General features: G+C 35.4%; 1 long non-coding RNA gene across 1 annotated transcript; it reads left to right on the forward strand.

Moving 5' to 3' along the window:
- Positions 1-75,983: 75,983 nt before the first annotated feature.
- Positions 75,984-240,257, forward strand: LOC129145301 (uncharacterized). Its single transcript, XR_008550647.1, has 3 exons — positions 75,984-76,080; positions 189,258-189,333; positions 240,046-240,257. It is a non-coding gene; the product is annotated as an uncharacterized LOC129145301 (long non-coding RNA).
- The last annotated feature ends 48,101 nt before the right edge of the window (positions 240,258-288,358 follow it).

Consider the following 288,358-nt stretch of genomic DNA (forward strand, 5'->3'; position numbering starts at 1 on the left):
GTCCATGAATTTTATCATACATTTTACAGCTTAAATTATTTATACAGGCAGGGCTCCTTATTCTGCACAGTCTATAAGCCTTCAAAACTCTGTTGAATCCATCCCTAATTTTTTTAATTACTATTCACTTGGTCACATCATTTGACTATAGTAGAATTACTATTTTCATATTTGAGATATAGGAACTTAAGCAAAATATTTAGTAAGCAATCTAAAATTATGGTAACTTCTCTGGCAATGAAATAAATTTGGTTACTACCCTAGAGTTTCTTCTATTTCAGATAGTGACACAGCATCTACATAATCTTTTATCTCAACCACAGCTAACAGAAAAAAGTATAGTACATTTTAGTGAAATGATATAAACTTATAGTGATAAATGTGTAAGATGTATAGTCTGGCAATTCCTATACACACCAGGAGTATATATAATCCTGAGCGTGAATGTAGTTGGAAAATAGAAGTTACGGTGTGGGAAGAAGTGGGGGTCAAGTCTGAGATCAGTGGAACATTTGAAGTGGACTGTGCTACTCTTTCTCTAATTATGTATGATACAAGATGAAGATGAATAAAGAGGTCTTTATTCCTGAAGCCTCCCACTCCAAGCATTGAGAAAATTTCCTGGAAATATTAATTTTTGATAGATTTCTTTATATGAAACTTCCATCTTTTAAGGTAATTCACTAGATCACCTTATACTCACAAGAACTAAGGTTAAAAAAAGACAGAAGCTTATAATGAAAATCAGACGACATTCAATCATTTCTGCATAATGTTAAAAGCCATACGTGGATGCTCACATTAGCCTATGACAACAGAATGATGGTTCCCAGAAGGTAAAAGGGGGTGACAGTGAAACAGGTAGAGGGGGTCAATTGTTAGGCAGTAGATGATAACCGGACATTTGGTGGAGGGTGTTGCCTGATATATACAGTCATTGGTGTTAGAAACTGTACACTTAAAACCTTAAAGCATTTTTTTTATTTCAATAATTTATTTTATATAATTCTTACATCTTTTTTCATCTTTGCACAATGAGTGCATTTTCATTTTGGTTGTATTCCCCATACAATTGCATTCCCCCCCCCTTATTTTGACTCTAGTCCTTCCTTTCCCTGCCCCTCCTCCGCCCCCCCTCAACTAATATTACCTCAAAAAAAAAAAATGACCAGGAGATTTGGAGTCAGATAATCTGGGTTTGAGTCTTGGCTTCTGTTACTGGTGAGCTGTGTGACCTTGGATAAGTTATTTAACTTCTCTCAGCTATAAATGTGAAATCATGAGGTAAAAAAAGATAGAAAAAGATAAAGCCTCAGCATAAGGAGGGTCCACTACAAGACATTTATTACTACGATCTCATTATATTATCCTTTTCTAATGAAGGTCATTATAATTAATAATTATTATTTTAAGAATCACTTAATTTAGACAGAACAGAACAATGGGTGTTTGGAAGAGAATTTGGTAAATATTTCATCACTGTTACTTATTCCATAGTATAACAATGGCCTGAAAAGCTCACATGCTTAAGAGGCTGAATTAAAGGAGTGAATTTGAGAATGCAAATAAGAAAGCGAAGTAGATTATATGCTATCGCAGGTTGAAAGACATTCAACCATTTCTGGATAATGTTAAAAACTATACATGGATGCTCACAGTCGAATTTTAGTGATAAAAAGGTAGTCAAAACAGATGTTAGATTAAATTGGCTGGTAAATTTATAGAAACTGATTAATTCATCCAAATCACTTGAGTAAGCAGGAAGCCACAAGTACTTACGTGAAAAAAAAATCTTCTTACAATGTTCTCCTTCCCACTCCCCACATCAATTCTCTATGTTTTGTTACATGGCAACTCCAAGGGGAAAACAGAGTCTAGAGTTGTGACGTAGCCACGTGCTAAAGAACTCAGGACAAGACCCAAAAGCAGACATGCATGTCATTTTATAATCTTTAGCCATTTATAGAAGTTGCTTTATATTCAGAGTAACTCACAGGAAAAGAAATTTTAAAAATGAAATATACGCTTATCATAAAATTTAGGATTAAAAAATTGCAGAGCTTGTGAAAGAAACCTGGAAACATAAAAATTGCTAACAAATGTTTAATATTTCCCATGTGAGACTGGAGTACTGAAAACTTATTTTTTAAAAAAAAATATTTAGTTATTTTTGTGTAGAATAACTGGCCAGAGATGCGGGGGTGAGAGGATTCACCAGAGACAGAGTGGGGAGCAGAACAGGCAGGTTTACTGAAATACACTGCTGAGGGGAGCAACAGGCAAGTCAGGAGAGATCTGTTATGCCATATGTGGGTTAGCTCCCTGGCCCTGGATCAAACTCAGGCCTTAGAGGTGATAGAGCTGAGACTTTCGCCCTAGGCCACCAGGGAGGCCCCTGAGAACTCTTTATTTGAAATATTGTTGGTTTTTTGTTTGTTTTTCTTGAAACTTGAATGGAGTACGTAGAACTTTTGTTTGAGATATTATAGCTGTATGCTTTGCTTGTTTTGTAGGCTTAAGAACACTTTTTACTTTTTTTTTATTATTATTATAACCCACAGCAGTGTTAAGTTAAATTTCTGTGAGCAAAAATGAAACATTTGCTTTTCTCTCTCCAGTATTCTCAGCATATGAAAACTTAGTAAGTGCAATTATTTCTCATAGCAATAATATATGTACAGGCAATAAACTCTCTACAGTATATCACTGGGCACATGTCTACACTATTTAGTTTTGATTGGAATCCATATTTAAGATCAGACCATTTTCAGGACTACGGGTTGATCTCAAAGCCAACAATGGAAAGACAGCTTGATACCTTGCTCACAGAATTCAAAATCTACAGGAAAAGTGTAGGGAAAGTCACCCCTTGGCAGACCTGAAACCCAAGGAAGTTTTAGAGACCTCAAGAACAAAGGAATTTATTTGAAGATACAGGTATTGTAAGTGAAGTCTGGTGAAAAATTGGCATGGCCTGAGTGACCTGAGAGGCTGTTAAAAGCTCAAGCTGAGATTTCTTATGAAAAGTTCCAGCAGGGCCTCCCTTGTGATTCAAAGTGTTAAGACACAGCACTATGAAGCTATCTGCCGCCACTGCAGCACGAGTTCGATCCCTGGACAGGGAGCTACCCACACAGCGCAGCAGACCTCTCCTGTCTCACTCTACTGCTTCCCTCAGCAGTGTATTTCAGTACATCTGCCTGTTCTGCTCCCCACTCTGTCTCTGGTAAATCCTCTCGCCCTCCACATTTCTGGCCTGCACCCCAGCTCTTGTATACACAAATAAATAAATCTTTAAAAAAATAAAAAGTTCCAGCAAAGCAACAAAATTTCAAAAATCCATATGGTTGTATTTGTTTGTTCTGTGCTTATGCAAAACTTGGCCACGTTTATTGGGGCTAACTTAATTAGCAAATGTATTGATTTTACTGGTTTTTTTTTTTGTATAATTGGAGTGAATGAAGAGAGACAAACACATTTCAGTATTATGCCTTTAACTGGACTTCATATTCCAAGTCATCTTAATCATTTTGAGGTTAGTTGCTTTTTACCTGTGAACTGTATTGGATCCTGAATTTTTCTAATATTTGATTGTGAATTTCTAAACACGCATTTCTAGATTTTTCACTCGAGTTAATTAAAAATCAAGCAAACTGCAAATAGAGAACTTAATATCAACTTCAGAGAGATCACCTTTGTGATTATGCTTAAATGTACAGTATTTGATTTCTCCCCTCAGGTGTAGTCCCTGTACTGGCTTCTATTAGGAATCTAGATTGGATTGTGGTTTACTTTCATGTTTAACCACTTTTTTTTTTTTTTTAAGATTTATTTATTTATTTATTTATACAAGCACTAGGTATAGTCAGAAGCATGGGAGGGTGAAAGAATTCACCAGAGCAGGGAACAGAACAGGCAGCGTGACGAAGTACACTGCTGAGGGGAGCAACGGGCACAGCAGGAGAGGTCTGCGTGCAATGTGGACCCTCACCTGGCAGCCTTGGATGGAACTGGCGCTGCAGAGGCTGTGGGCAGCTTTGCAACCCAGCGGTCAACCGCTGCGCCACCAGGGAGGCCCTACTTTCTTTTGTTTTCATAGAAATGTCCCTTATTACTTCCACAAAACAGACTTATGTTGGGACCCACCTGCTGGATGGCCTCCAGAAAGTGGCCACTGCACCTTTATAGGACTGCTCTGTTTTCAGGACTAAGAGACAATTTCTATAAAATAGTTGAATAAATCAACTTCTCAATTGTGGAATTTCTTGAGAAGTTCTAAGGGTGGGAATACAGGGAAACAAAAATCTACCACCTCAAAATATATTATTTTGGCAAAAGCTTGCTTTTTGAGAGGTTTTCTGAAGTCTGGGTAGATGCAATTTTGATATTTAAATGTAAATTTCTATCTGTAGTGAGTCTCTCCCAGAAAACCTAATCTTATCTCTTTTCAGTGGTGAAGATGAAGGCAGACCTTAATCTGCCTATTTTTATTTATACTTTGCTTCCCTGATAACTTCCCTACTAGTCTTCCCTTTCTCTAAGGCCCCCAGAATTATAGGTCTTAGCTTAGGGAAAAGCTATCTGAGCGTGTTACTCATGCTGGGGCTTTCCCATGTACACAGAATGTACATATGTTATTATTAAATTTCTTTTTTACTTATTAAAAAAATGGTGCACCCATTTTTGAAACAAATAGGAGTGTCTTAGAAAGTGAAATATTCATTTACCAAATTAAGGAGCAATATTACTTACAGGTATCTACACTTGATCTTAGCCAAAAGGTGAAGAAGCAATATAGGTATCTAACAGAAATAAAAAGAAAAACATTTGCCTTGAAAAAGATCAGTACACAAATGCACAATGCAATGCTATTTTTGACAGCCAATATTCAGAGGAGCACAAATGTCTGTCAACAACAGAAAACTGTTCAGCAATAAAAGGGAGCAAACTATTGATAAATACACCAACACAGATTAGTTTCAAAAGCATTATTATAACAAAAGGAGTCAAAATCAAAAAGTACATAATATATGATTCAGTTTATTGAGATTCTAGATCAGTCAAACTAATCTACAGTGATAGAAAGTAGAAGAGTGTTTGCTGGAAGTGCAGAGGGAGTGTGGTTAATTCCAAAATGTCACAAGGTAAATTTTGAGGGTAAAATGTGTTCCATATTCCAACTACAGTAATGGTAACAGAGTTGTATACACATGAAAGACATTTTTCATCTCTATTCTTAAATTAATCTTCATTAAAGTTGATTTAAAAATTAGAAAGGAATTATAGACTTGTGACTGCATTTATATTATGTAATGTGTTTACACATTATATAATAATGTAATTTTAAAACTTATCTATATTCCAGTGTATCAATTTCTTCACATTCATACATGCTCTATTTAATGAGATTTCTCTTTTTTTTTGTACTTTCATATTATGTAGGACCGATTTACTCTGTCGCTTAAGTTAAAACTCTTTATCCTGAACAAATGCCTCTACCCTGTAGGGAAAACAATGTACTTATCAACTCTACAGACGAATCACTCTGAATTAAACATTTCTTTTGGATAATATAATTTAAACCATCTTGAATATTATACAGATTATTGGTGAAAGTAATTAAAAACTAGAAAAAAGGTAATTATAATTTCTGATGGATGAATTGATAGGGATAAAGTAAGAACTGACCTGAACCCTCATCTAAGACTAGAACCAAATTAGACAAAATCCTAAAACTTTAGTTGTGTTTTTAATTGATTTTCACACATCAATGCACTTCCAAATACCCCATTTTCACAGAGGACTATAAGCTGAAGATTCCTCAAGGACATATATTATGGTGTGTGACAAGGCAGGACTCTTTTAGCAGTATCTCCCAAAATGCATATGACATGGTTTATTTTCTAAGATCTGTATATTCATAAAGGAATGTATTTCCAAGTGAAATTTGTGAAGTTGCTTTTCACTGAGATTGAATAAAACAACAAATTCTCCTAGGATATTAATTAAAAAATAGTAAAGATCAATTTCCAAATGGGATTTATTCAACTTGTATAGGAAGCCTGATTTACCTGGTATCATGTTAATGAAAACTCATGTATATTGGAACTGTGTACACACTCTGAAATGTCCCCTGGTAACTGAAGTACAAATCAAAAGTATGAGTCAAATGTATACAGGTACCTGTTAACACAGTACTGTGACTAAATATTTCCCTGTTAAAATATATTTCACTGATGGAACATAGATGCTATTAGGCTATGTGGATTTTAACATTAATCTGTGTGTGTACAAAAGTAACACAGGAAATATTTTTAAACCTCATAAATTATTATGAGTCTTACAATGAAAATTAGCATCTATTCCTGTACTTTTCCAAACTCTCACACAATCAAGGCAATTATTTTCTACACTTTTAGCTGCATCTTTTGGTATTTACTGCCATAATTCTAAATAATGTAACACATATATTTATAATTATAAATTACACATCTCTATATAATAATATAATTTTAAATAATATAATTTATATCTTTATTTCTTAATTTATCAAATAATGACCTCATGCTTACTGGAGTTTTCCACCCTCTTTTTTTATTTGGGTTTGACTGTTTAGACTTCACTACAGTCATTATAGGAATTTCCTTCCATTCTTGTGGGATTCTTTCTTTTCTGGACCTGGTGTCTCACTTTTCTTTAATTTGTTTTCTCATGCCATAGCTCTTGCTCTAGTAATTTCCTGAGAGCTTGTGGGAAATATTTTTTTAAGACATTATATATCTAAAATGTCTAATTGTTCCTTAATCACATTTAGTAGTTTGGTAGGGTCCATAATTATGTAGTTCCACTGTGTTTTATATTATTATATGTGTTTTATATTATTATATTTCCTTTAGAGTTGGTATGGCTTTCCTCACTCTCTTAACTTCTAGTGTTGTAATTAAGAAATATATTACCACTGTATTTTTCACTCTTTATAAGACCAATTTCCCTACTCTTCAACCTTGAAGGTTTTCCTTTTTAATTTCAATTACACAGATTTTTTACATTATGTCTTGACAATTAATTACATGCATGTGTTTCACTAATTGTTTTCAATATTTGATTATCTCTTTCAATAAGAAGTGAAATTCTAGAATTCTGAGAATTTTTCTTGTGTATTTTATAGTTTTATATTTTCTTTATTCATTATTTCTTAATCATATTGTTTTTCTCTTTGATATTGAACTGTACAGTCGTACAGTTTCTTTATATATTTTGGATATTAACCCCTTATCAGATATACCATTTGCAAATATTTTCAACCATTTGGTAGGTTGCTCTTTTACTTTGTTCATGATTCCCTTTGCAGTGCAGAAACTTTTTAGTTTGATATAGTTCAAACTATTTATTTTAAAAACATTATTGTATTTATTTTAAAAACATTCTTGCTTATTTTTTCACAACACAGAATTTCTCACCTCAGTTGCAGTCACCATAGTTTTCCCACCACCAAAGTGCCCACAGTCCTCCACCACTTGTTAATTTTTTTGCCATTGTTGCATTTGCTTTTGGTGTCAAATTCAGAAAATCATTGCCAACATAGATGTCAGGAATTTATTGTTTATGTGTTATTCTAGATTTGTTATTTCCTATATTAAATTCTTTAATCCATAATATATAATTCATTAGCATACTTATCTACAATATTCTTATGGTCAGTGGCTTTTTTTTTTCATCCCTTAATGGTTTTTCAAAGAAGTTTTTAATTCTGACTAAATTCAATTTATCAATATATTCTTGGTGTTCTATACAAGAAAATTTGTTCATCTCAAGATCACATGTTTTCTCTTATTTTACTCCACAAGTCTTATATGCTTAGTTTTTAACATATAGGTCTATGATTCAATTTGTATTAACTGGTGTATAATGGTGTGAAATATGTATGAAACTAATTTTTTGCTTGAGAAAATCTAATTGCATTGTATTTTTGGAAAAGATCCATTCTCCACTGAACTGGCTTTGAACCATTGTTTAAAAAAACTCATTTCTACAGGCACGGGTATGTCCATAGATGTTCTATTCTGTTTTGTTCATCTACTTGTCTATTATTGTGTCTATACTACATTGTAGATTTGTAAGTTTGAGATCAAGTAGTGTAAGCCCTCCAATTTTTCTTCTTTTTGGAAGTTGTTTTGACTATTTTAGGTGGTTTTCACTTTCATATAACTTTTAGAATAAGAATTTTCTCTCTGCACTTGAATTTGATGTGAATTGCATTGAACTCAAAGATCAATTTGGGGAGAATTGATATCTTAACATTATTGAGTCTTTTGATCAATGTCACATAGATATACATTTCTCTATTACTTAGGTCTTTTTTTCCTCAGTAATACTTTAGTTTTCAATGAATGTACATATTTGTACAAATTCTGTTAGGTATATTCCCAAGCATTCATATTTTAAAAACTATTACAAATGATATTTTAAAATGTTTAATTTCTATTTTTTATTACTCTTACATAAAACAATTGTTTTTTTATACACTGATCTTATATCCTGCAACCTTGCTAAACTTACTACTAGATCTGTTAGCTATTTTTACAGTGTTGGATTTTCTGCATAGACAATGATGTTTTCTGCCAATAAATGCAGTTTTATTTCAATGCAATCAAGATGCATTTATTTACTATTCTTGACTGCACTGGCTAGAATGTGCAGTGTTGAATAGAAATGATGAGAGTAGACATCTTTATCGTGTTCTTCATCTCAGGGGGAAATCACTGAGGCCTTCACATTAAGTCTAATGTTGACCTCAGGTTGTTTTTTTTTTTTTTTTTTATCAGTTTGAGAAAGTTTCCTGTATTCTTAGTTTAATACAAGTTTTACTAGGGACAGATGTAGATTATTTTAATGAATTTTCAACACACATTTAAAGAATTATATTGTTCATTTCTCATTGTAAAGACTGACTGATTTTCATATGTAAATCCAAACTTGCTTTCCAAGGATCATCCCCAGATGATCATGATGTATTCTTTTTATTTATTGTTGAATTTTATTTGTTAGAAATAATTTTAAATTTTTTAAAATATGTTCACGAGGAATATTGGCCTTTACTTATCTTTTTAAAAATGTCTTTACTGGTTTTGGAAACAGGATAATGCAGGTTAGTGGTCTAGTGAGTTGGTATTTACTTCCTTTTAATTTTATGGAAGAGACTTCATAGGATTGATAAGATTTCTTCTGCAAAAGTTGAGTAATTTACCAGCCAACCCCCTCCCAGTCTAACATTTCTTTGTTGAAATGTTTCAAACAAAATAAATAATTTATTTATTAAATATAAATCTACTGAGATTATCTACTTCTAATTTTTCATTACCAGCAACAAAGTGATTTTATATCTTGTCCTATTATAGGCACTAAGTATGTGTAACATTCCCTTACTATCCTTCTACCAGTAGAATCTCAATTATATCACTTCTACCATGCCTGATCTGATATTACAGCTTCTCCTCCCTCTTTCTCTCTCTCCTGTCTAATTCATCTGACAAAAAATTATCAGTTTTATTGATCTTCTCAAATAACTAGCTTCTGACTTCATTTATTTTCTCTATTGTTTTACTCTTCTAATTTATTGATTACTACTCTGACATTTATGTTGATGGAAAAATTTTGGAATTAAATAGTGGTGATGGTCACATAACATTATGAATATACTAAAAACCATTAAATTGCACACTTTAAAATGGTTAAAATGCTGAATTTTATTTTATGTGAGATTTATCTCAACCAAATTTTATCAGACATTTTTTCATGGCTGATAATCTTTAATGGGATGCTAGAAATTATAATTTTCAATTGTTGGGTGTTAGTAATACTGCCTATCTTATGACTTTTCTTGGGTTTTATTCTGAATTGCTGTTATTTGCTTGGAAACAGTGTATATGTTTCAATGTATTCATATAAATATGTATATGATTTGTAAGATAACAGTTTTATTCTTTCAATACTTAAAAGATTTTGCGGGCCTCCCTGGTGGTGCAGCAGTTGAGCAGCCTCTGCAGTGCTGGTTTGATCCCCCGCCGCCGTCGAGGGTCCCACATGGCACCACAGACCTCTCCTGCTGCGCCCGCTGCTCCCCTCAGCAGTGTATTTCGTCATTCTGCCTGTTCTGTCCCCCACTCTGGCTCTGGTGAGTTCTTTCACCCTTCCATGCTTCTGACTGTAGCCAGTGCTTGTATAAATAAATAAATAAATCTTTAAAAAAAAAAAAAAAAAAAAAGATTTTGCTCCATTTTCTGTCTTCTTATTTCCATTGGGTCCAAAAAAGAAAGTGTCCTTGTGTTTATTCCTCCCTCTGTAATATTTATTTTTCTCTGGTTGTTCCTTAAATTTTCTTGATGCAGTATTCTTTCTTTCCTGTGCTTTAAACTCATTTAAGTATTGGGATTATACTTTTCAAATTTAGAAAATTTTTAGTCCTTTATCCTTCCAATATTATTTTCCATCTCTCCCTTTAGAGACTCCAACTATACATATATTAGATTCCTTGAAGTTGTTCTAAAACCCATTGATATTGGGCCTCCCTGGTGGTGTAGCGGTTGAGCACTGTGTTGCAAAGCTGTCCGCAGCCTCTGTGGCACCGGTTATATTCCCGGCTGCTCCCCGGCCACCAGAGGAGTGTCCCGCATAGTGCGCAGACCCACTGCTCCCCTCAGCAGTGTGCTACGGTCCTTCTGCCTGCTCTACTCCAGGCTCTGGCTCTGGTGAATTCTCTCACCCTCCCACGCTTCTGACTGTACCCAGTGCTTGTATAAATAAACAAACAAACAAACAAATAAATAAATCTTAAAAAAACCCATTGATATTATTTTTCATATTCTAAAACTTCTTTTCAACTCTGTGTTTCATTTGGTTAGTTTCTTACTGCTTTGTTTTCAAGTTCATGAATCATTTCTCCTGCAGTATCTATTCTGCAGTTAACTTCTCCCAGTGTTATTCTCATCTAAGATATTATACTTTTCATCACTTCATCAATATTTCTTATATATTCCATTTTCTACATAACACTTTGAACATATGGAATATAATCATAATAACTCTTAATGTAATTGTCGGCTATTTTGAACATATGTGTCCATTCTGGATAGTTTTGATTCACTGATCATTCTCCTTATTATTGGTGATGTTTTCTGCATTTTTGCATGACTGATAATCTTTAATGGGATGCTAGAAGTTATAATTTTCCATTGTTGAGTTTTAGTAATACTGTCTATCTTATGACATTTCTTGGGTTTTACTTTGGGTTGCTGTTATTTCTTGGAAACAGTCGTATCTTTTTTGACTCTTGCCTTTCTGATTCCAGTAGTCAAATCAATAATGGTACCAGTCTAAGGTTAATCATTGCCTACTACCCAAGCAAAGTCCTTCTCAGTATTCTATCCAATTTGCTGTGGATCATTAGTTTTTCCTGCCTGACTGGAATGAGTGGACATCATTCTTAGCCCCAGATGGACACTCAGTACTGTTTCTTTGATTTCTCTTAAGATGGTTCTTTTCCCACACTTCATTAATAATTTCTTTTTCTCGTACATTATAATTTACTTTTATTTGTTTGGAGCGTCATTTAATTGACAGCTCATGGCATATATTTTCTGCCTGGCTTCTTTTACTCAATATTATGTTTGTGAGATCCAACCACGTTGTTGCATATGGCAGCAACTCATCCATTCATTACTTTGAGTATTCCACTGTATGAATTCACTTTTTTTTAATATGAATTGGATTTTCTGAGTTCCGATCAATGTGTAAGTTAAGCTTTAATTGATAATTTCAAAAGGTCTTCCAAAGTTTATATATTAGTTCATATCCCCACTACCATGTATGAGGACAATTGTTCCACATCTTCACCAACTTCTAGTGTCTTCTTCCTAATTTTAGTTATTGTGGTTAAGTGTGTGGTGATATCTCATTGTAGTTTAATTTTTATTTCCCTGATGACTAATATACTTGATAAATTTTCATATATTAATTGGCCATTTGGAGAGTCTTTTGTGCAGTGCTAGTTTAAAATCTTTTGCATATTATTATATTGTGCAATCTTTGTATTAATAACTTGAAAAGGATTATTTATATATCTTGGATATGAACCTCTTATTAGCTATATGTAAGAAAATATCTTCTACTTTATGATTTGCTTTCTTAGTCTCTTTTGAAAACAGTATTAATTTTAATTTAATATAATTTGTTGAGTTTTTCTTTTATGAATAATGTTCTATTTAGGAATATTTCACTACTCTAGACTATGATCATATAATATGCTATATAATCCAACTGAAATGAACAATGCTTGTTACATATGTAATTTTAACTGGCTCAGTATCATCAGAAAAAGATCTCACTATATTACAGTGTCAATTTTCATTCTGTGTTCCTTAGATGGATTAGATTTTTCTTGACATATTTAAAATATTGATTATATTTTGTTATATTGCTTAAAAATGTTTCCTAATTATCACCTGCTGTATTTAGAAATACAATATATATTTTAATCTAAATAATATTTAGAATCTTACTAATTATAGAAATTGTCTGTCCTGGAGAGGTTTTAATGGATTAATTATTTTCTTAATTACGGGCCATGTTTTCTTGCTTCTTTGTATGGCTAGTAATATTTAAAATGAATGACAGGCATTTTGAATTTTACATTGTTGGATAACACTTATTTTGTATTTTAATTCTCTTTGAATCTATACCCAAAACACTCTAAGTTGTTCTGAGTCATTTTCATATTTTCTACTAAATCTCACTTCTTAATTGTTTTCAACAGTCACCTCCCTTCATCACCACTTGTTTAGGATTCTGCAGTTTCTCTGTTATCTTCCTCAGATCTGTCTGCCTAACCACCATATATATCTGCTAGAACACGTGTGTGTGTTATATACAATGTGTTATGCACAGCATTACTAGAAATAACCAATCATAGTCACAACTAGCAAATATGTACTTGGCACATGTTATATGCCAGGTGCTAGACATGCAATATTTTTAATATTCACAAGATCTATTTGAATGGGATAATTGGACAATTATATTTTCATTTTATAGGTGGGAAGACTGAGTCTCAAAAAACCTCTCATTCATGTAAGGTCTCATGTGTCATATAAGGAAAGGGTTAATCTAATTCACAACTGTTTAGCTCCAAATCTTAAAAAAGGTGCATAGCTCACTTCTATACAATGTGTTTCATGTTGTGAATGTTGCTATTTTTTAAGTCTTTTCAACTGGACTGTAAGCTTTTTGAGGTCTGTTAGTTCTTTTATATTGCCCAAGTACAAATGGCCTTGGCAGACAATAAATATTGATCAACTGGTTGAATTCTTGTGACAGAATTCCTCAAAATAAGAATAGGCAGGTAGCAGAGATGTGTTCAACATGGACAGGCTGTAAGGCTCTTTTGCTCCAAAATTATACTCAATGGACAATGGTCCCTTGATGAGAGAAAATAACTCTAGAAAAATGAGCTGGTAACAATGAGATCATTTTCTCCTTGAAAAATGTCCTCAGTTCAATAATACCTGGACATTACATTTTACTGATATCCTCTGAAAAGTCAGGAAATAGTAGGCCATCTCTAAGGTTGTTTCAAAACTAATTCAGTGATCTTTCAGTCTTCACTTTAGTCAAGGCTGTAGTCACAAATGGAAGCATCCATCAAATTATTGGACAATGCGGGCTGAAAGAACCTTCCCCTAACCCTATACATAGAACTTTGATTAAAGGAAAAAGATTTGTGACCTAGCTCATTCTGTCTATTCAGTATATTTCCCAAACAGTCACTACATAATTGTTCAAACATTTCCTTCACTTTGGTTAAGAAGAAGTGGTATCTTTATTTATTATATGTAAGCTTTTTCATCTCTGGTTGTGACTAGATTAAAGAGAACAGATAAAATACAAGTAAAATGGAAATACATTTGGAGATAGAATAGCTTTCTGAAAGAAACATAGGCGTTTGCCTCATCTTTTTGCAGTGAAAAAAGTATTTATAGAAAACTTTTATAAAGCTGTGATTGTGGGGTCTCTTGTTTGTAAGTTACAAGAATATAGTCACCTGAAATATACAGTGACTTTTAATATAGCCAGATTATTTAGCCAAGCCTGTTTACTGGTAAATAAATCTTGTTCATCTACTGTCTTTCAAAATATTCATCCTATAAATAAAATGGGATTAGATTAGATATTTGAAGCTTTAGCTACCGTGAGTAGTTGCATTTAATTGTGTGCAATATATTCAAGTAAGCAAATTCCAAATGGAACTGAATGATCTCTTAATGTTAACTGTGGTTTTTATTTACTCATTTCCCTGTATGTTCCTTAAATATTTTATCATTTTATTTCCCTGTTGCCTTTCATGAATATTTTCAAACAATAGTCATCTTGTTCCACAATCTTTTAAATTAGATCATCATGTTACTGTACCTATCAATATTGTAAGTAAACACTATTATCCCTGTTAATATAAATTGATCAGCATTTAATTTATGGTATAAAATTCTATTACTGCCCATTAAACTCCCTGAAAAGGAAGATCTCAATCTAGGCAGCATCTCTTATATGTAGCTAGAAAATGCCTCCAAATTCTCTTGACACTTTAGTGTTGTGTTTAAAACCTGGGTGTTACTAAAGAAAAACACTATGGATAGGATTTGACATATCAATTGATAGTACCTTAGAAAACACTCATAGAATGGGATATAATGAAATTCTCAAATAAAGGACAGATATATAAAGAACTCAAGAGTAATTATTTTTAAACTACTATAAAATAGCTTATAAACCAAATTTCCTACTTTATGATACTGGCAAGCTGAAATCTGAGGATTGATTTTTTAAAACTATGTGGTCATTTTTCTAGCATAATATTATGTATACATCAAAATTTTTAAAATACCCTGTTACTTAGACTGACTCTGATCCCCACATAATATTGATCAATCATTTATTATTAAGTTCATTTTATTTTCTCTGACAGAAATGTCATTGGACAGACTTTGCTACATGGCTTTTTTCATATAGTCAACGAAATGAAGAGACTTTCTGGATAATCCCAGGTGTGATAGGAGACTGATTTTTGTATCAGAGTGGCTTATTGGATCTGTTTCCATGTTTGTTTTCTGGATTCAGTGGCTAATTTGGTTTCTAATCATGCTTTTGACCCCATTTCCAGACTGTTTGTGGTAACGCGTAAAAGAAAGGCCCTGCAGTAGGTAATTAAGTCTGCAAAAGCAGGGCTGCTTACTTTTCATTGCAGCAGATAATCAGAGTGCTGTTGCTCAAGTGTAAAATGCAGAAATTAATGATCCTATATAATACAGATTAGGGCTTTCATTTTAAAAACTATCAGTGCAGAAGAACAAAGGTAGGAAGAACAGCATGATATTTGGAATTCCAATATATAGTAAAGCTTGCAAATTTTGAACGAGGATTCTAAACATGAGTCTAATCAAAATTCGCCTTGTGTTCTAAGGTGATTGATTAGCTCAGAACTCAAATATATTACTGCCCCATTGCATTTTGAAAAGGCACAATTAGACACGTTTGTCCATGTCTTTTCACTTGTAAACATGTTGAAATTAATGTTCATTCAGATCAAATGGAGTAAGTGAGAAGCATTTAACATGTGGATGTTGCACATAGTAGGTACTCAAAAAATATTAAGGTGTTTGAATAAAGGAAAAATATTTTTCCTACAGTAGAAACAAAATAATATGTAAGATGCATGAAAATAAAATGTACATGTGTTTTTAAAAATACATAATTTCATAAATATCTCCATATCCCAGTATTTTACCAGATGTATGCTCTGTTAGAGTGCAATATATTAGAAAACTACCTTTGCTATAAAAATGAGTTTACATTATAAACGTCATAAAAAGAAACAACTTCCAACAAAATTCCAATGTTTGCTGATATTAAATTAACTCCAAAAATACATATTTTTCACAACATGATCCAATGATTCAATCTTCAGTGAGGATAAACATATGGAACTACTTCAACAACATGATCAATTTTATCAGTGATCAAATCAATAGATTGTTAGTATTTTTTCCTAAATTGTTAGATCATTTTGATTATGTATTTTCTGACATTTGTTCATTATTAGTCATTTTCAATGATTTTGCCTATGAAGTTATTTCTCACTTGTCATTGGTAATAAACTGGTTAATCTGGTAAACACTTCATTAAGGTAATGAAAATGGCATTACCCTCTCCATAGTGTACATGGAGAAACTGAGATGCAGAATAAAAATGACAACACAGTTTCCACTTTTAACAACAGTCCATATCAATGAAAGTTTATCTTTGTCCACTAATTTCCCATCCGATCATGTTCAATGATTCTTGGATCAGAAAATATAGTCACAGTAACCCTGAATACTACTTTAAAAGGTAAAATTCAGACTAGGATTGTAAACTGAAAGATCCAGAATGAGACAGCGTCACTCCCCTTTAGCAGTTGGTAAAGCATTTGGTGTGTTGATTTGGCACAGTTCTAAGCTTCTATTAGAAAAATCATGAACACATGAATAGCAGCATTTCTTACATATTGGTAACCATTCTAATCTATTTATAAAATATGCTATGTAACATTGTTTTCCAAACAGAGAGAAGTGGTGCACTGGCATGTGTTCTGCATCAAAGCACTTGTACTTGAAATGAGTAGAACATGGTGGGTCTTAAGTCAGCCCTGAAGTTGTTAAAATGAAAGCTACAGCCATGCACCTATTTTCTGCAGTTCAATTTCACACGGGCCAGGACTCAACTGACAGGTTGAATATTTATTCATTATGACCAATAAATACAGTAACTTTCTATAAAACCCTGCCTTCCAAGTTACGTTCAGTAACTTCAATACCATCACCATCAACAACAGGAAAAACACAGGACTCATCAGAAAAATAGTGTGAGGCCACACGGCCTAACAGTTCTTTGCCTATGGTTTATGCAGATAGATGTTGCCTTTAAGAACTTTGCTAAAAGTAAAATTACTGTTTGGCTATTTTTTTAAAGATTTATTTATTTATATAAGAACTGGGGTACAGTCAGAGGCACAGGAGGGTGAGACAATTCACCAGAGACAGAGCAGGGAGCGGAACAGGCAGGCGGACTGAAGACACTGCTGAGGGGAGCAGCGGGCAAGGCAGGAGAGGTCTGTCACACCAGGTGGGTTTCTCCCTGGCTGGCTGGGGTTCGAACCCATGCTGCAGAGGCAGTGGAAAGCTTCACAGTGCTGCACTTTAAAAATTTATGTATTTATACAGGAACTTGGGTACAGTCAGAGGCATGGGAGGGTGAGAGAATTCACCAGAGACAGAGCAGGGAGAGGAACAGGCAGACGGACTGAAGACACTGCTGAGGGGAGCAGTGGGTGAGGCAGGGGAGGTCTGCCACACCATGTGGGTTTCTCCCTGGCTGGCTGGGATTTGAACCCGCGCTGCAAAGGCTGCGGACAGCTTGACAACATGGCACTCAACCCGCTGCACCACAGGGGAGGCCCTGTTTGGTTATTTTTAATGAAATTATGCTGTGAAAACTGGGATACCATAACCAGTGGACAAGCCAGTTTCTCTCTTATGGCTCTTTGCTACACTGCCTAAAAGTGGTTCAGCTGACCCATGAACCACAGAAAAAGCCAAGCAAGAGAACTCAAAGGATGAGGCCCTAAAGATGAAGTAACCAGGACCTAAGGCTCCTGACATTTAGAGCAGTTTCTTAGATTCTGTTTTATAGCTTTGACATTTGTGAAAGATGTGTTGTCAAAGAAAAGCCCTTAGTCAATTATTCATTCATAAGTTTAAGCATGGGAACCAAATGTTTTCCAAGGGTTAGCAAACAATGTGGGACTGTCACCCAATGGCAACAGAATGGGTTGGGATTTGGGCACTTTTATTTGGCAATAAGAGTGGCTATAGCAGAGAACAAAGGATGTAATCCCAAAATAAAGAACTGAGAAAGAAAACATTCTTATTTCTTTCTTTTTCACAAATCTGGTTATTCATACCCTTTGCTTTTAGATTCAGATGCATTTATCTAGTTACAAAAGAATAAGAAGTAAAAGTAAAAAGATAACCTACTACACATTGGAAGGCTTGTTTTGTTTTTAATGTGCCCACTGCCCAGGATTTGTGGTTTTTATATATGTAAATATACCTGCAGGTAGACTTTGTAATATCCACCTCATCAAGAACACAGCAAGTTAGAGAAGGTTAGGTTAGACTAAGGGATGTCATTCATCTAATAATGTGGAAGCTGAGATTCTAAGATTCAACTGGAAAAAATGAACAAGTAAAAATATAAATGACCTCCTTAAAAAGAAGCAGCATAGTGGAGGCAATGTCAGGTTTTCTTAGTTTTAACAACTACATACTCTCATATTTAAAGGTACAACAAATTATAGTAAGCTATTCTCTTTTACTCTTATAATTTATCCTGGTATACCTCTGATTCTTAGCAATGGATCTCCTCTTTCTTAAATATTTTCCTTTCTCACAGCTAATTGTGATTTTATGCCAAGCTTGAATAGTCGACATTTTGTATTCCTTTTTAAGACTCCATCTAAGATGAGACTTCTTGGATTAATCATCCTTATTCCAAGCAATTCAACCTAATGTAAGAGTTATTCTAGATCAGACCAAGAACCTACCTTCTGTAAGTACAGAATCCATATCTGTAAGTAATACTAAATTGATTTGTTTTATTAAGTAACCAAACACATTATAAAGCTACCAAAATTGAAAGATTTTGACCCTGAGGAAAGAACAGGCATTTCAATAGCTCAGAATAATTAGATCACACAGATGTTATTATTTTTAAGAACTTAATATTTAATTAAATTAACATATCATCATGATAGAATAGTATTCAATAAAGTATTTCAAAACTATTTAGAAGATGGGGGTGGTATTTACAATCCTAACTTCTACATATTTGATGCAATAAGCTCTATACACATTATATAATTAAATATGAAAATATCAATCATATCACAGAAATGAATGAAGGAAGCAATGGGATATTCTGAAACTGCTGAGAAGTTTATTCTGAACTAAAAATATACCAAAGAGGGCCTCCCTGGTGGCACAAGGGGTTAAGACACAAACTATGAAGCTAACTGTAGCCACTGCAGCACGACTTTGATCCCTGGCCAGGGAGCTACCCACATGGTGCAGCAGACCTCTCCTGACTTGCCCGTTGTTCCCCTCAGCAGTGTATTTCAGTCAATCTGCCTGTTCCCCACTCTGTCTCTGATGAATCCTCTCACCGCCCCACCCCCCACCCTACACACACACCTCTGGCCTGTAACCCTGTACTTGTATGCAGAAATAAATTAAATCTTTTAAAAAATAAAAATAAAAAAATACAAAGAAATAATAAAGGAAAAATATAAATATGACAATGGTTGGTACATATTGGTGCTTATTTTGTGTCTGTTTTAATCCTAAGAAATTTCTTACGTTACCTCATTAATATCCACATCCCCTATGCCAAAATTAATAGTATTGTTTCCATTTTACAAATGAGATAACAAATGCTTAGAAGGTTAGTAATTGGTCCATGCTTACTTAATTTCAGAGCCCATACTCATCCCTGTTGCTTCCAAGCCCTGTACACTTAACTAGTATCTCATCAGTAATAGCTTAGACATGAAAAGCTTCTGATGTAACAGTGGTAAAGAAACAGGCTAAAGGGAAATATACAAAGCAGAAAAGATGGGAAAATTTAGTCTCTTTATTTTGTAAGATGCTTATTTAATAGGTTTTAAGCAAATATTTATTTATTTATTTATTTATTTATTTATTTATTTATGCATACAAGAACTGGGGTACAGGCCAGAGGTGCAGGGGCTGAGAGGATTCACCAGAGACAGAGTGGGGAGCAGAACAAGCAGACTGACTAAAAAACACTGCTGAGGAAAGCAGCGAGCAAGACAGGAGAGGTCTGCTGTGCCATGCAGGTAGCTCCCTGGCCCGCTGGGGATCAAACTCATGCTACAGTTGCTGCAGATTGCTTCATAGTGCTCTGCTTAACCCCTTGCGCCACCAGGGAGGCCCTTAAGCAAAATATTTTTAATCTATTAAATTACTAGAAGTAAATATAATCAGTTTTATTTGTGGGCATTATGAAACTAATATTTCACATATCACCTATTTGATTATATATGAAGTTCATGAGTGTTCACAACAGATTTTGACAGATATTCTTTTGAAAAATAGCACTTAAACAATATCTGCCATCTTATAGCAAACAAATATATATGGGGACCAGTAATATCAAAAATAGGACAAAGAAACCAAAAATATTTGCAGTCAACTACTGGATAAGATCAGAAAAGATTTTCACTAACTGAATTATATATCCATAGGGATATATATTTGACTCATTTGAAATATTCTACCTTTCCTATACCTCCAAATCACATACAGTATCTCAAACCAATGTCGTTACTGTAACAAACACTCAAACATTTAGTAAAACCAACAAAGAAGCAAACAAACAAAAATTGTAAACACACAGTTAGAATATGATCTGGCAATCCCACTGCTAGCTATATGCCCAAGATATTTAAAAGCACACATCTACACAAAAACCTTGTATATAAATATTCATGGCAACATCACTCATAATAGCCAAAATGTGAGCACAATTTCAAAACAGTCAACTGATGAATAGATGAACAAAATGTCTTATGATGTATGAAAATACTGGAATATTACTTGGCCATAAAAAAGAGTGAAACACTGATACAGATATATACTACATCAGAGGACATTGAGAACACTATACTAAGTGAAAGATGACAGATATAAAACACCACATATTTTCATTTACATGAAATGTCCAGAATAAGTAATTCTACTTAGGGAGAAAGTAGATTAGAGGTAGTTGGGGGCTGATTGGGGGGGAGGGGTGTGGAGTGCCTCTTAAAGGGTTTCTCTTGGGGATTTGAAAAATGTTCTACAGTTAGATGGTGATGACTAATACACAATTTTGTGAATGTACTAAAACCCACTAAATTATACACATTAAAAGAGTGAACTTTATGACAAAAAATAAAAATGAAATATCCACCTCAAAAGAAATAAACCTACTAGGTTAAAGGAAGAAAATGAAATCGAAGGACTAATGCAATCCCACCCCAGATACCCATTTTCATCTTTTAAAAACAAAACTTGCTTGACAATCATTCTACTGCTTTAAAGAGATCAGTGTATTCTTCCTTTTCTGTTTGATTTTTTTTTTTCACATTTATTGGGAAACTGTGATTCCTACAAAATAATAGGGGGAAGAACAGTTATCACAGCAGGGTTGTATATCAAGAGGGTTCATCTCAAATCTGTAAGTCACAAGAAGCTGAATTGCAACAGGAGGAGCCTAGATACTAGGCATCCCTGGGATAGTAGTTTCTTATAAATTCCATTACATCAGAGTAAAGTATACAGGCAATGGGAGTAAGAGAAAATTATACCTCAATGCTAAGGAAGCCACAGGATAAATGCTTGTTCATGCTGAAAATTGGTCTAGAAACAGAGTCTATCAAGTTGCCCTCCAGCTAGTATTATGACAAGGAGATTTAATGAGCACCCAAATGAACAGAGACTGAGACTAGGATAAACACTATAATGGGATGGATTTCTTCTGACTCAAGAATACAATAAGCATCAAACAACAAGCAAAGAAACAAAAAACAATCTTAGAAAATAACTTCAAAACAAGGGAAAAGGTATATCATCTTAAAAGCCTCTGTGAACTAATGGGACAAGGGTAAGGGACAGCAATAAAAGTGATGGAGGGACAATGTCAAACTGTTACAGTTCCCTGTTCTTTTCTCTGAAAATTCAGACTGCTGTAGCTGGGGTTGCACTTGAAATCCACAAAGTAAAAGAAATAGAAAAACCTGCCTAGTGAGAGGTAAGCTGCCTGTGGGTTTTGGTATTCTAAATAGTCATTTAGTAGTCTAAATTAGTCATTTGGTATTCTTGGCATAGTTAAGAAGCAGTTTGCACACTAAAACACAAAACCTGCAGGAGAGTGTGCCCCAGATAAAATACACAGATTTCAAACTTAGCTCTGCCATTCTGGGAAAAGTCCAATTTATCTACCTCTGTGCAGAGGAATCCCATGACAGCTACTGTGCATTTTCAGGGTTAACAGAGCCTGTTCAAGAGGCACCAGAAATGCAGATTTTTATGTGAAATCTCCTTTTTTAAATATTTGTTATTAAGGTTTTTTTTTAAATCTATACATCTTCAAAACATTTGTAGACTCAATCTAGCACGACAATCTAATTTTGTGATGTGTGAAGCACAGCAAAGAGACAAAGAAAATGTAGAAATTTAACAAAATTTATCAAACTAGAATGCCAATATGTTACAAATAAAAGAGTCCAGAAAGAAATCATAGCTTCGATTATGTAGACCACTATGTGTTTACTATATAACCCTTATACACAGGCTCCAAGAATAAAAAAGGAACTCCTCTAGAATGAAAACAATTCCCAGAACATTAGTTATATAACAGAAATGAAAAGCAGTTGGTCCAAATAAAAATAGGGCACCAAAAGCTTCCAAATATTTTTTTCAATAAGAAAATATTTTTCATTGAAACAGTTGTATGAAAAAAGTGCTGGAAGATCTCCATGAGATTATAAAGACACATTTCTTCAGTCAATTAAAAAACAAGGAAATTGGAAATTCCAGGAGAAAAAAGTTGTTCAATAAAGTCAAGATATAAAAACGAGGTGTAGAAAAATGTGCAATTGGTGGGCAGTAATAATGTGATTTCACTTGAATTTGATACTTGGAACACGTTATTTTTCAAGCAACAGAGATATAAAAAAAAATGCAATTACAGTCCTATGTACAGGTCCAGCAGGTGCTTTATTCTAAAAAGGATAATATTTACAGGACAACTTTGGTTCATGAAATAAAAGATAGCAAACTTTAAATATTGTCTAATACTGTTAAAGAAGTAATTTAGAAGTGCAAAAATAACTATGTAAGTAATAATTATGGCACTGGTGCCCATGAATTGAAAGAACATATAGACTCCAAAGTTAAAAAATTAAGGGCCCGAGCTAGAACAATATTATTTGGAATATTGGTGGTGGCTACAGAGAAAATAAAAGCATCAAAAGGAATGGAGGTGATGGTTTTTAAGAGGAATACTGAAGGCACAGGAATTGATGGTTTCTTGCCATTTATACCTTGTGGGTGTTAACTGTTTATGTAGAACATATATTTCATTTTTATGCTTGAAATACTTTTAAGAAAAATGAATCAACTACTCAACAACATTTTAATGGAATAGATAGCTCAGAAATCTGAGGAAAGATAAAAGGGCCAAGGCACTTTTTAGAGTGATTTTCCCTACCATATATCAGTATTCTCAAAAAATATGAAATGTCAGAAAATACAACAAAAATTTCTTAAATCAACAGAATTAAAGAAGCATATATAAAACTATAAGCCTTATATTATAGAAGATATTTACAGAACATACAATTTTAAATTATAGAAATAGTGTTAGTTTTTCCCAATTATTTTTATTGTGTGAATGTTGGTTTAAAACATCTATAATCAGTAATTCAAATTTCTGAGCATTTTCCTTGGAAATTTGTAAATTTGTATGTAAAATGTTAGAAGATATGTAATCATCTACTCCAAGCCAGCATGAACAGACCAACTAATGTCTCTTCCTCTTTAGTTGTCTACCTTCCTTTCATGTCAATACAGCATGTCAGCTCTGTAGATTACATCCTCTTCTTCTGTAGGCCAATCTAATCATAATTTTACTAACCAGTTTCCCTCTAGTTGTGCCTGTCTTTGACATTCTTCCACTTTTATACCAGGGAAGTGCTCCTCAAACACAAAGGCAATTGTGCCAGCTTTGAAACTTTCAGTGATTTCATCAGCCCTCATCATCATGCCCATGCTCACATGAAGCCCTTTTCTATCAGAAGCTTCTATGAGGATGGCTTTTTCAGTGCCATGCACATGCCATGCATTGCATTTCCTTGTTTGTACCTTCCTTTGCCTGAAAGTTCAATTTCTCTGCTCCTTTCTGAGCACATCAACCTCAAAAACTAGTAACCCTCCTTCAAAATCAATTTTTAAATAAGTAACTTTGTAACTCCCCCAAAATGGTTGATCTTTTCTCTTTTTGGTTTTCCAAACTACTTTCTACGTAAATCTAGTCCATCTTACCTGTAAAATTCTATTGTACTTCTTTGTTTAAATGCTTATTTTCCTCCCCTCAAAAAACTATAAAATGTTTGAGATCGAAAACAAGTTTCATTCATTTTTGTATTTATGTAACGTGGTACCTGGCAAATATTTGTAATTCAGTTTTTAAAATGAATAAATAAGCTATAAATAAAATAGTATACAACCATTAAAATAGAACTTTACATATGAGATACATTATAATGTATAAAACTATTAATAGAAGACAAAGCCATATCTTTATTATACATCGAACTTGGTAGAACATATGTACTTAGAGTAAAATCTGAAAGAAAATTGCTCATGTGTTTCCTTCATTTGTCTGCCCCTCACATCTCCTCTTCCCTCCCATCCCTTCTCTTCTTTCCAAATGTTCTGTCATATATTTGAATTTGCTTCATAACTACAGATGTTGAAATATTATCATTTATTTTAGGAGCTAAATGATTAAATATAGTTCTCAATGATGCACCTCTGTTTTTAAATGCAATTTCTTTCACAATCACTTGACTATATAATCTTAAGAAATTCTTTCTTAATAAATTGAAAAATTCATCAAGAAATTTGGCAAAATATATCAATTCAATTACACCACCTTCCAAAATCATTTTATTAGCATCCCATCTCCTCTTCATTGTTTCAAACATACCAAGGAACCTCCCCAAACAAATCAAGTTTTTTCTTTCTTTTTTTTCAACTTTCTTTCCCAATATTTCCCATTAGGTGCTCAACCAACATTTTCTTTAAAGCAGTTCTTTTTGGTCTCCCTGCTGGTGCAGTGGTTAAGTCTCAGCACTATCGAGCTATCACCAGTCATTGTGGCCTGAGTTCAATCCCCAGCCAGGGAGCTACCCACATGGCATAGCAGACCTCTCCTGTCTCACCCGTTGCTCCCATCAGCAGTGTATTTCAGTAGATCTGCCTGCAATGTTCCCTACTGTCTCTCTGGCAAATCCGCTCACCCCCCACACCACTGGCTTATACCCCAGTTCTTGTATGCATAAATAAATAAAAATAAATCTTTAAAAATGGCAGTTCTTTGGGCCTCCCCCATGGCACAGCGGGTTGAGTGCCATGATGTGAAGCTGTCCACAGCCTCTGCAGCACGGTTCGATTCCTGGACGGCCAGGAAGAAACCCACATGGAGCAGCAGACCTCTCCTGCCTCGCCCGTTGCTCTCTTCAGCAGTGTCATAGGTCTGTCTGCCTGTTCTGCTCCCCACCTTGTCTCTGGTGAATTCTCTTACCCTCCCATGCCTCTGACTGTATACCAGTTCTTGTATAAATAAATAAATTTTATTAAATATTTAAAAACATTATTAAAAAAATTAAAACAGCAGTTCCTTATTCTATAATAATGTATTCTGACAGCTTCTCTGTAGTTTAAGGCAGGCAATAAATAAAGAACACATTTGAAAATCATTCTAAAAAAAAAAATCTGCTTCAACCTCTTGTTGATTGAGTAACCGTGTAATCGTGTTATCATGCAAAACTATAAAAACCATGAGGAATTGCTTTTCCTTCTGCGAAGATGGAGTGTTGACTGGAAAACTTGATGTTTCTAAGTAGTGTTCCCCAACCCCAGGGCAAAGCAACTCAAAGACCAGAACACACAAATCAGCTCTACATCTTTGGTGTCTGGCACATAGCAATTGCATAATTAACATGTGTTCAATGGTACAGGCAATCAATACAAGGACTTATAGCTTTGTGATATAAGGAAGGAGAAGTCACTATCATCAGAGAGTAGTGATTTGAAAAATAAAATAAATTGTTCTGTGTTTTGATACATTTTGTGGAAAGGGAAGAGAAGGTCAGAAGAAGCGATTTTTTAGCTCAATTTATTCCAGGCACTATGATTTTTATTTGTAACCCTTATGTACCTATTTGATAGCGATTCAAAACTCAAGCATTGTTTCCAAAGTACATGAACTTGAATCCTGGTACTGCTACTATGTAATGGTGTGACTTTGAATAAGTTAATATGGTTCTATTACTTAATTTCCTTAACTCTAGTCTGGGGGTAGCATTAATATACCTACTTGATAGAGAATTCAATCAGTATATACACTGTGAAAATTGAGTTTATACATACACATATATTGAGTTTATATATGTGTATGTATGCATATGTGTGTGTAAAAGCTTTAATGGAGATCAAATCATACTAAAGACATTCTAAATTTAGGTTATATATATTTACTATATATACAGCACATATATATAATTTTATGTTAATGATTATATCAACACTTTGAGGTTGAGTGAGTGTTACTACTACCATTTAACATTAGAGAAATTAAATACATAAATGTGCATTACACAGTAAAACTCAAATTTGAACTCAAGTCACAGAAATTTTGCTCATGTATCAGATAAGATGCATTTCTAGAACACACTATTAGAAAGAGTAGTAAAAAAAGTGGTATATTGGGCCTCCCAGTGGCGCAGCAGTTGAGCGCTGGGTTGCCAAGCTGCCCGCAGCCTGTGCAGCACCGGTTTGATCCCTGGCTGCTCCCCGGCCACCGGAGGAGGGTCCCACATGGCGCGCAGAACTCTCCTGCCGCCCGCTGCTCCCCTCAGCAGTGTACTTTGGTCCTTCTGCTTGCTCTGCTCCCCGCTCTGGCTCTGGTGAATTCTCTCACCCTCCCGCGCTTCTGACTGTACCCAGTGCTTGTATAAATAAATAAATAAATCTTAAAAAAAAAAAGTGGTATATTTAAGCCTTGGCAATCTAAACTTCCAAGAGACTAAGATTTTCCAAATAATTGCACTGTTTGTAAAGGTGAATTTTAATCCCTCTAAACACATTATTTTGGTTTCAAATATTTATGTGAGGTAACAATATGTACTTCATAAGGGTTTTTTGGTGTTTTTTTTTTTTTTTTGGTAAATCAGGCTCATTATTATCTCTATGACTTATTAGAACTATAAAAGTCCATATTATCATACCCTAAAGAGCAAGTGAGTTTTTTAGAGTCCTTTTCTCCATCACTAACTGGTGCTACACAGAGTCCATTCAAGCTCTGTATCTGTAGTTCTGTATTCTCATGCCTTCCTCCTCTGCCGTGCACTGAAAGCTTTCAGAGGTCTTGGTTAGCAGTGTGCCTACCAATAGCAGCCTGTTTCTCCTGATAGTTTTTACTCTCTTCATTCTGTGTAGTTTGAAATAAGAATATATAATCAAACTAATTTTAATCATGTATAAGACCAAATAAGCAGAATCTGAGTGATCCCTGGGACATAGTATGAATACAATCTATAAGCTTTGTGTGTGAGCCCTGTACCATCAATTTTGACTTCTCGGACTGCTTGCTCACTAACTTGTGCTTCTTTGTGTTTTAGATATGCTATGTGTTAACGTATTTAATTCATTCATTCAACTGTACTGTAGTGATGGCTTAGAATATTTAAGTCCCAAGATGGAGATTTAGATAAGCAATTATTTTGAGACAGGAGAACTATTGCAAACTAAAGCACTTGAGCTTGAGCTGGCTGTGCTGTGGTATTCTGCAGTTAGGTGCTAACAAGACATTGAATAAGAAGTTCATTATTTAGCTATATTCTCAGGAATTTTACTTGTGCTTTGCAAAAACTCACTTGAAAGACACAACGAATATTTCAGACAATCACTTATTGAAAAATTATCTCTTAGAGTTGTGTATTCCAATGTACAAAACACAAAATAAAATGCTAATTTTCTAGTAATTCCACCTAATCCTTAATTGGAAGAGGAACGGTGACCTAATTCCGCCAAGCCCTTTTTCTAAATATTTAATTTCAACTTATTTAGTGATTGATTAGATTGTAGAATCTATAAAATTGCAGAATATTTAAAGCAATGTTTATCCTTTTTCTTGCATATAATATGCTTCTCAGATGTTTATATTCTAGTCAGGCAGAAGAAAAAAGAACATGACATTAAATATTATTAAATGTAATGTTCAATGTGCATTTGTTTGGTGGTCTACCTGGATTTGCTTTCAACCTTGACAACTTCATTTTGATGGAATAATTTTCTCTTGAACTGTGCTTTTATTGTGTCATGATTTTGTTCCAAAACATTTATGAACCTTAAACTTTTTATTTTCATATAAAAATTCCTCTCTGAAACCATTGTTAAACTTTTTCATGAATAAACTTTACCTCTATAAAACTTTTACATCTATAAAACCAATATGTATTTTTACACAAGGGAACACAGCACCTTTCATTTAGTTTCTAACTTTGCCAACAGTTGATCACTATTTTGGAAGATCACATCACTAACAGCAATGCCACTTGTGGATTCTGGAATCTCCAAAACAATTCAGTAGTATTATTTGTGCCTGTCAATCAAACATCCAACTCTTTTTCTTTCCCACTATTACTGAGATATAATTGATATATAGGAATGTGTAAGTTTAGGTATACAGTATAATGCTTGAATTTCATGTGTTTTGAAATAATTACCCTAATAAGTTTAGTTAAACCTTATCATCTCTTACATATATAACACAGAAAAAAGAGTTGTTTCCCTTGTAATGAGAACTCTTAGGATCTACTCTATTATAAACTTTCAAATGTACTATATGATGGAATTAACTATAGTCATTCTGTCATACATTATGTCACTTATTTATTTTATCACTGGTAGTTTGTACCTTTTGACCACCTTCAACTATTACCCCACCTCTAACTCATACCTCAGTTAATGACAGCTTTGGCTCTTTTTCAATAATTTGGGGGGGGTTGTTGTTTGTTGGATTCCATACATAAGTAAGATCATATAGTATGCTTTTTCTGTCTGATTTCTTTCACTCAGCAGAATGTCCTCAAAATCCATCCATGTTGTGGCAAAATGGAAGAAATTCCTTCTTTTTGATGACTGAATAATTCACTGTCTCACATGAGCAGCATGCACACACACACACACACACCCCAAAATTTCATTATCCATGGGGCCTCCCTGGTGGCACAAGGGGTTAAGCACCACACTATGAAGCAATTAGCAGCCTCTGCAGCACGAGCTGGATCCCCAGCCAGCCAGGGAGCAACACACATGGCGCAGCAGACCTCTCCTGATTCACCTGCTGCTCCCCTCAGCAGTGTACTTCGGTCAATGTGCCTGTTCTGTTCCCCACTCTGTCTCTGGTAAATTCTCTCACCCCACGCCCGCCGCTGTGCCTCTGGCCTGTACCCCAGCTCTTGTGTGCATAAATAAATAAAATCTTAAAAAAAATTTCACTATCCAGTCATCTGTCAAAGGATATATAGGTTGCTTGCATATCTTGGCTGTTTTAAACAATGCTGCTAAAAACATGAATTTCAGATAGCTCTTTGACATATACTTTTATTTCCTTTGGATATATTCTCATAACTTATTAATCATTTTGTGCAAAGTCTTTCCTATTATATTGCAATTCTGTGTATGTTACTTGTTCTACTTAAATACTTAACTTTGCAAAGTAATTATTCCACTACATAATACCTTCTTTCCTTTACTAACCCAAATATGCTATTTTCCTCCTCCAGGAAGACTTCTTGGTTTAAATGCATCTGATTTTTGTATATTATTTTATGTGGCTATGTATAAATTATTCATATTATTTGTGCTATTGAATATGTTCTCTTCTGCCTTTTTTAATGAGTATATTTGGCATCTCTCAAAAGGTAAGCAAATTGATAACCAGCGGGCACCATATCGCTTTCATTCATATCTATCTCCTCTGGCCAAGAAACATTCTCTAAATTGTACATTGTTTTAAGATTTATTTATGCGTACAACAACTGGGGTACAGGCCAGAGGTGCGGGGGGTGAGAGGACTCACCAGAGACAGAGCAGGGAACAGAACAGGCAGATTGACTGAAATACACCGCTAAGAGGAACAAGAGGCGAGTCAAGAGAGGTTTGCTGTGCCTTGTGGCTTACCTCCCTGGCCAGGAATCGAACTCATGCTGCAGTGACTGCGGACAGCTTCATAAGTTGTGTACTAACCCCTTGCACCATCAGGGAAGCCCCTAAATTGTACATTCTTAGTGTTTGATATTGCTCAACTAACAATAGAGGAGTTTGGAAAAAGGTAAAAGTAAAAATATATATTTCACATATTATAAGCTTTTCCATTTGACTCAGGTTAAAATTCAGGAATGTTAGAATTGTAATGGGAGTCAGAGGTCATCAAGTCTGATCTTCTTATTTTAAGAGTAAGAACTCTTAGGTACAGAGAAGATAAAAAACAAATCCAGGGCCTCCCCTGGTGGCGCAGCAGTTGAGTGCTGGGCTGCGAAGCTGCCCGCAGCCTCTGCAGCGCCAGTTCAATCCCAGTCACTGGCGAGGGTCCCACATGGTGCGCAGACCTCTCCTGGCGTGCCCGCTGCTCCCCTCAGCAGTGTATTTCATCAGTCTGCCTGTTCTGTTCCCTGCTCTGCCTCTGGTGAGTTCTCTCACCCTCCCGCGCTTCTGACTGTACCCAGTGCTTGTATAAATAAATAAATAAATCTTTAAAAAAAAAAAAAAATCCAAGGTCAACTTGTTAGTTAATAACACTTGTGAACTAAGATCTGGTCATTCAGTACATGACTCGATAACAGGTTGCCAACCTCATATTAAAACAATACATTCCTCTAAGTCCTTTGGATGTGCTATTTTAGCAATGTATATATTATACTTGGGATGTGGGTAGACTGATTTGTCCCTATTTCACAGGTGTGCTGGAACAAAGAACTGTTAAGTGGCTAACCAAGGTAGCTGAACAAATCTACAAGAGTCAAAATAGAACACACCTCCACTGTGTTCTATATCTCAATCTACTAAACTATTCTGCCTTTGTGGGAACAAATTCTATCTTCCCCAGAGGCTAAATAACTCCCTAATGGTAAATTAGTCACTTAGGAGGCACATTAACTCTTTTAGGACACTGGGGTTTCATTACTTTGAAATCATCTATTTCTAGGCCATTGGCTGCAATGATAGCACGCTCCTCTAAATGGTACCCTAGCGGCTCAAAAGACCTAATGTACCTTCTTAGTGCTAAGCTTGCTGCAAAGCTCTTGAAACCCTTTCACCTCACAGAACATTTAAACATTTATTAATGTTTTGTAACCAAGACCAGTACCATATCAAATTGTCTTTGAATTTATTTTGACATCACCGGGCTCATTTATGCTCCCTCCATCCATTTGAGTCTCCCTCCATCCCTTTTCCATTTACCTGCTATCTAAGTCATTCAGGGGTCCATTGTCTTCAGACTGTGTAGGTGTTCATTTTGCTGTGGCATCATGATATGAGATCCCTGTTTACCATTTTTCTTGTTGGCCCCAATTTACAAATTTGCATGACCAAATTTACAAAATTCAGTCCCCTTCTAATAGAGTCTACAATAGCCAATGTTTATTAAGGAACAACATAACTTTAGGTTTTAATAATGTGTCATTCTAAAATGGTTCAATAATCAACAATTAAACTATTCAGTAAAATCAAACCATTTAAAATGTCGTGAAGAGCTATTAGTGAATTTATGTAGTTCCTCTAAGACAAGCTATAAAACTATGTATTTTAATTTAGTAGACAATATAATTTACTGATAAGAAATTCAAAGATGATGAAAAGTTATATGGTAAAATGTCTCCCTTTATGATTTACTTCTAGAAGTTCAATTTTCCCTTTTCTGGAGCAATTTCTTTTATGCATACAAATTTCCAAGAGTAATCTATGAATAACTTTCACATAAATGCATATATATGTGTTTCCTATAATACAGAAATGTTAGTATATCAGGCACATTGCTAGACACCTTGATTTTCATTTAAATATATAAATTGGTGAGTGCTATTAAAATGCATGCAGAATAGCAGCATAATTTTTAACAGATAAGTAGTTTTCCATTGCATGGATATACCATAGTTTATCTAACCAGTCCCCTAGTGAGGAACATTTAGGGCTTTCCCCTCTGATATTCTGTTATTACAAACAATGCCACTATTTATGCAGTTACAGCTTTATGTGAATAAATCAGCTTATATACATTTGTACGCCTATATCTGTATAATTGTATAATAAATTTCTAGAAGTGGAGTTCCTAAAGCAAAGGATATATGCATTTTAATATTAATAGATATGATTAAGTGGCCACCCCCAAAGTCTATAATAATGTGTATCACCTCGAAAATATACTTGTAATCACATTTCAGTGTTGGCCAATGTAACAGGCGAACAAAATTTCACATTGAAGGAGTTGATCCAGCTGACTCCTGGAGCCACGATTCACAATTATAACTGCTTGACACTAAGCCAGTGCCTAGTTATGGAGACATTTTTGGAAAAACATTTTTTCTCTATATCCACACAAATGACAACATACGTGTACACACCTAATTCATCTGGCCTGAGAAGTCAGGAGTGAAAAGAAGGGGGGTATACAGTACTGGCAAGCCCAGGTATAAAGAATGGCTTTCTTCCTAAAACAAATAGGAAGAAAGAAGAAATAAAACTTGCTACTAAATGAGACCTCTGAGACACTGATCTAAGTCTCTAAGAGAACATCCATGAGGAGAGGATACATCACTCACCCCAAGGTTCCTGAGAATTCCTTACTCTTATCCTCACAATTACACATTGAGAGGTTTTGTTCTAAACAAATATTTCTAACTGACTTTTTACCCGGCTCAATCAGCAGGAATCAGTAAGGATCAAGTCTCTCTGAGACCCTTTTCTTCCTTCCTTTCTTCCTTCCTCACTTCCTTCCTTCATTTTCAAAAATATTTCTGAATTATATTTGAATCAATGAGACTAGTGAAAAGTGAAATGAGCCCCAAGACTCTCCTTTCATTAGAAAAAATTAAATAGGATAAGCCAATTTTTCCCAATGAGAAAAAAAAATACCCAACCCACAGTAATAGTTTTATAGCCTCATAAACCACAGTACCACCCAAGATGTTAACAAGCTGGCATGTTTTGAGCATCAAAGATAGAGAGGAAACTGTGTTTACATGTTTGGCACAAAAACTAATGAGGAAAGTCAATTGGCCTTTTGTCTTGAGGGTCTGAAGCACTGAGCTCTAATGTTTGGTTTCTTCGTTGGCACTTGTTCAAGTAATCACTCGTGGCCTGACAAAGCCGCACTTGTGTTTTATTAGTGGCCATGCTGAACTCTCCCGCTTGGGCTGTGTTGTCTCTCAATAGAGTGCTGCGGCAGAGGGCACACTTATTTGAAAACACTAAATCAGAGCATGATGATCTTTGCTCAACCAGAGCAACCCAGAGAACAACAAAAAAATGTTCAGAGTCCTGTTCCTTTTGTTTGGAGAGGGAGGGAGGCGAGAACAGGCGGAAGGTAGAACTAGTGCCCATGACTGAGTAATTTGGGAATGGCAGTTACAAAACCAAGTTTATAATAGAAATCTTTTGCTCCTCGAATGATGGAAGTCACATAAATGTTGGAACCTGCCATAATGCATCCCACAGTCCAATCCAGGAGGTCCTGACTCAAGTCTGCAGCGCAGGAGAGATCAAGGCAACCCTGGAAGGTTTTTCTTTGTGGAATTGGAAGGTGTCATGAAGGAATAATCATGTCACTCTGTGAAGAAGTTGACTTTGTCTTTACAAATATAGTCTGGTAGGAAGGAACAGTACCCAAAGTAGGTCAAAGCACAGTGCTTCAGCTTTCTCATTATCGAGCCTTTTCACCTTCCTTCCTGCCTTGCCTTATCCCATCCTCTGTGTATTATTATTATTAATCCCCATTTAGAGATGAGAATGCTTTGCATTATCCTGGAATTTTTATCTGTACAACTGAACAAGTATCCAAACATTTGGCTGCTATTTTCAAAGTTCTGAACCAGAAATGAGGACTTTAAAATCTGGTTGCAAACAACATTTTTTAAGTGACAGTTTTGGCAGTCTTACCTACAGATCCAGTAAAAATAAAACCTAGAACAGTTTGTTCTTAAACTATTTCTAGTACAAGTACTGTGAAGAAAGTACTGAACTACACATAATTAAATTTATTTTTTTAAGTGACTGAAATTTTACATGTTCAAAATGAGACTCTAGGATAGGTTAAGATATGTCCTTGTCTTTGCCAAATCCTTGAAGTTCTCTCTGGCTGGCTGCCTCCCATCAGATCTATTTATGAAGGGTGTAAGTGTACACTCAGTGCATCCACTGCCACTGAATAAGTCTGAGTGATGCCTGTGCTGAGAAAATAAGAAAATGCTAAGTGAAAGCTATTACTTGGAAATCACATAATGAAAAGTTAGAAGTTTGGAATATACAGAACTTTTTTGACAAAAGGGTCATCTACTTATCTTTGAGTATGCAGTATTTTCTTCGCTAATTACTCCTTAAATGTTTGCTTTTAAAATAAAGAGGATGCTGATGTCAGTGATGCTTAGTTTTACAATTCTGTAGCACTTTTTATATAAGCTCCTCAAGCTTTCATTGTTCCTGCAGAAAGGAAAGCATTAATTTTACATGTAGGTAAAGTAATTCCAAATTCCTATTCTTGTTAATAATATTTGCTCTGATCTAATGACCATAGTATGGCAGAAACACAAATGACCTGTTGGTGGTGGTAGAAAAAAGTAAACATGTGGAAGCTTTCTAGAAAAAAAAAAATTCCATAAGGATTAAAAAAAAATGTGGGCTCCCGGTCTGTGAAATCCACCTGAGGAGGTGATCATCTCAAGTCCATAGCCCTAACGGGTTGAGGAAGGCACTGTGTTTAAACAGGATTTGTTTTTATTAATAGACCCTTCTATTCTTCCCTGAGAGCCAGGGAGATCTAGTGGGAAGCGATAAGCCTCATCCGGCCCCAAGTCTCTCCTGTGTCTCCCTGCCACCCCACCTCTCCCTCCCATTTCCCTGTGCCCTCCCCTTCTGCAAGTTCACCGATATTGTTTCTCCCCTCGGGCTCTGCTGCAAGAATGTCAGACAAGGCAGTTCTCGTTCAGAGCTCAGATTGCTATGAATGTAGCCAGGGGATGAAAGTGGGGGTGGAGAAGGGGAACTGTGAAGTCTTCAGCTATTTCTCCACGGAGGAGCTGTCCACCGCCTGCGCTTGGGATGGATGTGTTCTTAGGCAGAGGTGCCTTTTCTGTCCATCCACTTCACATGCCTACTTAGAGAAGCCAGCTGCTCAGCACAGAGGAGAGGACTGAAAGGGTGTCCTGACCCACACCCCACCATCTCCCACCTTCTGGGTATGATTCACTCAGAATCTATCAATGTGAGAGCTAAAAGCTAAACACAAATGTGGTCTTTTCAGGAAATATTTTTTTTCCCCATTGCAAAATGCATACTCTGCCTATAAACCATTTGCAATTTTAATGCAAAAAGGCCTTTTTTAAATAATATGGATTAAATAAATGTATTTTCCACCTAAACTGGTATCAAACTATATTCTAATATGTATTATACCTGCTATATTTTACAGCGTATATTCATATATATAGCATGTGTATATATATATATATATACACACATATACACTTTAAATCATATTTTTGTGTAAACACATTAGGTTTCAGCAATAGCTTATTCAATAAACAAAACTTACATATCTGATGCTTTTAAGTCATGAGGGAATTCACTCACCAAATGAGGAAGAAGGACCAAGGCCAACCAAATTAGAATAACAAAAATATATTAACCAATGTGAATTTCACAGTATGAATCACAGCTCATAAAATAAAGATAATGACTCTGCATTTCAGCTCCCCTCTCTTGGGATGATCACTATGTTATCAACCTAGAGAATCCCAGGGCTGATAAAAATTAGGGGTGATGTATCAGAAGAGTTTGATGAGGCAATTCATGTAAACAAAGTTAGATGATAATGTAGTCACCTACTCAAAAAAATTGGGGCGATAAAGCAAAGGTTAGGCAGGAAGGAAGGCAAAGGGATCTTAGAGATGAAAGAAAGGGGATCTTGGGTAATTGTCACAAAATTGCTCAAACAGTAAAATGAAAGTTCTTTAGACCCAAGCACCCACTTTGAGTAGCACTACAAAAACTGATCCTGAATGGTAATGAAAGCGAAAATACTTTATTTCTCCTGAATGTATTTTCAATGACATAAAGATTTATCTTGTTTAAATAACTTTTATTGCATAGTTACAGAGAATGAAACAGAAACCACTGAAGTATACAATCAACAAATTGCGTGCATCAAAGAATTTCAGAGACTTAATATTAACAGCTTCACAATCTTTTTTCTTTAAGAACCACTGCTCTCTTATCTGTCTATTACTTTAAAGACACCAAGGTAAATAAATAACTCAAAATATTAAGTTCTCTTTAAACAGACTGCAGATGTTCATAGCAACATTATTTTGTAAATAAGGAGATTTTTACATTAATTTGTGAAACATGATTTTATAAGCATGTAATGATAGCTAATTGATTTCAGTCAATACATAACATACTAACCAGTGATATCTATTGTTTAGTTTGTAAAACATGCTACAAGTAGATATGCCATGATTTTTGCTATGATGGACTAGAATATCACAGTTAAATAAATTCACTACCAGGTGCTATAGATGCTGGCATTCTGAGACAGCCCACAGGTTATTTCATCACTGGAAAACATTTAAATTAAAAAAAAATAACAGAGACCAAGCTTCCATATAACCTTAGTTGTTTCAAAACAGTTACAAAGATATTATGTTACCAGTCTGTAAAAAGTCATATATTATAATATGTTCCTAATAACAAAGTTTGACATATTTATGTACTGGCAGTAGTCTCAGAAGAAATTCAGAAACTATTACCAAGGATCTTCATTAAAATTTAAAGTCTATAAATAACAAATAATGACATATTTTACATTTTTAAAATAGAAAAATGATAAAAATATTTCTTATCATTTCCTTTTGATGAATTCTGCCTAAAGTCATCAATATTATTTTATTATGATATTCAAATAGTAGCCATAAATTTCAACTGTTTCCATGCTGTTATTTTGCATCTAGCTAAATTCTGAGCCATGACATTTCCCAAATTAAACTTTTTTGCATTCTTAGTTTTATATTTATATTATTTTGAAGTAACGTTGCCTTATACCATTATATGTGTTTCAGATGTGCATCATTGAAAATCAACATGTGTATGTTCTACATTTCATTCACCGCTTAACATGCATTTCTATCCTTCAACCACGTTGTCCTCTTTGTCCTGATTTACCTCTCCCTTTTCTCCCTTCCTTTCTAGTAACCACTAATGGCCTGATAGTCAAAAATAAACTTTATTTTTTTAAGATATTGTACTATTTTATAATTAGTTACACCCTTACAACTTACAAATTATTATTTTTTTAATTACGGGATATGCTGTAGTGCTTTGTCATCATTTATGTTACTTTTCTTTATTGGACAGAGATCTGTGAGTGTTAGACTGCGCATAAAATAGAAGATCTACTTGGCAAATGGTTTAGGACTTTTACTCCTTTGATATTACAAATAAAAATAAACATAATCGTCTCTTCTATCAAAATAAAAAAGAAAACACACATATTTCCAAAAGTGAGAAGTCATTCCACAGTCCTGTTCATAGCTCTTAGAAAATGATAATAATAATAAAATGGCTTTAAAGTTGTTGAGTCTTTCCCTTAATTCAAGAACTGATGTTTTAATATAGATCTTTGTGATCTGATGCTGTTCTCTCTGCACAGTACAGTTTTTTGACCTTCGGAATTATTCATAAACCTCAAACACAGTCCTATGTTTTTAAGCATGTCTTTGAAGTCTTTGACTAGATTCAATGTTTACAAGGATTCTCTCTGCATGAATTGGGTCATGTTGTTACCATGCAATGTGCTCAAAAAAAAGAAAAATGTAATTATGTATCAACACATATATGATTCATTCTTATTCTTGAGGATGAAAGAATAATTTGACTCAGCATTTTAGGAACTGCTTGGATCTGTTAAATAGAGTCAGAATTTAATTTTTCTAGATTATTGAATATACTGCTTCTATGGAAAACTTAAGACCATTACTTAAAATCCAAGATATCATTTTGGTCATTTCAACAATATATAGAGTACATTAGCCTGTCTCTAGTTTTCAACAATTCCAAAGGTTCCACAAAGTAGTGACATCATGTAAATGGACCAACACTCCAAGCCAGGCTTCTGCAGAGAAAATCTGAGTCCTGCAAGTTCGATTAAGCTAGCTAATTTTCAGTCCAACAAGCTAATTTCCAGACAGACTCTTCTGATGTTTTCCCTCTGTTTGTAATTTGCATCATTAAATAGCTCGGTGTTTCAAAGCAGCTATGGTACTAATGTCACAGGGCTTTGTGTTAAATAGCAACCACCTCAGGTTGGTGGTTTTCTTTTTTTTTTTTTTTTTTAAAGACTGGAACAGAGAGCAGCTGATCCTACTGTAGCAACCTACTGTAGCAAGATTTTCTTTCTTTCTTTTTTTTTTTTTTCCTAGTGGGAAGAGGCTGAAGTGTCTTGTGGATCACAGAAATTTTGCTTTGGTTCGGAGAACAGCTTTCTTCAGTGTCTTTGTGCTCCAGAAAGCAGTCCAAGATCACAGGTGGCCTTGATTATCAAGGTTTTTTAATAGTGGGCCCCTACACTTTCCTAGAACAGCAGGGCATCGCCCTGCCATGTACATTGCATTTGAAATGACACAAAATTCAAAATCTTAAAGTGATATCCCAAACTTCAATTTAAAAAAATCTACCATTGAACTCCAAAGCGTAAAACTGGTTAACAAACATTACTAGTGTTACAAAAGGATGATACAAACAGATATGTAGAGTTATGGGCTCTCGTGGCTAATTTTCCCTGGAAGGTTTTCAAAGTACTGCTTCTAAAATAATATGCCAAATACAGAGAAAGCAGAAAAGCACCTCTTCACTCTTACCTATACCTCTCCAGAGTAAAAGCCTTCCTCTTTGTCTCCCTGGCCTTTGGCTCATTGGTCCCCTGGAGCAGTGTCTACCCTCACGCTGACGTTGGTGCTCATATTAAAAAAAAAAAATCTTCAATCATATAACTCCAAGCCATTCATATTAATGTGCCTGAGTCAAATTACCCTTCTATTCTGCAGGGGGGAAAAAGACCATAAAATGCTCTCTGAATCCATAAGGACAATCCCATTGGCACAGATGGGAATTTTACTTGGAAGTGACAGCACTGCTTTCTTGAAACATGACCTAATGATTTGCAGAGTTTCTTTGGAAACACCAGATTTTGCCATTGACCCATCTTCACCACATTGCACATTCTGAACCATTCTATACCAGTGTTCCTGGGAAGTTAAAGATGTCTCAGAAGAAAAACTGTCATCTCTAACAAAGAAATGCTATAGATGCCTGCCGTGGAGGAAGGCCTAATTCAATTTGCAGTGTTTCTGGCTTTCTATTTTGACTCGAGTTGTTTTCAGCACATTCTCTCCACAATACCAAAAGTTAGAAAGTATATTTTAAGAAATACCATCTTTTTTTTTTTATATTTACTGAGAACAACATGCTCAGGAACTTATTTCCATGAAAATGAAGACAAAGAATTTAGAAACACACAATGTAGATAAATTCAACATGTTTTAGGATACCACTAAAACATAGGCACGATTTTGCCAGACAATAAAATAATTAAATCTCAGTGCTATGAACTATATACATGAAATTACCTATGTCCTTTCACTGACATTAGTTATTACTGTAACAGTCATCTTGGGGATTTTAGAACACTCCACCTTGGGAAGTATGTGTATATGTTTAAATTACAAATATATGTATATTTAAATTACAATCTATATTTAAATTACATTTCACCAATACCAATCTGTTACAAGAAGTAATACTATTTTCTCCTCTACAGTCCCTTAGCAATTGGTTTCTAAATTAAAACATAATGCTTAGCAATTTTTATTGTACTATATCTCCCTGAGTAGAGTATGATCAGCTTGTAGGCAGGGATTGATTCAAACATAGCACTAACAGAATACTTGGCACATTTGTTGAACCAATGGTACATGTAATTAAGCTGTATTTCAGTTTTCTTCAGAGACATGTCATGGTATTCATACCATTCTAATGTTTAATTATTTTGAAAAGTTTTGGTGGGGGGGGAGGGCAGAAAACTATTTAAGCCTCCGCCAACAAAGACAAGATGCCAAAGGACCCAATAATGAAGTGAGTTTGAAGAAGCAATACAAACCAAATGTTCATCTGTGGGCAGTGCGTGCAAACACCTGGGTGCCAGCATCCTTATGCTATTTTAATGGGTAGAGCCTCACATGATTTCATCATACTCTAGAGATGTTAGGCAAATGGGAACAGACTTAGTTATCTATCTTTACTTGCCTACTTAGATCCTATAGAAGAATTTGAAAGGACTTCAATAAAATAGTGATGCAAGAAAGGTTCTTTTGCCTGCGTTCTGATGTGTGCAAACATGACATATTTAATTAGTATTATATTCCATCTTTTAAAAGACACCCAAGATTTGAGATATGATAATTACCTTTTAACAACTTCCAGCTGCTAAACTTCTCAGGTAACCATCACTGCGCCTGGTTCTCAGCACAGATAGCAATGCAGGTCATAGAATAACAAAACCAGAACTGGAAACATTGCTTTTATGCTTGTCCATGGAACCAGAAAGAGTGAACCTATGCTGAAAAAGCAAAACACACTAAACAGGTGTATTACACAGATCAGAAAATTACTTGTGGTAGGTAAGATATGTTACTGAAGACATTTTGTTTATCCATTGTGCTTAGATTGAAAAGAATCATCAGGTTTTTAATTTGCTCCAGAAAACTAGTCAGTCTTCAAAAAGCAATGTGTTTTGGTCTTCATTCTATCAGGCTGCACAGAATTTTCAAAGCAGCGCAATGTTGTAAAAAATGCCCTTTTAATCAGATTACCCTTGGCGAACGTCCACAAACTCAGGCTGAAGTGCAGTGCTTGTGGTTTCTCAACAGCTTACACTAAGCCTGCACCATGGAAATAATCTACTTTTAAAACCCAGGAAACAAATCGACTGCACTAAGGACATAAGTCGCTGTCATTAGGGAGTGATTAGGCTAAACATTTTTATACACTCTACTAGCCCACTTTTAAATTATATATCTCTGGCCGATAGAAAGATACTTCAGGTGAGTTCAGCAAAACCATGCAGGAAAGTTCATAAATCTAAATGAACAGAACAGTAAAAGGAAGCTCTTGTTTCAACTTTAACCTGCTAATCCCTAAATCAGGATTTTCTGAAACTAAAATGGAGACTGATCATGTAAAACAACAAATTATTTTTCCTTTAGCATAGCATATTTTCAAGGCTCAAGACATCTCATGTCCCTCCGATTTGTTTTAAGCTAACGTGTTTCCTGAGTTGCATACTTTATTTAGGAAATGCTGTGGGGATTGAGAATAAGAAAATATCATTTTCATAATTTATCATTATACCATTCATCTTCCTTTAACGTTGGGAGTCAATTTGGGAATTAAATGACTCATTGTCATTTTATATCCTGGAATAGAATAGGAAGTTGCAGCATGGTCCTAAATATGTCTACTTTTTCTTGGCCCATAGGGTGGCCTTCCCACACCACACACGTAATTACCCCAAAAAAAGCAACCTGGGAAAGAAAATTTGCAATCCCTCATTATATTTGGTGTTAGTCTACCTGCTAAAATGTTTACTCAATGAAATGCCTAACATTGAGCTTCTTGATTTTAAAGTCATTTGTGAGATGCTTTCTTTGTTTCGTTTTCAACTTGTTTTGAAAATCTATAAATGAACAATATCAACATGCTAAAAACACTGATTTCTTTAATAAAAGAAGCTGAATATATGTTCACAGCTAGTGGATATGGGGGCTTTATTTTTGCCCAATGAGATTGAAGAGGGGTTGTGTTTAAGAATGGACTATTCCACAAGTCCAAGACTCTTGCTGCAGCAATGTTTGAGACCTACTTTGGACATTCTGCTGATAGTTTCATTTCTAATTTATGAAACATTTCATTAATCCTCAATCTGTCAGCTCTTTCTTGATAACAATAGGCACTGACAGATAAAAGATTAGGATTTATTAAATACTCCACATTTTAGAACTTTTGAAATGCTCTATTCCTTTTATCCCCCATCTCACCAATTTTGAACAAACTGCACTCTTCCTAATTTCCTCAAGAAACAAGTAGAAAACACAGCACAACAATTTTTAAATACCAAAAATACAACGCTGAAGCTAAATATGACATGACATACAGGGAAAAAAAATTCAGAATACAGCTATACTTGAGCAAAATTGTTCGCATTCACATTAAAATCATCTCCTATCCCAAGTATTTCAAGCAAACATTTTTGTGTGTGTTCTTCTTCCTCATCCTCTCTGCACTCCCCCCACCCTCTTTCCAATCTCATGAATAATTCATGAGCTGATAAATATGCAATTTCAAAAAGTGCCTACAAGGCAGCACTGCATTAAAAAAAAAAAAAAAAAAACGGAGCTTGTGCTTTTTACACACAAGTCCTGTGCTGCACTTTACGGATGACAAATTTCCTAGCATTCAACCCCTGTATTGTAAATATGAGAGGAGTGTGACCGAATTTCTGGTCAGATACCTTGCTAGACATGTTATGAACTATTTGAAAAAGATTGTAATACATAATATACAAACATCTGAAGAAATCATGTCAGTAATCATTTAGAACTTGGCAGTATTTTACCAATGCAATTAAAAAGAAAGAAAACACAGTGTAAAGTTTAAATGTTCATTCTATCAAGTAAGAGAAGGATGTGCTGGTCTCGCACGTGGGATAATTCTCTAGATAACACCATAAAGGTCTCCCGTTCCTCAGGTTTCTTCTAAGCAGAAGTCATTTATTTGGCATCATAAGAACATTCTTCAGAGGCCAATTTAACAAGATCAACAGAAAATCAGTTCTGCCTGAGCTTTCGAACAGGTAAAACCACCTATCTGAGAGCCAATAATAGAGCAGAGCGGAGAACCTCCATTTTGTGGGCTAATTGCTTGATTACCAGCCTGAAACAAAATGGAGGTGAGACCTTTCTAAAATAGCTCACGGCTGATGTATCAGAGGGAAATATATTAAGGGGGTTAAAAAATTTCCTTAAAGAACTTGTAGTATCTAATCAGATAAATACTAAAGGTAACATAATAAATACAGATTATGTTGTATTTAAATAGTAAGACTAGAGAGAATAGTTAGAAATGAAGTACTCATTGCAAAAGAGCTCTTCTAGTTTAGCAACAGTTAAGTTTTAAAAAAAGAAACCAGATTTCAGTCTGAAATGTAACCTTTCAAATGAACACTTAAATTGGAAAACACCATGGGTAAGAAATAGACCACAGCATTTAATTTGGACTGGCTAGTTGGAAGCCTATATTTACTGTACTATAATTTCAAATTTAATTAAGTCACACTGCTGACGCCAGTAGCATCAACACAGTAAAGATGATTAATTGCATGCGTAAATGAAATATAAACAGCCCTAAAGTAACATTAATGCAGAACCTTGCACACAGAAATGGTATGATAGATTTAAGTGTAAGTGCCTACCTGCGTCTTTGAGACACATGCCAGAATTGGGATGAGGACCCTGCATTTCAATGTAATCACTGTACCAAAAATATAACCTTTTACGAGTCATTATTTTTCTAAGACATGTGTCCAGCCTCCCCTTTTTCTTTCCTCCGGTACCTCAACCCTCAGTATGATTTGTTATAGAAAGACTTTTCACACAATTTGCATTGTCATCTTATGGATTGGCTACCGGTGCACAAACATGAGCTGACACACGGCAATGGTGGGACTGAGCTGCGGCAATAAGGCAGCTGGACTGTTATATATTCTACTTTGCTTCCATTGTACTTCCATTCACAGCAGCAGTAGGACAAAGGGCCTGACAGAGCTAACCACGGATTGTCACCTTGATTTGTCCAGTCCAGCAGATATGCAGAAATGAATTATATTCTCCTGCTTATGAACACAACACAGAAGCAAATAAGCTTGCAAACAGCATATTTCAAACTATATTATCTAAGAAACATCAAGCTTCTTCATAGATACTCCATGCTGCCTCGCTCAGTAGGTGAGGAAAGCAGAAAGAACCATTCGATTAGTGAAGGCACAAAAAGACTCTTCTCCAATAATAAATTCTTGACATTAGAGAGGAAACTCTTTCTGATTGAGAGATACGTAATTTGTACTGTGCTTAGCTTTTAGTTGTGATGAATGCTATCACAATGCTTCAGAATGCAAACTAATTTTGAAAAGAATGTGCCACGTGAAACCTAGTAAATAAAGCTGTTATTCTTTTCAGAAAAACTATGTTGAATTTCATAAAAATGATAAAATGAATGACTTCACTTAAGGTCTGTTACAATGTACTTCCCAATAAACCCAAAGCCTGTTTTATTAAAATTTTACCAAATGTTAAAACTCTAAGCCTGAAAGCACCCAAAATAGTTTACTGCTAATGAGGAAATTCACTGGAAGATTTTTTATACCAGTTGTTTAATTTACTACTCTATTGACAAGGTGTTTGTGTGCCTTTGAGATCTAGGCAGTTTCAATAGCCACACATGGGTATAAATGAAGCAGACAGGGCTTGGCGATTTCTTATGAAAAGATGCCATCAAAACCAGAGGAAAAGGGAAAACTGTTTTCTACTAGCTTGCTGATGGAAGGTAAAAGAACATTTCTCCATGCAGCAAAGGAAAAAAAAAAATCGCTGCCTTCTAAAAAAAAAAAAAAAAAAAACTGATGAAGATAAAGATCATTTCACATACATACAAACATGCACTTGCAATTCTTTCCATTTTTGTAGACAATGTAGTGTGCTTGCTGATCCTTCACAAGAAACATATTTGTAAAATCAGAGACTCATGTTTAAGAACCCTTTGGGCAACACAATGTAACCTAAAGTTTATTACTATGTCTTAATGCTCCCCACCTTGACAGCATGTGCAGAATGTTTGTAGAAAAGGCTTGAGAAGCATTTCATTTGTTCTTTCATTTATTTTTTTAATTTACAAGATAAGGCTAATCTAAAGATGCAGCATTTAAAAATCAAAATGTTGCATTTTGTGTCTGAGCATAAAATATTTAAAATACACTAAAATATGCTTCATTCAAAAAGCCCTGTCGATTCTGAATATGAATTTGCATTATTCTATTGTCTTCTACATATATATATATATATATATATATATATATATATATATATATACTGTGTGTGTGTGTATGAATCCTGTTCACAAGGGTTGGTACCTAGTGTTTTAAATGGTGACTAACACAAACCAACATGATACATATAGTAGACACTATGGATGAAAGGAACATAAAACACTATCCCATACAGAAATGCAAATGTTATCCGATCAAAGGGCTGCACATTCTTAGTGAAAGATTTCGTCAAAATACAACCTTCACTTTAGGAAGATGCATAAGAAAACCCTGCATAATTCATTTCAAATTTATTTAGGAAAAATGTAAATGTACTAAAAAGTACTGTTTATTATTGTCCAAGAGAAAAATGTCCAAACATCTTGCTTCGGAATTCTATGCAGCCAACCACAAGCGCTCTGTGACCATTCACCTGACTGTAGCAAAATCGGGGCTTGATGGTTACGGTGGGTGACAGAAAGGGGCCATTGCAAGTGCTATTATGCAGTTTGCAGGGAAGATTTCAGCACATTTCAGCTTTATCTAGTTATGCTAGGTAGTTGTGTATTTTTTTTCTTTTATTTTACTAGTTGTGCATGGCTTCCAATACTGAGATTCAACTTGTATTCTCTGACTGCCATTTACAGCAGCCTGTAGTTTAAGATTTAGTATTATTTGACAGATTTTCAAGTTGCTTTGGCATTTCAATCTGCTTTATAGTTGTAAATAAAATTCACACATTAGTGCCTTCCTGCACATGGCCCTCTGCGAAAGATGTCTTTTCACTTTATCCCTTTATTTTATCATAAGTTATAATAACATAATACTGGGCTCTAAGGTTTTCTCTGAATTCATAGTAGAAATATATGTTTAGTTTCAGAATTTTGTGATAAAAGGCAATCTAAAACTAAGTGGCTTTCTCTAATCTTGTCTTTTTTTTAAGATAACATACATTTTTCCTTAAAGTTGAGTGTGTCATATTATACATGATTCTGGAATTTGGAGTTATTTGCAAATATTTTATAATAAGTACAATTAGATTAGATTCTGCATAAAAGTGGAAGAACATTATTCCATAGAAAAAAATACCAAGATTGAAATGTAAAGGTTTAAGAGAACATTTACAAAGAGCTATTTTTTTAATTAGTAATTATGCTTAAGAAAAAAAAATGTTTTAAACCATTTGATGAAAGACAGAATGAAATACCTGAAAACAAGATTTTGTCCCAAGAAACAATCTTAATTGTTCATACCTTCTCCCAGTTATGTTCCCACCCTACAACAGAATGTTCTTTTGAAACATAGATTAAGGAGTGAGGGGCTGGGGGGGCATCAAATCACTGTTCAGCATTGCTCTAAACTTTCATTACATTTAAGAGCAAGGCAAGCACACAGCTCTGCTCCCTGATATATTGTTGAGTGGGTCGTCTAAGGTTCTATTTTCCACATAGGGTCAAGACTGCTGACATGGGATTAATCAGCTACTCCTCCTAAACCATGAATCAGAACAATTGCTGTCAGTTTCATATGGTACAACTGCCTGGAAATAGAAGAGTTGGGAAAGTGAGAGAACATATCAAAAATGTAGAAAGAAAATGTTAGTGGATAGCTGTAACTTCAATTTGACTACTTGTGATCTGGTATAGTAACCAAATTAAAATGATGAAATAGATCTTCAGTCTACCGATTTGGGAACATCTTTCCCCACCTTTTATCCCTCTTGGAGATGTTGCTCTTCTATCAATTGTGACATTTCATAAAAACTTTGTATTGTTACTTTCTTTTGGTAGGCACCACTTATGTTCGAGTCCACATTTAAACATGTCTGTTGACCCAGGGTTAAATTCAACGAAGACTGTGCAAAATGCATGCAGTTATTCTGCATACATATTGCAAAGCCAACATTGTATTTAACCTCTCCGAGAATGTTTGCATTACAGAATTGGAAAATACTAGGTGCAAATGTCTGCATAAAGGGAAACTGAAATCCTTCACTCTTTGAGAGGAATGTGACAAGCTTCTTTTTATACTAGGATACACTTACATTAAAATGGCCTTGCTCTCAAATGAGATTGCTTCTATTACTAAAAATGGACACTTATTGATCACACTTTGAAAAACAAGAATCTTTTGCTTTATAAGTCACTTGCAGACAAAACCAGGAATTATTTTTTAGAGGGGTATGAAGTATGATGTGCATAAGTGTGTGTGTGTGTATATATATATATATATATATATATATGTTAGCATTAGAAATGGATAGTTTCAGAGAAGCAAGTATTAAGGATGTATAATATAAGATTGATCAGGCTAAATGGGCAAAGGTGATTACCTTTGTACCATCAAATTTGATGGTACAAATTTTATTGTGCCATCAAATAAAATTATGTTTTATTAGAGAATAGGAAAATGTAGGGAATTTTCAAAATAAAATCCTATTTCCAATGAATACTTTTAGTATTCAATGTCAATATTTTGCTCAATTTTAAAACAGAGTGCTTTAGAAAATAGTTCTGCCATGATTAAAAAAGAAAATACATGTTTTTATGTTGATGGATTTTTGAAAGTGAAAGAATTTGTTATTTAAAATGTTAAGGACAACAATTACACATTAATATAATGATGTAAAAAATAATGTATCAATATAAATGTAATTCTTTCCTGATATCTGCTTTTCTTTAACTGATTAAAGGTAATAAATTTGTTTAGGTACTTCATGATGTGACAACAGACCTGTTTATAGCACATGATAAATCATCAAAATATTCAGATCAGTCTGTAAATAGTGCAAAAATTATAAATCTATAAACCAAATCCATTCAGCATACACCCAAATTGTATTTCATCTTAACTACATAGACATATGGGCAATAAGAGGCTTATTATTATTAAAACACACTGAAGTACCAGTATGAGAAGGAATTATTAAATGAGGAGTTAAATGATAAGGAATTACTCCAAAAGAAAGGCATATAATATAAAAATATATATTTTCATTTTACATGCAATAGCAAACATTCATTTTCTACCACAAATTTTTTTAATCATTTTAAAAGCTGTGTTTAGTGTATACATACTAAAGTTCTTGAGAAGTCTGAATCACTGAGGAAAGAAATGGAAGTATCCCTAACAATTTCTCACAAGGATTTATTGTTTTCCACAAAAAATTGCCTTATAACTTGAAGAAACTACTTGGAAAGAAATGTTTAGCTATCATCAGCTTAAATATAGAATCATTTTTAAAATGTTTTTGTAAATATAAATATTTATTTGATTAAAAATATGGGATTTGAAATTAAAAATATTGTATTGCTTCTATGAAAAATAATTGCTCTTAATAGCAAAATAATGCAAAATTATGTAAACATAAAGTGACCATACAAAAGTACTTACAAGAAGCACAGCTTTTGGAGATAGCTAACATTTTTATCTAAATGGGATAAAAGATTAATGCATTTTATAATTGATGCAATATTTGATTATAATAGTAATTGGTTATAGTGTAATTCAAAATGACTTTAACAGTATTCTGACGATGATTTATAAGATGTTTGATAAAATTACTGCCAAGTTTTCAAATTGTACAGGCAGTCTAAATAATTTGTAAAAGATTATTTAGAATCATTTTAATCTTTTCTCTTGTTTTTATTAATAACATTTTATATGTGTGACATAACAATATTTCTCAAGAATTCTATCCTTTCTTAGATTCCATATGTATTTGTTTAACATTTCCAGAACTTATTCTAATTTGGAGCATATAGTGTTATTCTATTTCAAAAGCAAATCCATAGGATGAATGTTACTGCCCTAGTGCTTGAGTGAAATCATTATATGAAGTGATTTATATAGCAAAAGATAGTCTAATCTTTTTTTCTGAGAGTAAGAATATTCTGCTTATCCAAAATCAAATGACATGGTGCTATATATATATTTAAATCATTTGATAAAAGCGGTCAGAGATTAAAACACACGCCATGAATCTCAGAATAAAACCAGGATAAGCAAGTACAAATAAAGAATAACAGAATGAAGGCTTGGTATTACACCTGAATACAATTTCTGCAAGACAAAGTCAAACTGCTATAGAAATACAGAGAGACACACAAAGAGTCGGGGGAGGGAGGAGGCACAGAATAGGGAAGAGGGGTCTGATAACCTTCAGTAAGCCAACCAATTCACTGATGTGACTCCTACCATCTCCCCAGAATGATTTGCACTGAGAAAGGCTGGACACCCAGATCAAAGGCACACTCAGCCTCTGTACTCTTGCTAACTTGTCCTCTATTATAGACGACCTTTAGGCAAAGAAAAAGAAATATTTCTTTACAATTAAATGATTAGTATTACATTTAAAAGGGTAGCATTTTAAAATTGCTGAATACACATGTCCAACTATAGCTCAGTTTTTTACTTGACATTTTTTCCACCTACATTTCATCTTTTTTCTGCACACAATTTGGGAAAAATCTTACATCATTATTTATACCTTTAAATAATATAATCAATATTTAATGCTTTAAAAATTCCAATTTAGGTTATGTAAAAACATCAAGACGTATGTATGAGATTGATGTATAAAATGAATATTTTTCTGTAAAAAATAGATATAAAACCTTGATTTCTTCTAATGAAAATAATATCAATTCAGTTACTAATCATACTAAAACTTGAAATAGTCCTCTTAATTGAATACAGACCTCTAAAACTACTTTCTCTATATGTAGTGCTCAAAATTAGAAGACTATAGAATGTAATTTGAAGACGAGAGAATTCATGAGGCCAATTAAGAATTTTTAAAATATATGTCATGAAAGTACTTTGATGTTATTATAATTAACTTTATTTAGAAAATTTTATTCATAACACAATAAATTCTTTGATTGTTACTTAAAAAATCCATATGAAAGAAACATAATTAGTACCTGTTAATAATATTATCAATTAACAAGAATATTTAAATATCAGTATACTCCTTCTAGGGAGTATTTGTTTAATAAAATCTCCATTATAATTAGTAGTTTACCCCGAGTTTCAAAAGCACACATTTTTTTTAATCTCTACTAAAATCATTGTTTCTATCTGTTAAGAAAAATTTTTAAGGTTTTACTTTTTTTTTTTTAAATAGTATTCATGCCTTCCTTGACATACCAGAAAAGACACTTTAAAAGTTAACAGATTCTTTTCGATCAAAGACAGACATCTTTGTAATTATTATTTATAAACCATTGTGTAAAATCTGAAAAATAAGAAAATAAGTCATCTATGCCCTATCATAGGCAACTACTAGAAATATTTTAGAAAATTTCCTTCCAGTCTTTTTTCCAGGATTTTGTTATTTTTAAAAAAGTGGTACAAATTTCACATAATTTGCTATTCTGCACTTCTGTTCCAACAGATGTTATTAGAATTTTCCCACATCATTGCAAGTTGTTTGTAAACAAAACTGTAAAGATAATATCATAGTTAATCATATGGAAATGTTAGCCAAGTCACTTTAAAGGACATAAGGATTGAAGCTTGTTATTTGAAATATATTATGGCGCATACTTTTGTGAATAATTACCTCTTTTTTTTTTTTACTCTAACTTTTATAGTTTAGAATTTTCTGGTTATTTACAACAAAAGGTTAAAAATAAAAAAATACTGAGTTTCAGTGAAAATGTTTATCAAATAAATAGCTCAGCTTAACAACACATCTTGCCAAAAAGCTTGCAAAGCATTCCTCACTTGGGGGCATGTGAGAAAGGGCTGTAATAAGAATAGCTGAGATTTACTGGAGTCAAAGCTTATGGAAAGAAGAATCTGCAGGTTTAAAAAGCTAATGCTATAGTCTTACGTTTATTTGGAGCAAACCACAAATGTGCAGTGTGACCATTTGCAAATGTCACTTTAAAAGGACACATAGTTATGAATTCCATATTTGTTTCAGATAACCTTGTTGTTTTGCATATAGAGATGATATTTGTGCATGTGATACCTGTACATTCACCTTAAAATGTTGTAGCAAGAATCAAAGTCACAGGAACTGCTAAATGCAATAATGAAGAAAATGTGCAATGAGTGTGTAAATAGGGTACCCATCACAGAGCACTTAAGAATCTTTCAGGTAACAAAGATCACCTTTCCTTGCCACCTCTCACTATAAAAAAATTTCCCCAAAGCAACCAATGTTCCCATTTATATCAGAGGTTTGGAGTTATTTAGGAACATCTTGTCAAAATATCAATAACATCCCCAATCTCTAATAAAGAGCATTCCTGACATAAAAAGCAAACTTTTGTTTTCTTTCAATGATCATTTTAATGGAATGAAATGATTTGATGTCAAAAATAGGGTCTTATATCTTGAAATAAATATGATGATTAATTTAACAAATTGAATTTTTATTTAATTGAACAGCTTTTGGTTAATTTACATCTTACTTAGTTTGGGGGATACACTGGGTGTGGTGTGTGTGTGTGAGAGACAGAGAGAGAGAGAGGGAGAAAGGGAGAGTGTGTGTGTGAGTGTGTGTGTGTGAGAGTGTGTGTGTGTGTGTGTGTGTGTGTGTGTGTGTGTGTAGAGAGGGAATGATGGGTAGAAGTGTCATGCCTAAGGAGAAGTAGAAATGATCACATATGCAGAAAGTATTTAACATAACACACGCAGGCATCACTGAAGCCTTGATTATAAGTGTCAAATGTTTCTCACATGTTTCAACTATAAAATGATCCTGGCTCCATTACTTTGGAGACCCAAAATATATATTATTTGCATGTTAAAGATTTAAATATGGTATTAATTGTGCTCTTTCCCATTAAAGTTTTTATTAAGAGTAAAGTATGCAGATATATTTAGAAATATGGTTTTGTATATTTATCCATGGTTTTGTATATTTATCCATGTTTTTAAAGGGGAACAGTGTTGATTTAAATGATGCTGTGAAAATGAACAAATCCTGAGGTATGCTCTCTCAATTGTTTTGTTTATTTTAGCATGAAGAAATGAATTTAACATAACCACAATTTAATATCTGTTTGTTAAGAAGGTTATGTAATATATTCATTTATTAAAAATTAGGATATACTTGATAACATGTGAATTCCAGGCTTGCAAAGCAGAAAAAGAATTATGAGCCCAAACACAAAAGAAGGGTCTAATCTTGAGTACCTGTTTTATTACAACTCTCATTTTGTAAAGTAACAAAAGTGTTCATTCTTGAGTTAATGAAAAAAGTAATAATTTCTTTTTTTTCCCCAGCAAATCATCAAATTGAAGAATGAGCACTACTAAATTTGAAGGAAAGTGAAAACTAAAGATGTTCTTTTCTGTTTTCCTTAGGGGTGTAGAGGGTGAGTGTTCTTTTCCAATTTATTTTGTACCAGGAAGTGAAATTTTATTTTGTGGATAATTTAATTACTGCTATACCCCATGGAGTTAGAACATTTTGAGGAATGCTTCCATTTCCCTCCCTTATCTCATATATGCTATGTGATAGAAATACTTGAAATGTTAGTGTTTTTTACATGAGGCTAACTGCTTAAAAAATATAATCTTTATCTTTTTAAGGAAACTCACATTGAATTCAATATTCATACCTTATGCTAATAAAATATACTAATACTTTAAAAAAAAACACTCACTAAATACCCTTTTCCACTTAGCTACTTGCTTCTAAGAAGACACAAGCAATTCGATTGGCAGATCCCATTCATGTAATTGTCCCCTGATTTGGGATACCAGGATCATAAGAAACATAAAAGGCTTGAGTATAAAGTAATGAGCTCAGTCTAACCAACCTGAACTTACACTTTTTAATAAGTCTCGTTCAGAGGCATTACTTCAAGCATGTACATTTATTCCATGTGTGGCCTTTCTTCTCTTTAAGAATACCTTCTTGAGGGGAATCCTGTTTACAGATTTGCAATGAAGTCAAATTATCCTCTACTGAGTGGGTTTATAATATCATTCAGTGCCAACATTGTTGAACAGGTAAGTGATCCAAATTGTTTAGGGGGAAAAAGAAAGATTATAAGAGATTAGGTGATATAATAATATAACCAGCCTTTTTATGTGACTTCACAAATGTATTCAGAAGATGATTCTAAAAGATGAGTTTCAAAACAAGCTTTGAACAAAGACAGTAGTATTGGTGAACTTTACGTATGGGTTCGAAGATGAACAATGCACTTTCACTATATACATACTAATTTTCTTTTAAATATGTGTGTATATACATGCAAATTATTACTTTATGGAATTACTTTTCATGATTTTCACAGCATTGATGTCTTGAAAGGAAAAAAAAAATATGAGTAGGAAAGTTAGAAAGTGAAGCAATAGCATATTCTGTAGCTAGCTTCCTAACTATTTGAGTATTTTTGCCCAGATATTGCCATTTGTAAATACAGAGTGTTTGCACTTGATTTGATTTGTTGGGGCTTTTTTACTACAGAGTCCTTAGCTAGTCATTTCTTCCATCTGTCACACATAAAAGAAAATCTTCCTAAGATAAGGAATCAGCATCATCATTTTAGACAACCCCCTCCTCATAACATTACCCAGTTTGGATTACTCAGTTTTTACATTAGACTTGGCTTTGAATTGATTCTCATTTTTACCTCAGTCCAAAGTAATCCTTGAAGATAAAGAGATCTTAAGGTTGTCTATAGTTTGAAGAACATGTCACATGTTGTAAAAAGAAATTCCAAAATATCCCCTTTTTGATCAATACCTGCTTGATTGACTTACAATGAATGTTTGAAGGGGACAGCACCCTGAGCAGTCAATTTCTCATGTGTGTGTCTACATTTTCACAAAATTTTAATTCCATACTTTTATATGTGACAGAACATATAATTATGAAATTTTAAATATGATATTTATCAATCATATGATTACTTTTTTTCCTATGAATACTTAGGGGGTTAAAATCAACTCTGAGTATAATCTACCTAAAATGCATACTAAAACTAAATTATAAAATAAAATTATTCTAAGATACATGTTACTTACCCACATCCCTCCATTCCAAGGACATGCTCTACTAAGATATCACTTGTTACTGGAAGACATTGTTATTATTCAAGGTTTATTGTTTATTTTTCATATCCCCAACAAAAGAATATGAAATAACTAATATATTTCAATGTCTTGTGGGAGAGGAGTAAACAAATTCCAACTTTAGAAATACTAAATTATCAATATGTAATTATGAAATTTTTATCTACTGACTTAATTGAACTAGTGAAATATCCATGGATTATACAGGACACTGTCTGAACCAGGGTACCAATCAAATCTATTAATACATATTCCTGTGCCAATTTCTTATGTGTAGGTTTGGGTATTTTGAAAGGTAAATATGTAGAATATTTTATCCCACTTCTAAATTCCCTCTTGCTATTTCTTTCTTAAATAGAGGAACTTACAAATTTCATTTGAGGATAATCTTTATTAATTGGCTGTGAAAATTCTTCATAATTTCTTAAGATGTTGTTTTATCTTCTAATCCTAAAGGCTTGAAACTCAACTTTAAGCACTACTTTTAGGATATCTAGGGCTCAGAATTTTCTGAGCATGTCAGCTAAACCCCTGCCACACCCATCACCCTTCAAATTTCCTGTACCTCTCCTATAAGACCAAGCAATATCAGGCAAAATTTAAAAAATATGGTTGATTGATAGCTTATTTTCAGAAAAAGGAGGAATTTTGCAATAATTTACTCTAAAATCATCTGTGTACAGGTCTCCCTGGTGGCTCAACGGGTTAAAACATAACCTATGAAGCTTTCTGCAGCCACTGCAGTACGAGTTCAATCCCTGGCCAGGGATCTACCCACCTGGCACAGCAGACCTCTCCTGACTTGCCCTCTGCTCCCCTCAGCAATGTATTTCAGTCAATCTGCCTATTCTGTTCCCCACTCTGTCTCTGGTGAATCCTCTCACCCCTCACACCTCTGGCCTGTACCCCAGTTCTTGTATGCATGGGTAAATAAATCATAAAATAAAATTGAATCAAATCAAATCAAAATCTGTGTATGAGAAAATTTAGACCCAGAAGCGGGAGATGTCTTGCTCAAGGTACCAAGCTTGTAGGTATTGTTGCTAGTGAAGAATATTTGAGGCCAGTATCTCTAAAGGCATACCTCCCTACTCTATGGACAGTTTGAAAGGAAAATATAAGCGCTTTTTCTTGATCTCTTTGTATTTAGCTAATCCAGTGCTGTTTATTATCCAATGAGATTTGGAACTCATTTAAGCTGCTTAATTTGACTTTTTTTTTTTCTAATCAGGCAAACATACATTTTTCTCAAAGGAATAAAAAAGACTAAATTAGGTGAAGCTTTGAAACCACCAAACTGGAGCTGATTTGAAAATTTCCGAAGTACTCAGTTGTTCTCTCAATATCACTAGTGATGGTAGCCAGGAGCAGACTAGTGTTTCCAGCCCCTATCACCCCATCAGCACCTTAATACTGCCCATGAGGGACAATGAGGAGTCACAGGGCTGGTGAGTGCCATGGGCAGGGGAGGGGTGCAGAAACCACAGGGCTTTTTAGGATGTTGTGTTCTCCTTATTTGGAATTCTGTTTATGCTGCTAACATTAGCATAGATTTTCCTTAATGAATGCTTTCCAGCTGAAAGATGGTGAGAGATATACTATGTGAATCTTTTTAATATTAGTTCATTAAATTAAAACAGTTCTGACTTGCAATGAACCCTTTTCCTTTTGATGTTATACTCAGGTTTGCAGATAATGTCCATGATAATACATGTGTGCCCTACAAAAATGATCTTCTTAATCGAAGTCATTTATTGTTAGCACTCTTGTGTAATAATTTGAGAGTTTTTCTGTTGAGTGTTATAAAAGTTAGCATAAAAATGTGCCTATTCTATAATATGGATCCATGAATCCATTTTGTTCCTTCAAATTCAGAGATCCTACTGTCACACACAAACACACAAACACACACACACACACAAAATCTACACATATTCTATAACACACACACAAAAATAATCTTACCTATTTTTCAAAATGCAAGTGTTAAGTTAGGCTATTCTTCCCATTTTGGAGGGAGACTTTCAAAATCCTCCTATGCAAAACATTCTTGATGGTTGTATTTACTAAATCACTCCTAAATTAGATACTTCAGAAACAACATGCTACACAAATAGCAAATATCCAATTCATGCATTGCCTGAAGGCTTTGGACTGCATTTCCCTACATATCCATCATGAGAACAATAGAATAAAATGATTCTGCAAGGTTAGAGAAATCAACCCCGCTCAGCCACTTTTCACAAGGAATATTTGGATAACCAACACTTGATGCAAATATTTGTTAGTAGTCATTATGACAAGCTGGGACATTCCATGATCTTATTAGTACCTAGTCATTCACAGTTTGCTTTTTCTGTATCAAAACATGTGCACAGATAATAGGAATAAATTGTTTATTTCCCATGTTACTAGGCAATTATAAATATTTCAGCAAAAGGGTTATACTGTGCCAAGGTTACACTCTAATAGAATAATTCAAGATGCAAATGCCATTGTCTGGTAAGCTAATGCTGATGTTCCCAAGAAGTCCTCATTTGATTGACTTTGAGAAAAAAGACTTAAAACAGAAAAAAGCTAAAAAGCTTTTGAAAAGCTGCTGGTCTATCACTTATCATTTCTGTAAGCTCTCTTTTATTTCGTCTTTCCTGGACAGTATTCACAGGAAATCATGCTCTACACTGCACATGGCTATTAACAGCTGAAAGTCACTTATTTCAAATCTAAAATATTTTAAACACAAAGTTAAAAGATACAAAGCTCCTTGTTTTTCTTACATACTGTAATATATATTTTATTGTATAATTTTATATATTTTTTCAGAAAACTCTGTTATCTTAGCATTGTAGGCAACTTTCTCATTACTGTTTTTCATTATTGATATAACAATTTATAATAGTAAATACACAGATTTATTAATAGCTTATATAGTCTCTGAAAAATAAAAGTATAGTTACAGAATAAGGGAAACAGAATGAACTTGAAGACTTACTGTGGCCAATCATCTCACTCTACAGGGGTCAAAGAAAATGTGCCAGAAACTAAGGCAATTTGGCCTGAATTGAAGTAAATCTTTGGCAGTAGAGCCAAGACTATCACCAAGATTACAAAATACACTAGTTGGTGGATTGCTCTTCTTTTAAAAAATAAATTTGTATTGAAGTAGTAGTGGTGTATAACATTACATAAGTTTCAGGTCCACAATATTTTAATTCTACATCTATAAACATCTACTCTTTAGACAATATTAACTTTTGCCTTTTTCTTTCCAGAATTTTTTTTTTTTTGCAGGGGGTAGAGGGGAGATGGGAAGAGGTCATCTAGGAAGCTCCCACCCCTTTTACATTCTGCTGTGTCACCCATAACCCTACATCCTTGTGCAAACCCTTAATTCTCTGTGTTCCATGATCATTGCTTTCATCTTCTAACATTTTCATGACATTTCCTTTGGTGCTCTAGCCATTTTAGGGAAGATAAAAGTGATTGTCAAAATGTTGTGCTTCTTTTTAAGGTGTTCTGGGATTCTGAAGAAAGATTCAAAATATTTCAAAACAGGAACATTCCTTTAACTTCTAAGAGATGGAGGAGATAGAGAGGACAGGACATCCTTCTCAGCGGGAGCAGAGTGCTTACCAGAAGACTTGGACTATTTTGTGATTAAACTTCGGACCACTAACTCTTTATCTGTTAGAAAGAGTCTTGTGCCCATTTGGTAGTAAGTAATTATAATAGATGTAAAAAAAGAAAATGAATCCTCCTCTTGTCTGCAGTTGAAGGAAACAAAACAAACTAGCAAGCCAAGCCAGGTGTCGTAAATTTTAAGTGTAAGAGGAAGGACAGAAACAAGAGTACGTTTCTAGCACTTTTGCCTTCATTGTGATGTCATTTCATAACTAATGCTCATATTTATTAATTTAATGGAGATTCTGTATGTGTGCTATTTTAGTGAATATCTCAGATATATATTTATAAAAGTTCAGCTCTATTCCCAGATAGTCATATTTTTTTTTCTTTCTAAAAGATTATTTTGAAACACAGAGGCAAATGTTTTGTTCCTGTGCTGTCAGTAAAATGAAGAAGAATCCAGTGAGCTGATGAAGGTTGTTCAACTCAACATTGGCAGATTTCAGACAAGAGTGCACCCTGATAGAACATGTTCTTTAACGGGATAGTATCCAAAATAGAAAATATTAATTAAATTATTCCAAATGTTGAAATCACATTTAGTACATTTCTAGATGGTTCATTTATTTATAGGCATAATAAATTTTCTGGGGTTATCAGAATACATATATTTGTATCATATATGTTATATATAAAACAACAGTAATTGACATCATAAGATGCAAAAGCTAAAACTTTATAGAACTTTATCCTCACCTCACCTCCAAAAAAAATAGATTTAAGACTGAAAGCACATATGGTTTTAAAAAAAAAAATAGGCTACTAAGAAACACTCAAAAATTGAAAATGAGACCCACTGTATTTAACATTTCCCTTTAGGGGACAAAATATTTTTGAAGGGTTTTTTTCTTCATTTCCAAAGGCATATACAAGGTTGGGACACTGAGTCTTTAGTGCGCAATAAAACGAAATGGCACTTTTCCAAGAGCTGTGAGACTGCAGCTAATTAGCACATTAATTTATATAAATAAAATTCTCTTTGCTGTTCCCCAGTGTTCTGCCTGAGAAATGCAACAAGATGAATGAACATGACAAATCAAAGTGAAATTTACAGGCTTGGGGAAAAAAAAGGATTCAGAAGTAATCTTTTAACCTTATTCCAACTTTCCTGACCTTCCTTCATTTGTGCCATTTTTCCAGAGTCCCTAAATGTGCACCTCTCATTCTAAAATACTTAAATTTTAAGGACAAGTTCACAAAAAGGAATGTACCCATTTCTTTACTCCTGGCCAAGTTCCCATCTCAAGAGAATTTCATTTATTCCTAAACTTTTTCAGTTTGTGTTACATATATTTTCTTAACAAGATGTAATTTTTTTTTTTATTTTTGTATGAAATAAAATTTTCAATTTTTTTAGGTTTAATTAATTTTTGTATTTTAACCCAATTAAAATATATGTTGTGTTGTTGCAAGGTCAATATTTGAAAAGATGTTTCTGGGTAAATAGAAAACTGAAGTCTTAATTTCCAGGAAATGTTTTATTTAATTTATGTTTTATTGTAACTTTACTGCTCTGAAAATAAATTATTGCAGTGAGTATTTTTATATATGTGTATATGTATACATTTGTACTTGCATATTTACATATGTAAATTGTATGTATGCACATATGTATGTGTGTGTATATATATGTGTGTATGTGTATAGAGAGAAAGAGAGATAGATATCTGGCTATAACCCCTTTGGCAGAATAAGCTTGCAAAATCAAAAATAGTAACTTGGTGATAACACATTACTAAGTGATAAATTTCAATCTTACAAAAAATAAAATAGAAAATAAAAGGATGCATTTCATATAGTAAAAAAAGTATGATTTTTGTGTGAAACACTTATCAGCTATGTACATGTTTGTGTATATCCTGTTGTAATTTTTTTAAAGATTTATTTATACAAGAATCGGGGTACAGGCCAGATGTACGGGAGGGTGAGAGGAATCACCAAAGACAGAGTGGGGAACAGAACAGGCAGACTGACTGAAATACACTGCTGAGGGGAGCAGCGGGCGAGACAGGAGAGGTCTGCTCACCATGTGGGTATTTCCACTGGCACTGCAGAGGCTGTGGACAGCTTTACAGCACTGCACGCAACCACCTGCACCACCAGGGAGGCCCTCCTGATGTAATTTTTTAATGTGAAATCATATTCGTAAAAGTTCAGAAGATCTAATAAAGGAGTATTAAAGAATATATAAAAATAGAGCCTAGAGTATGAAATGCATCCCTCAATTCACATGTTCAATAAATATTTGTCACAAATAAAGCAGTGGAGAAGACCAAGTCAGTGGCTTCATGGAATTTATGTTATAATGGGCAGTCTGAAAGTAAACAACCAGAATGTGTATGTGAAATAATATGAAATAATATGTAGGGATAAGTGTCATAAAGAAAAGAGGATTGGAGAATTGCAACAGGGTGGTCCCCAGGAAAGGGGGAGGTTCCCTGCCCCACCCAAGGGAGGGTGGAGCTGAGCAGCAAGAGAAGAAGCTGCAAGAAGAGACTGAGGAAGGAAGCAGGATGGAGCAAGGAGACTTGGAGGAGGCGCATGGAGCCTAGAGACACGTGAAGAAACTGCGCTTGTCTTTTGGTCGTGGACGGGGTGACACAGATGTGGGTGAGACCCGTGGGGAGGTGACAATGGCAGCTTTTATCTTGATGTTGATTTTGCTCTTTTCCTTCCGGGCTTGTCTGGTTGTTTGTGACCCATTTCTGTGGGTCCCCACTGGAAGATGCTTTAGACTTGTGGCAGGCTTTGGGGCCTTGTTCTGGGCCAATCCCATATGGATGGACTTTTACCCACGAGGGGATGGGTAACTTTGGGTGCTTCATTTAGAAACTAGACTTTTTGCCTTACCTGTGTTGTTTCCTAGTTTAATTAAAGTTCCTTCCCATTAAAGTCTCATATGTTTTGTGTTGATGCGGCGGATGGCAGAACCCATTTAGAATAGGCAGGTTTGCGGGGCTTGGGCTGCCTCTCTCCCTGTCCTATAACAGAATGACTCCAGAATTGAAATGGAGGTTATTAGTAGAGCTGTTAAAGGAAGCTCACTGAAGAGGTCCCTTATGCTCCAAAATTTAAATGATGTGAAGAAAAGTATTTCAGCCAAGAGCACAGCAAGTGAAGTCTCTGAAATAGGAACATGCTTAGTGCGTATTGAGGAACTGCAAGAAAGCAAGTGTATATAGGCTGGGAGTGATTGGAATGACACATGAGAAGCTGTCAATCATGTGAGAACTACTCAGCTGTGTTAAGAACACTGTTATTTGATCCTAGGTATGATGGTAAAGCTGCGTGGAGAACTATAGCATGGTTTCCATTTCTTTCTCTTTTAGTGCAATTTTATAATGTATTCAAAAAATTTTATTAATGTATTTATCTTTATTGAGGTCATTAGTTTACAATGCTGTATATAATTCAGGGAGGTAATTCACACCTCCTCAGATGCATGTCACCACACCACACCCACCAGCAAAGCACCCAGACCCCTTTACCCAAGAAATGCTGGAACATAACAGAACCCTCAGATGTTATGTGAAGACTAGACTATTACGAAAAAATAAAAGAAGGAAGTTAGTATGAAGCCAAAAGAGGTAGGGGAAAACAAGATGGCAGTAACTTGGTGTAGGGTGGCTATGATAAAATGATTAGAAATGGTTACAGTTAGGATTCACTTTGCCCAACATGACTTGAAGATGAAATAAGTCATGTGTATGAAGGAAAGAGAAATATCAAAGTTTTTTTTTTTTTAATTTTTGGTACTAATAATTGTGTGACTGATGATGGACTCTTACTGAAATGTGGAAGACTAAGGAGAGGGCTGGGATGAGTGATTGCATAATTAAGTGCTTCATTTTTTCTTCTCCTATTAATATATTATTACTATTATTAGAACAAAACATACAGACACTGATTAAGGAAGTGATGACCAGTTTCTGTGCTAAGTGCTGAGAATGTAAAGTCAAATAAAACCATTGTTTAAAACCATGTGAGAAAACAAACACAACTACAAATTACAGTAGCAATTAATTCATTTGTGATGTGATTAGATGTGAAAGCTATGTGGATGGCAGAGAATAAAGAATATAGATATTACTTTCAGGATTATCAGGTACATCTAATAAAGATAAGACTGAAACTGTGTTTCAAACCATGAAATGAAATAAAACAAGAGTAACAGTTGGTAGGAGAGCTGGAGGATACTGCATTCAGAACAGCATGGGAGGAGTTACCATTGTATTGAAAATCTCCTAGGCCATCAAAGTTAAGTAGTATCACCAATAATACCTCCTAATGTGAGGCCCTGAGGACACAAAAATACATAACCTTTATCAATTGATGAAAAACAAGTAGACAAACCCTAACTGAAGAACATTTTACGCAATATGATTATATCCAAAAAAAGTGTCTATCATAAAAACAATGATAGATTTAGGGACTGTTCCAGGTTAAAAGACACTAAAGAACTGACCACTAAATGTATAGCATTAATTCTCAATTGGAGGAGAACCTGTTGTAAGGATAGTTACTAGAACAATCAGTACAATTGGAATATGGACTATGATTGAGATAATACAGATCAATGTTAAAATAAATGTTCCGAATTTGTAGTTATACTGTGTTATGTAACAGACTGCCCTTGTTCTTAAGAGATAAGCACTGAAGTATCTAGGGATACAGGGTCATGTTCTCAGAGAAAAGAAAAAAAAAAAGAGTGTGTATTTATAAGACATAAAAAGAAAGGTAAAATTGACAATATATTATCTATGTGTCATTCTAAGTGGGACATAAAAGGTTCATTTAGTATTCTTGAAACTTCTGCTCTAGACTTTACCCTCTTGTCAAAAACAATGGTGAATTTTTAAAACAATTAAAATGCATAGAGAGGGCCTCCCCAGTGGCAAAGCGGTTGAGCGCTGGGTTGCGAAGCTGCCCTCCGCCTCTGCAGCGCAGGTTCTATCCCCCAGCTGCTCCAGGGCCACCAGAGGAGGGTCCCACATAGCGCGCAGACCTCTCCTGTCGCTCGCTGCTCCCCTCAGCAGTGTACTTCGTCAGTCTGCCTGCTCTGCTCTCCCCTGTGGCTCTGGTGAATTCTCTCACCCTCCTGCACTTCTGACTGTACCCAGTGCTTGTATAAATAAATAAATAAATAAATAAATAAATAAATAAATAAATAAATAAATAAATAAATAAATAAATAAATAAATCTTTAAAAAAACGCATAGAGAAATAAAGCATATTTGTTTAAGAAACCAGAAATTCATTGTAATTAGATACAGAGTTCCTGTTGGATGTTGGCAAGTGACAGCTAAAATACTCGGCTGGGACAAGAACATACTGAGTCTGCCCAAACAACTAGAAGTTTGAGCTTTACTGAAATCTAAAAAAGAGGTTGCAAGATTTGAATCGGGGTAATAGTATAAATAAATAAATTAGATGGTGTAGTGGCAGGATAGCACAGAGCAGTTTTATCTATGATGCGAGCAGATCAGACGGGTAAAGGAGAGTCCTAGAGCCCTAGGTGGCTTTCTCAGGCTTTTATTGAGCTTTACATGTAGTGTGGCAAGCAGGAAACGGCAGGCAGGGGTGCTGGAGGGCTAGGAGGCCAGCAGGCTTCTAAGACCCCAGCAAGTCTTCACCCTGGGCTTCTCTGGCTTCTTTCTCCCCTTCTCTCTCCTGCCTCTTCAGCTTCTGCCTGTCAGTGACTATCTCCATACTCCTTCCATGGCCCACAGAAATAAAGGAGACAGCTTGCAACAATGTAACAACTGCAGGTGCCCAATCAAGCAGGGCAATTCTAATGGTGGGAGGAAAGAAAAGCCTGAAAACCATTTACCCTACAGATTGGGACTATGCCAACCGCAGAACATAGAATGAGGATGTTTTTGCTATACTCAAAATTAGAAACCAAAGCACTTAATGGTAGGGACTGGGGAAAAAAAAAAGATTTAATTTTCACTTTGTGAAGGAAAGTAGACAATGTGAATCTTCTGTAAGAGAAGCAGATAATACCAATCTGTGGGCATTGAGAGTATAAACAGATTACACCTTAGATCCATTTTATTCCTGGTCAGGACATATTTAAGTCAGTCCTATCACACATAACCTGATCCCTTGCCTAGCATTAGACTTCTATGATTCAGATACTTCCTGAATTCCAGGTATTTTATATTTTGTACTCCACTGACTAAGTCCTGATACCTGCCAAAGTAAACTAACTTATCTGCACATTTTTCTTGACCTGTACACTTTCTGTTGGTCAGTTAGGAGTAGCTTGTGGTAGAGACAGAGCAATAGCAAAGGAAAGAGCAGTGGTGTAGAACTCACACCTTTGGCAACATTAGCCATTAACCGGGTGTTTGACCTTACAAATTTCGGCCTTTCCAGAATATAAGTGTTTTCACCTCAGAGCTATTTGTCACTGTGAGAAATTAGAAGCATTGAGAATATCCAATAATATATGACTGGCTAAAGTTCTGGAAAATTATAAAACATTATATCTAATATAAAACATTAGTACTCATGCTTTTAAAAATGTTTAATAAAATAGAAATGTGCACAATATACTTACATGAATAGAAAGTAATTTAAAATTGTATATTTATTTTTATTATGAATAGATTACAAAATGTTTAAAATATATCTGAGTATATTAGTCTTCTATCTAAGAAGAGTAGCTATTGGTAATTTTTATTTTCTTCTTTGTGATTTTTCTATATTTTTAAATATTTTCTATAACAACAGGTTAATTTCATAATCACTGAAAAAGCAATTTAAATAATCTATGGTTTTCTCATTCTCAAGAACAATTTCAAATACAGTGGAGATCTGATTAGGGTATATTCAGCCACAAGTGCCAGAAAACTCAATTAAAAGTGCCTTAAATAGATTCCCACTTCCATTTAGGATAAAAACAGTCACATGATAATGTTGCTTCCCTCCTTACAATAAGAATAGCCCAGATAACCTATATGATCATAATTTTTTTTTTAATTAGACAGACCTGAGGATGCAGAGAGACGTAAATAACCAAAATCCAGAAAGTGACAAATTCTTCCTAAAAGAAAAGAGACCCACAAGCACTTTCATTTTTGCTGGAACAGTAAAAGGAGAAGGACAGGGAAAAGGAAAAATCACTGAGAGTTTTAGGTATTTTCGGGGCTAATATGAACAGGCATGACAGAATTCAGTGGGCACTCGTCACATGCAGAATATCTACCTATTCACCAACTCTTTACCATATGTCTACCTTGGGTCTTCACTTCAAGTCGAGTTGAGGGTCTGATGAAGGTTGGGTGCAGGGTAGACAATCCCATCCTCATCCTGCCAGAATATAATTCAGTGACTGCCTAAGGCTGAGAGAAGGAAAATGAGCCGAGAGTGAACATCTCCTGGTGACCAGGCTCACTAAAGCTGGGGGCAGGGACAGAGCACACACGAAACTTATATAATGTTATAATGTAATGTTACTTCAATCAAAATAAATTTTCAATTTAAAACAAAATTTTTCTCAGGTACTTCAGACCTTCTTGGAATCTAGCTCTTCAGCCGTCCTGGAAGTAAAAATTTGTAGAAGGAAGTAAAAAAGTTTCCAGAAGAACAGAAAACTGGCGGATCATTGGAAAGCAGAGACTATCAGGGCAATACAACCAAACAGACTGTTGTTAACAGTAGCTTGAACCTGGTGGTGGGTTCTAAAACATACAAGGTATTTACAGTCTCCTGAGTAATCAGGCTTCCAGTTCTGCTGAAGGAAATGTCCTGATTTTGATCTCAAATATTTCTAAGCCAGTATTGCATTAAACTAAAACAACAGTGTCAGCTCAATTGCTTAGAATCCCTACTCTAATGGCCTGAGAAGAAAATTAATCTCTCTTCTGAGTTTTACTAATTTTACTTCAGTCTCTACTGTTCTCTTTTAGATACAATTCCTTGCATACAACAACAACAAATTAGGAGACATAAAAAATAAGGAATGTGACCCATCATTAATAGAAGCAGTCCCCAAAATGGAAAAGATATTATCAAGCAAGATTCTTATATAATTATGATAAATGTGCTAAATTTATGGGAAAAGTTGGCAGTATAAATTGAGAGGTAATTTCATTAGAACCATGACAATCATTTTTAAAAAGCCAAATATAAAATAATAGAAGTAAAAGCCATGGTTAAAGAAAAGAAGGATTCACTTTGGTAGGTTTACCAGTGGATTGGACACAGAATAGAAGGAACCAGTTAATTTTAAAAGACAAATTAGCAGAAATATTCCAAATTGGAATACAAAGAGAGAAAAACAGAACAGAGCATCTGAGATCTATGGGCAATAGCGAGCAGTGTAACATATGAATAATTGGAGTCACAGAAGTGAAAAGAGACAATGGATTAAAAAAGATCATTAAAATTTTAATAGTTATTGTCTGTTCCAGTACATCCACCACAACCGACAACAAATACACCCACCTTGGAACTCCAAGTACAATAAAAAGAAATAATAAGAAATATTTATTATTAATGCAAAAGGAAAACCAATGTAACACCTGTGCATATTGCAATGAAACTTCTGAAATCTAATGATCAAAAAATATAAGTAACAAATATAGAAAAGAACATTTATTGTCGCATATAGAAAGAAGGGGATGGAGTAATTCCAGAATTGACTAGCTCAGCATCTTCCATAAAAACAAGAACCCAGATTCCATCTTTCCTCTGTGCCATATTTATCAAATAGGCCATTCACCTTATAATCAAGTATGTTTCAGGGGCATGAGGAAACATCACTGAACTTATGCAGATACTGGAAGAGAGAGAGAGGGCCTCTTCTTAATGCCTTTCTTAAGAGTAATAACACTTTCCTAGAAAGTTTCCAATGACTGGTTCTTCCTGCTAGATTTATGGCAAATGCTCATTCCTAAGCTATTCACCAGCAAAGAAAGAAACAATTAATTGGCTCATGTTAATGGATAAGCAACTTTGAAATTTCTCAGGGAGCATGTGGTCCTTTATACCTTTGCCAAAACAGCATTTCTTTTAGCAAAGCTATAAAGGCAAAGTATGGTTATTGGACAGAAAATCATGCTGGTATTTGTGAAAGTGAAAATTGACATTTTATATTACAAAAAAAAAAAAGAAAAGATGAGCACAATTTTAATTCTAACAAATGTATTATTAATGATTTCACTACATTTTTGAGATGTTCACATCACTATTTGATTACTCTTGCCTTCTTACATTTCATTCTACAATCTCCACTGGGAAGAGATACTAAAAAAAGGCATCATTTCTGCTCTCAGTGTGCTTTGTAGGAGGGAAAAGATGGACCTAAACAAATTATTGCCATGGGAAGAACAATATCAGAGCATGAATCTGAATCATTAACTAAATGACCATGAAGAAGTTCCCTAGTATCTCTATGCCTCAGTACTGGGGTCAGTGAAAGGAGTTAATCTGTAACATGTATCTTCCTTATATAATTGTGATGAATTTCAAATAAATAATACATGAAATGCTTAGCAAGAATACTAAATAAACATTAGATATCCTTGTTATTATTTATTATTGTTTGTGCAGAGTTTAGTACGTGTGCATGAGAAACAATGATTGAGAAAGCCAACGTGGAAATGGTAAAATTTGTCTATATTGGGGTACTAGGGCTGCTCACCTATTATGGGAAGGTTTTGAATAGTAGGGAAAGATATTTCTGGAAAAATGACCCTGATGGAGAAAGATACAGAGGCATGAAAAATAAAGGGTAAGGATTGTGAAAAAGCAAATAAACCCAAGTATAGTCTTTATGTGGGCATCTAGGAGACAAAGGTAGGAAAGAAAGCTTGGGTGAGGCATGAAGTCTCATGTGTGACATGATTTAGTTGTCAGACTCCATTTAGGTAATAAGACTCTGTAAAACTGATTTTTAGGGGCCTCCCTGGTAGCACAAGGGGTTAAGATGCAACCTGTGAAATTGTCCGCAGCCACTGAAGCACCAGTTTGAACCCTGGTCAGAGAGCTACCCACATGGTGCAGCAGACCTCTCCTGACTCACCTGTTGCTGCTCCCCTCAGCAGTATGTTTCGGTAGATCTGCCTGCTCTGCTCCCCTCTTTGTCTCTGGTGAATCCTCTCACCTCCCACACATCTGGCCTGTACCCCAGTTTTTGTATGCATAAATAAATAAATCTTTAAAAAAATGATTTTTAAGTGTAGTAGTAAAAGATGCCATTTCCAAAGACAATTATGCTAAAAATAAGTTCACATGGACTCCTAGAAGGCAAACTACCATGAGATATAGTCTATGCCAGAGAGACACAATGACATAGTAGACTTGCAATAATCCACTTGAGAAAACATGAAGGTCTAAACCAAGGCTATCAGGAAAGGCTGGTAAAGGGGACGCAGGGATGAAACTTGTAATGGAAAAGCTCACTTTTTAAGAGAAAGGTCAGTTTGAACACCATAGAGTTTGAAGTTTATGATTAGGAAATTGAAAGACAATTGAATGACTTTTACTGACAGACAGTAACATAAAATTATAAATAGGGTGTTGTAAATAGGGTGTTGTAAAGTAGACATTCTGCAAAATGTTTGAATTATTAGAACAAACTTTCAAATATATATTATTTGTAGCCTGTAGCTCTGGAAAGCTACTTTTAAGACCAGCCTGAATGTTTAGGCAAGATAAATATGTCGTTCTAGAGAAAAAGAACAATTTTGTTTACCTTATTAACTCAGAAGTACAAATGTTACGTTAAAACTCAACCCATTCCTAGTTGAATTGCTATAAATTATAAATCAGAAGTTTGTGAAGTAATGAGATTTAAAAATATCTAGTCAATCTCTATTACATAAATTTAGGTTTCTGGGCCTCCCCGGTGGCACAGAGGTTGAGCGCTGGGTTGCGAAGCTGACCGCAGCCTCTGCAGTGCAGGTTCTGTCCCCGGCTGCTCCCTGGCCACCGGAGGAGGTGTCCGGAGGAGGGTCCCACATGTCGTGCAGACCTCTCCTGTCGCCCGCTGCTCCCCTCAGCAGTGTACTTCATCACTCTGCCTGCTCTGCTCCCCTCTCTGGCTCTGGTGAATTCTCTCACCCTCCCGCACTTCTGACTGTACCCAGTGCTTGTATAAATAAATAGATAAATAAAAATCTTAAAAAAAAAATTAGGTTCCTCTTTTTTCTCTTTGGAGATAAAATTGCTATAACTTTATATTTAGGATATGGGTCTAATGCAGAACACAAATAAGTATATTCAGGTCTCACCACATAAATTATAAAATTATAAACAAACATTGCCTCTTGGAAAAAGTCTCTCCATTAATCCTAGTGTTGTTTTTTTTTTTAAGATTTTATTTTTATTTATTATATACAAGAACTGGGGTACAGGCCACATGTGCGGGAGGGTGGGAGCAGCGGGCGCAACAGGAGAGGTCTGTCGTGCCATGTGGGCCCTCGCCAACCAGCCAGAACCAAACTGGTGCTGCAGAGGCTGCGGACAACTTCACAGCACCTCGCTGAACTGCCTACGCCACCAGGGGAGGCCCAATCCTGGTGTTTTGACAATACCCTTAATTCTTCTTTCAACTCCTTTCCAATCGTTTAACAGCAGTTTGTCAGGGTTATTCATCAATCCTTACTCTATATAGAGCAAAACATTCACAGGCATTATTCCCATTTCACAGATTATTTATTTAGGGAAAATTCTCAAACATATAATGCTATTCTAAAGTATTTTTTTATACAAAACTTATTACGTGTATCCTTGGCTGTCAGTTATAAAAATGGAAACTTTTCTTCTGTTTATGAATTTCTGCAACTCAGTTTAAAATACTTGAGGCTGGGGCCTCCCCTGGTAGCGGAGCAGTTGAGCGCTGGGCTGTGAAGCTGCCCACAGCCTCTGCAGCGCCGGTTCATTCCCCGGCCACAGGCGAGGGTTACACATGGCGCGCAGACCTCTCTTGCCACCCGCTACTCCCCTCAGCAGTGTACTTCGTCAGTCTGCCTGCTCTGCTCCCCGCTCTGGCTCTGGTGATTTCTCTCACCCTCCGGTGCTTCTGACTGTAACCAGTGCTTGTATAAATAAATAAATAAATCTTAAACAAAACAAAACAAAACAAAACATGCCACCATTTGCATGTAATGTTTAAAAAAAATTGTTAAAAACACTTGAGGCTGCATCCTTCATAATTGTTAGAGATTTAGTTGCATATATCAAGTATTGAAATATCCCCTATTAAATTTTTATAATAATATATTGTAACATTGTTATTTACTTTAAATATTATTAAAGGATAACATTCTCAGGGCCATCTTCAAGAATCTATGGAGTGTAAGGGATAATGCAGATCAGTCAAAGTGCATTTAAGCCACTGGCAGCCACAAATGGCACTTCTTTGGACAGTTCATTTGAATATTTTCCGTATCCACTTGCACATCCCTGAACTGGAGTTCATGGTCTTGGATTAACTTTGTTCAAAGGATGCTATGTGAACGAATTCTAAGTTTGTCTGAAGAAAATCAATGAAAGAAAAACATTTCCTGTTTTATAACCATGATGCAGAGAACTTTGTCTATATTCCCTACTGGGTTTTAACAATGAAGAATAATTTTTGAATCTCTATTTTTTCATAATACTTTACAATTAATACCTTGATTTAACTGGTTTCTGATCCTTGCAAAATGCTACAGGTAGCAAAAGGACTTTTTTCAGTTGCTACAATTTCCTCTTTACTTTCTGTTCACATACAACAAGCTAAAATTATCCATCAGATATGAAGTAATTAAATACGTCTGCTAGATACTTGGTTCTAAAGCACAAATAAGCACCAAGTCATTTCTCTTTGCAAATAACAATCTTTTAGAATGCTTCCTCAACTATCTGTACTTCCTCAATTATCTGTACTAATATAAACACCACATAACAACCAAATCAAAAAAGAAAAAAAGAGAAGATATATGTGTGTATGTGTGCACATATGTGTATATCTGTATATGTACATATATGAATAAAAATTACAGATGTTGAATTAATGCTGAAACACTGGTTGTAGCTCTTAGATATTTAAAGATTCTGCTCTACAGTCTAATCTGAGATTTCATTGGTTTGTAGTCCCCTGATACACTGAAATAACTGCCAAAACTTCATATGAGCCCAGTGCCTATATGCTGGAACTTCTATTAAAAGCTTGAAACTCTTGATATTACCCAGGCTACAAACACATGCCTACCTTCATTTGAAGGACACTACAAGCTTATTAATTTACAGTCTGCTTTTCTTTCATCTCTGAACACTGCATCTTCATTCAGAACAAACCCCAGGAGTCTGGCATGTAGTTTACACCAGAGGGCAAATTCCCATTTGGCCAGTGTAGAGCTGTCCTTGGAATCCACATCTCTGGCCACAGTTGCGTTTATGCTTGGTATCTAATTTCAGTTATCTTGTTTTGTTCTCGTTCAGACTGTGATCTTTTAGTTGCATTTTACCAAGTTCCCCATTATAGACTGGTGAATGGGGGCATGAAGAGAGGGCACACTGTGGTGAGGTTCAGCCTAATTCCTAGCCCTATGGCACTTAATGACTACACTTTGCTTGCCAACTCTTTCTTGGCATCTAATTTAATTTGGGGACCGGCCTAAGTATTTAATTGAACTTGGAGACCTTCTTTCAAATATTTATACTCACTTTCCTTTTTTCCTCCTGCTACATCACCAATAATTCTGTACCATATTTTAGATCACATCCACTTTCTTTTTTTTTCCAAAATGCTTGCCATTTCTGCTTTTCTATGAAGTACATTGTCTCTCACCCCAAATGAGAATACTTCATTTTTTAAAAAATATATAGTTTGCCTCTCTTTCTTTTTAAACTTTTTTTCCTGCCTCATTACAGAAGAATTTTACATTTTCTCTGCCAATAAAGTTTTTATTTCCTCATTTTATCCAACTTGTATGAAACCTCATTGGTGATTTTTCCTGTATAAAAATAAGCAGCACAAGAAGAAAGAATACCGGCTTCCTTATACCTGTCTCTGCCATGTAAACTTCAATATGCTCACTATAAGCATGCTTCAACCTGCTCAGTTCTTTTACTCTCTGAACTACATTAAACATACTCTTGAATCTCATCAACATCTACAATTTCATCAATATTTTTCTTCTTTTCTCAATTGATCCATGTTCTCCTGGTTTTATTGCTTTAGGCAGCTAGCTTGAGCTTCTTAGGTCATAATTTGACCCACCCATTTATTAGTGCCTTAGAGCCCTTATCATTCTCACCTTCCCTAACAATCACCATTTAAATTCAAGTGCTGAAACACCCATTCATGATAAAAGCCCTTGAAATTCTTGGGATACAAGGAACATACCTTAACATCATAAAGGCCATCTATGACAAGCCAACAGCCAGTATCATTCTCAATGGTGAAAAGCTGAAAGCAATTCCATTAAGATCTGGAACAAGACAAGGATGTCCACTCTCACCACTGCTTTTCAATATAATACTGGAAGTCCTAGCCAGGGCAATAAGACAAGAGAAAGACATCCAAGGAATCCAAATAGGAAAAGAAGAAGTCAAACTATCACTATTTGCAGACGATATGATATTATACATAGAGAACCCCAAAAACTCCACAGAAAAGCTAATTCAACTCATCAATCAGTTCAGTAAAGTGGCAGGATACAAAATCAACACGCAAAAGTCAGTAGCCTTCCTATACACAAACAATAAATCTGAAGAAGAAGAAATCAAAAAAACCATCCCTTTCGTTATTGAAACAAAAAAAATCAAATATTTGGGAATAAATCTAACAAAAGAGGTAAAAGACCTATACAAAGAAAACTATAAAACACTGTTAAAAGAAATAGAAGAAGACACAAAGAAATGGAGAGACATCCCCTGCTCATGGATTGGAAGAATAAACATTATTAAAATGGCCATCCTTCCAAAAGCAATATACAGATTCAATGCTATTCCAATCAAAATTTCAATGTCATTCTTCAAAGAAATAGAACAATTATTGATGAAATTCATATGGAATCACAAAAAACCCCGAATAGCCAAAGCTCTCCTGAAAAAAAAAGAAGGGAATGGAGGCATCACACTCCCAGACTTCAACCTATACTACAAAGCCATAATCATCAAAACTGCATGGTATTGGAACAAGAACAGACATACAGACCAATGGAATCGAATAGAAAATCCAGAAATAAACCCACAGATTTATGGTCAACTAATCTTTGACAAAGGAGCAAAGACTATGCATTGGAGCAAAGAAAGTTTGTTCAATAAATGGTGCTGGGAAAACTGGGTCGCTACATGCAAAAGAATGAAGCTTGACCACTACCTCACACCATACACAAAAATCAACTCAAAATGGATTAAAGAACTAGACATAAGACCTGAAACCATAAAATATATAGAAGGAAATATAGGCGAAACACTACGTGATTTGCACATCAAAGACATCTTTACAGACACATCACCCAAAGCAGTGATAGTGAAGGCGAAGATAAATAGATGGGACTACATCAAATTAAAGAGCTTCTGCACAGCAAAAGAGACAATAACAAAAACAAAGAGAAACCCCACCAACTGGGAGAACATTTTTGCACCCAACACTAATGATAAAGGACTGATCACAAAAATCTGCAAAGAGCTGATGAGACTCAACAACAACAAAGAAAATAATCCAGTCAAAAAATGGGCAGAAGAGCTAAAAAGAAACTTCTCAGAAGAGGAAATGCAAATGGCCAACAGGCATATGAAAAAATGTTCAACATCACTTGTAATCAGGGAAATGCAAATCAAAACTACCATGAGATACCATCTTACACCAGTGAGAATGGCACATATTAAAAAAACTAGCAACAACAAATGCTGGCGAGGGTGTGGAGAAAAAGGAACTCTTCTGCACTGTTGGTGGGAGTGCAAACTGGTCCAACCACTGTGGAAAGCTGTGTGGAGATTTCTGGACCTACTAAACATAGAGCTTCCATATGATCCAGCAATTCCACTCCTAGGAATTTACCCAAAGGACACAGAAACATCAATTCCAAAGAACACCTGCACTCCTATGTTTATAGCAGCACTGTTTACAATAGCTAAGCTTTGGAAACAACCCAAATGCCCAAAAATAGATGACTGGATCAAGAAGATGTGGTACATATATACCATGGAATATTACTCAGCATTCAAAAAAGATAAACACATGCAATTTGCAGCAACATGGATGACGCTGGAAGGGATCATGCTCAGCGAAATAAGCCAAAAGGAAAAAGAAAAATACCGGATGGTCTCACTCATAGAAGGAATCTAGAAAACTTAAATAAGGGACCAGGAAAATGAATAACTATAAGAAAGTGAAAATCAAAATCAGCAAAAAACTATGAACCAGAGACACTTTTAGGGGGGCAGGGGCTGGAGGGGAGGGATTGGGGTCAGAATGGGGGGGCTGCAATTGTATGGGGAATATAACAATAAAATTTATTATCTAATAAAAAAAATAAATAAATTCAAGTGCTGAAATAATCCAACCATATCCCTTCTTCACTCTAAGATAAATATACACGGAAGAATATGGGAAACTACAAGTCATGTTTCTTCCTGTGATTTCCAACACCTTTGAAACTGCAATGCTTCATCCTTCATTTTTTACCTCTTTCCTTGTTTCCATTTCTGTTTTTTCGGACACTGTTCAAACTTTGTAAACAACGAAGCAATACCTCTAAATCATTCTGCTATCAATGATAAAAAAAATTATTTTATTCACAACACCCATGGTAGTTTAAAAAGTGTGATGACAGGGCAAATGTTAGCATGGAAAAAATTAAATGAATATAATATACAATTTCGAAATAAATTCAATAATATATAAGAAAATATTCAAATTATTGTGGAAATTAGAGTATTCAATACTGATATTGGGATAACTAACTAGCTATTTGGGAAAAATATAACTGGATCTCTACCTCATTTCTTACACTTACCAGCAATAAAAATTAGAATATAAATAATAATAATTCAGCTTCCATCAAAATTTTTTTCATGGAAAGCAATGTTTAGAATATTTATAAACTGACTCCATGGAAAATCTTTCTAACTATGTCATAAAAATTGGAAACAATAAAAGAAAATTGGACACATTTCGTTGCATCAAAATTTTGTTTTGCTAAAATGACAAAAAAAAAGCAAAAAAAAAACCAAAATGATATACTACTGTTATTTCAGTATTATTTATAGTAAGGAATAATTTAAGATAGTCTCTACAGTCATTCATATGGGACTAATTAATTAAATTATAGTACGTCTATTACAAAATACTAAAAATAAAACTGAAGTAGCATGTAATGACTTGAAAAGACAGCTATAGCATTTTATTAGTAGTGAAACAAAAGGAGGTGCAGTGTGTGTATGTGTGTGTCTGTGTGTTTGTGGAGAATGTATATGATATATGTGAATTTCTTTAATATTAAGGTTGAAAGAAACTGATTGTTAATATAATATCTCATGCTATTTTTAATGCATTCTTTGTAACATACTAATCTGGACAATTAAAAATACTAGTTTCTACATTTTACGGTGTAAACAACTGGCCTTGAAATAAGTAGGTAGAGCAGTAATGAAACCAGAACCCAGAAACCTTACTCTTAATGTAATGTTTGATCCACCACATGAAAGCTGATCTTCAAAAGAAGCTAATCACTTCAGTCCCACTAGTTAGTTTCTCTGTCTGCTAAGGAAAATAAGGAAAATAATTGGGCTTAATCTATTATAAAGAATATTTCCTCTTTTTTCTTATTAAGAAAAAATGATAATGAAGTAAAATAGTAGGTTCCCAAAAAGTATCCCCACTGATTTTTCTGCAGCTTTGCAGGAGCAGCTAGCACCACCAATATGCTTCCTAGGGATGACACCTGTTGGTTTAATACAAGTGCAGAGGATGGATTGATCGTGGCCTAAGATATGAACCAGGTAAGATCTCTTTTGGCTGTTTGAGAACAGCTATTGAAAAATAACTTTTCTTCCCTAGCTTATGATTCAATTCTGTGAATCTCATCTTGGCCTCCTGCCCCCAGAAGAGCAATTTAATTCTTACAAGTGATCTTAGTAGAGTATGGAAAGAGGTGGCATTGGAAGAGGGAGTTGTTGCTCACTTCAAAATGGACAGAAAAAGCAGAATCATTGATTTTATTTATTTAGATGACTCTTCTCATTTAGAAAAAGATAACTTTACTGAGGAATCTTAGTTCACTGCCAAAGATTTCATTTTAAAAGGTGGGGAATTCATTCAAAATTTGGGACTACTGAAGGCAAAAATTATGACTGTCACAGTTATAAATTCAAAATAAACATGAATTGATGAAAGGGAGAAAAACAGATATTTATTTAAAACCTACTGTGTTTTATACACCTACATCCTTGATATACATTACCTGCATTATAATTTTTTTACAACAGAGTTTATCTGACAGAAAATCTATGCAGGTTAGAAGTCAGGTGTATATATCCAAGGGGAAAAAATTATGAAACACAAGACTACCCAACTCTAAATTATTACTTATTTCTCAAGTGATTACATAAAAATACCTTTCAAAAATAAGGTATCGTGTCATCTCCATAATATTTTATTGTTTTTATGACACTGATGTAACTCTTTCTGATAAAAATCTTTCTGATAAAAATCTTACCCTTCTACTGAAGTTATACAATTACAAACTAATGTTGATAAATGGCACTTTTATAATTTAAGCAAACAATGAAACTAAGAAAATGGTATATGCTGCACTTCTATTGTTCATGAATCAGCTAAGCACATAAGGTCTCTGTGTTAATTTCAGGACAATGTGATGACTTCAGTGCAGCACAGCTAACCAAGCTGCTGTGCAAAAATTTTCATTTTGAAAAACATTAAGTGATAAGATTAGATATATGTTAAATTAAGATGCTTACTTTTTCGACTATGACATTTGGATTAAAAGTACATGATAGGTGAGGTATAAAAATATATGCAGCCAATTCCACTCCTAGGTATCCACCCAAATAATTAAAAAAAAACTAATTAGAAGGTATATTTGCACCCTAATGTTCATTGCAGCACTATTCACAATAGCCAAGTTATGGGAACCATTTAGATCCCCTAATACAGATAAATAGATTACATGATGGAATACTACTCAGCTATGAAAAAAATCAACTCTTGGCATTTCATAACATATGGAACTGGAGGGGATTATGTTAAGTGAAATAAGTCAGAAGAAGAAAGACAAATACCTGATACTGTCATTTATATGTGGAATATAAAGAAATAAAACAAAGTGTTAGGCAAACCCTAGAAATCTGACTGGAATTGAAATTACAAGAAGAGGAAAGCAGGGGGAGAGATTGAGGAGGGGACACAATGGATTATGGTGGAGGACAGTTGGGGCCTTGGTGGTAGATGTAGTATAGTAACATATATCCAAAGAGAGGTGATTCTAGTCCTATGAATTATGTACATTGTTGTAATCCAATGTCCACTGAATACTAAATAATTAATAAAAATAAAATATATATGCAGCTCTTTGGACCCATAAGCCTTCCAGTTTATATATGTAAACTTTTGGACTCATAAGACTTCCAGTTTATATATATATATATATATATATATATATATATATATATATATATATACATATATACACACACACACATATCTTCAGGAGTGGGGATCACCAGGACAGATGTTTAAATCAACTATATTAATAAATTGATAAATAGCTATTAAAAAATATGCAAGGACTGCAGAAGCTTAATTTTTCTTCAGATTTAACAACTGGCTTTAATATGTATGTTAGAAAACAATTATACAGGTTATAGATACTTGTATTATTAAACTTAAATCATTCAGATTAAATAGTTAATGAATACTGTCACATTAAATATTCAAAATATGTTTTGAATATTTGGACTTGGATAATCTTTAAAGAAATAGCAATGAACGATATTCATAATAAAGAAAAGTCCTAAAATTGCAATAAATAAGTGTCTGCTGCTGGTGTTGAGCTGTTTCCAGATCCCTGAATTCCTTATTTTTATCTTTTTAGTGTGGGATCATCTTTTGTCAATACTAACTGTATATAATGAAATATGAATACATTTCTTGCTTCACTGTTAACTTGGGTCTTTCAAGAAATTGAGGGACAACATATGCTTGTCTAAGCATGTTATGCAAATTATTGACACAAAAGAATTTTTAGCATGTAGGTAGTGTAAAACATGTCATAGTGACAATTGTTTACATTCAGTATTCATTTATCCCGACAATTACCATGGTTATAGGCCTTTTTACATGTAGTCATTTTATATGCATGCTGAATAGTGAGTCATTCACATGTACCTGCAAGATATTGGAATTATATCCTGAACACTTTATCTCTGAGTTGGGGCCTGGTCTCTGTAATTCTCCCTGTTTATAAAATCGCATACATGAGATATTCCAGCAAGGTGAATTTGTCTGTTCAGGATGTTTGAAGCTGAAGCATGTTAACATGGAAGGGATTTTCCTTTGCTCATTTTAGACTCAGTCACATGACCTGAGACTAGAATTTATACCAGGCATTTTCACAACCTTTCTGGTAGCCATATTATTACTTTATTCAAAAGACAACTGAGACTTGCCTATTTTCTACCAGCCTTTGCAACACTATACTGCTTAAAATACACAATGCCCATTTTTTAAATATACTAAACAAGTTTTATGCTATAAAGGACAATAATAAAAATGCCATCTATGCAATCTGCTATTCTGTGTTGTTAGATATGTCTTTAAAAAAAAAATACTTCCATGGCAATCAATCATGTGACATAGTAAGGTACCCTTTTTAAAAGAAAAGAATACTATATTTTATCTAGGAGGGAGGCAATATAAAAAGCTACTAAAATACCAGTATGATTTTTTTTAGCCATTTGCAAATGCAGTGTCCCACATTTACTGGAATAAGGTCTTAGATTCCAGTTTGGCAATTTGAACAATTATGTGGGGTTGGGACAGATGGGCAGCTGTTTCTTTTTTTTTTAATTCTAGACTTTGTTCCTTTACTTTAAATAATATGAAAATTGCTTATTTAAACATAGGCTTTTTAAAAAAAGAAAATAAATGATAGATATTAAGCTATAATGAAAGATAGTTCTTATTACTTGGATTACAAATCTCTAGCTCATTTGAACTGAAACAATAGATTTTACTGGCTGTACTGTGCAGATACTGATCATTATTTATACCGTAATTGATATGACCGACTGTCTTTTCAGTTTTGTACAAATAGACAAAAATACTGATTAAGTCAAATTTGAATAATCAACTAGGCATGATTATTCCTCTGTTAGTACTTATGGAATTTCCACATTTTGGTCCCAATGTAAACTCCATTCTTAGCTGTATACTGCAATACAAGTTAATCCACACTAAAACTATTTTTAAATTCCTTTGTTCATGTAAAAAAATACAATGAAATGCCCCTATTTTTACATTGGCATTTCTTGCTTCTATTATAATTATTTCCCCATATTATGAGAGAATAAAGATTTAACTAATGCCCTAACTAAATTGGCCAAAGATTATAAATAATGACTTTTCACTATGCACAAATCTGCAATTAGAAAGGGAGGCACATAATCTGCAATGAATGAACTAGATTTAATATATAAGTACTGACTATAGAACACAGATGCCACTATACTGGTGCTTAAGTGGGAAAAAAACAAAAAAAAATTTACACTGTTATCCTTTCCTGGGTAGAAACTACATATTCTGGGAGGGTAAATTACTTAACTCTGAAAAGCACTCTAAATAAAATTAGGATTTTAATTAGTTGAAAACCAAAATATCTCTAATAGAAAGATTTTAAATAGCAAAATGACCATTATCTCATGTTACCTGAGATTATTTCAGATAATAGAGCTGACCATAAACCCTATCTGTATCCTACCCAAAAATCTGAATTTTTTGACCTTCCATTAAGTGAAAGTCATTTCATTGGCCATTTCATGTTATGCAGCAATGCTGACATGCAATAATTTTATGTAGGATATACAGTTTTATTGAATGTTTTTAGTAGATTGAATGTTAATGCTGTAGTGGTTGATTAAAGTGGTTGGTTATTTTAATATCTTAACTTTAAACAGGCTGCAATTCTTTGTAACTTTAAATTGTTAGAACACATTTTTAATATCTTTAAAACTGATAAACATTTCTGCCCTTCCCCAATTTCAAATTTAATTAAACCCACGGAGACGAGAAAGGCCAATTTTATTTACATAACACAACAATAGCAATAAAAATGAATGAACTGCACTAAACTAACATCAGTCTTAACCACAAAATATTGCTCTTGACCTCTTCAATGAGCAACCTTTTTCTACTCGGCCAGGAATAACATTCAATTTTATATGAAAATAACTTACTGCAGTAGTACTCACAAATGGAGAAATACATTTTTGAAGTAAATCAAGATATTTACCATCACAATCATTGCTATTAATTTGTTTTCCTAAACCCTCAATATCAGCAGTGTTTAGATTTTATGTTTTTGAGATATTATAAAATAGATACTCATATTAAGCTCTAAGAGTAAACAATGAGGAAACTGATGTACAGATTATGAAAATCGGGGGCATCAAGAAGTGAAAGGGGCAAGATCAGAGAAAGAAGAGTGATAGAACCATGGATTTCAAGCAGTTCTTTCTTTTCCAGGTCTTTTCAGACCTGACCATTGCCTTTGGCAGAGCCAAATAAGGCATTTGCTTGGAGCAGCTAGCCTGGAGGGAATGCCCCAACACTTTATTAAGTAAGCCCTAATTGTGGTTGCCTGAGACTAACATCTACCCATAGTCAGGACACCCAGAGTTTGTGGCTTAGGTGTGTACTAGCAACAAAAATCACTCTACATGCTTGCAGAGTCAAACAAATTTTGGATATTTGAGGTTAGTGTTACAGAATTTCTAAGAAAGACATACAAAAGTTGAAAGCCAATTGTAGGGTAAATGATTTTCAAGTTTTTCTACCATACCCCCATTAGGATTGCATACCTGATTGTGGGGGGGGACCTGCATTTTGTTACATTGTTATATTCAGTTGTATTGTTTACTTCTGTGGGCCATGGCTGCAGTATTTATATTGGCCAAGAGAAACAGAGGCAAAAGAAAAGAGAGAAAGCACCAGAGAGCCCAGTAAAGAGTGAAGATTCCCCTGGGGCTGGGAGGCCTGCCAGCCTCTGGAACCCGCACCCCTGCCTGCCTTTTATCTGGTTGCTGCACTACATGTAAAAGCTCAGTAAGAGCCTGAGAAAGCCACCAAGGGCTCCAGGATTCCTCCTTTACCCTGACTGCTCAGATCAGAGCAAACCAGCTCTGTGCCTTCTTGGCACTACAACAATCCATAAGATCAATTTAATATTACTTATTTAAAATGATGGTCTCCCCAATGTGAAATTTTAAATCATTTCTTAAGAGTATTGGTTACTGTATTCATTTTAACCCAGCAATATTCTTCCTGTGATTCCTTTTAAATTACATGCATATGTGACATCTGCTCACAGGGTAAAATTTAACCTCCTCTGATTTGAGTGGGATCCATTCTTTCAAAGACTACACTCCTGTGCTAGTGTTCACCCTTTCTATGTAACTTTTATTTTCTTATTTAATACTCATTTCTCCTTGAAATGGTATGAATCTCTAAAATCTTGAAAGTTCTTCCTCTCTGAAACTGCTGCTCCATTTTAATCATCTTATTATTAAACATTATTTTGATTTTGCAACAAAGTTCCTCAAATAAGCAATGTACTTCTAGACCCACTGTTCTCACTAATCATCCTTTACTTCTTTAAACTCCTGCCATCTGACTTATGGAGTCTTCAATGCTCTGAAACTCTTCAACTAAATTATTTTTCTAATTAAATTGATTTTTTCTATTATGACACTACTCAATTCTCCACAACACATCATAGGGTGTATCTCCTCCTTTTCAGTTTCAGTCATATTGACTGTCATTTTCCCCCCCTCTGGACATCTCTCTTCACCCCAGTTTAGTCATTCTATTTGTTGGCATGAGTTTATCTCTTGTGATTGCTGAATAATATTCCATTGTGTATATTTTGTAATTTTTTTCACCACAAAGTAATACCAATTCACATTTCTCAACATTGAGGGATGATCATCACAGTTTGAGAAACTCCACAGCCCACTCCCTATAAACAGCAATAATTGGTGAAACTTGTATTTTTTTAAAGTTGTAAATATCTGGAAATTGTCCTAAACTTTATGACAAATGAAGAAACATATTCAAGAAAACTAATAACATTAGATATATAGATTTAGTAACACTAAAAATCTGTGGCACTTGAGCCATGACTTTTCATGCCTTATTGCCTCTGTCTCCAACTCAGCTTGTCAGAAGATTCACTCTAAGCAGGAATGGTCAAAAAGACAGGGGTCCCACTTCCCACTCCTGCTCAAGGGCTTTGGTGTCTCCTTAAAATGGGGAGGCCACCAGTATTTCTCATCCCCTCCAGCTCCATACTGCACACTAAATTCCAGATTACTGTATTTGAGAAGTTTAGAATTCCTTTTCTCCACCAAGCCCACACTTGAAGGGCAGAGATTGATCCCAAATAGAATGACCGATAATAATGGGATCCTTCTAGCTTGCTTATAAGGTGGAGATTCAACATCAGGAGAGGCAAACTGAGAAACACGAGGCTAATTCCTCTTCTATTTTACAATAGAAATAATCAGGGCTGTTGCTCATAACGTGCATTCTTTTTTCACCTCTAGTTCTAGAGCAATAATTCAGAGGGTTTTCCCAAGAAAAGTGAGACATATCACACAGTGCTCCAAGCAGCTCCTTCAAAGGAATCAAAGCTCAAGGCTAAATTTGCTCTAATGATGGAGATTTTGTTTACAAGCAATCAGAAGAGTCTAGTAACTCCATGGAAGCAACAAGCTAAGCCATAAATCAGCTAATTTATAAAAGAGAACCAGGGAAAGAGAAAACTAGGAAGAGTTCTGGTCCTAGGACCAGAATAAACCTCTAAGATTAACTTAAAAACTATACCTGTAAAGGGGGTTAACCTTAATTGGCCTATGGGTACACTTATGCTACAGGGCATTGTCAAAGATAATAACATATTTAACTGGCAACTAGTGGAGCCTAGAATTGGGTGTGGCCAGGGAAATAAAAGTCTAAGAGAGCCCAATAAAATTACTGTCATCACAGACTGATTATGCAAATACCAACAGTACACCCACTGAAGAGTGACATCAATAACTTTGGGAAAACAGACTTTACTAAAATAGATCAGCAACATCAACAAACAAATAAACAGTAGGCAACAACATGAAAAACTCTGAACAAATGGAAATGGTAGTTTTAGATTTGCTATAATATATTACTGAAAGTTATGAGACAAAGAAAGGAAAATGTGACTTATACTGGAAACTAAAGCAAGCAACAGAAACTGCCTTTGAGAGGATCTAATTGTTAGACTTAACATTTAAACACTGCAAAACATAAGTATGCTCAAAGAACTAAAGAAAATCATGCTTAAGGAAGTAAATGGAGGAATGATGATAATGTTTCATTAAACAGAGAACATCAAGAAACAAAAGGAACCAAATGGAAATTAGGGAATTGACCAATAGGTTAACTGTAACAAAAAATTCCGTTAACAGGACTGAACAACTTATTTGAATAGGCAAAAGAATAAATTAACTTGAAGATAAATTAATGTTGTACAATTCAAAGAATAGAGAACAAAAAGAATGAAGAAAAATAAATACTAAGTGAGAATGCCAGAAAAAGAATACAAAGAGAAAGGAACATAAAAATATTCTTAAAAGTTTTTTTTCTAAAAATTTCCCAAATCTGATGAGAAATACTAGGCTATACATTTAAGAAGCTCAATTAATTCTAAGATAAAAATCAAAGAAGCCACACTCAGACACATCATATGGAAAAAGAAGAGATAAAGATAAATTTTAAAGTAGCAGAGAAAAGTATCTCCTCACATACAAAGGAGGGCCTCCCTGGTTGTGCAAGGGGTTGAGTATCAAACTGTGAGGCAATCCGCACCCTCTGCAGCATGAGTTCGATCCCTGGCCGTCCAGGGAGCAACCCACATGTTGCAGCAGACCTCTCTTGCTGCCCGCTGTTCCCCTCAGCAGTGTACTTCATCAGTCTGCCTGTTCTGCTCCCCGCTCTGGCTCTGGTGAATACTCTCACCCTCCCATGCTTCTGACTGTACCCAGTGCTTGTATAAATAAATAAATAAATCTTTAAAAAAATAAAAAAGTAAAAGTGAGTTTGTTACTTAAGGTAGTAAAAAATTGCGGGCTACAATGTATTAATTATATGGTAAGTTTTGCAAAATTAGTACACTTTCAAAGTGCATCACAACTCAAACAGAAAAGTTGATCATAGGATAAACGCCTAATTAAATAAGCAAGAGACAAAATCATACAAAGGCTTATAAAAATCATGATACCCTATTATAAGAATTTTTTTACCCAAATGCTATATTTTGTTGATATATCATGTATTAGCACTAATGTATTTATTAGTGAAAAATTCATCAAAAGGAAAGGTTAAAAATTTCACTGAGGCTTTTATTAAAAGGATAAAATTATGAGGAGAAAATTCTTTCTACATTCTCTTTCTTGGAGTTTCACACAAACATTGACCCAGTTGCTCACCCTGGAAACTTAGAAGTTATCTTACTTATCTCCTATTGGATCACTCCTCTATTCACCTTGCCATGAAATTATGACAATTCAGCTTACAATCTATCTCCTTGGTTGGACTGACTTTAATTCCTGTAGATCTCTCCCTTCTAATTCATCTACCCTCTCTCCTCTGCACTGGTCTTCATTTTATTCTACATACTCCTCTTTGTGCTATTCTGAAAATAGTTATTGGAAAAACCACATTTGTGGCTGGGGATTTCAGTACCCCATGTTCACCAATGTATAGATCACCCAAACATAAATAAACAAGGACACATAGTTTTAAACAAAAATTTAGACCATGGGTGCTTAGTAGATAATTATAGAGCACTCTACCTCCAAAAGATGAACACTCATTCTTCTCAGATAATCATGGGACATTCTCCAGGACTTAATATATATTGAATCACAAAACAAGTATCAACAAAATTCACGATGACTGAAATCACACCAAGCATTTTTTCTGACCATAAATTTATCAAACTAGAAATCAACCAAGACATACACATACACACAAACACACACACACACACGTACATACACACACACACAAGGAAAAACTCCTAATATATTAAAACTGAGTAACACAGTTTTAGGTTAGTGAGGAAATCAAAGAAGAAATCAATAAATATCTCTTCCCAAAATGATAATGAGGACACAAACTTGCAGAACTTAGGGGACATAGCAAAAGTAGTACTTAGAGTTAAGTAGGTAGCAGTACAGACTCACATCAAGAAACAAGAAAGAGCTCCAATAAATCATCACATCTCTCACCTGAAGGTACTAGAAAAAGAAAAACAAACAGAACAAAAAGCCAGTAGAAAGAATAAAATAATAAAACCAGAGAACTAGAGCAGAAGTAAATGAAATAGAAATGTAAAAGATCAATGAAACCAAAAAGAGGAATGAAAACCAAGTAAACAATATAAACAACACAAACATGCACTAGGCTCACAAATAAAAGAACGGAGAAAGCTCAAATAAACGTGATCAGAAATGAAAGAGAAGTTATAGCAGGCATCCCGGAATTTCAGAGAATTATAAGATTTTACTATGAACATTTGTATTCCATCAATGTAGAGTAACCTAGAAGAGATGGAAAAATTCTTAGAAATATGCAAACACTAAGACTGAATAGGAAATAAATAGAAAACCTACACAAACCAATTACAACCCAGAAATTTGATGCCAACAGTAATCAAAAACCTCCAAAAAATACAAAAATCCAGGACCAGATGGTTTCACAATGAGTTCTATAAAACCATCAAAAATAAGCTGAAACTTACCCTGCTCAAACTCTCAAAAATTTGAGAAAGTGCAGTATTTCCAAACACATTTTAGAAGGCCAACCTTATTCTAACACCAACACCAGACAAAAGCAATACACATAAAAATAAAACTACAGACAAATTTCCTAAATGAACATAAATTAAAAATTTCTCAACAAAATCTTAGGAAATTGAACTCAACAATGCATTAAAGGATCATATGTCATGACAGGTGAGATTTATTCCAGGGACACAAAAGTGATTCAATGTCAGAAAAATCAATCGATGAAATTCACCACATCAATAAAAGGAAATATAAAAATCATATGAAGCTATCAATAGATGGCAAGAAAGTATTTGATAAGATTCAAAATGCTTTTCTGATGAAAACATTCAAACAACTGAGGATAGAATAGATACATTTCAAAATAATAAAAGCCATATATGACAAGCCCCGAGTCAACACCATTCTTGATGATGGAATTCTAAAAGCTTCCCACTATTATCTAGTAGAATACAAGGATGTCCATTTTCACCAACACCATGCAACATAGTATTGAAAAACTTAGGTAGAGCAATTAGGCATAAGGAAATAAAAAGATAAAAATTGAGGAATAACAATTAACACTGTAATTATTTGCAGACATCATGATATTATACATAAAAACTAAATGAATAAAAAAATGAAACAATAATCAGTTCAGCAAAGTGGCAGGATATAAAACCAACACAAGAAATATGTTACCTTCTATATGTAAACAATGAGCTAGAACAGGAAGAAATTTATAAAACAATCTTATCAAAACAATTACATGAAAGAGAATTAAATACCTAGTAGCAAATGTAACAAAGGAAGTGAAGGACATATATAAAGAAAGTATAAGACATTATTAAAAGAAATAGAAGATAGACACAAAGAAATGGAAATTTATTCTCTGCTTATGGAATCATCATAAATAAATCATCATATTTTTCACCTGAAGGTACTAGAAAAAGAAAAAACAAACAGAAGAAGAATTAGCATTGTCAGCATGACCATTCTATACAAAGCAATGTACAGATTCAATGCAATCCCTATCAAAGTTTCAGTGACATTCTTCAAAAAAAACAGAACAAATATTACTCAAATTTATATGGAACATCAAAGACTCCAAGTAACCAAAGTGTTACTAGCAAAAAAAAAGAAAGAATTGATAGTATCATACTCCCAGACTTGAAGCTATGCTACAAAGCTATAACAATCCCAAATGTGGTAATGGAACAAGAACAGACACACAGACCAACTGAATAGAAATGAGAGTCCAGAATTAAACCCCTACCTATATGGACAGTTTATATACAACAAAGAGGTCACTAATATACACCAGAGCAGAAAAAAACCTCTTCAATATATGGCACTGAGAAAAATGGAGAGCAACATGTAAAAGTATGAAGGTAGATCAATATCTTGCACCATAAAAAATCAACTAAAAATGGATTTTAAAAAAGTTGATGTAAGACCAGAAGCCGTAAAACACATATAATAAAACACAGGCAAAACATTCTACAATAAAAGTATTGGAGATGTCTTTCAAGATCTGCCTAAGAATGAGGAAAGAAAAAATATAATCACCTGTGAATACATTGAACCAAAAAGTTTTTGCACAGAAAAATAAACTGTCATTATGGCCTTCCTGGTAGTGCAAAGGATTAAGTCTCAGCACTATGAAGCTATCCACAGCCACAGCAGCATGAGTCCAATCCCTGGCCAGGGAGAGTACCCACATGGTGCAGTAGACCTCTCCTGTCTCTCCCACTGCTCCCCTCAGAAGTGTATTTCAGTCAATCCACCTGTTCTGCTCCCTACTCTGTCTCTGGTGAATCCTCTTATCCCCATACCTCTAATCTGTACCCCAGTTCTTTTTTTTTTAAAGATTTATCCATTTATTTATACAAGCAATGGGTACAGTCAGAGCGCAGGAGGGTGAGAGAATTCACCAGAGCCACAGCAGGGAGTAGAATAGACAGACTGATGAAATACACTGCTGAGGGGAGCAGTGGGCGGCAGGAGAGGTCTGCGCGCCATGAGGGACCCTAGCTCAGCGGCCAGGAATCGAACCGGAGCTGCAGAGGCTGCGGGCAGATTCGCAACCCAGCGCTCAACCACTGCGCCACAGGGGAGGCCCTGTATCCCAGTTCTTGTATACACAAAAAATAAACCTTAAAAAAAATAAAATAAACTATCATTAAAATAAAGATACCCTTGGAATGGGAGAAAGAAAATACTTTCACACTATATATCCAACAAGGGACTAACATCCATGAGCTACAAAGAACTGGCACAACTCAAAACAAACAAACAAACAAACAAACAAAAACAAATAACCATTAAACATTGGGCCAAAGAGGTAAATAGACACTTCTTCAAAGAATACATACAGATGGCCAACAGGCACATGAAAAAAGGTCCATCACCATTCATTATTAGGGAAATGCAAATCAAAATCACAATGAGATATTATCTCACACATGTGAGAATGGCCTATATGAAAAAGACCTGAAATTCTATGTGTTGGCAAGGATGTGGAAAAAAGGAACCCTCTTATAATGTTGGTGGGAATATAGACTGGCCTAATTCTTATGGAGCTTTCTCAAAAGATTTACAATCTGCCACACGGACCAACAATTCCACTCCTTGGTATCTAACCAAGGAATACAAAAACACTAATTTGAAGGGAAACATGCATATTGCAGCACTATTTCCTATAAACAAGCTATGGAAATAGCCTAGGTGTCCAGGGAGATGTGCTGTATATAAACAAAGGAATACTACTCAGCTATCATAAAAGATAAAGTCTTGCCATTTGTGAGAACATGGATGGAGCTGGAAGGAACTATGTTATGTAGAATAAGCAAGAAGGAGAAAAACAAATATTCCCAGCAACAACAAATGTTGGAGAGGATGTGGTGAAAAAGGAACTCTCCTGCATTGCTGGTGGGAGTGAAAACTGGTCCAACCACTATGGACAGCTGTCTAGAGGTTCCTCAGTCTACTGAAAATGGAGCTACCATATGACCTAGCAATTCCATTCCTAGGGATCTACCCAAAGGACACAAAAACACTGATTCAAAAGACCACCTGTACCCCTATGTTTATTGCAGCACTATTTACAGTAGGCAAAACCTGGAAGCCCAATTGCCCAAAAATAGATGACTGGATCAAGAAGATGTGTGTGGTACATTTACACAATGGAATATTATTCAGCAATCAAAAATGGTAAACTCATGCCATTCACAGCAACATGGATGGAGCTAGAAGGAATTATGCTCAGTGAAATAAGCCAGAAGGAAAAAAAAATATCAAATAGTTTCACTTATAGCAGGAATATAGGGGGACAAATAAGACATCAGTGTAAAAAAAACAACAGTACAAAACACAACAAAACAAAAACAGACAATTATAAATCAGAGACATACAGCAGGGGACTGAGGTGATGGTCACGGGTGCATTGGTGAAGGAAATTCTATGGGGACTACATCTCAGAGGGTGGGGGAAAGCAAATATTGTTTAAAAATGAACAATGATGTAAAAAATTAAAAAAATAATCATTAAAAAAGAAAAACAAATATTACATTATGTCACCTATATGTGGAATATAGAAAAACAATACAAAGTGTCAGATAAAGCCAAAATGATAACAAAACATAGAAATATGATGGTAAAACTGAGGCTATCAGAGAGGAGCATGGAAGGTAGAGAGGGGAAGCAAAATGGAGAGAGAGCATAATGGTCAAGGAGGTGGACTCTGGGTGCTTGGTGATGGGTGTGGTGTGGTAACCACACCTGAAGGGGGAGATCCTATACATCTAAATTACAAAGTTGTAAACCAATGTTACTGGATCAAGAAGATGTGTTACATATACACAATGGAATATTACTCAGCAATCAAAAAAGATAAACACATGCAGTTTGCAGCAACATGGATGGAGCTAGAAGGGATCATGCTCAGCGAAATAAGTCAGAAATAAAAAGAAAAATACTGTATGGTCTCACTCATAGCAGGAATTTAGAAAACCTAAATAAGAGACCAGGAAAAAAACTAATCGATACAAAGTAAAAGTCAAAATCAACAAGCAACTATAAACCAGAGACACACTATGGAAGGAGGGGAGGAGAGAGGGGCGGGAAAAGGAAGGACTAGAGTCAAAATAAGGGGGGAGGTGCAATTGTATGGGGAATATAACCAAAACGAAAATGCATACATTGTGCAAAGATGAAAAAAGATGTAAGAATTATATAAAATAAAATATTTAAATAAAAAAAAATCACTTGCCTTTCTTCAGGTAATTTCTCTCTTTTCTATGGGATCTACCTGAATATGTTATCTCCTTTATAAATGACTGTATCACATGTGTTGCAACCCTAATTATTAATCTCCAAAATATAATCTTTGTACAACAAAAAATATTTAAAAATACTTTTTTCTCTAAATTTTTGAAAATCACCAACTTTTCAGTAGTAAATTATCTGCACTTAGTATTTCTGCCAAAATGTTTTATAACCCCATTTTAGATTTCCTTAAGTAAGAGTTGTGCGAATTTAATCTTAGAAAGTCTGTGGTAAAAATGAAATATAAACAAAGTTTAGATAATATCATGGTGTTTTCCAACATTGTGTAAGTACACCAAATGAAAAGGTCATCCTATGTTATTTTTTTTTTTTTTTTATAGAGGCATGCTTTATTTATTTGTTGCTGGTTTGTTTGTTTGTTTTGTTTATACATGCACTAGGCACAGTCAGAAGCGCGGGAGGGTGAGAGAATTCACCAGAGCCAGAGCAGAGAGCAGAGCAGGCAGAAGGACCGAAGCACACTGCTGAGGGGAGCAGCGGGCGGCAGGAGAGGTCTGCACGCCATGTGGGACCCTCCTCCGGTGGCCGGGGAGCAGGGGATCGAACCGGCGCCGCAGAGGTCGCGCGCAGTTTCGCAACCCAGCGCTCAACCGCTGCGCCACCGGGAGGCCCATCCTATGTTATTTTAAAGAATTCAAATTGTTGAAAGAGTAAGACAACCTACTTCCTTTAGGAAATGGATGAAAATGTAATAATGAAGCTGAGTCAATAAAACAATAAAAATGTTACTGCCTCACAATGTTCAAGTAGTCAGAACACTTGAAATCCATAGGATTTTCCCCCACTTTATGTACTCCATACATTTAATATGAAAGCATTAAAGAGTTTCATAAAATTCTGAACTTTAGGATGGAATTAATATTATCACCACTATCTTTATTTCAGAGGAAAAAAAGCTGTGGTGAGGAAGTAAAGGTTAAAACAACATATGAAAAAAACTATGGCAGATAAGAAGCAATTCTCCTAAATTACAAACCTATGAATAAATATACAATAGGATAACTACACTTGAAGGGGTCAACATCAACTCTATTTTATTCCATGAAGGGTTGTTTATGACAATCAATATTGCCACTCATTTTTGATGATCCTTTGTGTGCTCTGCACCACACATTAAATGCATCAACATGTTTGATTTTTAATTTAGCCTTGTTAAAGTAATTTAGTTCAACCTCACTGAGGAAGTGCTGTTATTTCCAATGACAGTGAATGCTATTTGTCCTCTTAGGGCAAATGGGACTGTCAACTTCACTGTGAGGTTTTGAGTTGATATAGTCAGGGAAGTAGTGAAGAGGAAGAGTATTGGATTCTAGCTTTTAATAAGTAACATTTTGTGTTGGGGAGATAGGGAGAGTCACTGCTATTTTTTAATATATAATTTATTTTGGATTCTGTGAAAATTTCCATTTCTGTCATCATTTAGGCTCAAAATTTCAGTCATTTTTTATTCTTCTACCCTCCACGTCCCCCATCCCAATTCATATCAATCCATATTCCCTGTCTAATACAAATGTCCTCATTCTAATTCACACTTGCCTTTTTACAACTGTGGTTTCAATAGCATCATAGTCGATTCCCATCATAACTGACCTTTCACTTTTCATTCCTATGTGAGAAAAGTCACCAAATAGACTACTGCTATGTTAATCTTTAAAATATCCTTCTAGGGCCTCCCCGGTGGCGCAGGGGTTGAGCGCTGGGCTGCAAAGCTGTCTGCAGCCTCTGCAGTGCCGTTTTGATTCCAGGCCACCGGCGAAGGTCCCACATGGTGTGCAGACCTCTCCTGCCACGCCCGCTATTCCCCTCAGCAGTGTACTTCATCAGTCTGCCTGTTCTGTTCCCCGTTCAGGCTCTGGTGAATTCTCTCCCCCTCCCGCGCTTCTGACTGTACCCAGTGCTTGTATAAATAAATAAATAAATCTTAAAAAAAATAAAATAAAATATCCTTCTAGCTATGTCTCTTCCCAAATTAGTATCTTCTATATCCTACAAACTACTGCCTAAAAATCTTTGTCTAGCACTTATGCTTTTTCATAATCTGCTCAAGTACTTTAGTCTTCCTTAGAATTATCAACACTTCTTTACCGAAGCAAGTACCTCCCGTGTTTTCCTCTTATCCCTTTACCCAGAATGCTCTATTAATTCATTCTAAATCTCTGTTCCCAGTCATCATCTGTTCCCAGTTCTGTACTCTGATTTCCACTGGCCATTTCACTCTCTAATTTGTTTTTCTATCACTAATTTACTATACTGTATGTATAGTGTCTGAAACTATTTAATGGCACACACTACTTCTTCCTAACCTATGTTCATTGAGGCATGTGGCACTTACCGATTTTATCTATCATTAGTTTCTATTAGCTATTGATAACATGGGATGTATAGAAGAAAATAATTCCCAATGCTACAAGAGTCAATTCATATTTCTAGCAATAAATAGGATAGGGGTATGTGTGTATGTGCTGTCCTATAAATGTAATTTAAAACCTCAATTTCAGAAAGCCCTAAATGTTAAACTTCACAAAAATTGAACATTGTGTAGTTGTTTACTGCTTGTCTACCACTCCTCACCCCACTAGAAATATAAACTCCACAAGAACAAAGATCCTTGCTATCTTGTTTACCACTGTATCCTTAGTCTCTATAATATAATCCAGAATCTAGTAAATATCCAATAAATATATGCTGAATTAATAATGAATATGCAGTACTTAGCAAATGTGTGGTATTATTAATCAAATATTAATTAAATCAACAAAATAATAATATAAGACAAATACTAGAAACAGCTTGGCCTCTTTTTCCCATAGCTACCACTCTTTTTTCCAGGCTAAGTCCCCTCTGGAGATTGTTGTCTCTGAACCTGGACACCATGATTTCCTATATCCCACAAGATGTGTGATAGGACACCTGAGTTGCCAGCCAGGTTGGGGATGCTGCTGCCATTTCCTATCCTTTGATCTTGATACCATCTGTAGGGTAAGGAAAAAGTATCTGCCCTCCTGCCATTAGGATAGATGAGGGAACCTTGTGGTCCTGACTGCATGCCTGATGGCGGGCACCTGAAGTGGGAACACCTGGGCTGAGAGACTGAGTTTATAAGGGCGGCGTCACAGGGACGCCAGCAGAAGCCAAGAACAGAAGCTGAGAGAAGAAGAAGAGAAGCAAAGAGAATGCCAGAGAGCCCAGATAGAGTAAGGATTTGCTGGCCAGCCTCCCGGCCCCCCAGCACCCCTGCCTGCCATATGCCTGGTAAATCTAAATAAAAGACCCGCAAAAGCCACTGACTCTGACTCCTCCTTTACCCGGTCTGCTGGATCAGAAAAACCTGCTCAGTGCCCATCCTGCCCTTACACCATTCCACCCTAGGTTGGTGCTCAGATTCCACAGAGGTCAAAGTGAGACAGAGAAGTGAGAGAATCATCCAGCTGGCAGCAGTACATCAGCAGTTATAAAGTAGGGAAGAAAAGTGAATGCTGGCATGGCCCAGGACACCAGGTTTCAGAGGTCATCTGACCCAAGACCATCCAAAAAAGAGGAGTGATGTCAGGTAGGCACCAAGTCTAGGTTACAAACTCCATTGCACCATTAATCTCACTTAAAAGATATAGCTAAACAGAAAAAATATTCAAGTATTTTAAAACTGGAGGGCAGAACACTGAACCCCTCTGCTGGGACCTTTCTGAATGTGTGTAACCACATTGTTTGCCAGGCCCATGGAACTGGCCTGAGAGCAAATGTCCAAATGAAATGCCAGGAACTAAGTCCTATGATTCCTGACAAGTCAGTGAGGAGAGGAAGAAAGGGGTTCATTCTAGTGATGTGAGTGGAGGGGGTGGATCACATCATTAAAACACATCTGACTAGCACTGTGTAATCTCTGTGTAGATGTACAGTTTGATATGATGTGGTTTACAAGTGATTTGTATTGCAGATGAACTTGCCATAGTTTATATAACCTGATAATTGTAAATCGGAAAAGTTCAGAAGATAGAGAGGTATTTGGGTCAGGTATTTAAAATAAAATATTGAAAAAAAATGAAAGAGAAGCCAGATAGTCTTCAGTGTGAAGATTAATGCTTATTGAATCATGATTTTCTGAGTTTCGGAAAAATACCATCTTTTATTCAGATCCTTGTAACTACCATAATTAGTGATGTAAAGCTATTTACAAAATGGGAAATCGCCAAAAAGGGGAGAAGTCCTTAACATTTGTTGAGAGCAGTCTGAGAGCCAAGAACTTTTTATAAACATTATATTTGGTTTTTATACAAACACTCATTTAAGGCAGACATTACCTCATTTTTCAGATGAAGAATTAAACAATTATTCTAGATGAATTGTAATGGACAAAGTTATATAGCTACTAAGTAGAATAGCAGGAAAAGAGACAGCAGGAAAGGAGAAAAGGAGCAGGAAAGGAGACAGGACAGAAGAAAATGTATTTTGTACTTCACAGATTTTCATCAATGAGACATAACACTTGCATAATCAGAAAAAATATAAAGGGGAGAATGAAAAACAATCTAGTTAGGTGTATGATAAAACAAAGCAGGTAATAGTCAAACTCATTCATTAGGATGTTCTTAGATTATTTATTACTTTTTTTCTTCACGAATCACTAAAGAGAATAAGAAAATAAATCTCTTTTAGTTCTATATATTTTCATCTCATAGAGTTATACGTGCAGAATAGCATTGTCTACAGCAGGATGTAAAGACAGAGCTGATTACTATATTTTTCTTTGCAAATGTGTTCCATACATATATTCAAAAGCATTCTAAAATACTAATAATGCAGAATTCTAAAAGGGCCTTTTTGTATAATTTACCTATATTTATTTTTTCTCAAGTAATATGTCCCATTTTTGTAATATTTGATTAGAACTTGACTTTTGAATGATTCTATCTAGTGTTACTTAGAGATTATTAGAATATGTATGTTTGTGTATTTGTCTCTGTGTATAATGCAGGAACGTTCACTTAAAAAATTTTTGTCAAATTGAGACTAATGATGGTGTTTTGAACAGTCCATTTTGAAAAGACATTCCTTAGATACAATTCTGAAGAGATAGCTTATTGCCTAAAGTAAAGCAAAATTGATTAAAGAGATACATATATATTTGTCTGAGATAAACTATCAAGTCATACAGATCTATTGAAAAGTTTTATTCATTTCAAAATACTTAAAAATACATGGTTTGCTTAAAATTCTGAAGACAATGAGTGTACATTTGTACAGATAAAATCTCAGTATATTTCCAAAATTCTGAAAAAAAAAATCTTAAAACTATTTCAAGGTTACTGGAGCAAACTCTCAAAAGATTTTAGCTCAGGGCCTCCCTGGTGGTGCAGCGGTTGAGCGCTGGGTTGCGAAGCTGCCCTCAGCCTCTGCAGCTCAGCGCCGGTTCGATCCCCGGCTGCTCCCCGGCCACCGGAGGAGGGTCCCACATGGTGCGCAGACTCTCCTGCTGCCCGCTGCTCCCCTCAGCAGTGTACTTTGGTCCTTCTGCCTGCTCTGCTCCCTGCTCTGTCTCTGGTGAATTCTCTCACACTCCCACACTTCTGACTGTACCCAGTGTTTGTATAAATAAATAAATAAATCTTTAAGAAAAAAAAAAAAAAAGATTTTAGCTCATATCAAATATATTGATTGACTTATTAAAAATTCCTAATTCTAAGATGAAGTCAAATCTCTATGATTTATTCAATTTCATTTTATTTAAAACATTTTAATCTCAATACATAAGAAAGTCAATATCCTCATAATGGAAAAACAAACCGTCATCTAATTAATTCTGAGGGTGCTCCCCACCCTTGTTAAATATTTCCCAAATAATTTCACATATGATGCTATTTGAGTTCAATATCCATTCTAAAAACATTGCTTTGATTCATTTCTTAAACATAATCATAAAATAGACATAAAATTGAGTTGTATTCACTTAACAGATTAATTACAGCCCTTATAATTTAATATCTAAGTAATATTGAATGATAGTTCCAAACTAACTATATGTTGTCTTTCAAAGCATATCATCAGGGTTCCTGGATAAATAGCCATGATAGAAAGGGAATCCCTGTGGCAGAAATTAAGAAATAAAATACAGGAAGGATTAACCTCCAGCCTCCCGTGCTTTTATCTTTAGCATGCCTCAAAACCAAAGAGAGAATGCCTAGCCATTAAAAAAGATTAAAGGTGTTAATTAGACTAAGAGATAGAAACCTATCACCCTATGTCAGGCCGACCAGACTAAATCCTTTAATGGATTAAAACACTCACACAGTGTTTTGTCTCTACTGAAATTCCATTATGGATGATCTCAAATGTACACTTCTGAACAATTTCTATTGAAACTATTGAAACATTAAAAATTTGGGACAATATTTTTATTGGCACAAGTAATTATCACTATTCCTGCTAAACTGATTTGGACAATCAATACTACATATAAGAAGCTCAGAAGAGTAATCAAACTTGACAACAATAAAATTTAGAATTGGCTGATTATAGATTCCAAGTTCTTACCCTTACTCTTACCCTACAGATTCAGTCTATACTACTTACCAAAAATGAATATGCTAGTTAAAAATATAAAGATAGCAAATGCCATTATAATGATATATGCTAGTTTTGCTAAATTAAGAACAAAATAAAATATGATTTACATACTAATTCAATTAATAATTTTGAAAATAGTTTTCAAACATTTTAGATCATTTCCCTTATTTGAGCTCAAATGATCAAAGAATTTTTACCAAATTAACTTAAATATGCCCTGCTCTCATAGCATAGATGGTGCACTCTATGAGGTGACCAATGAATTACAATTACTATAAGTTAGAAAATAATTACTATGAATCTGACAAATTTCTTAGCTTAGCAATTTACATTTTTATAGGTCAACACTGGGTCCAGAATTCAGTCTTTTGCTAACAATCTTTTTACCAGAATTGTTGCTTTGTAAATTTGGTAATTAATATCTCTGCACACTATATTAATGGTAGGCACTGAAGAAATACATTGGCACCCAGATTCTGCTGACCATGTTCACAATTTCCTTAGTTTACCAGGACTCTTGATTACTGAAAGCCACTGTACAGGAAGGTCTCATCACACTCAAACTCACTTTCTTACCTGCGCTTTTGAATATTTCAAAAGTGAATGCTCAGTTAGGCACTCAAGCTAGTGATCTGACAACTTGAATTAATAATTAACAGGGAGTAAGCATACTTATTTTATAAACTTACTTTCATCCTTTATGGAGAAACTCAGCTTATCCAAACCCAAGAAAAATAAAATTGGGTTTCTCTTTTCCCTTATATCTGTCTCTTACTCTTGTACCCAATCTTGACATCACACATGAAAATAAAAGTCAAATAATACAGTGATTGCAAATGTCCTGACTTTCCCAAAAATGCAAAGACAATAAAATATATAAAGCCTAACAATTCTCCAGCTGAAGTTTGGTAGCTTTAGTTTGGTGATAACACACAACTGGTAGCATTTTGCTTTACATATCCAAAAAAAGCAAACAAACAAACAAACAAACAAACAAAAAAAAAAACACAGAACAAAAATTTAAGTGAACATTTGCCTAATATTGTCTGCTATCCAATTAATAGCCAACTACTTGAGAGAGGAGTTCCCATTCTCTGTTTTCACTCCCTAAATTACAATTTCTCAATCCAAGATATTCTGGTTTCAACCTTCACACTCATTAAGATTGTTCTCCAAAATTTATGTTTATTAGGCACATTAATGATGGTTATTTATAAAGCCAATGATTTCTTTTAACCCTTACTTTAACTGGCACATGCTATCTCTGTAGGATGTAACACTACTGTTAATTCTTACTTGTTGAAACACTCATTTTCCCTGGGCATTTTAGCAACCCCATAAGGTTCTTTCTTACTTTCAGGCTGCTTCTTCTAAACCTTCTTAAAATTAATTTTCTCCACCATATCTTACAAGATTGGTGTGTGTAGAATTCTGTTATTGAATATGATCATATTTCATCCATCTCTTCCTTTCCCTTTCTCCCTCTAAAATTTTCTTTCCTCCCTTTCCATTGCTCTTCTACCTCATTTCTTCCTCATTTCCTTCAACCTTCCCTCCCTTGTTCTTTTTCTACCTTTCCTATTTGATCTCATCCTTTTTCCCTTTTTCATGACATCAATTATCTGTGTGTGATTGTGTTAACACTCATATTTGTAGCCTTAATCTTTCACACAAAATCAAATCTACACATCTAACTACTACCTGAATATCACCATATTCAGCTGTAACAGCGTACTCAAACTGAACTGAACTTTTATTTCTTCCAAAACATCTTCTTTTATGTGAATTGTTCTACCATTTACTGAGGTGCAAAAAACAAAAATGATAGGGGAATCATCTATTCTTCACCCTCCCTTCAAAGTCATTCAACTAATAACTGCTGAAATATTTAACACTCTAATCAAGAACATTAGCTAATTATACTCAGGTGACCAGTATCTCTCACCTAATTTTTTTCCAATGGCATCCAACTTTTTTTTTTTTTCTCTCCAGCAGTCAGAGTATATTTATAGGCTTCAAAATGGTGGATGTTATTCTTCTGCTTAATATTCAGCTCTAGTTTCACATTGCTCTTTAGATCAAAAGCCTTAACTCTATATACTCTAGACCTACAATATCTTCCCTTAAGGTCCCAGAGTAACTTTTCCATTTCCTTTTCCCAAATACATATTCCTTACTAACACTATGTGCCATTCATCTTTATGACAAATTTAGACATCAACAGGATCAATAAATTTTCCATATCCTCCGAAGCCTGGGTGAAGAAATAGATTTGGTCTTTTCTCACTCTGTGATAACATTTATAATACTAAATCCCACTTGCCTCTCCAGTAGACCACAACTATTTAAGATAAAGATTGCTTACTGTACTTGAAATACCTATCACATAGAAAGTACTCAATCAATATTTAATAACTAACTAGTTGGCTGTTCACTGGTAACTGAGGTAGCACAATGATTTGCTTCATATGTAGATTGCAGGTAAGACTGTTCATTCAGAAAAATGTCCTTTCCTGCAGAGTTCTTTTCATTGACTATTTGAATTTAAATGTTGGAGCAACCTGCCAAATGACAGAAACTTGGCATGAAGTAAGCCAGCTTAATTGAGACATATTATTTTGTATGAGCACCAACATTTAGAAAATTGAAATCTCCTTCAGAAATCTTTTAATTAGGTAGTCTTTTTTTTGTTTACATATGATATTGCACATCCTGTCACTAATAGAAATTAGCTTGGATTCCATTTGGAATAAACACTGGTAATTATTCGCACATCTCAAATAATGGCAGCAAAGGATGGCAATGAAGAAGTTTCACTTTAAAATTGAAGTTGGTATAACTCCAAAAATCCTGAACATTCATTACAGTCCAATAAACTATGTTATTTCTAGAGATTGCGACCAGGATTTAGGGCAGTGTCAGCTATTTTTTACTTGTAGGCACCAACAAAATCTCTTACAGTCATGGTAAGCTGTCACATAACCTATACCTACTATCTTATTGTCTTCAAGGACTTTTTAAGCATTCAAGGATCAAGTTCAAGTATTTTGTAAAACCCATGAAATTGTTACTAAAATTGTGTATGTATGTAAGCATTTACCCCGAGTTCAAATCTTTGTTGAGCTTCTTAAATACATTCACAACTCCAAAGAAATTAACAACCAATAGTAATCATTTTATAGGAAAAAGAAAAAAAATATAACCCTCTAAAACATCCCTATATAAGAAAGAATGATCTTTGGGAAAGAGGAAATTCAGATATTTGTTGAATCAGTTAAAATCAGATATAATAACTTTTAATTTATATTTCAGCACAGCAAATGATAATACAGAAATAATAGAAATAAGGGAGAATACTGTTGGAATTTTCATGTTTTGTGCAAGTGAAGACTTGCTAGGGAGCAAAATAAGATTGTAAATATATGCTTATGTACATACACAATTTAGAAGGCTGTTCCTTCTAATTCACAGAGTAGTTTTATGATACCTTCGCACAGTGCCCTAATCAATACTTTTCCATTTCTACTTATAAGTGAATCTGTCATATTTTCCTCATCAGTCTCTCCATTCTTCTCTATACTTACAGATCTATGGTTTTATTTGTTCTATGGCCTAAGGCTCACTGATTGATTTAAAGTATACTTAAGGCATAGAATCAAAGAAGTAAGGAAGTGATTAAGAATTAAAAATACATATTATCCTGTAATACCAGAATACCTTATTGGAAAACACAGATTAGCATTTGCTACAAGTAATTGTGCCTTAATATAAAAAAAAATTCTAAGCTAAAAGGGAATGACAGAAATCAACTTAAATATCCAGAATGCCAGAGCACACCCAAAACAAAAATATAAACTATGTTTTTAAAATAACTTGTTATTAGAGTATTCCTTTTTTTGTTTCAAAAATGTCTAGAAATGACTTTGCAATAAAATCATGATTTTGTATAAAATAAAATTTATATAAAATAAAGTAAAATTTTATTTTAAATGACCCATGATTTGTATGGGGATATTCCAGTTAGTGAGGGTTTAGTACATTATTTTGGTTGACTATACCCAAAGAAAGAGTTTTAAGAAAAAGTTGAAAGTGGGTATATACACCCTTCAATTGGAGACAATTTCATTTTTGTTAATCCTATTCTGGATGACTATCACAGAAACTCATTGCCAATGCATGAAAGATTCATAGAAAGCTTCCTTCAGATTACCTCATGCTTTTCACTAACTTTTATATGGATGACTTTGATCACATTTCTGGACTCCAATGAGATTTTGAACTGCCCTCCTGAGTGCTACAGTGTAACCCTGACTCTGAGTCTAAAGAAAACAAAAAAACAAAAACAAAGAAAACTGAGAGCATGTTAGGCTTGGAGAAGAACAAGCAATGGGGGAATAACAACAAAACAAACAGGAAAAAAAAGGGCACTATGGCTGGCAACTGATCTTGAAGTTAATAAACCTAAGTCAGAGTTCAGAAATGCCTCAGTATAAAATAGAACGATTTTGTGTTATAGTCTTCTGTTTAATTTGGCAAAAAGATTCTTATCAGTTGTTGCTTTAGAATATTCCTCTATAACACTGATTAGCTGCTTCTGCTGCAAACATTGTGTTGCTTTTGTGAATAACCATGAGAAAAAGTATATATTTCTTTGCACATTGAAACAAGACTAATCCAGTGCATAACAGAAGCCAAAGTCTAGGGGATGGTGAAATAAGGCTATTAAGTGATATAGTTGCTATTAAAATTCATACAACTTGATGAAAACCTAAAAAAAAAAAAAAGTGCCATGAGCTCTTCTAAAGGAACGGTTTAATGAAACATAAAATTGTATTTATAATGTTCTGATAAACCAATTTAGCTAGTGCAATCCAGAAGTAAATGAATTATTTTGAGTGTAGGAATTGTTTAGTCCAAAAAGGAAGTATAAGGCCCTGAAATTAAATATTTTGCTTTCAGCAGTGGGGAAGTTACACATACAGGCTTGAGGGGAGGAGTAAGAACTGATTATGCATCAGATTTCATAGGCACTCTAGGTGCATCATTTCTAAATATGCAGGGCAATGACTAAGGCACACATGCTTATGCATGCATACACATAAACACACACACACACACACACATGCTGGGTCGTCCCAACGATATAGCCTGTTGACCTCCATACAGCGCCAGGTCCTTCAAATATTGATTCAGCTTGGTCTTTCTTTACTAAAATGAAATATATACTCTGTGTTACACTGAGGTCTGAGCTGTCAGATGCACTTCTGTAAATTGAAATAATAAATTAAATACATTTTCTTTTAGTTACAACTGGACAGAAAGGTGGTTTCTTTCTACTGAAAGAAGATAGCTTTACACTTCTTTCTGTGTAGAAAGCTTTCTGTGCAGCTTCATGCTCCTTTCTTAAATTGGAAAGGCAGTAGGGTATTTTAGAATTCTTCAATTCTTAGGCCCATTTATCTAGAGTTTGCCGTCTCTCAGATATAAATTATGGCCTATTGTTACAGTCCATGATGTTTGAAACAGCCCATGAAAAGAATAAAGAAAAAATGATGAAACAGAAACAAACTTTTCATGAACCAGTTTGCACAAACATCTAAATAGATTTTAATATCAAGAGGAGAAATATCTAGAAGCATTTTGGAAGACTTGAAGCGAGTGAAATGCTTTTACATTTTTTTAGCCCTAGTTTCCTCTTCTAGTTCTAGGGGATTACTAATTTGTTTAGTTATTATTAAGGAATTAAAAATGTTTTCATACTTTCAATAACTGAAATATTTTGGCTAAAATTACCACTACAATTGTCTTTTGCCTTTATATTGAATTCATGAAATTAAATACCCTCAGAGGTATTTAATTACCCTCAGAATGAATATAATCAAGGCTAATGACTTCCCAAAGTAATCCTTAAATCAGGATCAATTGTGATATTTTCACTGGCTCATGACAAATTGAGAGAAAAAAGAATGATGTCCTGAGTTTTCCGTAAAGTAAAATTTATTCATATTACTGGAATATCCACTATTATGAGATTATATCTATTCTATTTTACTGTGAAAATATTCTTACAAAATGGCAATGATAGATGGAATTATAAACTTACTTTTATTTAGTACTCTAAAACATTAAAACACAAAAATTTCTTTCTTATATACAACTAAATGTGCTTCTGTCTAACTTTTGTTGTTCATTTAATTCTTCCCTCTGGGATAACACACACAAAAATATAAGCATTTTTTCATAAGAAACTGACAAAATCAAAATGAAGGGAGTACCCCTAAAAGCCTTCTCCAGGTTGTACTGTTCTAGTTTCCTCCAACTGTACTCCAACTACATTGTTTGGTAATGACCTTTCAAATGCATTACTGAGAAAAGGACCCATTACTCCACATGCAATTGTACCAGTACAGTTGTACTATTACATTTCATTGTTATGTATTCACAAATACATGCCATGATGATCCTAATAGTTTAAATGATGGTTATGCCTACCCTTTTAAGCTGCTACTAAGAGTTGTATAACCTTTCCTTTGAGAACACCTTCTTAGTGTTCTTACCAGAGAACACCCTGGTAATATGTATAATACTCAGTTGAATTTGATAAGTTAGTGAATCAGCAAACACTGTGCATAGTCACCAGTGATAAGAAAGCCCTTGTCTTTTAGTAGGAAGATTTCTAAACAATTTCGATGAGCATTGTCAGGTACTTCATAAGTAAAGAGAATATAGGAGAAAGTGGAGACTAAGATATATGAGAGATGACTTTCATCTCTTTTGTTCTCAAATAGCACAAGGAGTTTCTCTTGTTAATAAACCATCTTCGAAGAAATGGGAGACATGGTGTGAAGAAATGAGCAAAGTCTATAATTGACCACCCAACTGGATTTTGTTAAATGATGTGTAACTAATGACCACTTTAAATCATGATAAAAAATATTCTTAGTTCATTAATCTCACTCACAATGACAATATCATGCCATCCTATCTGCATATCTTTCTCACTCTGGCCACAAAATTATGTTTTTAAAAGTGGAATTAATAAAATAATCACAAACTACATATATCTTTCACATGTACTTATTTGGCATTTATGAGCCTACTTAGCTATGGCTATACTTACTAATTTGTATACTTGTCCACACTTGCCCTTGTGATTTTTATTACAATCCCTTCAAAAAATAGGTCTACGTATATGGAATTTGACAATAAAAATTCATGGGGAGCTGCATACTCAGATGGTTTGGGCTGTTTGTCTGCAAAGCTGTCTTTGACCTTTAAGAAATTCACTGACATTATCCTTATTTTGTTCATTTACCGCAGCTCAATACATTTCTTTCTTGGATCAACCATCTTGGACTGCTTCTGGCTTTTTGCCTCCTGTCATAACATGAATTTTCTTAACTTTTTCTCCCAAAATTTAAGAAAAGAATACGAAAACAAAGATTCTCTTAGATGCTGTATATTTAAGTCCTGGCAGTGACTGCCACTTGAATAAACATTAAACTTTTCTTCTGAGGTCTTCTAATTTTCTCTAAATCTAATATGAGCTCAGACTCTCACTATCAGATTGTAGAGCCTAGGCACCATTATTCCTTAGTCATCATTACCCTGAACTCTGGAGTTTAAGTGATTTTCAAAGGTTGCCAACACTAAGGAAAAAAAAATAAACATTCTAAAATAACATTATTAATTATATCCACACTCATGTGAGGAGTAGCCTTTTTTCTTCTGTATGTTTTATTTTTTTGGATTTATTTATTTATTTATACAAGAACCTGGGTACAGGCCAGATGCGTGGGAGGGTGAGAGGATTCACCAGAGACAGAGCGGGGAACAGAACAGGCAGACTGATGAAATACACTGCTGAGGGTGTGACAGGAGAGGTCTGCTTTGCCATATGGGACCCTTGCCGGCTGGCCAGGATCGAATGGACACTGTAGAGGCTGAGGACAACTTCACAGTTCAACCGCCTGCACCACCAGGGGAGGCTCTCTTCTGTATATTTTAGAAGGACCCTGGAATTCCCCTGTCCTCATGCAGTAATTCATAGATGTACTCATGTACTTACATATATGAACATAGATGTTCATATCTATTGTATAATATCTGAAAATATGCCAGAGTAGTATCAATTCTTTAGTTAATAGTTTTCATCCCTATCAAATAATAGTAACAATAAAAATAAATGGTTGGGAAATTGAACCATTAAGGCCATTTAAAATATCTTCATTTTCTTAAAGAGTAATATTAATTTGTTCTTAATCTGTTTTAGACAGCAGCAAATTTAAAAGCAGCTGGCCACAAAATTATAGAGATAATTTTGGTATTTCTTGATAGTAAGTTATATTATAATAGAATACCAACTTCACCTGTAACCCCCACACTTCTCCCCATATAGAAAATGTCATGTCAGTTACATTCATTTGCCAGTAGATAGTGTCTACTAGTATTTTTTTCCACCTAAATATTTCTTAACAAGAGTTTTTGCTTTCTTCCAGGACATGTTGAAAAAAGCATTTTAGGTGATGTATATTCTATGATTCCATTTACAATAAAACAATAAAAGCAGTTGGTGTTGTGATAGTGTTAATATATTCATGCAATACATTGTTAGACATATGGGGATCCAGGTTTTTCCTGAACTTGTGGAGTGTAAAAGGAACCTTCTAGACATGCATTTTATGTACATAAAATATAGTGTTCACATAGGACAACGTAGGACAACATCAGTACTTATCAGTTATATGCTGTCAGCAAAGATGAGTTTTCAGCATGTGGTATTTTAGACTTCATTATATTGTCCCATAGAACATTCCCAAAAAAGCAGCAGGTGAAAAATCAGGAGTATTCAAATGAAATGATATTCAAGAGGGTGACGTGTGTTTTTTACCCCCAAACTTGTCTTTATTGACAGAGTTGACTTCACTTTGCCATAGAACTATGACAAGGTGATTATTTTTAAAAACTAAATAGGGTGCATAATACATTATAGCCTGCAGCTAAAAGTTAAGTGTGAATATTCATTCACCTTTTGCTCTTCCATGACAAAAAAAAATGTGACCAAAGTAGGAAAGAAAGTGTTAAACTTTGCATGGGACTAATGAATGATGTTTCAATGCAATCATTTTTAACAAAGGGGAATATATTTTCTCTTGACACTGAGATTTTGTTGAAGGTAAAGCGACTTGTTTCTATTCACAGTAACCTGAGTATCAACTTACCAGGAAAAAATAATGAATTTTAATATAGTAAAATATACTGTTTCCACAGACAGAAAACACATATTCACATAGAAAATGGACACAATTAAATGCATTCTATCAGTAGACATATGACCTTATGTCCAGAAGTATGTCCAACAATTGTAGACTAACTTAAACTCATTTTAAGGCTTGGCTCTGTAAAATCCTCCATGAAGTGGAATGGATAGAGTATTCCTTTGTATAGGTTCTGTAAGTTCCAGAACTACAATCAGTGGGATGACTTGGCCAAGCCCAGGCACTAATTTCAGAGGCAGGCTCACCCTCTCCTGCCTTACATTCCAGTGGGTTACTCAGGGAAGACTTTCACAGAACCTGCATGGAGTTTGACATGACTTCTCTAAGAAGAACTAATTCAGAAGATTCATCTGGTCAAACTTTTAGTGAATTAGGCCCACAAAGAACTAATGAACTTATTTGTCTGGAATTTATGCTTAACTTAGTATCTTACATTTATATTACTTTTTGTCATGTCTACTTCCTTACTAACCTCTCCAAACCAGTTTGCAGCAGAGCACACAAGTTTTTGATATTATCAATCCTCTCCTGCATCCTAATGATTTGTCCTCTTCACTTTCTCCACCTTGGCTAAATTTAGCAAAATTCCCTTCCTCTTAAATATTATCAAAGAAAAACGAAGTCAGGTTCATGATTCTTTACTTCAATCCTGAAAATAAAACCCCCTTTTGAGGCACCCTTTGTAAAACTCTTCCTCTGAGCATGAAGATGCAGCTTTTCTCCTGGACACTTCAAATATCAGTCCTACTTGTTTCATCCACAGTCATGGGACAGTGATTCTGCTTTCATGCTTAACATTTTACTTCAGCCTGTCATTGGTTATAGAAATGTGCTCTATAAGCTTATTTTTTCTTTCATAATAAATAAAAATTACAACAAAGTTCTTACCTTTATATGAATAGGATGAAATGGACTGTCAAGGAATTATCTCCTTGTTTTTTTAGTTAATGCAACTTTTTTACAATTTAACCTTTTAAATACAGTGTCAGAAAAAAATATATACAGTGGTTTCATATCAAAATTTACATATTTGAATATCTAGTAACCCTCTCTACATAGTCCTTTTTAAAATTTTACTCTTTAAGGATTTTCTTATCTTTCTATACTATCACCAAAAAGAAACTAGGTGACTACATGCAACTTAATACACACCCAAACAAAGGAAAAACTCAACATTTGGAATGCTAGCTAAGCTTAACAAATGTTAAATGTTTTGGCTTTATGCTCATTAAATGCAAGTATATCTAAATAATATCAGAATTAAAGTTCTTTTATCCCCCTTTTCCAATGATCTTTAATGATGGTAAGAGAAAAAATTTAAATGATCTTAAGTGACTGAAGGGGTCACAATGATTTTTAATAACTTTTATGGCAAATATTAACAAGCACTTAACATCCGAAACATAATAATGTCAGAATAGGACTTAGAGTTAAGGTAAGATCAGTTTACACAATAGTCCAAAGTTCGTCCAATGGACAGCAGGCAAGGCCTCACATAAAGGAAATTAATGACAAATTTGACCTTGTAAAAAATCAATAATTTGTGCTTGGAAAAATAAAAGTATAAACTAAGCAAAAAAAATGACAACTTGGGCCTCCCCTGGTGGCGTAGCTGTTGAGCACTGGGCTGCGAAGCTGCCCGCAGCCTCTGTAGCGCCGGTTCGATCCCCAGCCACCAGCAAGGGTCCCACATGGCACACAGACCTCTCCTGCCACGCCCGCTGCTCCCCTCAGCAGTGTATTTCATCGGTCCGTCTGTTCTGTTCCCCAATGTGACTCTGGTGAATTCTCTCACCCTCCCACACTTCTGACTGTACCCAGTGTTTGTATAAATAAATCTTAAAAAAAAAATGACAACTTGGAACAAATCTGAAAATCAATTTCCCTAATATATAAGTTGATCTTTGCAAAGTGATATGAAAACCCACCACACAATAGACATAAATGGGCAAGTGTTCAAAAGAAGAAAAGATGTGCAATTTTACTTATAAGAGAAATGTAAATCCAAACTATACTGAGATATCATTTTAACCTGTCAATTTTTCCAACAAAAAATTGATATTAGTAGAGAAACAGGAAACAGATCCTCTTTTACTGGGATCGTGTAAATTCAAACTCAGATGAATGTAATTGGGCAATATCTATCAAAATTAAAAGTTCACTGCCCTTAGACTTAGGTATTCTGCTACTAGGGATTTATCCTACAGCGAAACTTGATTACATAATGTTCATTAAATCCAAGTACAGCTAAATAATATTCTTTTCAAATGATCTTTAAGGCTGTGTAAGATGAGAAAATTCTTAAATGCTTTTAAGTGATTGAAGGGGTCATACAAGCATATTCATGCAGAAATTTTCTACTAGGAAAGTACAAGCAACTTATGTACTCCTCAGCTGAGATCTGATTAAATTATACCTAGAAAATGGAATCTAACTCATCTGTAAATAAAAATAAGGTAATTTTTCATATATTGGTATAGAAAGAACTTAGAAATACAATATTAACAGGATGAAAGTAAGGTACAAAACCATTTTTATAATGTGCCAGCTCGGGGCCTCTCTGGTGGTGCAAGGGTTAAGACACAACCCATGAAACAGCCCACAGCCACTGCAGCACCATGAGTTTGATTCCCAGTCAGTCAGGGAGCAACCCACATGGCATAGCAGGCCTTTCCTGACTCACCTGCTGCTCCCCTCAGCAGTGTACTTCGGTCAATCTGCCTGTTCTGTTCATCACTCTGTCTCTGGTGAATCCTCTCACCCACCATACCTCTGGCCTGTACCCCAGCTCTTGTATACATAAATAAATAAAATCTTAAAAAAAAATGCCAGCTCATATTAAAAAGAAAGGAGGTAATATACTCATTTTCCTGTCAATATTTTTATATTCCAAAGGTACCTCTGGAAGGATATAAAATACAAGAATAAAAGCTACCCAAGGGGATAGGAATAGGATGACTCAAGGAGGAACAAGAACTGGACTTTTCACTTTTTAATGTGAACCACGTGACAGTAATGTTGAACGTTATAATAAGGCACAAATAGTCGGCACAAAGCTAGCAGTCATAGAATTTCCCAAGTGAAAAGACCAGAAGATGTGTCTTTATTATGTAAATGAGTTGAATTTTGGAATGAAAACTTAAGAATGGGAGTTGGTTGCCAGTAGACTCAAACTAGTGATTAGAGAATTGGAAATTTGTTTTATACCTGGACCTCAGAAGGGAAGAGTGGATGGAGATTGAGTTTAATAGCTACTGGTCAATGACTTAACAGATCATGTCCATGTTTTGTCACTCCATATAAATCCAAAATGGTTTGGAGAGCTTGTAGGTGACTGAACATGTGGATCTTCTGGAATAGTAGGGTATGTGGAAAGAATGAAAACTCCTCACTATTTCCCCATCTGTCTGTGCCTGAGTTATACCCTTCTTGGTGTTTCTTGGCTTTTAGGCATTTCACCCTGATATCTACCTTCATCTTTTCATGGCACTCTCCATTTGCATGTGTTGGTATCTAAGCTTCCACTTTTTGTAGGTATGCCAATTACATTCTGGAATCCTAATGGCCTCATTTTAACACAATTACCTCTGTAAATCACCCTATGTTTAAAGAGCCTTCAAAATAAATAAGGATTTCAACATTTTGGGGGATGGTATAGTAGAGAGAGTAAGACTTTTAAATTTGGGAATTTGACAATTCAACCTATAACATTATTTTATTCATTCCTCTAAGTTGAAATACTATCCATTTGCCAACACATCCTAGATGTATCTATCCAGACCAGATCTATTCTAAATGTTCAATTCAACTGCCAAAATAAGAGCTCCACCTATATGTGTCATTTGATCTCAAACATTTCAAAACCACTCCTTGATCACCAACCACAGACAAATCTATTCCTCCTCCAGTCTTCCCCATCTCAGTTAATAATAGCTATGCTCTTACAACAGAATCCTAGGGAAGTCATGCCTGATGCTCTGTGTAGTGGCAAGCCCGCAGGGCAGCAATGCAGGGAGGCCTGGCAGGCCAGGAGGCTGGCACGTCTCCCAGCTGCCTGAGAATCTTCAAGGCTCTTCCTTTCTTTCTCTGGGCTCTCTCTGGCATTCTCCCGTCTCATTTTCTCACCTCTTCCATAGTCTTGCTGTTCGTCTGTTCTGAGTGATGCAGCCCTTATAGCCCTTGCCTCTAGGTACAGGTGTGCACATTTACGCATGCCCACACCCATGCTCCAGGTGACCACCATCAGACATTCATGCCCCAAGCCCACGCTCCCAAGCACCTTCTGAATTAACAAGATCAAGGCTGCAGGTGAAAGCCAAAGAGGCTGGTGGCGTAAAAAGCCTGATTAATTAATTTACCCTAGACTGACATCTAGGCACTCACTCGGTTCTCTGACTACCTGGGCTCCAGCATCCACATTTACTTAATCATTGGGGTCCCACTGCTGTCATTATTGCTATCAAAACATGTTTTTATGAAATATCGAAATTTTTATGCTAAAAATATTGAGGTAGGGCTAGACTTTATTCACGTTTTTAGGAATCAAGGTAACTTTTAAATGTTTGATTTTCTCCTTTTCCAAGCCGGTGGCTTTAAATAACGGCTTTTTAAAGGGGTCCCCACTTTCTATTATATTTTCCCTTTGTTTATAACAAGTTTTTATCATAAGTAAGAAGTTTTATTTTCCGTTCTGTTTAAGAGCACAATAATTTTTGTTGCTATAGCAGGGCAATATTACTAAAGGTAAAAATACTCTTTTTTAATATTATTTAAAGGTTTATTTATTTATGCTAGAAGAAATGGGTTGTAGGCCAGTGATGTGGGGGTGTGAGAGGATTCACCAGAGACAGAGTGGGGAGCAGAACAGGCAGATCTACTGAAATGCACTGCTAAGGGGTACAGTGGGTGAGACGAGAGTTCTGTTGTGCCATAAATGAGTTAGCTCCCTGGCCAGGGATCAAACTTAGGCCACAGCAGTGATAGCTCTAATACTTTATCCCTATGCCACTAGAGAGGTCCCTCTTTTTAATTTGTTAAAGCATAAAGCAATTTTAAAAACTACTAGTATAATGTTCAACCTAGATGATATAAAATTAGACACCCATTACATTCTAAGAAAGCATTTAGTTAATAACCATTATCTTCATATGAATTTCTTATAAATGAGGCTATGAGTATGCATATGAGGATAATTGGTTTTCTAAGTCCACCAAGATATATAAAACTCAGGAAGGACCTGTGAATTAAATGTAAGTAGACCATGACATTCCTTAGGAGACAAAGTTTTCACAATAGTTTTTAGCTGTCACCTTAAATAGAACACAGACGTGTCATCAGTTGGTCCATGGTTCACCCAGATACGCTTCACATCACCAGGTCCCCACAAAGAGATGACACATGAAGAGGCAGACAAGTACACTAGGTAAAATTAACATGTGAAGATTATGCAACTGACTCAGTATTGGTGAAGTATATAGCACATTAATTATTTGGAATAAAGGTTGTGCATTTCATTAATACACCCACATTTCCTTAGATATCCTTGTGTAAAAATGTCATACAATTTCAAAATGGTCACAGGGGTGCAATTTGAAATAGAAAAGAAAGCAAATCTACCTACTTTAAATGGAGAACAAACTAATTAGAATGGTATCATTAGCACAGATAACCAAATGTGTCAATTTAACTCCAAATTACACAGGAAATGGGGAGTCACGTTGACCATTTTGTAGGACAAAATACAAATGAATATTCTGTAAGTCAGATGGAAAAAAAACAAAACACAGTATGATTTCACTCATGTGTGGTACAGAAAAATAAAAGAAAAATAATCTTTTAGACCATAAGAATAAAATACTAATTACCAGAAGCTAAGGGGGAAAGGGTGGTGGATAAATCAGATAAAAGGGGTCAACTATATGGTGAGAAACAGATTTGGACTTTTAGTGATAAATTTAATGAAGTGTATACAGACCTTGATTTATAATAATGGACACCGAAAGCTTATTTAATGTCAAAATGCAATGCTACTTCGATGAAAACTGTAAAAATAAAGAATATTCTGAAAAATTCATTAATCTGACAAATTACAAAATGCTTTAAAAAAGACAAAATGCAGGCCTCCCCTGGTGGTGCAACGGTTGAGCGCTGGGTTGCAAGGCTGCCCGCAGCCTCCGCAGCACCAGTTCAATCACCGGCCACTGGCGAGGGTCCCACAAAAAAAAAAAAAAAAAAGACAAAATGCAAGTCAGTTTTTATCACTCACTTTGCCTAAGGAAAAAAAAATCATTACATCTCTCTGTAGCTCTCAGTACAATGAAGACAAGAATTGTTTTACATACTTTTCAAAATAATCTTTCAATTATTGATGTCTTTATAAGAAATTATAGCATAATTGTTATTATCATTTAAAAAGTCGGTTTATTTTAACAGATTTAAGATATTAATCAATTCTTTTTCTTATTTTTTTATACTTTAAATATTATATTTGGAAATCCAGACACCAACTACCCTCAAAGTGTTAGTTATAGGACTGAAACACTAATTTTACTTGTATTATGAGTCATTTCCCAGAGACTTTATATTTCTAGCTAATTTTTCAAGTCTGTATCCTTTTACATCCTCAATTAGATTGCAGTGTATTGAGGGAAAAGACTGGCCACATATCCTTTCATATTCTGCATTAGGCTAGCAAAATGCTTTGCCCAAGTTGGATTATTAACAAATTTGTATATATCATCAGAAAAAAGGCATATGATAAGAAAACAATCTAATAGCAAATAACAAAATAAAAACCAAAAGGAATAGTTCTCAAACTTAAAAATCAAATAGATACCTTCTAAAAATCCTGTTGCTCAGGATATGCCCTAGAACAATTTAACCAGAAAGTGGGGGTGACACTCAGGCATCCATAGCTCTAAAAGCTTCCCCATTAATTCCTTTGTATCTCTAAGTTTGAAAACCACTCTCTTAGAGCAGTTGTTCCCAGGCACAAATGACCAACAGTAACATTTAGGCAATTTAAAAATATTTCTATAGATTCTAGTGTACCACTTCCAGAGATAACAATTTAATAAGACTTAAATACAATAAGGGAATTTGCACTAAGAGACAATAACAAAACTCTCATAGTTGAGTCTTATATGCAGTAACATTTCAAAATCATCCTTTAGGTGCAGCCCAATGCCTCTAAAGGCATTGTCTTCAGTATCAGTGTCATTACCTGGGATATTGTTACAGAGGAAAATTTGCTATTCCTACTCTAGACCTAACAGAATCAGAAATTCTGTAGTGGAGTACAGGAATACATTTCATCATACCATCCAGGTCATTAGGATGGTTTGAGAAACACTAAGTTATACTACTACAGTAAACGGATATGTGTTGTGTTGAAATATAAAAAAAAAGTCTGATATTCCATTTTTAATGACAAATGATATGGTAATAATTTTTTTATACTTTAAGTTTATCTTAAACTTTTGGTAACTATCCCCGCTTATATTGCTAGTGTTAAAATAAAGCAAAGCAAATAAATAAATTTTAAAAGATAGTATACTAATAACAAACTCTAAATAGCTGGTCCTACTTGATTCAAAAGCTTGCTTTATTTATGGAAACACTGGTTTTGATTTTAAATTGAGTTTCAGTTTATCATATTAAACATGTTAAAAGTTCTTAATTTAATTTAATGCCTTTCCTTTCCCTCCTCTTTCCCCTCTCCCTTTTTCCCTTTCTTTCTTCTCCTTTTTTCTTCTTAATTTTCTACCTCCCTCCCTTTCCTCCTGGTCTCCATCCTTCCTTTCTGTCTTTCTTTTCAATTGAGAACTCCTAAACTGGATGCTGAATTCAATAATATTCTTTTAATTATTATTCTGGGAGAGTATATACACACACATTTATAACACAAATCTATATAAATTTCTAAATATACACCACATATATTCTTCTACATTTGTCAAACAGATAATAAATTTATTAAAGACAAACATTTTCAGATTGAACAAACATCCAGCTTACAAAATGATGAACATAAGACACTGATATAAAAAATTTGAAAGTAAAAGGATGAAAGCAACACATTTGGCAATTACACTAACCAAAAAAAAAAAATGTATATTTCATTCAAACACCAAATAAACTAGACTTAAATGCAAAGACAATTTTTTTTGAAGGAATGGTCCATCTGAAAAAAAAAGTTATGAATGTGTAGGACTGTAAGCATAAAGTCTGAAAGAACTATTCAATATAGCATTATATAATTATTAAAATGCCTTTTATAAAGCATAATCAGATTTTAAAATTGCTTACAACATTATTTGAAAAGAAAAACAATTTTATAGACTCTCTCTCTATATATATATATAGATATATATACTGGTGTTACATCCATATAATAATAAAATTTACACATGGAAAATATTAGAAAGTGGAATTCAATAATTGAGGAATTTTCCTTCCTTCTAAATTTGCTGCATTTTTAAAATTTTATTTTTTCTTATACAATGGAAATAGTACATTTATACAATCAATATTATTAAATATGTAGTAGGTCTGGGGGAAAATATGACTGTCTTCTCAGATTTTTATCCTACTCCAACATTCTCCAATCATTTCCTTATCTGGTAAATTATTTTTCCTCAAAACTCAAAATAAATTTTACAAGAATTGTAATACCTTCTCTTTTAACTAGAATGATTAAATACAAGCTTCTAATGATTTTAACACTTTCTACCCTGCATTTCAATAGAGTTCACAGATATAATACACTGATCATATTTACACAAATAATTTATACAACTGAATACCACACAAGAATATTTTCCTTGTACTAAATTTTAGTTAACCACTAAAGAAGTAATCTTCACCTGGATAATTTTCTGCCAAATAATAGTTTTTCCTTGTTGTTTAGAAAAAAATTTTAATAGACTCATATAATAAATTCTCCCTTGTGTCTTTTATTTCTCTCAATATAGTGGTTTTGAGATTGATCCATATCATTATCAGTAATTTATAGTTTTTATTGCTGATAGTGATTCATTTTATGGAAATACCACAGATTATTTATCATTTATGTGTTCGGGACATTTGGTTTGTTTCACAATTTTTGCTGTTAGAAAAAAATTGCTATGAACATTCCTTCCAAGTATTTTGTGGACATATGTTGCCATTTCTTTTGTATAAATGCTTAGGAGTAGACTTGCTGCCAAACTAATTTCCAAAGTGGTTGAACTATTTCACACTCCCACAAGAAACAAATGAATTCTAGTTACTTCACACCTTTGCTAATATTTGGTGGTGTCAATGTTTTTACATATGCAAGAAGGGTATATAGAGGCTATCTCACTGTTACGTAACTTAACATTTCTCTACTCACTAAATTGTATCGAGTGCTTATTTCCTGTGTTCTTTGGTCATTAGCATTGACACATCTTTTTTTGCTGGGTCGGCACAAGTTTTTCCCTATTTTCCATACAATTACTGAGTTTTAAGTTCTCTATCTTATATATATCCTGTTCTCTATCTCACTTATATCCTGGATATAAGTAAGTCCTTCATCAGAGATAGGTTGTGGGAATATTTTCCTTGGTCTTCAGCTTCCTTTTCACTTTTCTTTTTTTTTAAGCTTTATTTATTTATTTATACAAGTACTGGAGGGTGAAGCACCGGAGGGTGAGAGGATTCACCAGAGCCAGAGCAAGGAACAGAACAGGCAGACTGACGAAATACACTGCTGAGGGGAGCAGGGGGCACGGCAGGAGAGGTTTGCGTGCCATGTGGGACCCTCGCCGGTGGCCGGGGATCGAACCAGTGCAGCAGAGGCTGTGGGCAGCTTCGTAGCCGAGGGCTCAACCGCTATGCCACTGGTGAGGCTCCCCTTTTCACTTTTCTGATGTGTTTTAATTTTAATTAATTAAAACATTATCATGTTTATGTTAATGCTTCTTGTAGCCTCTGGAATGTTTGCTAGCCAAAAGTTGTGAAGATATTCTCTTGTATTCTTTAACGGTAAGTAGTTCTAGGTTTTATGTTTAGCCCTACAACTTACTTAAAATCACTTTTGGTGCATTGTGTAACATAGAGGTTGGAGTCTATTCTTTTCCTTGCTGATAATCCAGTTTTTGCAGCTTCTGCCATTTGTCAGGAAGACTTTCCTTTCTCATTCTGAATTATTCTGTACTACTATTAAAAATCTGATTCTTTGTTTCATCCATTTCTGAACCCAACTTTCTCTTCTAGCCAATCTATAGTTTTTGTCAGCACAGCTGAATGGAGGCTCTTGAGAGGAATCTGTTTCCTTGCCTTTTTCCAGATTGTGAAGGCTATCTGTGTCCTATGGTTCGTGGCCTCCTTCCAGCAATAACATCACTCTGACTTGTGCTTCTGTCATCACATCCTTTGACACTCCTGGATCCCTTCTCTACAGATTCTTATTACATTTGGCCCATCTAGATAAACCAGGATAATCAAAACCTTTAACTTAATCATAACTTCAAATTCAAGTAAGATAATATATTCACTGGCTCTGGAGATTAGAACATGTATATTGGGTGGCATCATTCTACCTACCAGTATGCCCTATGACCACAAAGATGCATGTCGATTCCAAATGCAAATTATATTCACCTCCTCCCAACATACCCAAAATAATCAAACCATTTCATTTCTTGAACACCCAAAATGTCATTTTTAGCTCATCAACTCAAAAGTCGGAAATCTTGTCACAATCAGGAAAAGATGATACTAAACATAATCTATCCTGGTACAAAACTCTTCCCCATTTCTGAACAGATAAAACTAGAAAGCAAGTTATCCGTTCCTAAAATGCAATAAAGGGGCATATTTCTCCAAAAAGGGAGAAAGTAGTTCATTCATTTTGTTACTTTATGTACCACATAAGAGTGAAGTCCTATGGTATTTGCTTTCTCTGACATATTTCACTATCATGATATCCTCTAAGTCCATACAAAAATAAACTTTTAGATTATAAAACAAATTTAATGTTTACCAGAAAGGAAGGGGAAAATGGGGAAGGTAGATGGGATAAAGGAGGTCAAAAGTATGGTGAATGATGGAATTCAATTTTTAGTGATGAACATAATATATTATATACAGATGTTGATTTAGAATGATGCACATCTGAAACCTGTATAATGCAACATAAATTTAACTTTAAAAATTAAGGAAGAAAGTAGAGGAAAAATAAAATCATCGCTCAAAAAGTATTTTGAAAACCAGTCAGAAACTCTCAGTTTTAGTTTCAAAGCTCATATATAAGCTGTCTTAAAATATGGTGATGTAGGGGGCCTCCCCTGGTGGCACAAGCGGTTGAGCACTGTGCTGTGAAACTATCCCCAGTCTCTGCAGCTCCAGTTCGACCCCCACCAGCAAGCGTCCCACATGACGCAGCAGACCTCTCCTGTAGCACCCGCTGCTCCCCCTCAGCAGTGTATTTCATCAGTCTCCCTGTTCTGTTCCCCGCTCTGTCTCTGGTGAATCCTCTCACCCTCCTGCGCATCTGGCCTGTACCCTGGTTCTTGTATAAATAAATAAATCTTAAAAAAAAAAAGGTGATTATGGTCCTGCACCTTTGTTCTTTTTCAAGATTGTTTTGCTTCTACCTACTCTTTAATTTTCCATAAAATTTTATATTAAACTTGTTAATTTATCTACTTGGATTTATACTGGGGTTTTGTTGAATACACAGGTGGAGGGAAAAAAGTGAAATATCAATAATAATTGAGTTTTCCAATTGATGAACACAGTAAACATCTCCATTTATCAATTCAATTTTTTTCTAAAAAAATTCATTTTTATTTATTTATGTATACAAGAACTGAGGTATAGTTCTGAGGTGTGGGGTGTAGGGGTAGTGAGAAGACTCACCAGAGGCAGAGTGGGGAGCAGACAGATCTATTGAAATACACTGATGAGGTGAGCAGAGGGGCAAAACAGGAGAGGTCTGCTGTGTCATGTGGATTAGCTTCCTGGCTGGGGATCAAACACATGCCATGCGCAGTGGCTGGCAATAGCTTGTTAGGGCTGAAACTTTAACATCTGTACCACCAGCTAGGCCCAGAACTTAATTTCTTTAAAATGTCCTATAGTTTCAGTTGTACGAGCTTTATATATCTTTTAATATTTTTTCTTTTAATTTTTATGTATTTTAATCTTATTATAGGGAATGTTTTCATTTAATTTTCACTTGTTTAGATTAGTTTATAAGAATATTATTTTTCTTCTATATATTCACATGGGTTCTTTGGATTAATCATTATTTTTTATTATTTTTTCTTTATTGACTAATTAATTGTATCTTATTTTAATATTATTTTTGTGGGTAACCTAAGGATTTTTAGGTGATGTGATACCTGGATTATTTATTAGTATCTACATAAATTAAATTTTTCTGACTTTCTTCATAACTGTATGACCTTCATTTGTACTTCCATTTATGGCTTTCCATCTTAATATATTTTTATTTATTTTAATTATGCACGTAATTTAACCACACAGTCATAATTATCTAACTAGTCAATACAAATTTAAATTTGTACAAATATTTGCTATTTACATTGCTCCTTATTCTTTATTGCAGCGTATATAGGTATCTCAGACCCTTTTCCTTCTTCCTAATAAAATGCTTTTAATCTTTCCCTGTTAGTTGTGATCTGCTAGTGAGGAGTTTTCTGTTTTCCCTTTTCTGGAAGTATTTTTTTAAAGCTTAAACTTTTCAAAAATATTTTCTCTGGTTGTGGAAGTAGAGGCTGAGTATTATTTTTATTTATCACTTTAATGCTCTTGAATTGGTGGTGTCTTCTGACTTCTACTGTCCAGCTGACAGTTGTATTATTGACTTTAGAACATAACATGTCTTTTTATCTTGCTACTTTTAATGTTTTCATTTTGTCTTATTTAGCTCTGTTTGACTTTGTGTTATTCCCATACAGGTATTATGCAATCCTGAATTCATGGCTTGATGTCTTCATTAATTTTGGAATTTTATCTAATATTTTATATTTTCAAATATTACTTCTTCCTTATTTTCTTTTTCTTTCCCTGTCCTGTATCTGCTTTTAAATTCATCAATTGCATTCTTATTCTTAACTATACAATTCCACAGTTTTAAAATATGCATTTGGGTATTTATTCAGATTAATGTTTCCTGATAAAATCTGTCACCTTCTCAATCATTTCTTCATTACATTAACTACAATTTTATTAAATGTTCTTGTTCTAACCAATGATTAGGTTAACCATGAACCTCTTTCTATTATCTGTTTCTTTTCCCTATTCCTCAACTTCTGGCGATATAATGCCATTTCCAAATTCTTCTCAAGTCTTACATCATTCAGCTACATTTCCAACTGCTGGCATGTGCATCTCTTTGCCCAAATGCCTTCTGTGGCAACCAGAGCTCTTCTCTACAGATGCAATCTATAAATTTCTGGGTGTGGGGAGGTGGGAAATTTTACAATTGATCTATTTTTAGTAGAAGCATTGGTCCACTACAAGGTCCATCATGATCAGAAGCAGAAGATCCCTTTGTACATTTAAAAACTGATAAAACATATCATATAATGAAAATTATTTTTAAAAATGAGTTGTAGTTTTTATTGTGCTGAGAGTTCACTATTCAAATTTACACACAATCACAAACAAACACACACACACACAGCAGAGACCGATTGCTACCCGATTTTACAGTGCTTAGAATATTTAGGTACCTCAGAAGATGCTGTAAAAAACAATTCCCACATTTATTAATTAAGTAAATTATTGTTGTATACCAACTGTATGTATCCATCATAATTTTAGGTGCAGAATATATAGCAGCAGAGTACATTCATACAATATATCAATAGACACATGGACCCATATTTGGCTCTTAACACTGTCATTAGCTAGTTTTATGATGATGGACAAGGTTATGCAGCTCTCTGTGTATCAGTTACTGTTTGCAGAAAATAAGAGTTGGACATGACTACTTCTAAACTTCCTTTCCCATTTGAAATCTCCCTAGATTACAACATTCATAAAGTGAAGGAACAAGTCTGTCAATTAAATATCCTGGATGTCTAAAATAATGACTGACCCCTTCAGCAAATATCAAAGAATCAATATGACATATGTATTTATGTTTCTTGTTAGTGAGTTAATGCCAATGTGTTTTATATATATATATATAACATATATATTTAATATGAACTGTTTGTGTATCCATATACATATATAGCATAATACATCTTAAATATGAAATATTTAAATATATGGCTTCCTCTAAGCATAGAATTTCATCTCATCATTTCTGTGTGCTATATGTTTCTTCTCTTGTTCAGGCTTCAGTCAGCTTTTCTTCTCAAACTTTTAAACCATTTTTTTGTTCTTTAGCTTCAAATATGTATTTTTCATTTAACCACCAATTCCAAGATTCTTTGCAGACTTCTAGCCAGTCATTTTGATGAAAACGAATTATAGAAACATTCTTTAACAAAGCAAGCATAAGGATCTCTTTTATACAGCAAAATTTAGCTTAACTAGTTTACTATCAATTCTTCCACATATATTATACAATAGTACTTCTTAAATATGGCTGATTGTTAGCTTCAGAAGGACTATCCACCACTATATTCCAGCCAGCTGCTTTGAAAGAAATAAGTATTAATGGACCTACCACACCTTCAGCCTCTTGTCTCCAGTCACTGTGTTTAGCTGCAGGATTCCCATTAACATTAATGGGAGCTCCATGCACACATCACCTGGAGAACAGACCCCTCGATGTTTGATCATTATCTTCCTAGACAGGTAGGAATGGCATCAATCAGGTATCCAGCTTAGTTTCACAGTATGTACTATTAAAGGCATCAGGGCAATAAAAACACAGCTTTCTAACGCTTTCTTTATAAAACAGTAAAAACGTGCAGAACAACCAAAGGAGAAGATTTTAAAAGTATAGAAGGAATACATGGATTTCCTGCATGTCTTTTTATAATTACAAATAACCTAAAACTGAAGCATACACACTACTTCCTTTCTAAGACAGCCATAACCATAATGGGATAATAAAGAAAGTTTCATTATAGAAAATGGGTTTGATTTACTACAAAGTAGCCAAATAGTGAGAGACAGTGGAGTTTACATAGAAACTGCTTGACCTCTGTTTTTTATTCTTTTAACATTTTCCCACCATACCATTAATAAATCAAATATTTTCAGGTGGTTAGAAAGAAAACAACATGAATGATTAGTAGCAGTATCTGAACTCCATCGCATTGGGTGGAACATTATTAAAATAAAGACATGTTTTCAGCTCAGATTTACTATACATGTAGTAGACACCGAGCAGCAGCCTAAGGAAAAGGAAAGAATGAAAAGGGAATCCTGGGTCAGCCTCAGGGTAAGGGAGAAGATGGTTTTGCTTTGAGACTGATTTCACCAGTTTTGCAACCTTGGATAACCTTTAAAAAATAATTTTTTGATTAGTAAAATAAGCCTTAAAACATCTGTATTGTAGACTGATTAGGAGGCTTATATGAGAAATGCTATATAGCACATGACAATTAATTAAATGCTTAAATAAAATGTAACTAGTATTCTATATTTGTTTTATATACAAATGGTAGTATATTATAGAACAAACAATAAGTCATATAAACACATTATAATCTCAAGTCTATTACAAACTAACCCTATGGACCTGGGGGTGTTTTCTTTTAATTACACTTTTTCTGAATATGCATATGTTTATATCTGCATGTATTAAATGTGTGCATTCACATACATACATATACAACATCACCCACATATATACATACACATATCTATGTACTTAAATATATATAGATATATTTAGCTGTATACTGTTATTTCTAGCTTAGAAGTTTAACTTAATATTTAAGTTCAACAAATGGCTCAGTTGCTAAATTTGTAGCCACAATCTCAATATATTTTCTGTATACCATTTATTTTAGGAATCTGAACAGAGGCAAAATACTTAAGGTCCCATTCCTATCTATTGATGCCTGCCTTTTGTTTTCCTTCCATGTATGTGGTCCCCATGAATAGTCTGGAAAATTTCCACCTATTGGGGCCTTTCCTCCTTATTTTAATGGCTCATTTTTCAGATAAATAGTCAAGTTCAGGTCAAAATACACTCATAACTTGGAATACTTTGTATTTGGAGTTACCTGACTTAGTTGAATCTTACCTACACTATTAGTGAGATAATAAGATCATAATCAGACTTGAGCTGTCTGGAGATTAGAGAAATTTTCAAGACATCATGGACAGAACTGGGTGAAAAGGCAGATGAACACACTCATTTTTTTTTTTTTTTGGTACAGCAATTTGTACCTGACATTTTTGTAGTTAATCTTTAGGAAAGCCTCATGTGGTTAGAATTACTACCCCATTTTAACAGATTAAGAAACCCAAACTAAGTAGAATTAAGTTACTTGCCCAGATGCATTGGTGAAGGAAATTCTATGGGACTACACCTGGGCGGGGGGAAGGAGTAAATATTGTTTAAAAATGAACAACGATGTAAAAAATAAATTAAAAAAATTATTTGTCCAATATCACATTGCTATCAAGTCATGTTTCCATAGTGTAGCGGTTATCATGTTCACCTAATATTGTTATGAAGTGAGAAAATCATTTTTAAATGATATTGACCTTTTAGTTTTTTTTTTTTTAAATTACTATTGAATGAAACTTATTGAATAACAGTTTCTCTTTAAATAGACAAGGTAAGAAAAGGTGAAATCATACTTCAATGGCAGTGTTTGACCCTGAAATCTCTATGACCAGTACATAGACTTAGAGTGTTTAGAATTTAACACCTTATGTTACCAATGATATTTTCTAGATCCAGCACTCAACAGTATCAGATATAGATAGGACAGTGGGAAACTATTATCTGATAGTGAAGACAGTTCTCTTGCTTCAAGTCCCAACTCAATCACTTAACATTTGCATAAGTATACAATTGTATGTACTGTACATGATTTTCAACTGTGAATGTCAAATTTTTCCAATTACAAACTGAGAGTAAAAATAAAATATACTTGATAATTCTTTAAAAATTAGGTGAAAATATATTTGGAAGAAATTTTCAAATGTAAAACTTTTTCAAATATGGTTACAATTATTTTTATTCCTAAGTAAGATTTCTTTTTTTTCTTTTTTTTTCTTTTTTTTATAATAAATTTTATTTTTATATTCCCCATACAATTGCAACCCCCCCATTCTGACCCCAATCCCTCCCCTCCCACCCCCCACCCCCAAAAAGTGTCTCTGGTTCATAGTTTTTTGTTGATTTTGATTTTCACTTTCTTATAGTTATTCATTTTCCTGGTCCCTTATTTAAGTTTTCTAGATTCCTGCTATGAGTGAGACCATCCGGTATTTTTCTTTTTTTTTTTTGGCTTATTTCACTGAGCATGATCCCTTCCAGTGCCATCCATGTTGCTGAAAATTGCATGTGTTTCTCTTTTTTGAATGCTGAGTAATATTCCATGGTATATATGTACCACATCTTCTTGATCCAGTCATCTATTTTTGGGCATTTGGGCTGTTTCCACAGCTTAGCTATTGTAAACAGTGCTGCTATAAACATAGGTGTGCAGGTGCTCTTTGGAATTGATGTTTCTGTGTCCTTTGGGTAAATACCTAGGAGTGGAATTGCTGGATCATATGGAAGCTCTATGTTTAGTAGGTCAAGAAATCTCCACACAGCTCTCCATAGTGGTTGGAGCAGTTTGCACTCCCACCAACAGTGCAGGAGAGTTCCTTTTTCTCCACAACCTCGCCAACATTTGTTGTTGCTAGTTTTTTTTAATATGTGCCATTCTCACTGGTGTAAGATGGTATCTCATGGTAGTTTTGATTTGCATTTCTTCATTTTGATTTGCATCACTTGCATGACAAGTGATGTTGAACATTTTTTCATATGCCTGTTGGCCATTTGCATTTCCTCTTCAGAGAAGTTTCTTTTTAGCTCTGCTGCCCATTTTTTGACTGGGTTATTTTCTTTGTTGTTGTTGAGTCTCATCAGCTCTTTGCAGATTTTTGTGATCAGTCCTTTATCATTAGTGTTGGGTGCAAAAATGTTCTCCCAGTCAGTGGGGTTTCTCTTTGTTTTTGTTATTGTCTCTTTTGCTGTGCAGAAGCTCTTTAATTTGATGTAGTCCCAGCTGTTTCTCTTTGCCTTCACTATCACTGCTTTGGGTGATGTATCTGTAAAGATGTCTTTGATGTGCAAATCACGTAGTGTTTCGCCTATATTTCCTTCTATATATTTTATGGTTTCAGGTCTTATGTCTAGTTATTTAATCCATTTTGAGTTGATTTTTGTGTATGGTGTGAGGTAGTGGTCAAGCTTCATTCTTTTGCATGTAGCAACCCAGTTTTCCCAGCACCATTTATTGAACAAACTTTCTTTGCTCCAATGCATAGTCTTTGCTCCTTTGTCAAAGATTAGTTGACCATAAATCTGTGGGTTTATTTCTGGATTTTCTATTCAATTCCATTGGTCTGTATGTCTGTTCTTGTTCCAATACCATGCAGTTTTGATGATTATGGCTTTGTAGTATAGGTTGAAGTCTGGGAGTGTGATGCCTCCATTCCCTTTCTTTCTTTTTCAGGAGAGCTTTGGCAATTCGGGGTTTTTTGTGATTCCATATGAATTTCATCAATAATTGTTCTATTTCTTTGAAGAATGACATTGAAATTTTGATTGGAATAGCATTGAATCTGTAGATTGCTTTTGGTAGGATGGCCATTTTAATAATGTTTATTCTTCCAATCCATGAGCAGGGGATGTCTTTCCATTTCTTTGTGTCTTCTTATATTTCTTTTAACAGAGTTTTATAGTTTTATTTGTATAGGTCCTTTACCTCTTTTGTTAGATTTATTCCCAAATATTTGATTTTTTTTGTTTCAATAATAAAAGGGATGTTTTTTTTTATTTCTTCTTCTTCAGATTTATTGTTTGTGTATAGGAATGCTACTGACTTTTGTGTGTTGATTTTGTATCCTGCCACTTTACTGAACTGATTGATGAGTTGAATTAGTTTTTCTGTGGAGTTTTTGGGCTTCTCTATGTATATTAACATATCATCTGCAAATAGTCATAGTTTGACTTCTTCTTTTCCTATTTGGATTCCTTGGATGTCTTTCTCTTGTCTTATTGCTCTGGCTAGGACTTCCAGTATTATATTGAAAAGCAGTGGTGAGAGTGGGCATACTTGTCTTGTTCCAGATCTTACTGGAATTGCTTTCAGCTTTTCACCATTGAGAATGATACTGGCTGTTGGCTTGTCATAGATGGCCTTTATGATGTTGAGGTATGTTCCTTGTATCCCAAGAATTTCAAGGGCTTTTTATCATGAATGGGTGTTGCACTTTGTCAAAAGCTATCTCAGCATCTATTGATATTATCATATGGTTTTTATATTTCTTTTTGTTGATGTGTTGGATAATGTTGGTTGATTTTCGGATGTTAAACCATCCTTGTGTCCCTGGAATGAATCCTACTTGGTCGTGGTGAATTATCTTATGGATACATTGTTGGATTCTGATAGCTAAAATTTTGTTGAGGATTTTTGCATCAGTGTTCATTAGGGAGATTGGCCTGTAGTTTTCCTTTTTTGTGTTGTCCTTATTCGGTTTTGGTATTAGTGTAATGTTGGCTTCATAGAACGTGTTTGGTATTGTCTCTTCCTTCTCAATTTTTTGGAAGAGTTTGTGAAGGATAGGCACAAATTCATCTCTGAATGTTTGGTACAATTCGTTTGTAAATCCATCAGGTCCTGGGCTTTTGTTTTTGGGGAGGTTTTGATTACCATTTCAATTTCACTGCTTGTAATTGGTCTGTTTAGGTGTTCTATTTCTTCTTTATCTAGCTTTCGGTGATTGTAGAGTTGTAGAAATTTGTCCATCTCCTCTAGATTGTTGAACTTGTTTCCATATAACTGTTCATAGTAGTTACTGATTATTCTTTTGATTTCTGCTGTGTCCGTTGTGATTTCTCCTCTTTCATTTATGATCCTGTTTATTTGTGCTTTCTCCCTTTTTTCCTTTGTGAGCCTGGCTAGGGGTTTGTCTATTTTATTGATTTTTTCGAAGAACCAACTCTTGGTTTCATTAATCTTTTGGATTTTTTTTCAGTTTCAATTTCATTTATTTCTGCTTTGGTTTTTATTATTTCTTTTCTTCTACTGGTTTTGGGGTTTTTTTGTTGTTCCTTTTCTAGATCTTTGAGCTTCGAGATTAGGTTGTTCTTTGAGTTCTTTCTTGTTTCTTGATGTGAGCTTCTATTGCTATATATTTTCTTCTTATTACTGCTTTTGCTGCGTCCCATACATTTAGGATATTGGTGTCCTCCTTGTCATTCAATTCAAAGAATTTTTTAATTTCCTCTTTGCTCTCCTCATTAGTCCAGTGGTCTTCCAGTAGTGTGGTTTTTAGTCTCCATGAGGTAGGAAAGTTCCTTGCCTTCTTTTTATGGTTTATTTCTAGCTTGATGCCTTCATGGTCAGAAAAGATGGTTGGTATGATTTCAATCTTGGTGTATCTGTTGATGTTTGTCTTGTGCCCCAGTATGTGATCGATCCTGGAGAATGATCCGTGTGCGCTTGAGAAAAATGTGTACTCCGTTTTTTGGGGGTTTAGTGTTCTATAGATGTCTGTTAAGCCCAAATGTTCTAGGTCCTTATTTAGAGCTTTAGTTTCTTTACTTATTTTTTGTCTTGTTGATCTATCCATTGTTGATAGTGGTGTGTTGAAGTCTCCCACTACATATGTGTTTTCTCTGATGTCTGTTTTCAGAGATGACAACAGTTATCTGATATATTTTGGTGCTCCTTCGTTTGGTGAGTATATGTTAATTAGTGTTATTTCTTCTTGAAGTATTGTCCCTTTGATCATAATGTAGTGACCGTTGGGTTCCCTTTTTATTTTTTTGAGTTTGAAATCTGTTTTATCTGATATAAATATAGCTGTTCCTGCTTTCTTTTTTGGTCCATTTGCTTGTAGGATTGTTTTCCATCCTTTAACTTTGAGTCTATTTTTATCTTTTGTAGCTAAATGTGTTTCCTGGAGACAGCAAAAGGTTGGGTTTTGTTTCTTAATCCAGGCTGCAACTCTGTGTCTTTTTATTGAAGAGTTTAGTCCATTTACATTTAGGGTTAATATTGATATGTTAGCATCTGTATTTGCCATTGTGTTTGTCTTTCCTTTGATTTTATTTATTCTTTTAATATCTTTTTTTTTCCTTGCCTTCTTTCATTGTTATTCGTCCCTCTGAGGTTCTGGCTTTAGGATTCCTTGTAGTATTTTTTGGAGTGGGGGTTTATTGGTAATGAAGTTCCATAGTTTCTGTTTGTCTGGGAAGGTCCTTATTCTTTCTTCATAGAGGAAGGAAAGCTTTGCGGGATAGAGTATTCTTGGTTGACATCTGTTTTCTTGGAGTCTGTTGACTATGTCCTTCCACTCTCTCCTTGCCCATAGTGTTTCTTCAGAGAAGTCTAATGTCAGCCTGATTGGTTTTCCTTTGAATGTTATTTGTTTCTTCCCTCTTGTCAGCTTCATTATTTTTTCCTTGTCCTGGATTCTTGGGAGCTTCACTATTATGTGTCTTGCTGTATTTTTCCTTTCGTCATGGAAGTTTGGTGTTCTTCTTGCTTCTTGTATATCAATTTTCAGCTCCTTCTTCACATTTGAGAAGTTCTCTTCAATTATCTCCTGGAATATTTTCTCTGTTCCTACATCTCTCTCCTCTCCTTCTGGTATTCCTATAACTCTTATATTTCCTTTCCCCATGGTGTCCAATAGTTCCTGAAGTCTTTCTTTGTTCTTTTTCCTTCGTACTACTCTTTCCTTTTCTGTTTTGGTTCTTTTTATTTCTGTGTCTTCAAGAGAACTTATTCGTTCTTCCATTTCATCTATTCTGCTTTCATTGCTTTTCCCAGAGTTCTTTAGTTCCTCCATTAATTCTTTGATCTCCTGCATTTCTTTTACTTCCCTCTTTAGGGACTCATTTTCGTTCTTCTGATAGTTGATTATTTTTCCCTTATCATTGTTTTCCTTTATGAGTTCTGTCATTTTTTTAATCATGGCAATTTTAAATTCTCTTTCTGGAAGGCTCAGAAGTTCTTCCAAGTTACTGTCGTTGCAATCTGGGGGCTGGTTTTCTTTTTGTGGTGTGCTTCTTCCCTGAGGAGTTGCTATGTTGCGCATGGTTCTTCTACTCCCTACTGTCTGTTTTCTAATTTGCCGTATGCGTTGGGACACTGTGTTGCTGGGTCTGGCCGGCATCTTGGGTGAGCTTCTCTGCTCCCCTCTGGCTCCTCCGGGAGCCATCTGTCAGTTCAAGCAGTCTTTACTGAAGAAAGGTCCCTGTTCTAAAATGCTGATGTGGGGACACACTCCCCTGTGCTCCTGGTCTGCCCCAGCGGTGGGTTCCCTCTCCCCCTTTGGGCTTGGACTGCAGGCCAGATGTGTTCTGGTGTGGGCGAACTTCCCCGGCTCACCTCTGGCTCCTGAGGGAGCCTTCTGCAGGCAGTCTTTACTGAAGAAATGTCCCTGTTCTAAAATGGCGATGTGGGACACACTCCCTGCGTGTCCAGTCTCAGGCACACTCTTCTGTGAGCCTGGTCTGCCCCGGCTTTGGGTACTCGCTCCCCCTATGGGCTCAGACTACTGGTCTGCAGGGGCCTGGCGTGGGCTAACTTCCCAGCTGGCCACTGGCTCCTCCAGGAGCCTCTGCTGGTTTCAAGTTGCTAGGTGGCGCCAGAGATCTCTCCTAGAGCCCTTGGGGGGCTGTTTTTTTTTTTTTTTTTTTTTTTTACCCCGTGGGACAGGAAACAGAGTGGGAATAGTAGGGTAAACCTCAACGGCTTTGGGGTGCTGTGTCTGCCTTCTGCCCCACAGTCGTGGAGAACCCATGCCCCGAATTTTGTGCTCCAGATCTCAGTTCCAAAGCCCTCAGGTCCAGGACGCGGGCTGTAGCCCAGTTCAGTGTCCACAGAATGGCGTCTTTTGCACCCCACTCCCGTGCCTGGTTGCCTGGTTCCTGGATACTCAGTGAGGGACTTTCACCTCAGTGAGGGTCTTCGCGCGTGTCTCCCTGCAAGCCTAGGTCGCAGGCGCGGGGACCTGGGCGGCCGGGATCCCAATCCGCGTTTGCTTTTCAACCGAGCTGCTTTTCTGCGCTATCCTGATCCCGATCCGCGTTTGCTTTTCCAGCGCGCCACTTTTCCGTGCAAGCTTACCGGGCAGCCCGGGGCTGTGTGCTGGTCCTGGCCTCCTCCTGGGGGGCGGGGTCTCTGTTTAATGGCGCCCAAAGCTCACCTCTGCAGCGAATTCTCCGCAGCTCCCGTTCACGGGGTGTGGTGGCTGCAATAGTTCCTTTCCACTCACAGTCCCGCTTGCTGCGTAGTTTGTTCTTGTTGGTCGTTTTAGTGTGTCGTTTTCCTCCTCTCTGCCGTCGGAGAGTGCCGACTCTGTGGGCCGGGGAGGGGAGCAGGGTTCTGCGCTTTCCTCCCTTCTGGTCCTCTTTTTTGGCCACTTTCTTCTTCGGGCAGTTTGCTGGAGTCACCCGTTTATCTTCCGTGTCCCGGTTCTCACTGGGACCTGCCGCTTTTCCTCCCTATTAACTTTTTTTAATGGGAGATCTTACTCGCAGCGTCTCCTCTCCGCCATGTTGCTCCGCCCTCTCCCCTAAGTAAGATTTAATAAGTGTTTTGTGTGGCATTAAAAGTCATATTGGTGCAGAACAGTAATGTCAGAAAAGATGGAAGAATAAGGCTTTTCAGTCTTCATCCCCCGATGGAAACATTTACTTTGACTATTTCCCTGGGACTAAAGTAACTTTGTGGGAGGCCAGAGGTCTAGCAGGAAGGGCTCATTGCTGTGCTGGGGTGAAAACTCCAAGATAAGACACATTAATGAGGCTAAGAAAAATAATTTCATTTTGCCCACCTCACCCTTTCCCAGAGGCAGAACAACTAGTACCAAGATAGACTGCCTTAATCTGCAATTTCTTGCAAGTAGGAAAGTGAAAGTATGGGGATAGCCATTTTCTATGCAAGATGGCTTCCCAAGAAGATTGTTTGCCTTTTTCCATTCAGAATATTGAGGGGATCAGAACAGCCAGTAAGTCCAAGGGCAGCTGGTAACAAAGGAAAGGGTGAGCGTACACAGCAACCTGACACAGAAGTCAACAAAGGGCTACACTTTCTACTAAATACCTCTTGGACTCCAGTAAGAGGCTCTCCAAGAGCCTTGTAGGACAGATCACCTCAGACTGGTCCAGCTAGATCACACATGCTCCCATCATGCCTTGAGCCCCTAATAACTGCAGACAGTACCCTATATGCCTCAAATCTAGTGCACTCGAGTCTGTAGATAATGCACAAGCATAGGCATTTCATGACAATTACCTGGAGATAAGAAACAGGAGGCTCTCAGTACTCAGCTGCCACCTTAAGGGATAGGAAAAAAAGTATAGAATTCTAATAAATTTCCCTACAAGAGGATGTAAGAGGAGTGGTAATCCATAGAAAATCTAGAGATCTACAGAATCTCTAAATTGGCAAGTTTAGTTAAGGTCTTTTTTCCCCAAAGCCAATAAGTAAAAACTGGAGGAAATGAAAACTTCAAATAAAGACAGCATGAACATGAAAAATCAAGCAAACAACATCACCAAAGGAACACAATTTTCCAGTAACCAAACCCAGAGAAATAGAGATCTATAGCTAAAAAAGAGTGCAAAATATTTGTTTTACAGAAAACAACATCTTGTGTTCTTAGCATAAAAAAGTAACTCTCAGAACTGATACATGATATTTGTTATTTAGAACAGTCATTACATACTAATAATTCTATGATAGATATTTATAAATTAGAAAAATTTCCCAAAAATGAAAATAGATACACAGAAAGTTTAATTTAATTGAACCACTGATATATTTGTTGGTTAAGTTTATTAGAATAAGTCTTAATGCGTATTAGGAAATTAAACTATGAGGGAAGAGAATAAGATTCTTCAAATGCTGTCATTTATGTTATTGTATGAATTCATATACAGTCAGCCTTATTTCTAGTGGTAGCAAACAGATTGCTGAGTCTAAATGTGTAAGTCTTTAACTCAGGACCAACTTGCAAGGCAATTTAAGCCTGAACACTGGGAAAACTTATATTCTAAGATTGTCTTTTCGTTTTCCGTGCTGGCTTCCTAGCTCCTACAATATTTGTTGAAGTATTAAAAAAAACTTATTAAGATTACACAGTGAATCTTTTATCCTGTATCTAAAATCCTTGAATTGCATCTTCTCTACACAAAACATTGTCTCTAACTGTAGTACATAGGCTCTGAGAAATCGCTTTCCATCCTGGATAGTTTAGATAGACTTTTAGATAGATCATTAGCAAGTACCCTACAAACTTCCAAGAATGTTATATGAAATTAAAATTGTACCCATAAATGAGCTGATGATAAAATGATAAAAAAGAGAGGTAATATGAAGAGGTTTATTAATAAATTTAGATGATTAATTCAAAACCTTAAACTCAGGCTTCATAGGCATTCAAAAATGTTTTTAAACTATTTTAGTAGATGTTGTCAGTTCACAGTTTTTTTTTTCCCTGAAGATTTTTGGTAAATCAGAAAAACTGAAAAGAAATTTATCCATCATACATTAAAATATATAATTCATAATGCCATAATGGAAGGATTATAGACCATAATAGTCAAAAGCTTGACTCCAAAGTAATCTTAACATTCTATACTTCAGTTTCTTTATCTTTAAAACAAGGGATAATAGCAGTATCTATGTCAGTATTGATAGGATTAAATAAAATTATACTTAGAAATATCCATATATGACATACAGTGTATATTCAGTAATTATTAATGATCACATTGTAAAACAAAAAAAAACCACAATTTTTAGAGCACATACCAAGTTTCAAGCAAGAGAAAAAGAAAGACTTATTAGAAACAATGAACACATAATCAATAAGTAAAAACAAAAGAAAGATGGGGGTAGGGACTTGATTAATGAGAATGGTCAAGGCAAGTCCCTCTGAAATGGTGACATTTTAGCCAAGACTTAAGTAGGGAAGGGGTGAAACTGTAGGGGAAGATTTCGGAGAGAAATATTCTTGGAAGATAACAAAAAGTGGGAAACTCTGATACATTATCACTTTTTAATTATATGGGAAATTTTTTAACAAACTTTTGTGAATGCATACATTTTTAACTTGGAAAAATAAAACATTTCTTTAGATAAAAAATAAAACTGAAAATCTTTACTTTTACAGGATTTTTAACAAATCATACATCGTCCCTTTTGTCTGCAATTTTTGTGGCTTGCGTCCAACTATACATCTTCCTGTACACGTCTGTGGAAGTGTGGAGGAAGATGTGAATCTGCAACAGCAAAGGAGACTTTTCCTCCAGATTATAACAAATATTACTAATAAAGGATACATTCTACCTTTTCTATTGGATTATGAAAAAAATAACATTGAATCTAAATCTGAAAGCATGAAATAGCTGATACTGTATAGGGATATCTAAGTGATTTAAACAATATGTATTCTTCCTTAGTCTTTTGGCAAAGTTGTACAAACAACACAGTTAACTTGGAAGGAATGGAACAGAGTTTTATTTTCAAATAATGACATAAAAGTAAGATCATTCCAAATTCCAAATAGGAATATTAAAATCAGTTTCAGACCATTTCACAAACCAAGATAACAGAGAGTCAAAGTTACTCTGATGGCTCATATTCATGATACTCTTTATTCCCCTAATTCTAATATCTTAGTTCCTCATTTTACCATTATTATGTCTGAGTTTCCTTTCACAAATGCAACAGGACTAAAATCTCAAGGCCTGGCTAAGAAGCGACTTTAGTACTTACTAAGTATGTTTTAGGAGTTGTCAGGCCCAAAACACTATTTCTCAGCAAGAAACTGTAATATGTTTTGTATATCACATTGCATAATTCTAGCTTTGAAAAATAATTGTTTCACTTGGTTTTCTCAACAAACTTTGAAGTAGATGCATTATGATCCTCACTTTATAGCAGATGGAACTGAGCCTCAAAGAGGTCATATTGTTAGGGGGAACAGGATGTCCTATAGCTAATTCCATACAGGCTTTGTGGACTCCACCCCCACCCCAAAGCCAAAGACACTGGAAACTCCAAATCCCATCACCACCAAAGGGAAGGTAGCTGGGACCTGAGGGTGGGGTAAGCAGCCAGGTGGATATAAAAGGCAGACACGTGGGCTTTGGGGGTCCCCCATTTTGGCTCTCCGCCAGCTCGCAGCGTCGGGCCAGCTATGAGAGTGACTTTGGGTTTCCAGGTCGTCGGATTGAGTAGGACGCATTAAAGACTTTATTTCTCCCTGAGTTGTACATTTTCCTTATTTCCTTTTCCCTTGTAAATAAACCTTTTATTAACCTTGTGTGTGTGCCTGTAGTGGAGTATTCATAAGTCCCTTTTAAGCGCGCGGGTGAGGACCCACAGTCAGGAACCCGTTCAATATCGGGGCTGCTCTATAACAATATAACTTACCCGGAGTTCGTACATCTTGACAAATGCAAGATTGTCACAAATTTGCAAAATAAGATCTTGTGCTTTTGTCACTATATGACTGCACCAATAATAACACTTTTTATGCTGGGGTTGTGCTTTGCCATTTTCTTTTCTTTTTTTTTTTAAGATTTATTTATTTTACACATTTTACACATGAGCTCTGGTACAGGCCAGAGGTGCAGGAGGGTGAAAGGATTCACCAGAGACAGAGCAGGGAGCAGAACAGGAAGACAACCGAAGACACTGCTGAGGGGAGCAGAGGGCGAGGCAGGAGAGGTCTGCTGAGCCATGTGGGTTTCTCCCTGGCCGGCCTGAAATCGAGGTGGTGCTGCAGAGGCTGCAGAGAGCTTCACAGCACTGCGTTCAACCCTCTGTGCCACCAGGGAAGCCCGCTTTGCCATTTTCAAAATGCTTTTTCAAACATGATTTACTCTTTTTTTTTTTAAAGATTTATTTATTTATTCATACAAGCACTGGGTAGAGTCAGAAGTGCGGGAGGGTGAGATAATTCACCAGAGCCAGAGCGGGATGCAGAACAGGCAGAAGGACCAAAGTACACTGCTGAGGGGAGCAGTGGGCACAGCAGGAGAGTTCTCCCCGGCCTGAGGGGAGCAGTGGGGGTCTCGCAGGACTGAGGGGAGCAGTGGGGGTCTCCCGGCCTAAGGGGAGCAGTGGGCAGGGCAGGAGAGGTCTGCACACCATGTGGGGCCCTCACCAGTGGCCGGGGATCGAACCTGCGCTGCAGAGGCTGTGGGCAGCTTCACAATCCAGCGCTCAACCACTGCGCCACCAGGGGAGGTCTATGATTTACTCTTTTTTTTTTTTTTTTTTTTTTACTATATTATTTTTTTTTTTTATATTAAATTTTATTTTTATATTCCCCCATACAATTGCAAATGCCCCATTCTGACCCAATCCTTCCCCTCCCGCCCCCCCCCAAAAAGTGTCTCTGGTTCATAGTTTTTTGTTGATTTTGATTTTCACTTTCTTATATTCATTTTCCTGGTCCCTTATTTAAGTTTTCTAGATTCCTGCTATGAGTGAGACCATCCGGTATTTTTCTTTTTCTTTTTGGCTTATTTCGCTGAGCATGATCCCTTCCAGCGCCATCCATGTTGCTGCAAATTGCATGTGTTTATCTTTTTTGAATGCTGAGTAATATTCCATGGTATATATGTACCACATCTTCTTGATCCAGTCATCTATTTTTGGGCATTTGGGTTGTTTCCAAAGCTTAGCTATTGTAAACAGTGCTGCTATAAACATAGGAGTGCAGGTGCTCTTTGGAATTGATGTTTCTGTGTCCTTTGGTAAATACCTAGGAGTGGAATTGCTGGATCATATGGAAGCTCTATGTTTAGTAGGTCCAGAAATCTCCACACAGCTCTCCATAGTGGTTGGACCACTTTGCACTCCCACCAACAGTGCACAAGAGTTCCTTTTTCTCCACATCCTCGCCAACATTTGTTGTTGCTAGTTTTTTAATACGTGCCATTCTCACTGGTGTGAGATGGTATCTCATGGTAGTTTTGATTTGCATTTCCCTGATTACAAGTGATGTTGAACATTTTTTCATATGTCTGTTGGCCATTTGCATTTCCTCTTCAGAGAAGTTTCTTTTTAGCTCTTCTGCCCATTTTTTGACTGGATTATTTTCTTTGTTGTTGCTGAGTCTCATCAGCTCTTTGCAGATTTTTGTGATCAGTCCTTTATCGTTAGTGTTGGGTGCAAAAATGTTCTCCCAGTTGGTGGGGTTTCTCTTTGTTTTTGTTATTGTCTCTTTTGCTGTGCAGAAGCTCTTTAATTTGATGTAGTCCCAGCTGTTTATCTTTGTCTTCACTATCACTGCTTTGGGTGATGTGTCTGTAAAGATGTCTTTGATGTGCAAATCCCGTAGTGTTTCGCCTATATTTCCTTCTATGTATTTTATGGTTTCAGGTCTTATGTCTAGTTCTTTAATCCATTTTGAGTTGATTTTTGTGTATGGTGTGAGGTAGTGGTCAAGCTTCATTCTTTTGCATGTAGCGACCCAGTTTTCCCAGCACCATTTATTGAACAAACTTTCTTTGCTCCAATGCATAGTCTTTGCTCCTTTGTCAAAGATTAGTTGACCATAAATCTGTGGGTTTATTTCTGGATTTTCTATTCGATTCCATTGGTCTGTATGTCTGTTCTTGTTCCAATACCATGCAGTTTTGATGATTATGGCTTTGTAGTATAGTTTGAAGTCTGGGAGTGTGATGCCTCCATTTCCTTCTTTTTTTTCAGTAGAGCTTTGGCTATTCGGGGTTTTTGGTGATTCCATATGAATTTCATCAATAATTGTTCTATTTCTTTGAAGAATGCCATTGAAATTTTGATTGGAATAGCATTGAATCTGTATATTGCTTTTGGTAGGATGGCCATTTTAATAATGTTTATTCTTCCAATCCATGAGCAGGGGATGTCTTTCCATTTCTTTGTGTCTTCTTCTATTTCTTTTAACAGTGTTTTATAGTTTTCTTTGTATAGGTCCTTTACCTCTTTTGTTAGATTTATTCCCAAATATTTGATTTTTTTTGTTTCCCAAAAAACAAAAGCCCAGGACCTGATGGATTTACAAATGAATTCTACCAAACATTCAGAGACGAATTAGTGCCTATCCTTCACAAACTCTTCCAAAAAATTGAGAAGGAAGGGACAATACCAAACACGTTCTATGAAGCCAATATTACACTAATACCAAAACCGAATAAGGACAACACAAAAAAGGAAAACTATAGGCCAATCTCCCTAATGAACACTGATGCAAAAATCCTCAATAAAATTTTAGCTATCAGAATCCAACAATGTATCCATAAGATAATTCACCACGACCAAGTTGGATTCATTCCAGGGGCACAAGGATGGTTTAACATCCGAAAATCAATCAACGTTATCCAACACATCAACAAAAAGAAATATAAAAACCATATGATAATATCAATAGATGCTGAGAAAGCTTTCGACAAAGTGCAACACCCATTCATGATAAAAGCCCTTGAAATTCTTGGGATACAAGGAACATACCTCAACATCATAAAGGCCATCTATGACAAGCCAACAGCCAGTATCATTCTCAATGGTGAAAAGCTGAAAGCAATTCCATTAAGATCTGGAACAAGACAAGGATGTCCACTCTCACCACTGCTTTTCAATATAATACTGGAAGTCCTAGCCAGAGCAATAAGACAAGAGAAAGACATCCAAGGAATCCAAATAGGAAAAGAAGAAGTCAAACTATCACTATTTGCAGATGATATGATAATATACATAGAGAACTCCAAAATCTCCACAGAAAAACTAATTCAACTCATCAATCAATTCAGTAAAGTGGCAGGATACAAAATCAACACGCAAAAGTCAGTAGCCTTCCTATACACAAATAATAAATCTGAAGAAGAAGAAATCAAAAAAACCACCCCTTTTATTATGATTTACTCTTTATAACCCTATAAAGTAAACCTGACAGCTGATCTTATAGCTGAGAATGTTTCAGTAACTGGGTGGCTGTCTTAGTGCTTCTTACATTTTAGGTAGAGAAGGTTGACTCTTGATGGGAAAGATACCAAGCCCACTAGAAATAGAATAAACAATGAGCTACAGAGAACAAAGCTAACTTTAGCAGAACTTTGGACTCTAAAAGCCTTTTTGTCAGCCTTACATAGTTCGCCATGTTGGGAGTAAGGAAACCATTTCTGGTGACAGTTTTTGGACTTTTTAGGGGCAGTTATACTTATAGGGGATTTTCTTTTTTAATAATAACAAGTGACACCACACTAGAAAATCATGTGATAAACAGCTAATTTAGAATTAAAGTAGAAGTAGTTGTATCTGTATGGAAGTCTTTTACTTTTCTTCCTTTTCATTTCACCCCATTCTTTTTCTTTCCTCTTATCTCCTCCTTCTCCTTTTTTGCCCTTCCTTTGCCCTTCTTTACATTTTCATAACAGTGTGATCAATCAGTGAGAAACCCTCCCAAACATATCTACATTCACTAAAAACTACACAGTAAACTGCAAAATTCTATCTACATCCAAGAAATGTCACAGGAGATTTCAACTATCATGGGAATTTATCACAGAAGTGACTAATGGGCAAAGGGTGAATATAGTTAATAAAATTGGTCAATTTGAGATTTGGGGGGGAAGCTATTATCCCCATAAGCAATGTACCTCCCTTAGTAACTTCTGCTATCTCATACATTCTAGCGAGAAAATTAATATTATTTTTACTAAAAGCTTAAAGTGAAATCTCATTTAAGAACAAAAACCGACAATTTAATGAATTAGTTGATTCAAAGATTGTTTTAATTTTCAGTTTTCTAATTTTAATGAAGTTACTAAAGGAACATACAAATAATTGAAAGAAATAATGAACTATCGATTTGTTTTGTTGTGAACTCATTCCATTCCTTGACATATACTTTGAAACCACAGTGTATTATATGAGCAAATTATAGTACATGAAGGAGAATGTGAAGCAGAAATGACAGCTATGATTTTCTCATTAAAACCAACCTAAAATGATGTTTGCATTCAGAATTAACCAAGCTTTTTTATTATGTCTTAATTTTATGATATTGACTGCCACTGGAAATCTATGGTAGATATAAGCTAGAAATCCCTTACTGTTACTCAGAATTTTAGCAATATTTCTTTGATGATTTTAAACAAACATACATAATTAAAAATGCAAAAGATGCATCAGAAAATACAAAATTGTTGCTGAATTTATAGAATCCTCCCCCGGTATCTTCCTTCTTCCTTCACATATTTGATGAGAACAAATGGAGAAAGATATTCTTTAATTCTCTATTCATTGACAATATTTGAAACAAGCTGCTTTACTTTACTACCTTAAGTAGTTGATTGTTTAATTATGTATTATACCTCTAGATGTGGGATGTACCTAGAAAACCCCCCTAATGATATCTGCTCACTTCTGCAGTAATTTAAGTTAGCAAAAAAACCCTTCTTTCATTCAAAGATATTAGTATGTGGCTAATAGACTAAGTATGCCCAAAGAAACAATACATGCACATAAAAGGCAGGATCTGAAAGGATATTGATTATCTTTCTTCTCCTCCCCCCCCCATTTATTTCTTTATGTGTAAGGAACAGTACTCTTTGAACTGAAACAGTTTCCATTGTCCTATTTCTTCATTACAAACATTAAAGTTTCTTAAATATAAGTAGTGCAGAACTATAGCTGCAATAAAAATGTCTTCCTTCATGTAATTTTCAAGGGGGTTTTAGAGTATCTTTTTCCACTGATCACAGGATTTTCCATATAGGCTGTCATTTTAAGGTGAAAAATTTGCAAGGACAGTCACACCATCTGTCATGAACTGGGTTCCCTGACACCCAGAGCTGCTCTGAAATGGCCAGCGGCCTCCTGCATAACAAAGACCTTGCCCCTTGGCATTGTTTGTTCCTTGACCTGCACTGAGAGTCCTTCAAAGGGAGCTTTACCACAACCATTTCAGAGCTGCTTTTCAGGGGCAGGGTTTTCAAAAGAAAAAAAAAATTATTTATGCATATAGGAAATTTGAAATGCTCTGGCCTTACAGCTAAGCCAATAGAATAAACCTTAGAAGCAGTTTGTTCTAAGCTTTGTTTGTTTGATCTCGGAATGAAAACTACTTAGCATTATTTTTTTTTTTCCTTTCTGCTGTTGAAAGTTTCTTTAAGATATAATTTAGGTGTTAAGCAATCCATATATAAAACTAGAGTGTGAAGGTTAAATGTAACTGGACCATTCAAATACAGAATCTGTTTCATTATAAGTGAAAAATACACCTTATGACCAACAAACACCCAGTGCTTCTCACAGTGGAAGTCACAGACAAGCTATTCTTACTGCCATGTCAAGCACCACTTACGACTTATAAATACAATATAGTACAATCACACTGTAGGTCACTTGTGCCCAAAGAAGGATTACAGCTATAGCTCACAATATTTATAAAAGAATCACACACAAAACAGGGAAAATGTCAACTATTGTGAAACATTTTTTTCTAAGAAGCATATACTCTCATATGCCTGACATATGAAGACATAAAACTGAGGTTTCTCTTTCTTTCTTTCTTTCTTTTTTTTTCATTTGCCACAGTGGTAAAATGTGTGTACCTCAATTTAGAGAAATCTAAGCTATGTTTCTCTTTTAAGAGAATGAGGCTTGAAAATTAGGCAGATCATTGTTAAAAGAAACATCAGCCATTTCTAGGAATGAATGAGTAAACACAAAAGGATATCCCCTCTGTCAACATAATTAATGGCAAGATTTTATGAGCTTCATTTAGTCCCCAAGACATAGTCATATACAATACATGGTGTGTGTGTTTATGTGCACCATAGTATAAATATGTAAAAATCACATCATTAAATCTTTTATATGTCTGTATTCATAATACACAAAGCTGTTTTTAAATTATTTAAGGATCCATTCTCTTTTCCATATACATTAATACTAATAAGAGTTGCCATCAACATCAAAGGGAAACTAGACCCCTAATTAGAGTTCCAATCTGCCCTGACCTGAGAGTCACATTGCAGAGTGAACAAATATAGAATAAGTTAAGCATTAGAGAAACTAATAATCAGTCCTTATTCTCGAATTCTGATTATTGCAAGAATCTAATGATTTCTTAACAATATACTCACTTTCCATCACAATTTACAAATGTAATTTCCATATGAACAATTCCTAAAGAAAAGGGTAATAGTTCAAAAAAAAGTAAAGCTCTCTTGCTTTTACATATTTAGGATATGAGACAGAACAGTTTCACAACTTTGAAATAGACTTAATTTTTAAAATCTATAAATTGTCTAATTTTCTTTTTTTGCTTTAGAAATTTTTATCATCATTTTGACCACATGCATTTGGTCATCCAAATAGTAAGGTCTGTATTGGAATTCTGATAAAACATGACTCTGAAATTGAAAACTTCAGCCATTTTTTATACAAAGTTTGATGAGCAGTTTGTACATACCAGAAATTGTACTAGATGCTGAAAATACTAAAACAAACAAATGAAAAGGCTTTTGTCCTCTTCTTGTTACAACTAAACAGAAATTAAGTTTATGAATTAAGTATATGAAAAGAGCTATTTCTGAATATCAATGCAAATGTTTAGGAATTTCAAATAAAAAAGAAAATTGACTCTGTGACTTTAATTCAACTGCTACTTTAATTTTCTTGTCTAGCATGAAACTCTCTAAATTATTATTCTGACAAATTCCATAAATAAACAAAAAAGAATTCTATTGTATACTGTCACATGAATATGTCACCAGCTTCACCTGACTGTATTAACTTACAGTCAATCTTGTTTACTTATACATCTTTTTTCATGTTATTTTTAAGAAAAATCCCAGACATCATATTATTCCATCAATATATATTTCAGTACATAGCTTTGAAGACAACTACAATATTGTTTTCACACCTAAAATTAGCAATAATTCATTAACATCATCATCTATCTCATCAGCATACAAATTAAAATGATTTTTAAATGTCATATTTAAAATTTATTTAAATAATTACCAAAAAAAAAGAAAGATTCACACACTAAGTTTGGTAGGTAGCTCTTTACTTAATTCTCTTTTAAGTTACAAGGTCTCTATCCTCTTATCCTCTTCCTTTTCCCCCCTTTTAATTTATTATTTGAAGAAACTTGGAGTTTTAGTCTAGATTTTTTTTCCACTATCTTGATTTTGCTAACTACATCTTTGTGGTCATTTTTGGAAATTTCTGGGGTACCAGTCACTATTCTGAAATTTAAATATGTAGAAAATAATTTATTTTACTTATTCTGGCATGAAACAAAGGATCATAATTTTTTTTCTTTTATTGAAGAACTGGCAGAATATAGATATAAAAACTTGACGTTTTGAAACCTCCATCCAAATAATGTGTCTAAGTTGTGATCATCCATAGTTGTTAAAATCATTACATGAGAAGTTAATGTAGAATTTTAGCAAGGATAGATGAGAGTTACACCACCAGGACCCACAGTTCTTATTAACATCACCAAACCAGGAAAAGAAATGCCTGCCTTTTGCTGTGATGTAAAAATATTGTGGGAACCTCATTCAAATAAATTATCTATGAAAATAGATTTTTGAGACAGTTAGCAATTCAGATCTTGAGATCACTGCACTTTTAAAAAAAATTCTTATTTGCTGAAGGTACACATTCAAGTACTTATGAACACAATTATAGATAGATAATGATTTCATCAAGATACTCTTGTAACAGAAATAATGTGAGGGGTCTGCAATATATGATAAAAAAATTATAAAATGTTGATAAATATTGAAATTAGTTGTTGTGTAAATTAGTTTTGTGTGTATGTTTGAGAGTTTTCATATCAAAGTATATTTTACACATATCAAGGTGTGAAGCTGTACTCTCAAAACTCATACAGTATTGTAAACCAATGATAAAGCAATACAATTTTATTAAAAAAGTATATCTTTAAATGTTAATTCATTTTCCAATGAGAGATCTATTTGAAAGCTAATATACCCTGACATTAAGAAAGAAGTTGACCAGACTTGATGTGTGTTTCTTCCTTGAGCAACTTCTTCAGGTTTAAGAGAAATAGGTGTACACGTCCAACTGAAAAGTCCTGCAAGTGTGTCCTAATCCTGTTCCTCAAGGATGCACCAACATCACTACCAATACCTGAGAATTTGTTAGAAGTGCAGAATCTCAGGTTCACCCTTTGAACCAATGAAGTAGAATCTAAATTTTATATAAGATCCCCAGGAATTCCTATGCACATTTAAGTTTGAGAAGCACAGCTCTAGATTCCATTCTCTTCATGGATCTTTATCTATTAAGTATTTATTATCTTCCTTATGTTCAATCTTCCTTGCAATTGTTCCTTCTTAATTGCAGATGAACAAGTTTCATTATTTCACATCTTAAAAATATAAAACTGGGCCTCCTTGGTGGAGCAGGGGGTTAAAGATACACCACTACCAAGCTATCCAGCCACTGCAGCAGAAATTCAATTCCCAGCCTGACAGGGAGCTAACCCACATGGCACAACAGACCTTTCCTGTCATGTCTGCTACTCCCCTCAGCAGTGTATTTCAGTCAGTCTGTCTGTTCTGCTCCCCACTCTGTCTCTGGTGAATCCTCTCACTGCCACCCCACCTCTCACCTCTGGTCTACAGCCCAGTTCTTGTATTCATAAATTAATAAATCTTTAAAAAAATAAAAAATAATAAAACCAACAAACTGGTTTTCAGTTCATTGCTAACCTAAAACCCTGTTCCATGAAAAACATATGTACCCTTAAACCAAAACCTCCTCTTTTATTTAAGTTTACTCTAGTATATTTCTGTTCCTAGCAACCAAAAGAATGCTAACACATCAAAGACTAATTTTCAGTTCAGATGGAATTCTATTTTCAGTAAAACTTTCAATGAAATCTTCTCCATGTCCAAACAACTTCTCCAGCTCTCCACAAGTTAAGAACTTCCAAAGTTCTGTGTCCATCACAACCCTTTTCCCTGGAGCAGTACTCTAATTTCACAGTCACTTCCCATCCAATACATTAAAATGGAACTTATCATCTGTCTCACTAAATATTTTCCATTTCAGGTACACTCTATTTTAGTTTGTTACAGCACTGACTTCTATGTCAGTTTGAAAATTAAAAGCAATTTTTGACCCATTCATATTATTAATGTTGTTTGAACTCTTCATGTCTCACTCAGATTCAATACACTACTTTTGTAACAGTTAATTTTTTGTCTCCTTGGAGAGTGTTTTGTATTTTTTTTAAAAAAGATTTATTTATTTATACAAGAACTGTGATACAGGCCAGATGTGCAGGAGGGAGGGTGAGAGAATTCACCAAGACAGAGTGGGGAACAGGACAGGCAGACAGACTGAAGACACTGCTGAGGGGAGCAGCAGGCAAGGCAGGGGAGGTCTGCATGATGTGGGTATCTCCCTGGCGGGCCTGGAATCGAACCCATGCTGCAGAGGCTGCAGACAGCTTCACAGTACGGCACTCAACCCATTGTGCCACCAGGGGAGGCCCTCTTTGGAGTGTGTTTTGGATGAGATTAACATTTAAGTTGGTGAACTTTGAACAAAGTAAATTGCCCTCCATCCAATTACTTGAAGGCCTAAATAGAACAAAAGATCAATAGATTAGCTTGTGGAAAGTGCCATCTGCAATATGACCTGGCAGAAATGTTTAGACTTAGGAGAGCTGACAATGCAGATAAAATTCATATGAGCCAGTTCCTTATTTAATACACATGACTAGTATATATTACTAATATACTGATGTAGATTTTACTTCCAAGAAATGTGGTAGTAATATGGAAATGTGGAAGTGACTTTGAAATTGGGTAATGAGTAGAAGCTGGAAAAATTTGGAGGAAATATATTGGGAATAGTCTAGATTGCCTTAAAGGAGCAGTATGGTAGTATATGGATATTAAAGTTGATAAGTTGATTCTGGTGAAATCTAAGACAAAAATGATGAATATGTTGAAAGGCAATCCTTATTTATAAAATGGCAAAGAATTTGACTGAAATGTGTTCTAGAATTTTGTGGAAAATAAAAGTTAAAATTGATGAATTCGTATATTTAGTTGAGATTTTTCATCAAAGTGTTAAAGATATAATCTGGTTTCTCCTTTACCCATTTATAGTAAAATACAAAAGGTGAGGTAAGTTGAAGGAATTGTTATGCAAAGATGAATCAGAATTTGAAGACTTGGAATATTCTCTTTTGCAATATCCATATTGTAGCAAATAAAAAAGTGAATGCTGAAGAGAACACCCAGGTCATGGATGGATAATCACTCCACAGAGAGATTACCTATGGAGTCAATCAAGCATCTCAGTAGATGCCAGGTGAAGTAATAATATTATATCAGCAAAGACATTACCAAGTTGGACCGGAGGGGACAGGAATGGAACAAAATAAAGGAAGGTGTTCAGACTTCTGAGATTCTGTAGGACAGAATATTAGCATTGTTCAGGTGCAAACACACCTTATCTTTTTTTTTTTTTTTTGGTTTCCATTTACTTATTTATTCATCTGTTCATTCAACCAGCAAAGATATTTTGAGAATATAGGCTAAGAGACAGTGTACTACAATACTATGACAGTCACTTTATTTGGTGATATTTCTCAACATTTCACAAATGGATTTCATGAAAACTTTTTAGAGGCCTCACTTATTTTGAAACAGAATAGTGTCTGCTGTTATTTTAAGGTTTTACAAAAACAAACATTTGAATATTTTTTCCATTTAAAATGGATCAGGGCTGGTCACATGAGGCCACAGTGAATGGACTATGGGTGAGCCTAAGGTCACAAACCTGTGCTGGTGGCCAGGACCGCTATGTTGAACAATCAGCTGGTTATCTAGTCAAAAAATGGGCATAAGAGCTAAAAAGAAACTTCTCTGAAGAGGAAATGCAAATGGCCAACAGGCATATGAAAAAATGTTCAATGTCACTTGTAATCAGGGAAATACAAATCAAAACTACAATGAGATACCATCTTACACCAGTGAGAATGGCACATATTAAAAAAACTACCAACCACAAATGTTGGCAAGGTTGTGGAGAAAAAGGAACTCTCCTGCACTGTTGGTGGGAGTGCAAACTGGTCCAACCACTATGGAGAGCTGTGTGGAGATTTCTTTTTTTTTTTAAGATTTATTTATTTATTCATTCATTCATTCATTCACTTATTTATTTATACAAGCACTGGGTACAGTCAGAAGCGCGGGAGGGTGAGAGAATTCACCAGAACCAGAGCAGGCAGAAGGACCGAAGTACACTGCTGAGGGGAGCAGTGGTGGCAGGAGAGGTCTACAAGCCATGCGGGACCCTCCTCCAGTGGCCGGGGAGCAGCAGAGGATCGAACTCCAGCGCTGCAGAGGCTGCGGGCAGCTTCGCAACCCAGCGCTCAACCGCTGCGCCACGGGGGAGGCCCTGTGTGGAGATTTCTTCACCTACTAAACATAGAGCTTCCATATGATCCAGCAATTCCACTCCTAGGTATTTACCCAAAGGACACAGAAACATCAATTCCAAAGAGCACCTGCACCCCTATGTTTATAGTAGCACTATTTACAATAGCTAAGCTTTGGAAACAGCCCAAATGCCAAAAAATAGATGACTGGATCAAGAAGATGTGGTACATATACACCATGGAATATTACTCAGCATTCAGAAAGATAAACACAGGCAATTTGCAGCAACATGGATGGCGCTGGAAGGGATCATGCTCAGTGAAATAAGCCAGAAAGAAAAAGAAAAATACCGGATGTTCTCACTCATAGCAGGAATCTAGAAAACCTAAATAAGGGACCAGGAAAAAGAATAACTATAAGAAAGAAAATATCAAAATCAACAAACAACTATGAACCAGAGACACTCTATGGGGGATGTGGGGGTGGGCAAAGGAGGGATTGGGGTCAAAATAAGGGGATTGTAATTGTATGGGAAATATAAAAATAAAATTTAAATAAATAAATAAACACACCTTATCTTTTAAGAAAAGGAAAGCCTGGCTCTGAGTATATCATTGCCAAGGGGGCATGGCTGTCTCCGCAGTTCAAGTGGTAAGACTCTCTCTTCCTAGATTTTGAAGGGATAGGCTGTCTCTCTCTTTCCAGTTTTCAGTGGACCAGTCTTCAGCTGCCTCATAAGCAAGGTTGTCACACAAACCCACAGAAGCAAGAGTACTTTTTAGGACAGCGGGAGCAATTCTGCTACTCCCATGAGTCAAGATGATAGAGCATCAAGGCAATGAGTAAAAAAGCCTTAAATGCCAACAAAATTTGCTTTGCTCAATTCTGGACTTGCTTAAAACATATGACCCCTTCTTGCCAATTTCTCCACCTTGAAGTAGACATTTCTGCCCCTTGCTTGTCCTATCACTATATTTTGGAAATGCACAAATTAATTGTTTTACATATTTACAGTTAGCAAATTTGTGTCAGGGAGAATTATACCTCACATTTCACTGATAGCTGATTTAGATACAATTTAGTTAAGAGTTAGAGTTGATTTGAAATGAGTTAAGACAACAGAATATTTAGGAGGGGGTGAATGTAGTCTGCATGTGAGAAGCACATGCATTTTAAATTTGGAGGGCAAAATGTTATGGAATGAATTGTATCTGCCCAAATATCTATGCTGACCCCATCCCAAATTGTACCTCTCTTTGCAATATGACATTACTATTCTTCCTGATAATGAAATTGGGATATTTTTCTCCACCCACTTAAATGTGTATAAGACTTGTGACTTATTTTGATAAAGGGTCAAGAGAGCTTAAAGTTTATATCCTATTTCTCTTTGATCATTAATGTAAAAATCTCTACATAAAGAAGCCACAATGGAGGAAAACTGAAATGCTTCATCTCATACCCAATAACCTAAATATGTGAGAAAGGTCATCTTGATTTTATAGTCCAACTAATCACTATAAATATGAGAATAATAAATCACTATCATCTTCACTTAAAAAAATCATATGTTAAAGTCCTCAACCTCAATGTGACTGTGTTTAGAGACAGGATCTTTGAGGAGGTAATTAAGGTTACAAGAGATCATTAGAGTGGGGCCCTAATCCAGTAGGATTGGTGTCCTTATAAGAAAAAGAAAAGATATCATGGATAGGTGCACACACAGAGAGAAAGGAGTATGTGAGCAAGAAGGTGGCTGCCTGTAAATGAAGGGGGGAGGCCTCAGGAGTAACCAAACCTGCTGACACCTTAATTTTGCACATCCAGCCTCTAGAACTATGAGAAAATAAATATAATTTAAGGTATTTTCATTAATCTAGTTATATGATCTTTGATAAATCACATAACTATCACACGACTCCTTATGTGTACAATAAAAATACAATGAATTTGTCAGGAGGTTGAATGAGACAATGTTGGTAAAAGTATTTAATATAGAACATGATTAATTAGTATTACCAATTATACTATTATATTAATATTAAAAGTACATACCATATGATATTTCTACTCATAATAAGCATCCCTTGAGAGGTAAATCTGCAGAGTTCTACATGCCTTATGACACCCAGGTCATAGCTTACATATTTTTACTGATCATTACCATTACCTAATATTCATTTCACTTCAAAGGAGGACAGATAACTATGTAAAATAGAATAGGCAAAATAGATAAAGCTCATAATAAATATTTTTGTGATTGTGTATAATATACTCTGGAGAAGAGGAGTCTTTAACCATAGCTTCCTAGTCAAGCTTGACTCACTTTGTTCTCTTAGCTACTCTACATATTTTGGTGCCACTTATCAAACTGTAGAACATCGACTTTACAACTATGCACATACCAAGGAAACTATTACTACAAAAGCAGGCACTGCAGTACAAATGTCTACAAATGAAACACATTTGTGGATGATTATTTACAAATACATTTGCCAACATATTTCTAAGTACATGTCCAGTATATGTACTGCATATGTACTCTAAAGATATATTTCTTCTATATATACACTTTTAAATCAAGATGGAAGGAAGGATGAGAGGGAGGGAAATAAAATACCTTAACTGAATTCCCAGCTTTGAGACTTAAGAAAAACCTGCAATCCTACAAGCTGAACATGATGAAGATAAAACATCAATTGAATTTTATTTTTAATATTATTTATATAGCATAATGGAAATGAATGCCATGTATTTTTTCAAAGATTTATTTTTAGAGAAGAGTTTACTCACTAGATATATCAGCTTTAATTTTCCATCCATATTTCTCACCAAGGTATAAGTCCTAATATTTGGGACTCGCAAATGGTGTGACTTTGAGGAAAAACAAAAACAAATACTTAAGAGTCAAGATACTCTTAAGACCCCAGAAGGGAAAGAAACTTCCCTCCAAGTGGAGGGAATTTGTGTGAATATTTCCTTTAGCGGTAAGGTAATGGAGCTAAACACTGATAAGTATATTTCAATATCTCCATTTACTTAAGATCAAATAGAAAACATACTAATAATTACTGCAACCTATTCTAATACTTTTCATAAAAAAATTCAGTGGAAATAAATTTTTCCAATTCAGAAAAATAAATTGGTCCAGGGCAACAGGGAAAGCATTACTTTTCTCTGAAAAAGGGCTGCTCCAGCGTAAGTAAATAATTCACTACATAACAAATAGATAAGTAAGAGATATTTATGCTCATTACTAAATATTTTCTGTAAGGCAAGATTTGCTTAACATAGTAGAGTTCTATTAAATGGTGGTGCATTTAGATTTTGTTTTGATAGATTGTTTATAACGTGTGGAGAGTAGAAGAACGGAAACACTTTAAAACATGCTATATCTCACTGCCAAATGAACTAATAATACATTTCATTTCGGTGGATAGCTTCCACCACTCTTCTAATACCACGTGTGGAGGTAGGTTGCTACCTAATGCTTGCTTTTCAAATTAGGTAAGAGAGGTTCAGGAACTTATAAGTGACCTGACAACCAAAAAATATCCTTACTCCTTAAAAGGATAAGGATATTCTTTATCCTTTATCCTTCTTTACAGCTCTAACATATCCTTGGGAGTTTTGCTTTGATCTAAAATTATTTTCTTGGTAACAGAAAATTTGCAAACAGAGAAGAAAGAGTAACTTGACATCCTAGAGAAGACAAATACTTACCTTCTGATACAACATAAATTGTAAAATAAAGAGTATCCATTGTTAATGTTATAATAGTCTATGTGGACTAAGTGTTCTTACTATGTTACTTTTCACAATTTTAAGATTAAGATAGTTTGAATTTTTTCCTCTAGTTTCTGTGACATTCATGAATAATAAAAAAAAACCTGCTTATATATTCTTTGGTTTTGATAGTAATTTATATTAACATTATTCCCTAGAGATATGTATTTCCTAAATTAGCTTCCAAATTTAAAATGAATAACAAACAAAATGGTTATTATGTATCTTTAGTTTAATATAATTATTATTTATTTTACTAATATTATCAGTTATGGGTCAAATTATTAAGTACTAGAGGGGATTATTTAATCTCATCTGTACATTTTATTGGGTGTTGGGGTCCATTTTATTCCTATTGTATACTGGATATTTATGTGTTTTTATGGAACTAACAGCATATTTTTATGATTTTGCACTATTGTAGATGTTTATAGTTGTTTTGCAGTTGCTTTTATGACATATTATATATAAAATCTATGATTTGTTTGGTGCTGAGTACTTGATTAGGGATAAAACTTTGCTTATTACATTTTTATGAGGAAACACTATCCAGTTTATTAAACACAGTTCCTAGTGCTGTCTCTTCGCACGTGTGACTGAGTAGAAATGATCAGTGTCTTATCAAGTGAGGTATAAATTATGCCCAAAATCTCATTGTACTGTGGTTTTCCTGGTAACAAAAGCATTTCATATAAAGAATTTCATATATCTTGTATAAAGACCTGGTAACTCTGAACTAACAGATTTTTTCATTAGTCAAAATTTAACAAGTTAATTTGGATTACTTTCCTCTTAAGTATTTTCCATAGTTTCATAACAGATGAATTTTCTTCAAATTCAATACCTTGCCACTACTTCCTGCCTTGTATACGCACATACAAAAATTCACACCTTCATCTTTCTGGAACTGGCCTAAACACAAGGGAGCCTTGTGTAATAAAAATCAATGCTGGCAGGAAGACAAAGAATCTTCACCCCAATCAGGTAGAGCACATTTATTATTAAAAGAAAAACAAAATTTAACAGTTTCCTTAGTTTTCCATTTTTTCACCTGAGTTTCAGGAGGTTGAGAGTGCTCATCTTCCTGTACCCTTGTCTTCAAGTCTTTAACCAACTTTTCTTTTCAGCAATAATCCAGAATGACTCCAGGAGAGGATAAAAGGGCCAAGGGACTATTCATTAAAAGAGCAGTCCCAAGGATGACTCTCAGGAAGGAACACATGATAGACCCTTGGGCTCTAACAGCAAAGCTGTGTTTGTGCATTGAGCTTGGAGACAGTTAAGTACAATTGGAAAACCAGTCCAGATCATGTCTACCCTAGAAATTCTCTCTAAATTGGACTACATTATTGAAGCTGATATTTAAACAAAAACTGATTGCAAAACGTTTTCTTTGGGTGTTTGTCTGATTGTAGAAGTGAGGCTACTAGAAAAGACAAGGATGGTAGAGAGCAAAATATGGAGGGTCCCACTGGACTATGTTGGTAGACTATGGGTGCTTTGGTATAGGCTATGATGTAGTATCATACATCTGAAGAGGTGTAATCTTATATCTCTGTGTCATGTGCAGTGTTGTAAACCAATGTTATCTCAATAAAATGAATAAATAAATAAACAACAGAGCTACCATATGATTCAGCAGTGTTGCAAATGAGGAGAGGTCCTAGGTGCCTACCCAAGATACAAACACACTAATTTAAAAGGATATGTGCACTCCTGTGTTCACTGCAGCACTATAGACAATAACAAAGATGTGGAAATAGCCTACATGCCAAGGACAGGTGACTGGATCAAGATGTGTTATATATACACAGTTATATAGATATACAAAAACATGAAATCATACAATTTGCAACAAAATATGGACAGAACTAGAAAGGATTATGCTTAGGGAAGGAGAAAGACAAATACCAGTTGATTTCACTCACATGTGCAATACAAAGGAACAAAACAAAATAACAGACCAAAACTAATTAAAACAAACCCTTGAAATCTGAGTGTAAAACTGAGGCTACCAGAAGGGAAAAATTGGGTTTTGTGAAAAAAGGGGCAAAGGGAGACCCATGGACTATTGTGGAGGATTATCGGGGCTTTCGTGGTGGGTGGATTTGATTACTTATATTTGTAGAGGTTTGATCGTTTACCCCTAAAACTGCTACAGTGTTGTTAATCAAATTTACTTTAATAAGGAAAATAAATAAGTAACTATATAATAACAATTTATTCCATAAGTAAAAAACCCTCCTCAGACTCAGTCTTTCCCTTAATGACATAGTCAGGTCAGTCGTGATGCTCATTTGTAATTTTATAATAAATTATAGCCAAATGTTTTATTTAACATCATAAAAATAAAACATCTGATAAAGTTTTGCAATGCCTTTGTAAACAACTGTTTGATCTGGAAATATACTACTGAAGCTGCTATACTGATCTGATCATTCTTTGTACATAATGTCAAAGTAATTGTCTTGATACTTTGGGAAATTGCTGTTGTGGGTTTCATAAAGTCATTCTTTACAGCATGTAGATTTCCTTCAAATCACTAATGTCTAGTCAACACATGTTTAGTCTACACAACATGAATTTATTAAGTATATTTTAAAATGTAGGAAGAAATTCTGGTCTTTGAGAATGAAAATGTAAGTTGAGTGCACCATTAAGGCAATTTGATTATATAACTTAATATTATAAAACAGCATTTGTGCAGAACTTAACTATGGGCATTGAGTTAACAGCATACCTAGTATTCTTTTCCAGATTTATTAAATATATCTAAGAATGATATTTCTTATACCTTCATATTCTCTTACTCATTGGATAGCATAGGTATATTTCTAACAGTAATTATTTCATGTGATTAAAATAATAGGATGATAAAGTGTTGATGCTTAAATATTAATAAGATAGTAAAGATTTGATATGTAAAATTATATTAAGAACATACTTTAGACATGTATAAAATATTCAGCATTTCCAGAAGTACAAATATCTCATCTAAAACAAAATAAGTTGACGTTTAAAAATTTCAGTGGATGAGCATTTGCAGTCCAGTCTAGAGAATATTGAACAAATTTCTTTATTTTACATTTCTTGCTCAATGGCTCATAGTTTGAAGTGTTACACAAAACAAATGGCATGCAAATAAAAGAATTATTATATTATTAAATAATTTAGCATTTCTTACTTAATATTTGGAAAATCAAGATTTTGTTATGTAGATATTTGTATTTATGTTTTAATATACTTCCACATCATTAGGAAGTTAATGATTTAATTAATAATCCATATTTTTATCATGTGCATACATTGTATTTTCCATATATTAATTTCCACAAATTTTTATATTTTCTACTCTAGAACTTATTGTTTTCCACCCAAATTTCTTAGTTTTCATACCTACATTTACTATAGTCTACATACAAAATAACTAAACAGGAGCACTTACTTAAGATACTTTTCACGGTATAATATTTATATATACTTCACTTTCTGATTTGCAAACTATTGAGCTGTTTTTCCCAAGAAAATTCCTATATACAGACTTTGAGAAGGAAGAAACTTCTAGATGGTAGTAAAACCAGGCCACAGCCTCCTGACAAGCTTTCATAGTTACCTCTGGATTTACAAGTCTACCTGTACTACAGCTTCAAGTTAAGGAACATGTAGATTGGAATATCAGAGACAAGTTGCTGCCTAAATCATTAGTTTACAGTAAGCTATGCCAGGTGGTTGCAGATAAATTAAAGGCAAAAGAGACGGAAGCACTGTCCACTGGTAATGAGTTAGAGTGAAAGTACCCTCTAAAATTCAGATGTTAGTCTGTATGATATTGGACATGAATGAGATAAAGAGTAACATTCCTGAGCAGTTGAAGCCAAGAAGAATGCTTAATTGTATTACATAAGAGGTTTAGTAGCATTAAAGCTCTCATAGATGCATATTTGCACATATGTGTGAATGCATGTTATATATTTTTCCCAATGGAAAAACATTTTCAGCTTCGATTCCTCTTTCAACCGAAATAAATGGATTAAAAACACTCCTTTCATCACCACCACAGCGGCTGACCACAGCACATAGGGGTGAACACAAATACAGAGATTAAAGCTTCAGGGCCACACAAATATAAACAGAAGCCATTCCCCAATAATAAGTACACAGGAGCAAGCATTTTGAAGAGGAGGTTCACAATGCCTCACCAACAATCCTGTTGATAACGTCCTGCAATTTAGATGTTCTTTGAAGACATCCATGATTAGAAAAGAACATGCTCAGTGATGAAAGGAAGGAACCAGACCCAAACAGGAACAGTCACACAGAACAATTTTAACAGACTGTGAACAACCAAAGATAAGAGAGAACCAGACAGGGACATTTCTTTGAGCTGTACTTGGCTAAATAATATTTTGCAGCAACTTCTAGTGAGGAAATACTGGAAATGACCTCAGAATCATTACCCATCATTGTTATGGCTTGGTGTACATTATTTTTAAATCAACTATTCCTCATTATTCCACACTATTGACTCCTAATCCAAACCTAATTATTTTGTAAATAATTGTCAGAGAAAATTAGTTGTTAAATAAACAACTGCAGTCAAATGTTGCTACCCTTGTGGGTAGACCAAACAAGTAGCATTCCTGACAGTCAAACCAGCTGCAATTCCATGCTTCCCTTGTACCGTGGCTTTGTGAATAGTCTTCAGAGTAATTACCTCAGGAAGATGAGTACTGCTTTGTGGAACTCCATCATTGCCCACTAAGAAGACATCTGGAATTGCATTCATAATCCCTGATGTATGTTTCTGACTTTTGTCAGTAGAGAATATTTTATTCTGAAGAGAAACTGAATATGAGAAGGCCATAGCTAAGCAACATTCCTTTTTTTTTTTTTAACCTTAAAAATTTATTCTTGGCAGCTCTCATCCCAAGACTGCCCACCTGTGTCTATGCAGGCATTTCTCTTCACAAAACTTTACTTTTTTATTTTTTTTAATATTTTATTTTATATAACTTTTATATCATTTTTCATTTATGTACAATGTATGCATTTTCATTTTGGTTATATTCCCCATATAATTGCACCCCCCCTTATTTTGACCCTAATCCTTCCTCTCTCTGCCCCCCCCTGTAGTGTGTCTCTGGTTTATAGTTGCTTGTTGATTTTGTATTAATTAGTATTAATTAGTCTTTTTCCTGGTCAGTTATTTAGGTTTTCTAAATTCCTGCTATGAGACCATCCATTATTTTTCTTTTTCTTTCTGACTTATTTCGCTGAGCATGATCCTTTCTAGTTCCATCCATGTTGCTGCAAACTGCATGTGTTTATCTTTTTGATTACTGAGTAATATTCCATTGTGTATATATACCACATCTTCTTGATCCAGTCATCTATCTTGGGGCATTTGGGTTGTTTCCATAGTTTAGCTATTGTAAATAGTGCTGCTATAAACATAGGGGTGCAGGTGCCCTTTTGAATTAATGTTTCTGTGTCCTTTGGGTAAATACCTAGGAGTGGAATTGCTGGATCATATGGAAGCTCTATCTTTAGTAGGTCAAGAAATCTAAGTGACATTCTTAACCAACTCTAATAAACAATGTTGTTAGTCTAGGAAAGGTATAGATTTTTAATGGGTAAACTATCACTGCTAATGGTCGGTCATATTATCTTGCAAACGCACTTTTGACCATGAATGATTATAAACAGTGTGGTCTAGAAAGTGTAAAATTATTAAAATCACAATATTCATTTTCATTTGGTAAGTGACTTTTTAAAACATTAGGGGTCAAAATATACCCAGCCTAAAACAAGCCTTACATTAATGAGAATTCAATTTAAAAATTCAGAATGAGCATTTTAGAATAAACATCCTGATGGATGCCTTGAGCCCTCTGCCCAATTATCTCTCTAATGGTATATATTTTTTTAAGATTTATTTTATTTATTTATACAAGCACTGGGTACAGTCAGAAGCACGGGAGGGAGAGAGAATTCACCAGAGCCAGAGCGGGTAACAGAACAGGCAAACTGACAAAATACACTGCTGAGGGGAGCAGTGGGTAGCAGAAGAGGTCTGCGCGCCATGTGGGACCCTCATCTAGAGGTCGGGGATCGATCCGGCGCTGCAGAGGCTGCGGGCAGCTTCGCAACCCAGTGGTCAACCGCTGCGCCACAAGGGAGGCCCTCCAATGGTATATTAAGAATAAATATATATGGATCTTCCTCAAGAACTTAGGCTTTAGGGCCTCCCCCGCTACTCCCCTGGCATAGCGGTTGAGCACTGGGCTGTGAAGCTGCCCGCACCTCTGCAGCACCGGTTCGATCCCCGGTCGCTGGGCAAGGGGCCCACATGACGTGCAGACCTCTCCTGCAGTACCCGCTGCTCCCCTCAGCAGTGTATTTCATCAGTCTGTCTGTTCTGCTCCCCGCTCTGGCTCTGGTGAATTCTCTCACCCTCCCGCGCTTCTGACTGTACCCAGTGCTTGTATAAATAAATAAATAAATCTTTAAAAACAGGAAAAAAAAGAACTTAGGCTTTATATATTTTCTGGCGCTGCTTAAGAAGTGAGCATGGACTCTAGAACCAGAATGCCTGAGTTGAAATCACACCTCTGCCTTCTCCAAGCTGTGTGATTTGGGGCAAGTTACATACTTTCAAGACCTCAGTTATCTCTTCTTAAAATGGAGATGATAATAGTATCCAACTTATTGTGTTGTTATAAGGAGTAAATGAATTAATATATATCTAAGCACTCATAGCATGGGTATGCAGGCACTTAGTAAGCTCCCAGCAACAACAGCAAAAATATAATAATAATTATTGTTGCTCTTGTTATTGTATAATATCAGCTTTTTTATTATTATTATTTATACAAGAGCAGGGGTACAGGCCAGATGCACGCGAGGGTAAGAGGATTCACCGGAGATAGAGCGGGGAACAGAACAGGCAGACTGACAAAATACACTGCTGAGGGGAACAGCAGGCGAGAAAAGTGAGGCCTGCTCTGAGGCTGGCGGGGACCGAACAGGCACTGCAGAGGCTGCGGACTGAACCGGCACTGCAGAGGCTGTGGACAGTTTCACAGTGTTGCGTTCAACCACCTGTGCCACCAAGGAGGACTTCTAAAATATCAGCTTTGTTTCTTTATAACAGTAATTGTTTGTTTTCCTTTTGTTAAAATTCAAAATATCCATTGAAAGCAACAATTTTGTCAGTTTCAAGCTCCACATATCACAAGAATTATATAAATTAAAAACATTCCATTCTTTGAAGATGAAGGTCTGCCAAGAATATATTCTAGGATGGGCAAGTAGTTACCAGTACTCATCTTAGAAATAGTTTGGTCTGTGATCATTATATTATCATAACTGTCACATTAATTAATAAAATTGTTTAAAAAACATTACTATGTGGGTAATTCACATACTAGAAATTCTGAAGGTATTTTTAGTGTTAATATACACGTTTCCATAAAAAAGTGTGGTAGAATGAATCCCCAAAGAGGTCCATGTCTAATCCCCACAACCTGTGAATGTTACTTCACAGGTGAAAGAAAGAAAAAAAAAATCTTTGAAGAGGTGATTAAGGATCTTGATATGGCAAGCCTATCATGGATTATCTGAGTGGGTTCAATTTAATCACAAGGGTCCTTATGAGAAAGAGCAGTTATGTCAAAGTCAGAGGAGATGTAATGTTGAAGGCAGACTTCAGAGTGATGTAGACTTATGACAAGTTGAAAAATGTAGGCAGCTTCTATAATTTTGAAAGGGCAAGGAAATGGATTATTCTCTAGTGCCTCTTAAAGAAAGAAACCCTTGTCAACCCATTTCAGCCTACCAATAATGAAGCTAATACTATAAATTTGAATTTTGTGTATGCCCATTTGTATTGCCAGCTTCTATGGACATAGGCTACTCTCCAAATTCCAACAATCAAGAAGAACCATTCATATTTAAAGTATATTATTTTTCCTGTATAAACTCACCTAGCACAGAACTTTGTGCAAAAGTCAGTGAATAAATATGCCTTGAATGACTGAAAGTATCTCCTATATGTGAAATATTTTATTACCAAAAAGGGTCTCTAATCAATCATTTCTATCCTACTAGGTATTTAATAATTAGATGAATTATTATGTCGAAATATTTATAAAAGTTCCCACAAATTAGAAGACTAAAGAAATAAAATTGTTTGGTACAAAATTGTAAGATAGAAAGATAAAAAAATGACCTAGTTGCATTCTTTCTTTTTTGGATGTTATAACTGGGGACTAAATATGTGAAAGTGATTTTTTTTCTGAGTGGTTTGCATATCTGACAGGATCATGAATTCCAAACCCTGGCCTTTATGTGTGTGCATCTTTTGTGGAACAAAAATTCATAGATATTGTGCTTTGCTAAGTAATTTTGAAAGAATTAGGAGATAGTAGGAAAACTTTGAAGACGTCATCTCTCAGACATATACTATCTATTTTGGACCCACTAAGTGAAATTAAGAGTAGAAATCAGTATTTCATGTAAATGTGTCTTTGTCTCTCAAGAAATAATAAAATTGGAATAAGTGGACCATACCGCCAGTGTATTTGATGATAATAGAATCAGTGATACAGCCCAGTATCTTCTCAAACTAAAATTGGGCAGGAGCCTTTCACAATAAGAATTATTTAAGCCACTGTAAACAACTAGAATCAGAGTAAGGATAGAAATCACATTGTGCTCTCCTTTCACAAAGCAGCTGAAGAATATTATGTTGCTATTTCAATAAGAATAACACCACACAGATAACAGATTCTATTCAAGATTTAATAAAGCATTAGTCCCTTAATCAAAACATGACTATGAGGCTAGGACTGTTCTGGAAAGCAGAATACTGTGAACAAAGGAGAAATGGAACTGTGTCTGAATATCAACTCTATAAACAAATAACATCTCGTTACACATGCAGCAATTAAAGGCAGGAACTTAAAAGCCATTCTGTTTACCTCTGTCAATGTTCTGACCAGGGAAAAGTTTGATTCATGAAAGCTAAGCAGGTCTGTAGTAAATATCAATCAATTAAATGTCCTCAGATGTGACTCTATATACATTTTTGTGTTCATGCTGAAGAGTGGTCTTCATAAAAATTTTCCCAAAATAAAGCTCATAAATGCATATGTAAAAGATAGTCACTAAAATATGTAATTATAAGAGTAAAGAAAATAAACCTCGATTTTAAACTGCATACATGTACATATTAGTTCACATTTTGTTGAAAACAAAAATCTTCACCCAAGTCAGCATATATAATCACTAAAGATATCATTTCTGAAATCAGACTGCCTGGGTGTAACTCCTGACTGTTTCACTTGTGGGATTATGGAGAGATATTAAAACAGTTTTCTCATAGATAAAGCGAAGATAATAATAGTACTTACTTCACAGAGTTATACTGTGGTGATCCTTAAAACTTTATACACTGTCATTATTCATAACATAGAATTCATTAATTAGTTTTAGAAATAAAAGCTATCAGAAAAAGACTAACTTCCATTGATGAATATATCACAATAGTCTCCAAACCTGAATTTGGTTATTTTGACTCATTCTAATCCCTGAATATGATTTTTAAAAATCATTTACCACCTGGGTCCTCAAATCAGCCTGTGTATTTATACAAGTTCAATCAGGTTTTAATAATGCCATTATAGAATATGATTCCATCTCACCAGCTAATTTTCAGGTTCAGGCTGACAGCTGATATTAACATTTTGTGCTCACATGTACAATGACTTGATTAGAAATGTAATAAAATACAAATACATAGTATTGATATAAAGCTAGTATGTTTTAAAAGATATGCAATATCCAGTATGTGTTTTTTAAACTTTTTTTTGCTTTGATTTTTTAAAATTTATTTTTTGGGGCTGTTCTTCATAGATGTTGGTTGCTCCCCTTAGCAGTATACTTCAGTAGATCCAGCTGTTCTGCTCCCCACTCTGTCTCTGGTGAAGCCTCTCACCCACCAGCACCTCTGGCATGCACCCCAGTTCTTCCATGTAAAAATAAGTAAATCTTTAAAAAAAATAGAAAAATGCCATTGGAAATTTGACAAGGGTGACATTGACTGTATATTTCTTTGGGTATGATGGCCATTTTCACAATGATACATGTTCCAATTCATAAGTATGGAATACATTTGAATTTCTTTGTGTCCCCTGTTTCCTTTAAAAATGTCTTACAGTTTTCATTGTACTGGTTTTTCACTTTATTAAGTTTACTCCTAGGGACTTAATTCTTTTTGATGTGATTGTAAAAGTGATAATTTTCTTAATGCCTATTCCTTCTTGTTCTTTGTTTGCATATGGCATCACAACATTTTTTTTTGTATATTGATTTAAAGCCTGCCACTTCATTTTACTGATCTGTTGTCTCTATATAAGTGTGTGTATACATGAATATACATATATATACACACACATACAAACAAGTGTTGGTGAAGGTATAGAAAAAAGAAACCCTTGTACACTATTGGCAATACTACTCAAAGTGATCTATACAATCCCTATAAATATTCCTATGACCTTTTCATAGATATAGATAAGTTGATCCAAAATTAACATAGAATAGCAAGGAACCCCCAAAGAATCAAAGCAACCTTGAAAAAAATAGAATTGGATGATTCAAACTTATCAGCTGCAAAACATACTCCAGTAATCAATAAAGTGAGGTTACTAAAATGAAGACAGACATATAGATCAATGGCATAGAATCAAGAGTCCAGAAATAAATCTATATACCTGTTGTGAGTTGATTATCAGATAGAATGCCAAGATCATTCCATGGGGAAATAATTGTTTTTCCACCAAATGGTTCTAGTACAAATGGATAACTACATGCCAGAGATTACTATATACAAAACTAATCCTAAGTGGATAAAACATCAAGAAAATTCTTAGAAAAAAACAAAAAAAACATTGTAATAAATCTTCATGATGCTTGATTTCAGCAATAAATTCTTAGATATGAAACCAAAAGCATGAGCAAAAAAAAAAAAATTGATAAGTTGTATTTCATCAAAATTGTAACAATTTGTATATCAAAGAAAGTGAAGAGGCAACCCATATGTGAGAAACATATTTTCAAATCATACATATAAGTGTCTAGTATTCAGAATATACAAATACATCTTCCAACTCAACACCAAAAGGCAAAAAATGCAGTATAAAAGTGGGTAAAAGAATTGAATAGACATATACATAATGAAGATATAAAAAGATATAAAAATGTGTTAATATATATTAAATAATGTTCACCATCATTAGTAATTAGGAACGCACACATCAAAACCACGATGACATACCACTATACACCAACTAAAATATATATAATTTTTAAAAATGACAACTTTAATATATTATTTGGGAGAGTAAAATAGAGCAGTTACTTTGGAAAACAGTTTGGTGGCTTTCAGAAAGTTAAACACAAAATTACCATATGACCCAGCAATTTCGCTCCAAGATATATGCTCAAGAGAAATAAAGATATTCACACAAAAACTTGCACACACTGATCTCGCAACATTATTCATAATAGTCAAATAATGTAACAATCGAAATGTCAATCAACTGATGGATGAATAAACAAATATGCATGTCCACAAGATGAAATATTATGGAGTCATAAAAATAAAGTACTGATATATGCTCTATTGTCATTGAACCTTAGAAACACTATGTTAAGTGACAGAAGCAAACACAAAAAGTCTTATTTGTATGATCCTATTTTATGAAATGTTCAGAATTAGCAAATCCATATAGACAGAAAGCAGATTAGTGGTTGCCATAGTTAAGGGAAGAAGGAATGGACGTAAAACCCTTTGGTAAGTACACTAAGGGTTTCCTTCTGGAGTGATAAAAATGCCCTGGAATTTGATAGTGGTGTTTGCTGTACGGTATTGTGAAGGTACCAACAATCACCAAATTGTACTCTTTAAAGTGATCATAAATCCGGATTCCCTTGGTGCAAGCCATAGGGCATGACCAGCTTTTCCCTGAGGTGCAGGAAATACCAGCTTTGCTAGGGCTGAGGAGCGCTGCCTGAGCCAGCCCCTGTAAGGGTTCCCCCTAACACCTCCTCACACCCCCACCAAGTGCATGTAGGCTGCACATCTGCCAAAAGTTGCTCTGAAAGTGACAGCAGCAGCAGCTGGTATTTTCTCACCTGCTGCCTGAGTACCTGCCACCTATGGACATTCACCCCCTCCCCCAGCACCAGATGAGTCTGAGCCTCTGAAGCCTGGGCAGCATAAACTTAGGTGGCAGTGGTGGGAGTTAGCAGAAATTATATTTCTACTGATTGTTAGGAAGGAAACTACAGTTAGGAAGGAATAAGGAATTGTTACGTAGCTCTAAATAATGTCTACACCTGTGCTAGAGATTTAACAGGATGAAATTAGAGTTCAGGTGAAAGCTCTTATTTTAGAATAAAGCTTATTTACTTTCCTAGATGCATGTGTTTATATATGCCATCAATTTGTTACTAACTTCTCTATTCATATCTGTTCTATAGTCATCTATTCTGTAACCTTTCTAGTTAAAAATACTCAATAACATATATGCATTTCTCCTTTCTTGGATGAATTTTGTCATCACAGTCTGTCATCACAGACTTTATTCGTAGACTTTGTCTCACGCTCTGCTATTCACCTTTTTCCTCCATATTTTGTCTTTTTGTATATTCAGCTTTTCTTCATTTCCCCCCTTTTCTTTTCTCCCATTGATACTATAATTTCACTAAATTATTTGATATTTTAAACGTTTAAATTTGATTAAGGTATACAGTTTTTCAGGTAATAGTAGTCATTTACTTTTGCAAAATGCTTTACAGTTAACAAGAGGTTGTCATACCTCTTATGATACATTGTACTATTTCAGTTTCAAAACAAACTTGTGAAATAGATAGAAAAGATGCTTGACTTCAGTAACTTCAGAGAAAATATATTAACTGCAGCTTGGGAGCCAAGATGGTGTTTACAGTATCAAAGAAAGGGGTAAAACCAGATTTTCAATCATACAGAGAAATACAACTGCCAGTTGCACGCTTTGTAAACTCTATCAAAAACAATTAAGTAAAGAATGATATATTATTAATTAATAATTTTATTTTAAAAAACAATCTCAGTGAACAGTATTCAAACATAAGTGTTGGAAATTCTACACTGAGAACTCAAGGTAAAACCTTCGCTTGAAGACTAGAAAATCAAAATGTCAAAGAGAACATACACAGCAAACAATAAAAGGAATGCTAACACACAAAATATATCATCCAAGGTAACTGAAGCTTTGTCCCAAGATGAAGGAACTGCAAATCAATAAAAATTCCATGAGATTCAACAAAGCAGTGCATTTTCACAAAGGGATGACTTTATAAAAACCTTGCAAAATGATGCAAAGGATCTAAAAGTCAGAAACTAGATAAAAGCACTAGAAAAAAGAAAGAAACTCAAATACTCTGAATTAATAGCTCAATTTATGCCCTTCAAAACAATCCCTAACAATTGGTAAGTGTCACTAACATGGGCTTAACATCATTCAACAGATACTCTGGACTAAGGCATATGTGTCATTAAGAAGGAAGAGAGATTGGGTGGAAAGGAATAGATGGGGGGGATAAGGGATAAAGTGAAAGAAATAAAAATATAGCTGGAAGAGGGGAGGGAGGAAATGAGGGAGGAAGAAAAAAAGTGAGTAAGGGAAGAGGGAGAAAGAAAGAACGAACGAATTGGAAAGGAGATAGCCTATGGCCAAAAGGGAATAGTTTAATGATTAGGAAATCAAATGGCACCACACCAACTTTCCAAGGAAATTGATGAGTTATAAGTTTAACGCAAGGGTAAAGATTTATGTGAGGAAGACAATGGAAGCAGTGAAGTGTTTTCATAATGTCACCAAACCTAGAAATCAAGCTTGGCCAGAGAATGTCTAACTGACTCCATTTTTAGTCTCCTGGCATCCTGTTGAGTCCACATTAAGAGCACATCACAATAAATGCCCTTAGCAGCTGAGATGGCCCTTAGCCTTATGGGAGTCAATCACAGGTACTTCTTGGAACCCCCATAATCAAAGTAATTCCAGGTTGTCTTTACAGTGGCCATTATGATAGACCACTGGCATGTTGAGATGTCACAGATTTGCTCACAACAGGAACAGTTGTCTAAGAGCTACTACACTTATATGCAATTCAAGTAAACCTTGGTGACATAAGAAAAGGATACAATAACATTTCACCAAGACTCTAAAGCAACTTCTACAAGCAATCTACCATTTATAGAAGAATCAAGTACTTGACAAATCAAAGCATTCTCCTTTTAGGGAAAGCTAAAGAAATGATATGTTGTGATCAGAACTCCACAAGTCAAAGAAATTGTGAACTGAAGGGATTAGTCAAAATATAATCCAGAAATTTCTGCTTCAATTTTCCAGCTTTATTTGATGATAAAAATGACTCAGGGAAATAAGCATACTGTTTATCAGTAAAAATATTCACTATGTAGTTTTCTAAGAAAATTTGCAAACTTTAAAAGGAAAAATTCTTCTCTTTAGAAGCAGACTTTTGATCAAAATTATAACATTAAATAAAATTTTAACTTTTTAAGAAACAGGATTAAAATAAATTCAGATTCATTAATATGAGCCTATTAAGAACCTGAGTTTACGCAGGTAATACTTGAATTGTATCTTTGTCCTCAGATTTTCAAGCAGTATCTGAGTCTCATTTCTATTTTGCTGAGAATCATTCATATTTTCTCAAAAAATATTTCTCACATAAATTTCATAACTTTATTATGTTGGTCCTTACAAAATTTCCTGTTTACCTTTCACAGCCAGTAATGCACTTAATGATTCTAGATACTGAGAGCTTAGTTTGGTTCTTGCTGTTGTTCAGGAACAACTGTGGTACAGGCTCCAATTTTGTTCTTGATTTCAAATATGAAGTTACAGTTTTCGGTTCTGGTGCACAGAGTTTTAAATTATTCACCCAGTTTCCATGCCAAAGATTGTGTTGTTAAAATTGATCTCTATTAAATCTGAGCATTTATAGTTATGAATTTCTTCAAATAATTTTAGATCATACTTAGGAACACTGGTTAAGGAAAACAAGAGCTGTCAGACCATTTATTTCCCAATGATGATAGTTACCATAAAAGGAATGTGTTATTCAGGAAAAATTAGAACTCAGGACACTATACGGTAAAATCTTTAAAAAGCAATCAAATAGGTTGGGTCTCCCAGGTGGCGCAGCGGTTGAGCACTGGGCTGCGAGGCTGCCTGCAGCCTCTGAGCGCCGGTTCGATCCCTGGCGCTGGGCGAGGGGCCCACATGGCGCGCAGACTTCTCCTGCCGCCCGCTGCTTCCCTCAGCAGTGTACTTCGTCACTCTGCCTGTTCTACTCTCTGCTCTGGCTCTGGTGAATTCTCTCTCACTTTCCCGTGCTTCTGACTGTACCCAATGCTTGTATAAATAAAAAAAAAAAAAGATAGATAGATAAATAAATAAAGCAATCAACTAGGAAAGAAGAAAAGCTGAATGACTTCACTCATATTTGGAATATAAAAAAAAAAAAAAAAAAAAGCAAGGAAACAGATAAAGTGAAACCAAACCAGATCCTTGAAATCTGACAGCAGAACTAAGGCTACTAGAAGGGGAGTGTGAAGTTGGGGCAGGAACAGGGAGAGGAGGTCAACGGAGTACCGGGGAGGATTACTAGTATTTTGGTGGTGTGCATGGTGTGATGACATCCAACAGGTGTGAAGCTGTACCCCTAAATCATATAGTGTTGTAAACCAATCTTACCTCAATAAAAATAACTTGACTTAAAAACCTCACAACCAAAAGGAACTACACCATTATAATGAGAGTTATTCATATAGTATTCTCAAATTTGCACTATGTAAGACAACAATTTGTAGAATTGTTGGTAGAATTGTCAGAATTAGTTGGTAAAGACTTACTTTGTAGAAACAGATCATAGTTAGCTCCAAAAACAATGTGAGACAGACAAAATGAGTCTTCAGTGGCCTTGTCTTTCTGTTCCTCACTTTCCATTCCCTTTATGTCTGAGCTTTCAATATAGAGTTCACCACACAAGGCATGTCCAGGGTGCTAAGGTCACAGGAAAATATTTCCAGAAGAAAATATAAAGGGGTGATTTTATAAAAATAAAACTTTATCCTATTAATATACTCTTAATAAACTCATGACAATAGCAATGCGTGCAAATACAAGGTTGATCAACAAAACAAATTACTAAATAAAATATTTGTGCTTACTTTTAAAGGTGGATACATCTCTCTTGTGGTACCACATCCATAAGTTTCCTTGGAGATTTTCTTGGCTACAAAACAGAAAAACAAATTCCTTAGTTTTTAAACAAGGCAATAAAATGTGCTGTTTTAAAACTGGCTGTGCCACTTTGTAATCCTAGGAAACATATTTAACCTTTCTGAACCTCACTGTACAGTGGGAAAATAAAATAACACAAATATTAGAATAAGGCATGCAATACAGATGACATATGGAAAGTTTTGATAAATATCAGCTGTTATTATGATGAAAATGACTATTTGTAGTTTTACCACTTCTTAAGAAAACAGTCTTTCTACTCAAGATTATTTTAAAGTTATATTATTTGCACCTTTATTTTTCCAAAGAAATTTTACTCATAAATTTCATACTATATGTCAGAAGACAGTCTTTGGGGACATAATAAGAGTTTTCTTAAATCATAAGTTTTATTCTATACTGTGACTAGTACAGTTTTAGGGTGATGTTTGTCAAAAAGATCTCATAAGAATCACCTGCAAAACTCTTTAATACAGGAGTATATGTTTCACTTCAAATTAGTGCTTTTGTGTTTTGGGGGAAGACACTGCGGAATGGGTTGTATAGCAGATCCATTTTCTGTGTTTTGAGAAACGAAGCTGTTTTCCATAGAGGCTGGGTGAAATCAGCCAGAAGGAGAAAGATAAATACTAGATTGTGTCACTAATATGTGAAATATAGGAAAAACAAAGAGTCAGACAAAGACAAACTTTTAAACCAACCCTTGGAAGCTGACCAGAGATCTGCAGCTTTCAGAAGAGGTGGGGGGGCGGGAGGGAGGGCACAAAGCATCCTGGTAGAAGACTATGAGTCGTTTGGTGGTGGGAGGGCTGTGCTGACTACACCTGAGAGGGGGCTTCCTATACTGTCAAAACACTAGCAAGAATGTAAAGCAATGGTACTTCAATAATAATTTTTAAAAATTCTTTAAATAAATTCTTGTGCTGCCCACAGATCCACCCAACATGAATCTTATGGGACTCTTAAACAGCTGAAACATGTCTTATATGCAGTAAGATTTGAGGATCCATGCTTTAAAAAGCCACTTCAAAGGATGGATAGGAGATTGCTTATAATCAGGATTCTCCCCAAATAAAATGAATTATTTTGCAATGTGAGAGGGGGTAGAAACATGTATGGCCATTTAGCACAGAAGCCTAAGAACATCTTTAAATATGGGAAGTGTGACTGAGTCAGGTGAACTAGATTTAAGTTCTTTTCCCATTTAGGCCATCTTTTTTGTTCCTGACAAAATTTACAAAAACACCAAGAACTTCCATAAATATTTTACATAATTCATTTAACCTGTCAGCGGTTTCATTTGAAAAAATAAATAAATTAATTCACAGATGTTGTATTTGGCCAAGGTGGGATACAAATCTAGCTTCTCATTCCAAATAAAGTGTACTTTTACCACTCCTCACCAGCCCTCAGGGCATAAAATCAGTTCCTCTCCTTGATGTTTCTGTTTCTCATTAATAATCCCATTCCTTGAGTTTCAAGTTACCTGTTGCTATTTACCACTTCTTGGAGTTATGTTTATATCATTGCTACCCCTTCCTCAGCTCCATTTTCAATTACTCATAATATCCGATAATTTCACATCCAAAATTGTTCTCTCATATTTCCTTCAATTTTGCCTTCACAATTCCAAGACTTCAAGACCAACTTCTAAGTAATTCATGAGCATCTTCCCCAGTCAATTTGAAATTGGGGCCTGTAAAAGGGCAGGAAGACCACAGTGCAGGTTTTCTATGATCCAGCAGACCGGGTAAAGGAGGAATCAAAGTCCTCAGTGGTTTTTGCAGGTCTTTTATTGGGATTACCAGGTACACAGCAGGCAGGGATGCTGGGCGGGGGGGGGGGCGGGCGGGAGGCTGGCAGGCCTCCCAGCCCCCAGCAAGTCTTTACTCTTTCTGGGCTCTCCGGCCTTCTCTCTGTTTCTCTGCTCTTGGCTTCTCTTTCCACTTCTGTTCGTATTTGGCTTCTTTTTCGGCTTCTACTGGCGTCCCCGTGATGCCGCCCTTAAAAGCCCAGTCTCAGCCCAGGTGAATCCCATCTACCTATGCCCACACCCTACTCCAGGTGCCCGCCATCAGGCATGCATTCAGGACCGCAAGGATCCATCATCTATCCTGATGGTGGAAGGGCAGAAAAGCCTGACATTTTCTTTACCCTATAGGGCCCCACAGCATGGACTGTGGGGCAAGACTGGCATTTTCCTACTGTGCTGTGGCTACTGGAAAAATGTAGCCCATGCCAGAAGTGCTTCCAATGGGCAGTCCCTCCCTTGGGTGCCAGATTATCGTACAAAATCCAAGAGGGAGTTTCCTGCTGGCTATCCAGAGCATTGCCTCTGGGCAGCACCCAGGTTGCCCTGGCACAGAAGACTGCAGACAGCCGCATAGCAGCCAGGTACTCGGCTGGCTTGAGGGCACATGGTGCTAGTCTTTTTATATTTGGTGCCTGGATCATACAATGAACACCAACAAGGTGCAAGCAAAATGAACCAATCGAGTGCATCAGCTCATTAGTTAATTATTCAGCACCAGATAAGCAGATTCTTCCTACAATGGTCCGACAGGTCATTTAGAATTGAAAATGGTACAATCAAACAAGTATCAACTAGGACGGGGGAAACCCTGAAAGAGAATATAAAGGAGGACAGAAGCTAGCTTGGAACACCCAGATTCCCATTTTTTTTCTTGGCCTCCAAAGAAAAAAGAAAGCATCCAACAGCTGACCTCAGAAAAGAGAAGCCAAATAGCTTTGCAGCACCAAGATGGCTGCACCTGCCTCCAGTTCTGCCACCGCCTTCACCTGAAAAGAGCCCCAGGGGCCCTGGGCCTGGTGTCTCAAAGAGCTGTTTGTTGGTGCTGTGGGCCAACAACTCACAAATAGCTGTTATGTTGCTGTTTCTAACACTGTCTCTAATGACTGGGTGATCGGCACTACTGGTCAGCACTGCCCAGTGCTGCTGATGGGTGACCAGCACTTTTGCCCGAGTCACTCTTGAGAGTTGTTAACAAGGTGTATCTGATCATCCACCATCACCTCCCAGTGCTGCTGCCTTGGGTGCTGTCTGGTCCATCATCTGGTGTTGTCCATCCCGACCATCAGACTGTTGCTGTGGCTGCTCCAGTGTCATCTCAGCGGCCCTGCTTATGAGTTTCTCCAGCTGTGTTGAGTTGGATCCCAGCCTTCTGCTTGGCAGCTGCCATGAGCTCCAGGCCCTCATTGGTGGGAGAGCACCACCTTGGATAAGCAGCCTTTTGTTTGGGACTTCTGGACACTGTGGACACTATCTGGGGAGAGATGGCCGGTGGCCTTAGAAACTCTGTTTTCCCCATTCGTTAAATAAGCCCCACTGTTATTATTCACTGAGCCTGAGGGGTTTGCAATTGGGCATGTGGGTGAGATCCCACAGTGACCGGTTCTCTATTGGGTGCTGTCCTTTGACCTGCTCTAGTTCCTACTCTAGCCCTGTTTCAAATCCACGTTATTCATAGCCACCATATTAATCTTCATAATGAAAAATCTGAGTATGTTACTTCTTTAATTAAACATATTAAATATTCTCTCATTTTTCACAGAGAAAGCTAGTCTAACTTTTTTTTCAGCTGAGCTTCAAGGATTTGCAGCAAGGGCTACCATCTGTTTTCAGGGGTCTGTTTTATCATGCTCCTTTCCACTACCAGGATTTTCAAGCCACAGTACTCCTCCCATGAACACAGCACTCATTATTTTGGTCTGGTTTTATTCCTCGGGTTTGTGCCCACCTATTTGATTACACCTCCCACTCAAACAGGAGTTGGTAAATCTGGTGTCCCAGATTCTTAGAAGCAGAAGCTGGGCACAGTGGAAGACAGGGCAATATAATACAAAAGCAAAGTTTTGAGAAGATCACCAACATTTAGAATGAATACAACAATCTAAATGGGTTAAAGAGAAATAAGAAATCCTTTCAGAGGCAAATGGGACAGTAACCCAGGCTAGAAGAGATCAAATGTCCTAAGTGAAGGGTAGAGGGCAAAACCTGGAGAAATCTCCCAACCCAGATCCTACCACTTATTATAGTCTCCTTTTATTTCAAACTGGGTAGAAATGAAGATGTTAACACTGCTATTGTCTTGTTTAGTATGACATTTTCTCCTTTAATTATTCCAATTTCTTGTGCTTGATGCATACCCATTAGTTGTAATATTTAGCATGTTTCCACCAGTAAGCCTTCCCAATTGCTCCCTTAAAAAAACTATCATTTCTTCCTTTAACTTTCCATAGCAAGCTGTTCTTACTTTTGTATTGCATTTGATTCTTCTATTTCATTGTAAGTACTTTGAGGACAGTAACAGTGTTATTTGCATCTCTGGGCTCCAGTAGGGCCTTGTTAATTACCTAAAAACCATTTCCTGGTGGTGCATGTCTATGTTGTCTGTCTTTCTTCCTCATCAGCCTTTGCATTCACAAATAGAGAACATTAGATCAATAGATATCAAATAATTTGTCCTAGGGAATACAGTAATCACAGTGAAACTTGACTTCCCTAATTATTCTGTGCTAAAGGACTCCTTTTTCTCAGTCTCTTACAAAGAAATCATATTTCACAATACAAGGAGTAACATTCAAGTAACATTTTCAAGGGCTTAAGACAGTCAATAAGCCTTTTCTTGATACATGAAAAAATTCTCGGCATGGCAGACCTCTCCTGCCTCACCTGGTGCGCCCCTCAGCAGTGTCTTTGGTCCGTCTGCCTGCTCTGCAACCTGCTCTGTCTCTGGTGAATTAGCTCACCCTCCCGCGCCTCTGACCTGTACCCCAGTTCTTGTATAAATAAATAAATCTTTAAAAAAAAAGAAAAAGAAAAAGAAATTCTAATAACCTTAAGAATTATGAATGAATTTTTCATAGGAAACCAACATCTACAATAACATGAACTTAAAAAAATTAAACATGCATAAAACATTTTCAGTCCTACATATTGTCAGCTAGTCAGCATCCAAAAACAAATGCTTGAAAACCTGCTTTGCCTTTTGCTTCCTAAGTCTTGCCTTATGGCTTCTAAATCCCCATGACAAATCTAGTGGTCTCTCTCTCCCCAGGAGCCAAAGCAGACCTAATTCTCTTCTCTCAGTTATTTTCTCTTATTTTAGTCATCTATCAACTACATATACACTTCTTTCTCCTATTCACCTGCAGGGTACTATTTCTTGAAGCAGACCTACCATCCAGTAAAGCCATTTGTACTGGCAGGTTGTGCTTACCCAAGGAATGAACCATCAGTTGGTTTCTGAGGTTCTGAATCAGCAATGCCTCTGCTCTGGCAGTGTTATTAGTTGTAAATGAAGTGCAAGTGCCAGAGGCAGACTGAGTGAACCAAAGAAGGACAGAAGGAAGGTTCTAACCTTGCTGTGATGAGTAAAAGCATCACTGCTAAGAAAAGCTACAGGTAACGATGAAAAATAACAATTCTAATATTTTGGAAATGGATTTAATTTGCTCTAAGGCAAACTTCCTAAGGTATACATTGCTAAATACGTTTTTTTTAGAAATGAAGGAGTTCATCATGAAATACTTCTAGCCAGCTATAAAGCACTGTATATGCTAGAAAATTCATGAGGCACACTTTAATTATTAAAAGCTCTCAGTAATTAATGTTAATACAAGAGTCTTAACATACAATCAACTGTAGAACCCCTTTCTGATAACATCTCTAATGTATATGCAACAAGGAACATACTTTGGGAAATTCTAACCTAGTTTATTCATATTTCTTACATTATTGGATCATAAAAAGATGCTGGAACTGATAAATGAATACCACCATTTGCATTATTCAGCCAGTACTTTGAAGGGCCTGAGTATTCTCTACAAATACTATAGTGAGATACATATGCAATAAATTAGAAAAAGTTGAGCACCTTTACTTATAAAAATTGTATTTATAAAATAAAATTATAATTTATCTGATAGTATAAAAAGGGTCTTCTTCTTTCTCTTTCTTCTTCCCAAATGATTTCAATATAATTTTTCTCACCATTGCATTTTCTGAAACCATTTTTTGTTTACTTTGTGTTTATTTTCATATGGAACTTAAAGTATACATTCTGGCTGCAAGCCATGAAATATTTTGCACAAAGCTGAATGTTTCATTACACCAAAGAAGTAGTGAATATTGGCAGAATCAATATAAAATTTTTAATATAAAAAATGCCAACATTTTGAAACTAAAGTACCTTCCTTTTAATGCCCCCTTTTCTGTTTTTCACATATAAATCTCACCTAAACCATAAAGTGATTTTGGGGGGTAAACTTCCTTCTACATAAAGCAACATAAGACCAAACTACATTTCTGGAACTGGTGACATTATTATTCATAAAATTATACACACACAAGTAGTGTGTGGATATACAAAGTGTTTCTATGTTGTTTTTTTCTTCCTCGTTATAAAAGTGAAGATACTAGTCACCCAAAGAGGATTGTAACAGGAAAACTAATTATAAAAACTATATAAGATCTGAGAATTCTTTTTGAAAATTACTGTTTAAATCAAATGAAATATCTCATTTAATATATAAATCTACTGTGGATAAGCATCATACCATACTAGACTGTTTCCTTGGCAAGCCATTAATACCTTTAAATTCATTCAATGCTGCCAATTGATCATATTATTGTTCCACATATGAAGACATACTGAATTAAAGTTGAGTCTTCTGTTTTTACTGACATCAAAAAATTAATTATAGGTGTATTTCATAAAGCTAAGTCCAATAACACTAGCAAACAATACTTTATTCATTTAATCATCAGTTCGTTCCTATGAGACTGAAACATTTTGATTCTCATTTGACATGTGAAGAAACAAAGATAAAATATTCACGGTCGTACAACATATAAAATATAAGCCAGAAGTAGATCTAACCAGCTATCTGACTATCTAGTTTCCCTTTTTTAATTCACCAATTCAGCTTAAGAGTACATAAGGCCAAATAGGTCACTTGATAAAGAATTGTTGAAGCACTACGCTTCTAGAGTCAACAGGTATGGTTGGTCCTGCTGTACAGTGAAAGAGTTATGTGACCCTGATCAACTTCTGCTGAGACTTTTGTTCATGTTTAAGTATGTAGGATATGAAGAATTCTCTTTCTTATAGGACATTTAATTGATAATTAAATGTCTACAGATACAATTCTTGGAATTGATCCCGGGGAAGTTAAATATCTATATTAGACGACTAAAATTTGTAATCTAACATTATTAGTGAAATCTCAGTTGTCCTTTAAAAATATTCTGAAAAGTTGAATACCTAAAATTATGAAAACAAAGCATTTGGAGAATCAAGTTCTAGTAAATAGGCAACCTATTTTCAACAATCTAAATTTCAAGCTAGGGACCTCCCCGGTGGCGCAGCAGATGAGTGCTGGGTTGCGAAGCTGCCCCCAGCCTCTGCAGCACTGGTTTGATCGCTGGCCACCAGGCGAGGGTCCCATATGGTGCGCAGACCTCTCCTGCTGCCCGCTGCTCCCTTCAGCAGTGTACTTCGTCAGTCTGCCTGTTCTGCTCCGCACTCTGGCTCTGGTGAATTCTCTCACCCTCCTGCGCTTCTGACTGTATCCAGTGCTTGTATAAATAAAATAAAATAAATCTAAAAATATATATATATTTAAAAATAAATAAATAAATGTCAAGCTAAATGTAAAAGTCAATATATATCACTAATATATAACACAGCAACAAAATAAACACATGGAGCCCTTGACCTAAAAAATCCTAATTTTCCATAGACATATCTTGTTTAAAAAAATCAGGTTTGTGCCCTAACTCATATAACTATGGGAAGATTTCATTGGCTGTAACTCTACTCACTATTTTCAGACCCCATATTAAATCAGAAAGACTTCTGATTGTGACAAAATGAGACCATCTTGAACACCCTCCCCCATTTTTGTCTAACCAAGTCAAACAGGATGGATATCAAAAGCAAACAAATTTTTTAGTTTGTCTATATATCAAATTAAGTGATATTTCATTTACCTCTGTTATTGTTATGGTAGGAAATAATTTAAAAGATATTTGAATTAACTTGCAGTAACAATATAAAAAATTGAATTTGTTGATAGTTTTTAATATGCAGAAACTTTCATATATTAGTGGAATATCTGTCTATAACACTATTATTTACATGGAAAAATGGAAAAAGTTTAAGTCTTTAACCAAAATATTCAATTCTGGAACTGATTATCAAAAAGAAAGGAAAAAACCTGTTGTGAAATTCACCTGAATTTAAATTAAAAAAATTTTAAGCTTTTTTTTTAAAGATTTATTTATTTATTTGTTTATTTGTTTATTTATACAAGCACTGGGCACAGTCAGAAGTGCGGAAGGGTGAGAGAATTCACCAGAGCCAGAGAGGGGGGCAGAGCAGGCAGAAGGACAGAAGTACACTGCTGAGGGGAGCAGCGGGCAGCAGGAGAGGTCTGCGCGCCATGCGGGACCCTTCTCCGGTGGCCGGGGAGCAGCTGGGGATCCAACCGTCGCTGCAGAGGCTGCGGGCAGCTTCGCAACCCAGCGCTCAACTGCTGCGCCACCGGGGAGGCCCCTAAATAAAAATTTTTAACATTTTTAAAATGCGTATAGTATACAGACATCCAATTCATTTCCTTTATATAACACAAAACATGAGGTCATTAAATCAATAAAAATTCGTTTTTTATTTTATATAAGTTTACATCATTTTTCATTTTTGTACAATGTATGTGTTTTCATCTTTGTTATAGTCCCCATAAAATTCCCACCCCCCTTGTTTTGATCCTACTCCCTCCTCCCTGCCTTGTAGTATGTCTCTGGTTTATAGTTGCTTGTTGATTTTAATTTTTACTTTATTATAATTAGTCTTTTTCCTGGTCCCTTATTTAGATTTTCTAAATTCTTGCTATGAGTGATACCATCCAGTATTTTTCTTTTTCTTTCTGGCTTATTTCTCTGAGCATGATCCTTTCTAGCTCCATCCATGTTGCTGCAAATGGCATGAGTTTATCTTTTTTGATTGCTGAGTAATATTCCATTGTGTATATATACCTCATCTTCTTGATCCAGTCATCTATTTTGGGGCATTTGGGTTGTTTCCATAGCTTAGCTATTGTAAATAGTGCTGCTATAAACATAGGGGTGCAGTGCCCTTTTGAATTAATGTTTCTGTGTCCTTTGGGCAATATCTAGGAGAATTGCTGGATCATACGGAAGCTCCATCTTTAGCAGTTGAGGAATCTCCACACTGCTTTCCATAGTGGTTGGATCAGTTTGCACTCCCACCAGCAGTGCAGGAGAGTTCCTTTTTCTCCACATCCTCACCCACATTAGTTGTTGCTATTTTTTTTAATATGTGCCATTCTCACTGGTATAAGATGGTATCTCGTAGTTTTGATTTGCATTTCCCTAATTACAAGTGATGTTGAACATTTTTTCATATGCCTGTTGGCCATTTGCATTTCCTCGTTGGAGAAGTTTCTTTTTAGTTCTTCTGCCCATTTTTTGACCGGATTATTAACTTTGTCTTTGTTGAGTCTCATCAGCTCTTTGCAGATTTTGTGATCAGTCCTTTATCATTTGTGTTGTATGCAACATTTTTCTCCCAATCCTTGGGGTGTCTCTTTGTTTTGGTTACTGTTTCTAAGATAGTTACTGCTCATTTTATTAAACAAAAAGAAAGACTACAGGAAGAGTGAATATCCTCAAGCACTTTATTAAAAATAGCAAATTAGCACCTACCAAATACTTAAAGTCATCTATAAACCAGTTGAAAAGAGGTTTGAAGTGCTTTATTATGTAACTAGAGTCATGATACAGTTTTATAAAAGGAAGATCAATTTAAGTTCCCTGTTTATTCTTTAAACACTAAAAAAGCTTAAGACAGGGCAGTAGAGCCTCCCCGGTGGCGCAGTGGTTGAGCGCTGGGCTGCGCCACAGCCTCTGCAGAGCCGGTTCGATCCCCGGCTGCTGGAGAGGGTCCCACATGGCATGCAGACCTCTCCTGCTGCCCGCTGCTCCCCTCAGCACTGTACTTCGTCAGTCTGCCTGCTCTGCTCCCCGCTCTGGTTCTGGTGAATTCTCCCACCCTACCGTGCTTCTGACTGTACCCACTATAAATAAATGAATCTTAAAAAAAAAATAATAATACTTCCTGAGACTCTTGTGTGGATTTTCAGGGCTCTCTTTGGAAAAAAAAAAAAAAAAAAGACAGGGCAGTAATAATTTGTCACATGGTCTAGACTTCAGGTACTTGATAATATCTACCATGCCACACTACCCTGTAAGTTCCTCAGTACAAAAGTTACGAGTAGAGTTTAATTTTATAGCTTCTTAGAAAATACTTGGTTGTAGAACATACAATACAGGCAAATACACACATCTTTCTGACCGCCCAGCATAATCAACAAGCTCTACACCTTGTGCAATGAAGGTAACTGAATAAAAATAGAAGTCAATTTCACTGACACTCTTGAAGACAATATTAGGCACTCATTTTTCTGAAAATTCCTTCATTCTAATAACCAAACCAAGAGCAGAATTCAACTATCACCTAAATGGACAGCAAATGTGTGTGTGTTTGGGTAAATAACAGAGCAGACCCTGTAAACTCATGTGATTTTACTCTTTTAGGTCTTGTATGTGGAACCTCAGCTCTAGAAGTTCTAACATGGGTGAAGGTGTGGAAATAGAGACACGACTATAAAGGGAGAAAAGTAAAGCGTCATACAGCACACCATCTTTTGCAAACCTTCTGTGTTCCACAAAGAAGCAATATACCATGTTTTAATTTCATTGAAAAGAACTTGAGTGTGAAGGGATTAAAACCAATTCCACTTGTTGTGCAACAAAGATTATCATAATTGACATTATGAGACACAAAGTAATTGAAACAATTGTGCCTTCCTTTTAACTTTTACCTTCCTTTCACCATCCCCAGACCCTGACGGCACTCTTGGATACCCAGAAGAAAATGTCAATTCCTCCAGCATATCCTAATATTATTTTCTGCATACCTAATACATAGTTCAGGTTAAACAGTAGGGAACAGGAATACCTTAAAAGAGGACTAATTCCGCCCTCCCCATCATCCATATACAAACATGTGTCTCTCCAGACACTGCAGGGATAACATAGTCTGTTTGTAGATTTCTCTTGTTGTGAATGAAAAAAACTAGACATTATTGAATAAGAAAAATGAATGAATTCCTAGAGTTGCAGATTAAAGCAGGTGTAAAAAGGCCTCTGCTCCCTTGTGGTAAGTGCCACCAATTGACGGGAAGCTTATCATTCTGCAGCATTCTAAATGATTTGGTCTGTGCCAGAAAATAACAGCTGCTACAACCCAACTGTATCCTTCAGTGTCTGATGATCACTCATATACAACTAATTTCCATCCACTTTGCAACCTGCGTGGTTCCAGAAGTTGAACATTAGAAGGAGTGGGCTAGCAGACATTTGGTAAATGTAAACTAGATGCTTCCATATATCAAATGGTGCTTTGCCAAATATCCGCATATGAATGAACTGTATATGTATTTGCATATACATGTCTAGCTATTTATATGCACACATATCCATATAACAGACCTTCTTCTAGAAAGTTTGAGGCAGCTAAATGAGCAATAGATTCCTCTTTTTCATTTCATTACATTTACTAATTCACCTTCAAACAACACTCAGATATATCCCTATGGTAAAGTTCTTATTGAATTCACAAAAACAGAATATATGGCTATTCTTTTATCTGCTCTCTCTCTCAACAAGTGGTCCTGCCATCAAATCTCTTAATTAACAGAAAATATTTCTGTTTCATTTTTAATATCATAAGTCCCTAAACTAAGTCCAAATCCATTCTAGCAACTGGCTCCTAGGTTTCTCTGTCAAACAATCCTAACTTGAATTCTTCCTTCCTAAGAGCTTAAACATACTTTTCTTATCTCAGATTCTCTCTCTTTCCTTCCATGTGCACTGCATTGAAAAATTATCCCTGCTGTGCATCATGCTAACCTACTGATTCCTATCACCCCTACTGCTAAAATTCAGTGCAGGCTGTGAGACACTCTGGTAGAGCTGGTGAGCTACAGTGTAGGAGGCTGATTGTTAAGGTTCAATATTCTGAAAGCTGAATGATGATACATTGGCACCTTGAAGTCTACCAAGGTGGGAGTAGATCCTTGATGGAAATCAGCAAGCACTACAAATTAGAACTTTCGTTTTTCTTTACAGACAACTGGCTCACCAGAGTACGGCTAATCTAAATCTTTCTTTCAAACTATGACAGTATCATGTTACACTGCAATGTTCTTAAATCAGATTACTTGGTCTAAAGACTCTCTGTGACAATAACTAAATTACTTCTTTCTCAAATATTAGTTTGTTCATAATGGTTCCTATCCTATAAGGGTTTTGTGAAGATTAAATGAGATGATTTACATATATATATATGTGTGTGTGTGTGTGTGTGTGTGTGTGTGAAAGTATACAGTACTCAGTAAGTGCTAATTATTATTGTTGATGTCATTGCTATAATTTCTTCATTTTTTAAAAAAGATTTATTTATTTATACATACAAGAACTGGGATACAGGCCAGAGGTGTGGAGGGTGAGAGGATTCACCAAAGACAGAGTGGGGAATGGAACAGGCAGACTGACTGAAATATATTGCCGAGGGGAGCAGTGGGCAAGTCAGAGAGGTCTGCTGTGCCATGTGGGTCACCTCCCTGGTCAGGGATCAAACTCCAGTGGCTGCAGGTAGCTTCAAAGTGCTGCAACTTAACCCCTTGCCCACCAGGGAGGCCCTAATTTCTTCATATTTTAATTCTTTAATAAAATAAGCTTTGGCATCCACTGCTAATAAGAAAATCCCTACTTTGGACATTTAATGAATGTAAAAATTACACTGTTTATACAATCTTATTATACACAAATCTGACAGTTTCAGACTCAGCTCATGAACTGCTATACAATGATTAATTTTATAAGCAAAAGACCACTGATACAGTTCTCATCTCTCTGTTCCTTAACAGTACAGGGGCTTGAGTTGCCAGTGAATGTACATCATTTCTTCATACACTTCTCCCAGATTTAGGAAAAACTCTCAGAGAACTTTATTCTAAAAAAAAAAAATGTTCAGATCTACAGAGAAGAAAGTTTTCACCTTACACCCTTCATTCCATTAAATATTAAGACTTTATTGGCAATAGGTTTATAATTTTAGGGAAATAAATAAGTATAGAAACTAAAATTAATTGAGCACTCAATGTTCCTAGCACAATTTTAAGTATTTCACAATATTTTAAGGTAAATGCAGTTATTATTCTTATTTTGCAAATAAGCTGAGGAACAGAGAAGTTACACAACTTTCTAAAGTCCATAGAATTAATTAGCAGTGGAGCCAGGATTTAAGTCCAAAATGTCTGCTCTTCTAGCAAAAATCACATTATCAGTCTTATACCTACATAAAATAACAGCAATTCATCACTCAAATATTGTCCATTTCACTCAAATATTGTCCATTCCATTCTGGAATCTTGTACTAATTTATTTCTATTTTTTGAGAAAAATGATTGCAGAAAAACTTTTTAAAAAATATGCTGGGATAAAAAGATTGTAGTCTACCGAATATACAAAATACACCAGCGTATCTTTCCCACTATTCTTAGTGAATTCTACCAGTTTTTCAAAGAAAAACTAATATCTTTCCTTTTCATACTCTTCCAAAATATTGAAAAGGAGAGGAAACTACTAAACACATTCTATAAAGCTACATTACCCTTTTTTTTTAAGATTTTTTTTTATTTATTTATACAAGTGCTGGGGTACAGGCCCGATGCGCGGGAGGGTAAGAGAATTCACCAGAGACTGAGCCGGGAACAGAACAGGCAGACTGACAAAACACACTGCTGAAGGGGAGCGGCAGTTGAGACAGGAGAGGTCTGCGGCTCCCTGTGGCATTATCAGGAGGGCCGGGATGGAATACCCGCTGCAGAGGCTGTGGACAGCTTCACAGTGCCTCGCTCAACCGCCTGTGACACCAGGGAGGCCCACACCTTTAAAACCAGACAATGGGCCTCCTTGGTCTCGCAAGGGGTTAAGATGCAACCTATGAAGCAATCCACAGCTACTGTAGCATGACCTCGACTCCGGGCCAGTGAGGTGACCCACATGGTGCAGCAGACCTCTTCTGACTCACCCACTGCTCCCCTCAGCAGTGTATCTCAGTTCGTCTGCCTGTTCTGTTCCCCACTCTGTCTCTGGTGAATCCTCTCACCCTCCACATCTCTGGCCTGTACCCCAGCTCTTGTATGAATAAATAATCTTAAAAAAAAAAAAACAGATAGGGATGACATCAATAAGGAAAACTAAAGATTGGTATCTCGATGAACATTAATGCAAAAATCCTCAACAAAATACTAATAAACAAAATTAAAAGTACACAAAAAAGGATCGTACACCAAGCAGGATTGATTAGAAAGATGCCAGGGATGGATTGAGATATACAAATCAATAATCATTATATACTATATCAACAAAAAAGGGCGAGTCATTTGGTCATTCAATACACACAGAAAGGTATCTGACAAGATTCAACATCCTTTTTATGATTAAAAAAATTCACAGTATCAGGGTAGAAGGAATATACCTCAACATAATAAATGCTGAAAAACCCAAAGCTAACATCATCCTCAATGGTGAAAAACTAGAAAAATTTTCATCTAAGATCAGGTATAAGAAAAGCATGTCTATAAGACCTGAAACCATAAAATATATAGAAGGAAATATAGGCGAAACACTACGTGATTTGCACATCAAAGACATCTTTACAGACACATCACCCAAAGCAGTGATAGTGAAGGCAAAGATAAATAGATGGGACTACATCAAATTAAAGAGCTTCTGCACAGCAAAAGAGACAATAACAAAAACAAAGAGAAACCCCACCAACTGGGAGAACATTTTTGCACACAACACTAATGATAAAGGACTGATCACAAAAATCTGCAAAGAGCTGATGAGACTCAACAACAACAAAGAAAACAATCCAGTCAAAAAATGGGCAGAAGAGCTAAAAAGAAACTTCTCAGAAGAGGAAATGCAAATGGCCAACAGGCATATGAAAAAATGTTCAACATCACTTGTCATCAGGGAAATGCAAATCAAAACTACCATGAGATACCATCTTACACCAGTGAGAATGGCACATATTAAAAAAACTAGCAACAAAAAATGTTGGCGAGGGTGTGGAGAAAAAGGAACTCTTCTGCACTGTTGGTGGGAGTGCAAACTGGTCCAACCACTATGGAAAGCTGTGTGGAGATTTCTGGACCGACTAAACATAGAGCTTCCATATGATCCAGCAATTCCACTCCTAGGAATTTACCCAAAGGACACAGAAACATCAATTCCAAAGAACACCTGCACCCCTATGTTTATAGCAGCACTGTTTACAATAGCTAAGCTTTGGAAACAACCCAAATGCCCAAAAATAGATGACTGGATCAAGAAGATGTGGTACATATATACCATGGAATATTACTCAGCATTCAAAAAAGATAAACACATGCAATTTGCAGCAACATGGATGGCGCTGGAAGGGATCATGCTCAGTGAAATAAGCCAAAAAGAAAAAGAAAAATACCGGATGGTCTCACTCATAGCAGGAATCTAGAAAACTTAAATAAGGGACCAGGAAAATGAATAACTATAAGAAAGTGAAAATCAAAATCAACAAAAAACTATGAACCAGAGACACTTTTAGGGGGGTGGGGGCGGGAGGGGAGGGATTGGGGTCAGAATGGGGGGGCTGCAATTGTATGGGGAATATAACAATAAAATTTATTATCTAATTAAAAAAAAAAACCCTCTATAAAAAAAAAAAAGAAAAGCATGTCTATTCCTCACCAGCATTATTCAAGAATTAGAATTCTTGCAAGAACAATTACATAGAAAATGGACATAAAAATAATCTAAATTAGAAAGGAAGAAGTAAAAGTCTCATTATTTTCAGATGACATAGAGAATCCCAAAAACTTCAGTAAAAAGCCACTGGAAATAATATGTGAATACAGTAAAGTGGCAGGCTACAACATTAACTTACAAAAATTGGGTATGTTCTACCAAAATTCTAAAGAGCAAGCTGTAGGAGATCAGGTCATGCTGACAACTGATTAACTCATCCACATTTATCCCTTTAGTGATTACATGGAAGGGGGAATATGAAGGGGCAAATTATATGCCAGTCATGCTTGGTGTTAAGGAAGCATCTCTGGATCAGACAATTCCAGTTCCTTGTCTCACTGTGTTTATATGTTGAGTATTCAAGTAACTAGACAAGTAAACAACTAAACATTATTGAGATAATGCTTTAAAGCCTCATTATTCCCAAGATGGTTGAACTCAACAAGTGCGTCTTGTGTACCAGTCACAAAATTAATGAAAAATGTCAATTTTGTAAAGGAGGCTACATGATATAATGGGATTAAAAGCACAGAAAACCATCAAAGCAAGGAAAAATTGGACAAAGGTATTTATCAAAAAGCATAGAAACACTAAAGTAAAGAAGGAATTTAGAAGTTATTTCAGTTGCTGTGTAGAAAAAGATATCATTGACACAAGCCTGCATCTGACCAGAAATGGGCACTCTATTTCTGGATTACCAGAGAAAAAATAAAGCAACCTAACATTTTAAGTATCCATTTAGACAGTATGGTCTCCCAAATCTACCCACCAATCCCACTCTGTGGATCAAGCCAGTGTCTGTGTTGAGTCAAATTTGTCTGAACCAGGGCCTCCCCGGTGGCGCTGCGGTTGAGCACTGGGTTGCGAAGCTGCCCGCGGCCTCTGCAGCACCGGTTTGATCCCCGGCTGCTCCCCGGCCACTGAAGGAGGGTCCCGCATGGCGCGCAGACCTCTCCTGCCGCCCACTGCTCCCCTCAGCAGTGTACTTTGGTCCTTCTGCCTGTTCTGCTCCTGGCTCTGGCTCTGGTGAATTCTCTCACCCTCCCGCGCTTCTGACTGTACCCAGTGCTTGTATAAATAAATAAATAAATCTTTAAAAAAAAAAAAAATTTGTCTGAACCAAGCAAAGGCAGGATAAAAACAAATCCATCTGGGAGCATGTGATCATTCTTTCAAGATTACTACTATTTAAGTGGACATTATAAAATTGTCTATCTCTTTTATTCATTAAAGTATTTGGAGAGGACATTTAAATTTGGCATCCAGTGTATTTAGCTGTCTTTTGACTGCGTATTAAAATTAAATAAACCCACAGGGTTTGGTTTTGTTTTTTATTCTTGAGGTTTTTAGCATATTACCCAACACAGAAATGTTAAAGAGATAAATGGACAAATGAATGAATGAATGGCCCATTTCTGAGAAGTTCTGAAAGTCTCTTCCGAGGTCCATTCCATGAGTCAAATTAAAATAAACAAGTCCTTCACTCTCTCCTCTACCCTCAGCTTCCCTTATTCTTTCTTACTCTGTCCTTCCCTGACCAAAGGCTGCATGTCTTCAACTTGATCAAAAAATACAAAGTATTCCCCAAATTAAATGAATTTCTAGATTAGTGGCCTGATTGAAATGATTTGATTCATCTTCAGCATGCTCAGATTTTTCTCTATCATTTTCCACTAGCAAGGGAGGGGATCTATTGTAGGGTTCTATCAACTAGAGATGTATATATTTGGTTTTTATTTATGTCTCTTACTGCAATGTCCTCACCATGAGAATGGGAATCATTTCTGTCCTCATAGTTCTACCATCTGAAATATCTATCACAATTTAAGCCATCAGTAAATCTTCATAAATATTTGCTGAAGAAATGTATCAATTTTTATCTTACCTACTCATAATTACAATAAAGTACCCTTGAATTCTTCTGACTCAAGAAAAAAGGAAGGGAAAGTGCCCAATTGACAGTAAAGAATAGCATCAGCTAATGTACAACTATTTAAAACACCCATTCTGTATGCCATCCTAGGATTCTACAATGTAAGACTAAGGATAGAAGTGTCTATAATAGAGCTTTCTGCAATGATGGCAATGTTCTATATTTGTACTATACAATAGGGTAAAATCTAAGGATATATGGATATTGACTACTTGGCATGTGACTAGTTTAATTAAGAAATTAAATTTATTTTATTCCTGTTCATTTAAATTAGGGTTATAATAACCTAATTATTCTATCGGACAGCATAGTTCTAGCTTAAAAATTGACACTGTCCCACATATTGACATTTAACATTATCTTCGATGACAAAGAACAATCTACAGTCATCCTGTTATAGAGCAACCCCGATATTAAACGGGTTCCTGGCTGTGGGTCCTCACCCGCGCGCTTTAAAGGGACTTATGAATACTCTACTACAGACACACACAAAAGGGTTAATAAAAGGTTTATTTACAAGAGGAAAGGAAATAAGGAAAATGTACAACTCAGGGAGAAAATAGGGAAATAAAGTCTTTAATGCGTCCTACCCGATCCGACGACCTGGAAACCCAAAGTCACTCCCAGAGCTGGCCGGAGGCTCCGCGCTGGCCCAGAGCCCAAAATGGAGAGAGAGCCCCCCAAAGCCCACGTGTCTGCCTTTTGTATCCACCTGGCTGCTTAACCCCACCCTCAGGTCCCAGCCACCTTCCCTTTGGTGGTGATGGGATTTGGAGTTCCCAGTGTCTTTGGCTTTGACCTGGGGTGGGGGTGGAGTCCACAAAGCCTGTATGGAATTTGCTTTGGGACCGCCTTTTCCCCCTAACAATCCCAACAAAATTTGGACTTACTTGGGAATAGAACTAAGGGAAAATCATGCTTCTATTTTAACAAAATTCTTTTATTCATTCTGACTAGAGGATAGAATATTATCCTTTGAAAACTAATTTTTCTTGACTTCAAACTTTTAATCAAACTTTTAGCTAATATAAATAATAACCTTCTTTAAAATTTCTTAAGAGGTCAGTAGAGAATTCTCTCTGATTGTCATGTCATTGATAGGGTCTAGAACATTCTTTCTCAAAAAATGCCACCTTGGCATATTGGATATTTTATTGTACAGGAATTTGAGGAATTACAGATGCAAGAACTCTCTCAATTTCCCCTGTCCCCAGAAGCAGACCTTCATGAAATATGCCTTCCTCTACCTGGAATAAAAGAGCTTCTTAATCTTCAAAGGCAGAGAGTCATAAAGAGGAATCTGATATAACAAGTTTTACGAATTCTCCGCAGTTTATTACCCATAGCTCCTATCTTTTTGTTCTATGTTTTGTTTTGTTTTGTTTTGTTTTTTCCTATTATTTTCACTCTTTGTCAAACCTAGAACAAAACCCTTCAGGCTTAACCATTTTGTTGGGTCTTCATTTTCTTATGAAGGCCTAGTGTCATGTAAAACACTTTAAATAAACTTCTTTTTCTCTGTGTTGGCTTAATTTTCAGGCCCAGCCAGGGTCTTGAGAGATAAGGAAAACTTCATTCTCCCCTACCTTACAGCATGCATGGGAAAGGGAGAGTGTTGTTACTCAGGTCAATGGTAAAGCAGAGATAACCGAAGCTGTAGAAGACTAGTACCCTGCTGATTTCATTGTGTAAATTAGCAGGGAATGTTATTTAAAGAAAATAACGGTGATAAATGAAGTGTGGTCTGCCTGAATGGGGAACATGACCTCAGCCTTAGAAGGTACTGTTCTACATTCCTCAGGCCTGTGGTGATGGTTTGCCTCCTTCTGAGGACACTCACATTAGTGCCCAATGAACACCTAGGGTTGTTTTGATTATAACTGAGAGAAAAACTACTCCAGAAATATTATCAATAGTCTTGTGATTTATTACTCCTGGACTGCCTGGCACCTCCAGGCCTCTGAATGAAGAAACTCTTCCCACATTGCTTACTTTCCTATATAATCTTTCTTCACTTGGCACTTGGAGAGGCAGCTTTTTCTGAGTACTGATTGCTGTCCTCCTGAGGTGGTGCCACTCACTAATAAAACATTTCCCAAAGATAAACCTTGAAAGCTGACCACAGATCTGAGGCATCCAAGAGGGGAGGAGGAGGGGTGGAAACAGGAGGGAAAAGAGCACATTTGACTATGATTAAAGCTACCAGAAAGGGGATGTGATGGGGTGGGAGCAAAGGATCACTGGGTTTTTGGTGGTGGATGTGATGAAATAACACACAGTTGTAGCGGCATAAACCTATCTCCCTAAGGCATACATTGATGTGAATCAACATTACCTCAATAAATATAACTTTTTAAAAAATGCACACACAGGGCCCTTCCTGGTGGCACAAGGGGTTAGGCGTCAGCACTATGAAGCTATCCGTACCAACTGCAGCAGAAGTTCGATCCCCCACCAGTTTGCTAACCTCTCCTCTCTGGCCTGCTGCTCCCCTCAGCAGTAGATCTGCCTGTTCTGCTCCCCACTCTATCTCTGGTGAATCCTCTCATGCACTGCAACTCTGGCCTGTACCCCAGCTCTTGTATGCATAAATAAATAAATATTTTTTAAAAATGCACACACACACAAAACAAAACAAAAAATCCTTTGTGAAAATAATCTCATGATGGTTCAGGGCTTGACTTTCTGACCAAGATCAACACAACCTGATCTGGTAAGGAACAGGAGATAAGAAGGGGTGCAGAACAAAGTTGTGGGCAGCAAGACAGGCATACTCCAGGCATGTACATGCAGTGGCACCAGCTCTGCCATAAGTAAATTATCTAAACTTCCTATGAACTTGGACAAGTTTAGTAAGTCCTAAGATTTCCATCCTTATCTTCTCAATATCATTTTGTGTTACTGGAGAGATGTCAACATTAACAGCAGGGCTAGAAAATTACGATCCCATGGAGGTAAAAAGAGTCATAGGGCTTCCAGTGAGTCTGACCAGAAAGGGAAGGCAGACTCCACAACCCTTGTGCAGCCTGCAAGAGGTGTGGGTGTTTGTGTGTGAAGTAATCACTTTAATTTCAAACAGCATTGCTCCCTATTTCCTGCTTTTTAGCAGGGGGTTGCTTTCCTGTTCAGAGGTAACAATACTCCACATACAAAGAGGTATTTCTGAGTCTCTCCTAAAAGTGGCAGAGCCTGAGGCCTCCCACAGGGCTGGGCTACCCTTGCCTACCATTATTCATGGGCAGGCTGCTCCGAACCACTTCCACCATCTGCCTCCAGCTGTGTTGCCATAACAGAAAGTCAAATGTGCTGCAACATGCTCCCACCCTGAATTTATTGTAAAAGCCACCATTTCTATTTCATTTGGCTAGTAAACAATCTCACATTATTAGGATGGTTAATTATAAATAACCGTCTAGCCTCTATTAATTGAAATCTACATTTATTTAGAAGCTTTTCATGAGACTAGAATTAAGAAACAAAAAGCATTAGGAATGAATAGAAATGGACCACACTATTGAAACAGAAAGACCTCAAAAGCTAAGCATTAAAGTGCCTCTAAAAAAGTAGCACTGCTCTCCACTCTAGCAGAAATTTTCCTTTCTGTACTCAAAATGCACTGTCAATGTCAAGTAGTCTATCATTCTGGATCTGAAAGAATGGTTATCAGTGTTAATCTGACATTAAAGTTTACTTGCAGAATGTGTATAACTGATGGTACATTTTAAAGTAAATGACGAAATTCGTAGAAATCCATTCCAAGATATTTGCAGATTACTTACTACGTGCAAGTAACTGAGCTAAATGCTCTATTACAGTGACCTTGGAAATTTTGTCTGCAAGAAACAGAAATATTTTATGTTATGACACAATGTACAGACATATGAACCAATATAACTTCATGAAAGAATATTTAACCATGATATGTGTGATGCATTCTAATTTTATCCTATTCTAGTTAATAACCTATTCTAGTGATAATAACCTTATTATAATCTATTTTATGAAAATTATACACCCACTAAACTAATTTTAAAGTCCACTCATGCATTGACATCTACAATCTGAAAACATTGCTAGCATGATAAATAATACTCTAATTCCTGCCCTTAAGGAGCTTACAGTCAAATAGCAAAGGTTAAAAAAAAAAAGAATTAACAGTAAGAAGAAAACAAGCAGCAACTTGAGAATTTAATTAAAGGAGAGATTATAATAAAATGCAGACTATTGTGGGCATCATAAATGTTAAAAAAGGAGGTAGATCACACTCAGTCAGGGGACGTTTTAATGGAGAAGTTGATATTTATGATAGAACTTGAAAGCACATAGGATTTTGAGAGGTAGATATACAGGAGACTAAAAATGATATTCCAGATGGAGTTCACAGCATGGGCTGAGACACACAGATGAATAGGTAAAGGAGGGGTGTCTTTAACAGTGAGTCATTCACTTTGGCTGGAGAATAGTGTAGAATCTGAAGAAACAGAAAAGAATATTGGAAAGATAAAAGGAAACTTGGATGTCAGAGTGAATATTATTTTCAAATTTCTTAGACAATGCAGAAGAATTAAAAATTATCCATCCATCCACCAAGAATTGATTAAGCAGCACTTGACAAAACCCTGTATAAGGTATAAGTGAAAATGAGTAAGAAACAATCCCCGTCCCTTTACTGTTTATATTCTTGCAAGAGGCATAAAACTATTAAACCATTAACAAGAAGTCATTTAAGAAAATTAATCTGGCAGCCTCTTTGAAAAGAACTTTGAGCCATAAGAGACTGAAGGCGGGAGAACCAATTAAGAAATGGAAAAGATTCATTGTGTAATAAGTTCAAAGGTGAAATGTAACTTTCTGTGTGCTTGCATGTTTTAGCTCTGTTGGTTAAATTTCTTTACTGAGAAATGTGTTAGAGTTTGGCAGTGAACCATGTTCAAGGCCAGTTTAGCATTCCTCAGTCATAATGTACTTACAGAACCATCTGCCCCTTCCTCCCCCACCATTTATTTATGCACTATGAAATATATACGTGTATCTCTTTTGTCTGACAGTTTTCACTTTAATATCATTAACTATCATTTTTGCCAGTGGAGATTTCACTCTCAACTGGAGATAACCACTCTCCCTCTTGTCTGTTATTTTCCTTGTTTCACTTTTTCTGTCATGGTGGATTTTGCTAATACAAAAGGCACAGTATGAAATTGGCATTAAACAGGTTTTTTTTTGTTTTTGTTTTTAGTTCACTTCACCATTACATGAGGCTCCATTCAGCCAATGGATGCCTGGTACTTCTAGATGATGTGACTCGGGAAAAGGTAACCTTATTTTTCAGCTGCAGGATTTATATTTGAGATGATTATTATCTTTTTTTTTTCTTTTTTTAAATCAAGTGTATGATTTTTCTGTTTATTTTAAAAACAAACACTTTATTCCGTTTTACTTAAGGAAGTGGTATTCGATTATAAAAGGGGCCACTTGGTATCAGAACAACCTGACATATTTGCCTAATAATCCTTTTAAGTAATCTGGCCTGTTGTTAATGGCTTTTTTTTAAGCCAGTCATACACTTAGAATCAAAATTAGCATCTAAATGAGGATGTTTTAAAACGCATGCCTAGGGGTTGCTGGTTTCACCTTTTTTATATTTTGCCATGTTAAATTATGTAAAATAGAAATGGTATTTTAGTATTTAATGAGCTAATGCAGAACCCATTGAGACAGCCTTCCATTTCCCCCTTTTTCCTTTATACAGCCAACATACCGCTTTTTAAGGTATGAGAAATGGCCATGAATTTTAAAGTATATATAAGGATGTAGACAACTCTTTCCTTCTCAACCACTATCTTATATCAAAAACAAGGTATTATTAGGAAAAATGTTGGCCATTAGAATCTGGCTCTATAAGCACACATTTTTTTCTCATGCGTTGTGCATAATGAAATTAATTAATTTAGCATTTGATTGGAATATTTCATTAGTTAAATCAAGAAATGATGACAACAGCAGCAGCAGGAAAGGAAAATATCTGTTCAAAAACATCCAAAGAACTTTTTAAAAAGTATAGTCAGAGTAGTTACAAATAAATATTGAAGTGTAGTTAAGTCAGGGATTGTAATTACAAACTGTTAGATGTTAGCTGGATATCATGAACATTTCCAGAAAATTAGACTTATTATCTGGTACTTTGGTCCCATAGGAGAAAGAAGAGCTTCATTGTTTAAATCATTTAGAAAATGATGACAGGAAATGATAAGGGCTGTGGTATAGAAAAGGGAAGAAGGAAAATGATAAATTCATTCTCTCTATCATGCCAAAGATCCTGTTTTGTACTATAGAAAATCAAGAGAGAAAAATTATTGCTGCTTAAATAATAAAGCAATCTTAAGTAGAAACATTTTAGGAAAAAATATATTCATCTAAAGAAGAGACTTTCAAATGATAAAGACTTAAACCATCTAATAGCATTTTGGAATTTCAAAGCACTGGGATCTAAGATGATTGTCTTTTTCTACTTCAAAATTATTTCCTAGGCTATTTTGTCCCCCACCATCCATTCACTCAGCTCCCTACACATGTCCTCCAGTCATATATTTAAACAACTTTTTGGTCACTTTCCAAGATCAAGTGCACTTTTTATGCAATGATGTTGACTTTTGCTGAGTAGAAAAAAAAAATCACAAAAAAAATTACATTTTGTCTTTGTTTTTAGTAATTTATATTTAAAATATGTTTCCTGTTATCTTTTTTCAGGATATGGGTCCTCAGACTCATCTTTTTTTCAAATGAACAAAAATATGCTTCTGTATCTAAATGTAAATTAAGATTTTTCATTCTGCATATATCACTAACCACTACTCAGAGATGACTATTAGCAATATTTTGGTATTTATTCAATGTTCACACAAACATTGTTATGCATATGTGAGTGTGTGTACTATTTTTTATGAAGCATTAATTAGTTCTCTGCTAATAGATATTTATGTGGGTTGCAATATCATGCTATTTTATATGACATTTCAATTATCTTCTTTAAATTTAAGTGTGTGCTGGTTTGAATATAAAACAGATGCTGTGTTACATCTCTAAGTTTGATATGTTTTTCTAAATTAGCCTCCAAATATTTTTAGCTAGTAGCCTGAGTCTATGTGAAATTGTATGTTTCACATTTATAGCTTCACCAAGAGAATCAAAATGATCAGACTGATCAAAAATATTTTTCAGTTTTTGAAAATCCAGTATTTGCAAGTCATTATTGTCTTCATTCATGGTTGCTGCTGTGTTCAGCATTATGCCCTTTTGTGTTTATTGGCATTTACATTTTGTTTTCTTTGGATAGCCTTATTCAGAACTTTTGCCCATTTTGTTGTTAGTTTCTGTCAGTGTGTGAGCATTTCTTGTATGATACGTACTTCAGTCATTGCATAATAAACTTTTTTTTAGAATGCCATGCTTTTGACTTTGTTTATTTTATAGAGTCACCTTATGAACACTCTTTGTACTTACGATTTTTATTTTTCATGTCATACTGATAAAGGTTTCCCTTGATGTAGTATTTTAATTTTCAGCAGAATCCCATGTTCCTTGCTCCCATATTACTATTTTCTCGATAGGGCAGTATGTGATTGGTCCCACATGTTCCCATCAATAGATTGTGAGTGCTGGCAGGACGGGAACTGTGCCATAGTTAGCAGGAAAGCATTTAAGTAGTATGTAAACAGTACATAAAGCATGCAAAAGCAGCTTTCAAATGAGTTTAAATAAATATATATATATATATATATATATAAATGAATGAGTGAATGAACAAATAAGATTTGAAGTATGGAGTACCATGATCACCATGAAATGAATTGATAAGCTCATTATAAAATTGATCATTTATCATAAAAGTTTAAATTACTGAAGTTCACCATTCTTAAATAATTTTCTACACTGCAGGTTTTTTTTTAATTTTTCATTTCAAATCTTTTCTAGCTCTAATTTTAATGTCTTTCTTGTTTATTTTATTGTAATTATTTTTCTCATATTATAAGCAGTATAAACTTATACTCTGCTTCTCTTTATTTTAACATGCATAACATTATTTTCAGAAAAATGCTTTGCTAGCAAGTTTAACTAACTTTTAAAGAAATGGTGAATTCTGTGCTAACTAAATTTAGTCATACACAAAGTGGTTAAAAATGGGGGCACCATTACCTTAGAAACAACAGGAACCAAGTACATGAAACCATTAGGACTCTTCTCTAACTGCTCTACTTTCTCTACTGTCAGTTCATTCTCAGATGGCTCTCCACAATACTGAAACAGAAACCTACAGCTTTTAGGTTTAATATCTTCAATGCTTAGCTTCCAGAGCAATAAAGAGTTTGATTAATTGGCAACATGGCTTTTGAAACAAGTACTGTTGCTGTGGTGAGAACATGCAGTGATTAGCCAATGGTGGACTCTGTGGGTACTGAGGAATAGAGGCTGTCATCAAAAAGGAAAAGGAAAATAATAATAATATTAGCACATGTCCTAGTTAAGACCTATGGATCTGAAGTCAGACAGACCTGACTCTTGCAAAGGTTTGTGACTTAAACTTTCTAAGTTTCAGTTTTCCCATCTGTAAATAAAAGTGATCATAGTATACAACATAAGGGATTCTATAAAAATAAGGGTTTGGCAGATTACTGTTCAATAAATCTTAGCTATTGTCATCAAGTTCCTCCTCATTATCATTACTACTAAATAATCTGAAAGAAGTTTTAGAAGTGGTTGGATTTTTTTTTTAAATAAAAATAGGAGAGTAGTGGACAATTTTGACAAAATAAATAAATTATGAGACACAAACGCTAAAATACTTAGGTGCTGCAGTCTAATAATACTTATAAATCATTAGCCCTTTAACACTGTGCTAATAGCTTTATGTACACCGTCTCATTTACTCTCACAACAAACATGAGAAGTTCCCATTTTACAAACAAACTGAAGTTAATAAAGATGAAGTCTGTATTAGAGCACTTATGACATTAATTTAAATCAAGTTAAAGTTTCATAAGATAGCTGTGCTTAGTGAGCTGCCATGTACAGCTTTTGGATATAAGAGTCAGGAAAACTATGAACTACATCTGAGTCTGCCTCTAGTAGTTGTATGGATATAAACAAATTGAACAACTTCTCTGAGACTTCATTTCCACATTCACCTTATAGAAATAATAGCAGGTTCAACTGGGGGCGGGGGAAGGAGAGTGCAATACTTTGACTCCTCAACATACAGCAGTATCCACAAGGAGCAGAAAGCAATGTCTTTACCCTGGGGTCTCTAAGTTAGGGATTCATGCCTGACACGAAATCAACACAAATAGGCTGGTCCAACACTACAGACTAAGAGATACACACAAGTAACAGGATGCACTTCAGTCAAAAGAAAAAATGAGAAGCCAATAAGAGAAATGCATGAACAGGTAGAAATTATGAGTTAGTGGGAACCATGAAGTTGCAGAAGTCAATCCAGAGGCAGAGTGACACTGGGACAAGCATAAATATATGTCTAGTCTGATCACAATTATCAAGACTTTTTTTTAAAAAAAGCTTTCATTGTACTGTCAAAAGTACATTGAATTTAATATGTAAATTTTGAAATCTAAATTCTCCATGACTTCTGCCTACAAGATTGTTAAAATGACTTTTTTTCTCTTTATTTCCCTGTTGATCCTTGCAACCCCAATTAGCTGGGTAACCTGATCATATTTCTGTAAATTGAAACCAGAAAGTCTGACAAGTAGCCCGATGTGCCTCAAATCAGGATAAAATTAATATGAAAATGTTTTTAAAAATATTAAAAGCTACACAAAATAGACCTTTTTCAGTAGAAAACTTCAGTAATGATAATCAGAATGCATAAAAACAATTTTATTAAACAATTTAAAATTTACCCAAAAAGGCAAATATGAAATGTTGTACAAACACATTTTTAAGGTCCTGCCTGATTCCCTTCTGAGCACATGGACAATTGTCAAGATATATTCTTCCTCTCCAAACAAAATTTAGCCAGAACAGTTTTCCATCAAAATGTCTCAATTTCTCCATAGTGCTCCTTGAAAAACGGTTGAAATTCTTTCATTTGGAATACTTAAAAGTGGTCTGGACAAATCATTAAAAGATGCTGGAGGGAACTTGCCTGAGCTATCCTGGGGATGGAAGAGTTGAATGTAAGTCCTTTCATCTTTAGACATTTCTCTAATACATTTCCTTTCTGAGATAGAATTTATCTCTGTCCAACAACATGCTGGAGAAAATGGCAATACCAAACTATATCATAATGCAATAATCTATGTAATTAAATTATTTCATGGATCAATAGGAATGTGCAAATTGTGAAAAACTGTGAAATGTAATAATGTGTCTGACATTATAATTTCAGATGGCTTATTTATTTTTCAAGGGCTTTATACATTGATGCTCATTTGATTTCTCTGAACAAAGAAATGTTGCCTGGTCTGCACTGGTTCCTCATTCCTTAAACAAATATATGTAAAAGCACATTCTGTGTAAGACATTGTGTTAAGTACTGTAAGGAATAAGGAGAAAAATAGGGTTTTTCCCTTTGATACAGACAGAAACTGCAAGGTAGGTTGAGAGAGGACTCTGTGAAAAAGAGGAAGTTCAGAAACTATCTCTGCCCATTGTCAGCTAGGTATTTGGCTCTTTGAGAGTAAAATCAGGTTAAAAATACCTTTCTAAGGTGATAGTTATGAGAATTGGGAGATAACATACATAGTGTCTTGCAAAATATTGGTTTCCAGTCAATCAGTGTGACTTTCCTTCCTCCTTTAAGAAGCAAAAAAAATCCAATCAGGGTAATATGCCCTGAATATATAAACCAATTACAGAGAGAATATTGTGGGTGCTTTGTTATGTATTTTTTAATACAGAGGTTGTCAACTCGGAGAATGAGATAACAGAAATATCTCGGAGCTCTTTTTAACTCCTCCAACACTCCAACTACCCCTCAAATCCCACCCTTCTCCCTATCACACACATTCATAATAAATGTATCAAAACCAGGTGGAGAGTTCATCAAGCAAGCAGTGAAATGCTGAGTTTTATCGCTTACTGATTTTGGCTAAATCATCCAATCTCTCTAAATCTTAGTTTAAGACTAATACATAAACACAAAAGTTTTCCATTTTCAATAATATCTGAGTGTCCCATATATTAAGCATCCAGCAACTATTTACCAATTAACTAAATAAAATGTGGAATTAACAAAGTAGTAGGTATACTACAATATTATTGTGATAATTAAAATAATTTCTGTAAAACAGTTTTTCAGTGCTGCAGGCACATGATATTAATATCAATTATTTTGGGGGTAGGGGAAGTATCCACAAAAATATCTCAGAGAAAACAACATTGAACAGAGTAGAATTCTGAGAAAGAGAACAAGAGAAAAACTAACTTAGCAAATGTTTAATGGCATGGTTGCTGCCTGTTTGAGAAGAGCAGATAAGTTGGTTTGACTGGTGTTGAGACTGCATAGGAGCAGAGAGAAGCAGATGATGCTGACAAATACACAGAGGTCAGGGTGAGAAAGTCACCAAAGATACTGTTGAGACAATTTTATTATGTGCATCATGCAAGGAGGAGCAAACAAAGATTGCAGCCCAAAAGAAGATGACCAGAACTTTACTTTTTAAGGATTAACTCAGCACTTATGGGCAGAATGAAAGGAATCCATGAGAGGTTTAAATAATAGCCCAGGATGCTGGTAGCAAGACTCTGTAAATGATGGCAGAGGCATTAATGGAAAGCACAGGACAAGAGATATTGCAAGAGAAAAATTAATAAATCTTAATATGAGATGGTGAGGAGAGACTGTTGTAGAGTTAATTTAAAATTTGGTAACTATGAGAACAGGGAATGGGTCAAACTATATAATTTTGATAAACATTTCAACAGAGTGAAGAGAAAATTCTGCAAAAGGGTTAAAGGAAGAGCATCAAGAATATTCTGCTTTTAGGGCTAAGAAAATAAGCTTGTTTACGTTAATAAAATAAAATTATTCTAGTGCTGTAATCAGTTAAGACAGGGTCTTGAATTTTATTTAAATATCTATTTATGGAATTACATTTCTATCATAGGAGATTTAAAAATACCAATTACAATGCAACTTTTTATTAATTGTCTAAAAATCACCTGTCAGAAGCTTTTATTTGCAGAAGAATGAGTCCCCTGATGGTTCTAGACAAGTTTTCCAGTTTATGAAACTCCAGGAATCCTACATTTATTTTCTTTATACTAGTGCTTTTTTTGCCACCCACTCAGGTTATTGTAAGAGAAATGATTCATAACAATTAAAACTCAGTTTGCAATACAAATGCAGACATTGGAAATAGAAAAGTATCTTCATAATCTATCATAAAACAGGTCTTCATTTAATCGTTAGAATTTTGACTTCAATATTAAATTTGGCATTCAATTAATGAAAATTGTTTACACAGAATCCCATGGAAATGATATATTTTATTACCACCATTTAAATAAGATATGACAATCAGCACTTTATAGTATATTTAAAAACACAACTATGCCTGGTGGTGATTCAATCCAGCTTTTCCCAATATTTTATTTGAGTGATAAATGGAAAAAGAGAATCCAAGGAATTTTCAGACTGAAAATTGAGATAAAAGAGATTAGTATGTGATTTCAATTAATTAAACAAATGTCTGTTATGCCTAGAGGACAATAGGGAGCAATACTTCTGCCTCCACAGAACCTTCAGAGTAGCAAAACAACTGACATATCAAGGCAACTACAATGAAAGAGACAAGTCCTTGTGACATGTATTACAGGGCCAGAGCTAGAACAGCTACTTATCTTGGAGGTATTCTGGAATTTTTTCCAGTAGCAAAGTGAGATTTAAACTGAAGCCAAAAGAAAGAACAGGAGTTTCCTGGGAAAAGAGGTGAAAGAAAGAATAGCAGAGCACTTCACCTCTATCTGACCTTCAATTTCATCATTTATGAATAAAGACTGTAGACATGATGGTCAGTAAAGTCTTTTCGAGGCATAAACTAGTCCTCTATTTTAATAGACTTGTCTCTGTATTCAAATTGCCCTTCCCCCAAATACTTCTTGGGCTGGATTGCCTAGTTAATTTCCATTTTGTCCTTATGGACTCAACTAGGGCATCTTGTTATTTTTTGAAGATCTTTCTGAAATCATTATAGCAGGAAGAGCTGTTCTCTCCTCAATGTCAGCTCTGTGTCTTTTTGTTTATGTCTGTCTCCCTAACTAGAGGACTCATGGTGAGCTTACACTGAGCAACAACTGAGTCTTATTTGCCATGATTCCTGTGGCAGCTATCAACATCTGACATATAGTAGGTGTTCAGTAAATCTTCAACAACAACAAAAAAGTTTGTATATATATATATATATATACACATTTATAAAATTTTCTGTTCTCCTTTACATAAGAAAGTACTCTGTAAAAGGCAATAATAATCCTATTCGTTGGACAAATGAGAATTCTGTCAAGGGAATTTTCCAGTACCATAGCAAAATTTAGAGTTGTGTAAGAATCCATTAGAACTTTGGTAATCCAAATCTTTGTCAGACTCCATGGTGTCTACTTTTTGAGGATTACTGTGCTTAAAAGTATAATTATCTGTTTGGGTTAAATTACTTTTTCTTATCTACATACTTCACCTTCATTTTTTATCATAAAACTACCTTATTATTCACAGTTGCCTTTAAATCAATCATGCTGATATAAGAACAATCAATCAATAATTAAAAGGACAGGCAAGACTGATTTATAGACCATCTAACTAAAAACAAATATTTCATTGTGGTGTAGATTCACACATTTTGATAGTAAAACTAATATGCCAATGTCTTTTGTGACTGATGAAGGATTAAAACTTTGGTTATCTAATACACTTTTTGACGATTAAATATGCTATCTCTTACAATATGAAGGTCAAGAGTTTTATGAACTGAATTGGCAGGTAGTTTTTATTAAGCATTGATTTAATACACTGTTTTTTTTCCCCTTATTCCAGCCCCATGATATGCCTAGGAAGATTTATGAAATTCCTTTATCAACAATAGGCAGGTTTCAACACTTGCAGGAGTCTTGCAAATACCTTCTCAAACTAGTTTTCCTATAGAGACTGATGGAAAAAAATAGCTGTAAAGAGAATCAGCCTTCTAGTTTCAGTTCATTTAGAGGCCCTTGAGTGTTCAATGATGTGAAAAGTGACATATATCTGTAAATTAAGGAACTTTCATTACACCAAGTGCACTTCATTTTATAATATGTAACTCAGGAGATGATTCCTTATATTGAAAATTCAATCCAAATATTGTATTGATTTATGCCCTGCTTTCAGGCATATCCAAAAACATGATAATATGGGGACTAAATTTTGTGAGGTCTTTTCCTGGTAGAGAGGTCCACAGGGATGGTTTGCTAAAATGATTTAAGATTCATGCAAAACACATGTAAGAGTGTCTTCTACTTAAGCTCCACAATGAATCCAAGGCAAAGTGTCTTGAAGGGACACTGATTTCTGAGACTGTTCCCTCCACTGAACCACCTACTGCCCTTTTACCATCATGGTAAGTATCTCATCAGGAACCATTTCCCCCTCTCACCAGCTTTGAAGCAAAGAAGGAATTATTTTATATTAAATTGCAGACTAAGCAGAGAATTAACAATGTTAATGATTTCTGAAATGAGTGTTTAGCATTCATTCCTCAAGCCCCGTCACAGAAACAACCAGGCAAATATTCCCAGAAAGCAAATGTTCAGATGGAAAAGGCAAAGTTGTGAAATAACTGAAAATGGAGAAAGAACCAGGATCTCAGTTCCCTCTAGATCAACATATTCACTGCGGAGGTGGGCAATTTACTGAGCTTTGAGCAAACCTGCTCAATGTACACTTCATTAATTCATTCTTTAACTCTCGTCAACCATTCACCAACATTTCTGTAAATGCAGGTGAAATTAATACCAGACAGGGGCCTCCCCTGGTGGCACAGGCGGTTGAGCGCCTCACTGTGAAGCTGTCCGCAGCCTCTGCAGCGCCAGTTCGATCATGGCCGGGCGGCGAAGGTCCCACATTGGTGCAGCAGGCCTCTCCTGTCTCTCCTTCTGCTCCCCTCAGCAGTGTATTTTGTCAGTCTGCCTTTTCTGTACCCTGCTCTGTTTCTGGTGAATCCTCTCACCCTCCTGCACATCTGGCCTGTACCCCAGTTCTTGCATAAATAAATAAAATCTTAAAAAAAAAGAAATTAATATCAGGCAAAATGTTTATTATAAATAATAGTCACGCCTGTGTCTCCCAGCACTTCCTGCTTCAAGAAGTTCCAAAAGACCATCTTAGTCCTGTCACATTTATATAAGGCAGTCAGGTACCCTCCAGAGATTGTTTTTCTTTTTTACTAAGTAAAACGGTTTCTATGTGTTCTCATTCCAAACAGACAGAAAGCTTAATTGAAATATACCATGAGTCATATTTTATTTACATACAGTTATCACTGAAAAAAAAAAGAGATAGAAAAAGCAATCCTCTTGAAATGTAACACAGATCAAGCATCTCTTCAGCTCAGAAACTTCCAACAGCACCCAGTTTCTCTCAAATATTAATTTGTTGTTTTATAACAAATTAAATTGTTGTTTTATAACAAATTAATTTATAACAAATTAAATCTCCCAAACTCCTAGTTCACTGGGCTCCTTTCTCTTCCTCTGACACCAGGTACACTCCTTCCTCCATGACTGTGCACCTGTTCCCTTCCCTTCACCTAAAATGCTTTCACCTCAAATTACCATATGACTAAGTTAGCTTCATCATTTTGTTCATCTTTATTCAGAAGTTACCTATGGAGAGTCCTATTCAGACTATATTTTGTAATATTTAACCTCTTACCATGAAACTTCATATCCTTTTTTCTGAATGTATTTTCTCCTTCTTACTATTTAGCAAACTATACATTTATTTACTTATCTTTTTCTTTCATAAGAAAGCAAGGATTTTTGTCCATTTTGTTCACTTCTGGAAATGAGATAGGACTGTGGAACAATGTCAGTTCAAGTGAGGGTATCTCTAGCATCTAGTATGGTTAGCTCAGTACATTAGGGATGCTTAGAAATACTTTTGAAAAATGTTCCTGAGTTTGGTGTTTCTAATCTAGGTCAACCCTTCTTTAAGGGAGAGAGTGACACATTTCTTCCAAAAAGCCTGAAATACATTTGTTCAATTGAAGTAGCATTGCAGTATAACTTTATATGTTTCAGGTGTAAATCATTGAGAACCAACAGGTATATATACTACATTAAATTTACTCAAAAAAGTGCGGGGGGGGGCCTCCCTGGTAGCGCAGGTGGTTGAGTGCAGCGCTGTGAAGCTGCCCGCAGCCTCTGCAGTGCCGGTTCAATCCCCGCCAGTAGCAGAGCAACCCACATGGTGAGGCAGACCTCTCCTGTCTCGTCCGCTGCTCCCCTCAGCAGTGTATTTCGGTCATTCTGCCTGTTGTATTCCCAATCTGTCTCTGTTGAATCCTCTCACCCTCCTGCACATCTGGCCTGTACCCCAGTTCTTGTAAAAATAAAAAATAAATCTTTAAAAAATAAAAAAGACCCTTTGTTAAAAATAAAAAAAAGCTCAGGGGAAGGGAACAGGGGGATGAGTAAATCAGGAAAAAAAAGAGAGACAATGGTACATACAAGAGACTAGAGAATCTTTTTGAGAAGAAACTGGTACTAATCTTCTCAACAAAAATTGCAAAACTGGGCACATCAGGCCCTCAGTGAACAATTTAACCTGTGGTTTGGCAACTTTCACATAAACACTGGTTCTGCTTTCATTTCTTCAATTTCCATAAGTTTCTCCCATCAAGATTTTTTGGGGGGTCAGTCAATAGAAAGGTGATTCCTGCTCCACAGGCCCTTTGCCCAGTTCCCCACTCCTCAGATTTCAGTTCCAATTCTCCAGGAGACCTTCCTCTGGCCCTTTTATCTGTCCTTTTACCCTAGTAAAGCTTTTCATTTATAATAATCCATGTATCTTTTTTTTCTTAAGGAGAACCCTTTTCCTTGCCTTTTACAGCTTCTAGAGGTGCAGTGGCCCCTTCCTCTATCCTCAAAGCCAGCAACTGTGGGTTGAGTCCTGATAAAGCAAAACTAGGTCCTGCTTGTATTGATACATCTCCCAACTCTGTTTCTTCTCCTCCACCACTCACTTTTTAGGATCCTTATGGAGCCCACTTTGAATAAAAATCCATATTTCTATGCAATTACCAATTAAACGCCCTTCTTCATAGACTGTGAGCATCATAAGGGCAGAGTTGGGATTTGTTTTTATTCATTCTCTGTCGAGCACAAAACACAAGGCACAGCCCTCTGAGAGCAGCTCAACAAATATTTAATGAAAGAACTTTGCCTAAACCAAAGGAACTTATTTACTCTGCATAAAAGAGTGAGCAGTTTGGGCATCACCTATTGAACAATGAGGATATGAGAAATAAAGAGCAGTAAAGGGAAAAACAGATGAGAAGTGGGTAAGGTGGTTAAGATGGGGATTAGGTGATGACACCTTTTTAAAAAACTTGAATCAATCTTATCAAACTTGTGAGCACTTGATCTGAAAAAAATTGGTTACAGAATCAAAATAGATAAGAGAATCCAATAAAATATAAGATTCCTCTTCATCTCTCTCAAAATCTTAGAGTAGGTTTGGAATCCACCAATGGTAAAAATGGGAAGAGGTTGTGAAACAAGGTAATTTCAGTTAAACTTAAATGCAGGAAGGTTTCTAGATGAAACTGGATTATATATCTTTCAAGTCTCTGTAGTTCATTCTCCATCATATTCATATAGATCAATGACCACAGGTCTCTCAAACATCAGTGTCTGTCTTTTCTAGTTCTCCCTCTGCCTAATAGAGCAGGACTATAATCCCAACTCCAAATGGCATTCAGAGCTTTTCACATTCCACCTTGCATTTCACTCTCTAGACTTATTTTAAACCATCCCTCCTCCACATAACCTGCTCTCTGATTAAACTTCCCAAAATTCAGCAGATTAATATATGACCTTAAGCCATGGCATGTCTTTCTTCAAATGTTAATTTAAGAATGTCCTATCACAATTACTTTCAAGGCATATTCTATTAATTTTTAGGCTTAAGCTCAAAGATAATGGGTGAACATCTTAGAATGTTCCCTAAGCAAAGTTAGTGGCCTTAATCTTTGAGATTATTTAGTCTATTGTTATCTCTTTATTATTAGAATCACCATGTAATTTTGCAACATTTCTATTAACATGATTGCTTCACTAGCCTATGAGCTGCTTGAGAGGACAAATGGGAAGGTGTCCTTATCAGTATATCCCAAAAGTTTAACATGGTACATGACATATAATTCTTGCTTCCTAAGTAGTTGTTTAATTGATAAATTAATTAATGCAAACCTTGTTTACATATGTGCAACAAAATTAGTGTTCAGAGGGATATATCTGAGACAAAGTATCATGCCAAGATTGTAATACAGAGCTACACAACATTCAATGACTTATTAACCACATCGTTCAAGTGTAATAAAAATGGGGGAATTGCTATGATGATTGCCCTAAATAACACTGTCTTCCTTTCATAAGTCAGGGTACATTTATTAAATCCCCTTAATGTACAGGACTTAAGACTGCAACATGTCCCCTGTCTTTGCCATGGCTGTGTTTCTTCAGTGCACTGTGGAGTGACAGACGCTATGCAGTATTTCTTAGGATGTCTTGAATAATCTTATTCAGTCCACAGGCTCATCCACGCTTCATAACTGTAACAATGCTTAAATCGTCTCTCAAAGTTTGTATGAAGACCTTACATAGTGGCAGATTAAAGTTTAGAATCACAGATTGGCATGCTGGTCTCTCAGGTCTCTGTACACATCTTATATATGATGACACCTCAATGACTTGACAAATATCCAGTGTCATGCTGGTTACTTAACTACTTTGCTACTTGCAAAGAATTCACAGGTTTGGTTATAGTAGAAGTAAGATATACTGAGGTACTGTTTAATTGTGGAAACTTAAATTTCCTATCAGTCAAGGATTTCTGGAATTTAAGTAAATTTTGAGTGATAAATATCCCATACGTGACCTTTTTACATAGCTGATGATCACAAGGAATCCCAACAAGAAGAAGGGAAAAATTAATATGCAAACTCCAAAGTGAATATTCACAAAAAATACAAATTGTATTTTTTGTGCCATGTTCTTTGATAGCATTATATATTGTTTCATTTAATCATCACAAATCTATTAAATTTTAACTGCTTCCATTTTTATCAGTGAAGAAGCTGACTAACAGCTTTCCTTGGCCTTCAGAAGTGAGGTGCCTATCACCTGCATTTTTATTAGCACGCTCTGTCCATGCTCTTAAAACTCTCATCCCAGGGCACTTCACCAACATATTCCTCCTCACCTTAACCAGGTGAGTGCTTATTATGTGTTGGATATATAATTATATTTAATGTAATCTTCACAATAACCCTCTCAGGTAGACATTTTTATTCTGATATAAATTTATAAGAAATCATATTTGCAAGTTCACATAGCTTGGAGAGGTATAGGTTGTCATTAAACTGAAAATCTCTGCTTCTCAGGATTGTACTTTGAACCACTGGATACACGGCCTCATGATGATTTCCTTCTCCTCCTGCTTCACTGAACTTTCAATTGATTTAAGGCAGGAGGCATATATCATTCAAGTTTAAAACTTCATAATAGGTGCTTAATATGTGTCTGCTGGATTATCTGTCAGACACCTGCTTCCAAATTTACCTTCTTCACTAGATTTACTGTCCAACCTTGAGAAACTCTCTTAACTATTATGAGCTTTCAGGAGGAGATGACACAAGTAGAGAGTTTAAATATGATCTGGAGTTCAATAGAAAAAGGAAATAAGCATTTCTAGGAGAAAGTGTGACATGCTATATTCAGCCAGTAAGTAGCTATGGCTGCAGTACAGGGAGGGTATGAGTGGAGGGAAATGAAATCAAAACTATGGACAGACACAGATCAATCACCATCTAGTGTGCTAGGCCAAAATGTCTTTATTTGTTTTCTAAATGGTCTCGGAAACAAATGAAGAATTTAAGCAGAAAGTAACATGAACCTGTTTGCATGTTAAAAAGATCCCTCCTATGATAACATAAAGAATGGATCAGAGAACGACATTGGAATGACCTAGGCAAGAAATTAATTTATACAGTCAGAGCTAAGGCAGGGGGCAGGGTAGATGGAAAACAAAGGGACAGATATCAAGAAGGTGGATCTAAAAAATATTCTATGCTTGATTAGATGTGGAAGAGAGGGAAGAGGCGATGATTCCTAGATTTCTGGCTTACTGACAGGGGGCTGTAGGGAGATATTCACAAAAAAAAAAAGCCTATAGGGAGAACAGTTTACGGGAGCAAAAATGATGAATTTTAAGTTTTAAGTGCTCAGCAGGTAGATAGATAAATAAATCTTAGCAGAATCAGGAACTCTGGGCTGGAGATATATATATATATATATATAACACCTTACTGGGGGATTTGGAAAGGTCAACAGAGAGAGCAGAAAGAATGAAAAGGAAAGAAGGCCAGGGGAAATAGGTCTTCAGGGAAACTTGTAATTCACAGTAAAATGTAGGAAAAGAAGCTCAAAGAACAGGCTAGGATGTGGCCTGGAAATAACTCAGGAAGAAAAACTCAAAAGGAGGCATGAGTGTTCGATGTGGCCAAAGGACCAAATTAAAACCAGAAGAACTCTGTGACCATTGTTGTATGTCACTGTGATTTTTAAGAAGATTTGATGTTACTTCACTGCATGACTACTTTTCTCCTGAATTGGACCAGGAAGCGCCTGAAGCAAATCCTACTCAGTGCTTTGCTCCTTACCTCCATCTCCAAGGGCTAAACATTTTATACAAATGAAATCTTGTCAAAATGAACAAATAGCAAAAGCAATTGCTATTCTCGATGGAAGATAGAATCACAAAATAAAATCACAAAAAGAAAATGTTTCTTAGTGATATATGAAGGTGTAGGAGTAGGGGCTTTCTTTCGTATACGTAGAACATTATGAATATGTATTGTATAAGTACATGTGAACTTTGATGTCCTGTAGCATTTCCTGACAATTGTTTTATTTGATTTCCACATAACTGTATCTCTCCAAAAATAGAATGACAGCCTTGACATATCAAACATGACTGTCGACTTGGTTTTCTTCTCTTCCTTTCTTCCTTTTCAAATATTTATATGCAGTTGAAAGTCTGAAGGTCCATTAAGAACATAATAAGTTTCAAGAGTTAACCTAATAAAACACAAAATAAAGCATGTAGGTGAAAATACTAATTCTACTATATTTGCATTGAGATTTGTTTGTTATTCTTCAAAATTCCTGCTAGTGCAGATGTCATCCCAGATGACTTATCACTTAAAAGTCACAGCTGATTAGGAAAAGAAATTTTCACATCTGTTTACAATGTATTTGTACATTATTAACACATTATAAATAATTGGAGGAAATAATAAATTAATAAAATAAACTGTACTATCTTTAAACTTTAATTCAAAAGCTTTCAGCAGGTATAGAATAATAATAGCATAATTATGTGTCTCCTCTCAGGAACTGTTAAGTAACTTGATGAAGGCCACACAAAGAGTAAATGTGGGGTTAAAAGTAAAACCAACAACTATGCCCATAATCACTACTGTCAATCTTTTTTTTTTTTTTCAGTGTCAAGACTATAAGTTTATTTTTTTTATTAATAAATTTTATTTTTATATTCCCCATACAATTGCAATCCCCCCATTCTGACCCCAATCCCTCCCCTCCCGCCCCCCACCCCCCAAAAATGTCAATCTTGCACAAACTATATGTACGCACATCCTTAAGGTTAAAAAAAAAAAAAAAAAACAGGTAAAAGGAAAGAATCCAAATGTAAAAGATGATTGAAAAGTATAAGAACAATCTCATCATCTAATTCATAATACAGACATAAGTTTGCAGTATCTGAAAATAGTAAGGCAACTGTAGGGTAAGTGCAGATGTGGGAAATGTGTTTTAAAAATATTCATGAAGTACCTGGGTTCACCTTCTTTCTCAAAAGAGATGAAGAAAGAATTAGAAGCACATGATGGGTGGGAAGCTGGCAACTCTGAATACTTAGAGAACTTACAAAGAATTAAATGATTACATATGGTATTTTCAGTAGTTGTTCACACTGAGTTCTAGTGATAATGGTTTGCATGCATGCATGTATGTGTGTGTGTGTAAGTTTGTGTATTCAAGCATACCATAAGATATATTTTAAAGGCAGACAGAAATTATTATTCTAAATTTCTTTTTTTTTTAAGATTTATTTTTATACAAGAACTGGAGTACAGGCTAGATGAGAAGGTGAGGAGTACAGACTAGACGAGAAGATTCACCAGAGACAGAGCAGGGAACAGAACAGGCAGACTGACAAAATACACTGCTGATGGGGAGCAGCGGGCAAGACAGGAGAGGTCTGCTTCACCAGGTGGGATTCTTGCCGCAGACCAAGATGGAATCCACGCTGCAGAGGCTTCAGACAGCTTCACAGTGCAGCACTCAACTGCCTGGGCCACCAGGGAGGTCCTATTATTCTATATTTCTGTTCTAGTTAGAAACACAAATATTTTTTTCAGTAACAGGATGGAGGGAAATATTAGTAAGATGGCACGGACTTGAGGTCATTCCATGATTCTCTAACTAAACCCCAATAAAAGCTGAAATTAAACAAGAACACCAGCACCAGGAATAAAATGAAATTGGATGACACCAGTTTCAGTTGATTAGGCAATTACCAGTTGTCTGGCGAAAATGTAAATGTGATGCAAAAAAACTAGATTGTTAAGACTCATGTTCAGATTTGGTTCTATACCAAGTAAAAAATTATCTACCGTAAACTTTTATCTGAGTTAACAGAATATCTTGCAGAAACTGTACTTTCTTATTAGTATGCCCGGATTTAACATTAACAAGCTCTGACACTTTTGGCAAATTGCTTCACCTTTCTGGGCTTCAGTATCCTTGTCTCTAAAATAGGGTTAATAAGACTATACACTGTTGTTGGAGAGTGGAGCTAAGTTACATTAAAATTACTCAATAAATGTTACACCATTTTGCTATCACTGTTACTCCTATTATTATTAACATCCTATTATTATTAGCATATTAAATTTATCATCATAAATTTGCCAAGAAATAGATAAGAATAAATTTTTTAAATCATTCTCTCAAATTACAAAATTTAAATCAGTACTATTCATGCTTCCCAAAATAGATATAATCAATTACTTTTCATTCCCTTCCATATAGAAAAAGACCACCAAATCTCTTTGAATCTATCTTCAAATGACTTGATTGTTACTACACCATTTTATCTGTACTCTAGATATTACAAGATGAATATTCCCAGTTTTTTAAAGACAAATAACAAAAAAACCCCTCATTCTTAAGCTTCCAGCTATCCATCCATGTCTCTGCTTCTCTTTACAATAAATATCCTCAAAACTTCATCTATGATCCCCAACTCTACTACCAACCTTCAAATTTCTCTTTAACAATAGACTCTCATGCATTTGTCTACTATTCCACCCCAAAATATGCTTATTCTTATGCTTAACTCTGATGCTTAAACAAATGGCCAATTTCAGCCCTAATCATACTCAACCTCTAAGTAACTTTATCACTCTTCACCCCTCCCTGTTTCACCAAATACTGTGTGCATGAGGCATTAGACACCATTCTCTGACCACATCTTCTAATCTCCCGTGTTCATTCCTAATAATCTCTCCAACTTTGGAGGTTTGATCTTCAACTCTGTGTCCATGGATCTTGTGACTTTACACCCATAACTATCTGGGTGACACTTTCTAGTCTCATGTTTTAAAATACTATTTATATGCTAATGACATCTAAATTTCCATTTCCAGCCCAGACATCACCTCCCTCTCACTTCCAGACTTCTAATTCCAAAGACTCACTTAACACCTTCATTTAGAAGTCTAATAAGCATCTAAAACTTAACATATTTAAAGCAGAATTCCCTATATTTCCACAGACCTACACCTCTACAAGTCTCCAGCAAGTAAATTCCATTCTTCAAATAGAAATTTAAATTTTCCTCTGTTCAAACACCTTGCAGCCCCCCTTAATTTCTGTCTTTTTCTGACACCTAAGTCAAATTCATCAGTATAGTGTGTTTAATTTATATCCTAACTTATCTATCAGACTATCCAGAATCTGGTCACCTGGTCTAAGCTACCACCCCAATCACTGGGTTTACTGCTTGACCTCCTCATTATTTGTCTGATCCTAGAGTCTAGTTTATATAATGTGTACCCAGGAAAGTTTCAAGACCTCTCATTTCTCTGCTAAAATATCTCCAGTGACTGCCTCTCCCAGAGTGAATCGAAGTTAAAGCCCTTAAAATTTAAGATAGAACATAATCTGCCTCTCTACCATCTTCTACATTGCTCATTTTTCTCTGCCACAGCAGCCTACTTGTTGTTCCTCAGAATTGTCAAGTATTTTCCCATCTCATGGTTTTTGCCTTTTGTTTTGTTTACTTGGTTGTGTCTTTCCAGATAACTCCATGATTTTAGTTCTCTGCTCATTACCAATGAGGCCTTCCCTATATTTTTATATAAAACAACAACCTCTTACCCAATCCAACCCACCATACCTTGCACTCCTCACCCTGCTTTATTATTTCCCTGACATTTATCATTGTTCAAAAAAGTGTACACTTACTTAGTTTTATTACTTTGTTATTCTCTTCCAACTAGAATGTAAGCTCCCAGAAAGTAAGCATGTATTTAGTTACTACTAAATTCCAAGTATACCTGGCCTTGGTTAAATATTTGCAAAATGAAGAACTTTAAACATGCAGGAGATCAATATTACCATTATTCTATTTCAAGCCCCAGTCTCTCCCTTTGGTCCAGTGTCCTAACTTCCAACAGACTTTCCCACATCCCGGGTTGAATTTTTTATGCTGATATCAGAGTTACCTTCCTAAGGGTAAAGCTGGATGCATAATTTCCCTTATTTGCCCTTATATAGACTTCCAATGACTAGCAGATACAATACAAATTCCTTTTATTTGTCAGGCAAAGGTCACGATGATATTCTGTCTCAGCTCACATTTTCCATATTCTAGCTACACCAAAGTTTTCTGTGAATTCCTGCACTAAATCATAAATCCCCACAAACCATATACTGTGTCTTGTTCAAGTCTGAATTTTACTGGCATCACAAGACTCATAGTTTTTTTTCGATAAGATAGGTGTTTAATAAAAGGAAAATGTACAAGTGAATGAAGCCATCTGTCTAACATACGATGATTACTACCCTGCCTGAGATGATGATTCCTCATTTCACTTCTCTACTTGGAAATTCTACCAGAGTCTTAAAAACTTTTATGTATGGATATCATGACTAGACTCAGCTGAGCAAATGCAGACTCTCCTTCCTTTATGTCCTCAGTTCATATCTTAGATAGCCCTTTGAACATTAGCTTTCTGAAAGCAGGGTCTTTGTGTATCACCTTTCACTCATCAAGGCCTAAACCAGTCCCTACACATAGGAGTTAAAGTGCAGTCCAATGTATAATTTTTGCCACCTATTATAATTTTTTTCTGCTAAATAATCTAATTCTTCTTAGACTGTGTATATATAGAAGGTACACACTGTGATTTAGTTGATCTAAACACAATACCTGGCACTAGTATGCAGTTAATAAATGTTGTCTGAGTAAATGAGTTTTTGTAATAAAGTTTCATTTCAGGGCCTCCCTGGTGGTGGGGCAAGCAGTTGAATGCTGCACTGTGAAGCTTTTCTCAGCATGGGCTCAATCCATGGGCTTGATCCTCTGCAGCATGGGCTCGATCCCAGTGGGCCAGCGAGAATCCCACATGACACCGCAGACCTCTCCTATCTCACCCCCTGCTCTCCTGAGCAGTGTATTACATCAGTCTGCCTGTTCTGCTCCCCACTCTGTGTCTGGTGAATCCTCTCACCCTACCATGCCATCTGGCCTGTACTCCAGTTCTTGTATAAATAAAACAAATCTTTAAAAAAATTGTTTATAAAGTTTCATTTCATTCGTATGTTAAGATGCCACATTCTACACACTTGCTGTCAGATGTACTTCTTTCCTCTTTTAAAGTCTCTTCACTTAGATACTTGAAGATGAGTCATAGATTTTTCAGGGACCATCAGCTCTTCTTCAGATGACGCCTCAAATAAGTTGGGATCACCTGTTGTTTAGACAACGGCAATTTCAAATGTGCCACATGCATATCAGATTCACAAACTAATCTGCCAGGCTGTAAGAAGAAAAAATATATATATGAAGCTTACAATGAGAGAGATGATGGAATTGTCTTCTATACTACAATGCCCAAATTTTATTTCTATAAATTCCAGCATGAAAACAAATGATAATAGAACTATTCACATCTTTGCTGGAACCCATGATCAGTCTACTCTGTCTCCACTTATCTTCTTAATTGTGAAGAATAGAAGGTCACAGCCTTATGGAGTATCACAGCCATATGAGTAAAATAAAATCCTAGGATTCTAGCTAGGAATATAAAATGTAAGGGACTTGAGGATCATAAACCAGAACTAGATAGGGCCTCCCTGGTGGCACAAGGGGTTAAGCACAGCACTGTGAAGCTATCCGCAGCTTCTGTAGCACAAGTTTGATCCCCAGCCAGGGAGCACCCACATGGTGCAGCAGACCTCTCCTGTCACGCCTGCTACTCCCCTCAGCAGTGTATTTCAGTCAGTCTGCCTGTTCTGTTTCCCACTCTGTCTCTGGTGATTCCTCTCACTCCCACCCCCTCTAGCCTGTACCCCAGTTCTTATATGCAAAAATAAATATTTTAAAAAAACAGAACTGTGTAGAGTGGGAGGATGGAACTTTGGGAGCATTTGAAAAGATAGCATTTAATGGCTCCTCACTTTTTTCCCCATAAACAATAGCTTTCTTTGAAATTAGGACCAGTAATCATGATAGAAAGTCTTTGATTTAAAACAAAATAGTGGGGCCTCCCCTGTGGCGCAGGCATTTGAGTGCCGCACTGTGAAGCTGTCCGTAGCCTCTGCAGTGTAGGTTTGATCCCAGCCGGCCAGCAAGGGTCCCACATGTCACGGCAGACCTCTCGTGTTCAGCCTGCTGCTCCCCTCAGCAGTGTATTTTGTCAGTCTGTCTGTTCTGTTCCCCACTCTGCCTCTGGTGAGTCCTATAACCCTCCCACGCATCTGGCCTGTACCCTAGCTCTTATATAAAATAAATAAATCTTAAAAAAAGAAAACAAAATAGTAAAAAAGAAAAAATCTCTATAATTAAAGGATTCAGGATATAGCAAGAGAGTCCTTCTATAATATTTGCATTTTCTGTAACAAATCCCTATTCAAAAAAATAATAACAATAATAATAAAATAATAAAAAATAATAACAATATAAAACCCAACAAAGGAAAAACAATTATAAAACAAAGACATCCTGCAGGGTAGGGAGGGAGGGAAGAGTAGAGGGGACTGAGGTGATGGTGCACAGATGCATTGGTGAAGGAAATTCTATGGGGACTACACCTAAGGGGTTAGGGGGAAGCAAATATTGTTTAAAAATGAACAATGATGTAAAAAGTTTAAAAAAAAATTAAAAATCCCTATTCATAGAGCTGCTCAGTATTTATTTTAATTTTAAAGGACTTAACAAAGACATTTTGGGCAACAGAAATCCAAGACAGAACCATAGCAAAATAATAAATATAAACCCTAAAAATACATTTAAGACACAATTGTCCTTCCTCCTTCCATCTGGCAGTACTGGCACTAGGATGGAGGCTGACAGGCCAAATACTTTCTCACTCTGTGTTGCAGCTAGGGCCTGGGCCTGCGATACATTCCAGCCAAAATGACCTGCAGGGAAGTCTTCAGGATGAGGGGAATGGACGATAGAATGTAGATTTCTGAGAGAGGTATAATCCATATTTGACAAGTCTGTGAGGATGTGAGTCTTGGAGATGCTACAGCTGCTTGGACCACCTTGAGTGGCAACATCACTGTCACACAGAGGAGGGAACACAAATTTGGCAAGAGCCTGAGCTCTCACTGAGCCATCCGACAGCCCATTTCTTATGATGTAGAGATAAACTTCCTTACTGTTTATGTCCCTTAAAGATCAAGTATTCTGTTACACTAAGTAGCCAAAAGCAGGCTACTTAATAATTAATCAAGTTATATACTTAGACCCAATTGCCAAATTGTTAAATTCTAATAAGCAAGAACATTTCATTTGCTGTTAGCAGTTTTATTTTTGTCTCAAAATAAACAGTGAGTCTTCCCATTTTAGATGAAATGTTATATGGGTGTAAAGTGGCCACAGGCATAAAATTAAGTGATAAATCATGCAACAAAAAATATACCATGACTCCTTCAGGACATATTTATTGGAATAAATTAGGGCTTCCCAAAGTATTTTGTGGAAGATAAATTGCCAAAGATGCTCCAAAAGAAAGTTGGCTACATGGTCATGCAAATCAGGGAAATATGACTTCTTAGAGTTGGCATAAGGTTTCACATGCATGTTTACACTAAAAACTAAGACCAGCAGTTTAAAAACAAAACAAGAGCAAATCAATTCTATTCATCTTATAATTTCCCCAAACTTTGAAGATATTAACATCCCAAACTTAGATGGAACTTAGATGATTAGCGAAGTCCTTTCCAGTTCCAAACAGAGTTACTTGCTAGTTGGACCAGCTGGTGGTGGTGTTACTAAGACATTATGCACATGAATACACTGGTCTCCCAAAAAGCATTTGATGCAGATCTTGGACAAGTAGATCAGTCATAATGTTTACCCCCAACAAACCAGCACAAATGCATACTCATTACACTCAGGACAATAGCCTCCCAAATATTCCATTATATCTGTATACAGGGTATGAGGAAATCATAGCTGCATCAGGTTCCGCTGAATCATGAGTAGGCTATTTTGTAAAGGAACTTGTAATAGTTGTAATCACCTAGATTCTATCCACAACACAGTTGCTTGTAAACTATGCCAAAGATTCTCTTACAAGAAATACTTTGGGAAGCCCTAATCTATTCCAATAGCTACATCTTGAAGGATTCATGATATATTTATTTGTTACATGGTTTACAACTTAATTGGTATGGCCACTTTACACCCATATAACATATACAACTGTATATTGTAGTTCTAGATATGACACTTAGTTGTGCTGTTCAACTACTAAATTTGGAGCAGTTTCTGCAGCTCTCTGGGCCTCAGTTTCTCTATTCCTAGAGAAAACAAACAAACAAACAAACAAAAACTCTGAAGTTCAACATTTACTATCTGAAACACAACTTTTTTAGCTTGTGGCTAGTTAGATCAACTGATTACGTTGTGCTACCAATAATGATAGTTTGAGAAATAAGTTCTTTTCATTAGATGATCCCCCCCAAAAAAGAACATCTCAAGGATAAATTATGTGTCCTTTTTTAATTGAAAGATAAATTCTATCAACTCTCTTAGTAATGACACCTTAAATCGTCACTTAGAAGATACTGAAACAGAATGTAAACACTTTCAAATATGTTTTTCCTTAAAAGTAAATGGGTTAATGGACATAATGTCAGTTCCAGAAACTAGTTCTATAGATGGACTGTGGTGATTGTTGCACAGCAATGAGGATGTGCTTAAAGTTATGAAAATGGTAGATTTACAGTATGCATATTTCACCAAAGTTTTAAAAAGTGACTAAAACATTGCAATGAAAATTATATTTTACTGCCTCAGTCTCTTAACATATGGGAAAATGAAAAGATTTTTTTTAAATTCAAAATTTTAGAATAGGGCCTCCCCTGGTGGCGCAGTGGTTGAGCACTGAGCTGCGAAGCTGCCCGCAGCCTCTGCAGCGCAGCTTTGATTCCTGGCCACAGGCGAGGGTCCCACATGGCGCGACAGACTCTCCTGCGGCTCCCACTACTCCCGCTGCTCCCCTCAGAAGTGTATTTTGTCAGTCTGCCTGTTCTGTTCCCCGTTCTGGCTCTGGTGAATTTTCTCACCCTCCCGCGCTTCTGACTGTACCCAGTGCTTGTATGAATAAATAAATAAATCTAAATCTTTAAAAAAATATTTAGAATAACTCCTTTAATTAAAAAAGTCTATCCACCTAATCATTCATTTGATAAATATTCACTAAGTACATTAGTGAATAGAGGGAGGTGCTATGTGAACATTGAAATGAAATGTATTTCTTTTGTTTCTAAACTGGGATATTTTACATGAAACTTGAAATATTAGATGAGAAATATATTCTTTACATTGAAAATACTATGTTTTGAAAGTAGACTAGAATAGTAATTAAGTGTACAGACTAGAGACAAAAAGAATTGGGGACTAATATTAATCACAACAGTTATATAACTACTGTCATCAGTAATATAACTATCCTAGACATTGTATTTTCTCATGGTAAAATGAACTTCATGAAATCTTTCCATAAATGTTGTTGGAAGGATTATATGAAACACCCAAGGAAAAGAACAATAAAAAAACATGTGCCTGATGCTTGGTAAACACTTTACCTGCGATTAGTATTATCACTACTATACTGCTTATTTATTTATTTATTTATTTATTTAATTGTCTTTGAGAACCATTGGGATTGCCTTAAGGCACCACAGTTCTAACAGCCACCTCATCATCCTCCTTCCTTGGCTTATCCTTGTATAGCAAAATTTGTAAAAATGCCCCAGCTTCAAAATCAAGAAAACCATCCCTTTTATGATTGAAAAAAAAAAATCAACCTAACAAAAAATAAACCTAACAAAAGAGGTAAAAGACCTATACAAATAAAATTATAAAACTCTGTTAAAACAAGGGCCTCCCCAGTGGTGCAGCGGTTGAGCGCTGGGTTGCAAAGCGGCCTGCAGCCACTGCAGCGCGGGTTCGATCCCGGGCCAATGGGCAAGGGTCCCACATGGTGTACAGACCTCTCCTGCCGCCTGCTGCTCCCCTCAGCAGTGTACTTCGTCGGTCTGCCTGTTCTGTTCCCGGCTCTGGCTGTGGAGAATTCTCTCACCCTCCCAAGCTTCTGACAGTACCCAGTGCTTGTATAAATAAATAAATAAATCTTAAAAAAAAAAAAACTTTGTTAAAATAAATAGAAGAAGACATAAATAGAACGAAATCCCCTGCTCATGGATTAAAAGAATTAACATTATTAAAATGTCCATCCTACCAAAAGCAATATACAGACTCAATGCTATTCCAATAAAAATCTTCATGACATTCTTTAAAGAAATAGAACAAATACTGATGAAATTCATATGGAACCACAAAAAACCATGAATAGGCAAAGCCCTACTGATGAAAACAAAGGAAAAAAGGAGGTATCACACTTCCAAACTTCAAGCTATACTACAAAGCCATAATAATTAAAACAGTTTGGTATTGGAACAAAAACGGACACAGAGAACAATGGAACCGAATAGAGAGCCCAGAAATAATAGAGAGCCCACGCTTATAGGGACAACTGATCTTTGACAGAGGAGCAAAGAGCATGCAATGGAACATGGACAGTTTGTTCAATAAATAGTGCTGGGAAAAATGGACCACCACATGCAAAACAATGAAATTAGATCACTGCCTCTCACCATGCACAAAAATCAACTCAAAATGGGTAAGAGAACTGGACATAAGACCTGAAACCATAAAATATATAGAATAAAATATAGGTAAAACACTACAAAATATACATGGCAATAACATCTTTAAAGACTCATCATCCAAAGCAAAGATAGTCAAGGAAAAGATAAACACCTGGGACAACATCAAACTGAAAAGCTTCTGTACAGAAAAAGAGACATTAACCAAAATACAAAGACACCCCACTGATTGGGAAAAAAAATCTTCGTATTCCATTCAACTGATAAAGGGCTGATCACAAAGATATACGAAGAACTCACAGGACTCAACAAAAACAAACAATCCAGTCAAGAAATGGGCAGAAGAACTTAAAAGACATTTCTCCAAAGAGGAAATGCAAATGGCCAACAGGCATATGAAAAAATGTTCAACAGCCTTATAATCAGGGAAATATAAATCAAAACCATATTGAGATGCCACCTTACACCAGTAAGAATGGCACATATCAAAAGAACAGACAACAACAAATGGCGAGGATGTGGTGAAAAAGGAGCTCTCCTATATTGCTGGTGGGAGTACAAACTGGTCCAACCATTATGGAAAGCTGTCTGGAGGTTCCTCAGTCTACTAAAAATGGAGCTACCATATGACCCCGTAATTCCACTCTTAGGGATCTACCCAAAAGACACAATAACATTGATTCAAAAGAACACCTGTACCCCTATGTTTATCGCAGCACTATTTACAATAAGTAAAACCTGGAAACAACCCAAATGCCCCAAAATAGATGACTGGATCAAGAATATGTCGCATATATACACAATGGAATATTATTCATCAATCAAAAAAGTTAAAATCAGGCCATTCCCAGCAACGGGATGGAGCTAGAAGGAATTATGCTCAGTGAAATAAGCCAGAAGGAAAAAGAAAAATATCGGATGGTTTCACTTATAGCAGGAATATAGGGGAACAAAATAAGACATCAGTGTAAAAAAATAATGACAGTACAAAACACAACAAAGCAAAAACAGACAATTATAAATCAGAGACACATTGCAGGGGAGGTGGTGGGAGAGGGATCAGAGGGAGGGAGGGAGGAGCACAGGGGACTGAGGTGATGGTGCACAGGTGCATTGGTGAAGGAAACTCTATGGGGACTACACCTGAGGGGATGGGGGCAAGCAAATATTGTTTAAAAATGAACAATGATGCAAAAAAAAATAATAATAATTTAAAAAAATTCAAGAAAAAAAATGCCCCAGCTTCACTGACAAATGTATAAGACAAGAGAACCAAGATTATTTGAATTTAGTAGAATAAAAATTGTTAACTAGACTGAGCTCCTCACTTACAGGTATAATAAAACAGGTAACAGCCAGGGCCCTCTCCTGAACTTCTGCCCCCACCCACAACTGGAAATATGTTTTCTGGTTAATTTGTCAGTATTGTCCTCAAACAAAGAGCCCCTTTTTATTGGCAGGTGCAGACAAAGCTTGGAAAGGCTACACAAAAAGGACTCAATAAAAAAAGAGATATGGCCTTGCTGAGAAGGTAGTTCTTTCTGATTTTCTGTAATAGACTTCACTTTGCCATGAAATTAAATTTATAGCATATCTGCTAGACACTGGGACTCCAGCAAAGCTTTGCTATTCCCTGACTTGACATTAAAGCAGGCATTTTCATGGGGAGACCATTTCAAGCCAAATAACTGGTTATGTGAACCATTTACAGAAAGCCTTTATTTAAAAAGAAAATGGATAGGCACTGCCATTTCCAGAAACTGTTAGTATACAGGCATACATTCAAATTTTGTTTTCCTTAGAGATTACCCCTAAAAAGACAGATGTAACTTTAGACAATGGGAAGCTTTTGGGTGTACTATAACACCTCCATGTTTATTATTCTGACTCATAATCCACCATTTATCAGTGGCACACTGTAAATTTAACAGCAAAGTCCAATTTCAATAACAGGTGATCCCATCATAATAAAAGGCAGCCTGTGATTTTTGGCTCTGTTGTGGGTATTGCATCAGGTAGTGTGGAGTAGGGAACATAACCCATGAAGGAATCTGCATCAAGAAAGCACTTGTGAGCCTCCCTGGTGGCGCAAGGGGTTAAAATGCAACCTATGAAGCTCTCAGCAGCCTCTGCAGTGTGAGCTCGAACCCAGGCCAGGGAGCTACGCATGTGGCGCAGCAGACCTCTCCTGACTCTCCTACTAATCCCCTCAGCAGTGTATTTCAGTCAATCTGCCTGTTCTGTTCCCCACTCTGTTTCTGGTGAATCCTCTCACTCTCCACAACTCTGGCCTGTACCCCAATTCTTGTATGTATAAATAGATAAATCTTAAGAAAAAAAAAAAGTACTTGCTTCTGAGTCTGCGAGCACTATGAACCCTCGCATATGGGCTAACACAAGGTAAAATGAGTTGCTACCAACCCACTTCATTTTAGATCTTTACTGGGGCTTCTGTTTCCATATGTGCTGTTGTGGTTTTTGAAGTCTGTGGGTTTGGAGTGTGGGGTCCATGGGTTCACTCTGAGAAAGGTTTCACCAGAGCTCCCATTTCAGTGACACACAGCAAGTTTCCTCGGCAAGTTTCTCCACGAGACAAACACATTAGTTATATTTAAAGGGCAGGTTTATTAGGGAAGAGATAAAGCAGTTAAAGACACTTGCATAGACACAAGTGGGCAGGAAGAGCCGCCCCAGAAGGGACAGGTTTGTTAAGAGAGGCCTGCATGGTTGCAGGCAGGCGGCCTTGGCAGGTCATAGGCAGGCAGGAGGCTGCTGCCCTGTGGAGGGAAAGAGTTGGTGAAAAGAGGCACCTGCATAGTCACAGGTGGGCAGTGGGATTGCTGCCCTGAGGCTGTGCAGAGACTGCACAGATATAATCTTTTGTTTGGGAGGGGCTCACTCCTTGTGAGTGTCAGTTGGTTGCTAATTTTGGATAACTATGTAGAATTTGAAAGGAACCTGGAGATTCTACAATGGGCTCAATCCCCATATCTTTTACCTTTGGGGTCTATTGGGCTCAATTTCTATATCTTTACCCTTGGGCCTGTGCTCTAGACAGGAGTCTGATTGATACCTGCTTGAATGTTATACTTTGTAATCTAGGCATCTGTGCCTCAGGATACCAGTACCATCTATGCTTCAGGATACTAGTTTTGTCCAAGCCTCAGGATACTAGTTTCCACAACTGTGTCAATGGTTATGCTAATCTCTTCTGCCCCCACCTCCGGTGTGAGCCAGGTTACTGGTCTTGTGGTGTCTCCTTTTTTAGTTTTTTTTTTTTTTCCCCCTATTCTTGTCCTCCATCATGTGCAACCAATTTCAAAGTTAACAGAAGTAGAAATGCTAAAGAAAGTAGTACAAGGTGCAGACCAGAGGTGGGGATATGAGATTGAGGCCCATTGTAGAGAATCACAGGTCCTTACAAATCAACCCAGTCACAACTTAGAAGTGCTTAAATGAACAAAATTTAACAATACCACAAAGGAATGAGCCCCTCCCAAAGAGAAGATCATATCAGTGCAATTTCTGCACCAGCAAGAGGCAGCAGTCCTTCTGCCCACTTGTGCCAATGCAGGCATCTCCTTAGCAAACTTGTCCCTTTTGAGGGCAGCTCTTTCTGCCCACTGTGTCTATGCAAGTGTCCATTCTTCTCTCCCTTTTTATTATAAACCTGTCCTTTTGGATATAACTATTGTCTCTGTCTCATGGAGAAACTAGCCGCATGTATACTGCTGAAAGGGGAGCTCTAGTGAAACTTTTCCCAGAGTTAACCCAAGGACCCCACTCTCCAAACCCAACACCTCACCAAAATTGACTTTAGAAGCATTTGAATCATATCAAACAAGGGAAAAACTTTGGGGCACAAGGTTGGGGAAAGGTAAGGAGGGCCATTTATCACATATTTGATATTATGTAATTACCACAGAAAACTAGTTTTTATTTAAAGCTCGTCGGTGTCAGGCCTTCCCTGGTGGTGCAGCGGTTGAGTGCTGGGCTGCGAGGCTGCCTGCAGCCTCTGCAGAGCCGATTCGTTCCCTGGCCACGGCGAGGGTCCCACCAAAATAAATAAATAAATAAATAAAAACCTCGTCAGTGTCATGGTCCCCCTGGTGGCACAAGGGGTTAAGATGCAACCTATGAAGCTATCCATGGCCTCTGCAGCACAAGTTCAATCCCCAGGGAGCTACCCACATAGTGCAGCAGACTTCTGATTTGCCTGCTGTTCCCCTCAGCAGTGTATTTCAGTCAATCCACCTGTTCTGTTCCCCACTCTGTCTCTAGTGAATACTCTCACTCCCCACAACTCTGACCTGTACCCCAGTTCTTGTATGCATAAATATTTTTTTTAAATCTTTAAATAAATAAATAAAGCTTGTCAGCGTCAACATCAGAAGGCTCAGTCATGCAAAGAAATACAAGACCAAATCTAAAAGTGACTTACATCCTCTATATCACATGATAATATAGGAAATCTAAGACAATATCTTAGAACACAGGCAGCGTACAGAGTTCAAGCAATGATTAACACAATTCCTCCAGGCAAGACATGATTGAAGAGAAAACCGCAGCCACAGTAAACTGTTTTGTAAGATTAACCAAGATGGGGTCCTCACCACAGGAAGAAACCCTTTAAGGATCACCTGCAAAACAGTGCAGAGCCTGGGGGCACTCCTGCAGCTGATGGGAAGAGGCCAACCTACAGAGTGAGAGAATGAATGACTGGATCAGCACTCCTGAGAAGAGGCTTGGGGCCATGCTTTGACAAAGACACAGGGAGGGTGGGAGCTGGAAGGAATCACAGTGTGATGTAAGTCTATCACCTCATTTTACATGTGAGAAAGCCAAGGCCCTGAGAGGTGCCATGGTTTGTTTGAGTTCTTAGTTCATTGTGCTGGGATTTTTCCTTAAAGCAAGGTAAGGTCTAGACACTCCCTATTTAAATAATTAATACAAAAACTAATCAAACAAAATTTTAGTATGCATTTTTCTCTGGAAAAGGATATTTAGCTCTGAATATCTCATCTGAATCTACGTTCCATGAGTTCTAAACCGTGTATGTTTGAACAGTCATCCTTCTTCTGTAAAATGGGGACAATATTTTCACATAAATTTTAAGGATTCAATGACAGATTACATTTGAATACATTTTGAAACCATAAAGTGATGCACAAACATGACCTTTATTATCTAATCCCTTCTAGGAGCATCCATTTTTGAAGTAATTTATTACACTATTTATGGCAAGGATGACAGGGCATAATGAAGAACATAAAGCATGTTCATGGCTTTGGAAATACTGTCATTTAGTATGGATGCATGAATTTCTAGCACTAAAGGATTTGCAAACTTTTACAGGTACACAGCCTCTCATGAGAGATAAATCCTCTGGGTGACATTTTCAGAAAAATGCACACAATATGAACATAAACAAGAGACCTTACAGAAAGTTCCAACTATTGTCAAAGCGCCTGTGTTAAAAATACTTAACAAAGTAAAACTGTGAAAAAAAAATCACCTGCACAATTTGGAAGCCCTTATTTTTTGTTGATAAGACACACCACATAATCAATCAAATAATATTCTAAAAGTTACACTGAATTCAGATCCAAATACTAAGACACCTTTACCTAGTTAAAATGAAAGTGTTATAGGACAGCCCCGATATTGAACGGGTCCCTGGCTGTGGGTCCTCACCTGCGCGCTTAATACTCCACTACAGGCACACACAAAAGGTTAATAAAAGGTTTATTAACAAGGGAAAAGGAAATAAGGAAAATGTTCAACTCAGGGAGAAAATAGGAAAATAAAGTCTTTAATGCGTCCTACCCGATCCGACGACCTGGAAACCCAAAGTCACTCTCAGAGCTGGCCCGACGCTGCTAGCTGGTGGAGAGCCAAAATGGGGATCCCCCAAAGCCCACGTGTCTGCCTTTATACCAACTTGGCTGTTTAACCCCACCCTCAGGTCCCAGCCCCTTCCCTTTGGTGGTGATGGGATTTGGAGTTCCCAGTGTCTTTGGCTTTGGCCTGGGGTGGGGTTGGAGTCCACAAAGCCTGTATGGAATTAGCTTTAGGACATCCTTTTCCCCCTAACAAAAGGAGTAATGGAAAATATACTATTTTTTCAGATCTATTTAACAAAAGAGACATTATGAATCCAGGTAAACTTCTGAACTATTAATCATAGGTCAAAGCATATAAAGAAGTAACTAGAATTAAAAAGAATCAATGTAACTGGAAACATTTTCAAAATTATAAAGCACTGAATATAGGTAATGCATTATTATTAATAAAATTGAAAATTTATTCCAAATTGACAAATTTCATCGCTAACTTATTTCTGAGAGCCAGTGAGTCATACTACTGTTTAAATTCACATTTATACAAACACATATTCTTACCGGTACATGGATAATCCAGGACTGACTGAAATATTTACTACCTTCTTTTATCGAAAACCATCTTTCTAAAACCATCGTGTAGCTGAGTCCTAATTATTGCCATACTTAATATAACTGAATGCCTCAGAACAGTCACCTTACATAAGAAGGCAATTTGTAAGATCTCTTCAGCCTTTACTAGAAGTCTTTTATTATGATGATAAAGGGCCTAGAAACCACATCATATGAGGAACAGCTCAAAGAACTCCACTCACACAATGCTGTTGTGAATACCTCTATTAGTACTTATTCCTCCACTCTAATTATTGTTTCTATATCTGTCTCCCCACCTAGACTATGAGATTTTCCAAAAAAGGGACTGTGTTTTATTCACTTTTATAGCCATAACATCTGAATGTACAACCTTATACAACTGATGCTCAGTAAATATTATAATAGAAGACAAGTTAGTTAAATTGTAGGTTAGTTACAAAGAGGTGGATTTTGGCACAACTTAAGGGAGAATACTGAAAACAGGCATCAAGATGTAGAGGCCCAGCAAATCCTGTATTTGGTCAGTAACTGTGTAACCAACTGTTAGGGGGAAAGGATGTCCTAAGCTAATTCCATGCAGGCTTTGTGGACTCCACCCCCACTCCAGACCAAAGCCATCAGGACACTGGGAAAGACAAATCCCATCACAACCAAAGGGAAGGTTGCTGGAACCTGAGGGTGGAGTTAAGCAGCCAGGTTTGGTATAAAACAAGACACGTGGGCCTTGGTGGGGTCTCCTTTTGACTCTCTGCCAGCTCTTAGCTCTCGGCCAGCTCTCAGAGTGCCATTGGGTTTCCAGGTCGGTGGATCAGGTAGGACACATTTAAGACTTTATTTCCCTATTTTCTCCCTGAGTTGTACATTTCCTCATTTCCCCTTCCCTTGTAAATAAACTTTTTATTAATCTTTTGTGTGTGCCTGCAGTGGAGAATTAATAAGTCCCTTTTAAGTGCGCAGGTGGGGACCCCCAGTCAGGCAACCCATTTTATATCGGGGCTGCCCTGTAACACAACCAGAGTTAGGAAGTCCTGGTTTTGTTGCAAGATTTTACTGGAATATAAAATGCTGACCTTCTATCATTTTCAGAAACACTGTATCTTGACAGTATATTACATTTCCTTTCTCACTACTCAACACTGACATACTCTGTTATTCCTACATAATTCTTCACATCTTCCCAAACTGTTTATTCTTCCACAAATGGTTTTTCATACCTCAAAAGATAAAATGAGTAATGCATTCCTGAACTACCTAGGGATAAAACATTATAGCAGTTCAAGTATATATCCAACTATGAGAAATGAACATCTGTTAAATACATAGTTTTGAAAAAATTGCTGCCTTTAATGCCCAATTTTGATTTCTTGATCATATGACCAACTAATATATGCTTGGTGGGAATTTAAAATGCTAAACAGATATAAATCTACAGCTTGCAAGTTTGATTTTTTCAGGATATTGCCTTTTAGGGAAGGATTTTTTTAATGTGACAATTGTTCTTCATACTTATCAACTAATTAGAAGTGTTGAGAATTTAGATAAAGTATTACCCTCTGATGTAGTACATAGAATACTATAAGGTGCATGTTAAACTTTCCCCCAAACACACTTTGCCCACATGAATTCTAAACTAGACACAGTGTTACCTTAGATCTTTCTACTTTAAAATCTGGCATATGAAATAAATAAATAAATAAATACAGCAGTTAAATCTGGAGTAGAGTGCAGATGGCCTGAATAAAAGCATGGAAGTTAAAACAAAGTTGAGGAGCAAGACACCTTATTTCAAAATACAGATCCAGGAACTCAGAACAAAGGGGCCTGCAGAATATTCTTTCTGACTCTGAGATGAGAAGAGTGAGGGTTAAGGGACTGAAGAACCAGATCAGGAGTAGTGAAGCAGTAGGTCCTACCTGGTGTGGTCCAGGAAAATAGGGGTCAGTACAGGAGGTAAATGAAAAAGCAGAAGACCACTATGACATTTTGTCTAAGTCAGGTCAGGAAGTCCAGAGATAAACCAGCTTTCCTGAAGGGCACACTCATAAATAAGACTCTCTGCCCTGTTCCCTGCTGAGAACTAGATCGATGTTAAGCATAACCTATTTCAGGTCTTAGATGAATCTTGTTCTTTACGAGAGGGGAAGAGATGTTCTGATCCTCTCAAATGTTGACATACGCTACTGAGCCAGGAAGAGTAGAGTGTGTTCTCTTCTGTTGATGTTGGATCGTAGGGATGTATAGAGTGGTGAAGATGGATCTCAGCTACACACAGTCAGGAATGATGTTCAAAATACTCAACACCTCGAACTGCACAAAAACCTACCAATCAGAACAGACACTTCAAAATCAGGACATCAGCTCTCAGTGACCAGAACCAACAGTAAGGGGCTACCTTCAAAATATCAGCATAGGTCTCGACATGAAAAGTGTCTTCTTTTCTTTGACTCGCTGTCCCACCACCAAAAGGTCAACTATGTCCTGGAATTCTTTGACTTTTCCAACATCTCTTTCAAGTTCATTTTATCTTGTCTTAGGAACAGGAGCAAAGAAGGTGGTAGGTGCAAACACGATATTATTATCTGCTCCAAGTTCTGAAATGTACAGAACTGTACATATGGTAAGATAACAAATATAAGAAAGGGTAAATGAAATACAAAGAGGAATACAAGTTGTCTCAGCTCTCTGACAGTTAGCATTCCTAGAAACATTTCCTCAGCTGAAATGGCATAAAGCAAAGATACAACATATATGGAAAAATATTTGAGCATTTCAGATCCCCCAAATAACCTACCAACTCATGTCAAATCAACACTAACAGATACTAAGAGCAGGATTAATAAACACACATCAATAGAAATAGTTGTCACTCTCGTGGCTGCTGGGCTTGCCCAGCCTCTGGTAAGGCTGCTGCAAAGCACATGCTGACACTATTTTCACCTGTCATAAAACTGAAAACTCCTCTATGAATTTCTTTCAGTTAGCAAAAGTAAGCACTAATATAGGTCTTTCACAAAAGCTAAATAGTGTAATATGAACTTTTAAAGAATCAGAAAATACCTGCATAGGAAAGTTCTATCTGAATAACTAGTAGAAGTAGGAGAAGGTCATTAACTTTTATTTCATTACTTGATTAGACTATTTTATTCATTAAACTACCCTTTAAATTAGTGAATCTGTAAGAATAAGAATCATTTTAATTTCACTTAATAGCCATTTTATTCCTAAGGCTTAGACATAGTAAAAATCTCAATAAAATATTCTGTTCTCTCAGTTTTTAGCCAGTAAACATATTACAGACACATTTTAAATAATTTCTATTCTATAAGGGGCCTCCCTGGTGGCACAAGGGGTTAAGACACGGCACTATGAAGCTAATCCACAGCCACTGCAGCACAAGTTCGATTCCTGGGCAGGAAGGTGACCCACATGGCACAGCAGACCTCTTCTGCCTCACCCACTACTCCACTCAGCACTTATTTCAGTAGATCTGCCTGTTCTGCTCCCCACTTTGTCTCTGGTTAATCCTCTCACCCCCTGCATCCCTGGCCTGTACCCCAGCTCTTGTATGCAAAAATAAATAAATCTTTAAAGAAAAAGAATTTCTATTCTAGCAGTGTGACAGATTTAATAATTTATTAAATCTATTATTGGAAACAATGAAATTCTGAATAAAACATATTTTTAAAACTTGTTAAATGTACTGATGAACTAGCAAGATGCTAAGACATAATCAAAAATTTAAAAATTACATGACCCCAGAGAATAAGAAAGTTTTACAAAATCTACTAAATTTGAATTTGATTTTCTAATTTCTCAGGATTTCTGGGACAAAGAATAAAGCTCTGAACCAGAATCAATAAAGCTCAAGAACCAGAATCTGAAAGAAGCACTTCTACTTCCCTTAAAAAGTTGGTCTCCAGGGCCTCCCCGGTGGCGCAGCGGTTGAGCACTGGGTTGCGAAGCTGCCCGCAGCCTCTGCAGCGCCAGTTCGATCCCCGGCCACCAGAGGAGAGTCCCACATGGCACGCAGACCTCTCCTGCCGCCCACTGCTCCCCTTGGCAGTGTACTTGGGTCCTTCTGCCTGTTCTGTTGCCCGCTCTGGCTCTGGTGAATTCTCTCACCCTCCCACGCTTCTGACTGTACCCAGTGCTTGTGTAAATAAATAAATAAATAAATCTTTAAAAAAAAAAAAAGTTGGTCTCCAAAGGTTATGACCTCAAAATAAAGATAATCCAGAAATACTCCCCTACAGTCATCCACTAGGAAATACTGTCTTAAAATTTGAATCTCAAATGTAAATGTAGGGGAAATTATTCCCCTTAAGAATTTGTGATCATAAGACAGCCATTTGGGTCTGCAACCATAACCTCCACTAAACCAGTGTTAAAACAACTGTCAAGTCAATAATAAGTTTAAAGATATGCAGTGTTGATAATGCCCACAAAAATATAAAAAAAAAAAATAGTTAACTTCCCCTGACAGAATTAACCTTCAATATAATAATTACAAATACCCAAAGGAAAAAGGCATCAAAGGACATGGCTAGGGAGGAGGGATGGAGGGAAAGAGGGAAGGAAGGGGAAAGACAGAGAGAGAGAAAGAGAGAGAGAAAGAGAGAAACACTGTTACACTATTATAAGTAGTTATGAGCATGAATACCTTAGATTTTGGAGTCACTTCACACACACACAAAAAATAACAAGAATTCGAATTTTTCCCAGAAGATCCAGAAGAAAATTTAGACTAGTCAACACCTTGATTTCAGTCTTTACATATCCTGATCAAAATAACCTGTCATACCATGCCAATCTCTGACCTAGTGGAACTGGAAATGGTGGTTGTTCTAGCTGCTATATTTATGGTAATCTGTTGCAGAGAAATAGAAAACTAAAACAAAAGTTCACTTCAATGTTTTCAGTAAACTTAAAATTCTGCACCCAGCAAAAGTCTATTTCAAAAATTATGGCAAAATATGTATTTTTAAATAGAAAACATATCTATCTCTGAATGAGCATTCAATGGGCAAACTTTTTCTAATAAAAATTACAAAGGGTATAGTAATAGACAGGGTCCAGAAGGTAGTGTGAGATGTAATGAGAGGAAAACAACAACAAAAAAAAATTGGTAAAATTGCAAATATATTTAAACTAATATTAACTGTAGAGAAAACAATTGATTTAAATTATACAATTAAAACATAACACTAGTGTATGTTATGAGGATGAAATTTCCTCTTCAAAATAGTGGAGAGTTAAAGAGCTAGTTTTGCTTATTTTATTAACTGTCTTTTGGTCTATTCTGAAGTTCACACATGACAGCTCCAAAACCAAGACTAATATTTTCTCATCTGACTTTTTCTTTCAGCAATTGTTTCTCCCAATAAAATGTGCAGTATGATCCTCATTTGGTACATGTAGGTCCTCAAAGGTCCTGACTTGCCAGGACTAGAACCTCATTTGTCTTCTCTGACCATAACCATGTCTGTCTGTGCTACAGCCCTGCCCTCGTGGGTCTCCCCAAGATGTCCTTGGGCAAAGAGCACCAGTCTCCATGTTCTGTGCCAAATAAATATAGGGAGGCTGCTTGGAAACCAGGGTTAAGGATAGTGAGGCAGGTTGCATCTGAGTTTCCTCACAAAGAATGCTGCGCTCATGCAGCAATATCTGCCCTATCAATACCCATCAGAAATGGCTGGAAAGGGTATCTTGTGGAAGAGATTGCATGCTGTCCATGGGAAGAGATGTTATTTTTATGCATTGATTTAAAAATAATAAATATAAAATATCTAGGAAAATTTTAAAATGCAAATAGAATGAATAACAGAATTAATAAAAGAGGAGAACATTTGGTTGAGGAAAATGTCATAAATGTAAAAGAAGGCAGGAGAAAAGGGAACACAGATGAAATTCAAATAGAAAGTCAAAATAATAATAGAAATAAATAAATATTAATCTAAGAAACAGACTATATATCTTGGTTAAAAAACAAAGACAGTAAGGCTGGATTTCTGAAAATCCAACCACATGTCACTTTCAAAATACCTACCTAAAAATGAAGATACAAAAAAAGTGGAAAATGAATTGCCAATAAGGCAAACAGCTTGTCAAAAGTACCTAAAATAACCAAACATAAAATAAAAAAGTGAAACTGACAATATTGTCAGTAATAAGTGAACAGATCTATCAGCATATTGAAAGGTTTTAATGCAACTTTTTAAGTAGCCAATAGTTCAAGGAGAGTATTAAGTATGTAAAAAGTCTAAATGAATTAATTAATATGATATATTTAATGGCCATATAGAGAATGGTTTATCCAAAACTAGAATATACAGTCTTGTACACATGCCACATTTGTGAAAATTAGTTAAAAGGTGGGTCATAAAATAAATTTTTTAAATATTTTAAGAAGTTAGTATGCACATCACTTCCTCCCACTACAGAACAAATAAATTCGAAATCAATAACCAAAAGATAATATAAGATTTTTAAGAGCTTGGATGTAAACACATTTCTAATTAGGGGATGGCTCAAATCAAGTAAGTATTTAGAAATCATTTTGAACTAAAGTAATATTGAAAATCATGTGAAAAGCTGATGGGATACAGCTAAAGTGGTACCTTAAGGCATATCTATAGGCCTACATGAAAAACTGAAAATTAATGAGTTAAGTATCTTGTATAGGTTAAGCTGATATTGTGACTTATAAGAAATGTATATTTGGTCTTCATCCTCAATTCCTATCTCACAGTCCTCCCAAATCCCTTACCTAAGTGTGAAGGGTGTTAAAAATATCTCTTGTTAGGTTAATGAAACTAACTTAGAGAAAACACTTGAGGAAAAGTGCTGATTGTCAAGAAAACTAATGTGACTAGTGGGTGGGACTTTCAGTCCATCCAGGGAGGGGCTGATGGTTGAGTTCAGTTACCAATAGCCAATCAGTTCATCAGTCATACCTATGTAATGAGCCCCCATAAAAACCCATGAGGAGGGGGCTTCTGGGTTCATGAACTTATGAAGGTTTGGTAGAGAATGATGTGCCTGGCAAAGACAAGGAAACTCCATGCCATTTTTCCCATTCCTTGCCCTATGCATCTCTGTCATCTGGCTGTTGATTCTTATCTTTTCATATCCTTTGTAATTAATCAGTGATCTAGTGCATAAACAGTTCTCCTGAGTTTGTCAGTCATGCTGGCAAATTAATTCAATCTGAGGTGGGTGTTCTGATCTATAAATCTCTGATTTATAGCCAGTGGGTCAGAAGCACAGATAACAATTTGGGCCAGAAGCACAGATAACAATTTGGGTTTGTGACCAGCACCTGATGTCTGAGGAGGGGGTATTGGGACCTCCAGTCATGGCACAAATATATGCACACTCATACCCTATCTTCCTCCAGATTCTGGGTTTACATTTACGAGCTCATAGGCTTCCCATCCCCTATCCACCTCCTTAGCAAAGGCGGCCATTTTAGGCATAGGCATTAATGAATCTTCCAATTTTGAAGACGAGGGAGAAAAGTGCCTTTAAGGGAAGCCCAGATCTCAGTAAATGGATCAGTGTTTGCTTTCCACAGTGCATAAATGGTGATGTGTGGTTTTGTGTACCCAAGTAGGATTTTGGAGGAATAGACTATCTCCCTGTAGGATCCATGGGAAAGCATAGTATTCTCAACATTTTTCAAGCTGTTTTTTCCTGTGATCCTTCAGCACAGGTGGCCAAGTAGATAACATGTAGCCTTGAGATGTAGTCCACATGTACTGACAGCAGTAAATAATAATGTGATCTTGATGATAGTTCACAAGCATGAACTATACTTCAGTAAATCAGTCTTAAACTTGGCCCTGTGCTGGATTTGTCTATAAATCATATAAAAGCTAATAGGGTTCTTGGAGGTGAATGGGGGGTTCTTATGGCCTCTTGTGACCACTCACTGGCCACTCACAGGGTAAGGGGCCACTTCTGCCAGCCAGAGCCTAGGGAGGCTGCTGCTGCCTGTGTATCTCCTGTGGCCTCATAATAAAGGCTTGTTTCTGATCCCCACACATGGACTTCATGACCTGATTTCTCATCTGCTGTCATAAAGAACCAGGCAAGCCTGTAGCAGAGGCCCTACCTCACACCTGCATATAACTTAATAATGTGGTTCAATTGTGAACAGTGTGACTTTAGACGTGCTGTTTTGTGCACTATATAACCAATCATGTATGTGAACAACAGGTACATGCAATCCCTGAAACATCTCTCATAAATCAGTAAGAATAATGCAAGCAGCCCAATAGGAAATGAGCAAAAGATGTGAGTGGGCACCTTACTGAATAAGGAAATGTCCAATAAACACACAAAAACATGTTAATCTCAGTAATTAAGGAAAAGCAATTCAAACTATAACAAGATTCTATTTCACACCCATCAGTGTGGCAAAACTGAAGCATATTGTCATATTTGCTGGGCTGTGGTCTAGCAGGAACACTACTGAAAGGAGTATAAACTGATACATACACTTTGGAAAACAATTTTACATTATAAGGTAAAGTCAGAAAGGCATACACCTTAAGACTCAGCTATTCTACTGCAGGTAAGTGAAATAGTCAGGATTTTATATCACCTGTATCCTTTGATGCAGGAGACACTTAGGAGCATGGGCTAGGGTTACACGTGCCTGATGGTGGACACCTGAAGTGTAGTGTGGGCATGCGTAAGTAGGCACAGCTGAGCCAAGACACTGATATAAGGGTGGCATCACACAGAGAACAGGCGTAGGGGAGAGCAGCAGGGAATGGCTATGAGAGGAAGAGACCATGAGACAACGCCACAGAGAGATCAGAGCAAAGATTCGCTGGAGGCCAGGAGGCTGCCTGCTCTGGCCCCCCTGCTGGCCCTGTGCCTGGTTACTTCACTATATTTAGTGTAGAAAGTCATTAAAAGTCTGAAAAAGCCACCAAGGGCTCCAGGACTCTCTGTTATTGGTCTCTCAAATCAACAGAGAACCTGTCCCATGCCTTGCTGATGTAGTCCCTTGCCACTGCATCAATATTTAGGTTTCAACCCTTACATGTCAACATCAAGCCTCATGTTCAATAACAGTACAATGCAAATGATACTACCAGATAACTGAATTTGGAAGATAATGTTATTCAACAGATAAAAAAAATGAAATTTATGAAAATGGTGATGCGCAATGTCAGTCTTCTATCTGGACAGACTTTGGAAGGCCCCACTCTGGCACTCCTAAACAGGCAGGACCAGAGTTCCTGGGACCAAAAGGACCCACGACGCTAGAGAAGGCACTCTATCCCAAACACTCACATTCCGAAATATCCCTGTGTGTGTCTGGTACATGACTGAATCAAAGCAAACCATGCTACATATAAACCTGAGGAGTAGTCAAGAGGTGTCCATTGGCAGGGGTCATGTGGGTGGGCATGGATAGAGCTTAACAGGTTAGACTGGGGTATCACCTATGTACATGTTAGATGCAGCGAGAACATAAAGGGGTGAGAACGTGGGGACTGACGGTCAAGAGACATTCTCCATGTCAACGCATATCATTAGGGAGTCTGGGAATTCTGAATTTAAACAAGGCCTTCCATTTCCCTTTGGAGGTGTATTTTCCCAGAGAATAGGATAGAAAGTTTTATATATGAATGTGTTAAATTAATTTAAAGGTTCCTATGTTCATTCACATGGCATGTGGGCCTCCATTTGTACTCTTGCTCTGGGCCCTGCAAAGAGAACAACAAAACTGATAGTGGCAACCAAAAAGAGTGACTTCAGTGAAAATTGCAAGAAAGTTCATTTTAGTAATTCTATGTGATACAAAGTACTTAGTGACCACATTAATTAATTGAACAGAAATACAGAAATAAAAGAAAATAATGATATAAAGAATAAGTCTTACACAAAGTTTTCATTCCAAGAAGTTCAAATATTTCATCTTGCTTGTTACATCTCCCAATCTTTTTGTCATTGAGAAAGTAGACATTGCTAAGTAAATTACATTTATTATTTTATTTTTTTTTTTAAAGATTTATTTTTATTTATTTATTTATACAAGCACTGGGTACAGTCAGAAGCGCGGGAGGGTGAGAGAATTCACCAGAGCCAGAGCGGGGAGCAGAGCAGGCAGAAGGACCGAAGTACACTGCTGAGGGGAGCAGCGGGAGGCAGGAGAGGTCTGCGCCCATGTGGGACCCTCCTCCAGTGGCCGGGGAGCAGCCGGGGATCGAACTGGCACTACAGAGGCTGCGGGCAGCTTCGCAACCCAGCACTCAACCGCTGCGCCACAGGGGAGGCCCAGTAAATTACATTTAAAAAATAGGTTGTACATTATCTGTGTAACTTTTGTGATCTATTAGACATTGGATTGAAATCTCTTCATATCCAATTTTGAAGATTAAAAAAATGGAATCTTAATTCATGTCAAAGAACGTGGAATAGAGTTAAGAAACCCACTGTCCATCTAACCATTTTTTCAATTTTCAAAATCCTATGTCCTAGGACTATTTGACTTAGAAAGCTTGGACTATTTCTTTCTATTCACTATGCATATTACCCCTTGTGGGAAAATTAACTTTTCCACTGTAGATTTGGATTCAGGAGTTTATTTTTAAGGGGGTACACAAGTGACCATATTTAATGTCAAATTTTAATTATCCACAGTCTCCATCCAAAATCTTGGGGTATGTTGACAGACAGAAAATACTACAGAATAATTCTCCAAACTCCCAGTACATAGAAGTAGTCAATGAATGTAGAAGCTCTAAGTACCAATGAATGAAAAATATGGTCCAAAATGGCTGAGATTTTATAAAAAATAAACACAAGAAAAAACAATGGGGCAATAATCAAGAGATGTGTCAATATTGGGACTTATAAACATTATCTACTCACAACCCAGTATCTGAAATTCACACATCTATCTGCTCACCTAGAATAGAAGCCTTATTATTATATCTTGAGACCCGAATGAATTGTCCTGACATTTGGTAGGTAGATGCTTAGAAATTTATTTGTTGAATGAATGAATGAATGGATGAACAAATAGATTTTATTTCCTAATAGGTTCACTTGCTTGTCTTTTTTTGTCATCCTTTTATTTATTTTCAGTTATGAGTGCATTAACTAATGCTTCTCAGAACTGCCAAATTTCCCTCTTAAATCTTACTTTGGAATTTCCTTACATTTTTTTCACTTAGAGCATTTTGGTATATAAAAAAGCTTTCAGAAAGCTTAAAAATGTTAAATATCAATTCCTAAAATATAGTCATGGCCACATTTTTTTATATATAATCATTTTGTAAATTATTTAATATATCACATTTCATTGTGGCATCTTAAATCTTTTTGAGAATGTTCTTGATTTACATCATATTTCCAATGATTTTATCTGTACCAAGCTTATTTTAGAATGACAAATCACAATTTTTAAATATTTTTGATGGAGCAACATACTAGTTTGCCTGGAAATAGACCGCATAATATCTATCTTGCTTTATTGCTTAATTGCTCTTATTTTGTGTTTAGTGAAATGTTATGCTGTTCGCCAAGAACCGAAGGTGAAGAGGAAAAAATAGCAAGAAACTCCTTGACAAAAACAAACAAACAACAACAACAAAAAAAAAAAACAGAGGAGAAAATTAACCAAAAGGCAAATCAAAACTAAGAATTTCACAGTAAAAACAAAATTATGAAGTCATTAGCATTGTATTACAATGAGTCGAAGTTAAAGAAACAATAAACGCTTCACTTGTGTAAATAAATGCATAGCAGTATCCTACTCTGGCAGACTTGAAATATAGGATAAGTAATTAACCTTCAGGTTGTCAGAATTGATATGTAGTCATCATCATTGTGTCTCCAGTGGTATAAAACCCAAAGGAAAACATAATTCTTGTTGCTGTCACTCTATTTGTGGCCCCAAATCACATGGAGAAAGTTTCCTTATCAACCCAAAAGGCTGCCTCTGAAAATTGATTTTTGTAGAATAGTATGCCAGTCGAAATGTCTTTTGAATGATAACATTTCAGAGTCCAGATTTAGGTATCACATCATTGCATACTGAAATCCAATTCATTTGTTTTAATGATCAGTTGAGACATTTTCTAAATTCTTGTGGTTGGTTGACCTATATTCAAAGTAATTACTGTGAGATTCTCAGGGATACCAAACCAATAACGGACCTCCACTATCAACTCTCCCAATTTGTATTCCTGCTTCAAATGATAAAGAAATCTCTAGTCCCCAAATTACCTTTATAAATTTCCTTTCCATACTTGGTATGGAAAGGGTTGATCAAATGAAGTTCAGCTTCTTATTGGGAATAAATTATCAGTTGGGTAAGAAATATAAGATGTTTATGTTGTTAATGTCCACAAACTGTGAGATGAGTATTTTCCTCTATGAACTTCCTGAAATTTTCTTAGTACTAATGTTCTTCATTTTAATTAATATTTTTTATCTTAAAAAATATTAGGACTTGTGTTCCTTTTGTATATATACTTAGAAACGCAATCTGAATGGCTTTGTCTTATTTGTTAATATATTCATAGTGATCAAGCTAAAATAAATCAGCAAGAAAAATCTTAACTTCTTGGAACAAATGTGTCCTCCTTGAAGACTCAATCAGGTATTAGTATGAATAACAGACTTTCTCTTTAAATACTGGATCTACTAATTCTTTTTAAGGAGAGCATACGAAGGTTTATTCATTTTTCATTAAAATATTTAAGTCTAGCATTGGTTGTTTTTTTAGTTACAATCCCATTGCAAGATAAGCAGACACAATGACCCCACCAAAGTATATAGAACCACAATAGAAAGTGACTAAAATAAATGCAATGTGAAAATATTTTTAAGATTTTCAGATAATCAGTAACATTTTAAAATTTTTATTTCTTCTTTGTAAGATAACAAGAACCACAAATTTGATTTGAAAAATGATTTGAGAGTAAGAAAAGACTTGTTTTATCTTGCCTGAGTAATAGATTTTTTTTCTTTTGCTGAATTCTCTGCGTGAATAACAAGAGTGGCAGCCATTTTCTCCCAGCTCAACATCAAAACCCCTTTCATCTGCTGTCTAAATGCAAACAAAGCAAACCTTCCACCAGGCCTTTCTTTCCAGATAAATTAAAACTCTCATGTCCTGGGGCCTAAATCAAGCCTACAGGCCTTCCCTAGATAAATCCGCTCTCAACCTGAAATCTTCTTGCCACACGTGCTCCTTGTAAGATAATTTTGCAGTAGCTAATCAATAATGCAACACTAAATTGCATTTAAATAAACATTAGCAGCCGCTCTTAATGAATAAAACCTCATCTGTAATTTGTCAAAGTCAGAAATACTGGACTCTTTTGATATTCATTGGAATATTGGAAATTGGAGCTTTGACAGGTTTTATGTACATTGCAATTAGTATTGTGTGTGTGCGTATGTGTGTGTGCACTAAAAATAGGCTTATTTTTATACATTCTGGATTGAATATAGTAGAACATACAACAGTTTCTAGACCGGTATTCATATGTATGCTACCACCCTGGTTAAAAATATATTGAGATAATCCTGCTTTCCATTGCAAATTATGAGGCAACCAAGTTGTGTGTACCTCATTTGAATTTCTGACTTTAGATGAAAAAACATAGAATTTTTTTTTTCTGAAATGATGAGGAAACTATTTGATTTGATATTACATCTATCGGTATTTTTATATTTTACTGAAGAAAGTCATCATTTAAGGAATTCTGGAGTAGTTATGGAAATTAAGAGAAAACATTGACTTTCAGGCTTAATATTTTAATTTATAAAAATCATTTTCTAAAAAATAGATTTTCAATATAGGTTATGAATGTTATAACAGGCTTAATAAGTATAATTCCCTGACATTCACTTTCGCTCTTCTACAGAATGCTGACTTAAGAAAAGTAAATGGTCATTATTTTTAAAAATACTTTAAACAAGGTTAGACAAAATGTTAGACATATGTTTGGCAAAATCTATGAGAAAGAATTTAAGACTACATCTATGCATTGTCATAACCTAAGTTGCCCTGTGATTAAAAAAAAAATCATATTTAACATCCTTTTCTAGATCTTAAATGTATTTTTACAGAGTAGAACATACATTTATAGTTACAATTAAGACAATTTAAAATTATAAAAAAGTGGTAACATTTTATTTTATAGGAACATCAAAACATTTAGTACTGGAACAAAATGAAATAATATTATATAAATATTTGCTTAAAGAAGAAAGCTGTTATTTAGGAATATCATTAAAATTGAAGCCTCTTTAATTTATATATTCTCTATATTACATCATTGGAGTAGAAAAACAAATGATCTTGTTTTACAGATGGAGAATTTGGATGTCAAAGAATTATGAGTTACTCAGTGAGAGCTACACCCAAGAATCAGAGTTCAAAATTTCCAATCAATTCTAATACCATTTTCCCAATTCACATGCCAAATGAACATTCAAAGATTATGACCAACATAGGTTAACAACAACAAAAATAATTTAGACTAAGAATGCATAGAAAAACCAACAGTGTCATTGTGACCCCTTAAAAAAATCTTTGAAATAGTCACACTTTAATGCTAATCGTTAGTAAAGACATCTCCAAATGACATGTTCAAAACAATTTAATTTAAACATGAAAAGATGATTAGTGTTCTAAAATGTTAACCTTTCTATCTGCCCCAACTCACAGTAACAGGTATTCTAATGTGCACCAATGGCATTCAATATGCCAGGCATCAAGAGACATGTCTATTGCAAGCACCAGGCAGCAGAGGAACGTATGCTAAAGTGTGTCCCACTCAAAGTTTAAGAATAACTGGTGATTCAGACAAGAAAACTTTACAGTGGGAAAATACTATGAACCAAACAAGTCTAGGTCTTGCTGCAATAAGGGGTGTCCCTCTTAACTTCTGGAGAAGGAAAATGGATGTAACAATACTTAGCACAACATAAAAATGGGAAGCTCTAATTAACACTCTGTTAAAATAATTTTAAAGGGCTCTGTAACCTTATGCGAACATCCTGAATTTTATGGTTGAGATAGAAGTAACCTAAAAAGATTTGTACTTCTGTCAAATATTTTTAAAAATTAATATTGTTTAAAAAACACAGATTTCAAATGTAAGAACTGAGCTGATAAAGCTCTTAGAAACACAAGTAAATTTTTATAACCTTAAATTGCATGATGTTTTCTTAGATACGAAAAAAAAAACCACAAGCAAGGAAAAAGAGAAGTAAATTTGAAATCATCAAAGTAAAAACCTTTGATTGTTAGGGGACACTATCAAGAAAATAGAAAGACAACCTACTGAATGGGTGAAAATTTTTAGAAATTATATATCTGAAAGGGACTTGTAACTAAAATATGTATAGAAATTTTACAATGCAATAATAAAAAAGCAAATCATCCAATAAGAATATGGGTGAAAGATTAGACAGCCACTTCACCAGAGATACACAAATAGCCAAAAAGCACATGAAAGGATATTCAAGATCATTTGGCATCAGGGAAATGAAAAACAAAACCAAATGCAGGGCCTCCCCGGTTGCGCAGCGGTTGAGCGCTGGGTTGCAAAGCTGCCTGCAGCCTCTGCAGCACCGGTTCGATTCCCGGCTGCTCCCCGGCCACCGGAGGAGGGTCCCACATGGCGCGCAGACCTCTCCTGCTGCCCGCTGCTCCCCTCGGCAGTGTATTTCGGTCCTTCTGCCTGCTCTGCTCCCTGCTCTGGCTCTGGTGAATTCTCTCACCGTCCAGTGCTTCTGACTGTACCCAGTGCTTGTATAAATAAAATAAATAAATCTTTAAAAAAAAAAAATGCAATAGTCCTTTCATGCTTACTAGTTTGGTTATAATTAAAAAGACAATAGTGACAAGTATTGACAAAGATGTAGAAAAATGGAACCTACATAATGATGATAAGAATGTAAAATAGTATAGCTTCTATGGACATTTGGAAAATTCCTCAAAAAGTAAAACATAGAGCTATCATATTACTGAGAAATTCTACACATAGATATATACCCAAGAGAAATGAAAACACATGCCCACCCAAAAACTTGTACACAAGTGCTAATAACATTATTCAAGTTAGCCAAAAAGTGTAAACAATTCAATTGTCCATCAACTGATTAATAAACTAAATATTTTATATCCATATTTTGAAATATTATACAACAATAAAAAGTATTGATACATGCTATGATATGGATGAATCTTCTACATTATGTCAAAGTCCTACACACACATGCAGACACAAAAATTTGAATAATGTATGATTTCATTTATGTTAAACATCCATAAGAAGCAAATCCATACAGACAGAAAGTAGATAAGTGGTTTCCAGGGGCTAGACAGAGGGGATAACTGGAGTGATTGCTAATAAGACGGGATTTTTTTTGGAGGGGGTGGTGGGAGAAAGCTGATGAAAATATTTAAATTAGATATAATGGTTGAACAACTGTGGTTTTTTATCAGTAATGAATCTAGAAACCCAGATCTAGCCAAGTATAAGTATTTAGAAGCTTGCAGTTAAGTGGAAAAGCACAGCAGTCAAACTGAGCAAAACCCTAGCTGCACCACTTACAAGCTATATGCCCAATTATTAATCTCTCTGTAATAAAGTTTTCTCATCTATAAGATGGGTTATAATTATAATACCTACCTTATGCAGATTGTGATGAGTTCTAAATGAGCTAATATAGTTAAAAGGTGGGCAGCATTTCAGAGATTTGACATCAGATTCAGAATGCCATGGCATTTACCCTGGTTTTTTAGTTAAACACATTAACTTGTTGCCCACAAATGACTCCAGGCCAGAGGATACCTAGTTATTGAACAAGCAATTTAACAGGGAAGGAAGGAGCATATCAAACATTTCTCATAGCAAGTAGATCATATATACCTTTTATGATATCTTAGGCATAGCTATGGGGAAACACTTTTAGCAGATTTCACTAGTTGTTCCTTAGGTGACACAAGTCACTAAAAACAGAACCAAATTTTACCGAAGGCAGCTCTGCCTCACTCTAAATCCATGGCCTTTCTATTATACCATGTCACTCTTCAGCAAATTCATCAAAAGGCTCTTTAAGGAACTAACAGGGTAACATTTTAAGCCTAACCACAGTTCTCCAAAATTGAAGCCAACCTGAGTCACAGGTGGGTGACTTCAATAGAGGTATATAACTAATTCTTCCTCGAGCAAGGGAAAGAATCCCCTGAGGATTATCAAGGATAGATTACGGAATTCTGCTGGGAGTTAAAGACTTGGCCTCCTGCACCAAGTTTAGTAATTGAATGTCTTGGATGAACTCACTTAACTTGTGGGTGCTGCATTTTTCCCAACTATGAAATGAGAATTACCAAATGAAGAATTTGGACCTTCAAACTCTCACTAGGTAATACAGAGAAGCTTCTCTGTCTGAAATTTCATAAATATCTATAAGAACTGTAAAGTGAAATACTAGGCATCAAAAAGCAAATTTAAATGACCTAAATATTGGATAAGTGCAGTATTTTCAAAATTATCTTAATGGTAAGGACTTTCTGTTTCAGGTTATTATAATTAATTTCTCATTTGGACAAAGTTGCTTTGTTTCTCTAATCCAAAATAAAGCAATGACACATTGTAGGGTAAGGAAAAATGTCAGGTTTTTCTGCCCTCCCGCTATCAGGATAAATGATGGATCCTTGTGGTCCTGAATGCATGCCTGATGGCGGGAACCTGGAATAGGGTGTGGGCATAGGTAGATGGGATTCACCTGGGCTAAGACTGTGCTTTTTTTTTTTTTTTTTTTTTTTTTTTTTTTTTTAAGGGCGGTGTCACAGGGACGCTGGCAGAAGCGAAGAAGAAGCCAAAAGAGAAGCCGAGAAAGAAGCAGCAGAAGCCAGAAGAGAAGCCAAGAGAAGGCCGGAGAGCCCAGATAGAGTGAAGACTTGCTGGGGGCTGGGAGGACTGCCAGCCTCCCGGCCCCCCAGCACCCCTGCCTGCCGTATGCCTGGTGAACCCCAATAAAAGACCTGCATAAAACCACTGAGGACTCTGATTCCTCTTTTACCCGGTCTGCTGGATCAGAAAACCTGCACTGTGGTCTTCTTCCCCCTTACACACATTTTATATAGTTACATTATCAAGAAGCAAACAAAATATTCAGCCATCAATAGTACATATATTCATCTCTGACTAACAATGTGATTATTTCTAGAAAAGTTACATCTCATGTAGAGACCTAAATTTTGAAGTATGAAATCTGTAATAGAACATTAAATAAAGGTCTAAAAATAATGGTAAGTAGTATGCAAGTCCTGATGGACTCAGCACTTTATAATATTGGTTTCCATAGAAATTGAATCAATAATAAATAATCTCAGAAGTAACAAAAGGGCTGCTGATGTGTAGGTGGTCACAGGAGAGCACTCTATACATCTACCCTCAGCAAATTAACGTTAGCACTTTTCCAAGTTCTTTTATGGAGAAGAAGGAAACTTTCTCCTACCTGTTTTTTATGGGTATATTCTATGGCTTTTATCTAGAAATTATTGGATATAGTAATTTTAGTTGTTCTTGGGGCTAGTTACTAACAAATCAACGTTACTGCTGGGTGACAAAATATACTGATAGATTATCAATGGAAATGCCCCATTTTCAAATAAAATGTCTTCAATTATGTGATCTATATATTTCCTATAAAAGAGTGCTAGGAGCAGTAATGAGAAATTCTTGATATACAGGCAATATTCCAAATAGAGTTTCTGAGGGCGCTGGGTATGTCACTAGCTCTCATCTCTCAGTTCCTTTAATCTCCCAAGCATCTTGGTGAATCCACCTAAATTCCACCTAACGTGCACAGGAGTCTTCTTGCCCAAGTCTCCTTATTCCAACCATTAAGCTTTTTCATGGGAAGAAGGCATTTGGTGACCAGGGACCGGTAATAGAGCAAAACAGTGGCTAGAGATACTCATTGGAGCCTGCAGGGAACAGCTGGGGAGGCTCTCGCCCTGAAATGGAGTGGGGCAGCTGGCAGGCTCTCTCTTCCTCTTTGTTGATTTTTTTTTTTTCTGTGCAGGGTGACATTCCCCACCCCCACATCATCCTTTTCTTGAAATCCTCTTTAATCCTCTTTTATAATGCATGCCTCTTTGGTGGGACAGAACTTTTCCACCTAGCAGAAGCGCCAACAAGAACCAGAACTGTGCTTCAACCTTATTTTAAAAAATCTGAATACTCTGGAGTTTATGCAAACCAAATGACCTGGGTTGCTCTGACCGTACTGATAGCCTTTCCATTGGTTCTGTAGGTTGTTCCCAAACTGTCCCTTCATCCATTTCACCAGCACTTAAATCTTTCAGTAGATAAGTACAAATTTCAAAAGTAAAAATGGTGACTAAAAGTATGTCTTTTATAGGAAATCAAATTCTTTTCTTCCTAAGTCTTCTTAAAACATCCTAAATTAATTCAGTAGTTGGTTAAAAAAGAAATGGAGGCCACTTATGGATATTCATTTGAAAATATTCCCTTTTTTTCAATTTATTATACCAACCACTTTAAAAAACTTTTTTAATACAAAGTTTCATGAGTCATTCTTATTTTACATGAAGCAGTGACATACTGCATCACTGGTTTTGCTAGTGAATAATTGACTAGTCAAATATGTTAAGAAATTGATGCCTATTAAACATCTTTATAATAGTATGCATCCTCCTTTAGGTTTAGGGCTATTTATTAATTTATTTATGCAGGGCTTCTCTGTGCAGATGGGACATCCCTTTTCAAGGGTTGTCTTGCATAGTAATGATGAGAAGCAAAACTAAAAATAACCATCACACAGAATGATGACATTTTTCTCTTTAAACAACATTAATTAGACAAAGCTTGTCATACTTTTCTTAAAAAGTATTGGGACTACAAGTAAACTACAATTAAAAAGAATATTGAATAAGAAAAGCTTGGCTCTGATCAAATTATTTCACCTTGTTGGACCTCAGCTTTCTTACATGAGAAGTAGAAGTTAGATGAAATGATTTCTAATGTCCATTTCTCATTAAGAGACAGGTCTCATCCAAAGCAATGGAAATGATTCCTTTTGTTATCTGGCCTTGACTTGATATGAAAAAGGAAATGTGTCTATATGTAATTAATACAGCATTTGAAATGGTCTTTCACAACACTTGAATGATAATATACTAAAATCTTAAAAACATTTGCAATTTAAGAGGGCTCAAATAAGTTTACAGCTTCAAGGAAGCTTCTGTATAATATTTCCAAGAGGAAATTAGGGTTGGAGATTCATTGCTTTCCCTGGTTATTAAAGGGATGGGTCTGCACTCATCTGTAGCAGTGGAGTCTCACGCCTATGTGGGATATAGATTTGCAGATCTGCATTACAATGCCTTACACACAACCTTTGACATTCTATTAGGATGTCTTTGGAATTAGACTCTTAGAACAAAGATATGGTTCCTAATTTATTCATTGCCTTTTCAAAAAAAATGAAAGAAAAGAAAAACCTTTGGATGGTAGAGAGGTGTAGAAATTATTTCAAATCAGATACTCCTTTTTATCTTTAATAATGGTTTCTCCTTGAACCATAAGCTTTAGTGTATCTAGAATGTCCTGAGGTTACCAGGATACAAAATTTCCTCTAAGATAATTAGAACTCCAATGCTGATTTACTGAAAGAGGTCAGATACTAACAGTTTCCTTTATCTAGTTCTACAAACACCTGAAGATTAACAAATATCCGTGTTTACTTTTATAGAATCATGAATTTATTAATTTATTAAAATTCTTATTAATTTATTAAAATTCCTCTAGGAAGGGATTAAAAAGAGAGATTTTATTTTATCAAAAATACAGAATAAAAATGCACAGTGTGGAGAAATGTTTCTTTGTTCTTCTAAGATTTAAAGTGTTTGTTAACATGAAGGTATAAATGGACAGTGTTCTTTTACAAGGCTAAAGTAAGATTTTTAAACTCTTTGTGAGTTGTAAATATTATGATACACTTGCATAATGTGCAGTTATCAAGAATAGGATGATTCATTCAGTACACAACATAAATGTAAGTCACTAGTATTGTTAAAGTCCACTACTCAGTTTATGGTCACAAACACAAGCAAGACTGTGAAATCACAGTGACGGCCCCATTTTGCCTGCGTCAACTAGACTTCTTTCTTGAGCCATATTTGAGTTCCTAAATCACTTAACAGCTTCCCAAGGTGAACCAGGTACTTCACCAATTGCTTCATTTATTTCTGTTCTGTCCTCTTTCCATATCACAGTTTTTGAGGGGATGAGCCAGTGTTGGGATTTCTATTGGTTTCTATTGGGACCAGCATCTAGCAAGGCCCAGAAAATGTATCAGTGAAGGAAAGAAAAAAGGGAGAGACTAAAATATACACACTTAGTAAGTTTTTAGCATAAGGCAGTTATCCTCTGTGAGTCAACTAAGAAGAATGTAAGTATTACTAGTATTACAGTGGCCTCTTTAGGCTAATAAGCAAATCCATCTCCATCAATGCCATGATGTCATAAAGAAGCAAAACAACTTCATCAGTTCTCCTGCAGTGGAAGTGTTCATGACGTCAGCAGAAGGCCTCAAGTCATTGATAGTATTTTGTTTACTCTGGAGCCATTTGATATGTATTAATACATGCAGCAGCAGCTGTCTCTTTTGCAAGAGAAGTGTGCTCACATGAGTTCTCTCACCCAAACTGAGAACATAAGCACACTCTAATAGCAAAAGAGGCAGCTGCTGTCGCATGAATTAATATATTATAAGTTACTCTCTCATGTGTTATTCTTTTTTAAATCCCATTCTATTTTTAAAATAAAAATATTCAAGGTCTTTAAAGAAATGAAACTTCTACAGAGAAGTCTACATACTAGTAGACAGCATGAAAAAAATCATGTTGCTTTTATTGTATTTTAAGGATCAATTATTTATGTATCAAAATGAAAAAACTTGAGTATTTATTATTTTTAGAATTGAGGTGTCTTTGAAATGTTCAAGCAGCAAAAGAGATAAAAAGGGTTCTTCTAGTTCTGATATAAAGCAAAGAATACATTTGTGCTCAATAAGCTTATGTATAATACCAGAAATAGATTAAGATTAGTAATTTACTCGTCACCTTCTCAACATAAAAAAAACCTATTTTGCAGATAAATATTAACATTTATTTTCAATCTACTCATGAGTTAAGAATAGTTAAATTTAATATCTGTCCTTGCAAATATTCACAGAACTAAATTAATTTAGGGATTCCACACTAAAAATATAGCATTTACCATTCAACAGTCAAAAGGGTTGAAGAGTTGATTTTTATACTGTCTGTCAGCCACTTTACAGCTCAGCTATATCTATATGTACACAGATATATCTGTATATGACATGCAAAAATTACTAAGATAATCAATGCTATGTAATTCCAACATTTCTAAACAATCAATATACTTAAGATGATAGAATTTTTTATTTTGTTTGGGGTTCACTTAGTTTAATTTATCATCTGCTCATTTGTTGTTTTAATAAACTGGTTTTTAGAAAGCAGGAGAAATTCTTTTTAGACAAATGGAAAGTTGGTTCCATTTCCTTGATTCCTTTCAATTTCATTTTATAATTTCCTGTTCTTCTCAGCGCTAAGGTTACATTTCCATTTTGTAAATATTGTACTGTGTGAATCTAATACTTCTAATTTTATGCAGCATTTTATTATTGTAAAATATCTGCAAATGAGTTTTCTGTTTATCTAGGAATCTTAAGTATTTAATATCTTTTTTTATGTTATGCTAGCTCTGTTAACAATATGGCTCATTATTTAATTCAGAAAGAATTTAAAAGGTGTGAGGTTTGTAACTGAAAGTGCTATAGTGATTTGCATTGACCTAATTAGTTCATTTACATGCTGACCTTTAAAACCAGTGAAGTTTTGTAAACCCAACTTGTGGTTATAACTACCCTAGAAAAAAGATGAGCTGGGGTGAAAAAATAATCAGGGTAAGTTTAATTTTTAAAATATTGATGATAAGCTAAAAGGAAAGCAAAATTAAAATAATCTACTTCCATACCATTGCATCACCTCAGAAGGTGATATATTTTCCTATACATTTTTCAGCATCAGTCAACCAACTGGATATTTCTAATTGCTTATTTTAAAGCAATAATGGAAAAATAAGTGTCTAAGCATCCAAGTTATAGTTGAATTTCATGTCTCCATGACAAACCCTAAATTTTTTGAATTATAAACATCACTCTAAATCAACCATATTCTCATAGATATTTCAATATTACCAAAATTCAAAATCATAATATTTAAATATGTTACCTTTTTAGAAATGGTGCAACCTGCACCATTTAAAAAACATAAAATAAATTTTTCAAGCAGAAAAATGATATGCTTTGGACAGATTAAGTTAAATGAACTACCATGTCTGAATTACAGAGAAAGCTAAATCTAGGCAGCCCCTTCAAAATGATGCTTCTCCACTGTCCCCCTACAGGGGGACCAGTCTTTCACTTAAATACTGAATTGATGTTCATTCATCCTGACATAGCTACCTATTTCTCCACTGGAAACTCTGTCCCAGTGGAGTTCCCTTATGACACCAACCAAGGACTTTTTTTCTCTACAAAATGTTCTTCTAGCATTCTTAGGTTGTTGGATCATCGGCATGTATACTCAGTCTTGCTCCCCACTTGGACCTCTTAATTAAGAGTTGTTTTTCCTCCTGCTTCCTCTTCCACAGCATTTGAGGAAAGATGGGTAGCCTAGGAAAGCACAGTAGAATTTTTCTTGTTGGCACTGTCTCCTGACTAAAAAAAAAAAAAAAACATATTTAAGTTGCCACTTCTGTGAATATATGGCACATGATTCCTTCATGTCATTGTCATATGTTGTCTCCCTCATCACCTTCCAGAATCTGTTGAAGATGAAACAATACACTCTGTGTTTAGCTCTCTTTTTGAGCAAGTTTAGTGTTTTGTGGATTACCCAATAAACAAATTGAATTCCTTGACCTGCTCATTTTAAATGCCTTCTCCTTTACTCCCTTTCAGTCACATATATCTGTGGTCTTGTCAAAACCTGCAACCACTTTATGCCTGGTAACCAATTCCACACCCCACAATTGTTAAAGCTTTTTAAGCCCTTGGTGAGCATCTCCATTCCAATGGCGACATCTATGAAACAGGCTCAATTTCTCCCTCAAATTTTACAACGTTAGAGACTTTTTAACTTGAGCACTTTATGAATCTATGTGATAGAATATGAAATGAAATTCTATGTGATAAAATAGTTCAAAGAATGAATTCTTCCCAAAAGTCAGCTCCTCCTTTTGATGTTCATTTTCTCTATATGACATAATCACTTTTAGTTACAACACTTTACATTCACCTTTGATTTTCTTCCATCATTGGAAATAACTCTTGAACCCATCTTACTTCTTCTCTGTCACTATCATAATCATGGTCTCTATCACCATTGACCTGAGAAAAACTACCGTAATAACCTCCTCAAAGTTTTCCCTACCTAAGACTATGACTTCTATGAAATCAGTATTTGTGAATTCATGAATACAAAAATTACTGAATCCTTCCTAGACTTAACATATAAAGCCTGTGAATAAAACTTGAGTCATGTTATTGTTCAAAATTGTATTAGCCCTTCCTAAGGAATAATAAGTGGCCTGTAGCCAAATATTCAAGTTCTCTCATCTTACCCCATGTATTTTTGGCCTCTTCTACTATGCCTTTAAGTCTAATTAATTTCCAGTCAAACACATCCCCAAGGCAGTGGTTGTCAAAGTGTGGTCTGCAGATTAAGGACTAAAATCACCTCGAGAATTTGCTAGAAATTCTACCCCAGATCTGCTGAATCAGAAATGTTAGGTGTGTTTTAACAAGTCCTCCAGGTGATTTGGATGAATGCCAGTATTTGAAATTATGTTTCCAGTATCACAAGCATATTAACACCATTCTTCCCCCTTGTTATATCCCCCTACTTGCCTTTTTCTAAAAATGTATCTCAAAGTTCAAGTCAAATGTTCTCTTGCTCTTCTAGTATTATTGTTACTATTTCTCCATATGAATCCTTCTCTAAACTCCCCATATAAAATGAATTTCTTTATGTGGTATTATGGCACTCACAGCACACCATCAGTGAGTTTAAACTCACTGTGATTACTTTCCTCTCATCTATCCCAAGTCTTATTATAAACTTGATTCAGTTCTTACTGTCTCACTGAATTTTTTTTTTTAAGTTCACCAGTAATTACCCAGTCTTACCAAATCCCATGGCATCTTTGTTTTACAACAAATATCCCTGACTTCTCTAGGGACATTGTGCATGACTGACCACACCCTCCTTCAAGAAACTCCACCTTGTGGGGCCTCCCTGGTGGCTAAAGGGGTTAAGTCTTAGCACTATGAAGCTATCCACAGCCACTGCAGCATGAGTTCGACACCGAGCCAGAGAGGTGACCCACATGGTGCAGCAGACCTCTCCTGTCTCGCCTGCTGCTCCCCTCAGCAGTGTATTTCTGTGGATACTCCTGTCCTGTTCCCCAGTATCTCTGGTGAATCCTCTCATGCCCCACCCCCCCCCATGTCTCTGGCTTATACCCCAGTTCTGGTATATGTAAATAAATAAATCTTTAAAAAAAAAAAAGAAAGAAAGAAAATCTGCCTCCTCTACTTTTATGACATCTTACTCTCCTGGTTGTCCTCTTCAACAAATAGCCACTCTTTCCTATTCTCATTTGTTTGAACTACTCTACTTTCTCTAAAACGACTCTATTTTCTATTTTTTATTGTTGTACTTTCTTAAATATATACTCTCAATTTAAAAATTGTATGTCTCTGAAATCTGCATTTCCAGTTTAGCATTCTTTAATGCCTTCAATATAGACATCTAACCATCTACTATATATATTCTTCCTGTACCCCACAGGCATCTCAAATTTAATGTATCAAATACATAGTCTGTATTTCCCTCCATGTATTCCAGAAAGCTTTCATTTATCATAAGGTTATCTGTAATTCACCTCCAATTAGAAACATATTTTAATGAAAATAAATGAAGATTTCTGATCTCCATGTACATTTTTTCCAATAATCCAAATTCCATTATCTCATTAAGGATTCAACATTGTTCACTTCCTAGAGATCTCCTTTTATTTTTTCTTCCCTAGCAAGGAAAGAAATATACTAATTGTATATTTCTTCAGTTCCAACACCATAGTCTTTCTTTCACAATGTTTCAAAATCATTTTTCAAAATTACAAGTCTGATCATCATACTTCCTTTCTTAAAACCCATTAGGAGCTTACTCTATTGTTCAACATACAATACCTTAGCTTACTAGCTTAGATCCAAAAGGGACTGTCTTCCATTGATTTCTCTGGCTTTGTCATCTGCAAATCTTTGCTCAAAGATGTCATTCTCTTTAAAATTTCCATTTTTCCCTTTCCTATACATTATTTTTTTTTAATTAACAAATTTTATTTTTATATTCCCCATACAATTGCAATCCCCCCATTCTGACCTCAATCCCTCCCCTCCCACCCCCCAAAAAGTGTCTCTGGTTCATAGTTTTTGTTGATTTTGATTTTCACTTTCTTATAGTTATTCATTTTCCTGGTCCCTTATTTAAGTATTCTAGATTCCTGCTATGAGTGAGACCATCCGGTATTTTTCTTTTTCTTTTTGGCTTATTTCACTGAGCATGATCCCTTCCAGCGCCATCCATGTTGCTGCAAATTGCATGTGTTTATCTTTTTTGAATGCTGAGTAATATTCCATGGTATATATGTACCACATCTTCTTGATCCAGTCATCTATTTTTGGGCATTTGGGCTGTTTCCAAAGCTTAGCTATTGTAAATAGTGCTGCTATAAACATAGGGGTGCAGGTGTTCTTTGGAATTGATGTTTCTGTGTTCTTTGGGTAAATACCTAGGAGTGGAATTCACAAACTCTTCCTATACATTATTGAAACAATACAAACTTACTTGACAAGTCCTCCTGGATAGTCCTCTAATGCCTTATTTTACTGCCCTTTTTCTGTTCTCTATAACAATTAGTATATTTAGTTTCATATATTATCTTACCACTGTAATTTTAGAGTAATCTGTGAGTACATCAGCTTACATATATCCCATGTACTCTAATTTTCATCTTCACACCTAGATTGAGAACTCTTCGGGGCAATGTAGTAGTTCCATAGACAGTGTAGTCCCAGTTAGTATACAAATGCCTGCTCCCTAGAAAACCCCCATCAGATGTTTATTAAAATGAATGAAGAAAGAAGGAGTGTGGCTATGCTATCTTAAGATACCGAAATAAAGCCCTCTAAAAGACAGGTAACTCAGAGTACACTACATTCACCAATATAATCAATTTGCATCCATATGAATAATTATTGCCCAATACATTAAAAAAATTGAGACCACAAATATTTCAAAATTAAATTATTAACCTGATTATCCATATTTTGAGATGTGGATTAGAATGAAAATACAAAACTGGCTTAAGATGCTGAAAGTTTATGTTTCAAGAAACATGAACAAGAGTGCCACAAACTTTGGTAAGAAGTAAACCTCATATCTATAAATAAAAGATAAGAGGCCAGAGTTTTAATGTATCAAAGCAATGGCAAGCTCTAATCCAGAAGAAATGACTTTGTTTTTTTCTATCTCCAGTAGAGCTAAAATTTAACTAGTTCCTTAAGAAAACTCATTTAAGAAGGAGATGGAACGTCTATGAAACTGTTCTCATGTCTCTATTCACTTAGTGTGGAGACTTGTGGAAGCGGAATAAGGTCCTATCTCCCTCATTATGCTGCCTGGAAAGTAAGTTATAGAGTTTCAGGACTATCTCCCATACAACTACAGGCAATACTACATTTAAATTTGTGACATGTACTTAGAAAAGGGCTATGATCAATATTTACAAAACAGATATTATTATAATATCAGATATAATAATATCAGACATTATTATATATCCACATACAAAGTGCATTTTTGCTATTGAAAATTTAATAAGGAAAGTAACACAATCCTCATTATAATGGGGAAAACAAGAACCCATCAAATAATTAAGGTTTACATCATACAGGTGATCATTTTCTTAAGGCTGGGATATTTATAGGACCACTTTCCATCATCTACATGTACTCCAGGATGATCATTTCAGTCACATCTGCTTAAAAGTAATAGAATATATAAATCTACAGCCACCTAAGTGGTAAGAAAACATTCCCACAGTTCATGTTTTTATAGATATTTACCCGCATCTTCTACAATCTCAGCAAGCCCTAAACATGTGCTATCTTATTTCATTAAACAAATGATGAATTAATAGACATTCCCTTTCAATTCACTGTAATCATTTTAACAGATTAAGAGGTAGGTAGCAAGAGCAATATCCCAGTTTAAAAAATAGGAAATATAGAAAAAAGAGATGCAGTAAAGTTAATATGCATTCACCTTAACCTCTTCTAATTTTACAAAACGTGATGCTACCAGGACAACCTGAGTAACTCATTCTTTGACCCGGGTCTACTTGTTTTTCTGAGTTCAGAGGTCCCAGAAGGCACCTAAATTCAGAGAAGCATCTTGTTTCAGTGCCCCATAGGTCTCTCACAGGAGACATACACATAGACACACACACAGAATTTTGAAACATACACATAGACATGCACATAGAATTTTTTAAAAGACATCCCTTCCCTGGACTAGAGAGAGGCTCTCTCAAAAATCAATATTTCCTCATGGTCATGACTGTAAAGGCCTCCTTGTCACAGACTCTGGTTATATTTAACACTTCCATGCATTAAAATATTAAACCAAAACATGACAAAACTAAATTTCAAATGCAAGGCCATTATAATCAAGATCATCAACTTTATTCTCAAAGCTATAAAACAAACCCAGTTATTACTTTGCTTCTTGTAATCCTAGGGCATGATACTTAATTAAAACAACTAAAAAGTAGATGTGGCATACTATGGTATTGATATAAAATAAATTATTTCATTAAAAATAATCATTCACATATTAGCAATGGTACAACATTAGAACTCTTTCCAAATTTCTAACATTGTCAGTTCCAATCACTGTAGAAAGGAGATCATTCTAATAGTTGAATATTGAATTTCTCCATATTTGCCATCATAATCAATCTTCAAAGAACACAAAAGTTCAAAAATGGATCGCACAATTGAAAGTGTCCATATTTCTCAAAATTTTAACTCTAGACTTAATATATGACATTTTCTTCTGAGAGGTAAGGCATGCGAAGGGTTATATCCATTGGAGATGTAAGAGGAAATAAATCAACAAGAATTCATTTAGGGAAAATCCAGTCAAATTAACTATAGGAAGAGATCAATTTAATCTCAACCATTTTTTTTAAATCCTTATATCATTTCTTCATTAATCACTCTTGCACTATCTATATTTTTTTAACTGACTTTTTTAAGACCATTCCTTCTTTTTAATTTGGGCATTGATTGAGAGGATGTACAAAAAAAAAAAAAAAATAGTTTAAATGAAATTAAACCCAGTCAGATTTGCAGTTGGTTAGTAGCTCTGCATTTCAATGGGAAATGAGTCTAAAATTTGCCTTAAAATAAATATTGGTGATTCAGGGCCTCCCTGGTGGCACAGCGGTTGAGCACTGGGTTGCGAAGCTGCCCGCAGCCTCTTTAGCACCGGTTCGATCCCCGGCTGCTCCCCGGCCACCAGAGGAGGGTCCCACATGGTGCACAGACCTCTCCTGCCACCCGCTGCTCCCCTCAGCAGTGTACTTCGGTCCTTCTGCCTGCTCTGCTCCCTGCTCTGGCTCTGGTGAATTCTCTCACCATCCAGTGCTTCTGACTGTACCCAGTGCTTGTATAAATAAATAAATAAAAATAATAAATCTTTTTAAAAAATAAATAGGGCCTCCCCAGTGGCGCAACGGTTGAGCGCTGGGCTGCGAAGCTGCCCGCAGCCTCTGCAGCGCCAGTTTGATCCCTGGCCGCTGGCGAGGGTCCCACATGGCGCACAGACCTCTCCTGCCGCCCGCTGCTCCCCTCAGCAGTGTACTTCGTCACTCTGCCTATTCTGTCCCCCTCTCTGGCTCTGGTGAATTCTCTCACCCTCCCGCGCTTCTGACTGTACCCAGTGCTTGTAGAAATAAATAAATAAATAAATAAATCTCTAAAATAAATAAATTAATAAATAAATGAAATATTGGTGACTCATTATAAAATTGAATTATCCATGTTTTTCCTAGTCCCAATTACAAAGGATAAACAAAAGTTAGATGTACTTCTTTGATTTGTTCCTATTGAAGGAGGAAAAGAAAAAGGTATATTTGCTTTTAAACTACCAAAACCTAAGTAACCCCTTAAACTTCTATAAGTATTTTTCAATATAGTATTTCAGCAGATATAAATTCAAATTAAAATAAATAATTCCCTTTTTCCTCAGAGAAATTTTTTTTCCAAACAAGGGTTCGACTTACAATTTTTTATTCAAGTAAGTAAATGTAAGTTATTCTAAACTGCTAAAATTTTAACCTACTTAAAATCTAATTTGGCCCAGAAAAAAAAAAATGTTCTTAGGCACTAATTTTATCTCTGGAAATAATATATGAGTCTTAAAATATCACAATCAATTTAGTTTAAAAATATTAAATAAAATGAATTTTAAATATTCATTCAAGATGCATTATCGAAGTTAATAGTTGGCCAATTTTTTTAATCTTCTAACCCTTTACTCAATACCATAACAATTGATACGTACAATTATTTATGTTAAGTACTTTCAGCCAAATATTTGTGCATAAAAAAGTCTAATAAATATTAAACTACTTATCATTTGAGATTCAAAAAATATACCCCTCTAGGAATGAGAGGAAAGGGGTATAGTGACAGGATTCTTGAGTCATCTCTTCCTTCAGGAACACTAAGGAATGGCATGGGGAGGAATGGAGTTGGGGACATAAGGTACCATGTTTCAGGAGGTGTGAGAGATAGAAACCATGAGAAAAGGTAAGAAGAACTGAGCAAGACTATGTCAGGAATAGTGTGGGCTCACCAAGAAGGACGCCTGCCCTCCCACCATGTCCCCTGGATCCCAGCCATGGACGGAGGGTGCACACATCTCATCAAGAACACAGCCCATTCATTGTTGAATGAGGAGTACCTGGTGGCCAGTACCTGGTTTTAGCAATGGGGTAAACCACTCATCTTTGCCACATGTGATCTCTGGATCCCCGAGGTTATCTGTGTCTATCATGGAAAGCTCAGAAACCACTCACCACTCAGTCCCATGACTTGTGGGCTTGGGTCCAGAGTGGGTAGTCAGAAAATGTGAGTGGCCACAGTGAACATAGTCTGAAGAGCACGTGTTTTGTGTCCAAATTTGGGAGTTGGCAGAGACAGACCTGGGCCTAGAACTATCTCTGGTGCTTCCCTGCTCTGCAAGAGAGTACAAGCCCTCCAGGTATATTTCACCAGCTTTAAATATCACAATATTTAAGGGAGGGAGGTTCCTGGATGGGCTTCAGAAAATAACCACAGTGAACACAGTCTTCAAATGAAGGATATGCTGTGAACAGTTACTAGTGGCCAGTGTGAGGAAGAAGGAGTGGTACCTGCCTTCAACCAGTGTGCTCACTCAGGCTCCCCCTGAAACTCTCAAGTTGTTACCACTAGAGAATGCAGGACACTTGGGGAGAAAATCTAAAACAGCAAAACGGGCAGACAAAAGAGCATAACACACGGGAATGTGAAACCCCAAGGGAATATGGCAACACAAGAACAACTCTCCAGAATCTAATCACAAATATACAAAAGACCTTATCCTATAGACAGTTATTTCAAACTTACTGTGATAAAGAAATTCAAATAATGGAAGAAAATTCAAAAAACAAACAAATGACATTAAAAATGTAATAGTGAACATAAAATAGAAATTGAAAAAGAGAAAATAGAGACTTAAACAAGAAAATAAAAATGTTGCTGGATGCAAAAAAAAAAAGGTTAATACAGGGTATTTTAAAAAGTGCATAAAGCTATGCAAGCAAATTAGAACAAATGCAGGATCAAATTGATGACCTTGAATATCATTATGGACAGAGAATCGAGGTAGAAAAAGAAATAGAAATATGGGAGAAAAACGAGAAACACTTAGAGAACCACTCAATTCCATTAATAAAGACAATATACGATTAAGGGGTATACCAGCAAAGGAAGAGAGAGAGAAGTTAACAGATAACTTTTTCAAATAAATAATAGTGAAAAACTTCCCAAAACTGGGGAAGAAACTAAATATACAAGTTCATGAATCTAAAAGGTAAAAGATTACCTAAAGCAAGATGCAATACAGTCATGAAACTACCAAGTGTTAAATGCAAAGAAAGAATAATAAAATTGACTAGGGAGAAGAAACAGGTAACCTATAAAGGAAATGCTATCAGGCTGACATCAGACCTCTTCGTTGAAACCCTGAATGGAAAGAAAGAATAAAACAATGTCATAAAAATATTCAATGATAACAATTGTCATGCAAAAGTACTGTATCTTGGAAGACTCTCCTTCAGATGTGAAAGAAAAGTAAAAATCTTCCAAGACAGCAATAGCTGAGGCAGTTACCAATATTAGACCTTTCCTACAAAAAATGATGAAAGGGGCTTTCCGACCTAAAGCAAAGAGAAGACAATTCACAAAACTGAAAAAAAGAAATAGATTGAACAAGAAAACAAAAAACAAAATGTCATTAAGTAATACTTGGATATCAATTATCACTCTAAATGGAATAAAAAGTCACAGAGTATGCAATTAGATCAGAAAACAAAACTCGACTTTCTGCTGTCTTCAGGAGACCCATCTGAGCTCCAAAGATAAGCATAAGCTCACAGTAAAATATTGGAAAACATTCTTACCAACAAGTGGAGCCCAAAATTAGACAGCGGCACACATACTTATATCAACTAAGATATACTTCCAACTAAAGAAGGTAACAAAGACAGAATTAAACACTATGTAGTGATTAAGGATCAATATATCTGGAAGACATAACAATAATTAATATATATACACCAAAGGAAGGAACATCAAAACATGTAAGACTATTATTATCAATATTCTTTGGGTCAGATATTGGAACCACGGGATAGTAGTATGAGACTTCAACATACAACATTCACCAAGGGTCAGGTGAACCAAAGAGAAAATTTGTAAGGAAATTTATAATGAAACAATAACTTTAAATGAGGAATTAAATCACTTGGGCTTATTAGACATTTATATAACACTACACCGCCAGAAAGCTGTACAAGTGCACACAGAATATTGTCCAGGATAGACCACATGTTGAATCACAAAACAAGTTTAAATAAATTCATGAATACTGAAATAATATCAGCTGTCTTATCACAAAATGTTATCAAATTAGAAATCAAACTAGAAATGTATCAAACTAGAAACCAACCACACACAAAAAAATAGAAATTAAATCAATACAGAGAAGTGGCAAGTTGGAAAATCAGTTTACAAAAATCAGTTGCATTTTTACATGCAAAGAAGGAGTTGGAAGAGAAAGGAATCAGAAAAATATCCCATTTATAATTGCATCAAAAATACTTAAGTACTTAGCAGTAAATTTAACAAAAGAGGCAAAGGACCTATACAAAAAACCTACAAGACATTGTCAAAATTGGTAGAAGTAAAAACAAAAAAGTGGGAAGATATTCACTGCACATGGTTCAGAAGAATGAACATTGTTAAAATGACTACTTTGCCCAGCAATATACAGATACAATGCAATCCCTATGATGGCTCCAACAGCATTTTCAAAGAAATAGAACAAACATCACTAAAATTCATTTGGATCCACAAAATCAAAAGCAATCCTAACCAAAAAAAAAAAAAGGAAGAGTTGTAGTATCAGACTTTTAGGCTTATCTACCCAAAGAGTGAAAAAAAAACAGTAATTTGAAGAGATATGTGCACTGTTATATTCTTTGCAGCACCATTTACAATAACTATGTTATGATTTAAAACTTAAGTGCTCAAGGACAGATGAGTGGATTAAGATGTGGACTATATACACAATGGAATATTATGCAGAGATGAAAATAAAGATGAACTCTTGCCATTTGCAACAACATAGATGGAACTGGAGGGTATAACGCTAAGCAGAGTCAGAAGGAGAAACACAAATACTGAATGGTTTTATTGACATGTGGAATATAGAGAAAGAAAACAGGATCAGATTAAATCAAACCAATAACAAACCCTAGATATCTTACTATAGAATTGAGGCTAGTGTAGGGGGAGGAGTCACAATGGTCTATGGGTAACTTGGTGGTGGGTGTGGTGTGGTGTCAGGCATACATGCATATGAGGAGGTGTTTTAAACCATTGTAACCAATATGTGTGTATGTGTCTTCTAACAATATAAATGAAATCAAACAAGCATTTGAATTTTTAATCTTTCAAACTGCTAGAAGGCAGGTGGACATAATAAGTAAAGAATTTCCCATTCCCTAGCTTCCTATAGAAGCTAGTCAAGAGAAAAACTGGAGATACTGAATGGTGCTAGCTTAATTCAATTCAATTTCCCTCAGTTCAATTCAACATATACTGAGTACATCCTGTTTATAGGGACAAAGACAGTGAACCACATCTGAAATTTAGAAATTCATAATTGGGAAAGATTTTGGAAAGCATCTAGTCCACTGCACTTCAATCTGTGTTCCAAAGTAGAACTTGAAAAGATCCAAGAAGTTGACAGGAAGGCTAGACTGAGGAGGTTAGGAACGGCCCCTATTCTTCAGCAGGGGCTGCTTTGTTTTTATCTATTTTATATATTGTAGAACCCACTTTAAGTCTTTAATTCTAAAATGTTTTGTTTTAATTCTAAAATGTAAATGTGTTCTTGGTGTCTACAGAAGAAAGAATTCCATATGACTCATGCTAGGATGCTGGACTCTGTATTTTCATTTCATCAGCCTGAGCTAAGCAACTTAATTTTTCCCAAGTAAATAATACCACAAAAAAATCTAATATTCCATCCCAAATATTTTGCATGTTTGAAAGAACAAGAACACCGTAAATATACACACTTCAAATCAATTTAAAGTAAATTATTGACAGATATACTATTTACCAAAGAAATCTCAGACTCTAAAATATCATAAAGTAACAAATCAGAAGATTAATAAATATGGCTTATTATCTACCTCTATCCATTTTTCCCACACTGGCATCAGTCATAACACCCATTTAACCAGCCTTTATCTCATAAGTAGATATTTGTATGATTACTAATAAAAAATCTATTTGTATGATTACTAATAAAAAAATCTTTTCTACCTACCTATTGTCACGAATATTTTGTTCTGAAAAATATGGAGGAGGTAAATGAAGTGGTGATATATCATTAAGAACACTAGAGGTGGTACCAGGCCAATGATGTGAAATATAAAAAGGTTTTTTTAAATAAAAATAATGATAGCTTTAATTCTGAATTGATATAATCCAGAACTGTAGAGGAACATTAAAATGAAATGTTATACCTAATGAACATTATGTAGCAAAGGGAATTAAAACATGCACTGTAATATATTAGTTTATGCTATAAGGGAAAAAGCAAAAGAAAAATTAGGAGTGTCACAAAGACACAAAGCTCAATTTAAGTAACTGAAAACAATTGAAAAAAGTTATTCATAATTACTGTAACTCTATTTCTCAGTTGGTGAACATGCCTTTGTGGCCTGTTTTGTTTTATGCCAGATTGATATTTAATACCACCATGGTGCATCTTTTAAAGATGGAGTAACTAGTATTATTCAAAAAGTTTCTAAAATTTACAAACCTTTGTTTTACCTGAAGCATTAAGCTACACATTCTCTGGAGAATACTGTTATTTAATATGTGATGCTGTTTCTTGACAACATGATTATTGTGAAGAAACATATTAAGTCTATTGGAGAGAAGTTCTTTATGAAACTATTTGGAATTTTCACACCATATCCACATCAAACTTTAAATAAGAGTTTGATCATTTTCTTTTGAATCAAGAAACATTGTTTTCATTTCTTTTAGGAAACTTTTAATTTTCTATATGTCCATAGTTCTCTAGTCAAGGCACCAGATAATAAAACACAAGTTCATTAAATTCATGGCACCGTGTTGGGCTTGTTGTCTATACTTTGAGAGACAGCATTATCATTTCAAATGATCTCAATATAATATAGAGATAAAAAGAAAAGTAAAGGGCCTCCCCAGTGGCACAGCAGTTGAGCGCTGGGTTGCGAAGCTGCTGGTTTGATCCCAGGCTGCTACCCCGCCACCGGAGGAGGGTCCCACATGGCGCGCAGACCTCTCCTGCCTCCCGCTGCTCCCCTCAGCAGTGTACTTCGGTCCTTCTGCCTGCTCTGCTCCCCACTCTGGCTCTGGTGAATTCTCTCACCCTTCCGCGCTTCTGACTGTACCCAGTGCATGTATAAACAAAAACAAACAAACAAATAAATAAATAAATAAAACATGCCTCTTAAAAAAAAAAAAGAAAAGAAAAGTAAAAAAGAGAAAGCCAACCTCAAAAGGCATACCTGCTGTCACAGAATTGAGTGTGATAATGCAGAATAAGTAAAGAGGTAATGATGATTATGATAGAACTTTATCTATGGAATTGGAGAATTATAGATAGAATGATTAGGATAATGAATGCAAGAACCACCGAATAAATTTCATTGCATAAGTTCAGGGATGGGTTCTCTATATCAAGATGATATTGGAAAGTCCATCATTTAAAAGGAGAAATGTCTAAGCACAGGTTGATAAAATACAGCCTGGGGGCCAAATACAGTTTGCTGTCTGCTTTTGTAAGCAAATAAATTTTACTGGAGTACAAGCATGCTCATTTTTTTCAGTGTTGTCCTCGGTTAATTTCATGACAAAACAACAAACAATTTCTAATGATTGTATGGCTTGCAAAGTATTTACCTACAGCCTGACTATACAGAAAATGTTTCCCAAGCTTTGGTCTAGAAATGCATACGTACCAATATTATCTTTAGAATAACATGATTCGTAAATCTAAATTATTCTAATGAAAAGATTCCACCTAATGAAACACTTTATTTTGCTACTGCTTCTTTGATTTGACTTCACAACTTTCATAGTTTCTCTCCCTCCATGTATTACAAAACTATGTCATACTGAGTCAAGGGTGTGAACTTTGTGGAAAGTTTGTAACTCACTAGTTAAATGACCTTAAGTTTTGGAGTTCATCAACTCTAATTCTTGTCATTATCCTGGACAACTCCAGCATTCATGTAAATGACACTAAACATTTTGGCTTAAAATTTCTTGACCTACTTACCTCCAAAACACTTACTCACCTTCCTTGAGAATTTTTTGCTCATTTACAAGATAGAAATAATAGTGTCTCTCACTTGGGACTGTTGTGTGATTCAACAACAGTGCCTGGCATTACTTTGTGCCTGGCATTACTTATTTTCAGTTTAAAAAAAGTCAGGGCAGGGTCTGAAAAACCTACTTTGGTCCTGACTCTACCTATCTATTATTAATATAGTTGGAAAGTCACTTAGTTTCACTGAACCTCAGCTTTCTCTACAAAAATGGAGAATAATATATAACTTTGAGGGATAGCTGAGGATTAAATGATACCACTTTAATGAGAGCACATTGCACAGAATCTGGTATGTAAGATTAATAAATGTTGACTTTGTATATTCCTTAGCTTCCTGTTAGAATAAAATTTCTTAGAGAAGAAAAATTGCAACGGAGTCATTGTTCAGGTTCCCCAGTGTCTCAGTGTAAAGACCCGATTGGAAAGCAAAAGCCAAAAAGGCAGCTCAGCGATGTGTTTATGCCTCCACACCCACATAGCATGTGCTCCACAAGAATATACTGTGGGAATGGGGTGAGGTTTTATAGAGAATGAGTAATTATTGTTGGAGAAAGTCATTGCAATATAAGGTCTATTTAAAAAGTTAAGAAATCATAAAACTCAAAGATGACATACACCAGAAAAGAGAAGAAAAGGCTGGAATGACAAATAACTGAATTATAATATAGACTTCCTAACAGAAAAAAAAAAACCTTTTCTTTTTTCATGACGTATATGAGAGAACGACACAAATCTTTTGGACTCTTTTCTCCATAACACCACTAACTATTTAGAGAAAAGACATACACAAAAATAGAACCATGACATACTAAAAGCATTGCCTATTGGGCCATTTTCAGTAGCCCAAATGTAAACTTGGTAGATGAAACTGAGTTGAAGTTGCCTGTGAAGTAAGGATGAGAGAGATTTGTTTCTCTCCATTAGGTATCTTTTAGGAGAAAGACGGAGTCATTTTCTACATACTGCAACTCTCCGGCCTAATTCAATGGGAGACAGAATTCTAAAATGTCTACAACTTTCTGCCAAGCAATTCTTCAGAGGAAGGTCAAAATAGTTGAACAATAATAAACTCATATAATACATAAAAATAAGGTTGTTTTAAAAATCGGTGACAGTGAAAAGTTGTAATATTTTCTTTCCTCAAGATCTTTGTTAATAGGACTGACTGATGGATCTAAATTAAACTATTTCCTCTGGCCTTTCAACCCTAAAATCCTGTGATTCTGTGTTCCAGCAGAACTGAGCTGCAGATAGTTTAAAACATAAAAGTAACTAAGTTAGTTCCCTTTGTTTCCATGTTCTATTTAACTGACAACAGCAATTAACTTCATTCTTATTCTCTAAGAGTTTACTACACTCTATGAACTATAAGAGTTCACATCACATCCATCGTCCTAACCTTAAACATCCTTACCCCAAATCAGTATATTTTCTCTTTAGTCACTGGGCTTGATATGTCATTTCACACAAAGTAATTTCACATAAACCATAAATGACCTTTAATGCACCAGTGACTGCATCAAATATTATGGTAAGTTTTTTAATGACTGAATAATTTTGGGACTATTGTAGAAATATAAAATAACAAAAGGATGTGAGGGGGAAAAATGAATTGCTTCAAAAAAGGGTTAAAAGGATTTTTCTCCTTGTACCTGTAAAGCCTGTCTGTGCCTTCCTGACCTCCATTTTACCTCTTCCTTTCAGCATTTAATATTATACAATCTACAAAGCAAACTCTCTTGAGGCCTATATCTTCCCACAGTCAACCACTCCCCAAATCCTACAAATTAAATTCTAGGAACTTGAAGAATAATGTAGACCTTTACTGTAGATTTTCCTGAAGGGGAATTCAAGATTTACACAAAACATTGAACTGTGTTCAGATAAACATCTGAGTGTTTCACTAGTCTACCCCCTGAAGTACCAACACAGCCTACACCGAAATCTCTTGCCCCTTATAAGCACAACTTCTCCACGCAGCCTCCACGATACCCATCTCTGTCTCCTTCTACCATATGCCCTGTGTGTGATACTTTCCTCTGCAATGCAGAGCCAGGTCTTCTGCTCTGACTCTTCCTTACAAGCTTTCTAAAGATCAAAAATGTAAGCTCTCTGGTATATCTTTATCATTAAAAAAAAAAGGAGAAACATTTGTGAAGTGCATATAAAATGTATTCAAAGGCAGTGGTTAAGTGCTAAGAAAATAAGTTCAAGAACAAGGTCATTTGCATAATTTGGGGCCTCTAAAGTATTATTAATTATATGTTGCTGCTTCCCCCAAAATTTACAGCCTTACCCTCCCAATGAGGTTTTAGGTGATGGGAACTTTGAGAGATAAATAGACTGATATGAGGTCACACAGGTGAAAACACCTATAATGAGATTAATGTCGTGTAAGAAGAGAGACTAGAGTTCTTTGTCACAGTTATGAAACAGTGAAAAATTAAATGAGAAAGTCCTCATCAAGACCTCAACCATGCTGGCAACCTAACAGACAATAAACTGTAGGCAGATAATGTGAAAGCATATAACATGTTTGGTGAATATCATAATGACATTAAGATAACAGGAAAATAAAGAGCATAGCAAATTAGGAGGATTGTAGGAAATGAAAGTGGAAATTGACTTTGAGTCCATCAGTCGTTTTACAAGTAACTGAGCATCTACAACATGCCAAAGATATCGTGTTCATTGCTGGAAGCATGGTAGGTAAAGTTTCACACGTCACTCCTGCTCTTATGTGATTATATCATAAGCTAGTGCTACAAATAAATAATAATTGCAAACTGTAACAGGAAAAAGAAGGAGAGGTTAACAGTATGGACTCAGTACATGGGGATTCAGTGCATTTCCCAGAAGAGGGATGCTAGAATTGAAGGATTGTGTTTCACTAGGAAGAGGTGAAAAAACAAGAATAGTCTAGTTATAAGGAATGGCATATTCAAAGGAGCATAATATAAGGATGAAAATTAGGAACTATAGGTGGAGAAGTATATAAAAACTAAACTATTCTTGACCTAAGTCTATCATCAGATGATTGGGGAGAAGTTGAAAATGATAGGTAGAAAAAGAAATGTTTTCCTGGATGAGAAAAGTCTACTAGGCTAAGAAATTGGGATACGTAAGGTATCTCATTTAGCATAGTGGGTGCATTTGCTGAAATGGGACAACTGAATCAATAATATCTGGATGGTCCTTACAAACATGTGTACTCTTAGCATCATAGAGAGACAGAGGGATAGAGCTGCTCTTATAACTTTTTTTTTCAAATCTCCTGAAATCATGGCAAAACTTCAACCGTAAGTGCTTGCAACTATAGTTCATATAAAAATGTGTCAGTATTTGCATGTTGCCCTATGACTTTGAAGCCCTATGTAAATTCCAAGCATTGGTCCCTAATTGCCTGTGATCTTTATCCGTAACGACCTACCATTTTATTAAGCTCCTTTAGCCACTTGCAAATATTAATCTTTATGTTTGGTTAGAAACTATGCTTGATTTGGGAATGGGACAATCCATTATATTTTCTGGCAGCCATCCTAAATCAAAATTATTCATAGGAATATATAATAAAGGCAAAAAAGAAATTGAGAGCACTGTAGTATATACGTGGACACTTATTGGTTGAGGGAGCAAGTCCAGCACAGAAGACCACACTAGCTCTTATTTGCTGAGAGACTCTGCCAGCACACAAAATATGGAGAGCCATATTCAGACAGTTTATGGTTTTATTGAATGAGTATGCATCTAGATAATTTCTAGGAAAATATTTAGGGGCAAATAGCATTATAAAATAAGAAACATTACAAATTGAGATACTAGATTGAGCTTATATGTATTCAGATGGATATCCTGTAATGACACAATCATGTTTTTTTATGATTGCAAATATTTGTATGTTAGTAGAAAAATAATAGCTAAGTGCATTTAGGATAAATATATGAAGGCATGAGTAAGCTGGGAAAGGAAGACACTGTATTCTTGTAATAACAAAAAGATAGTTTCAAGTTGAGAAATGGTCCTCTACTGCAAAGAACTGCAGTGTCACGCCTGAAAACTGTTATAAGATCGCTCCTCTAACTAACATTATAATGAAGAAACACATGCAAAGTAGTAACTAATAATCAGAGGCAGAATAACATGTGGTCTTGTGAGATTCACACTGTAGAGGAGGAGACAGAGACACAGAGGTTTGAATAGAGAGAACAAAAAGTGACATAACAAAACAGGAATGACTTGAGTGCTAAATAAGGATGAATCCAGATAGCCTGGAATCTTGAGAACTCTGTCTGTGTGTGTGTGTGTGTGTGTGTGTGTATACACACGCAGAATGCCAGCTTATTAATTTCCACAAAATGAGCAAACTCTAGACAGAAAGACATTGGATTTCATTCATTTGGTGGCTTTTGTTAACTGGCTAAAAATGTAGCAAATGGGCATTTTCTCCTTTCAGTGATCCCTTACTGTTTGATTATGTCCAAAGAAGGGAAGAAATTTAGAATAAGAAAGTCAAAGGTAGAATATTAAGGTTGTAATATAAATCTTAGTGGGGGGGATTCCAACTTCATTGTGGAAAAGGGAATCGAGAGAGAACAGAGTGGATTAAATGAGTCCATTAAAGAGATTAAACCAGAATCCTAATCTAAGAAGATAGTTTCTTCGACTAGATCATTTCTTTAATAATAAATAGCTCTAGGCATGTTCTGTTGTCCTTAGTCAGTAAGTTTAAAGTTCCACTATAGAACAAAACTGGGGCAATTTCTTCTTCTTTTTTTTTTTTAAAGATTTATTTATTTATTTATTTATACAAGTGCTGGGCAGTCAGAAGCGCCAGAGGGTGAGAGAATTCACCAGAGTCAGAGCCGAGAGCAGAGCAGGCAGAATGACGAAGTACACTGCTGAGGGCAGCAGCGGGAGGCAGGAGAGGGAGGCAGGAGAGGTCTGCACGCCACATGGGACCCTCACCCAGTGGCCAGGGATCGAACCAGCACTGCAGAGGCTGCGGGCAGCTTCGCAACCCAGCGCTCAACCACTGCGCCACCAGGAAGGCCCTGCAATTTCTTCTTGACTCAACGTAAGGTCAAGAAGAAACACCTGATTCTTCTACCCACTCCACAGTATTCCATTCAATTGTCCTCTGACTTACCCAAGCGTTTGTAGAATCACATTCGCTACTGTTTTACATGAAAGCTTTCAGAGTTCCCCAGAAGCACTCTAGCTCCCTTGCAGAGGTTGTCTCACAAAAGGTGGCAAGCAATTAATAACTATAAAATGTCACCTGTGCACCTTACTTCGTACATTCCTATATCATATAGTCTCACAGTAACTCTTCAAAGGAACCCTCAGGCTCACTTTTTTGGGAAAAAAAAAAATGTCACAAACTTGGAGAAGTGCACAGACCTGGCTCAAGCCACACAGCTACTCAATGAGTGGGCTGATTTGAACCCAGGTCTTCTGGGACTTTGAATTCTTGAACCTTCTGAGAACATTGTACTGCCTCCTAGTGAAACATCTACGTTGGCCACCTTTATCAAATGGTCAATATCATTTCTAAGCAGCTTTGAAAAGAAGAAGTCTTGATATTCATCTCCCTTTATAAATAGGGCAAACTGTAGAAGCTTAAAAGAGAATTTACCTTTTCTTATATTATTTTCTTATTTGCTATTGCCAACAGAGGGTTGATAGATAAGATGTCTGTATCAGGTCTTATGATTAGTTATTGGTGGAATAAGGCATAATTTTTTTTTAAATGTGAAGGACTCTCTAATCCCTGGTGACAGAGCTAGACATGGGTTAAGAAAAGATCAGCATGAAACAGTAGATAGTTGATAAATACAGGATGGAGGAGTAAACTAGAACTCAAAATAACAATGTTACACAATTGCCAATAGTAATGCCACCTACTATATGCCAGCAGTACTCAAGCTACTTCTTGGAGGCTAAGTCCTTTAATCTCTTATAAGTCAAGCATTCATGTCTGTTTTATATGTGAAGAAACTCTGGCAGAGAAAAGTCAATTAGCCTCTCTAAAACCACACAGCTGGAGAGTGGAGAACCTGCAATTATAACCCAAAGTTGCCTTATTTCAAAACTTATTTTTTCTACTATGCAATTACACCTCCCAGCAATAAACTGAAGAAAAAATTAAATTTATTTATATAAAGTTTATGAGAAACACAGTGAGGAAAACTAAGATAAACAAGACAAAGAAAATGATGATGTGTACCCTCTGAAAGCTCACCATCCAGAAAAAAAACCTAAAATTTTTATTAAACATTTTGAAATTTTAGTGGTCTAGCCATACCTTAAAAATCTATTTCTCCCACAGTGTGTTTCTATTTTATAATTGCTTGTTGATTTTGATTTTTTCTTTATTATAATTAGTCTTTTTCCTGGTCCCTTATTTAGGTTTTCTAAATTCCTGCTATGAGTGAGACCATCTGGTATTTTTCTTTTTCTTTCTGGCTTATTTCCAGCTCCATCCCTTCCAGCTCCATCCAGGTTGCTGCAAATTGCATTAGTTTATCTTTTTTGATTGCTGAGTAATATTCCATTGGGATTAGGGTCAAAATAAGAGGGGTGGGACTGCATGGGGAATATAACCAAAATGAAAATGCATACATTGTGCAAAAATTAAAAATGATGTAAGAATTATAGAAAATAAAATATATTAAAGAAAAAAAGAAAAAATCTATTTCCCATATGCGAACAAAGGTACTGTTCTCGTTCTGTCCTTTCCATTTTCAGTTGATCAAGACACAGCTTAAAATAAAGTCATCACTGTTTTTAACTTGACATTTCTATCCATATGTCCAACAGATAAAAATATAAAGATTAAACATAAACTAATTTTCAGGAAATTTATATATGAAGATTATCACTTTATTTTAAAATAATTTGTTCTTTATACAAGTTGGGAATCTGAAGTATATATGTACCTTTGTTTCATATAGTCAGATGAATGAATTCAAAACTATTAACATGTAAGATGTTATAGTCATGGCATCATATGCACTAGGAAACATGCACCAGTCAATTTGATTGTTCTGTTTTTTAAAAATATTAACAAAGTGCCATAACAGTCTCAACTATAACAGTCTTGATCCTTTTTCCCAAAATGGCTGTGGAGAAATCAAAAATAATACTTCTATGTCCAAATTATGCTTCAAGATTTGACTATCAAAGACATATGAGTAAGACCAAGACAATTAATTCATGATCCCTTGACCACCAATAGAAACCAAAAGACAAAGACTGGCATTCACATCAGCGACCAGGTCTGGATTTGAACTGATGATGTAAAAGTGACCAGCTTTTTACTTCCCATTTCTGAAACCATGGGCTGCAGTCATGCACTCCCCCTAGTCTGACATCTCCAAATTAATAATTGAACAATAACAAAGCAACAGATGGCCTTTAGATTTCTCAATACTTAACTTTGAAATATTTGTTTTCTCTTTGATTGTTCTTTGTCTTACTAGTTTGACAGTTTTGTTTTTTTTAAAGTTTATTCTACAGCACTCTGTTTAGATGTTCTACATTGAATTTTTGCACAACCAACCATCAAACATGTTTCAAATAGAGGAGAAATGAATCCTTGCTGGAGAGCCTTTGCAGAGTAATGCAATCCCCAGAGAACCAGAGCAGCACTCAAAGACAGATGCTCAGTGAACTAACTGTCTCCTAACTGCAGGGGTGGCCTACCTCCTGTATAAATATAAAGCCCCATGAAAGCTAAAAATAAAGGGAACATAGAAAAGTAATGTAATGTGTTCACCATTTTGGGCTTCAGAAGTGCATGGCAAGATTTCCCCTTGGGATCACTTCACTTTGTAGTTTGTTTCTCTGTGTGTCCTACATCATTACCTTCTTTCAGACACCTGAACTATTCATGTTTCCTTAACTGGAGCTATGCTCTTAAGAGCAACACCCCCCCAAATCCTTCATTGCAAAGAAGGTCATTATATAGCAGATAGAAACCTTAAGAGGAAAAATCCTATATCAACTGGTGGTATAATCCCCAAGGGGAAACAGACTTTAGTTGAACAATCAGAAACCTGGCTTGCTTTATGGTGTTTACACTGCTGCTTGCTAATGGATCACCATAAAGGAAGCAAAAGGGCTCTTACACCATTGAGTAGGCTATCATGGGAGTCTTCTGAGTGTGCCTTTTTTATTTGCTGCAGTCAGGTTAATGAGCTCACCAGCCCACTTGATGTTGAGGACTTTGTAACAAAGCAATCTCTCATTAAATGCTGCCTGGCACCACTCTCTTGAAGCAAAGGGACATTCAGATTATTGAATGCCTTTGTCCTCCTCATTCCTACCAGGCTGTGGAGTCCAGCAGTGGCATCAGTCCCACACACTTCCTGGCAGGCATCCAGTCATCCGCCTGCCCTCTTCAAACTGCATGGGCATTTGCCAATCTAAGCAGCACTGGTAGGCAAACAAGCATGGCACACGACTCCTTTGGCTGAGAGCCAAATGTGCAGCTGAACAATCTAATTTGTTTCTACTGTAGAGGGAAACATTCTTTCCCATTCTTTCCTATTCAGTCGAATTTACATGTAAAACTTTTGTTATTGTACAAAGGAATGTGCATTTATCTACATTTCCTTTCTGCTTTTACACCTTTTTAGTCTCAACAGTGCAGGTCATGATTTTGTCTGTGGCTTTATTTTAAGTACCTCCTGGCTGACAGTTTCTTCAATGAAATGACCCCAGAGTGTTATCAGCTAGCTAGCAGGTGTGTCTCTATTCAGAATCTTGCAGACAGAAGTGCATCCTGGGTAAAGAGCAATCTATGCACAATCCAACATTACTCATGAGATTTAATGGTTCACTGTCATAAAAAAAAAAGCTCAAAGATTTTTTTCAATTTTGATTTTTTTTAGAGTGTTGATAATACCCTGAGACATAATGACCTAAAACAGGGTCACAAAATTATTTTAAATACATTTTATTATATTTTAATAAACAGTTATCTTTTACTATTAATAATTGTTCCTTCCTTGCCATTAAGTGCTTACTTTAAGATTTTTTGAGACAACATAGAACAGAGTTTCAAAATTAAGTGTAAGTTTGGCCCTAGTGTTACATTTAGGCATAGATGAAAATGCAGGAGTATTTTAAGATAAATTAAATAAAGCCATAACCATAGTTATACATTCTTATTCTATTCCAATTTCACATAAAACCTGTAAAATGTTTTCTCACTATTTTAGGATGGCTCTTATTGGGAAAAAAAAATTTAAATTACAATTACCTTAAGAAGCCAGAATGTTTTAGGAATTTCCACATATTCAAAAAGAGGCTTGTCTATCAAATCAAGTAAAAATAGTCCAACTATATTCTTAAATTTGTAAAACAAGATAACAGAATGCAAATTCAAAACTGCTCCCTGAAAAATATTCAAATTTAAAATGAAGCCAGTAAAATAAAATATAAATTTGTAGTTGGAATACATAGCAAATTGCTGTAAGAAAGGAGATAATTTTAAAACTAGTATATTCTCCTCTATTGCTTTTAAATAGTAGAATGGGGGAGATAGTGATATAATAACACCAATTTAATATATATCTCAAGATACGCCGCTTAAGACATAGCAGCATTGTGGACTATGGCCTAAAGCACTGCTCTATAGATGAATTATACTGCTTATTGCAAGGTTTACATTTACATATTTACAATTTGCTTAAATAATGTCAATTCAAGTACTCCTAAAATTTTAAAAGTATGAGCTATGTTCTGATAACTTGTTATTAAATCTAGTGGTGATAAATTTCTTACATATTTATTTTTATAGTGATTTACTTTTTTTTAATTTCACATCATTATACTAAAGGTAAATTTTGTCTGGTTCTAGTTACTAGCTGCTTGCATAAAAAAGTACATTTTTACTTTAAAAATAATCCAACTCTCAATTGAGCCATTAATTTAATTTTACAACATTTACTACATACTTTTTATGAATTGTCAATTAAAGAGAAATGCCAAACAAACAAAAAAAGACACAATAATGATCTAGGAGATGTGTTCATTATTTTAAGAAAAGAGTCAAGTTGAATAAAATTTATATTTTATTACCCATCTTAATATTTTCTAAAGGAGAGGATGAAAGTAATTGAAGTACACAAACTATTGGCAACAAAGCAAAAGAGAACACCTAAACAATAGTAAGAAATGAGGTAGTATATCTATGGAGCTTTTCTTACTGGATGGGTGATCTTTATTTTTCTTCAGCATGCTTCAGACTGATGGAGGTTTATTCTGTTCCCCAGTATTCATATATATTCATATCGTTGGTCGGTGTGTATATTTTAAACCTTAGAAATATACTGTTTATCTGATCCTCTATCCCAATTGAGCTGGCCATTATTTTAGTAGTACGCTATAGATACAGGGTTTCAAGAAGTCTGTCTTACAGCTTCAGGGTAGTGAAATTTGCTATTAGTATGACCCAAGTGACATGCTGCCTCATCTTTAATCATTCAAAATCTATGGTAAGTGAGATCTATGAGAAGTGCCTGAATCACAAAACAATGAATTGCTAGTATTAGTATAATATAAATAGTTTGCAGTATTTCAGAGTATTTGTAGAAATGTTGATTCATTTGAAGCCATAACCACGTAACTATGTTTGAGAAAATTGCATAGAAAAATGTTAACTATGACTGATTAATGTAAAATATGATTAAGGAATATGCATATAAATTCTTTATCCCTTTTAAATATTCATCTGTTATTACCTCAGCTGAATTTTGAAAACCTTTTAATATTATAATTTAATGATAGTCCTCTTATCTGATATTTGTTCATTAAATTTTTGTTTTCACAAAGTGAAATAAGAAATCTATCTTATACCAACATGTGTGATGAGATGTTAGTACACAGCCTAATCCATTAGATGCCAGTCAATATCTAGTCATTTTTTTTAGAGATTATGTTTTAAAAGAATCAAGTTACAAAAAAATGTATATGCATATATGTATAGATAATGCATGTATAACTATGCATACAGAAGCAATATATAAGCATATTTTGCATGTATCCCAAAAAGATCCTGCTGATCAAATAATAACTTATAATGAAAAAACATTGTTATAACAAGATTTTTCAAAACAGAGTCCTATCCTCTCTCAAGTGATTCGGATAAGCAGATTGGTTGGCTAAATGCTCTGCAAGTACTCTTCAATTTTTTATCTAGCTATTTATAGAAAGCTGCAGAAACAGCTGAGCTGACTGAAGTGATGTCACATTTGCTGATGGAATGATTTGTTCCAGAGCACGCTCAGAGGCTGCATGAGTCTACTTAAGGTTTGGTACGCAACCCTAAGCAGTGAGAAGGTGTAAACATGGGCATTTTTCAGCCCCACCAATCAATATTGCATTGATGACTTTCTCCTGACCTTTAACCCCATGAGGAATACCAATAACACCATACTGAATCTTCCTGTCTTCAAGGGCTGCCTAGCATAAGCTACCAATTTTACAATCGATCAAAAGTCATTTCTGTGAATAAAGCTTGAGATTTCAGGCAACAGCAAGCAATTTTTGAAAGGTCAGAGCTGGGTTTTTATTTGCTTGACCTGTGCTTTCAACTTGTATCATAGTTCTTTATAACCACTAAAAGTAGTAAGAAAATTTCAGATTTTTTCCCCATGTATTTTTAGTAAGCCTTTGGGCATTTTCACTGTCCCTAAAAGAATATGGTTGCGTGGCAACCTTCACAGTTGCTATGGAGACTCCATGTGTAAGCAGCTGCTGCAATCAGCATTAACTCCAGGCTTGCAGGTTTGTCATTCCAATACATAGGGAGGGGAAACAAATAGGACAGCACATTGCAGTAAAGGGGAAGTCACCTAGATAATGTCACTCACAAACATATGTTCCACAATTATTCTTTCCACTGTTTTATTGCTGCAATTATAGCTAAACTAAGATTACAAAATTATATGGTTTTAATTTGCCTCTATTGACTATGTTTCACTTCCATTAAAATTAAGTCTGAACCCATTTACGTAGAAAACTGTTGGCTTTCTGGGAAAATTTTTCTTTTTTGCTTTCTCATTTAATGTCAGCAGGAAAAAAAAAAAATCAATGCCCGTAGAAACCTTTGTATGAAACAAACAACTTAGCCAAAATATAAATTAACCTAACATGCAAAGCATGGCCCCTGTCCCAAAGTTCCATCTGTATTTCTCATATATTCAGTGGTGTTAGGGTAGACCACAAAGATGCATCAGATGACACTGATCCATGTCTTTAAAATGTAAGCAGAAATGCTAGCTAAGCCATGTTAAGCCTTTATTCTTAACCCATCCCATCAAGCTTAAATATTGAAGCATGTGATATCATTTCAAAGTCCTTAAAAAGAAAACTCAAGAGCAGAGATAGTAGAAAAATTGTCATTGGGACTTCTTTTCCACTAATGTTTAATTTAACCTGGGTGAGTCTGAATACTGAAAAAAATCTTTGTACCACATATCTGATCAATTTATTCCATAAAAATCGGCCTCTCAATGCACAAGCACAATATAATTGACTTAGAAATAATTTTCAATATAGTATTAGTCGACCATATTTTTGCAAACATAAGTTCGACATCATCAAAATAATAAACATTTATTATTCTTACTAATATTTCAATTTATAATTTAGAGGTACAGTCTTTCTTCCCACAAAGCTAGGAATCACCCCTAAAAATCAGTTTGTAAGCCATTTGCCTTCTAATCTATATGATGCAGTAGAAAACAAGGAAGTAATTTTTACTATATTTGATTGGATTCAAGTGCAGGATAGTATTTTTGCTAATACTTATGTAGAATGGTCACCTTTTAAATTTTAGCTTTTAGATACTTGAAATATTCATGAACCCATAAAAGAAAAGATGTATCAAATATATTCTGCTCTTATATATCAATTACTGAAGTGGCGCTTTGTTAAAATGAAACCATTTGTAAAACTTTAAAATAGGCATAGGTAATATATATTAAAGATAGCTATCTGATTTTAATATTTATGTAGGAAATAATTTTCACTTTTTTATTATATTACTTAGCAGCTTACATACAGACATGCCAAAGAAGATATTTCTTGAATAAAATGATAGTGTATAAAATCTCTGTGTGTATGTATATACATACTTTTATATATATATACACACACAAGGTACAGTGGCATTATCTTTATATTAATAGATATAACATGATAATAGAGCATAATTGCCCATTCTAAAAAGCTTTACTTAGACACATTTAAAAGGTGAAATTTAACAATAGCTTAAAGGTAGCATATTAATATGTTCATGATTAAAATATAACACACAAAAATTTCAGAAACTTATAATTACCATTTTAATGGATCTTTAAGTAGATATCTAATTGCACAATTCATAGACATTTTCAAAAGAACCAAATGTTGAGTTATCCTATGTTAGGATGCTTTTGTTAACCTGATGTTTTCATTTTTCATCTCTTAGCATATATTATAGAAATCGTCACCTTTTTAATTGCACCATACTATAAAAATATGCATCTTCCCACAGTCCTCATTCATTGACATTTAAATGGAAACTTATTTAGGTTTAAAGAATCAAGATACAGTCTACAAAACCCTGAAAATGAAAACACCGATAGACCCTTAAGCATAGCTGTGCTAGAAGGTGCTGCTGTTATACACAAATCCAGATAACATTAAGTGACCTATTTTTAAAGCCTGTCCAAGAAAAGCGACATCAAGAAATTGAATTCTTTGCCCTTTACTTTAATAGTTCCTTGTCATGCAATCTTCAAATCAGAAAGGGTGATCACCACAAAACAAATCCCCAACCTGATACATATAACAGGGGCATCTTTTGCAGTTCTGTAGACTGCACTTATGGCCTATTCATTAGAGCTTGCATTTTACTGGAATAGGGGCAGAACTCACACTCAAGTAAATGCAAACTTATCAACAAGGATAGAAGACCAGGTCTTTCAGATAATAAGAAATATAAAATTACTGGGATTGTTTTAAAAAACATGGATAATTTCTTAATACATTTTATATTAATCTCGAATATGTTACATTTCAATTTGTATAATAAAGACACGACAAAATTAAGTTTGCCTATTTTAAAGTAAGATTAGGATTTAAATTTGTCATTGCTAAGTTGGAATCTTAGTGGAATACACTCCACTTAATATAGTAAATGATACGCCTATAGTTGGAGGTACAAAAATACACTTCAAAATGGTTTTCTGATGAAAGAGACATAAGTGCTATTTTCTGTAAAAGTGACATGAATTCATGAAGCAATTATTTGGATGATTTGAGTACTATTCCCCGTGACTGAGAATGAGAAGGTTTTATTTGACTTAAATAGTAAGGATTAACTATGTACACTGAATATAATGCGTTTGTTTCAACTAAATTATTTTTATAGTTCACTAAAATAAAAAAAGTAATCTTTTTCTCAAGTTATTTGAAAATTTTCATAGCTATAGAAAATTTTAAATGACAACAAATCTCCGTGTATCCTGCACTTAATTGTTAGCACTTTTTGCCACATTCACTTTCTCTTGGTCAAAAACTGTTGAAAAATGTCAATATTTTGTTTCAACGAAAAACATATTTTCTTACAGTGAACCATTTGAACTTAAGCTACAAGCACCATGACATTTTTTCCCTGAAATACTTCAACATGTGTCTCCCAAGAGCAAGGACATTCTCATACATAAACCACAAAGCCACGATCACACCCAATCAGTTTGTATTGTTACAAGAGCATTCATGTGATGTATAATCCCTATGTAAAATTTCTCCAGTTCTCTTGCTAATGTCCTTTATCAGCTTCTTTGGTGTGGTAGTGATGGCAGCAGAGGGTCCAGTCTATAGTTACGAGCTATGGACTATATATTATATTTAGTTTTATGTTCTTTAGGTGTTTTGAATCTACAACAGTTCCTCAGCATTATCTTATAAGCAGTAAAATTTTTGAAGAACCTATGTCTGTCTTTTAAATGTCCCACAATTTAAATTTCTTCTAATTTTTTTTCACAATTAGGTATAGATTAAAGATTTTTGAGAAGAGTACTAAAAGGTAATATGATCATAAAAAATTGCCTACTGATAAAGGAATGTGCCCATCTGAACATACCCTGGGTGGGTTCATTTTTCTAATACTAATTTGAATGAATTGCTAAGAAACAAAGTCATTCGCTACTGTCACTGAAAGTATGAAATCTTACAATTCATTTAAAATAATTTGGTTTATTATACTTTGCACCAGGATCCCTCAACCATTTTATTCATATGACTTACAATGAAAATTTGGGGTACCTGTACACTTTGTGATTAAATTCCCTACGCAAAACCCACCCACCTCCTGACAGCTGATAGAATGGTAAGGTTGGAAGTAAGAGTTTCATAGCACCTTTGTGTTAGAGAGTATCACCATGAATTTTTCATCCAGCATCGTTAAGTATATGTTATAGTTATTATAATATATATCTAATCCTTTCAAATACCCAGCAAAAAAGCAGAAAGCAAAAATGATTTGCAAAAAAAACTTGTTTCCCCACTGTATTACAGAGAGCATATTGAATAACTAAACATAATGGCTCACATTAAAATTTTTAAATAAGTCTATAACTTAAAGAACTGTATTTAAAAAAACAGTATGAAGGTATTTCATCTATTAAAAAAATTAGGGAAGGGGAGTATTTGATAGAAAATAAAAGAACTCCAAAAAGTGTCAACAATATCCAGTTGTTTTCAATCTACCAGGCAATTAACATGCACAAATGGAGTTTTGTCATTGTTTAGGAAAAAATACAAGAAGGGAGTCTTAATATCTTCTTTCTAATCCCATTCAGTCATACAGTATCTAGTGCTTGGTTCTGATTTGCAAATAGAAGACCACATTTGAAACATTTATGCCCAACAGGCCACTTATATTAGATAAAGTATGTGGGTCTTGCAGCCTGTTTAAAGCCTTACTATAAAATGTAAAATGACGTGCAAGTATCTTTGCCAATTTATAAAGTATGCAACTATTCATAAAAACCATGACATTAATTTGCTTTTTAGAATTTTTTAGAATTGGTGATCTCAGAATCCTTTATGTCAAGATGCTTTGTAAATGTTCAATCTTTATACAGATGCTAGAATAAAGAGGTCAAGAGTACTCAAAAGGACAGGGATAAAACTTCATCTTTACCAGTGGCATTACCTTTGGCAAGTCACTTAACCTCTTTGAACCTTAATTTCCCTTATACAATCAGGTTGTAATTGCTACCATTTAATAGCGAATGTTTAAAACGTATATGACACAAAGTAGATGTTCAGTAAGTTGCAACCATTTGTAATCTTCTAAAAATCATGTTCATAGTCCTAATTTTATATACTACTAATATAGTACTACTAATTTATGTGCTACTAATAACAGACTTGTTTAAGTAGGTATATAAAACACATGGACAGTAACCTTAGGTTACTTCCTCCCTGGAAATCTACGCCTAAATTAGATACACATGTGCACTTGAATTCATACATACACACACATATTACACATATATCAGTGGGGAAATTTGGTGTGAGTAAAGTTCTACATGGATAAAGAATGCAATTGACCTGGGTGGGATGGGGGGTAGCTCTCTGTGTTGTTTTCCAGAATCCTGGCCTACCTGCACTGGTAACCCATAAAAGAAATATACACTACAACATGGAAACTCTGGAAAATGGAAGCTCTGCTTATATACCTACAGTGAAGAATTTTGCCCAAGAACATATGCATTACTTGTGCACCTAACATGCTTATCAAACCAAAAAAGAGGAATTATCTGGAACATGGCAAAGCCCACCATTAATTCTGCATACATAATGCAGAGCAACAATCAATGCTAATGTTTAAGAGGGGCTTTTTGATTTCAGTTGTTTTTTTTTAATTGATGTTGTAGCATATCATCATTTAAATTTTATTTTTATTTTATTTACAACAGTCAGAATAGTCAGGCAGTATTGTTTTACCTTCTAATCTAGCCTCCTTTTTCTTTTAAATAGAAATCACGATTTTTTTCTACCAAAAGACAAGAAAATGCTTTTCAGTTCATCCCTTTCACAGAAAACCTTTATTTTTATAAGTAAAAACAGTGACACTAAATAAATATACACACCTTACCCAGTAAAATCTACATAGTAAATATTTCCTGAAAATAAAGAAAGACAATACAAACTAAAAAAAAAAAAAAACAAACTGAAACTCTGCAGACATTTAGCTGCATTTTCTTAATCCCCATAAAGTCAACGTACAATAAAGTTAAAACATACAATATTCTTACACAGAAAAAATTCATGTCTTATTTAAATTATTTTAAGCTAAATTACTTACAAGGTTTAGCTCTCTGAATTTAAACTTATGAATCTCACTGCTTTCATTTATATTTGGAAAGAAAATTCCTCAGCTCATAACCCTCTTACAATCTTTAATGTCACGTCTGGTAAAAGTTACTTGTAAGAAGGTAATGTTTAAATAATTTTAGTATGATTTTTAGCAATAGGAAAATGTAAGCACAAAGTTTCTATATTTTAAGTCAAAATATGCAGTGTTATATGTTAGATGACTACATCAAAATAAGTATTTTTATTTATATCTGTAAAAACTCAAGCACACATAAAACTAATTTTTTTCTAGAAGAAAATTTCAAAATCTAAGCCTACAGTCAATATCACTTCTGAGGTCTGCATTAAGTTTATTAAAACTCGGTCTATATTCAGTCCAACATTACTGTAATTGGCTCTGTAAATTATTATACAAAATATTATTTATTATTTACAAACATATTTATTGGCAATAAAACACAAAAGCAATGTACTTAGATATATATTACTTATTTATTCTGATGGTCAACTTAAAGACCTTAATTACATTCTAGCTTTTTTCTTAATAAGGCAAATACATTTGAATCCGAGATCACTCAAATGATTTACAAGATTTTAAAAATAGAACAGCTCAGAGTAAGTACTTGGGAACTTGAGAAGGTTTTTTTTTTTTTCCTTAATGAAACTATTATTTCTCTTCTACCCTCTATCGCATCTTAATTTTTCCAAGATGGAGAGGGAACATGTTTATGTTATCATCTACTATAACCATAAAAATTCACCACAATCTCATAGTCTTTTTATTAGCATGGTTTCCTATTACTATCGTTTTAGTCCTTTTGTATTTTACAGAGGAAATCCTCTCTGGTCCTAAAGTCCATCATGCCCACTCTCCCTCATGAACAATTCACTTATTATAGAGACAGGCACAAATTAAATCAGTGAACAGAGGTGCAACATTGACTCAAACCCATAAAAATTTTCATGGCAAGAGGATAATCACATTCCAGACTACTTTTGTGGTCTTTCATGGGAAACTCCTTTTAACAAAAAGTGATATAAAAATGATATTCACACAGCAAGGATAAGAACAGCAACTAAAGGTTTGAAAAGCCCACCAGGAGAGAAAATTCAACCCACTTATAATAGATCAACTGCTATATATTTCTCTAGGTTTAGTACCCAAAAAGAAGATAATATGAATCCATTTTTCTGTTCAGATTCTTTTTAATCCTACAGATAAAAACTACCCTACTGTTTCCCAGTGCTTTTTTATTCTAATAATAAAAATAGCTACAAAAAGGATGGGATTTCACTGTGTATCTCTTACACAAACACACTATTGCAAAATACAAATACATTCTTTTTAAAAGTCATTAATTGCCAATTAATTTTAAGTGTGACATATGTTCATAATATCATTAGATTATCAATATTCTCTCAATACTAAAACCTCAAATACCAAAGTAGCATCAAAGAATCCCACTGTTAAATAGATTTTACTCCCATGAATACTAGCAAACTGAATTTGTTTGGCAAACTATTAACCTGCCTAATTTCAAATTCTTACTTCTTAAAAGCATGCTATAGATTATTCATACTCTTAGTGAAATGCAACAAAGAAAGAGTCTTTTGACAGATTAATCAAATTGACTTATAATAATCCTTCTATTTCGATGAGAAAATGATGATAAAAGATTTTAAAACAAAGTTCTGATATTAAATGCTGTATTCTACTTGCATTAATTGCTCTAAACAGGAACTTTAAAAAGGTGAAAATGAAATTATATTATCCATCCAATATCCCATAACTGTCATAGTATTACTCTATTTTGTAGCTCACATTTTTTTGAACATACTTGACTTTTCAATATTTATTCAAAAAATTTAACTAACAAAATCTATTCTCTTAATGGGCTTATTTTATTTATTCTTCTTGATAAGAGCGACTCATGCTGACATTTCAGAAAGATAATTATTTTGACAAATATAATATTCATAAAAATCTTACAAAATATATCCTTACTAAAGGAGTTGAATGTAGCATTTGTGTAGCTAGTTCTCTATTATGTTAATTTCTCTCACCTAGCCTCACATAGACATTTGGCTCACTCACTCATAAGCACATTTGTCATTTCTTTTTTTTTAATTGAGGTAACATTGGTTTACAATATTGCATATAATACATTTGTCATTTCTGAATGATGAAGATGTGCCTTTGAAATTTTGCATATTTGCAATAAAGATGAACAGCAACAAATTCAGACATAGGATTCTTTATAATATTTTATAACACTTCATGATCATCAAAATTGCTAATTCTTAATATTGACCACCATTTACTTGCTAATTTTTAACTCAGTCAACTATTGATAGACTTTAATATATTTAAGAGTAAAATGATCCCATCACTATTTTTGATTACCCCAAATCATAATTATTAATAGTCAGGTATTACTTTATTCTCATAATACACCTTATCAGCTAGTTCCAGCTGTTTTTTTTTAAATTGAAAGAAAATATGATTATTAATTATAGCATTATGCATCACTCATATATAGGATCTTTCTCACTTTATCATTCTAAATAGTTTAAAGTGGGTAATAAGTTTACCGTATAATTTTAAATACATGCACACCAAGTTAAAATAAGAATACCATGAAATTTTAGTACTTTAACCATTCTCACTAGGTTTAAAGTAAAATCTTCCTTGTGAGTTAGCCAGTGTTTATAACTCAACTTTCATTACTCCTAATTGGAAATATGAGTTAAAATTTTCAATTAAGGTAAGTTTAAAAAAATGTGGACATGTGAACCATGTCAGTTACTGCCTGTGAACATTAGGTATCTTTCTCTCCTGGTGTGTCAGCAAAGCCACACACATTCTTTCTTGCTACAAATCTGTAAATCTCAAAAGGAGTAAAGAACATGAATAGAAAATCTCTTTACAGAATAAAAAAGCATGGGGTGTTATTAAGGAGAACTGTAAGCCCTATTCTATTCATAGTAATTACAGGATCAGATCAGGTTAATGTGGGGACCTAGGTCAATAAAGTACTGTAGGTTCACTGCTTTAATCTCTTTCAATCCTATAGTCTGCAGTGCTGACTGCTCTGCTTGACTCACCAAATCACTATAGGTAACATGGATGTCATGGGAATTTTTGGCAGAGTGGAAATTTATATATTCAGTCAGTCTCAAGTTTCAGAAGATGAAAAAAACTAATTTCTTAGAATAATTTGACAAGTTTTTCTCTCTCAACTCATATAATAAAGGCCAAACTTCATTTCCAGGTAATACCATTTTTAGTCCTCTTTTCACAATAAAATCTGTTTCCTTATTAAATTTTTCACCCACCCATCATTCACAGAAGATATTGCACAATCTTGATAAACATATAAATGAAAGCTAAAATAGATTAGAATTTGGCCTTCTGCACCTTGAGATAATCCCTTTCGTTTTCCTACCATTTTCTCTAAAATTTCTGTGAAGGATGAATAACTAAAAATTCAAAACTTGATTTCACATGCCTAGAGATATTTTTCCTTTGAAAAGTTTCTTCAGATTATATTTCTCCCTCACATTGTGAAATTGTCTGCCATAAAAGACTCAAAGTCATTTGTTATAATTATGTATTTAAAATTGTTGTTTGGTGGTTTATGATGATTGTTATTTTTGATTCGTTCTTTTTGGAGTTAGTGGCAAGACCATCTTTCTCCTGGAAAAAAAAGTAAAAGCCTATGCTAAACGTGCAATTGTTCAAACCCTAGTCTCATTGTACAATGATCCATGCATGCTTCTTAAATTATCAGTCACTATAAAACACCTCATACATATTCAAAACCTATATGTTTTAGACCCTGGAAGTAATCTATATAAAGTAGGAAACCTGAAAAGGAAAGGAAAGAGAGTAAGAGCATGTGTGGTTCTATCAGTCATGCATCCTAGATTTTGGATAGTTCACACTTCTCACTTTACCTCTTTCCTTTGACTTAATACTAAGGTACAAACTGAGAAGAATCACAATGAATGAGAAATTGTGAAAATACCCCCCAGAGGTTTTAAGGTGTGATAATGGAACAGCCTCATCTGGAAATTGGTCATTTATATTTGCACTTTTTAATCACGAACCTTTTCTATAGATAACTAAGTAATTATGTCTAATATGTGTATGTAAGTACTTTTGACATTAATATTAAAATAGATTTGTCACTTGTCTTCTCTCTGTTAATATGCAAGCACCATGAAGGTAAGAACTATGTCTTCTATTTTCCTTTAAAGTTATTGTGGACTTACTAATTTGAATCTAAATTATTATTCACTATTGATATTTCACAAAAAATTTAACAGGTGATTATTTTTATTTACTTTGTATATTTATCACTCAATATAAATAACTTGTGTGTACAAAATAATACACTGAACGCAAAAATTTATGAAAGTTAAATTTAAGAAGATGTTTAGCAGAACTGACCACTTGACATAACAAAGAATAAGATACATTTTAAAGCAGAGGTCATCCCAAGAAAGTTTTTTTAAAATGGTTTGAAAAAAAACCAAACCTACCAAATATGTTACTACTTGAATGATGTGAACTGTGGTAAGCGCCAGCATGCAATATGGCAAAAACGAATCAATCAGTTCAGCTTAGTTCAGCCTCTGCAACTGGCCATCTGGCACAAAATCAACCGAATGTATCCCTGCATATTCATCTTCATTTTCACAAATACTCAAGAGAATGTCATTCTAGGGCAAAATAAAATTAAATCACCATAATTTTTAAGACATCTTTCCTTTCATACCCTCTTGAGAATACGGTGTTTATATGAGAATACTTATTACTATAGGGTTGTTGTATAATTCCTATTTGAATGTATTCTCTCTTTTCTAAAGGTTGGAAATAAAGCATTTAATTATTAAAATTTTTACTTTTTCAAAGAATATTCTTTTGGAAGAGGTAAACTTCTACAGATAAATCAGTTCACTTTTAGTTGAGTCAATAGTAGATCAAGTAACCAAAACCACTTTCATAGAATTTATTCACTTCATAATTGTAATAATCTTGAATGAAGTTAATCTAACATATGATTACTTATTGTTCAATATAATCAAAAATACATTAGTTCGCATGTCAATTGTTTTTCTATGAAATCAAAAACTAAATTTCATTTGATCAAATGAAAAGTTTACAATAAAATTATATAATTACATAAACTGAGGAAACTTAACAATTCATAAAATTTGAAGCTATTAAACTAGATGTTACTGCATTATTATGTAAAGCTCTGAAATTCTATTAAATATTTGTTTTTTAGTGAATGCTAAAGTATAGCTTATACTAAGTCTCCATGGGTCACTTCAAATTAAAATGGGAGTAGTCTCATATTTCATTTTTAAAATTAAACTCAATAAAGGATTAAATCAAGTTTATTGTTGATTTTATCCATTTATTTTTGTCCTAGAACTGTACTATTACATTTTAAACTTCACTTTTTAAATAAAGTAGATGAATGCTAATTAGGACACATTGAAACATATTTGATAAATCAGTTTTAAGCAAACTTGTTTTCCAAATTATGTTTGTAAGTGTAACAAGGCCTATATAAAACATTTAATTAAAAAATAATTATATTTGAATTTCACTCACTGTCATTTGGCTCATTAAAAATACTTAATCATAAGTTTTAATTTTAAAAATATGGAAGATAATAAGATTTATTTATTATACATTGCCTTTTTTCACTATACAAAAGGTTAAATTGCAAATATTAGTTCATTCTGTATTTGACAAAAAAGCTTATCAGCAAATAATTTCAATGTATTGTTATAAAATATTTTCTTGAGACCCACACATGATATACATTAATCACAGAACTTTTGCTTCCACTTTTGATCTTAAAATCTTTTCTGTTTAAAGGTTGTGTGGTACCACTAGCAATGAAACAATTATAGTCCAGAGCCAGTAGTTGTTTTAGGATCATTTCTAGAGATCCCGGTTTGCCTCTGTGTGTGTGTGTATGTCTGCATGTGTGTGTGTGCATGCGTGCACACACATGTGTCTGAGTGTGTCTCTGTATGTCCTTTAGAGATGTTACAGTTTGCTATTTTTTAAACTAGCTTGAAAGCACTCTTTCCTTTTTTAGCACACATGAAAAGGGGTACTCTCTCCAGGCAGGATGATCCATCAGATTCACCAGGCAAAAAGTTGGAACCACCATCAGTATTAGTAATCCTGGACTCATCATCTCAATCTGCTCAAGTTGGAAAAAATCACTAGGTTTACTATGGCTCATCTGTCTGTTACATCATCAATTTAGAAATGCTGCCAAGTATAAAATAAAATGAACATGTCTATAAAAGATTGTGTATTTATTTATCTACTTTGTGAATCACTGTGCCCATATTCATGGAGTCCTTTTAAGGCTTGGAGCTTTTTTATTCACAAGTCCTACAGCTTTTAATTTCTGAACATTAAGTTCTTATCCTAGCAAATTCTGCACTTTTGATGAATAGCTTACATTCATGTGTTTTTTTTTATATTTCTTTAAATAACATATACATATATTATTTCACTTGATCTTCACAAAAGACCTGAAAAGTGTAAGTGCTTTTCTCATTTAGAAAGAAAAGAAGCAGAATCACAGAAGTTATACAGTTTGCTCAGGTTACCTCCAAGTTAGCAGGGGAGGAAGATTTTACAAGTGACATATTCAGACTGCAAGAATTTGTTGTGCCACAACCCTTGTTGCAGCTAGAAGTCCAATCCCAGGAGTTTATTAACTACAGTGTCCTTGGCCATCTACCTGCTTCTGAAAATCTCTGAGTGGGCTACAAAATGAATGAATTGACTTCACCTGAAGTTCTCTTCCCATTCAAATACCACCAAGCTCCCTCAATCTGGTATCAGTCCACATTTCTAGACTGTGGTTGCTATCCCTGTCTGTGTTCTCTCAGAACCACAAACCTATCTTTTCATGGCACATCTATTATCCACCAGATGAAGTTCTTCAAGATAAAATACTCCACCGCCTTATCATTTGTTTTCACCATAGATAGCACCATGCCTAGCACATCACACACCTCAATACATACTTGTCCAATGAAGTAATGGGTAAAAGAATTACAATGAGATTAAAAATGCTTTATTTTAACGAAGGAACTGATTTTAACTGGTATAAATTTCTCAATAAGCTGTTTGAGGTAAAAGTGAGTCTAAGACATGGATTTGAAGTCAAGATCTAAGGCGGGAAGGTCAGAAAATAGCTTAATTGTTTTGCACAAGATGAAGAGGAATTTGGTTTATGCAAGAGAGTTGAGAAAGAACAAATGGAGTAAAGGAGCACATAAAGATGGTAAAGGAGTCACTGAAATGAACTGCTTAGAGACCCCTGGTGGTGGTAGGTTCCACTTGAAACTTTTTTGCATTTGCTGGAATATAAATTCCTCCATACATACCCTCCCACTTCTTATTTCAGTAAAGTTTCTCACTCTCACAATTATTATATATAAGACCCCTTGAAAAATTTAAGGATCTGAGTTTCATATCAGGGCTGACTTAATGCAGAAAAGAAATAATAATCGTAAGCGCTGAGGATTCAGTATTCATGAGAGCAAAAGCCTAACAGACATGTGATGATATTCCAAGGCTGAATTTCTAAAAACACAGAATATGGGTTTAAGCCAATCTTACATAGATCTTAAGGAGATAAAATGTCTGGGATGACCTGCAAATTTCATAATGAAAGAAACCTGGCAATATAAATGGAAAAAGAGAAATCTAGTTCATTTACTCATACAAACATTATTTATTCATTCAGATAACTTTCATTAAGCATAAAAATATTTCAGTTGCTAGAAAAAAACTATAAAACAGACATGCCTCACCCCTTATAAAGCTTATAGTTTAGGGGAAATATAGATGAGCTCTGACGATTGATGAAAGTATAGAATGTTAGGAAATTATTTAAGAGTTGCAACTAAACCTTGCTTCAAATTACCAGAAAGCATTTTGGTAAATAATGTTAAAGATAAAAACTAGGAACTTATGCTGAGGGATTGGTAAAAATATTCCACACACAGGAAACAGCATATGTGAAGCTCCAGAAGTGAGAGGGAACCCCCCATCCTGAGGATTTGGAAGCATTGCTGAGAGACAGGAGCCGAGAGAGCTCAAATTGGTGAAAAGTGAGATTGGAGTGATAAGCAGGGGACAAATCAAGAAGTATGTGAGCCATATTCTGTAGCTTGTGTTTTATTCTGAAGGTTATATGGAATCACTAAAGAGTTTTTAAGTGCAAATCTTACAACATGGTCTTTTGAGAAAGATCTTTGAGAAAGTGTAGTAAAGGGATGGGGTTCCTTGGGCCTCCGCTGGTGGCTCAGTGGGTTGAGCACCACGCTGTAAAGCAGCCTGCAGCCTCTGCAGTGTGGGTTCAATCCCGGCTGGCCAGGGAGATACCCACATGGCGCAGCAGACCCTCCTATCTCACCCGCTGCTCCCTCAGCAGTGTATTTCAGTCAGTCTGCCTGTTCTGTTCCCCACTCTGTTTCTGGTGAATTCTCTTACTCTCCTACACCCCAGCCTGTACCCCAGCTCTTGTATAAATAAATAAATAAATTTTCAAAAAAAAAATAAAAAGGCATGGGGTGCCAGCAAGGCAGCCTGAAAGGTAGAGAAACCAGTTGGATTAGTTAGCATTCCTGGTGATACGGGGATGATTAAAGCAAGGACTACTATGCAAAGAGAATTGAGTGATTTAGGAATATTTTAAAGCAATGGTCACAGATTTGGGTCATTCACTGAATATGCATAAGGAAATAGAAAGATGGCCAGAGATACACTGAGGGTTGGGTGTGGGATGATGTCACTCACTGCTACAAATTATAGAAAAAGAAGAACATTAGGAGGAAAAAAATAATAATTTTTGAGATATGCAGAGTTCAATATTTCTATGAGAAATTTGAATGGAGATCTCTAGAAGAGAGTTTTGCACTAATTTCAAGGGAAAGTTCGGAAAAGAGATCTGGAGAGATTTGAGAATTAGAATCAAGTAAATCATCTTTTTTTTTTTTTTTAATAATAAATTTTATTTTTATATTCCCCATACAATTGTAAGTAAATCATCTTTTAAGAGCAAATGAGAGAGGGCAGACCAGGCGTGCAGGGGAGCTCGTTCCTGCATCGCCATTTTGCAGCAGGGACCTTTCTTGCTGGAGACTGTGTGCACCAGCAGAAGGCTCACCAAGGAGACAGAGGTAAGCTGGGAGGCTTGCCCATGCTGGGGCGCCTTCTAGTCTGCAGTTCCAGCCCAGAGGGGAGCAGCACCCACTGCTGGGGCAGACCGGGCGTGCAGGGGAGCGCGTCACCAGCACCGGCATTTTGCAGCAGGGACCCTTCTTGCTGGAGACTGTGTGAACCCAGCAGAAGGCTCACACCGAGGAGACAGAGGTTAAGCTGGGAGGCTTGCCCACACTGGGCACCTTCTAGCCTGCAGTTCCAGCCCAGAGGGGAGCAGCACCCACCGCTGGGGCAGACCGGCGTGCAGGGGAGCGCGTCCCCGGCTCTGGCATTTTGCAGCAGGGACCCTTCTTGCTGGAGACTGTGTGAACCCAGCAGAAGGCTCACCCGAGGAGACAGAGCAGGGACCTGTCTTTGCTGGAGACTTGTGAACCCAGCAGAAGTTCCCCAGAGGAGCCAGTGGTGAGCTGGGAAGGTCGCCCAAGATGCCGGCCAGTACCAGCAACACAGTGTCACAAGGAATACGGCAAATTAGAAAACAGGCAGTAGGGAGTAGAAAAACAACATGCAACCAGCAACTCCTCAGCAAAATAGCACACACAAAAAGAAAACCATCTACCAGATTGCAACGACAGTAACTTGGAAGAACTTCTGAGCCTTCCAGATAGAGAATTTAAAATTGCTGTGATTAAAAAAACTGACAGAAGTCATAAAGGAAACAATGACTGGGAAAGAAAATGAAGATTAATGACCAGAAGAATGAAATTGAGTCCCTAAAGAGGAAGTAAAAGAAATGCAGGAGATCAAAGAATTAATGGAGACGCTAAAGAACTCTGGGAAAAGCAGTGAAAGCAGAATAGATGAAATGGAAGAAACGAATAAGTACTCTTGAAGACACAGAAAATAAAAGAACTAAAACAGAAAAGGAAGGAGAAGTACGAAGGAAAAAGACCGAAGAAAGACTTCGGGAACTATCTGACTCCATGAGGAAAGGAAATATAGAGTTATAGGAATCCCAGAAGGAGAGGAGAGAGATGTAGGAACAGAGAAAATATTCATGGATATAATTGAAGAGAACTTCCCAAACGCTAAGAAGGATCTGAAAATTGATATACAAGAAGCAAGAAAGAACACCAAACTTCCATGACGAAGGAAAAATACAGCAAGACACATAATAGTAAAAGCTCCCAAGAATCCAAGACAAAGAAAAATAAATGAAACTAACAAGAGGGAAGAAACAGATAACATTCAAGGGAAACCAATCAGACTGACATCAGACTTCTCTGAAGAAACACTACGGCAAGGAGAGAGTGGAGGGACATAGTCAACAGACTCCAAGAAAACAGATGCCAACCAAGAATACTCTATCCCGCAAAGCTCTCCTTCCTCTTTGAAGAAAGAATATGGACCTTCCCAGACAAACAGAAACTCCGGAATTTCATTTCATTGCGACTAAACCCCCACTCCAAAAAATACTACAAGGAGTCCTAAAGCCAGAAACTCAGAGGGACGAATAACAACAAAAGAAGGCCAAAGAAAGTTATTAAAGAATAAATAAATAAAATCAAAGGAAAGACAAACACAATGGCAAATACAGATGCTAACATATCATATACTAACTCTAAATGTAAATGGACTAAACTCTCAAACTATAAAAAGACACAGAGTTGCAGGCTGGATTAAGAAACAAAACCCAACCTTTTGCTGTCTCCAGGACACACATTTAGCTGCAAAAGATAAAAATAGACTCAAAGTTAAAGGATGGAAAAAATTCTACAAGCAAATGGACCAAAAAAGAAGGCAGGAACAGCTATACTCATATCAGATAAAACAGATTTCAAACTTAAAAAGATAAAAGAGACCCCAGTGGTCATTACATTATGATCAAGGGGATAATATTTCAAGAGAAATAACACTCATTAAACATATATTCACCAAACGAAGGAGCACCCAAATATATCAGACAACTATTGGCATCTCTGAAAACAGACATCAGAGAAAACACATACGTAGTGGGAGACTTCAACACACCACTATCAATTCAAATGGATAGATCAAACAAGACAAAAAATAAGTAAAGACACTAAAGCTCTAAATAAGGA

This window comes from Talpa occidentalis, unplaced genomic scaffold (assembly GCF_014898055.3).
Source record: "Talpa occidentalis isolate TD23 unplaced genomic scaffold, MPIMG_talOcc4v2.1, whole genome shotgun sequence".
NCBI classification, from domain to species: Eukaryota; Metazoa; Chordata; class Mammalia; order Eulipotyphla; family Talpidae; genus Talpa; species Talpa occidentalis.